Here is a 236,836-nt window from a genome sequence, read left to right as displayed (position 1 = left end):
AGTGGCTTCAACCGCTGAAGTATAACTCCCGAAATAGATTGGTTGCTATAAATAAGAATGCCTGGGACAGGTTGATTGTAGCCAGGAGGAGCAGCTGTGCAGTTTATTTAAGGAGTTTACCTCCCATGCTTTAGGTAGAAGAGAAACAAAAACAAAACTCCCAGAGCTAAAGTAGTTAAAAATGTTTTTGCAGAAACCTTCAGAGTTGCTACTTTCCCCCCTGACAAAGCTCCTAGAATCATAGAATCATAGAGTTGGAAGAGACCACAAGGGCCATCGAGTCCAACCCCCTGCCAAGCAGGAAACACCATCAGAGCACTCCTGACATATGGTTGTCAAGCCTCTGCTTAAAGACCTCCAAAGTAGGAGACTCCACCACACTCCTTGGCAGCAAATTCCACTGTCGAACAGCTCTTACTGTCAGGAAGTTCTTCCTAATGTTTAGGTGGAATCTTCTTTCTTGTAGTTTGGATCCATTGCTCCGTGTCCGCTTCTCTGGATCAGCAGAAAACAACCTTTCTCCCTCCTCTATGTGACATCCTTTTATATATTTGAACATGGCTATCATATCACCCCTTAACCTCCTCTTCTCCAGGCTAAACATGCCCAGCTCCCTTAGCTTCTGCATGTTTTATTGCTAATAGGCCATCTCCACACTTGGAAACACTTCCCCAGCTGAATGAGTCCAAATGTATGAATGAACAATACTAACATATTACCCTTGATTGACATTAATCATCATTCCATGTTGTGCCCTGTTGTCAATAATCCAGCAGCTGCTCATTTGGTTATTTGTTTTAGCTTCATTATTGTACTAATGCTATTTTTCCTTATATGGGTAAATCTTCCATCTCAATAAAAATGTTTTTAAAATGATAATGAATGCTATATCCACAGCCATAGTGACCACCTGCAGTCCTTTTTAACCCCTGTAAGTTGCTCATTGAACTTTAGCTATATGGCAGCTCATGCCTTCTATTAAGACAGAGAGAGCAGCCTGGGGCAAGGATGAGTGCAGATCCCACATCCAGCGGGACTCAACAGGCATTTCTGTATTTTAATCCCAGTGTTGCTTAACCAGCAGTAACAGCCAACTCAAGGCCAACTCAATTTGTGACCTGGACCCTAAAGGCTTCCTCAGAAGTAACTCTCAGTGTTCGATGGGGCTTTCATTCAGGTTAATGTGCACAGGATTGCAGCCTCTGCTAGCGATGAAGATGGGTCAAGGCACTCTGGCAGAGATATTCCAACTCATTTTCTCCCTTCTGGCAGAGATGTTGCTGCCTACAGGGAAAGAAGAGTTCATACGGTTGCCACTCCAGCAAGCACCCGCTACCGTCAGGTAAACATCAAATCTAGCAGTTTGTGAATTAAACAGGATAAAATCTTTTCTTCCTGATTCTTCAGATTCACAACAATGATCAATTAAGATGTGACAAAAGGTGGCATTACTGGGGGTATTGCAATGACTTCCTAATACAAGCAAGTATGTGATGAAGTGCTTCATGCACAAACAGAACACCTTCCATTCTCCTTTGTTACTTTGACAAGACTTTATTAACATTCATTTTACAAGCACTTAATTCTGTCCGTCTTCAACTTTGTGAAAAGTGAATTGAAATATTAACAATTCCAGCAGTGAATTAAAATTCTGATATGGTGCCCTCACATTTTTCTTTTTTTATGATGAACATCCTGAAGAAAAAACAAACATAGGATTGTCATTTTGGTAATGCAATCAAATGGGCACCCATTTCTCGGTATCGCACATTGAAACATTTAACCATTTAGATCGGACACAAATTCTGTGTGTGCCTTAAGGCATTTACACTGGTTGATGCACTTGCTATCATCTACTAGAACTCAGCTCGTAATGTAAGACCAGCTAACTATCCAGAGACATAAACATGGTTCCTATACGTCATAGAGTAGCTTAACACACACCATGATATGAAATCATTTGCATTACATAGTAATTAAATTTCTTACTAAAGCAGCCTTCCCAAACCTGGTACCCTCCAGACGTTCAACTGAACTACAACTCACATCAGCCAGCATGACCAGGCTTGAGGGATGATGGTGGGAACTGGAGTCCAGAAACATCTCGAGGGTCCCCGTTGTTGGGGAAGGCTGAACTAAAGGAATAATAATGGACAAAGTCTGGGCGTTTGTTTCCAATTTGAATTACATACATCAACTTTGCCGCACACCACAGTTCTACTGCACGTGTTATTTCAGACATGCTCTAATTTTGTTTTCATTTAAAGTTGTTGCAAAAATAAATGTCACCAATGTGGAACACATTTGAGATTGTATAAAAGTACTGAACTGATATCCCAAAAACAGGTATATGTAAGCAGTACATAAGGAAAGACTAGTTTTAATATGAAACTGTCATTAAGTCACATACAACATAAAAAAACACATGATCAAACTACGTATAAAATGTCACACGTACATTTACTAGCAAGCAAGGCTATTATTTATATATAAAGAGAGGGGTACATATATTTTAAACATGACGTGGTAGTGTTACTATTAGATTGAAATGACATGGGAAATTGTCAAAGTTCAAGACTACTATTTTTTAAAAAAATAAAAAATATCAAGCCAAACACATTTATGAAATTATTTCCCCTTATAATTGAAAAATGTGAGAAATAATCCCACAAGTAATTACAATATTTTATTGCGGGGCTTTAAGATAATTAGCTGCATTGCTAAATGCAGTCTCATACACCCTAACCTAAGAGCTTGTGGGAGAGACTGTGTGCTTAGGACAAATTTCGGCCTTGGAGGAAAGCAGATCAAGTGATGGTTGTGGGCCTGCTGGGCTGGAGCCAGATCTCCCTGTGCAACCCAAGCTGCCAGATGCCAGGTGTGTCTCCTCTCGGCCATGTGGTGACAACAATTAGGCAGAATCCGTTTCTGTGTGAACCACACCTTACTGGATCTGGGCAACGGAATCCTAGCACTTGAAAGACCGATTAACCCACAGCACTCAAAGCCATCATTAGTCACAGGCAGAGAATAGGAGTCAAGAAGAGGGAGAGTTGTCTACATAGATGCCTGCAAAACAGTCAGCCTGAGAAAGGCAGGAATGCTGGCACCTGGAGAGTTGGAATCCATTGCCATCTTAAGATATAGTTGTCAAATTAGATATTTTAAAAGATAATTTAGAGGGTTCTTCAACTGACGTAAATGTAGTACAAAGAAGGATAGCTCGGTAAAGCATGAGACTCATAATCTCCGGGGTGTGGATTTGAGCCCCACGTTGGGCAAAAGATTCCTGCATTTCAGGGGGCTGGACTAGATGACCCTCATGGTCCCTTCCAACTCTACCATTCTATGATTCTAAAGAGCAAAATGACCACAGGGATAGGAAATCTATCTCCAGAAGACTTAAGAGAGCTTAATCTACTTCACTTTGAAGAAAAGAGATGAAGAGGTGAGCCAGCTTATATATTCCTTTTGCATTATGCAATGCCTCTAGGCAAATATGTCAACCGATGCTATGGAAATGTGTGGGTCAGAGAAAACACTAAGAAATATGGAACTTCTCTCTGTGGAATTAAGAGCATGAGAAGAATGGGATGCTGGATCAAACCGGTGACCCACCTAAACCAGCATCTTGTTCTCAGTGGCCAACCAGATGCCAGTGTTTGATGCTTGCTGCTGTGGTATTCAAGTGACCAACTTGCACGCGACTTAAGGATAAATCAACACTCCGCAAGAGGTGGGCTTCTTGGCTCTTGAACCCATTGGTCTCTCTTTATAACCCAGGGGCGGCTGACCTATGGCACTACAGATGTTATTGGCACCTCAGCAGCCTCAAGTAGCATTAGGATGATGGGAGTTGGAGTCCAACAACATCTGAAGGGCCACAGGTTCGTCACCCCTACTTTAACCCAACTTAGACATTTATAAATTTAGGACAGCTGATATTTAAGTATAAAATGTGCAACAGATATACAGGATAATCTTTTGTGACTTTGCTTTGGAAGCACAGAGTCCAACCCAGGGTTGCATTCCCTGCAATGGCACCCTGAAGGCTGTTTCTTTCCTTCTGGCTCCAGTCATGTGCTTTGACAAAATATATCTGCAGTGCACCTGTCTTCTGCCTAAGTGAACACATTGTGGTTGACCCTCCAAAGGCAAAGCTGGTGAGAGAAAGCTGAACCAGATGGCCTACGCAGAAGGGACCTTTCTGATAAGACACTTCTCATCTGTCTTCTACTTAAGCACCTTCACACCTTTTTCTCTAGCTACTGTTGCCAGTATTATCCCCACTTTGCTGAACAGTAAACTGTTCCTCCAATGCCTCAAGGGCCCAACTCACCAGGGCACTGCTGGCATACAACCAGCTTTTCTTTATTTCAAGAGAGGCTGCAGAGGCACAGATCCAACACTAAACTGAACCCACAGTCTGCAGCACTGGAATTCTACCCCAGTGGAATCTGACCCCATCAGCTTATGGGTTGCCAAGTTGCTCATTTGCCAGAGATTTTAGAGAGGTTTTAGAAGCTTTGGCTAATTAAAACACAGGAATTGGGAGAAGGGAGAGACATAGGGGAGTGTGCTAGCCTCTACCCAAAATTCTAGATGAAGAAAACCTCAAAATCAGTACCTAGAACGAATTGTGATGCACAAGCCTTCACATATTTACTAATTTCCATACCCAGCCCACTGTTTGACACATGCTGGAAAAGAATGATTCAGTTGCTTCTCAAAGTACCACTGCACCTTGCACACTGGAAGTCTGCCTTGCAGAGACAGCCAGTTGCTGCTTTTCTCCAGAACCACGAAGCCTAGCAACTTGCTTTTTTACACAGAAACAAGAAGCCACGTCTCCAGGATTCCATGGCAGCCAAATGTTGGAGCAGAAGTTATATATATGCTCCTCTCTGGCTAAGCTGCATTTCTGCTGATTTCTAGATAAAATGAGATGTTCTATTTTTTCCTGATACTGCAGAATGACTGCCACCTATAAATAAGTATGAAGGCTTCCTGTTAGAAGCCTCCTGCTGTTGATTGCACCTGAGTTAAAAATTGGCTGTACAAACATGTTGCTGAGGTGACAGCACCTAAATCTAACTGTGGCATTTGCTGCCATAAGATGTAGTGATGGACACTATGTTGGACAGCTTTAAAAAGGCAAATTCCTGGAGGAGAATAAGATTACCAATGGCTGACATTTGGGACATTTATAACTTTTATTCTAGGAGAAGGTTGTGATGACCAATAAGTTGTGATGATCTTGTTGTGCTCAGGTCCTGCTCACGGGTTTCCCAGAAGAGGCACCTGATTGGCCACTGAAAGAACAGGACGCTGGACTGGATTGGCCTCCTTTGGTCTGACCCAGCTGCAGGGCTCAGCTTACGTTCCCTACTGGTGTATAACATTCACTGCCTGAGTTGTGCACCCTCATAACCTTATGGCAAGGCTGCCCCTTCCAGCACATGTGTGCAAAGCTGCCTAAAGAGCGATGGAGGCACTCCAGGGCTCTAGTTTTATGATGACACTGATTTACTCTTAGTTTGGGGTGATAAAAGCATGCTGGGCAAAAGCCACAAACGCAAACAACATTTTCAAGAGAAAGGCTCACAAAAGGTGTTTCTTTACATTCTCATTCCACAACACCGAATACAACAGAAAGTTCATGTTGGGTGTGTGAGCACCTTGAAACAGCTCTCGAAGGGCTGCAAGGCACCACATTGAGAGAAATGTGTTGTCCACAAAGGCTAGCCACCAGGCTACTCCTTGTTCCTGGCATGGCTACTTTCACCCAAGAGTCAAAAAATGAACCACAACTCATCATGGGGAAACAAACCCAGAGGTCACAGAATAAGGCACATTGTTGACAAAGGAGATTCAAGTTTAGTTGTGGTCCCAGCTACACCTTCTAAGCTTTGAGGTCTCTTGCTCTGATCCTAGAGTTAAAGGCCATCACTGAGACCACAGCTATTGCAAGCACCTCAAACGCATAAGTATCTCAAGTACCCCAAATTTTCTTTACTCTACATATTTTTCCAACTGGCAGGGCACATTCCAAAGAAAGAAGAGAAAAGCAACCCTCCTCAAAACAGTCACATGGGCATTATGCACAAGAATGCACCTCTTTCACTCAAACTGGAACTTCCCAAGGGTCTATGCAGTACAAACAATATAATGATGAGACATGCAAGAGAGCCCAGGTGCTCCTCTATGGCAATTACCAAGAGGATGCTCTTGAGAATGCAGCAGCAGCAGCAATGGTAGTAGGTTACATATATTTTGCTATTTTGCTGGAACCCTCCGGGGTGTGCTGGTGCATGGCCACAAAAGAGAGAAAGTGCAAGCCCCTCTGACATCTCAACTTTGCCTTACGAAAGGGAAGACCATTCTTTGGTGGAGAGCCCGTGAAGAGGAATTTGGTTGGATAATTCAGAATCCCTACTAATGAGAGTGCAGAGTTGGCATTCAAACTCCTACAAGCTCTCACAGAGCTCATTTATATCACAGCTTACTCTGGAATAAAACTCCCTTGCCTTATTTCAAAATCTCATTAACAGGCCAGGCTAATGACAGCCCACTAGGCATCTCAGCCCCAGCAGGGAAAGACCTCATGAGGTCACAAAGAGGAGACTAGACTGAGGCACACACTGCCTCCTGTGGGTTATATGATCTCAAGAACCCAGGGCCGAAGAGGGAGGGAAGCTGTGCAGTTTACAGCCAATACCACAAATGGATGTTTTGATAGACAAGCACAGAGAATTCCTGAATTTTCTAAAGAGAACCCTCTTGTGTGTGGTCACTTCCTTTGCCTCCTCTGGGAGGGAACTCTGTAACAAATGAGACAGTCCTTTTTCTTTCCTTTTGCCTGTAAGGAGACTCTCTCTTTCCACTATGCCTCCAAGCTGACCAGATGCACATGCTTTCAGCCATGTTAGTTAAGACTACCAACTTTTATTTTAGTGTGACTTAGAAGTATTTTCTGCACACTAAAAGGTAAAGGTAAAGGGACCCCTGACAGTTAAGTCCAGTTGCGAACGACTCTGGGGTTGTGGCGCTCATTTCGCTTTACAGGCCAAGGGAGCCAGCATTTGTCCACTCCACAGTCAGTTTTGTGGTTGCTGCAGCCGTTCTTGGATTTAAGCTTCAGTTAAACTAAGTATAGGCAAACTCGGCCCTTCAGATGTTTTGGGACTATAATAATAAATAATAAAAATATTATTTATATCCCGCCCTCCCCAGCCGAAGCCGGGCTCAGATCGGCTAACAACAGTAAAATGATACAACATTCTAAAATCATTTCATTATAAAATCAATTCAAATCAGATTAATGGCAACCATTGGGCTGGAGTTCTGTGAGGATTGCCAAAGGTCAGGCTGTACCCTGGCCAAAGGTTCGCTTTACAGGCCCTGCGGAAAGATGTCAAGCCCCGCAGGGCCCTAGTCTCTTGTGACAGAGCGTTCCACCAGATCGGAGCCACAGCCGAAAAGGCCCTGGCTCTGGTTGAGGCCATCCTAACCTTTCTGTGGCCCGGGACCTCCAATGTTTTTGTTTGAAGACAATAAGGTCCTCTGTGGGACACACCAGGAGAGGTGGTCCCGTAGGTACGAGGGTCCTAGGCCGTATAGGGCTTTAAAGGTTAAAACCAGCACCTTAAACCTGATCCTGTACTCCACCGGGAGCCAGTGCAGCTGGTATAGCACCGGGTGAATGTGATCATGCAGTGAGGAACCTTAAGGAGTCTAGCCATGGCATTCTGCACCCACTGGAGTTTCTGGGTCAGTTTCAAGGGCAGCCCCACATAGAGTGAGTTACAATAATCCAGTCTGGAGGCGACAGTCGCGTGGATCACAGTGGCTAGGTCATTCCTAGCTAACAGGACCAGTGGTCAGTGATGATGGGAGTTGTTGTCCCAAAACATCTGGAGGGCCGATTTTGCCTATGCCTGGTTTAAACAGAGAAGTGCGGGTTGGGTACAGCCCACAGAGGACTGACTGTTCTCTAGAAGGGCTACAAGGTTAAATTCATCTAATTCAAACATCAAAGGCCTTGGGGAATTATAATTCAAACAAGGCATGCCAACAGAGCATGTACAGTTTTGCCCGCAGATATCCTTTGTGGGCCCCTCAGGCTGCCTGTGTGGAGTGTCTCCACCCCCATCATTCAGCCCAGACACTGAGGTCCAGCGCCGAGGGCCTTCTGGCGGTTCCCTCACTGCAAGAAGCCAAGTTACAGGGAACCAGGCGGAGGGCCTTCTCGGTAGTGGTGCCCACCCTGTGGAACGCCCTCCCATCAGATGTCAAGGAAATAAACAACTATCTGAGTTTTAGAAGACATCTGAAAGCAACCTTGTTTAGGGAAGTTTTTAATGTTTGATCTTTTATCATGTTTTTAATATTCTGTTGGGAGGCACTCAGAATGGCTGGGGAAACCCAGCCAGATGGGTGGGGTACAAATATATTATTATTATTATTATTATTATTATTATTATTATTATTTTAATGAGAGAAAAATGAGGCTAAAACGTAGTAGAATTTCCACCAACCATCCATAGCTGCAACAGCTGCTCATTCCTCCAGCATTATTCAGAAATTCATGTGCTCTGTAAACCTCACTTCAGAGGAGATCAGTGAAGCTGCAATGTGCTGGAAGAGCTTGGGGTTCCCACAGAAGTGAAAAAAGACTTTTTGTGATGGAGAAAAACACTGACCTAAGGTGTTTTCCAGACAGGCTTTAGATATTAAAGAGTTGGGAAACCCGGGCTATTGTTTGTGCCCTGCACTCTGGTCTCTGCACCTGATCTACTGTATCAAATCCCCAAAGGCAGTTACACTGGGGCGAGTAGAGGAGAAAAATGCTGGGCGTGACCTTCCCTTCCCCGGAGGGAGACATTATACCCTCCAAAGACAAGCAGTTTTCAAGAACACAGCCAGAAGCAAAACAAAAACAACAGCAGAGCTGAGAAGCTCAACTGGAAACAGCAGAGGAAGGAGCAAGCGATGGCAGTGGACATCTGAGCGAGCAGCCAGGGTTCCAGGGCAGACCCTGAACTGTATGGGAAAGCAAGCACTGCAAAGAGCAGCTGAGCGGACACAAAAACACACTAAAGCAAGAGTTACAAACAAAGCCAAATGTGCAAGCTAGCTGTGATTGCGGGCAGGAAGAAAGGGAGACACAGAGGCTGCCTATGTGCAACAGTGAATTCTGTACAGCAGGCACCAGAGTAAGTCCATGTGGAACCAAATGCACATTCCCAAGCCAAAGACAGTGGGACTTGAACAATTTACCATACTAGCAAATTTATCTGGATTACATTCATCACACAAAAAGGTCTAAAGAGCCCAGAACGCTAATCTAGCACCACAATGGAGTTCCAAGACAGCCAACACTGGGATGGCAGCATCACACTTCATGGTCTTGCAATGCCATTGCGGAGGACATGATGGGTCTTGGAAAGGGTGAGTGTGCATTAATATCACAGGCATATAAACCTCAATCCCTTTTTGAAAAAAGGGAAGAAGAAAAACATTCAGGCCTGCTGAGCTTTTATGCACTTATTCTTATTGATGCTCACTTGACCAATGAAAACTACAAGAGTTCTTGCTGAGTAAATGTGTTTGGAAACAGGCTGCTAAAGACCATTAAAGAGATGCCCACTGAGTAAGTCTTCAGAATTCACTAAAAATGGACCTGTTCCTTATCTTCAAAGCTCACCAATATGTTCTGAAAGAGCAAGCTAAATCAAAATGTGAAAAGGAGGTTAATATGACTTGAGGTTTTCAGCTACTTATACAAATAGTTTGACATTCCTGGTGATCATTTTAAAATAAATATTGCTTGATCCTTCTCCCTGTGTCATGCCCTCAACCTTCAGAACTTAAGAAAGGCTCCCAAACAGAGGACAGAATTAACTCCCATGTACTCAAAAGATAAATCAGTATATGGTTCCTCCAACACTGCCAAGTGGAATAGCCCTGGGCAAAGTGATCCACAAAGGCAGATGTTTACATACCCCCAAACTTTCCATGTGAGTAAAGCCATATTGGCACTTAATCGTCAGTTGAGCATTTGCTAGAAGTTCTCCTGGTAAAATCTTAATGCACTTGGGCAGAAAGTGAAGACCAATTGCTGAAAAGAAAGCAAACAAAGCCCACCCATGACTGATAAAGGAAACACCGTACAAATGGCAGCCAGTTGAGTATCTGAAGGAAGCAGGGTGGGCATCACGCATCAGCATTCAACACTAGTGGCCCAGCTGTTTCTCTGGTGCGCATCAGCTGAACATCCTTGTCCGCCATGCAGGTGTCACAGCCCCACACTGCCGATGCTTCTGCAGTGAGCAGTCCGTAGGCAGATTCCGTCATGCCTGTGCAGATCCGATGAAACCATTTTTGACAAGAAGCTTCACACAAGATGGCATCCTGGTCATCGTTCACTTCGTGGGTACAAATCCCACAAGGATAGACTGGCTCAGAGGCGGCGTGACCATGCTGACCAGGGTGTAGGGGCATTTTGCTGCCCTTCTCAGAGCTGCCTCCTTCAGCTGGACCTCGGCTGGGGAGCCGGGGCTTGTTCTGAGCCCCATTCGCATGATTGCTGTTCAGATTTTCAACATTTTTAGAAGGGATGCTCTCCTGGTTTGCTGGGTTATTTCGATTCACAGTCTTCATATCTGTGTTTCCTGAGTTCGCAGTGTCCTCTGGGCCGTGCAGATGATGTTGTGGCGGGGGGTGGTTGTGCTTACTTGCCCCTTGCTTTTGCAAAGGCTTTGCCTGGTTGTAATTGTTTGGCGAGGGAAAGAAAGAATGGTTTGACTCCATCTGGGAATTGTTGAAATTGGGGTTGCCGCCAGGTCCAAAGTGCAATGGCATGTCATGGGGTGACATCTGTGTTGTGTTCTGTGAAGGAATGTGACCAAAATTCTCACCAGGGTTCGGCCTGAAGTGTTGGCCGGACATGCCAACATTCTGATTCATGTTACTGTTATAGGATGGCTGGTTTCCAAAAGACACATTTTCATGTGGCCCAAAGTTAATTGGTTGAGGCCGGTTGTAGACCATTCCCACTGGGTTCTGGGGAAATGGGTGTGGCTGGTTTCTAAGTGGGTAAGTAGCACCGTATGGTGAGGACATCCTGGGAAGCATCTGCGGTGGCATCCTGAACGTGTTGTAGCCTCCAAAGCCAGGGTAGCTGGGATTGGCAAAATATGGGTTCCCCAATGGCAACGGCTTGTAAGAAAGATTGTTGTAGTTGTCATCAAACGGATTTGCAGCTACAAGGTGATCAGAGCTGGGATTTGGTGGAGGCGCATATTCAGATGGTGGAGGAAAGGATGACCCCTGGAAATGTTAAATCAGAAATCAAGATTACTTGGAATCCCAACAGAAGAGAAGGCCAAACCTGAGGATCCCCTCATCTCATGAAATGAAACATCCGTATCTATTACAAAGGTGGGCTGCTGGCCTCAGAATCCATTTAGGATTCCTCCACTGCAAAAGCATTCGTCTTTCCATTCTTCATAGTATGCCCACTCCTGCAGCTGCTGCCTACACAAACTCCCTGTCAAGAGGACCATAGTACTGACACACAAGGCCAGTCACATATCGGACATCACCTCAAACCACCGGTTGGTCCCTTGGTTCAACTTGCAGCCAATACATTTTTGCAAGTTGACTATGTGTTACATGCAATCATCACAACTAGAGAGAGATCTGTTAGACTGTAAAGTTAAAGTGATCTCTAAAATGTATAATGATACACTGGGCAATAGATATTGGTCATAACATAGAAATGGAAGCATGGGAACAACTGTGGAATACAGATATAAAATTTACAGCATGCTATGGTATAAGAGAAAATTTTATGAAAATGTTAATAGGTGGTATTTAACACTTAGCTGACTTGCAAAAATGTATAAATCAAAAGTGAATTAAGTGATGGAAATGTAAAGAGAAAGAAGGTACATTTTTTCACATGTGGTGTTGTAATAAGGTTAAAGCTTACTGGGAAAGCTTTTTTCTTGGGAATTATTTATTTATGTATGCAACTACAGCTGCAAGAATGTTATTTGCCCCAAAATGGGAAGAAGATGTCCCGATGAAAGAAGAATGGATACTGAAACTAATAGACTATGTAGAAATAGTGAAGCTTATCGGAAGAATAAGATATCAAGACGCTAAACTTTTTATAAAGGAATGGAAATGGTTTGTTGAATATTTACAAATAAACTGTAAACAGATTAAGACATTGGCAGGATTATTGTAAAAACCTACAGTTTCAAATATATATATGAAAACAGATGATTAAAAGAATGTTAATATCATTTGGAATATGCAGAGAATGTGAAAATAAATATAAGGAACCACAGATAGAGGGGGAAGGAAGTCGAGGTTTGAAATGTTAGAATTATTGCTGAATGTTGTAATATATATAAATGAAAATGATATTTAATTTTTTTTTTTTTTTTTTTTTTTTTTTTTAAGGAAAGAGATAGGAACTCCCACAGCGGAAGAGTCAGGCCAGTTTAGATTTTCCAGCCAAAGGGAGGAGGCACAAGGCAGCTTACCTGAAGATTCGACTTGCGCTTTTTCTTATCTGGACTGCCAAGCTGCACACCTGGGCCTCCTAACCCATCCAATCCACCGTCACCACCTATAAGATTTCAAAATATACTGTTCTGTAGTTAACTTTTTGACAAAATTATAGATTGTGCAGGCAAGTCGAGCTGTTCAGTATGCGTCTATGTAACATGCATTACTTAGCATTGCTGTCCAGAGAAATGGCAGTACAGAGAACTTCTGCAATCAGACTAAGATACAGTACTTCACATAACTTAAGATATGTTACTAGTAACCAGTCTTTTCTTTCACAGGTGAACATCAACTGTGTCTTCTCCTATGGATTGAAACATACACTCTCTCACTTATATGGGTGCTGTGTTCTGTTCTGGGTAGATTCTAGCCAACTACATGCCTACAGAATTATATGCCATTGCTTGGTTAAGCTACTGGGAGGATGTACAAAAATGCAGCGATACCTTGGTTTACAACCATAATCCATTCCGGAGGTCCGGTTGTAAACCAAAACAGGTTGTAACCCAAGGCGCGCTTTCGCCAATGGGGCCTCCAAAAAAAATGGGCTGTAATAAAAAAAAATGGACACACACTTCAGGATTTGACATGGTTGTAATCCAAAACGGTTGCAATCCAAAATGGTTGCAAATCAAGGTACCACTGTATGTGAATATGTAGCACAGTGAGAAATTGGAAACAGACAAGACTTGGAACTTTGCAATTAAGACACCGCTCTCTAAGGTGAAGGAAACACTCAAAAAATGACTGTTCTCTTTGGCACTCTAAGAATCCTGTGGCCCAAGTTAAATTAAGGCTTCAGCAAGTGATGACAATTAGTGATTAGGGAGCCTTAAGACCTACAATAAAGCTCAAACAACTAAGTTCTAAAAGCCCAACTAAGTTCCAAAAGCTCAGCTAACCCAGGACACAACCAATACAAAGAGAAGGAAAGGTGGAACACAGTGTGGTTTTTTGCTTAGCCACATACCGGTATATATTTCTATTTGAAGGGACACTTAATGGCAGGAAAATGTTAATGAGCTATTTTAGCCATCTGCTTGAGGGCTCACTGAAAGCTCAGGCCTATTGCACTAAAGGCTTCACACTGCCTGTGCTTGTCTGGCCATCAGTTTAAATCTACAAGATTGCAGCAAAGGATTTTTTTTCTTATCAGAGGCATCCTTCATAATTAACGCAATTGAATGATCACATAGATCCTTGCAGCAACAGCTCCGACTTTCTCTGCCAAGCAGCTCAACACACACCAAACTTCCACTTCTGTGATAACAATGTTTAGGACTGTAAGCTTGCTGTACCTTCCAACAGGAGGACACATTCAAAAGCTTTCTTTTGTTATAGCACTTTTTGCAGAAGGTGGGGAAGTGTTGCATCCTGAGAAACCAGGTATAACCTAAATATGCTGGTGGGTAACTTGGTCTTATCTGATGTGGACAGCTGTGACAGGCAGCCGGAGCATGGCTGGTGGAATCACAGGGGCGTCCTGTCTCTCTCAGCATCCAGGCCATGATGTCCCCATGCTTACTTGCGCACAGATGCACCAAAGTGGATGAAAAGCCTCCGTTTTCTACGCTGTTTAGAAGACAGATGGCAACTAACACGGCCGAGTGTTAAATTTGTATAAAAGCAGCATTCATTAGCTGAAGAAGGTGCAGCCCATCAACAGTGTCTCCGAAAAATCTTAACACACCACTTGGGAAGACAGGCGAACTAATATCAGTGTACTGGATGAAGCAAAGATCACTGGTGTTGAAGCAATGATTCTTCAACATCAACTTCGTTGGACTGGTCATGTTGTGCAGGTGCCTGATTATCGTCTTCCAAAGCAACTACTCTATTCCAAACTTAGAAATGGAAAGTGTAATGCTGGTGGTCAACAAAAGAGGTTTAAAGACTGTCTCAAGGCAAATCTAAAAAATGTAGTATAAACTGGGAGCGCTCCAGCTGGAGAACAGCCTTTACCAAAGGTGTCATGGACTTTAAAGACACTCAAACTCAGAAGGAAAGGGAGAAACGTGCTAAGATTGGCAAATCCACACCATGATCAACTCCCACCAGGGAACCAATGTCCCCACTGTGGAAGGACGTGTGAGTCCAGAATTGGCCTCCACAGTTACTTACAGACTCATTGTTAAAACCGTGTTTATAGAAGACAATCTTACTCGTCTGCAAGTGATCGCCAAAGAAAAGAAGGAGGAACAAGACTGGAATGCAACTGAGACAAGCCATTCCCTTTTCATTCCAAAAATTCAGCATAGTAGGAGCCTTAAGATGTTTTGCCTTCAGCAAGGTAGTTCGACGCTTTGCAAAAAAAAAAACCCCACACCAGTCCCTGCTGCCTGTGTGCCGAGCTCCCGACCCTTCTCCATTCAAGGTGCCTCAGGAATGCTCCCTCAGGGGCTTGCTGGACGCTTGTCGGAATGGGACCGCGTGCCGATCTGTGTTCTCCCTCTCTCTCAGCGCCCTTCCCTGGCAATGACCCTTGAGGCCTACGAGTGTCTGAATGGGTGCGTCTCCCAAGAAGGACGAGGCCCTTTCTCAGTCACACGGCCAACAATCAACCCCGAACCAGCAGCCTCAGGGCCCCGCCGCCCCCCGCTTTGTCCTCCCCCTGCCGCCCAGGCACCAGCCCTGCAGAGGCGTCCGAGGAGCCCCTTGTGCGGGAAGGCCCCCCTCCTCCCGCAGAAGCCACGGCGGGGCCGAGGCGCCCCTTCGGGAGCTCGAGAGCCGGGAGGCGGCCGGAGAGGGGCTCGCCAAGGGCCCGGGAGGCTTCCCTGGCCTGGCCCGGCCGGAGGGAAGAGAGGCCGCCCCGCTCTCCCGGCGGCGGCCAGGCGAGGCGAGGGCGCCGCCGCCGCCTCCACCTCCGGGCCGGGGCCTCGCGCGGCCGCTCCTTCCCACCTCGGGGCCTCTTGAGCGCCGCGGCGGGGTCCTTCTCGTGTTCCGCGGACATCACCGGCGAAGCATCGCTCCAGGCCCCGCCAGGCAGCAGGAGCGGAGGCGGCGGCGGCGGCGAGAGGGCCCGGCGTGGGCGGCAGCGGGGAGCGGGAGCCGCAGCAGCCGCCGCCCTTGCGTGGAGACCCCCGGCGGGGGAGAAGGGAAGGAGCTCGCCGGGCAGCTCCGCCCGCGGCCTGGCTGGGCCCGGAGGGGCCGCCGCGACGCCCTCCGCAGGAAGGAGGCAGAGGCGGCCGCGCTACCGGCCCATCCCGGGACTCCACGTGTCGCCCAGAGGCGTGTGCACGCCGCCCGCTGCTGCTGCTGCTGCTGCTCCTTCGGCTCTGGAGGAGGCCGGTTTCCCCGCCCGGGGATTCGAGCAGCGGCTTCTTGCAAGCTCCTCGGGGCAGGGGCTCGGCCTCTGGCGCTCTGCGGGAAACGGAGGGGTCGGCCCCAGGACTTGGCACCGGAGGAAACGTGTCCGAAGGGCCGAGGTGTGCGACTACCGGCCCCTGCCACGCTGCTGCCCGCCCTTGTCTTCCAGGAGAGCCTGAGCTCCGTGGGGGGCGCCCGCTTCCTCTGTCCCTCCCGAGAAGGCTGCTCAAAGTCACTTGCTAGTTCCAAGAAGTTGGAAACACTTTGTTAAAAAAGGAACGTGCACATCTCCCTGAACTACAAAGGTTTTATGTCCCTGAACACCAAAATAAGATTTGGGCGTGTTCTGTAATTAATTGTCACTTTAGCAGCGCTGGGAGACAAACGTAAAGTAGAGGCACGTGGGCTGACTGGAGATGCAGTTGATCCAGTAGTTGATCCAGACTGAATAGATCTCCATGATCCCGGGACTCAACTCGCTTGAGTTCAGTGAGAATTTCCTTCATTCAAATTGACCATGCTTGTGAAACACTCATAAATGTGTGATGACATTGCAGTATTGTACACAAACCTTAAAAAAAGAAGGAACTGCCACCACAAAATATGCTTTGGGCCACCACAAATCTTATGCCCACCCATTCAGGGGTGTGACTTCTGCAGGCTGACATGGGATCCCACCTGTTCCAGAGCTTCCTCTGGGCCTATGGCATAGAGAAGGGCATCTGTACATGCCCACAATAGCTGAAATACATACATATGTATATAAAAAAGCAACCAGGTCCCACCCCAAATTATGCTTTGGGCCATCATACGTCATAAACCCACGTATCCAGGAGGGTGTCCTCTACAAGGGGGCATTGGATTCTGCCCAGCCCAGAGCTTTCTGTGGGCACATAGTACAATTAAGCACGTTTATGCATAGCCGAAATACGTTTTGAAAATTAAGTAACGGGGGATGGGCACTGCAAAATGTGCTTTGGGCCACCCGCAAATCATGCGTCCAGGAGACTGTCCTTTACAAGATGGCACTGGATCCTGCATGGCTGACATCTCCCAGTCCAATCGGTTTCAGAATGGCTTTTGAAGCTTTTATCCAGGAAGGTATAGAAACTGAGCTCTTGATCCCACCACAACCTGTTCTGGTTTGCTGGGTTCCACTTGCTGCCTACAGTCATTTTTTCACTACTGCCTCTAAGATCTTCCTCTGCTTTTCCTTTGCTTTCAACTGCTCCTCTGGGTCCCTGCTTGCTGCAGCTGCTTCAAAAGCCCCTTTCAGGACTCCGCTACATTCCTGTTCCTGAAGCCAGGATCCTGGCCCCAGCTGCTCAGACCAGGGCTCCTGCCTACCTGTCCAGCAGTTTCCTACCAAACCCAGGAGCTTCAGTGTGCCTTAGTTCTCCTTCCTCAGAAATGCCTGCTAAGACAGGCAATGTAGATTTTGCTACCTGACCTGTCTTATGGATATCCTTCACCTACAAACGGTAACCTCTACACCTGACTCCCTCTTCCCTGCATCTTTGAGCAGTTGTGCATTGTGTTTTTTGTTTCCTCGGGGGGGGGGGTGCATGACCATGTTTTAGAAGCCTCCCTGCCCAGCTGTGCGTGGCTCAGGCTTAGTCTGAGCCAAGAGACGAAGAGCATGGTTCCCTCTGATTCAGATCAGCAGGAGGAGACGCACTTGAGGAATCAGAGATGGGGAAAGGCTGTACAGGAGAGCCTGTTTGGTGAAGCCCCTTGCCTCTGCCTCCAGACCTGATGAGGCAGCAGGAGACCCTTCCCAGACTCTGGAGAATGAAGGAGACTCAGGCGCAGAGGCCAGTCCTGTTGTGACAGAGCATGAGAGCTCAGAGGAGGAGGAGGAGGAGAGTCAGGAATGCTATTCTAGGACAGGGATTCTTGAGAGCAGCTGATCTCAACCTCTGCTTAAAAGCTTGGTGGCTAGACGGGGAAACTTGTTGGAACAACCTTGCAGCTCCCAAACTCTTGGTACACATGTCAAACCTCCTCTGCACCATATGTGTGAAGCACTATTATGCCACTTGAAGAGTCATAACTTCCTTCAAAGAACGGCAGTTTGTTACGGGTGCTGAGCGTTGTTGGGAAACCTAAAATTCCCAGAGCTCCTTGGGAAGATGGGCTGTTAAGCCACTCTGAGCATCGTAGCCATGTGAGGGGAATAGGAGTCTCCTGACAACTTTCGGCCTAAATACCATACTATTTCCCCCATGATACATACTTTCGGGGAAGCCATGGCTAATAGTGCTTTAAATGTATGGTACGGATGTAGCCTGGGACTCTTCAACCTTTGTTCAACTGGGTTTATTATGGCTGCTCCTCTGTCTTGTAACAGCACCTGGACCGGATTGTGCTCCTCCCTCGCCTCCTGAGTTTGTACAATTTGACTGCCATGATAAGAGTTTTCTTCTTTATTTACAAGGAAACACCTTTGTTTGTTCTTAAGACGGAGCCAGGGAGCCATCCTAAGTAGCGCTGAGCACCTCCTCCATCTCCTGGTGGTTTGGTGTGGGTTGATTTAATCATGATTAGAATTAATGAGCTAACTTCCTCAAACCATATTGTTACTAAGTTATCCCCATATTGCTTTCATAGGTACGCATTGTTGCAGAACTAACCCCTGCTGGAGTGTTGGGATTTGTATACCTGTATTTTGATTGCCTTTTGTGTGTGCAATAAACACTCCTATTTTAAGACCCATGCAAGTCAATGGGCAAATCTGCCAAAGCACACTGTTGTTGCTCTCCAAAAGATCCTAATTCACGACGGTCCTAGAACATGTTTGTGAAGCTCCTGTCCCCTGCATTCTAATACAGTGGTACCTTGGTTCTCAAACGCCTTGGTACTCAAACGGCTTGGTTCTCAAACACCAAATACCCAGAAGTGTGCCAGTTTTTGAACGTTTTTCGGGAGCCAAACGTCCGATGCAGCTGTCAGCTATTGTTTCCAGGGCACCTGCACCAATCAGAAGCTGCGCCATGGTTTTCGAACATTTTGGAAGTCAAATAGACTTCTAGAACAGATTCATTTGGGCTTTTGTTTTTGCTATTTATTTTGCATTTTTGTTTTTGAGGCTTTTTTAGTTAATTTGTTTTTGTGACTGTGCGAAACCCAGTTCTGCTACTGATTGTTTGATTCTGTGACTATGAAAATGGATAAAAGCCCCCCATTCAAACAATGACTATCATCAGTGCAAGTAAGAAAAAAATGTAATTTTAATTTTTATCATCTACAATACTATCTTGATTATTGCTTTCAATTTATGTATGGATCAATACAGTGGTACTTCGGGTTAAGTACTTAATTCGTTCTGGTGGTCCGTTCTTAACCTGAAACTGTTCTTAACCTGAAGCACCACTTTAGCTAATGGGGCCTCCCACTGCCGCCACGCCGCTGGAGCACAATTTCTGTTCTCATCCTGAAGCAAAGTTCTTAACCGAGGTAATATTTCTGGGTTAGCGGAGTCTGTAACCTGAAGCGTATGTAACCTGAGGAACCACTGTATACAGAAGCACAAACACAGCCCCATACCCCAAAAGAAAGCACTACAGAAAAATGGCAGTTGCCCTTTGAATTTTAAATCTCCTTAGGAAACAGCAGCCTCTATAGAAAAAACAGTGTAAGTAGCAGGTCAGGCTCTGCGAAACACTTGTCCACACCTCAGCCATCAAACAGCAGGGGGCAAAGCAGAGACACACACCTTGTGGAAGTTGTTATTATTAAATGTATTTATTAAAGGTATATACTGCCCTTGGCGCTGAGGTCTAAACCACAGAGCCTAGGGCTGGCCGATCAGAAGGTCGGCAGTTCGAATCTCCGCGACAGGGTGAGCTCCCGTTGCTCGGTCCCTGCTCCTGCCAACCTAGAAGTTCAAAAGCACGTCAAAGTGCAAGTAGATAAATAGGTACTGCTCTGGCGGGAAGGTAAACGACGTTTCCGTGCGCTGGTCTGCTTCGCCAGAAGCGGCTTAGTCATGCTGGCCACATGACCCAGAAGCTGTACGCCAGCTCCCTCAGCCAATAAAGCGAGATGAGCGTCGCAACCCCAGAGTCGTTCGCAAGTAGACCTAACGGTCAGGGGTCCCTTTACCTTTTAGTGCCCTTAATCCACAGATCACAGTGCGTTGACATAAAAATGCAATATAAAAACACAAAATACATGAGAACAGCAAGAACAAAAAATAAACAGATAATCCACCCCATATAATTAATAATGTTCTTAATTAAGGCCTATAAACTGTCTTTTTAAGAATGAAAAACACTGTAAATGTTTGAATAAAATGTTTTTATAACAAAAGACTAAAGAAGGTTATCCACCCATAAATATAGGACTATGTGAACAGAAACTATTTGCAATAGCAAAGAGATATATTAATGTTGAGTCCACTGCTGACCAATTTTGACACCTTCAGCTAACAGCTCCAAGCCATGTACACAGATGGCCAACTGCCTGATCCGGGAGCTAAGGCAGGGGAATCCGTTGGTGGGGAAGTATGCCAGTGAATTTCAGCTGCTGGCACAGGAACTGGCCTGGAATCAGGCAGCTCTAGTGGGCCAGTTTCAAGAAGGGCTTTCAGACCCGGTTGTAAACGAACTAGCCCACACAGAGTGCACAGCCGACCTGCAAAACCTGATTCATCTGTGCCTCAGATTGATGACTGTCCTATCAATCTGATTCTTGGGTCTCAAATTCCAGTAGTCTGTCGGAACCTGAATGGGCTGTGTTACGCAAGTTCATCACCAAGAACCTGCAGAGATGTTTTATATGACCCTCTTCCTCACCAGCTGCTACTTCTGTACTATTTGTGAAAAAGTTGGGGGAGTTGTGGCTTTGCAATGACAACTGGCAGTTGTCTCGCTATATAGTGAAATTCATGTTAAATTGCTGTTTTTAGAAGTCTGGAATGGATTAATCAGTTTTGCATTACTTTCTATGGGAAAGTGCACCTTGGTTTTGGAACGCTTTGGTTTTGGAACGGACTTCTGGAACGGCTTAAGTTTGAGAACCAAGGTACCACTGTAGTTCTAGCGGCAGAATGCAGACAGGCATGTGTTGGGATGTTCAGAGACAAATTAGCACATCTGTAGTTCTGGCAAGATTTGGTGCAGTGCTGTGTTTTTCTCATTTCTGTCTTAGTGTGGTGACACACCACATAGTGTGTGGGTGTTGGAAAGAGTACTGGATGCTTCATTTTGAGATGTTTTTTCTAGAGATAGGCTGCTAGAAATATACTGCCAGAATTAGCCTTTAGAGAAATACGGTTAGTTTGCCTTGGTGTTCCAAGTGCAAACTGAAGGCGACACTTTTGGTGTCGAGTTGCAGCTCGGCATCCAAAGAAAAATCAGTCTCACACCATGATAGGTTCCGAAATATGGCTGCTCTCTAGGGCTATTGCAGCACAGCTTTTATTGTGTGAAATCAGAAAGATACAAAATACAAGCCAAGCAATTTGTTCTAGCCAGCAGATAAGGACCTTCGCACTAGCATCAGGCCATGCTACGTTAGCCAATCATATAGGACAGCACGAGCTGTTCACGCGCTGTTCATGCTCCAAGGATGCTTCTAGCTATGAAATCACCCTGCAACAATAAGAACTTTGCTCATGCTCTCATGTACAAGCAATCATTTTCCCACATGTCCCCTTTTCTTGTTTATATTATTAGAGGAAAAGAGGGACCATCATTCCAAATCGTACACTTCATTGCCTAAGCGTCTACACTTTGCAACATAAATTCCTCTTGTAACCCCTGTGGTGGGCCGTGGTCGGTACCACCATGCAGTGCATTGGGAAATCAAAGAGGGTATGCATTGAATGCAACAACACACCATAATGAAGCCAGCAATACATGCAAATACAATCAATAATATATTTCTTAACCATAATCCATTAGGCAACTGTCAGGGCTGCTACCCAGTCCCAGCTCACATAGGACCACGCTACCAGCGTTCACGTTATACAGGTTCCATTTTCAAACTGCAATGTGCAGCCCTACGTCTTCTATGTCAGGCCGGCGAAGATCCGTCTGAGTTTCCGCCTCTAGCACACCAGCTTAATACCCTAGCCTTGCTCCATCTCCTGCGCCTCTCCTTAACGTCTCTGGGTCCTTCTTCCTGGGGTTTCCCCCTGCTCTCCCCCCTTGCTCTGACCACTGGTGCTCCCTTCTGGGAATCCCCGGACTCACTGGACAGGCTCGGGGATCTCGGGTCGTAATCCCCACTCATCCCTCCTTCGTATTCCTCCCCCTCGCTCTCTGTTTCCTCCCTTCTCTGCGTCTCTGCTCCTGAACCCCTGACAGCAACCAAGAAAATAAGCAATCCCATGGATCAAAACCTTCAGGTGGATTCAAAGGATTATGGGCTATCATTTGTTCCATATAATCAATAGTAGCAGAGATATTGGTCGATTGATCAGTTATATACATGCAGCAATGAGAATGAATTAAGGCACAAATTCCACCTTTAGAAGCAAGGATCACATCTAAAGCATAATGATGTTGAAGAACTACATTTCTTATTTCTGACATTTCTTTGTTAATCATTTTTAAAGCCAAAATGGTGGAATTGAACAAATTTTCTGTCCAGTTTGCCAATTTATGCAGATCACGGTAGTTCATGGCTGCACCTAAAGAAGGCAGAAGGGACCTAGAGATGGCTGTCCCTGTATATTGAGAAATAGGTGATTGTACTTCCCTTCTGTTACGCAAACGGACCGTTGGGAGCTTATCTATTTTATACACCAAGGGTACCACTATACCTAACGTGCAGGTACCAGAAAAGGCAGAGGGGATTTCTTTGTAGGCACGTGTGCCACAAAGTAACCATAAATCAGATTGAAGCAAACATGTAGTTCTGCTGCTCTTTCTCATCCAGTCGAACCAAACATAAAAGTCTCTACACGCAGCTTGTTGTTCATAGGTCATGTAAGTTGTGACATTATTAATTAAAACCTTTGTTCTGCCACTCATGGTTGTAACATTAAGAAAACAAGAAGATCCATTAATGTATTCATATGTCCAATTACAATATGGATAATGACCTAAAATTTTTTTGCTATTGTGATTAAAATGAAAACAATAAGGAGCTAATTCTGCAAGCAACAAAACACAGGTGATAAACTTATACGATTGTCCTTCATATTATTGCTAATCTTATATGAAGCATTTATAGGAATGCTAGAATACCACCACCAACAAAAAAAAACCTCAAAGCTTTTTAAAGCTTTTCAAAATCATTTTTCTCAGCAGCTAAAAGGCACTAGCCAAGCATATTCCGCTTGCTGTAGCCAAAAAGATTGCAACAAGGTCGAGAACAGAGCCCATTGTCGCAGGCCTTGCTAAAGAACCATATTGCAACTTTCTGTCCGGGAACCATGCCAAAGCACAAAAATGACACAACTGGAAGACACTGAAATCCCTCACCCCCTCCCTTGCCAAGAGTCCACAATAGTGCCAAGACAGCCCTCTGTACATGTTCAGGGGAACACATCATAGGGCAGGACTCCTGAGGGAGGAGAAAAAAAAATCTCTGGGGGGTAAAATCCAAGTGATGTCAATAAGGATGAGAATGGTAAATTAGTCCAATGGCTGTTTCTGAGCAACCTGCGTGATATTTCGTAGCTCGATTATTGGCATGTAAAAACCACAATCCAGAAGAAGTCACACAACCATTTCTGCAGATACAGGAGCCCATTTGCTGTAAATAAGTCTGATGTATTGCTCCTTGTACTGCTGAGTCAAAAGTCCAAGCCCAACGAAACGTGATGACACAGATGGGATGGTTGCTATTAGGAGGCAGCAAAACTGTAATGATGTTTGGTGGTTGAAGTGGCTTCCCAGGGAAAAGGGGGGCCAATGCAGTAGGGATGAAGATGGCCTTTCAACGTGCCAGGAAACACTGGAACAGCTGTGGAAGAGCCTCTTCCATTGCAGAGGTGATTGTGATCTTGTCCGCTGGATCCTTATGTCCTTTAAGGGCAGAAAATAGTGGAGACAAAGTGGAGGTGGGCAGGTCCAAATAACTCTTTATCCAATTCAGCTGTCCAAGAATTTGTTGTAAATCCACCAGTCTAAGATAACCAGGAAACTGTAGTTGAGGCGTAACTGGAATGGCTGCAGATGGTGTCAGCTTGTGTCCCAGGTACGTAATGGGTAAAGTCCGCTGGATTTTTTCTTTAGCCACTGTCAATCCAACAGGTTGTAGCCTTTGCAGGATTTTGGGACACGGTGGAGGACAAGGCCGTGGCTAGCAGGCTGTGGCTAGCAGTGCCCACTGACTGGCAGGCTTTAAGCATATCAGCAATGGCTATATTTGATGTTGCCATTAGAAGGCGCAGCTCTTGCGTACAGTGCTCATTTGAATTATCAAACACAAGCTGGCGTACAATCGGTTCTTGTGCTGCCAGGTCCTGAACTTGCCACTTGAAGGTATTGTACAAGCGATCAACAAATTGTCCATAGAGCTTTGCAGGGCCCTGTCTGACGCTCCCCAATTGGCCATTGCGCTCATTCTTGTCATCAGGGACAGAGGCCAAAGCCTCCTGAGCTGAGGCTGTGGTGGCTGCCCAATACATAGGATCAAGTGCCAACTGTTGGGCAATAGGAAGAAAATTTCCTCCTCCCGTCAGCCCATCGAGAACATTGGTTTGGCTCAGCATGACGGGGGCTGAGGGTGCAGGAGCAATCACAGGAAAGAGATTTGGAGTATCAGAATCAAAAGGCAGCAACGGAGCGGTGGCACAGAGAGATCTTTGAAGAGGAATTGTAGGAGCGGTGCCAAATGCCTTGGGCGGAGGAGGTAGAATTTGAAGAATGCAGGGGAGTGACAGGAGGAGCCGAAGGGAAAATGTCCGGCGGTTTAGGAGGTAGGTTTGAGGCAGGCAAAGCAGGAGCGGGGAGGGCGGGCGAAGAAGTTGTGGCAGCAGCCAGAAGAATGTTTGAAGGAGTTAAGCACGACATAGCTTTGTAGACGTTACTCCAGGCATGCAAAACCTTGACATCAATCTGAGGATGATTTTGAAAGAAGTGTCCAATTTTTTTCCAATCGTCTAACTCCCAATTTCCGTCCTGGGGGAACCAGGGGCAGTGAGTGTCCAGGGCTTTTATAAGGGACTTAAGGTCAGCTTTCCGAACAGCAAGGTTGTTACTGGCCAAAAGGAATTTAAGGTCTTTATAAAAATTTTTCTGTGGTGCAGAGAGAGACTTTCCCATGATTGCAAGAGTTGCAAAAAGAGCAGGGAGCACTTACCGGAGGGATCCTTAGAAGGATGAGGGAGGCGCCTTTTTGCCCTGTCCGGGCGGAAGTAAGTGCTGATAAGTCCGTAACGTAGTCCAGAATCACATTCACACGGGAGCTCTCACCAGGGATCCACTACGTGGATGAACGACGCGTCTGCAGCCCTTGCCAGGCGAGGTGAGGCTGAACGTTGTTTAACAGCATGAAATCCAAAAGAAATCACACGGGAGCACTCACCAGGGATCCACTACGTGGATGAACGACGTGTTGGTGAGTGCTGAATAATGAAAAACAACGTGAAGTCCGAAGGCAGTCACACGGGGCACCAATTGTCGAGTTGCAGCTCGGCATCCAAAGAAAAATCAGTCTCACACCATGATAGGTTCCGAAATATGGCTGCTCTCTAGGGCTATTGCAGCACAGCTTTTATTGTGTGAAATCAGAAAGATACAAAATACAAGCCAAGCAATTTGTTCTAGCCAGCAGATAAGGACCTTCGCACTAGCATCAGGCCATGCTACGTTAGCCAATCATATAGGACAGCACGAGCTGTTCACGCGCTGTTCATGCTCCAAGGATGCTTCTAGCTATGAAATCACCCTGCAACAATAAGAACTTTGCTCATGCTCTCATGTACAAGCAATCATTTTCCCACATTTTGGGACCAGGAAGAAGAGAAAGAAATGTGAGAGCACCCACTTGGGAAAGGTTGGGATGCAAGCAAAAGTAGGAGATATAAAGTGAGTCATCAAATTGGGCAATTAGGACCCCCATTCTAAAAGAGGTACGCAGTGTGCTGTTGAAAAGGTGAGCAGCGCGTGGGAGGGGACAGCCTTTGAGGGACCTTATAATGTAGCTGAGCAGCAAGGGGTGTGTGTGTGTGTCTGTGCACAAATTTGTGATGGGAAAAAACCAAAACAGGAAGTGTCTCAAGATGAAGGTTGAGGTGCTGGCTATGGCGAGGCTTCATTGCAAGAGTGCATAATAAACATTTTTAAAGTCTGAATACCATTGGCTTATGAAAATGGTCTAAACTTCTGGTAAATAAAAATACTCAGTTCATACCAAATTGTGCAAAATACTCAAAGGGCCTTTGTTGAGAAAGCCAAGAAGTAGGGGGCATAACCATGTGAAAGCGGAGTACCTCCTTATATGGATTCTTATGATGGTATGGGGGAACACTGCTGAGAGACTATTTTGTCTTCCCAAGAATGGTCCTGATGTCCTTATTTCAGCTTCCTCCCTCACTTGCTCCATGCAAACCCCCTCCCCAAAGTATTGACCCATCAAAGAAACTGCAAGGACAATTACTCCTTGAAAGAAAAAAGGAAAACTTTTACTAAAGGAAACTTTTATTTAAACTGTGCAATCCATCAGTATTAGACAGCAGTTTTATAAACATTTTGGCATTTAAATTTCTACTCATTTTTGGCATGACATTTGTGCTAGTATAAGAACAAGCCTGAGGGGTGGGGAAGAGGAGAAACACACCAAGGTTTAACATTCACTATAATGCTATTTTTTAAAAAAAGAATTTCGTTTAAAAAAAATCCACATTATTAAACAAAACATTAAAAAATACATTGAAAAAGGTACATTCATTATCAAGGCAAACACCAGCTGCCCTCATGCAATGGAATTCACAGAGCTGATCCCCTGAGTCAAATATAAAATTAATATAATTCAGCTTTGTCCTCCATTTGCCAGTCAGCTGTTGCTGCCCTTACCAGAAACAGCAGAAGGAGCGCCGGGAGCCAGAACACCCTTCGCAAAAGAAATATAGCTGGACTCCCGCACTTGCAGTTCATTCACATATTTAAAAATACAACAGAAACAAAAAAAATATTTTTGTTTTTCAAAAGCCTAGGTTTCACGAACAAGCCATTTACCAAAAGCACAAGGTGGGTTTAAGGGATGTGTATGTGCACAAAAGATAGAAGGAAAAACAACAAATTCCTACTGGGTCCAAATCATGCTCAGATCAGATTCAAATTTGTGGATCTGGTTTGAGCAAGATGTTTTATAGTGGGAGTGTGGCTGCGTCTGCTTGGCCATATCTTGGCTTAAAAAGTTATGAGTGAATGCAGCTCCTTTGCTCCTAGCTAGCAAACTTGGAAGTCTTCAATTAACCACTGTTTCCTGTTTTATCCAAACTGGGAAACTATGGTTATCAGCTTTGGAATAAGACAGGATGCTGAACCATGGTTTGAAGCTGTGTTAACATCCTAGTTGGTTCCAAAGCTGGTAACCACAGTTTCCTGGTTCAGAAAAAAAGATAAACTAAAGGTCAATCAAAGGCTTCCTTGGTTCAGCCACAGCGACTGTGTACACAGAGCAAAGGCATATTCATAACCAGCAGCTGTTATTTAATCTTAAGTGGTAGAATAACTAAAAGGAACAAATTTGTAAAGCTATCACAGGGAAATGCTTTAAATTTTCTAACTTTACCAGAAATAGTGCCAGTGCAGAGGTTGGGTAGATGTGTCTTTAGAAAATTCTTGCACTTGGCCCAGTGGCGGATTCTCACAGTACAGCACATGCCCGACATGAGCCAGGCAGGCTTTTCAAATCACGCCAGTTTCCTTAAAGACCTAAAAGATTGCACACATACACACGCTCCTTACGCCAGCCCTGGCTTTTGGGTTGACATCACACTGAAAATATATAATCTGGACCTATGCTCATCCTCTAACACATATTTGGAAAAATTGGCCACTACACAAGGGAGAGAGTCTTCCCACCTCCAGAACTTGGGGTCTGTGGACAGTCATCACCAAACTAGATAAAATTCTGCCTGCACATTTTGCTCACAAATACCAGAGGTAAGAATAACAAGCGCAAAGCCTGCTCCTTGGACATCATGGCATCAGCATTATTGCCACACGGTCATGAGGCTGCCATTGGGGGCAAGCACCACTTATGCCCCCTGGGGCCACTCTTTTGGTGTCTTAGCATTGAGACCAATGGGACTACTCCACAACATGCACTTTCCAGATAGCATCATTTCCACCCAATTCAGATCCCACTGGAATAAAAAATGGTTCTCTGTTGGCTCTTCAGAGGTAAAGGAAATGACAGTTTTACTCAGCTATCTTTTGGACATTTTTAAAGGCCAAGGAAATTCACATTCTAGAAGAAGATAACTTTTGTGATAAAGGAGAGCCCCAAGAAAGAGTCATTCTTGAAAGTTGGCTGGCTCACAACCCCTTCGAGGACTCAGCAGCGGAAGCTGCTCCCATAGCCATCACACCCTGGGATAAAGAAGGGTCTAGAATTATCCTTGGTTTTGCCATATGGTGATTCAAAGGCAGAGCACGTGCTAAGCGCCTCTCTGGATGCAGGCTGGAGGGACACATTATAATATAATGCTAACTCAAAAAAAAAAAAAAAGGGCAAAGAGACCTACCTAACACATCATGCCTCTATACTGAGGTAACCTTAAATATCTTTGGTTTTTTTCTTCATTTGCTGCTAAGTAGTACTTGAATAAAAGCTATTTCTTTACTGGCAGATCACCTTGTGGATAAAGCCACTCTCTTTAGTTCACTGGATATCTTTGGAAACTGAGGCAATTAACCCGCTGTCTGACTGACAAGAATTCCAGTAGAAGACACGTGTGAGGTAAAAGTAGTATCTTTACTCAGATGAGCCAAGATTTGCCCACACAAATGCAGGCAGACTTTTAATTTTCACAGAGCTCTTTGTGAAGCCTCACAGAGTCCCGTGTAACTTGAAAGCTATCGCAACCTTATCCCAGTCTAAAATGCTCAGGGCAAGAGAGATTGCGAAGCATCTTCCAGCCTAAGGGCCCAACAATGGCAGCCACCATCTACTACGGTTCCCACAGCCGCGCCTGCTCCTCTTGATTATTCCCAGAGCAGCCGTGGAGCTTGATGGGTCTTTGGCATGAAACTGCTGAGGAGGGGGATCTATTGGCATCACCCAACAGCATCAGGAAGGGGTCAAAAAGTGTCAGTACTTCACAGCAAACAAGTCTTTGGGAGAAGAAAATGGTTACCTTGGCATATCAGCCATTGCTAAGAGGCTCGCCAAGGATGCCAGGAGTTTCACGGCATGAACCGTGCCACCTTTTGTCTCCTGGCTTCAAGCAGCGCACTCTCCACTGTGCCCGACACAGCTTTGTCCAATGAGACCAAAAATAAAATCTTTGGTGAGACAAGTTTCTTTTTCTTCAGCAAGTAAATATATATATATATAACACATTTTAAAATATTATAATGTATCTAATACTGGACTGTTAAAAGAGCTTAGTTGCTGAAGAAAAGGAAAACAAAATTACACTTGAAAGTCTTTGGAGATTTTATATGCTGAAAAGGTCTTATTTCAATTTTCTTTAAAGGCTGTCTTTTGTAACAATAAAGATAGTTAACATTGTAGAACTAATTTGGACCATAAACTCCTACAGTCCATAGAGGCCCCTTCTCGTTTGGTTCTCTCCTCCTTTTGGTTAGTAACTACTTAGGTAATAAAATGTATGCAAACCTATAGTTTTAACTAGCTCAATTCCCATTATTATTTTTTTGGAAAATATGCAGCTTTCTTCTCTTTTCTACAGAAAATTCTTTGGTACAAGATTATTATCATCTTTAAAGCCTTTGTGTCAAGAAAATTGTGAAAGGTGAACAGGTCTTGTCTGGTACAGCGCTAGCAAACACACACCTGCATTCTAAAGATCTACAGAGGCCAATTCACCAAAGAAAAATGAAAAAGGGTAGGTGGGGAGAGATCTGTTAGTTCCCCCTCCTCTTCCCCAAACATACCTGCATACTGGCTCCCATTTTAATATGGCACAAGTGGACATTTTTTTGCTGTCCGCAACAGAACCAGGGGTTGCCCTGGGAAGTTAATTGCCAGTATTGCGTTCTTTGGAAAAAGAAATGAATTCTGATTGGGGGAGAGGAGGGGGAGATCTCTATTGACTGGCTCCCAACTTTGGTGAATATAGCCCTCTCTCTCTCTCTCACTTGCTTTCTCATTCACTCTCTCGCATTCTCTCCCAAACTTAAAAACAAAATAATACACAATACCCTGTCAGTTTGCCTCACATTGCTGCAAGACAGCTTAAAAAGTAACAAACTGCGCCCTGAGTACGGGAAAACAATAATACTAGAATAACTTTAAAAGGAGGTAGTATAAAACAGGAGTTGTGTGGGTATGAGGTGGCAGAAACAGGTGCCCCCCTCTTCTGAGAAGCTGTTCAGCTCAATCTCTGGCTCCTTTGTTCTAAGAGAGGCCTTGGCAGAGCTCAAGCTGGCCTGTGGAAGGACCGAACGCTTTTCATAGAATCACAGAATTGTAGAGTTGGAAGGGATGTGGTCCAATCCCCTGCAATGCAGGGATCACAGCATCTGAATCTGAAGCAAGGAGCCCTGAGCAGGGTTGGGGAGCCCAGGACTGGCCAGAAACAGACCTATGGGAAGAGTTTCTGAGCACTTGAGACCCTTTGCACCCCACAACCTGCAGAGCACATTTAAGGCATCTTTCTGTTCTCTGAAGCAACTTCATGAAGACTAAAAAAGGCATAAGGCAAAACAGTGATTTCATAAGATATCTATATAGTGAAAGGCACCATTGCTCTGAAGCATGAGGAAACACTCCCTTTTTAGCATTACCTGCCTGATGGGTGCAAGTCAAGGAATAGGGAGTAACGGCTGGGCCCGAGCGATTCGCCACAGCATATCCTGACCAAAAAATGCTCGGCTGATGTGATCAGAAGAAGAAGGCACTGTCTGAGGCAGGTTGGGGGAAAGGAGGGAGATGTGACCCTCAAGTCTCAAAAGGAAAGCAGTTCAGTGTTTGGGAGCCCAGGGGTTGGCTTTTACTGGCCCCCTCCCAGGGCTGCAGCCCTGAAGGCAAAACAACTCAACAGGCCCTGGCCTCTTGTGAAGCAGTCATAAGAGTCTGGGCTCCCTCGCTAGGCAACCTTCTAGGGGGTTTGGCAGAAAAGGCTGCAGTCAGATTCCAGTCTGGCCCTGGTCCTCTGCTCCTGCCCCATGGAGAGGCTTCCCCCGCCTTTTCCTCAAAGCCAGAGCTTCAGCTGAACATCCCTGCTCACCTGCCAACACAACTCCTTTGGATCACACACACACATTCACACCCTACACATAAAATGGAGGGAAAATACATGGGACTACTAGGAAGTTATCGTCAGTTATGTAGCCGAGACCAACTCTCAACACAAAAAAACATGAGGTAATGCCACCCGGCAAACTGAGGTAGATATTCAAGCAAAGGGGTCACCCTTGCTCCAGTGATAGATATATAGATATATAGATATATAAAAACTTCTCTTCTTCGCTCTACTCAGAAATCCGTACTTTCCTTTCACATTGTTGAGCACTGAACATTCAAAAAGCGTGAGTTTTAACACATTTCTTAAAAAAACAAAAATGGTCGACAGAATTGCGGGATCGCCTGTTGGCCACTCAGGGTTCCCACTTAAAGCTTTGGCTCTTTGTTCATTGTCCTTTGAACAGACACACACAGACATACAGACACAGACACACACACGCCGCTCTGGGGGCAGGCTCAGTTTTGTCCTGCAGGCGGCAGCTGGAGAAGTGGCGGCGGACTTTGGTCGGGAGGCTCTTCGGAGGCACTCGGGAGCGGACACACGGGGGCACTGCCTGCAAAGGAATCAGGGGTCACTGGAGTAGCACTGACGCCCGCAGAGAGGTGAAGTTCTTCGTTGGACTCATGAGAGAACCTTCCAGAATCACCGGTTTCGTGGCTTTCTTCACTGTTTGCTGAATGCTCTGTGTCAGCAACGATGCTGTACGCAGCCTGGTAGTTCGGCTTTTGCTCTGGGGAGGCATCTTTGCCAATGAGGACGGCAGTGCCTGACTGATACAAACACACTGCTTTTGTAAAACATCTCTGGGTCTGGAAGAAACACAGGGAGGAAAAACATTACACAAAAATAAAGGTGCCTCTAAGGCAGAAGAGACCAAAATAGAATACAGGCAACACCCAAAAGCTCTGCTGGTAAAAGGTGAATACTGAGATCCAGCGTAGGAAACACATGCCCAATTTTGGCCTTCTGGGGGTCCAAACTGGCTCACGAGGCCATTTCTCTCCCAAACCATGCCTATCTTTTGAAGTCAGTTGGAAATACCTTCCTGCTTCACTACCTCATAGTAGAGCAAGCTGGAGACTGGAATAAACTGCAAAGAACAACATCTTCTCTGACTACGGCTGGTCCTACCATGAGGTTGTCACCTCAGGTGGCAGATGCTGGAGAATGGGGATTGGCTGCAAGGTGTGGGAAAATACAGCCCCATGTGCCACACAGCCTCCCCGGACCTCAGGTGTGGTGCAAATACAGTATGCCGTGTTGAGGTAAGATTCAACTGCCAATCAAGTCTGATTCGGCACACAGGATGGGGAGAGCTGCCATGAGGCGCTTTGCATCAAGCAGCAAATTATCTTGAGCCAACCCTGTCTCCAGCCAAAGGAAAGAGAAGCTCTTGAGCTATATGAGATTTGAGGATTGCCCTTGTGATTAGTTCACTTCACAAAATGCCCCAACACAAGATATCAAGGCAGAAATTCAGAGCCACTCTCAAGCCTGAAGAGCCCAGGAGGCAGAATACACTCAGTCATTCTCTTACCTCTTCTGACTTCCCTCTCTTAGAGTCTTGAAAGAAGAGCCATTTCCTGGAACTCTTCTTTGCAATTGGCCCATAGCTGTTTATAATTAGATTGGTACCACCCTAAGAGATAGGGGAGGAAACCTTACGTTACTCAATGGAAAAAGGATTTGGCTGAAATTAAAACAAGTCCCTCAGAACTCAACTCTAAAACTTTACAAAAAATATTAACTCCAGCAATTTCTGCTCTCTCTTGGAAGCAGATTGGCTTAAACTGCAATACTATGCACACTTACCTAGGTGTAAGCTCAACTGAACACAGTGGGACTTACTCCTGAGTAAACATGCATAGGACTGTGTTTGAAACCTTGCAAATTCTTGCATTCAACCCCTTCCCCCCAAACACCCACAAAAGTCTGCTTGATTTCCATTGAGAGGACATTTAGTCTACAGCAAAGTCAAAAGTAAAGAGCACTTGTGAGAAGGGCAACTTTTGTGGGGCTGTAATTTTAGACCACGTGTTTCTAAGGAAAGAGGCTATTTTAATGAGGTGGATGCAGACTGGAAGCAGAAACAGTGAGCTTTGTGCTCTTGAAGGTAGCCTTGACATGCTGCTGCTGTTCCCCAAAAGCCACTGGAGAAGGAAGAGCAGAAGTCTTCTGACAGCCACTGGCTTCTCTGGAAGAACTCACCTTCTGAATAAGTTGGAGAATGTTACAGATGGGGCAGGGGGGAGCCCTAGAAAAACATCAGACCATCTCTGTCTAGTATCAAATGCTCTTGGCGGGTTCAAGGATGATAGGCTTTCTACAAAATGTAACATGGATTATCCTAGACCAGTGGCGCATGAACGTTTTCCCTCACAGACCACTTTAAAATTATGGACGGTCTTTGCGGACCACCCAATTATTTTTCTGCCTGTTGTAGCAGTTGCAATGTGCTGGATTAAGTGGTTTTTAATAGTGACTTTATTGCTTTTTTATTTCTTATATTGTATTTTATTGTATTACAATTTCAGTTCCATAAAATTCAAATTGTAATACAATATAAGAAATAAAAGCGGCAACAAAAATACAAATAAAATCACCATGACTATTTAATGTGGACGCGCCACAGATCACCCAAATGAAGCTCCAAACCACTGGTGGCACATGGGCCACAAGTTGGGAACCCCTCCCCTAGACACATTTCCATGTGGCTTCAGGCCTGGTTTTGGGGACTTGGGGTGCTTTGGGGAAATCTTTACCTGGGAGCTGAAGAGAATGAGCTTTTCTGTAGAGTTTCAGTACCATTGACTCTGGTATGTTTCTGGATCCCTTGACAGGATGGGCTTGGGAGGCCCTGGTTTCTGTTGTCCCTGTCCTTTCTTAGGGATCATTTTTTGAAAGGGGGGGGGGGCTTCTGTCCAGTGCCTTAGACATCTGCTGTCAGCAACAAGCAGGTGACACATAGCTCTGTTTCTCTTTTTCATCAGATATGCCCTGAACTTGGAGGTCTGGCGCAAGACTTTTTGTTGCTTGCAAATGGCATCCCTACCAATAGTGAATAGCAGCAAAAGCTGGACAAGTCACTTTGACACCTGAGGGGTGGGAGAATCCCACAGACACTTCTCCCACTCCATGGCATGATCATTGGCCCTCCTAGCTAGGGGTGATGGGAGTTGCAGTCCAACAGTAGCTGGGGACCCAAATTTGAGAAACACTATATTAAATGCATCTAAGTTGGGTGTGCCAGCTTATCTTTGAAGTCCTAAAAAGCTTGGCTCTCGGGCATGGGTAGGCAAACTAAGGCCCGGGGGCTGAATCCGGCCCAATCACCTTCTAAATCCGGCCTGCGGATGGTCCAGGAATCAGAGTGTTTTTACATGAGTAGAATGTGTCCTTTTATTTAAAATGCATCTCTGGGTTATTTGTTGGGCCTGCCTGGTGTTTTTTACATGAGTAGAATGTGTGCTTTTATTTAAAATGCATCTCTGGGTTATTTGTGGAGCATTGGAATTTGTTCATTCCCCCCCCAAAAAAATATAGTCCAGCCCCCCACAAGGTCTGAGGGACAGTGGACTTGCCCCCTGAGGCTCCTGTCCTGCTATATCAGCCTGACCACACCCAAAGAGAGCCTTTTCTGTATCTCTGTGACTGAGACACAATTAGTTGGGATGAGGAGTGAGGCTCCATAGAGGCTACAGATGGTCCTGGGAATGGCTTACTTCTTGAGAGCCATTTGTCTTCCCCCACTTAAGATCTATGGCTTTTAAATGTGTTTGAGGGAGGGGTGTTATTGGTTTGTTATTGTTTTTTTGTGTGTTCTCATTTTGTATTTTTATGTTGTAAACTTCCCTATGCTCTTTGGATGAAGGGTGCTATAAAACTTCAATAAATAATAATTTTTTGGTGACTAGTTAACTTTCCTGTTCCAGACAGCACTGGTCTCCCTGGGCAGACTATTTTCATGTGACCCTCATTTTTTAAATGTTTTTATCCATCAAGCCTGCTTCCATTTTTGTGCTGCTTCATTCCTTTTATGAGACTGTTTTGCTTCTAATTATTGTAAGCTGTCCTGTGTGGTGCAAATCCCTTGGCAGGCTGGGATGTGTGTGTAAATTTTCTGAATAAACAAGCAAAAGCAAAGAAAGTGAAGGCAGCAGGAGCCCAGAAAAGACAGGCCGTTGTACCTTGGCATCCAGGAAGCTGCTTCCCGCCATCATTGGCTGTAGAGATTCCTCATTCTCAGCAAGGTCTTCTATGCTCTTGCCCACCTCATTGGCACCCATGGAAGAGATGCTGCTGTGAGAGTGCTGGTGGGACGCTTGATGGATGCTTTTGGGGGCTGACGTTTTCCTGTTCAATGTGGAGCAGGAAGGAAAGTGAGACTTAAGACAAGCAGGCTAGGCTGAGGCAAATTCCTTTCGATCTTGCATGCCTACATCCTGTTAGATCAGGAGAGAGGATTCTTTGGCCCTCCAGATGTTGCTGGATGATGGGAGTCGGAGGCTAATAACATCTGCAGAGCCAAAGATTTCCCAGCCCTGTTAAAAGCAACCAACTGCAGTGATTTATGAATGGAACCAAACTCTCTGGGATTCATCTGGCACTGGACTTTAGATTGCAGGTGTCTGGGTGTGTTCATGGGCTTGAATATTTACAAAGCTCTCCAGTAAATACAATACAAAACCAAACCAAACCACAACACTCCCTACAAGGTTCTACCCTTGCCTTCTTCCACCCTAAACTACAGTAATTTGTTTTTCAGCATTTGAACAGGTGATCCTCACTCCATCCCCAACCACAGCCTGAAATGGGCCAGCCTGCCAAAAGCTGCCATACGCGACTCTTCAGCTTGTGTATATTCTGGCTCCAGATCCCAGGAGTTTTAAGACCTGGGGTATGTAAGCAAAACAGTTTTGTACTGCAAATCCAGACACATCTCAGGTAAGCTTCTCTAAGCAGAAGAGCTCGCATGTCCACAGCATGCAAGCAAGTGTACTGTCTCAAGGGTCATGGGCTTCAGACTTCCCCTCCCACAGATTCCACTCAGGGCCTGAGCCTGGGAGCCCACTGCTGTCACAATACTGAATTGCTCCAAGTGAGAAGTGTCCAAGGTCCCTCCCCCAACCTCACCGGACCCTCGTTTCTGTGGGTGCTTCAATGGTAGCACTTTGGAAGCACCTAGCTGCCCCCTCCAAGCTTACCTGGCTTTGCTGCGATAGATCAAGATGAGGATGCAGATCAAGATGCACGTCAGGGCAATGCAGACACCTGCAATGATGCCTGTCATCGACTTCTGGTCCAGCTGGTAATAGCCGGAATTAGCTGCAAGGAAGAAAGCAACACCCAGGTCTATCATTTGCGTGCCCTTTTTGTAGCACAATTTCTGGGCACCCCTTGCAATTGAAAACACAAGAAGCATCAGCTACGGACATCAGGGAATCCTGAGGAAACTAACTGGGCCAGGCTGTAACAGGCTGCTTTCCATACAAAGGTGCCCAGTTCCCAGGCAAGATGGGGGCCACATGCAGCACTCTCTATCTGGCCCTTGGAACCCTCCCTGGGCTCCTCCCCTCACTGACCTTGAGAAAGGCATACACACTCCCCACAGCCATCACTGAGAAATTACTGCTCTCAACTGCCTTCTAATAAGGGTCACTTTACAAATATCAGCAGGAGCAACCCACCTCCCTACTTTTTCCTTGTGTGTCATCATGCAATACTGTTCTGATGTTTTAATCTGTGTTTTAGCTTTTATATATCATATGTTTTATTCTTATGGTAAACTGGGGGCATAAATCAAATAATAAACAAATGAATTTTTTAAAATGTCATTTTAGACTGTAAGCCCGACTGCAGGGAGTGTTTTAACACAGATTTTTGTCAGCCACTCTGAGAGCCACAAACAAAGAGAGGAACCAGGCGCCTCCAAGGTGCCATGTTTGGTTGCGCAAACTGTGGGTCTCCAAGGATATCTTACTGAAGTCAGTGGGGTAGGGGAATTCCCCAGGAGCTACTCTTTGTCCCTGCAGGTTTGACGTTTGCAGAAGCCTTGATTTAAGGTAGCTTCATAGCTGCTCTTTCCAGCTAAGGCTCCCTTCAAGTGTGATTTTACTTAGGAAAGTATTTGAGGTGTGTGGAGGAGAGGGTGGGTAGACTGTGTGTGTCTGTCCTTTTTTGCCACTCACCTGTAGATTCACAATATGAGGCAATCTTAACACATAACAATCTACACACCCCCAGTGTAACATTATAGTGACTCTTGAAACAGGCAGCCTGTTTCACATCATGCAGAAGAATCACGTATAAGTAAAATAAATAAATAAATCACATGTGCAGGTGGGGATGGAGAAGAACAGACCCTGTGACTAGTCCTTCCCAAATTGTTGTGGCAAAGACATTTTCTGTTTTCCCAGGCTTTTGGCAACCACGTTTAGGTTACCAAAAAGAGACCAGAGCTGAGGTATTGTTTTCATTGCTGTGGTTTTAAATTGTATTTTAGGATTCATATTTACACTGCTTTGAGAGCTACTGTAAACCATTCTGAGAAAACTTCATGACAGAATGTAATCTTAAAAAATGTATTATAACAGCAACAAACAATAGTAAAGAATGTGTGAAGAGACCGTAAATGTGAATCATAATAACAGAAAGACCTGGTGTTCTAAGACCTGACTAGGTGATTGTCACAAATTCTTTGCACTCACCTGTGTCAGCATCTGCCGAATCCAAGCGTTTGGGTCTTTGGTTTGATTCCGAGGCTTCCTTTGGTAGGACAGCAAGTTCCACCACGTTGGAGAAAGGCCCTTCCCCCACTTCATTGGATGCAGCTATTTTAATGAGGTAGATGTTTCCTGCCATCAGGTTCTCCAGCAAAGCCATTGTTATAGTTCCTATAGGGGAGGGAGATGAAACAAGGCAGGAAGACTGAATTGGGATATAGCTGACCATATAATGTTCCCTGAGAGCTGGACAGACCCATCTAACTTTATCTGGACCTGGTGCCCTCCAGCTGTTGTTGATGGAGTATATCCCCAGGAACCCTGGCTCTACTGGCTGGGACCAGTGGAAGTTTTGAGTCCAACATCAGCTGGAGAGCTGATCCAGAAAAGCTAAGTAGTAGGGTAGACCAGAATAGAGATGATGGCCTCAACCTGCTTATCAGTATAAGAATTCCTCACTTTCTACACGAACATGCTGTTGAGTTGGACCCGGTCGTTTATAATCTGAATCTAGAAAAAGGATGGTCAACCTGTAGTCCTCTAAATGTTTAATCTCATAAATGTTTAATCTCTTTCTTTAAAAGAATTTCTAAACCAATTAATAGTCCAAAAGTCTCTTAATAGTTCTTCTTCAAGAAGAAGAACCTTCTCAGCCCCACCTCCTTTCTCCTCCTCTACCGCAAACCAGGCAGGCAGAAGAAAAATCCAGCTGAGCAACCAGCCCTCATTCCAGGAGCATCCTCTGTGTTTCCAGCAGAGTTGTGGGTGCGAGGTTTAAATATTGCTGCCTAGCTGAAGCACACAAGGGAAGCTGGCTTGCTCCCTTTTCTCGCTCCCTTCTGATATCTGAGTGGAGGAAGCAACTTTTGCAACAAAGTTCAAGGTGAAACTCTGGATTCTATCAGAGAGTCTATCACCCAGGAGGCGAGCCCTGCTTAACAGGGTTGGTAGCATTTAGCAGAAACAGCAAATTTAGATTTACCTGGATAAAGCTGGGAACAAGCTCCCCACAGCCACCTTGACACAGTCACTCACTCACCTTCCCGGTGCAGGACCTGCCACTCGCCAGCGATCCAAGCTTTCCTTGATGCATAGAGGATTGTGTAGCGTGATATGACAGTGCCAAGCCCACCAGGAGGCTTCCAGGAAACCAAGGCTGTGTCTTCCTCTATCAGAGTCGCCTTCACTCCCAGCGGAGGACCAGCTGGTGCTGGGGGGAAAGCCACACAGAATTACTGGGAGGCAAACAAATCAGCAAGCCCTTGCCTTGAAACTCCCCCTGTCCAAACTCACTGGAAGGTCCCCAAAATTGCTTGCAATGTAACTAAACTTCTAGATGCCAACTGAAGAATCCTCTCCCATGGACACAAATGTGCCCTCAGCTTAAATTGTCATTTTTGCTTCCCCCTTTGATGCCCAGAGCCACCACCCCGAAATTCATTGCTTGGGAACAAGATACCCAAAGGGTTTGTAACACCTGGCATCCACGCACATCCAAACATGCCATGGCAGGTGATCAACATTGGCAAAATGTACACAAAGACATCCTTTGCATGGGGATCTTGTCCACTGCCCAGCTGGTCAAAGGGAACTGGGGATGCTGGGTAGTAACCCAGTGCATGATGACATGAGCATTTCTTCACAATGTCACCCTCACCTTCTGGAAGCGTCGTGTGGTAGACCACAGGACTCCAAGGGCTTGAGAGCTGATCCACATGTAGCCGAACCGCAAACTCATACTTAGTACTTGGCTCCAGTCCCTGAACCATCATATGAGTTTCTGAGCTGTAAACATAGAAACACAAGAAAGCTAAATTTAATACCAGGAGTGGCTGATCCGTTTTCCACCAAAGTGACCTGACCCTGCTCCCTTCTGCAAAACCCAGAAAATGTGAAACTTAAAGAGGTATTCTAATGTTTCTACAGGATGGCTGAAATATAACACTTGAGAAGGAGGACTCCATCTTCTGGCCCATCAAGAAAGCAACACCTGCCCTGGATTGCAGAACCTGAACACTTACAAGCAAGGAAGTCATAAATTTCCAGCTCACTCTCATTACTGCCCCAACATGAACAATGACATGTCTGGTCTATGTGGCCTCTCCAGGAAATGTGCAATGACTGGCCATATGTCACATGACCTTGAAGAGGTTGGCATTCTCTAATTGAGAACAAACGTAACAGGCAGGTCTCTAAGTTCACTAGGCATTGCCAAGTGGGTAGATCATGGCATCATCAATGTTCTCATATGTGGTGTTTGTAAGCGATGGAGTCAGAGGCAGGATTTGGGTGTCAGACTTTGGAAATTGAACTGAAATTAATCTAGAAAACCTTCAAAGGTTTTTTTAGCGTTCCCTTTGATTAAATATACTATAATTTAATTTACTGATACATTCCACAGCCTGTTGTATGAAAACCACTACTCCCCCGCCCCAAAAAAACACATATTAAACCTCCACCCATACACATGATAAGCAAGACAAAATTTTATATTGTGTTGTTTACAAAACCTTTCTGAAAATGAGAAATTCATGTCAGAATGAGCTTATACCCTTAACGCTTGGGGTCTCCATAACCATTAACTGAAACTAACTCCAGGTTATATTTTCCTGAGCTTGAAGCCTTTACAGCAAGAGAGGCCACTTTCCAAATCACACATTGACTAAAGAGAGCCTGGTTGCTGGATCAGGCCCAAAGCCTTACGGTATCACCCAAGGATTGTGGCTGATGAAGAGGAGGAAGAGCAGCCCAATTTAACCAAATTGAGACAAACTGAATACAAACGGGCCCCCAAATGAACTTGCCCTGGAGCAGATCTGGGGGTTCAGCTCTGGCTTTGCCATCCTAGATGCTCCATAAAAATGCCAATTAAAAGAACCACGAACTATCTGAAGGGAATGGGGGCAAGTATAATTATCAGAATGGATGATACGCACGTCTGGAGGTAGAGGACCAGAGAGGCATTCTGTAGCCCTACAGGGTTGCAGCGGAGAGTGTAGTTAATGATTTGTGCAGAGGTGAATGCAGGTCGTCCCCAGTGCAGGTAGATGGAAGAAGAGGTGTTTGCTTTGGCATAAAGGTGGTGAGGTGGTGGTGGAGGCAGGACCATTCGGTCACGGACAGCTGTGGAAAAGAGGAGAAGAGGCAACAAGGAACGTGAGTCGCAAACGGCTAGGAATGACAGGGAGAGTTTGAAAACTAGACAAATATCCCATCTTGCGCAAGGACTCATAGCAGTCAGTGTGAGGGCTTAAGACCTCCAGCCACTAAAGAGTCTTAATAAATCAAACAAGTTATAATCACTCCAAAACTTATGGCAACAAGCTCTCAGTTCATTGGAACGTATACCACGGACACATTTTTAAAAAGCCCTTTCCATAGACTTCACAATATCGACCTAATACCAAAAGCAGTTAGAGGGATTGCATAAAACGACCAGCAATCACTATATCCATAAAAGAGAACCACAGCTGGTGATTTCCATAAAACAATTCAACACTTACAGACACATCCAGGAGTGCTGACCGTCTGATCTGCCTGGTAGCCTTCTTCCACACTGTTGTAGGCCAGGAGTCTGACATGGTACTTCCTTCTGGGATCTGCAGAAATAAGAATATTTAATCAATCAACTGAGACCCAGGAAGACCCACTCAGATTCTTCCTCACTGGACTCAGACAGCTCAAGACACTGAACTCAACAGGGCGCTGGTGCCTCACTGAAAGATGCCCTTCATTTAATCTCTTCCATGATGACATATTGGGAGGGGCACCTCTATGGCCAAAAAAGCTCCCCTGCATGCTAACACCATGACAATAATAATAATAATAATAATAATAATAATAATAATAATAATAATAATTTATATCCCGCCCTCCCCAGCCGAAGCTGGGCCTGGGCGGCTAACAACAATAAAATAATACAACATTCTAAAATCATTTCATTAAAATTAATTCAACTCAAATTGATGGCAACCATTAGACTAAAGTTCTGTGAAGATTGCCAAAGGAGGGAGTCAGGCTGTGCCCTGACCAAAGGCCTGGTGGAACAGCTCTGTCTTGCAGGCCCTGCGGAAAGATGTCAAGTCCCGCAGGGCCCTAGTCTCTTGTGACAGAGCGTTCCACCAGATTGGAGCCACAGCTGAAAAAGCCCTGGCTTTAGTTAAGGCCAGCCTAAGCTCTCTGTGGCACGGGATCTCCAAGATGTTTTTGTTTGAAGACCGTAAGTTCCTCTGTGGGACATACCAGGAGAGGCAGTCCCGTAGGTATGAGGGTCCTAGGCCATATAGGGCTTTAAACGTTAAAACCAGCACCTTAAATCTGATCCTGTACTCCACCAGGAGCCAGTGCAGCTGGTATAGCACCGGGTGAATGTGATCCCGCAGCGAGGACCCCATAAGGAGTCTCGCCGTGGCATTCTGCACCCGCTGGAGTTTCTGGGTCAGTCTCAAGGGCAGCCCCACGTAGAGCGAGTTACAATAATCCAGTCTGGAGGTGACCATCGCGTGGATCACAGTGGCTAGGTCAGGGCGAGAGAGGCAAGGAGCCAACTGTTTAGCTTGGCAGAGATGAAAAAATGCCGCCTTTGTTGTAGCTGCAACAACATGGCTGCCCCAATTCCTTCCTTGCCCTTTTGTATTTAAGGGCAGGCTCAGTGGCATAGGAAGAGGTCTGCATATGAAGCACCCTATACACTTACAGGTGCTATTTGAGTAACAAATGACAGCAAGTTTGTGTACCCATTGTTACAACTGCTACCAGCAGAAAGAGGAAGAGAGGCCTCACTATCACCCTATGAGTTGCATAGAAGGCTGTCTCATGCAGTATCCATCCTTTGGTCCCCCAAATCAGAGTTGTCTACACCCACCTACTGGCAGCGACAGTTCTCTGGGGCTTCTGGAAGAAAGCCTTTCCCAGCCCTACCTAGGCCAGCAGGAGACAGGTGGTGGGCACTGGTGGAGGAAGGGGGGTGCGGTAGGTGCAGCCCACCCCGGGTATCAATGACATCACTGTCCCGCCCCCTGGGATGTTTGCCCCACCCCTACAGGCAGCTAGCCCACCGCCTCTGGTGGTGGGACCTTCTCCATGTGAGACAGCTGTTCTGCCACTGAGCTGTGGCCCTTGGCAGCTTATGGATGAGCAGGTGTGACCCATCAGGTGAAGGACAGCTTGGTGGAGTAGCTAGAGGAGCAGTGGGGAAATCCAACTCCCTTCATCCCCAACCAGAACAATGTGACAATGTATTATTATTATTATTATTCCCCGTCCACCTGGCTGGGTTGCGACTGTCTCTCCATCCTCGTGTTGGGTCATCAGCCTAAGCCCTGGGGAGATGCGGGTTCAAATTCCTGCTCTGCCATGAAGTTCTCTATGGGACTTCAGGGCAGTCACCAACTCCTAGCCTGACCTACCTTACAGAGGAGGGTAACTATGGGATGGGGTTCTGAGTGCCTTGGAGGAAGGGTGGGATAAAAATACAATCAATCAATCAACCAACCAACCAACCAACCAACCAACCAACCAACCAACAAATAAATAAATAAGAAAGAAGTTCTGGTGCTTGCAGTGATTTCAGCTTTAACAAAACTTTTAGCGAAACATATCTGCAGTTGAAGGTCTTCAACAGACAAGACAGTGTGCCAATACCTAAGTTGTGTTTTTGGAGGAGGATATGACAAAGAACTCCCCGCCCCCTTTCGGCAGTGTGCGCCTCCTGTTCTTTTACTCTTTGCCCCCCCCCCTTTGTCTGCTTCCCTCCTCCAAAAGGGTCCTTTGATCTGCAAGCATCTGGAGGCGATGTCGTTCTGCAGCAAGACACCAGAGGGGGCTCCCACACTTCCCCTGAAGGAGGAAGACACTCTTTAGGCTTCCCACCCTCAGTTTAGGCAAAACTGCAGGCTGCACCCCCAACCCCCATGGAAAGAGCTGGGGGGAAATGGCAAGAGGCAAATGTCAAAAAGATCTATTCTAATGAAATCCAGCACCAGCTCCTTCCTTCCTTCGCTAATCCTCAAGGATGCAGCGAAAGGCACAAAATGGAGCAGCCGTTCCTGAAGAGATTTTGACACCACAGAACAATCCCAAATAATCAGCAAGGGGAAGGGATATGAATTGGAGGTTAACATCGTGTCTCCAGCCACACCTCTGACTGATGAGCACAAACGTCTTGTATGATGGTGGCAGAAGCAATTCAAGCTCCCCAAATTCATGGGTTCAACAAAATCAAGGCAAGACTGTCTCCACTTACAGGGGACCCACCTAACCACTGGAACAGAAGGGATTAAGTGAAACAGAAAGGGCAAGCGAGTCTGTCCAGACTTGGCACTGGATCTCTAATCCAGCCCTGGTGTTAAGTCCAGCTGTTCTGAAGGTTTCAGCCTCCCCAAAATAAAAGGCAATGAGACAGACTCTCCCACCGCCACAGCCCCCTGGCCTTTCAGTGGAAGGTGGGCATGATGCTATGAGGTACCGCTCAGTTTGCTGCTGCTACATCAGTCAGCACAGAGCTGCCTCCATGCTTTCCCAGCAGAACCCTGAAGAGGTGTGTGCCAGGCTATGCATGAGATGTGGCTTTCTACGACCTCTGCATGTAAAAGCAGGAGAAGCTGCACTGGTTGGACTTCTGTTTGCCACAAAGCTATTAAAGTAGATGGTAAGATAAAGGGACCCTTGACCATTAGGTCCAGTCATGGCTGACTCTGGGGTTGCGGCGCTCATCTCGCTTTTTTGGCCAAGGGAGCCGGCGTACAGCTTCCGGGTCATGTGGCCAGCATGACTAAGCTGCTTCTGGCGAACCAGAGCAGCACACGGAAATGCCGTTTACCTTCCTGCCGGAGTGGTACCTATTTATCCACTTGCACTTTGACGTGCTTTCGAACTGCTAGGTTGGCCTGTAGGCCTGATGTTCTCCACATCTATATTAAAGTCTACGTCAACAAAATGAGGTGGCTGCCCTAAATATGCCCAGTGCCATATAACTGACAGAAGGGGGAGACAATGTCTCCTTTTCATTTTTTAAAAAAGGTATGGCCTCTTTCCTAACTAACTGGGTCTCCTCCTGACAAAGTTTCTTGCCCTCCCAAAGAATTGGTTTTAAATCTCTGTGCAACTATTGGAGAATTTCTGGATGAAAGTCTTCAAATCCTTGCCAATCTTTTGCACACAGGAATCACCCCCATGCCTTTAAAACCACGTTTCACAGAAGGTTCCCTGGTTGCCAGCAAGTACAAAAAGAGGGCAGAATTCCTTTCCCACAATTATACATGAAGCAAAAGACAAACAAACAAACAAAGAGAGACAGACAGACAGACAGACAGAGACAGAATTGGAAACACAAGGGAGATCCATTCTCTCTTGCTGGTCCTGAATCAGAGGCTAGAGAGAGGGTCCTGTTGTGGATGGTCACAGCAAGTTTTGTGAAGTTTTTTTTTTTTTGGGGGGGGGGGTGTCCTGGCAAAAGTTTTGCAGAAAAGCATCTGTTTACATGGAGGTCACAGAAGTGCAATGCTGCAATCCCAAAAAAACCCTGCCATTGTTTCTTTCAGCTGCTACATGTTTGTGAGTCTCCAAAGACGGCAGAACTGAGCCAACAGGTCAGGGCTAGATAAAATTAAGAAGGAATCCGAGGTCAGGCGCATGAGTGGCTTTTCTCTTCTTTCAGAGCAGAGAATCCACCCCTCTCCCCACCCTGAAGCCTCTCATTCATTACAGATGAAGGTTTGAGAAAGCAAAGGGGATGTGGGGGTGAGCAAAAAGACAAAGATAACATTTCATAATATATTGGATATGTGTGTTGATGTTGTTGTTGTTATTGTTAAAGCCTTGGGAGGGGAAACAGTCTTTCTTTTTTTTAAAAAAAAATGTGATCACATATTAAGCTATGCCACTGGACATTATATTGTTTCTGACCTGAAAATATGAGATCCAACAGAAAATCTGTTAGAGGCCTTGTTGCAGCAGGGACTTCAAGTCAGCAATTTACTCTTAAATCTCAGCCTCAACTGACTTGATGAAAGTTTCGCCCAGGAAATTTTTCAGGTTAGCTTGCTGTGGTTTTAAAAAAATGCTCCTTAACAAGAAACAGGAAGAATGATGGGTTGCCCAGGGGGTGTTCTAAGGCACACACCTCTCTGGCCAAATGTCCAACTTTAATTTAATCTTTTGTGCTTCTGTGAAACTCCCCGTTCCATTGTTGAGCTGCAGTCCGGCTGCAGTGCCTTGCTGGGGTGACTGGGCTGCCCCCAATCCCATCCCCTCCAACACAATAAACTCCAGATAATCATTCAAGAGGAGGCCAGCAGAAAGGGCTGCTCTGACATCTGGGTCGTGGCCTTTGACATGGGATCTGGGACTCGCCAGAGTCTGCTCCAAGCAACAGAGGTCCGGGGGAATTGGGGAAGGGGGGAAGGGTGGGAACAGCCGGCCCAGAGAGAGAGAAACCCGATCCTTAGAAATGCACGTCTGAAGCACAGAAATGTAAATACACCAGAAACCGATTACGAGAATAAGCAAAGGCGTTGTGAGTTCAAGGCATAAATAAAGGAGGAGGCAGCCAGGTTTGCTGCAAGAGCTGAGGAGGCTGTTCAGAGCAAGAGGAGGGGGAGGCAGGGAGAGGGGACCCCTCCAAAATTACTTCCTCTCATCACTGATGGGGGGGGGGGAGCAGCTCATCAATGCATCACTTCTGTGAAGGATCAAAGAAGACTGGCTAGTTAAGTCAAATACACGCTTGTAAATATTGTAACTGATGCAGAGTTTCAGTGTTGGTTCATTTATTTCATTTATTTATTTCCATTTATATACCACCCTTTTCCTCCAAGGAGCTCAAGGTGGCACGCATAGTTCTCCCCCTCCCGATTTCATCCTCACAACAACCCTGTGAGGCTAAGAAAGTGTTTCTCAAATCTGGGTCCCCAGCTGCTGTTGGGACTACAGCTCCCATCATCCTTAGCTAGCAGGACCAGCGGTCATGGATGATGGGAGTTGTAGTCCAACAGCAGCTGGGGACCCAAGTTTGAGAGGCACTGGGCTGAGAGAGTGTCAACTGGCTGAGTGAGGATTCAAATCTTGGTCTCCTAAGCTATAGTCCACTCTAACCGCTAGGTCACACCTAACTAATGTTACAAGAGATCTGTTAAATAAAAATATATATATAGAGGCATGCTAACCCTTCAGGCAACCGCAGTGGTTTACACTCCAGCTGAAAGGTGACTGGTGGGGAGGGGGGGCTCCAATCTCTGCTATCTCTTCCACAAACTAAGTAACTGCATAAAACCCCAGGTTGCTAGAAACCAGATGGAAGAGTCCATGTTGGCTGCTGCCTTTTCCTGCTTATCTGTCAAAATCTAAAGACGCCAATTCTCTGGTGACTTGCCTCTGCTCCCTTGAAGGGGCCTCCGGACAAACATCACCTCACTGCCCCCCACCCCAGTGGGCTGGCAGTAAAAACATCACTGCTCTTACTGTCCACATCCCTGGAAAAAGGAGGGGGGGAGAGGGAGAAGAGAGGCCTCCCTGGGGCAGCAAGGCCTGATTTCCAAGTGAAGCACGGCAAATCGGTGTGTGTGTGGAGAGGGATGAAAACAGATGAATGAAGACCCTGCATGGCAATTCCGCTTGAGGTAGAAGTTTATTTATTTGATTTTATTTTTATTTTAGCTGTGCTTCTGAAGATGCAAGCAGCTTTCTTAAAACAGGTGTGGTGGTTAGATCAGGGATGGGAAGTTGGGGGTCAGCAACACAGCTCAAAAGACTCTGAAAATGTCCCAGTTCTGGGCTAAAATATATAAAGGCATGCATTGGGGGTGAGGAGTGGGGTAGAACCCCAGGAATATCGGCTTTGTCCAAACATTATGTCAAACCACCACTAGTGGTAACGTAACTATGGTTTGGTTGGTGTCTGAATTGGTTAACTATGGTTTGCAGCCAGCCAGCCAAGCAGAATCAGAAGTCATGGTCTGAAGCAGCCTTGCCAGCCGTGTGTGCACTAACTGGCTCACGCAAGGTCTGAACTGACAGATCAGAAATATCTGAAAGAACGGCTCCTTCCCTACAGACCCTCTTGGGTGCAGAGATTGGCAAAGTGTGCTCTCTTCTTAGTTCTTCCACCCTCAGAAGCGTAGGTGTAGGGATAGGTGTGTCTGTGTATGTGTGATAGCCCAGGAAAGGGCCTTCTCTGTGGTGGCCCCTAAGCTGTGGAACTCCCTCCCACCACAGAGGTGCACCTGGAACCTTCATTGTACAGCTTCTGGAGAATTCTGAAGACACACATTTTTACCCTGGCTTTTGACACTTGAGATGTATATTTTTAGGATCCACCTTACTTTTGTGATTGTGTTTTAATAAACTATTTTTAATGTTGTATTTTAATGTGACCTGTCCTGGGACCATCAATTGATGGGTGAGTAAATATTTATTATTATTATTATTATTATTATTATTATTATTAGCCATTGCTCCACCTCCAGGGACTCCTGCACCAAAGGAACATGAGTGCTGCTGAGCTAATGACAAGCAGAGACAGGCAGACAAGCCTTGCCTGGGCATCTGGAAGCTCTTGCCATGGTTCTGAGTCCAAATCTAAATGATGGTTTGCCTGACAAAAGGCAATTTGGGTTTGCCTTAAAAAATCTGACTTTGCAGCAGGCTTCTGGTATCTTCTTATTGCCATCCTCTAATATGGACCCCTTGCACTCGCTCTCGCTGCCAGGAGCCCTTCCTCCCTTTTGTTGCTGCCCAAAGGATTGAGCACAGTTCACTGGCTCTGCTTTGTAAGATGAGACGATGGCCCCTAAAACTCACCTCGTAGACAACAATCATTTAAATGGAATTACAGAGAAAAGGAGGCCACCTCGGGATGGAGGGGGGAGGGGAGGAGCCCCTGGACTCCTGGCCAGTCTCCACAATCAGGGAAAAACACATTTTGGTCCTGTGTTATGTGGGTGACTTTTCCGTGACAAAACCTCATCAGCATGTAATAGCTGAAGAAGCTGGCTTGCGGCAGGGGGGCGGGCAAGACATCGAGTCTTGTTTCAGCCACCCACCTTTTGCAAAAAATAAAATAAATAAATGTCTGAAGGTGTGCGTCTATAGCAATATCATGCAGGAAGCTGGTACAGTGGTACCTCTGGATGCGAACGGGATCCATTTCGGAGCCCCATTCGCATCCTGAAGCGAACGCAACTCACGTCTGTGAGTGCGAGGGTCGCGATTCGCCACTTCTGCGCATGCGTGTGACATCATTTTGAGTGTCTGCGCATGTGCGAGCAGCGAAACCTGGAAGTAACGCGTTCCGTTACTTCCAGGTCACCACGGAGCGCAACCCGAAAACGCTCAACCCGAAGCTACTTCAACCCGAGGTATGACTGTAAAGGAAATTATCTGCAGAACCCGACTGCACATGATAATCAAATTAGCCACCTGAAAGGAGCACACTGGATCACTTAAGCCATGGGTAGGCAAACTAAGGCCTGGGGGCCGGATTTGGCCCAATTGCCTTCTAAATCCAGCCTGCAGACGGTCCAGGAATCAGCATGTTTTAAATGAATAGAATCTGTCCCTTTATTTAAAATGCATCTCTGGGTTATTTGTGGGGCATAGGAATTCGTTCATTTCCCCCAAAAAAATATAGTCTGGCCCCCCACAAGGTCTGAGGGACAGTGGACCGGCCCCCTGCTGAAAAAGTTTGCTGACCCCTGTTTAGCGCTCAGGAAAGCGCCATGTCCTTGCCACCCAAAGCACACCTGCACCATGTGAGTTTGCCATGCCCAGAGCACAGCTCTTCGTTCACAGAAAGACCTCAGCAAGTCTGTTGGTGCATTGGAACTCCATAGTGGTCTTGCCCGAAAAGTGGGGACAAAGCAGCTTCTTCCCCCAGATTAGCCAGGCAAATGTCAAGGTGACCAGGATGATAAAGTGTCTGGAAACCAAGCCTGATGAGGAATGGTTGAAGGAGTTGGGTATGTTTAGCCTGGAGAAAAGACTGAGAGGTGATATGATAGCCATCTTCAAGTATCTGAAGAGCGGTTACATAGGAGATGGAGCAAGCTTGTTTTCCGCTTGCTCCAGAAGGTAGAACCTGAAGCATTGGGTTCAAATTACAAGAAAGGAGATTTTGACTAAAAATTCGGAAAAACTTTCTAACAATAAGAGCTGTTTGGTAGTGGAACGATCTCCCTCAGGAGGTTGTAGACTCTCCTTCCTTGGAGGTTTCTAAGCAGAGGTTGGGTGGCATCTGCCATGGATGCTTTAGCTGAGATTCCTGCCTTGCAGGGGGTTGGGCTAGATGACCCTCAGGGTCCCTTCCAACTCTAGAATTCTATGATTCTAAGTGAATTCCAGAGAACAGGAGGCCAGCTTTCCAGGACTCCACAGATAAAGAAAAAGCAGGAATAATTCATGGGCTCTTCATTCATCCTCTGACTGAGATACTCCCTCCAAAAAGCTTCTCAACAGCAACCATGAGAAGATGCTACAAAATTTGTTTTAGCGTCTGTTTTAGTGGCTGTCAGACAGCAACACCTACAATCAAGCACAGGGCACACAGCATTATCTTATGAACAATAATACATTTTTACACACTGACTGAGAGAATCCATTCAGGGGCCCCAAACTGCCCCTAGAGCAATGAAATAAATTTCCTTTCAGAACTAACATTTCTCTGTTGGGCTGTCATGAGCCCTTGATGGCACTTTGACCCCTCGGAGCAGCAAAATGAAAACACCATCTATCATTCCTTGCACTGCAGCAAGGAGCAAGCTTTCATTGCAAAGCCATCTGCAGGCTGAAGACTCGCCAAGAAGCCCGGCCCTTCCAGGCGTTCTGGGCTGCAGATCAGGCAGACAGCTTACAAAGGCACTTGCTGTTTCAGTCCTGCTCTGGGGGGACGACATGCTTCACCTATTACCTATAAAGCAATTTGCTGCATTAGGAGGATAAAGAGGATGGATGGGCAAATGGATGTGGCATGTGGATTTGTACAAGCCAGCCCATCCGGATGCTTCACTGCCCCAGATGCCATTGGTCCATTTTGAACACACAGACAAGAGAAGGAAGACACTCTTCCTGACACCACAGGATTGTAACCCTAGAATTCCCCTTGGGACAATGCACAGATTTTCCACCAAGAAAACCCAGCTAAACAGAAACACAAGTTGCAAACGGTGTCAGACCAATTGGCCCACCTGGCTCAATATTCAGGGGTGGGGCACCTGTGGCCCTTGACATGGAACAATTCCAAACACCCCTGGCCATTGGCCATGCTGGCTTTCACACCCAGAGCCCACATAGTCTCACAGCTCACCCTCAAAATCTGTCAACAAATAGGACCCCTGGAGTCTTCTGACATCATCCTAGTCTTACTCTGGCCTAGTTTTTAAGGGCAGTTGCCAAGGTGGATGGAACGTCCTCATGCAACCCAGTCTTAGTCCCTTTCAGCTGCACTGCACACACCTAGTTCCAGGCCACAGCAGCGTTTTATTACAGTCAGACCTCATGTTGCGTCCGCTTCATGTTGCGTCCTTTCGCATTATGTCCTGCACAGTGGCGTAGCGTGGGGGGTGCAGGGGGGCCGGCCACACCGGGCACAACATCTGGGGGTTAGGGTTAGGGGGCCAAATCCACGGGTTAGGGGGTGCAATATCCATGGGTTAGGGGGCCCAAATTACTTGCCTTGCCCCGGGTGCTGACAACCCACGCTACGCCACTGGTCCCGCAGCAACCCAGAAGTCCTGGAATGGATTACTTCCGGGTTTCACCACTCGCGTATGTGCAGAAGTGACAAATCGCGCTGTGTGCCTGCGCAGACACAGTGCTTCGAGTTGTGGGCAGTTCATGTTCCAGACGGGCCTCCGGTATGGATCCCATCCGTAACACAAGGCACCACTGTACTCTTAAAGAGTCTCCATCGTTCACACAATATGGTACAGGGGCTGCTTTGCCTGCATGCCAGGGGGGCAGCTGCCTCCCTCAAATCAAGTAAATAAATAAAAATACTGAACTGACCAATTGCATCACAGATAACTTGGTTCTGACCCCCCCCCCAATACCTGCCCCTCCAATATAAATCTTGGCTCTGTCCATGTTTGCCTGCCCAATCCCCTGCCAAGGACTGGAAAGTGAAGAGGCAACATGCACCAAACTTCAGAGTGTGTCAAAGAAACTGAGCCCCTCACACATACTCTCCTAAGAAGGTGCAATGGTGCATCTTTTGCACAGAGCTCCCACAAAAAGACAAGGGTTCTGGTGGCTCAGGCATTATGAGGAGTTGGAAAGGGCATTGCTTTGGTAACGCAAACCCCTCAAAGCAGCCTAACCCAGCACTGTTCTCTTGCACAAGCACAGCATTGTAAAGCCTGAAGGGGAGAGCTTTTGCACACTCGTGTTCATTGCAAAGGAGGTTGTGAAGGAGAATTTCTAAGGATTGTGCCTCGGGGGGGACGTTTGCTGCCCCAAGCAATTATTTGTTCCTATAATAGGGCTAAGTCCTTTACACACTGCAAGAGGAGCAGGTCTCTGCCCAGAGGGGCTTACACTCTAAGGAATCTCCAAGCTGGTGGGCTGAATGCACCTGTGACACCAAAGGACCTCTCCTCCCTCAATTTGGCCATTCTCGCCCTGAGTGCTGCCATCCATTGGGTAAAAGGTAAATAAAGGTAAAAGACCCCTGGATGGTTAAGTCCAGTCAAATTTGACAGTGGGGTGTGGCCCTCATCTCTGCTTTCAGGCCGAGGGAGCTGGCGCTTCTCCACAGACAGCTCTCTGGGTCATGTGACCAGCATGACTAAACTGCTTCTGGTGCAACGGAACACCATGACGGAAGCGCATGGAAACGCCATTTACTTTCCCGCTGCAGCGGTACCTATTTATCTACTTGCACTGGTGTGCTCTTGAACTGCTAGGTTGGAGAAACTGGGACAAAGCAACAGGAGCTCACCACCATGTATGGATTCGAACTGCTGATTGGCAAGCCCAAAAGGCTCAGTGGTTTAAGCCACAGTGCCCCACTTCGCCCCTCCATTGCAGAGAGGTTTAGAAAAAAGTTTCTATTGGCACTAGTGGGCTAAGGCTAATTTCCTCATGGGTGGGGAAAGAAAGGGAGGCAACTGAGGAGGGAAGAGGGAAGAGGGGTGGGTGGGTGGGTGGGTGGGAGAGGGGGGTATGTGTGTGAGAAAGCACTTCTGTGGTGAATGGATGGTGCAGAATACTGTCACGTGTGGGGGGGGGTGTATGTGTATGAGAGAGAAAATGGCTGGCTGGAATGTGCGCATTGCAAGAGAATCAAATCAAAGGCATGCCTGGATTGCAAGAGCATGTGGGGGGGTGAGACAGGGGGGAAGGTGACTCTGGCTCGACCTACTCTTGGCTTGGCTCCACCGTGGGTCTCAACAGGTTACCCGCCTCCCCAAGGGGATGGAGACTTTAGGGGTGAGGGAGTTAGGAATAGAAGAAGGGGGTAAACAGGGGAAGAATATACATTTATGGCCACGCGCACACACACATACAGTGGTACCTCGGGTTACATACGCTTCAGGTTACAGACTCTGCTAACCTAGAAATATTACCTTGGGCTAAGAACTTTGCTTTAGTATGAGAACAGAAACCGTGCTCCGGCGGCGCGGCAGCAGCAGGAAGCCCCGTTAGCTAAAGTGGTACCTCAGGTTAAGAACAGTTTCAGGTTAAGAACAGACCTCCGGAACGAATTAAGTACTTAACCCGAGGTACCACTGTACTCAGAGAGGAGGCATGTGTTGGGTTGCGGGGACTAAAAGGTTTGCACCGAAGAATCCGGCTTCTTAGCCTAAGCCCCCCAAATGCAGAATGTTTACTCTTCATGAGATTATGCATCGGTTCCTGGAGAGCAGCAACATTTGATTGAAAACTATCATTGGACTTTACTCTTTGAGTATTGTGATTTCTGTTAACTAAACAAAGTTAAAAACAGACACCCACACCCAGGTAGGGCTCTCTCTCTCTCTCTCTCTCTCTCTCTCTCTCTCTCTTGTTCTTTTCACTCCAAACTCTCTTTCATGTGCTAATGGCGGTCTCTTTTTTCCCTTTTCTTGAAACCCTCTTCCCATTTGACTTGGTCAGATCTTTAGAGACCTCACACATCTAATGGTCCCTCACATTCACTGGGAGGGGGAGGGGGTTGACACACGGTATGATTAATAGACAATGTTGATTTAATTTCCTTGAACAGGACCCGAGTTCCCTCTAAGCCTTCTTCAAAAGCCACTGCTTTTCAAATCAGGACTGAAAAGGATGGGACTTATCTCTGGGCAACATAGTTTAATTCTCTGTTTATTGGGCTTCACAAGCAAAAACACCCAGGAATAAGGCCCTTCATATCTACAACTACAAATGCAAATAAGTCTTTTCAAGGAGAACGGAAAACAACATTTCTTTTCCTCCTTGCAAGGAGCTGCAAATAATTCCAAAGTACTGAGGGGCAATATATTGTTTGCTACTTAATTCAGTAATAGCCTAGAAGTGTGTCATTTTCATTACAGGGACATTTGGAAAGCTTGGTGGACGGTTTTTCAGCATCACAGATGCACTTGTAGCAAACACATTTGTAATGCTAACCTACACACTCAGAAGCAAGGTCCACTGAATTCAATGGGACTGGCAAAGATGTGGTGGTGTTGCAGACATTTAAAGATCTTTTCTCTTTACTAGGCTGCCTCCTGACTGTTGATACTGAGTTCTTTTTGTGTCTGGGCTGCTGTAATTGCTGAAAATAGGTGTTAACTGGATGTTTCAATAGTTATTATTTATTGCTGTTAATTGGGGAGGCAATGTATATTGTAAACTGCTTTGAGCTTTTTAAATGAAAAGTGGTACACAATATTTTAACATAAATTAAATAAAAAATAAAGTTACTCGCTAGCATGGGCTTAACATTTCAGCCTGCCCCATGATTGCATCAATTGCAGATGGAATTAAATATACGCAAATTCCTGCATGGAACAGACCCTGAAGTGATTCTTACGTTTTGCTTGCCGCCACACAACCAAAGACCCAAGTCAACCCCAACAGTTTGGCAACATATCCCAAGCAAAAGAAAGAAAGGAAAACCACAGTCACACTTGGTTGTTCCATTTTGTTTTTAAGACAACCGAAACATGTACTCAAATGCAAAAATGCCTTGCACAAAATCTCAATTATTTGGCACAGCTACAGGGGGCACCGTATCAACAGGGTCCCAACTATTTCACCCAGACAGTTCTTTTCATTTGCCCACGTGTAGATCTTTATCTGCTAAGGGGGCTCACTCACACATGCCAGTCCTCAAGGATTAAACAAGCATGTGTGGATGAGTCCTTGCTTTGCTAGTTCAAAAGGGCGGCTGCCAAGTCAAGCTGCTGCCTCCTTGCCTGTCAACTGAGGAGCAGACCCACAATCACCAATCTCACATCTCGACCTCCCTATCGCCCTATTACTAGAGTGTTTGCACCCCATTCCATGAACATGTGAGCAGACCTGGAAAGGCAGAAGGAATTGAGCTTCTATAGTTAGGAATCTTCTCCTTCAAAGGGTTTTGGTGAGTTTTTTCACTTTCATGCATTCTGGAAAAAGGCAATTTTGTGTATGATCACCAGAGTGTGAGGAAAGGCAGTTTTCTCTGCTGGATGCACTGCAATATTCTACTCTTAATAATTCTTTGTTTTAACTCTATCGGCCTTCAAATTTTATGCAAGGCTTTAAGTTCAGGGCACCTGCCAGCTTCTGAGAAACACCACCAAGGCTCTCCGTGATTTACTGGTTCAGCTGGTAATCAACTTAGCTGCTCAAATACCGAGTAGGGCATCTGTGCAAGCATCATTGCTATTTGGAGATCTTCTAGGACACTCCCCTTTCTGAGCCTTGTTGCAATGAAGGGGGAGGAGTGCATAAGGAGAAGTCATTTGGATGGAGATGGACTGTGGGTGCATCCCAGTAGCTTGTGCCCCAGGATAAGTTGCATGTGATGTAACGAAGCAAACACACTGCTTGGGACAACTTGCTCTAAGCAGTCCTGCAGCTGAGGCAGAAAATGCAAGTCCTGAACTAGCACCTTGGTCCTTATTCAATGCTTGGCCTGGCTTGTGTGCCAGAACCTTGAGCCAGTTGATCTCATAAGAACCTAAGAGAAGTCCTGCAGCAGCAGGATCAGAACAAAGGGGATCCATCTAGTCCAAGATCCTGTTCTCAGGCTCCTACCAAATGCCCATTATGGGAAGCCTGGAAACAGGATCCGAACTCACCCCACTTGCAAGTCCCAACAACTCGTATTCAGGGGCATGTCATGCCGTCTCCAGCAGGGCAGATGGAACACAGCCATCATGGCTAGTAGCAACTGACAGAATTATCCTGCATGTAGTATCTACATCTCTCCACTCAGAGTATATTTACCCCTACTCTGCTTCTTTTTATTTAACCAGTTGCGTGCACTGCTCTGGTTCGCCAGAAGCAGCTTAGTCATGCTGGCCACATGACCCGGAAGCTGTACGCCGGCTCCCTTGGCCAATAAAGCGAGATGAGCGCCACAACCCCAGAGTCGGTCACGACTGGACCTAATGGTCAGGGGTCCCTTTACCTTTATGACTGCTAAGTTTACTAAAGAATCTTTGGTGAGAAAGCTTGTTGGAAGCTTTTTGAAAGCTGTACTATTCTATGTTAACTGGATCACCTCTACTGATATACTTGCTGACATTCTCAAGGAACTATTGAAACAGGATTTACCCTTGGAGAAGCCATGCTAACTCTGCTTCAGTAAGACTTATTCTTCTATATGCTAGGTCATTTTATCTTTAACAATACTTTCCACTAGTTTTCCTGGAACAGGAAAAAAAAACCTCTTCCCACAGAAGTTTAATATAAGGATGGAATCAGAGCAAGTAAATACCTGCCCAAGTGCAAGCAGTAACCAGAGGATCACAATATTTATTGTTCTGGTCAGTCAAACTCTCCACTAACACATGGTGAACTTCCTCCCAAGAGCAGCAAGATGTCCTTCTCTTCTTTGGCAACACAAACTATTAGCTGCCTCTAGTGCAAAGATTTCCTGTGGTGTTTCTTTAAAAGCAAGACAGACGTTTGGCTATGTCTACGTTTACTTTAGCTGCAAAAGCCCAACCTCAGGCCAGCCTGGGGCAGAGAATGTGGAGGTCAACAGAAACTGGGGCGGGTTCTATCAAATGGGGAGTCCCACAGATATCACCTTACCTCTTCCGTATCCTACAAATTCCCTACAGTGGGAATTCATCATGTTCAGTTTTTCACAACTTGGGGGCACTGAGATTAATTCAAGCTGGGATTCTTACAAACAGATTCTTACCAACAGAAAATACAGGCCACTGTACTGGTGGGGTGGGGGGGGAGAAGAAAGAGGACCCTTTCCATTGAAAGCCATGAATGCAGTGTTCACAACAGCTTTTCCATGTGAGGGTTTGTTTTGCTGGGCCTTTCCATTTCTCAGTGCTGTTGTAGGGTTGTGTGGTTGCTTCCCAAAGGAAGAGTGAAGCTGCTCTCACTCCATCACACTGCCCAGGTACTGCTGTTGGTCCCCAGCTGCTGATTCATCAGGTTCCCCAAGACATTTTGCAGCTAGACTCCCCTGGAGATGCTCTATCACTTCAGACGTGATGGTACAAATGGCAAAAGGTTGAGGGTGGCTGCCCTTCTTCCCTCAGAACACAGAGTCACAGCTTAACTCACAGCTCAGGTTAAACAGAGAGAAGCACATTTGGCCCAAGGCCACCCAGATAGCTGCAGGGCTGAAAAGAGGTTTGAACCCGGATTTCCTTCATTCAAACCTGAATCTCAAGCCACCACACACCATGTGATGTATACCTTCAGTATACCTGAAGGAGCGTCTTCACCCCCATCACTTAGCCCGGACACTGAGGTCCTCCTCCAAGGGTCTTCTGCTGATTCCCTCACTGCGAGAAGCAAAGTTACAGGGAACCAGGCAGAGGGTCTTCTCAGTAGTGGCGCCCTCCCTTCAGATGTCAAGGAGATAAAGAATTACACAACTTTTAGAAGACATCTGAAGACAGCCCTGTATTGGGAGGTTTTTAACGCTTGATGTTTTTATTATGTTTTTGGATATGGGGGAACCCAGCCAGATGGGAGGGGTTATAAATAATATTGTATTGTATTGTATTATATATTATTATTGTTATTGTTGTTGTCATTGTTGTTGTGGCTATCAGGGCTACTTTTCACAATAGATAGCAAGTGTGCTAGCCAAGCATACCCCACTGCATTTCCCCCTCTGCAAAGCCTTCTTCAGGATGTGCCTTAAGGAAACTTAAGGAGGCATCTGTGGGACTTGAATATCCAGCATGAGCCCAGGGTCACCACTAGAAGCTTTACTCAAGCCAACTGGCATAATTCTTGCAGCACAAAGGAAGCAGCCACCATTAGGTTAAAGCACAAGACACAGAGCCTATCCTGTTCTGAGTACCCAGAGAGTGAATTCCTGGAGTTCTCCAGGAAAACAGTCAAAAGGGTCAGAGGAAGGCAGAGGTGGTTGACCTCTGCACTGCCCAGGCTGCTTCTTTTGAGTAAGGTGATAAGAGAGCCCCAGCTTCCCCTTCCTTCATTGCCTTGTGTGAGCACAGTGGCATTTGCTAGGATATTATCTTAAAGGCAGCATAGTTCTTTTAGAGGGCAGGGAGAAGAGACAGAAACCATCCTAAAGATCTCCAGAAGGTACTCAAGAAATCCTCAGAACCATTTCAAAGCATAATCCCCAGGTAGTACAGGTTTTGCCACTCCCAACCTCTACCTCCAATCGCCCCCTCTTGAAGCTCCAATTCTCTCCCATCCCACCCTCAAATAACCTCTAATCCCAAATGTCCAGCATTCCCCCAACTCTGTCCCTGAGCACGCAAGGCAAACACTATTCCTGCTAAGTCCTCTACCTCCAAAGCATCTACAACCTTCTTCCTCCAAACTGCAGACTAGCCCAGGAAGGTTGCTTGAAAATGTATTAAGAACTTATGAAAATGGGTGCTGTGTGTCCTTTCTTGTTTGGTTTGGTTTCCTCACTTTGCTGCACACCAGAGATCCTTCCCAACAAACAAACAAACAAACAAACACCCACAGGAAGCCAAGAAATATCTGGAGAATATTACAGAAACAAAAGCTGGAGGAAGACATGTGCCAAATGCCACAACAGGGGAGTTTCTCTGCAAAATGTGGAGCAAGAAGGATTAAAATTAGGGGCAAAAATGCAAGGCATGCTCCACAGAGTCAGCTCCTGCAGGAAAGCCAAGTGGCAACAGGGACGGAATTTTACACCGGAGCAGGAAGCAGGGGTGGATATGTGTGTGCATATCCTGCAGAAAAATAAATGTGTGGGGGGAAAGGGAAAGTTGTGACATAAATGTCACTAAGTGTGCCAATATATTTATTTGGAGAAGAGCAGCCCAGAACACGGCTGCTGTGTTTATTAGTCCCACTGACACAGGGGGTGGGGTGCAAAAGAGAAAGCATGCCGAAAAATTCTGTTAAAAAATAAACAGTGGGCACAAAGGAGAGACTCAAACACCCAGAGACAAGATGTGGTCTGACAGCATGTGGTGGAGGTGAGGGGGAGAAAATGTCACAGAGGGCAGCAACAAAGAACCCAGAGATTCCTAATTCTGCCACACGAATAACTGGGAATGCTGCCAGAGCAGACAGTCTGATAGCAGCATCATAATTGCAATCCTTGCACCAGTTAATCCAGATCAAAGGCACCAGTAATTTTGCTGAAGTTGCTCCACATGCATGCAGGCAGATTAATAATAATAATAATAATAATAATAATAATAATAATAATAATAATTTATTTGTACCCCACCCATCTGGCTGGGTTTCCCCAGCCACTCTTGGCAGCAACAAAGACCAAAAATACACTAAAATGTCACACATTAAAAACTTCCCTGAACAGGGCTGCCTTCAGATGTCTTCTGAAGGTCAGGTAATTGTTTATCTCTTTGACATCTGATGGGAGGGCATTCCACAGGGTGGGCACCACTACCAAGAAGGCCCTCTGCCTGGTTCCCTGTAGCTTTGCTTCTCGCAACGAGGGAACCGCCAGAAGGCCCTCGGCGCTGGACCTCAGCGTCTGGGCAGAACGATGGGAGTGGAGATGCTCCTTCAGGCATACTGGGCCGAGGCCGTTTAGGGCTTTAAAGGTCAGTACCAACACTTTGAATTGTGCTCGGAAACGTACTGGGAGCCAATGTAGGTCTTTCAAGACTGGTGTTATGTGGTCTCGGCGGCCGCCCCCAGTCACCAGTCTAGCTGCTGCATTCTGGATTAGTTGTAGTTTCCGGGTCAACTTCACCTTGCGGGTATACTTGAGTATACCTGCCTGCCACTTGGGAACATTGCTTCATGAGCCTGATGACTGTCCACAAAGGTTTCTGTCCTAATAAATCCTGCTAGGCCTTTATGTTCCTTTCTGGTGCTTGCTGCTACAGACCAACATGGCTGGCCCTCTGCAAGTTGGGAAGTGCAATCTGAAAATGACATCACTGGTTCTGTTGTGACATCATCTGGATTCCAAGGTGCAGCTACATGACAGCATAAAGTGTAACCCCAAATATTAATTCTTCCTTTAACAGGATGCCATCAAAACAAAAATGGATCTAGGAACTAGTGATATACAGTTGTGTTTTTTAACAACTACAGTCAGGCTCTTTGGGAAGCTGAGCTGGAGAGAGGGAGCACCACTGGTGGACAAAGTTTTCCAGCAGTGACACCATTTCTGAAACATGCTAGGTGACCAGCACACATGCATGTCGGGAGAGACTTCATGGTATTGGAGCAGGCACTTCATAGCCAATGTGACAACACAACTACACCGGCTCATGTTGCATTTTGCATTAGAGGGCATATGCTAAGCAGCCACAACTGCAGTGACAACATTTATCCTTAAATGATTATCCCAGCCTGTTTTACTATGAAGCTTCACCTGTGCCATTTCACTGACCATTGATTCTAAAAAACCCGGTTTATTTTGCAGCCTTCTGTGCAACACCTGAGCCAAATCAGCCAGGCTCTGAAATGCTCTGCAATAAGGAGAGCCAGGTGTGCCGGTCTGTATCCGCATGCTTTCAGCAGGATACACTGTCCAAAGACAGATCAACGACATCTTAAAAGAAGAGGCATCCCTTCTTTGACTGAGCCACTGCTGATCCTTTTTGTGTTCTGGTCTGCGCTCAATGGGTCCCATCCTGCTGCCAGAAGCCCTCTGTCTTGAAAGGACCACATATGGACCCTGACCCACTGAGAAGACTTGGCAGTTGCTCTGTCTAAAAATCTCTCTTGCTTCTGGAGTAATAACACATGAGGAAGGGGGGGATCTAAGTGTCGTAAAGAAGCCAGTTGACCTGGCTGCGGTGATGATTTAATTCTGACAATTCAGTCAATCATCTAGTCTCATCCCAGCCCCAAGGTGGGGAGGAAATCCCTTTATGGCACCTTAAAGACAGGGAGTTCCTTAGTGCTCTTTTTCTCCTTTCTATTCCAAGTTATCACACTAGACCCAGCTAGTTATTTAGATTTCAGTCAAAACAGTTTTAAAGATACAGGAACATAGAAGACATAACATCAAGACAGAAGATTTCCTTTTGACTGTCCAGAACTTCCAACCACTCTTCTTTATTGGATGCCTCCAGGTTCGAAAATGTTGAAAGATAGAGAAAAACTTTTATTTAGATTCCTTTCCTAATCATCCTAGATAGGGGATAAATTTATGTGCTTAGTGATAAGCCACAATGATCCCAAATATGGAATTTGCCCTTTTCACAGCTGCTGCATAATGGGTCAACATTTTAATTGAGCTATACATTGTGACCCCAAGACCTCTTTGCTGGTCAGTCACTGCCAGTTCAGACCCCATGAACATGTATGTGAAGTTTTACCTCTGACATGCATCAATTCACAATTGCTTGCACTGGATCACATTTGCTATCTTAATGAGTAAGAGAGCCATCCGCCCAGTTCAGAAAGATCCTTTTGGAACGCCTTGCAATCCCCTTTCATTTTTATCACCCTAAACAAGTTGGCATCATCAGACACTTAGCCAAAATATTGCTAAAAACATTAATTAATAAGATAAAAAGTGCCTGTCCCAATACCAATATTTGGAGGACCCCACATTCTATATCCCTTCATCAGGAGAACTGTCCATTTGTTCCTTCTGTCTGCTTCCTGTTTCTTAGCCAATTCCTGATCCACAAGAGGACTCAGGAATCCTTGGTGTGGTACTTTGTCAAGAGTTTTTGGGAACTCCAAGTATACAGTGTCTACCAGATCATGCCTTCATCACCACCACCACTTATTCAATTTTGAACATTGTCTTGATGGAATAACTGCATCATAAGGGAGGATATATAAATCAAGTAATAAATACAAAAAAAAAAAAAAAATCAGGGTAGAAATATTTTCGGCATTTCTCTGTGGGTCCCCTACAATCCTAGGTAAATATCAACATTCAGGAACATATTTATTTATATCATTTTTATGCATAAACTATATTCAAAGTGGCTAATAAAAACATTAAAATAACCAGTTGCAGGAGAAAAGCCACAAATACTACCCATCACAGCAGAGGTATTTAGCTGAATCAACCTCAGGATAGGGAATTTTTAAGGAATAGAGCATAGCAACCCTCACAGATCAAAGGCCTTCCAGTACAGGCGACTCTTAATCGTCCCTCTGTATGCAAGAAGATCAAACCTATCCATTCTGAAGGAAATCAGCCCTGAGTGCTCACTGGAAGGACAGATCGTGAAGCTGAGACTCCAATACTTTGGCCATCTCATGAGAAGAGAAGACTCCCTGGAAAAGACCCTGATGTTGGGAAAGATGGAGGGCACAAGGGGAAGGGGATGACAGAGGACGAGATGGTGGGACAGTGTTCTGGCGTGCTCTGGTCCATGGGGTCACGAAGCGTCGGACACGACTAAACAACAACATGCAAGAAGAAAACCAGCTTTTAGATAACCTCTGAGCTGCCCCATATTTAAGCAATTCAATCCAGTCATTCATTCTGAAGGGTCGCAAGTGACTCCACATGCATTTAAAGGGGAATCTCCCCATCATCACAGGAGTGGCTCTAACAAAAAGCTTTGCCCCTCACTCCTACTGTGAAATGAGTGTGGCTTCTCCTTCAGAAATACAGAAGGCAGAAGCTGTGTGCAAACTCACCCAGGCCACTGATGGTGTGTGTCAAGTCATTGGCCTCTAGCAGGATAGGTCCATTTTCTTGCTGGCCTTCCTCCTTGTAGTACAATTTGTAGCCCTGGATGGCTGCCGTGTCTTCCAAATCTTTTTGCCAGCTCACCGTGATCGTTGTGCAGTTCAGGGGTTCCAGACGCAGCTCAGGAGATTTTGGTGCTAGGAAAAGAAGGGGAGTAGTTTTTTACATTGGAGGAACAAGCAGAAAACAAGGAAGCTGCCTTATCTTGAGTCAGACCATAAACCCACCTGGCTCAGCCTAGAAATGTCTCTCCCAGGCATGCCAGGAAGTTTCTCCCACACACCATCACTGAGCCATGGCTCTTTCCTTCCTGTAAAACTCCTGGGAGATCCAGTGTACCACACCCACGGCTACACAGCCTACAGAGCAAAGTCTGTGCAAAACTAATGCCCCATATCATAAAATGCAGGTGAAATGAGTTCATGAAGCAGCAAATATAAACTTCAGTTGAGCCACGGGGCTGCAAGGACAACACTTCAAAGGAAAGGACACCAGGGGCAATTCAGGTTAGCTTGCTAGAGATGTTCTGCAGTGACTTCAGTTGAAAGGTCCATTATTTGGGCATATCTTAAATTGAAAAGATGACACACCTTTGACACTCGTGGCTTTCGGCGTGTGATGAGAAGTCCACAGGGAGGCCTCTCCCCAGCCAATCCGAGTTGCTGCAGAGATACGAACCAAATAGATGCTGTCGGGCTTCAGGCCCCCTAAAAGGTGTTCGTAGGTCGTGCCTGGGAGCTCCAGAACCTGGACGGTGCTCTCGGTGCTGAGTCGAAATGACAAGCGGAACGAGACGACCTGGCCTCGCCGGTACTTGGCTGGAATCGGCAGCCAGGAGATGAGAATATCTGTGGGGCTTTGGCTTGTCAAGCTGATCTCAGGAGCCCTCAGAGGGACTAAGAGGAGGAGAAGCAGAAAGAAGAACAGTTTTCCCTCTGATATAACAGGATAAGTCTCTCGTTCTGTCTCTCACACACACACACTTTAATTGTTTTTTAATTGTTGCTTTTTCGGTTTTTAGCTATTTCTATTTTAGCTTTAAAATGCACCTTGAGTCCCTGTCAGGGGAAAGGCAGGATATAAGTATTTTTTTAAAAAAAGAACTTACTGTCTTCCAGGGTGTGTTGTGTCACATGGTCAGACATTTGGCTAGCTCCCATCGGCATGTAGGCCACTATGTAAAAGGTGTAGTTGCTGGCTGGCTCCAAGTCGTCAATAATATAATGTGTTGTGTCGTTTCCAATAACAACTTGATATTCTTCATTATTTAAACCTGGAATGCAGAAAGAATTTACAGAAATAAATGCACCTGAAACCTCTCTACAGGATTATATGTTTAAGGCTGTGATCTTATCAACATTTACCTGGTAAATCACCCTAAGCCAGGCAAGAATGAATCAGGGAGATTTCCTTGTACGTAATGAGGTTTAGGATTGAACTACAAGGTGGCATTCTTACTTGGAAGTAAGTCCAACCACTAAAAATGGGGCATTTCTGAGAAAAATATTTGGACTGGGTCAGAATGGGTTTTCTTTTGTAGTCTGAGTGAAAGCAGTTTCATGCCACCAAACTGTGCCTTGCTACAGAACATGGGGCTTTGGGATGTGCTGAACAGAAAGCTCTCTGCGGATGTGCTGATTCAGCTCAAAAACTCCATTCAGAAAACTAAACCACAACAAACTGTGAAGAGAAAGCAGGAAGGCACAAGAGGGGAGCCATCACAGCCTCTGGATCTCCTGCTTTATGGCCCCTCTCATTTTGGACCCTGGGGGTGGCGAGTGATTGGCTGTGGCTGCTTAAAAACACCAACCAAATCAAAACGAAGATGCTCTGGACCCCTGGCTCCCCATTTTAACTCAAATGATCCTGTGAATAGATTTGTTCTGTTTGGTGCACACAGGACTGTGTACCTGTTTTAGTTCGGGGACAGAGCAACAAGGATTAGTTTAAAACATGCTTTTCCTCCTTAATGAGTGCAGCAATTTACATCCAAACGTGCCCCATAAATGCATGGTTGGCTTGGTGTGGGCTTTGTCTTGCTTCATTCCTATACAGCAAAGCTCTAAAGCAGAAAGCAGCTGGTGGCGGCAGCCAGAGGCCCTTTCCTTAATGCACAATTCATGCCAAATTGCTTGTCAACTTTGTGAAAACAACAAAAACCCACAAACCTCGCTCCTTGAAGGAGTTTAAGCCTCCCCTCCTAAGAACAGAACCTCTCTACAAACTGAACAACAAAAATTCCACCAGTCGGTTTTCCCACAGTTTTGAGTTAACTTGATAGCATTTTAATTAGGCAAGATTATGAGCATCTCACAACACCCTAATTAATGGCTGGTTAATTAGGAACTGCATGGCACGATTTCTGACCTGCTACACAGGATCCCTGAACCCAAACTGAAAGGGCTCCTTCTTGTCTTGAATAGCTGGGAAGACTCCATGGGGAGGAAAGGAGGCCCCCCCGCCTCGAAGAGGCAGCGGAGAAGACAAGGCAGGCTCCCCCTCCCTCCCCCCCAATCAGCCATTCCTTTGTTCCTTTTCTTAATCGCTAACAAGGAATTAACACGCTCCCTCATCAAGTCCCCATTCTCCCTAGTACCACAAACATCTCCTCTGCCCCAGTTTGAAATGCCTTTTTCTTTTCTTTAAGTAGCTCTCAGCAGACACCTGTTTGTTTTCTCTCTCTGCTACCTCTGCCCCTAGCCCAATTTGTATTCAATGCTAACTTTTATTATTTGGCCTGTGAGGCAGGTGGAGGAAAATATGACCAGATCTTTGGAGCATATTTTAGAAATGTTGCATTTCTTTACAGCGAATGGAGCAATATCGGGATTGTGTGAAAAGTGCAGTGCTTTGTCAACAGGAAGTGGAAGAAACTTCTCGGCTTTCCCTCCATGACAGTGCAGCTACAAACAAGGAGGTCAGAAGAGCTAAGCTGATCTTGGATCAGACTCCAGCAACTGGGACTCAGAGGCATGTTGCATCTGATCCCGCAGGTGGCATGTAGATCTACCCACCTCATTTTTTGCATGGGGGAAGATTGTGCAGAAGTATCAAAGTACATGTTTTTTCAGCCACTCCCTTGCCCGGTACCTTTATAGGGAGGATTTGTTGCCTGAGAATTTCCCCTTGCTCCTGCTCACTGATTTTTTTTTGGGGGGGTGGGCTGGGACTGGCTTGTCTTTAGGGAGGGTGATAGTTGTATTTGGCTTTTAGGTGGCTGTTGTTTTAAGATGGAAGGAGTTTGCTGTCTTACATTTTTGCATGCTGCATTTTATTGCTTGAATTTTGTCTTTGTGTTAACCACTGTGAGCTGCAAAGTTTTTTTCAGTGGAAAAGGCAGCATAGGAGTAAACGCTAACTACTTCAAACAAGAGCCTGTGAGACGACCAGATACACCTCCGGCAATTCAAGAGTTCCCACAAAGTTCCCAGAGTGCTTCAGGACAGGCTAAGGATGCTGCTGCTACAGCAGCTGAACCAGGGGCTATCCACTTTGTGTGGCAGGCAAGGCCAATTAACCAGGGGGAATCAACAGCCAAGTCTTGCTTTTAACCAGCCCATCGGTTATCAAACAGTTAACGTATTGTACTCATATAATTTCCAGAAACCTTCAGTATTTATTCTGGCGAGGCAGAAGCTGGTCTATAAAATGTGTTTTGTAAATGTAAGAAAGTAAATTTATTTCTTACACAAACCAACCTGGTGGTCATTCTTTTGCAAACCTCAACGACCCTTCATAATGAGGTGTGGAAATATTGGGTATGTTGAATAGTTAAAAAGGTCAGAGAGGCTGAGAGAGAGCAGCAGGTCCTTCTGGGTGATCACTATGCCAGACCGACGGCTCAAGGTAACTGCTACACAACAGGGAGGCATGAGAGATTCAGGGCTAGAAGTAGAATCCTTTATACTTCCACCTACAAGACCAGGCTCCTATGGGGAGATGGGCCTCCGCAAGTGACCCCAGGCGATTTAAAAGGTTGAAACTGGCACGTAAACCATGTCTGGAAGCCCACAGGTGCCACTCCAGATCTCGTAAGATTGGAGTTCTTCAACAGTCATGGCCATCTATTCCCTGTTAAAAAGGGGAATTCTGCCTCCATAGCAGAAGCCTCTAAATACTCTTAAATGGCAGCCCCACATACAGCATGTTGAAGTAATCTAGCTTGGAGGGTATAGAAGGGTGACAACTACCATATCCTTCCTCCATTGGTCAATCTGAATGCAAGCAACTGAGTCTGGGGAAGATATTGAAGTGCCATTATAGACATAGATGCATCCAAACACAGTCTGGGGCCCAACAACCCACACAGAATATAAACTTGATTCATCAGCGGAAGAGTAATGACACATCAGTTAAAGTTGGCTTTCAAAAGATACTGGAAATATAAATGCCACATGCTATTTGATCTCCTTAAAACAGGCCCAGCAACTTCTCCATACATTCATTTCAAGGGAACCACAAGCCAGATATTGTATCACAGTACCTAAAACCCCACAGATTAGGCAGCACATTACAATTCTTCATATGATTTATCCCAGAGAGCAAAAGGTAAATAAAAGGAAATGGTGCAGAAGTCTATGGAGGAACTTGCATGAGCCAGAGGAGAAGGAGGGAGGATGCTGGTCCTTAAGACTGCAGCAGATTTATTTGCCCTTGCCCTCAAAAAGGCCCAGATTCATCCATTCTGTAGGGAAGCCACTTGTGCCCAAAATATGGAGAAGCCCAAGCAGCAGCTCAGGGTGCTCATCAGTCAGATACCATACTTACCTTCTGCCTTCATGTAGTGCACTGAGTAAGCGATGACTTTGTCTGAATTGTAAAGTGGCCTCTCCCAGGCCAGAAGGATGGCTGAACTTGACATAGTTTCTGCATGGACATTGCAAGGGGCACTGGGCCGGTCTTCGGACAGAACTACCGTCAATCGTGCCCTGGACAGGATGGAGCCCTGGCTGTTCTCAGCCATGCACTGGTAGATGGCATCATCTTCAGGGATGATCTGGTTGATCACCAGTTTGCTAGACAGACAGACAGACAGACAACAAGAGCCCAGGGAAAAATTAAAAAGAAGAAAGAGCAGACTGTCCACCAACTCAGCTTCATATATTTGCACCATTGGTTTTACATGTACAGATTTATTTTTATTTATTTTTAAAAGTGATTGGATGTACCATGTACAAAACAAACAAACATTAAAACCAGTGGTTGGACATTTCTCATGGTGACAAGGGCAAGACAGACATAAGTTTGTTATTTAGTACCATTGCTAGGTATTTATTCTGCTCACTCCTATTAAAAAGGCACATAAATAATGGAAAGAACATGATTGGAATTATTCAAAATTAAAAAAACAACCAACTGCAAAGATGCTCCAATCCACATGCCAATCCATGGGTCAGACCTGCCAATCCTTCACGGTGACACCCCCAAATCCACCACTCTACCTTGGTAGGAGCACCTCTACCCACAGGTCCTCAATAGCTCCAGAGTCATTGGGCAGCTGGCCGTTCTCACCTGTTGTACATTTTGATTCTGCCGTTGGAATGGATCTTCCTCCCGTTCTTCAGCCAGGACATCTTGGGGGCTGGGATGCCTTCTGCCTGGCAGGCAAAACGAGCAGTGCCAGCGCGAGGCCTCGTCAAGCTTTCCGGCCACTCCACAAACGAAGGGGGAGCTGAGGGATTATGAAACAAAAGTTGAAACCAAAATCTTTCTCAGACAAGATCCCAGAATATGTTAAACCCTTTCCTGTAGAGTCTTGCCAAATGCAGAGCACCTGGGGGGCAGAGTTACAAGGCACCTTTGTCCGGAGTGGCTTTCTTGTGGGAAGAGGGAGGAACAGGAAGCAGTTGCAAAGTAGGAGCCATTTCTAATGAGATGCTATTTGGCTATTTTACAGGTGTTCCATACCCTGCTTCATCACCCACCACTTCAAGCCTCTGGGTTAGGACAGGCATGAAATTTAAGATCAAGTGACACATGAGGGGATCTCTGCTTCTGTGCCAATATAAAATGCCTCCTGTAGAGTATTTCTACAGAGCCTCCTCATCTGCTTTATTTTCACAGTTCAGCCTCAACCAGCCTCCAAGTAACAAGACCCTTCACTCAACAGGAAGGCTTTGTTCCAGAGTAACACAGTATGCTTGTGCTGCCTGGGACTGATGGGAATTGTAGTTAAAAACACCAGAGTACACCAGGTTCTCAAAGCCTGATGTTGAATGAGTAACACTATTTCTTAAGTGGCTAAATCTGCTTGACACCCAACCCTGAGAGGCTTTCAAAGTCAGCTCACCTAGCACAACAAGTGTTGCCATCGCAGTGGTGAAGTTGCGCGTGCCAGGAATTGTAGCACGACAGATGTAAACTCCAGAGTGCTGTACTTTCACATCCGAGATCATGAGATTCCCATTCCCAAGCACACGAGTGTTGAACACGTCAATGGATTTATGGTCTGTTTGGGGAAAACCAGCCAGCAATGAAGATGTTCTTTGGTGGTGGATAAACCAATTCCACCTTCTGGAGTCCCCCTTCATTGCCCAGCTTCTCTTTGTGATGGCTCAACACAAGTCTACACTTAAGCAAAGAATCCAATCCAGGGGTGGCTAAACTGTAGACTTTCCATCTGCTCACATGGCCAATGGTTAGGGGTGATGGAACCTGCAGTCCCACAACATCTGAGAGGACTACAGGTGAGCCACCTCCAGTCTAATTCATTCTAGAATTTGTTTGATGGACATCCAGCTAGTAAGAATTGGGTGAAAGCATCCTGACCTGATCCCAAACACTTGCATAGGCATAACCTCTTCAGTCCTTGAACAGTGCTGATGTTACCCTTGGCATTCCCATGCTTCCTGCTTCTTAAACACTTTCCAACCACTGTAGCAAAGCTGACCCCAACAGGTAACATCCAGTTCCAGACATCCCATTTGTGAAGCGGCAATGGCCACCGGATCCTTCTACACAAGACAAGTCTTGCCTGCAGTGCTGTTGCTCATGAACTGCAATCCTGCTTCTTTTACAGCATGCAAGCTTTGCACTGGCACAGCTGACTCTGTGGGGCCTGGGAAGCTTTAAGAGCATGGCCACAGCTGCAGTTTGGGAAAAAGCTCCCATATGCTCCAAAGGAAGCTTTTTTTCTATGAAGACAGCAGGCGCAGAGGCCAGAACCACACTGGCATCACAGCAGTGGCAAAAGAAATAATCCCTATGCCAGAGTCTTAGTCTGGATGATATTTGGCCTGCAACTGCAGAGGAAAAGGCATTCCACCTGAAATTAATGGAAGCTTCTTTCCCCAATTCGAACAGAAGACACAGGGGGCCCATCTGGATGAGCAAGGAGCAAAGGAATCCTATCCACCATCCTAAGATCCTGATCCACAATAGCCTCTCCCCCAATACACACCTGCAGTTTGTATGGGGTGAATTTTATATCTCACTGGAGTGAATGGGGGGTTTTTCCTGATGCAAAGTGCAGGCATGGGCCTCCCAATCTGGGCCAGAACCACAGGGGAAGAAGAAGGGGTTGGAAACAGATTGTGGGTGTAAGAGAATGAATGGATGAAGGAGCTGCATGTTTCTGTATGTAAATGGGTGGTTGTGTGCACATAAGAGAGATTGTGAATGAATGGAGCATGTGCTTGTAAGCATGTGAATGGTTGGAGGGGATGGCCCATGTGGCGTGTGCGAGAAAAAATATGAATGGGGCATGTTGTGTGTGAGACAGAGAAGGGGTGTAGGGAGGGAGGGGGTTCCGGCACCCCCACACCACTGGCATGTGACCCTCAACATAGGAAGCTGCCTTTTACCAAGTTGGATCACTGGATCCATCTAGCCCAGGATTCTCAACCACAGACCTAGTGGTGCCTCTTCAGGGTTTCAGGCTGGATATGCCACATTGGAGCCTTCTGCGTGCAAAGCAGATGCTCTGCTGCTGAGCTTAAGCCCTTCCTCATGCATGACCCCTGGAGGAACGCAGCTCCCTCTCCCCATTGCTTTAGAGGATGGAAAGTGCCTGTCAAGTTTCCTACACTCCTTCCACATTGACTAGTCTGTGGAAAAACTCTTGCCTCCTACCAGGGAAGTCCTGGAGGATTCTCCCCCAGCACTGATCTCAGCATTCATTTGATCACTGCACTCCCAGCCCCCAACCTGGTTCTACAGCAACAGTGTGAAAACACAAATTGTTAACAAGAGGAACTCCTGGATCATCTCTTTCTCTCCTCCTTTTCCTCATCTGGCACAATGATGGTGGAAATGAAAGAGGAGCCCGTCTTCAATTTGCCCAAAGTGAAGAGCCAAAGATCGGTTTCAGGACTCACCTAAACGGCTCCAGGAAACAATAGGCTTTGGATTCCCTGTGGCAATGCATTCAAAGATGACAGTTTGGTGGAGGGAAGTTGTGATGTTCTGAGGACCAGCTATGATGGATGGCTTGTGGAAAAGCTTAATGTTGGAGGCTTAAAAAAAATAAGAAGCACAAGCAAGCAGAGAGTTAAATGGAAATGCACAGCTGACATACACGCAGAGACCCACCAAACATGAATGTGGCACAGCAAGTCTTAGGATCAGGCCCCAAATTATGAAGGAATAGACCCGCAGTGAAAATCTGGGCAGTTGTCCCATGAGGGAAGTCAGTGCCTGCAGGTGATGCAATGGAGCAATGCTAGAGTCAGCAAGATATTATCAGGATACCTGGAACAACCGTGAGCATCGCCTCGACACTTTTGCGCCGGTTGGCGACTGTTGTGGCGACACAGCGATAATTCCCAGCATCCTTCTGTTGGACGCCATAGATCTGCAGCACTCCTGTCGGCAATGCAGTTATTCTGAAAGGATGGGGGAAAGGGAGGGGAGAAGAGTTTCAGAATGAATCAGAGAACCAGTATGATGAGCAGAGCAGGATGCTGACCTTGGCCCCAGGGAGACCAGAGTTTGGATCCCTGCTCAGCCATTAAGCTCACTGGGTGACCGTATGTTCTCTTAGCCTAACCTCGGTCCCCTAATAAAATGGGACAACCCCGACACACACTGCTGCCCTGAACTTCTTGCAAGAATGGTAAGATGCAGGTGTAATAAATAGGTTTAGTGGAAGAGAACCAAGTATCCATACCTGTCCATGGCTATTGGCAAGGTTGTCCGATTCACCTCCCAGGTGATGATGGCAGGAGGGTTGGCAGAGATTTTGCATGCAAAGCGAGCCACACTCCCTTCATGCGCCTCCACTGGAAGTGGCTGGATTTCAAATGCAGACATAGCTAAAAGAGGGGGAGAAAAATGAAAGCTTGAGAATTAAGACAGAAAACAAGCAAAAAGCAAAATGAATACATGATGCTATTAAGAAGAACACATTCTTTTCTTCTTTGAAAAACAGCCTCTAAAGAGAGATCAATTTAAACAACAGATGAATGAACCAGTCTCACAAGGATATATCCTTGCAACTAAACTGAAATTCCATTAAGCATCCATTTCATTTGATGCTGCCCAAACGCAGTTTGCTCTAGAGTAGCCTTCTCCAACCTAGTACCCTCCAGCTGTTTTGGACTACAAAGCCCATCAGCCCCAGCCAGGCTGCTCTAAGGAGGTTGCTTCAGGCAAACAAGAGCTACTGCAATGACATCTTGCTACAATGGGTGGGTTACAGAAATCCTAGCCAATCAGTCATATGGGTTTTGGTCAATTAGGTAAAGGTAAAGGTACCCCTACAGGGACGCGGGTGGCACTGTGGGCTAAAGCCTCAACACCTAGGGCTTGCCGATCGAAAGGTCGGCGGTTCGAATCCCCGCGGCGGGGTGCGCTCCCGCTGCTCGGTCCCAGCGCCTGCCAACCTAGCAGTTCAAAAGCACCCCCGGGGGCAAGTAGATAAATAGGTACCGCTTACCAGCGGGAAGGTAAACGGCGTTCCGTGTGCGGCTCTGGCTCGCCAGAGCAGCGTTGTCACGCTGGCCACGTGACCCGGAAGTGTCCCCGGACAGCGCTGGCCCCCGGCCAATAGATGTGAGATGGGCGCACAAACCCCAGAGTCTGTCAAGACTGGCCCGTTCGGGCAGGGGTACCTTTACCTTACTAAAGCTACCCCTAAGGGACGCGGGTGGCGCTGTGGGTAAAACCTCAGTGCCTAGGACTTGCCGGTCGTATGGTCAGCGGTTCGAATCCCCGTGGCGGGGTGAGCTCCCGTCGTTTGGTCCCAGCTCCTGCCCACCTAGCAGTTCGAAAGCACCCCTAACTGCAAGTAGATAAATAGGTACTGCTTTATAGCAAGAAGGTAAACGGCGTTTCCGTGTGCTGCGCTGGTGCTGGCTCGCCAGAGCAGATTCGTCACGCTGGCCATGTGACCCGGAAGTGTCTGCGGACAGCGCTGGCTCCCGGCCTCTTAAGCGAGATGAGCACGCAACCCCAGAGTCGGTCACGACTGGCCCGTACGGGCAGGGGTACCTTTACCTTTACCTTTAAAGCTACCCCTGACTGTTAGGTCCAGTCACGGACGCCTCTGGGGTTGCATGTTCATCTCATTCTATAGGCCAAGGGAGCCGGCGTTTGTCCGCAGACAGCTTCCGGGGTCATGTGGCCAGCATGACTAAGCCGCTTCTGGCGAACCAGATCAGCGCACGGAAACACCGTTTACCTTCCCACCAGTACTTGAACTTGATGTGCTTTCAAACTGCTAGGTAGGCAGGAGCTGGGACCGAGCAACGGGAGCTCACCCGGTCGCAGGGATTCAAACCACCAACCTTCTGATCGGCAAGCCCTAGGCTCTGTGGTTTAGACCACCCGCACCCTTTGGTCTATTAGCCAATCAATTAATGCATTACATTTGCATATGAGTAAAAAGGAACCAAGTAAGTTCTGAAGCAAAACAACAAGCAAAACACAGCACTTTGTTAATCGACAATGTACTACTGCCAGTTTCCACAGACGCTTCCTAAAAACCCCACATCACTCTTAGCTGGGATCTCCTGCAAAGCACAGGGAAGCAGTGCAATCCTGTGCAAATCACTACATTTTTCTACTTTTTACTTTTCAAGATATTGGTTTGAATTTTTTTAAAAAACAACCACCACCAGCAGGTACAGCGATCTCACTCAGTATCCAGCCTGCCTAGCTTCCCAAACTTTATTTTTTTAAAAAAAAAATATTATTAAAGATTTTGTCGTTTACAAAAATGCATGCATTGTCACTTTTTTCAAGTGATGTTTTATACAGATCAGTTTCATTGTTGTAGGACTTTGATTTAAAGTCCAGCAGAAGATTTCCATAAAGTAGCTCCTCCCATGAGGCTTTTTTTTCAAACCAGCAAATGTGGGCAGCTAAGGAAGACACAAAATACTGGAGAGGTAGGTGAAGCAAAGAAAAACACGCAAACACATCGCCCCTGGCCACCTCATAAGGAAACCCCACACCCGCTGAAATTAGAAGAGAGGAAGATGGAGGCCTATTTTTTGAGGGAGGGGGGAGGAGTAATTCAAGAAACTGGAGTATAGGCTTCAGTTCATCACTAAACTGAGACACCTTTTAGCAGAGTACAGTGGTACCTCAGGTTAAGAACTTAATGCATTCTGGAGGTCCGTTCTTAACCTGAAACTGTTCTTAGTCTGACGTACCACTTTAGCTAATGGGGCCTCGCGCAGCCCCCACACGATTTTTGTTCTCATCCTGAAGCAAAGTTCTTAACCCGAGGTACTATTTCTGGGTTAGCGGAGTCTGTAACCTGAAGCATCTGTACCCTGAGGTACCACTGTATTTTTAAAAATGATTTAGTCAATTAAGAAGTTGCAGACCTAGTGCTGATGTTCTTGAGAGGCACTGGAAAGGTAAGCTGCAGGTGGGATTTATGGCTAAGAAACCTTGGAGGTTAACCATTTGATGAAATCAGATGAGGCCAAAATACGCTAGTGATTGCATGAGAGAAAGGTGCCTGCAATCAGATTTCAGGGAAAGAAAACCCAACTCACTTTTCTATGTAGAAAGCTGCACCTGGTAGGAGAGGAAGAGCCCCCGCAAAAAGAAGCTGCCCTTTCTTCCTCGTCCTGGGTTGCAAGGGCTACAGGACTACCTTATCTGCAACATTAAGCTGCAAATCTACAAGCCCTAAGACTGATAAGACACAGGCAATAAATGCAAGGTCACTCAGCACAGAAAACAAACATTAAGGACAGGGAAACAAAATGGTGCCTCAAGGCTCAGTTTATTGGAAGACAGAGTAGACCAATCAGCCACTCATTTTCCCGCAGGGCTACTAGAGATGGCTGTGATGGTTCAAATTCTGTTGCAGCATTTTACTTTTCTGCCACAGGCTACCAATGGAACAACACTGGGGTCATTCCCAGCCTCTGATCCCATCACCCGACTGCCAACCAGCTTAGCCTCTTGCCACAGATGGCACCACACCTCTTTTGCCTCACCAGGCTGACAACTAAGAGGGCTCCAAGTGGGCAGAATTTGACTCAAGGGGATTGAAAGTTGCTGACCAGTTTGGCCCTCAGACTTCATTGCTGCAGAAATTGCTCTTGGTTTTATGGTATGCAATTTATCTTTAGTAAAAAGTGTTCGCGTCATTGCATCACATGCAATGTTTCCTGGCATGAAAACTACTGTGGAGCACTTATTGGCCAGCCCCATGGAAATGACTTTTCCTTATGGGTCGTCCCCCCCCACCTTTATTGCAACCAAGGCTCAGAAAGGGACATCTAACGGTCCCTCGATTGGGAGAGTGGTCTGGGAGTTGGCACATGGTATGATTAACAGACAGTTGATTTAGGTAATTTCCTTGAGCAGGAGTTTCCCCTAAGCTTTCTTCAAGAGCCACTGCTTTTCAAATCAGGACTGAAAAACATGGGGCTTATCTCTGGGCAACACAGCTTGATTCTCAATTTACTGGGCTTACAAACAAAAACACCAAAGGAATATGGCCCTTCATATCTAAAAATACAAATGCAAATAAGTCTTTGGAGAATGGGGAGCAGATTACATTTGACTCCTTAAAAGGGAGCCACAAACTTGCAAGAATTCCAGAATCAAAGCACAGAGAGATAATATATTGTCTGCTACTTAATTTAGTAACAGACTAGATATGTATAAACTTTGTGAGCTGTTTGCAATGCTACCCTACATAGAGACATTTCTGTTTACCTGGCCATCTCCTGACTGTCGAAACCGAGATCTTTGTTGTTGCTCTGGCTGTGGTTGTTACTAAAATTAGGTGGTATTACTATCTGGATATTTTGACTGTTCTTACTTATTGTTACATAATGGTTTTAATGTATGTCATGAGCCACTTTATGAGATTTTTAAATGAAAAATTTATTGCATAGCAGCTGTGAATAAGGTGAATTCCATGTTAGAAAAAATTATTAAATGAATTTGGAAAGAAAACTGCTAATATCACCTTGATCATTTTGGTGTGCCTGCACTTGGAAAACTGTGTACAATTTTGGTCACTTCACTCCCCGATAGATATTGTAGAGCTCAAAAAGTTTCAGAAAAGGGCAACCAAAACGACTGAGAGGATGATGAAACTCCCCTACAAGGAAAGGGTTTTTTTAAGTTTTTTAAACGTGTGAGTAACAGGAGACACGATGGAGGTATATAAGAATGTGAAGTGCGGCCATGCAGTGAAGCTGAATGTTGGGAGATGGGAGATTCAGGACTAGCAAAATAAATTGCTTCCTCACACAGAGTATACCGTATTTTTTGCTCTATAAGACTCACTTTTTCCCTCCTAAAAAGTAAGGGGAAATGTGTGTGCATCTTATGGAGCGAATGCAGGCTGCACAGCTATCACAGAAGCCAGAACAGCAAGAGGGATTGCTGCTTTCACTGTGCAACTTCTGAGATTCAGAATATTTTTTTTCTTGTTTTCCTCTTCCAAAAACTAGGTGCGTCTTATGGTCTGGTGCATCTTATAAAGTGAAAAATATGGTAATTAAAACTATGGAACTGGCTTCCCAAGCAGGCAGTGATGGCAAACTTGGATGGCTCCAAAAGAGGATTAAGACAACCTCATTCATGGAAGAGGACAAGGCTCTCAATGGCTACTAGCCATGATGGTTATGTTCCACCACCTCCACTGCCAGAGGTGGAATGCCTCTGAATACCAGCTGTTGGGAGTCACAGGTGGGGAGAGTGCTGCTGTTGCGTTCAGGTCCTATTTTCAGGCTTCCCCTAATGCGCAACTGGTTGGCCATTGTGAAAACAGGTGGGTATTGGCACTGGCAGAGGAACAGGGGTGCGGAGGGAATGCACCGCCCCTGAAATCACGATCCCAGTAGGGTGCCATTGCGGCTGCCCCCCACGGGCGCCCTGAGGATGCCACACCATGCCCCCGGGAGACACGCACACCAGTGACGCCCACTCTCCGCCCCTGCCCCCTGCCAGAGCCACTGGGTATTGGGCATTGAAACATGTCGCAGAGTGCGTGCAGAGTAGACCACACAGATGGAAACACTGAAGAGACGCAAAGATATCTTTGCAAGGTTTAATAACAACTTCCCAAACACACATCTTACATAGTGTCTATAATTGTCACCCACCCACCCACCAGGTCAGAATAAGGTACATACTGCACATTATATATCATTCACAATTGCTGACACAGCTAATTACAGTGACTTATCAGCACCTGCTACACAGCTGTAAAAACTAGGTCAGGATATGACCCTGGCTTTTAAAGCGGTACACATCCTGTGAAACAATAATGAACCCTAACATTTAAACAAACTATTCAACAGTGGGTCCCCCTCTTCGGTCTGATCTTGCTGCAGCAGGGCTCTTCTTGGGTGGGTTGTTATGAGATAAATAGGCTCTGGGTTCTGGAACAGGGGCCAAGCCAGCTTTTGAATAAGGACTAAGGTGCTAGTTAAGGACTTGAGCTAAGCAGTCCTGCAACTGAGGCAAGTCGTCTCAGAAACATCTTGGAGCAACCAGCAGAACTCTCTAGTCTGGGCAGGGAGTCAAGATAGAAGCCCCTTCACCCATGCACCATCTGTCCAGTTAAAGTGCTGGTGTCCTTGTCTGTAGCAGCTGGTTTTTCAAGCTGTGGGGACTGCCTTGGAGAAAGCTACTCCGGGCTCTCCTGACCCTCCCAGGTGCCTGAGTCCAGCAGCAAAGGTGTCTCCTCCTCAGGGTTCAGGGAACAAGGTATGGGCTCTGGCTGTCAGATGGTTCACGGTGGAAAGACTGGAGGAACAGGGTTGCTGGGGTACACATAGATGCTGCCCAAATATATCTGTCATTCTCCACAGCCTTCCCCCCTCTCTCTTGTTCCTTATTTATTTTTTGTTTATAAGAAGAAATGTTCTCCCAAGAGTTTGCTTTATAGCAGCATCAATCAATCAGTGGTGCTACTGTAACATAAACACAGTGAGTGATAGTTGTTGCTATGGCGGAGCGTTAATATATTTTCCTTTCCCCCTCTTGAGTCCTGTCCACATCTGGGTTCATTCAGAAATAAAATACACGCCATGTTTTCAGACCAGTCCCTTGTGGGCAACTGCCTGGAAAAGGGAATCACCCAGACAACTCGTGTTTTGGTTTAGGCAGCTCAGTGCTGCAGCGCTTGGGAGGGCAGGGAGCTCATGAAATAGATGAAGTAGCAGCAGCCAATGTTGCATCTTGTCACCCGGCTGCCAACAGTCTTGGCCCCCCACAATGGAAAAGGAATGATGCTTCAGCAAGAAAAGTTTTGGGTTCAGTGTTTTTGTATTAATCGATCCATCCGTTTGATCATCCTTCCTCAACCTGGTGTCTCCCAGATGTTATTGCACTACCACTCCCATCCGTCTCAGCATCACACAGCCATCTTGGCTGGGGTTGGTGAGAGGGGTGGTCCCAAACATCTGGGTTGGAGGTGACTGCTTTTGATCTATTTAACAGCAGCAAGAATGTTGTTTACCCAGAAATGGAAGGCTCAAATATCACCTCAGAGTATTGAGTGGCTAAGCAAGCTTTGGGAATTAGTTCCAATGCAAAAATTAACATATTATTTAAGATTTAAAACAAAACAAAACAGGGTATGGACAAAATAGATTTCTGGAAGTCTTGTTTATTTGGTGTTGCCAAATAAATTGTCTCCAAAAAATTCATTGTGGTTTTCATGGTTCATATGCTCTTCTGTCAAATAGTCATGTGAATATATTTGTTTTATTTTCTTTTAAAATAATTCAAAGAATGTGGTGTGTTGGATCTTGAAAGGTTTAACAAGGCTACCATAAGGAAAAGCTTTATAATTAGGAAAAACTTTCTTGACAAAGATGTAAGGCACACTGTAATTGACAGTACCTTAAAGTACTGTGTAAAAAAAAGGTTTGCTTATAAGCCACTTATCTATCTAGCTATCATCTATCTATCTTTCATTCCCTATGAATTGGGCAAAACTTTTAAAGTCACTCAATTTTAAGGTAGGTACATATAAAAACTGCAGGTGTCTGGCAGGACTATTCAAGGAACTATGCTCTCTTCACTTTAACACCAGATGGGATGTATATATTCCCAGAATTTGTAGGTTGTTTTTCAGCCACACAACTCACCCCCCAAGACAGTCTAAAATCACAAGCAATAAAACCATATAAATATATTACAGTGGTGCCCCGCAAGACGAATGCCTCGCAAGACGGAAAACTCGCTAGACGAAAGAGTTTTCCGTTTTGGAGGTGCTTCGCAAAACAAATTTCCTATGGGCTTGCTTTGCAAGACAACAATGTCTTGCAAGTTCCTGCTGGGGTTTTTTCCTCCCCCCCCCTTTTCTAAGCAGCTAATCCGATCAGCAGATAAGCCGCTAAAAGCCGCTAATAGTGCTAATCCGTCAATGGGCTTGCTTCGCAAGACGAAAAAACCGCTAGACGAAGAGAATCACAGAACGGATTCTTTTCGTCTTGCGAGGCACCACTGTATTAGAATATCATCTTCTAAGATGATACCTGCTGCAATATGCATCCACGTGCCATCTAAAAACCAAGCATGCTTTTTGTCTTCAGAGCTCTTGTTTCCATCTTATGAAGGATGCTGATGTTGTGCTTGGATCCTGCTTGCAGGTTTCTAAGTGGGGTGCATCTGCCTGGCCATTGTGATGACAGGATGCTGGAGTTGGTGGACCTTTGGCCTCATCCCACAGGATTCTTCTTCCATTCTTATGGAACCACATGCAGATTTAAAATGGATTAAAACTAAGTTTCAACTAGCTACCTGTTTAAGATGTTTTGTTTTGTTTTCCATGCTAGCCAGGACTGCTGGGAGCTGCAGTTCAAAACATCTGGAAGCCACCAGGCTGGTGAAGACTAATTTAGCTAATCACAAGGAGGGGAAGGAGCAATGCAAGTTAGTGAAGCCCTATCCTGACACCCCCCACGCCCCACCCCCCAAGCTCTGGAAGCCACCCCTGCTCAGCTCTTCTCACCCCTCCCCATCACAGCATCTGAGGTTCTCTGGACTTGTCCACTCATTTTCAATTCCCCTTGTACAAGGATGGGAGGCATCCCAGCCAACAAGCAGCAACATTTTAGGGGGGGGCATGGTCCAGAGCTATATCCAAACACCAGGATTGTCCAGTGCATACCAGCCAGAAACACTTTTCCCCTTGCGGAAAATGCTGTTGGGAAATCAGCTCTGCATCTTCCAAGTGCCTCCTAAAGTCTCACTAACCCATTTGCCAAGATTATATTAAACCTGCATTTCAGCAGTTCCCTCTCACCTGCCCAGCGCATGCACAAATCATCAGAAATTGATCTCATATGTGGATCATTTCCCCCTGCCTGCTGGGAAACACCAGCAGCCACAGCTGACCCCCTTCCCAGACAGAGGGCCTTCTCGGTAGTGGCACCCGCCCTGTGGAACGCCCTCCCATCAGATGTCAAGGAAATAAGCAGCTATCCTATTTTTAAAAAACATGTGAAGGCAGCCATGTTTAGGTAAGTTTTTAATATTTAATGCTGTATTGTTTTTAACACTCGATTGGGAGCCGCCCAGAGTGGCTGGGGAAACTGGGGTATAAATAATAATAAGTAATAATAATTACAATCTAGGCCAGACAGATGAGCAAAGCACACAGAACAAGCCCTCCAAATTGCATTTCCTAGGACTTGACAGCTCACAATTACCACGTGCCCATCTGGAATTGTAGTTCCCAGGGATCCCTGGTGAGGGGGAAGGACTTAAAGAGCTCAACCGCATTGTGGAAATGTGGCTTTTGAAAAAAAGTGCTTTGTTCAGAACCATGAGGACTAGAAGCTCTCTCTATTTTTAAGGGAAGGCTGCATAACTCAGTGGTTTTGCATACAAAAGGTCCAAGATTCCGAGCCACTGTCAGTCAGTTTAGAGTGGCAACAGTGAGCTAGATGGACAAAGTTGGACTCTGTATAAGCAGCAGCAATTTCAAGACTGGGTTATGTATTACCATGAGAACACCCACATATTGCTCACACAATATAATATAGATATACAGTGGTACCTCAAGTTAAGAACTTAATTCGTTCTGGAGGTCTGTTCTTAACCTGAAACTGTTCTTAACCTGAAGCAGCACTTTAGCTAATGGGGCCTCCCGCTGCTGCCGCGCGATTTCTGTTCTCATCCTGAAGCGAAGTTCTTAACCCGAGGTACTATTTCTGGGTTAGCGGAGTCTGTAACCTGAAGCGTCTGTAACCCGAGGTACCACTGTAGATGCTCACACTGGCTAGATGCGGAACACGTATGGCTATCCCCAAAAGGGAAAACACAAATGTTCCATTCTGGACAAATCAGAGAGGTGTGGAGGCAACAGGAAACCCAAGATGAGTGGCATTTCCTCTTCACCTGCTTCTTTGGCATGTTCAAAGACATTCAGGGGCAGACAGAGGAAAATGACCCACTCCTTTCCATTTTAAATATTTTTCGGTAGTTTGTGTGTGGCCGAACCCCAAGGAACAGATGCATGAGCTGTCCACTTTTTGCTGCAAACTGCCCTGATCACAATTCGAAGCCCTGAGCCCTGGGAGTCAATGGGATTGCACCAGCACCTTGCAGGCATAGCCCCTCTGCTCCCCTCCCCCTTCGTATTCGGAGGGCCCAGGGAAACCTCTGCAAATGCAGCAAGAGACAATGCAAGTGCATTCATTAAAAGAAAAGAAAAAGTCTCCTGAGCATGCGTGAAAAACTTATTGAAGGGGAGGCAACTGAAGACCCTTACACAAGCCCAGAAGAGTCATTTTCATTGCTTAGGAGTTCCTGGGCCTGCAAGGCAGCCTAGAGGCTGTTTGGTGCCTCCAAAAGATGCAGCAGAGGGGGCAACTTGTGCTGGCAGATAAGCAAAGGCTCAGCCACTGCACAATGCAGAGCAATTTAATTTTTGATTATTATTTTTTTGAAGGAGCATGCCAGACGGAAGAGCACTGGATTGAGTGCCAGAAAGAGGCACATGGTTTTGCAAACTGTCGTGTTCTGCAGTCCCCATCCCGTTTCAGGCAGCATGAAGGTAGAAGAGGCCAGGGTGAGCTCCTACATCACTCTGTCCCACCAGTATGCGAAACATCACAAAGCAAGTGGGACTGGGTAAGAAACCAGAAGGCTTCTCCTCTTGGGAAAAGGAGGAGGCACCCTGGGTGTGACCTAGAGCAACATGCTGCTGTTTGGAACTGGTATATCTCAGCATAGCAAGGAGGCCAGAGGCGATGTGTACCCTCATGCGCTCTGCCAGGGGCAACCCTGAGCACCTTTGCAAGAGCTGTGAGTCAGGGCGTTGTGAAATCATGATCAAAGCCCGAATGACTCTTGTTTTCCACATTGTGTTTTTCTTTGAGCTGTGAAGGGGCATAAATCTGCCTTGCGTAGAGAGGTAATTACACAAAGCTTTCATCAATAAATAGCAGGGGGGGGCGGGGAATTCCAGATGCAATAATGAGAGAGGATTCTGGCCATCTGTCCCTCCTGCTAGGCTCAATTCATCACCTTTGCCCTGGACAAATCTTTGCAGGGCCTGATCGCAGCAAAGCGAAAGGCTGGGGGGGGGGAGGATGCAGCACACAAAGGCTGCTTCAGCCAGTTCTCTCTCTCCCCCCCCCCCCCAAGCAGCCTCCTCTGTCCTGTGCAGTGGTTTAAACCACTGAGAGGCTCTGCAACAGAATGAAATTTAACTTCTTAACCATATGTCAGCTGCCCTCTCAGGAGAGCAGAGAAGGGGAAAGGGAACGGAAAGGCGAGTGGGTCCGTTGACCCCTTGGGGACAAAGTCACTTGCCCCCGCCCCCTCGAACAAGTGGGGAGTGAAGAAGGGAGCAAGGAAGGAAGATGCGCCTGGAGGATTGGGCCCCTAGGGTACGGAGGCAGCAACCCAAATGCTGCTTTTCACTCTTCTAACACCCCCCCTGCCTTCTCCACTGGTTTGGTTGGAATTATTATTTAAGTCTTTAGCAAATGAACTGCTTTAGTCCTATTGTGATGCCCCCCTTTTGGGTCGTGGGATTTTTCTCTCTGTTTGCTTTGGGAGAATCTAGTCAGCTGGCATCCACAAAATATGTTTTATGCATATTAAAAAAAATTAAGAAAAGCGCCTGGAGGTGGCACAAAGGGTGACTATGGCTGGCTGTTAACCAGAAGGCTGATAGTCTGAGCCCAGGCGGGGACAGCTGTGGGTAGGATTCCTGCATTGCAGGGGGTTAGTATGGATGACCCTCAGGGTCCCTTCCAACTCTACAATTCTATGATTCTAGTTCAGGGGTCAGCAAACTTTTTCAGCTGTGGGCCGGTCCATTGTCCCTCAGACCTTGTGGGGGGCCGGACTATTTTTTGAAGGGAAAAAAGAGAACAAATTGCTATGCCCCACAAATAACCCAGAGATGCATTTTAAATAAAAGGACACATTCTACTCATGTAAAAACACGCTGATTCCCGGACCGTCTGCGGGCCAGATTTAGAAGGCAATTGGGCCAGATCCGGCCCCCGGGCCTTCGGTTGCCTACCCCTGTTCTAGTTTAACAGGACCTTAAGTTCTAGCAAATGAAGAAAACAGTATTTAAGGCTGTAGACAATAACATGTGGGCTCTGTTTTAATTATTACAGGTTTGCATAACCACAGAAGGGTGTTTTTTTAAAAAAAAATCAATATACTGTATTTACTCATTTCACAGTAAGCACAACAGAATGTTTTGATGTTATTAAGAAATGAAGCCCTAACTAGTCGCCAAAGGCTGTCATCTAAGAAAAATAAGAGGCCGCAGCCTCAACATAGGGGATACGAAGGTGTTATAAGCTTGTGAAACTCATTGCCACAAGACCACTGGTTACATCAGTTGATGGGAGTTGTAGACCAGCAACATCTGGAGGGCACTAGCTTGCAGCGGAAGGCTGAAGGGGAAAAGGTCTGTGTAATCCCCAATGGCAGAAGTGCCCCTACAAGAGGAGCTGGCTAACCAAATGATTCCAGTGCAACAAAAAGAGAAAATCAATGCAGTGCTGGTTTAAACCTCGCCAGAGCGTGGTGCAAGACGCAAAACATCTCCTCACCAGACATCAGATCAATTGATAAGTACAGATCAGCTGAGGGAGGGGTATGCTACCCGCATCTTGTGTGTGTGCCTGAGAGAGTGTGGGTGGCTACACACACCAGTGGCATCTACCGCCCCCCCCCCCAAGGGTTGGCCCAGTGTGAATGTAGCCCTTGGGCCAAAAAGGGTTGCCACCCTTGTCCCTCAGTCACATGGCAAGAAGAGGCTACCTTAGTAGCAGATGCTACTGGGGGTTCCAGACAGAGATAGCCCCCCATGGGCACAATCTACTTGGGTGTTCTTCTGTGGAAGGCCAACTGGGGCGGGGAACACCTGGGGCCAGCTGTTGCTGAATTCCATCTCCCATCATTTCTGGTTATGCTGGGAGTTGCGAGTCCAGCAATATCTGGAGAACCACAGATGTTTCCCAGGCACGTTAAAGAACAACCAGGAGCCCCAGGAAACACAGCCAGAGCTCTTGAGTCTTATTTGCAAAGCTCTCAGTTCCGCTGCTATCAAAAAGCCACCAGAGCACAGCAGGCTTGTGTTCTTCTGCCTCCAGAGTGGCAAAATACTCTCTGAGAACAGTGAACCAAGAAGCAACCACCTTCCTTCCTTCCTTCCTTCCACAGAACACAAGCAGGAATCAGGGATGGGGCAGGCAGCAGCCCAGGAGCAAATAATAATAATAATAATAATAATTTATTATTTGTACCCCGCCCATCTGGCTGGGTTTCCCCAGCCACTCTGGGCGGCTTCCACAGAAACCAAAAAAAATTAAAATATCATACATTAAAAGCTTCCCTGAATAGGGCCGCCTTAAGATGTTTTCTGAATGTCAGGTAGTTTTCCATCACCTTGACATCCGATGGGAGGGCATTCCACAGGGCGGGCGCCACCACCGAAAAGGCCCTCTGCCTGGTTCCCTGTAGCTTCGCTTCTCGCAATGAGGGAACCGCCAGAAGGCCCTCGGCGCTGGACCTCAGTGTCCGGGCGGAACGATGGGGGTGGAGACGCTCCTTCAGGTATACTGGGCCGAAGCCGTTTAGGGCTTTAAAGGTCAACACCAACACTTTGAATTGTGCTCGGAAACGTACTGGGAGCCAATGTAGGTCTTTCAAGACCGGTGTTATGTGGTCTCGGCGGCCGCCCCCAGTCACCAGTCTAGCTGCCGCATTCTGGATTAGTTGTAGTTTCCGAGTCACCTTCAAAGGTAGCCCCACGTAGAGCGCATTGCAGTAGTCCAAGCGGGAGATAACTAGAGCATGCACCACTCTGGCCAGACAGTCAGCGGGCAGGTAGGGTCTCAGCCTGCGTACCAGGTGGAGTTGGTAGACAGCTGCCCTGGATACAGAATTGACCTGTGCCTCCATGGACAGCTGTGAGTCCAAAATGACTCCCAGGCTACGCACCTGGTCCTTCAGGGGCACAGTTACCCCATTCAGGACCAGGGAGTCCTCCACACCAGCCCGCCCCCTGTCCCCCAAAAACAGTACTTCTGTCTTGTCAGGATTCAACTTCAATCCATTAGCCGCCATCCATCCTCCAACCGCCTCCAGGCACTCACACAGGACCTTCACCGCCTTCACTGGTTCTGATTTGAAAGAAAGGTAGAGCTGGGTATCATCTGCATATTGATGGACACCCAGTCCAAACCCCCTGATGATCTCTCCCAGTGGCTTCATATAGATGTTAAAAAGCATGGGGGAGAGGACGGAACCCTGAGGCACCCCACAAGTGAGGGCCCAAGGGTCTGAACACTCATCCCCCACCACCACTTTCTGAACACGGCCCAGGAGAAAGGAGCGAAACCACTGTATAACAGTGCCCCCAGCTCCCAACCCCTCTAGACGGTCCAGAAGGATGTTATGGTCGATTGTATCAAAGGCCGCTGAGAGATCCAGCAGAACTAGGAAACAACTCTCACCTTTGTCCCTAGCTCGCCGGAGATCATCAACCAGTGCGACCAAGGCAGTTTCAGTCCCATGATGAGGCCTGAACCCTGATTGGAAGGGATCCAAATGGTCCGCATCCTCCAGGCGTGCCTGGAGTTGTTCAGCAACCACACGCTCAATCACCTTGCCCAAGAATGGAAGATTTGAGACTGGGCGATAGTTGGCCATACTGGCCGGGTCTAAAGATGGTTTTTTAAGAAGCGGTTTAATGACCGCCTCTTTCAGCGGATCTGGGAATGTTCCCTCACAGAGGGAAGCATTCACCACCCCGCAGAGCCCATCGCCCAGCCCTTCCCGGCTAGCTTTTATAAGCCAGGATGGGCAAGGATCAAGGAGACAGGTGGTTGGTTTCACTCGTCCAAGCAGCCTGTCCACATCCTCGGGGGTAACGGATTGAAATTGATTCCATGCAACTTGACCAGACAGGGCTCTAGCACTCTCCCGCCCCAGCCCTGCTCCCACGGTGGTGTCTAGCTCCTTCCGAATATGAGTGATTTTATCTGCAAAAAACGTTGCAAAATCGTTGCAGGAGATCTTGGGGTCTTTACAAGGCCCCGATGGTAAAGGTGGTTCCGTTAAGTTGCGGACCACCTGAAAGAGTCTCCTGCTACTATTTTCTGCAGATGCAATAGAGGCGGTGAAGAAAGTCTTCTTCGCCGTCGCTATCGCCACTTGGTAGGCTCGACGTTGAGCTCTAACCTGTGTCCGGTCAGATTCGGAGTGAGTTTTCTGCCACCGACGCTCTAGCCGTCTCAGCGATTGTTTCATCGCCCTCAGCTCCGAAGAAAACCACGGGGCTGTCTGGGCTCCATGCAATCGGAGAGGGCGCTTCGGAGCCAGACAGTCGATAGCCCTGGTTAACTCCGCATTCCAGCGAGCCACCAGGGAGTCAGCTGAAAGGCCATCAACATGGGATAAAGCATCCCCTACCACTCTCTGGAAACCATTTGGATCCATTAAGTGGCGGGGGCGGACCATTCGAATTGGTCCCACCTCCCTGCAGAGGGGAAGGGTCGCGGAGAAGTCCAGTTGCACCAGGAAGTGATCTGACCATGGCACTTCTTTGGTTTCATTTTTACTTAGTGTCAGATCACCCACGTCGCTAGAGGTGAATACCAGGTCTAAGGCATGTCCATGACTATGAGTTGGGCCCAACTTATTCAGGGACAGCCCCATGGAGGCCATGCTTTCCACGAAGTCCCGAGCGGCCCCTTGTAAGGTCGTGTCGGCGTGGATGTTAAAATCCCCCAGGACAACCAAACTAGGTGTCTCCAGGAGAACATCCGCCACGACCTGAAGCAGCTCGGACAGGGAATCCTTGGTGCAGCGGGGAGGTCGGTACACCAAAAGGAATCCTGTACTGCCCCTATTGCCCAACTTCCAGAACATGCACTCAGAAAACTGGGTCTTCCCAGTAGGACGCCTGGTGCAGACTAATGACTTTCTAAAAATCACTGCAACCCCCCCTCCCCGCCCACATGACCTGGGTTGCTGTGCGTAAGAGAAACCTGGTGGGCAGGCGGCAGCAAGGACAGGCCCATCTGTCTCATTCAACCAGGTCTCTGTCACACAAGCCAGGTCAAATCCTCCATCCACAATCAGGTCGTGGATGGCAGTGGTTTTATTCACCATTGACCTGGCATTACACAGCAACACCTTCAGGTTATGTGGGTTTCCCCTGTTGATTCCAGTATCCATCTGGTCAAGGCCAGACCCGGAGGCAGGGATAGTCTTCAAACAACGACTAAACCTGCCTCCTCGGTAATGACATGGTCTGGTCTTAGCGTAACTCCGCCTCCTGCCCATGATCACCGAGATCGGATGTCCCAGTGCTTCCCGCCCTGTGGAACTTGTCCCAGCCATCGTGTTGGCTGGGGCCTCACTCCCAGGCAGCCCTGATCCCACCCCTTAAAAACAAAACACAAACTATACAGAACCAATAAAACAACAGAAAACAAAAACAGAACAATTACACTAAAATTAATCCCCAACCAAATATCCATTACACCCACCCACCCCCAGCAAGAGAAAAAAGGAAAAAAAAAGAAATACAAATTTAAATTGCCACCGACTGCTTGAGGACATTTTAAAACACATTGGAACAGGGAAGCAATTGCAGAACACTTCCCAGCTTCCCCAAAAGTTTGTTCCAAATAAGGGCCTGGGCCACGCCCCCTGGGCCAGTTGGAGAAGGCCCTGGAAGGGAGCAGGCCCTGCAGTCCTCACCCAGCCGATGGTCCGAGGCTTCCCTGCAGCAGGAGTCCCTTTATAGCTGGGAGAAAGGGCCTGGGCCACGCCCCCTGGGCCAGTTGGAGAAGGCCCTGGAAGGGAGCAGGCCCTGCAGTCCTCACCCAGCCGATGGTCCGAGGCTTCCCTGCAGCAGGAGTCCCTTTATAGCCGGGAGAAAGGGCCTGGGCCACGCCCCCTGGGCCAGTTGGAGAAGGCCCTGGAAGGGAGCAGGCCCTGCAGTCCTCACCCAGCCGATGGTCCGAGGCTTCCCTGCAGCAGGAGTCCCTTTATAGCCGGGAGAAAGGGCCTGGGCCACGCCCCCTGGGCCAGTTGGAGAAGGCCCTGGAAGGGAGCAGGCCCTGCAGTCCTCACCCAGCCGATGGTCCGAGGCTTCCCTGCAGCAGGAGTCCCTTTATAGCTGGGAGAAAGGGCCTGGGCCACGCCCCCTGGGCCAGTTGGAGAAGGCCCTGGAAGGGAGCAGGCCCTGCAGTCCTCACCCAGCCGATGGTCCGAGGCTTCCCTGCAGCAGGAGTCCCTTTATAGCTGGGAGAAAGGGCCTGGGCCACGCCCCCTGGGCCAGTTGGAAAAGGCCCTGGAAGGGAGCAGGCCCTGCAGTCCTCACCCAGCCGATGGTCCGAGGCTTCCCTGCAGCAGGAGTCCCTTTATAGCCGGGAGAAAGGGCCTGGGCCACGCCCCCTGGGCCAGTTGGAAGAGGCCCTGGAAGGGAGCAGGCCCTGCAGTCCTCACCCAGCCGATGGTCCGAGGCTTCCCTGCAGCAGGAGTCCCTTTATAGCCGGGAGAAAGGGCCTGGGCCACGCCCCCTGGGCCAGTTGGAGAAGGCCCTGGAAGGGAGCAGGCCCTGCAGTCCTCACCCAGCCGATGGTCCCATGGCAGCGATTGTTCTGCAGGGTTCTGCCCAGGAATTTGCCATTCTACTCTGATCCTGTTTCATATGAAATGAGGAATTTGTTTAAAACTGCAACACAGGTCTCCTTGGAGGACACCTGCAAATTGTTTTTAATCTACTTACTACTAGAGAGCTGTATTGTGGAGACACCCTGCTAATACATGGCATGAATCTCTTATTTTAAACCAGGGGTCGGCAAACTAAGGTCCGTGGGCTGGATCAGGCCCAATTGCCTTCAGGATCTGGCCCACAGACTGTCCGTGGATTGGCGTGGGGATTCTGTTCATTCGGGCTGCGCCATTTTTTTCCTGCGCCATTCCATACCCACACACACATCGTGGTGGCGCCTCCTCCCTCCCTCCTCCTGGCTCCTCCCTGCCCTGCCTAGAGGAGGAAGGGGGCTGGCTGAGCACCATTTTAAGCAGCCCCTCTCCGGAGCCAGCCCTTTCATGCCGCTCATCTTCCCTCCACCGCCGCCGTCACCCTGGTGCTCCTGTGGGCCAGAGAGTGGAGTGGATGAGCTCACTCTGCCTACCCATAAGAAGCAGAAGCAGTGGTGGTGGCAGCGGTAACCCCAGGGAAGGTAAGTGCTGGGGCTGGGGATGAGGACTACTTGCCCCCCTCGCCTCTTCTTCCAGCTCCCTTGCCCGTGCCGCTTCTCTGGCCCACCACAAGGTCTAAGGGACAGTGGACCGGCCCACAGCTAAAACAAATTGCCAACCCCTGTTTTGAACCAGCTCATGTTGGCCACCATAACTCCAGTTACTTATAAAGCAGAACATCAAGGTTACCGCAGGTAGGCAGGCTCCACCTTCTGCAGCCGGCTGTGCTTTTCATGTCCTGCAGCAGAGAAGACCTCCAATTGCCACAGACCTCCACCTGCTTTGATCTGGGCCTCCACTCTCCCAAGTTTTCCTGGGCCTCGTCAGGAACCCCTTTCCAAAATCGATGCAAGACCCACATGGCTGTATGTATTGTGCTCCCAAACCTTTGGACAGTAGCTCATAAATACGGTAGCTGAGGGAAGAGCCAGATCTCAAAGGGCTGCTGTGGGAAGTAGAAAGATGCATCCTCTTTTCCATCAGGCAACATCCGCTCCAGCCAATTGCTGAATGTAACATTCTGCAGCATGGTAATAAAATGCACCACAGCAACTGAGTGTCCTTCATGGCCCTCTAGGTTCCTCCTCAATTCAGATTTTCAGGAGCTCAAAATTCTGACATTCCATATGAAAAAACCATGAGCAACCCATGAGATAATTTCAAAGGTAATATCCAATGCACAGGCAAACCAGCCTAGGTTTCCTGAAAGCTTGGAACAGCAGCCCACATGGAGAGAGAGAGAGAGAGAGAGGAGGAGGAGGAGGAGGAGGAGAAATTCACTACTTAAGTCAGTACTGAGCAGATGGGAGTTGTTGTCCGCAACATCTGGATGATCTGGGCCTCCACACATGTAAACCAGGGCTGACTTCATGCCTTGGAGCAGCTCAGGAGAAATGGAAGAATTTGACCCACAATTCACGAGGAATGGGCACAACCCAAACACAGCCTTTTAATCCTGGAATGCCAAGCACAAACAAAGGGGCAGCAATTCCCTTCTCCCAAAACCAAACTCCATGTTCCTGCTGCAGAGTGAGCAGGCAGCAAAGTCCTACGCAGAGCCCCAAAATCATGCCCACGTGCCTGGTTCCTCTTGAATTACAGTCTTTTTGCTTTGAAGGGTAGAAGAGCAAGAGCCTGGCGAGGAGCCAGACTGAAATCCCTTCGTAAAGCATCCATTAAGCCAAATCAAAACAATACATAGTTTGTGTGAGGGAGGATAAAGATCCATGTAGGCGTCTGCTGCAGCCCATCATGTCCGCTGGCAGAGAGCCAGGAGTCTGACACGCTTTTTAACATGACAAGGTTTCCACCGGTTAAAAAAGGTTGACCAGACTGAAAACAGCCACAGAAAACTACAAACAGGGCCCTTTTTTCATCCGGAACTCACCAGAACTCAGTTCCGGCACCTCTCAGGTGGGCACCATTGCCATTCCAAGAGAACAAGGGAGGCTCATGGTGAGTCCCAGCGCCTCTTTTTCTGGAAAAAATAGCACTGGGTACAAACCACCACTAAGAAGGACACTTGTCAGGGCTGAAAACAATGGAGAGAACTATTGGGTGGAGTGAGAAGGAGAAAGGGTTTTTTAAAAATTAAACCTCCCTACGACAGCATTTCAAATCCATTTCAGCTTCTGATAATAAAGGCTAAGCAATGTCCAATTAAATGATGGAAAACAACAGGAATCTTAAATTCATGAGGCTGGTATAAAAATCATAGGAGATTTTTATTAACAGCTTGGGGACTATGCTGTCTACAAAGCTTCACTTTGTGATCAAGAGCCTGTTTTAGGGTTCTCACCAGGAGTGCAAAAGCCTTCCTTGCCCCTTCTTTCTTAAAAGACCTCCTCCATAGCATTGGGAGAACTAAACTAACAAATAGGAGCACAGGGATTTGCAGGTGCTGCCTCAGGCACAAAAGCCATGAAATGACATGCCAAGGCCCCTGCTTGTGCCAGTGCTCTCCCGGGCACTCCTTTGAGGGTCATTTTTATATAATGCATTTTTCACACATAGGCTGGCATAAGGATACCCTAAGTGTGCAGTGGCAAAGCCAGGTATGCTGCTGTAAACCAGCCTTCTTCAACCTGGTGGCCTCCAGAGATTCTGGACTACAACTTCCATCATCCCCAGGCAGCACTCCCCCCCCCCAGGTTGGGGAAGACTGTTGCATATGGTGGCGGCCTTGTGGCACTTAAGATCCAGTGCTGGAGGGGCTGCAGCTCAGTGGCAGTGCGCATGCATTGCATGCAGAAGTTTCTTCCAGGTTCAATTCCTGGCAGCCTCTCGAATTAAAAGGATCAAATACTAGCAGGTGATGGGAAAGACATCTCTTTTCCCGAATCCTTGGAGAGCTCCTGCCACTCAAGAACCGGCAGTTTTGTGTTAGCTGGGCTCAGTGACCTCCTCCTTCAGGAGCAACATTACGCCAGCGCATGCACAAATAACACATACAATGGACCGTCCAGATATGAACTTAATTCGTCCCGATGGTCCGTACTTACCCCCAAAAATACGTATCCTGAGGCGCCACTTCTGCGCATGCGCATGGTGCGATAGAGTGTTTCTACTCATGCACGAAGCGCACAGAGCTGCATTTTCAACCCAAAATTACGTTACCCGAAGGTAATGTAACCCAAGATACCACTGTACTGTAACAGACTGGTTACACTAACACCAACTGGACAACACCTTTAAGGTAGACAAAAAAATTGGCTTTGCGACAGAAACATCAGAATTAGAGAAAGGTCTATTAAAAAATAAAGACAAGTGACTTTCCAAAATGTACAGGCTATTGCTAGATTGGGAAGTAAAAGAAGAGGAGGTAAAATAGTGGCTATGGTTCAGGGGGCAAAGGACTTCGGATATACTGTACTTTTTCGTGTACAGTGGTACCTCGGGTTAAGTACAGTGGTGCCCCGCAAGACGAATGCCTCGCAAGACAAAAGAGTTTTCCATTTTGGAGGTGCTTCGCAAAACGAATTTCCTATGGGCTTGCTTCGCAAGACGACAATGTCTTGCGAGTTCCTGCTGGTTTTTTTCCCTTCCCCCCCTTTTTCTAAGCCACTAAGCCGCTTATCAGCTGATCCGATCAGCAGATAAGCCGCTAATAGCGCTAATCCGCCAATGGGCTTGCTTCGCAAGACGAAAAAACCGCTAGACGAAGAGAATCACAGAACGGATTCTTTTCGTCTTGCGAGGCACCACTGTACTTAATTCGTTCCGGAGGTCCGTTCTGAACCTGAAACTGTTCTTAACCTGAAGCACCACTTTAGCTAATGGGGTCTCCTGCTGCCGCCGCACCGCCGGAGCACAATTTCTGTTCTCATCCTGAAGCAAAGTTCTTAACCTGAAGCACTATTTCTGGGTTAGCGGAGTCTGTAACCTGAAGCGTATGTAACCCGAGGTACCACTGTATAAGACTATGGTTTTTTATTCAAAAATCATGTTCAAAATCAGGGGTCGTCTTATACATTGTGGGGCCATGGGATTGGTTGCTGCCGCGAGTTGGAGGTTGTTATTGGTGGCTGCTGCAAGGACTGTTGTCGATTGGCTATCGCTGCGGCAATTGGGTGGGCAATTTTCTCAATTTTTCGGCGACGGGAGTGGGCAATGCTCCCCAAAAAACCTCCACAACTTCAGGAATCTCCCCCCCCATTTTCTTAATTTTGTGTCCCCAAAAATAGGGGGCGTGTTATACACGGAAAAGTACGATAATATACAGATGGCGGAATGGGAAAACTTACAGATAAATGAACGGAAATTTACAGCTTGCTTTACTTTAAAAAGAAACGATGCTATGCAGATGGTACATCACCCCCAGCAAACTGGCTAAAATGCACAAAACCAACTCAAATTTATGCTGGAGGTGTAGAGAACTAGAGGGAACAATGTACTACCACATGTGGTGGGGTTGTAAAAAAATTAAGAGCTTTTGGGAACTTATATACAATGATTTTTTTAAAAAAACTGTTCAAAATAACATTTACCAAAAAACCTGAAGCCTCTTAGGCATTATGGCATCAGACATCCCGAGAGAAAAATGAAGGCTTCTTTTGTACGCAACAACAGCAGCGACGATGCTGATTGCCAAGGGATAGAAAGGAGATAAAATCCCATCAAAAGAGGAGTGGCAAGTTAAACTGCTGGAATATATGGAACTAGTCAATATGACGGAAAAGATCAGGGATCGATCGACCCAAAAGTTTTTAAAGGAATGGGAGATTTATAGGCAATATTTAAAAAGAACATTGTCCCCACATTAAAACTTTAGAATGCTTTGAATAACTCTTGGAATTGTATAAGGTACTGTATAAAGAACACAAATAATATTTAATACAGGCTAAGTTTATTGAAAACAGAGGCAAGCAATAAGGAAACAAGGAACCCACACCAAGAAGGGCGGAAGTCGATGGCTGAAATATTTTTGTGTTTCATGTTGTATTGTTTTGTTTTCTTTTTATTTGTGAGTTATGTGTTGTGGGTTTTTTTTTTTTTGTGTGTGTGTGTGTGTGTGTGTGTTGTTTATAAACCAATAAAGATTGAATCTGAAACGAAAAACAAAAAACCATGTGTGTCTGCAGGGAGGGGCCCTTTGCTTATCCCCTCGTGCAAGCAGCAACACAAGCCAGGATTAAGCACTAACCAAGTTTCCCATTGCATGAGAACCTGGAAATGATAACTAATGGCTTAGAATCAAGGCATGATATGACACCATGGTTAAAGCTTGGCTTCCCAACCCTGGTTTGCTTGGAAACCATTAACAATGGTTTCCAGGTTTGCACATAACAGGAAGTGCTGAACCCTGGCATATTTTGCTGTTTGCACAATCATGGGGAATAAAAGAATACCAAAGGGGCTGCCCATACCACATACTGGCTTATTGAGCCAGGATCTCTGACTTAGCTTGATGTGTGAACCTTGCCAATCCAGTGGTACCTCGGGTTAAGTACTTAATTCGTTCCGGAGGTCCGTTCTGAACCTGAAACTGTTCTTAACCTGAAGCACCACTTTAGCTAATGGGGCCTCCTGCTGCTGCCGTGCCGCTGGAGCCCGATTTCTGTTCTTATCCTGAAGCAAAGTTCTTAACCTGAAGGACTATTTCTGGGTTAGCGGGGTGTGTAACCTGAAGCGTATGTAACCTGAGGTACTACTGTATAAGGTAGCTTCCAATGTTCCAAAGAGGCTTTGATTTCCAGAAATGTTTGCACGATATAAAACTACCACCTTTGGTGCTAGTGTCATACCATAATGTCTGAAATAACTAAAATGAACTATTTCCAAATTGTTTGAAAAGTCAGCATTGGCTACTGTGGAATCACAAGGGCCCTAGATGTGTGGTGAAAAAACCAAATTTACTTATCTTCCTACCTAGCGTGGCAGACATTGTCTTTGTCTAAGCAAGCTCACCCCCAAAGCAGAATAATCTCTGGCATGGATGTGGAGTCCAGCTGGTGGAATGCCGGACAGGACTTATTGTCCTGCTGAAATGGGAGCTCTCTCTGGCCTCTTTGTGAGCAGCACAGAGTGCTAGCAAAGAGAGAGAGAGAGAGCAGCAGAAAAAGAAGAAGAAACAGCCCTAAATCTTCCTTTGATTGAGGGTCATATTAAGGCAGAGCCATGCAGGGGCTCTTATGACCCAAAAGCAATCCACTCAGTCAAATAATGCCTCTGTCCCCCTCCCATTTAAGAAGAATGAATAGCCCCCTCCTCCGCGTCCCTTTCTCCCCTGACAAGCCCTCGACAGAAGAATGTGAATCTGGACACGGGAGAGAATCAATGGCCAGCTGCTCCTCTATGGAGGAGAAGAGGCACTGAAAAGCCTCAGTGGAGTTCACTGACCACTGGCCAGAGCAGGACAAAGGCCTGCCTGGCCCCTCCAAAGATCTGGCTTCAGGGTCCAAGAGGTCAGCCAAAAACTCTGTCAATAGCTCTCTCCTGCCAACAGGGACGTCTTCTGCTATTCTGGGGAGGCAGCCTTGGGATAGGGGTGGCCACAGGACTCACCCTGCGAAGCCAGGCTGCGTTCATTGGGTGAAGAGGAGCCCCATAAGCTAAGCAGCAGCAAGAAAGCAGCTTCTTGACTGGGCCGCAAGCTTTATGCTGATAGATCAGCCCACTAAGGGCTCAGTTATTAAGTTTTATCCACAAGGTCACATTTTACCAGATCACTTTTCAATGGTGGGATTTTGGCACTCTGTCTAGCAAGGGGTAGGAGCTTTTTAATTGATCTAAGATAGTAGCTCTGAGGTCTTGATAGCATGCAAATGTATTTGCATTTTTAAAATAATTGTTTAAAAGCCAGGTGAGTACAGTCATACCTCGGGTTACAGATGCTTCAGGTTGTGTGTTTCGGGCTACGCACTGCGCCGAACCCGGAAGTACTGGAACGGGTTACTTCCGGGTTTCAGGGCTCACGCATGTGCAGAAACGCTAAATTGCACTTTGCACATGCGCAGAAGCACTGAATTGTGACCCGCGCAGACGCGGCACTGCGGGTTGCGAACGCTGCGGGGTTGTGAACGTGCCTCCTGCACAGATCACGTTCGCAACCCGAGCGTTCACTGTAATCCACTAGCAAAATATTCAATAGGTTAACTTCATTAAATTGTTTGTACTGGAGGCTGGTTCACTGTGTGTTCTGATTGCTATTTATAGTGAAATGGTTGTTCCATGACTTTTTAAATTTTATGTCACCATTGAGGATTTGGCCTAAGGAGACTTAATACATAGAAAGAACAAATAACTAACAGACTGCTTTAATAAAAATACAAATGCAGTCACATGCCATTATTGACACACTTAAGAGTTAAATTCTTTTAATAGTTGCAGATGCACCTAAGTTTTGGTGTGGAGTGCTTCTGTTCAAGGTGTCCTTGCCCTTTTTCATTTGATGCTCTCCAATTTTCTTGGGATGCTTGAGGGTCCTCCAGTCTTAGAATTTCTAAGCCTTTTTTAAACTTCCGTGAACCTTGGGGTGTCCCCCCCCCCAAAGTCTGCAGATAGTCTGCAGATCTGGAGAGCCAATATTGCTCAGGCATACAAATAAATCTTGCAGATCATCATCATCCAAAACTAAGGCTATGTTCAGAACAGAGAAGCAGGAAGGTCTGCTGTACACGTAAGGACTGTGGACATACCAGCAAGCTGTGTGGCTGTGTCGTACTCTGGCAAGGCCCAAACCTTAGCTAAGCCATGACATCTTCTTTCCTTTGGTTCTCAAATCAATGCATTTGACCACTGTCTGAGTTTTGCTTCCAGCTCAAGAAGCTCTGCTGGCCTGAGCTTCCCACACAGCTCTTGCCACTGGTCAGATTGGACTAAACAATGGTAGCTTAAGTCATTTTTCTGCACACTTAAAGCAAGGTGGGCTGTCGTCCTGGGAAGGAGAGATCTTTAATTATCAACAATGACAATATTTGGTCTTCAGCAGGTAATGTAACGAGCTCTTCCTGTGATAGATCAGTTGGCAGAACATGATACTCTTAATTTCACTGTTGTGGGTTTGAGCCCCATGTGGGGCAAAAGATTCCAGCATTGCAGGGGGCTGGAACTGGATGACCCTCGTGATCCCTTCCAATTCTACCATTCTATGATTCTTCCAAGTAGCTGGATGCAACTCCTTAGGATTAGTAAATGGGGTGGATACAGCATGCTTTGGGGCTGCCTTTAACATCTCTCTCCTACTCAGCAGGAACAACAGAGACATTGAGAGAAAAAGCTTCCTGGGTGTAGGGTTGTTTGGTGCCACTAGGGCAAAGCAAAAAAAAATCTCTCTTAACTTTAAATGTTTCAAAATATGGATCACCTTGCTAAGCCCACAAAAGTCCACATAAAAGTACTACATTGACGTAAAAGTCCATGCAGCCCATTCCCACAGACCAGACTCCGTTCCTGGTGCAACCAGAAATGTTTGGATTCTTTTCCTGCTAATGTTTAGCTAAATGCAACACCAGGACTTCTCTTGCAGGCAGTGCATCCCTGCTAGTGCTTGGCTTCAGGATGTTGACACCTTAAGTTTCCTGCTGCTTTACCCAATGCATAAATGCAATTTTATGTGTTCCTTCTGTACTGCTGTTTTTGAACACAGGAATCTGCCTTATACCAGGCAAGGCTATTGCTCCATCTAGTTCAGCACTGGTCCATCTCTGACTGTTGTTTTGGATGCAACAAAACAATACAGACCCAGGAAAAACCTGGAAACCTTTTTCTTAAATGGCCACATTGTGAACCACAATCACAATCCTTACTTTCCTTTCCTAAAATCTCTGATGGCCTCAATCATGTTGTGAAACCAGTTCAGCCCAGACTGCTCTTTGCAGTAAATACTGCAAAACCAAAATAGCTTGCAGAAGAACAGCAGTTGATTTTTAATTCCCTTTCATTTTTCAAAGTTCACTTTCCAATTACACACTAAAAACAGATAACTGCAAGAAACAATGATTATAAAATATTTTCCAATTTGCATTTGAAATACAAGACTGAAAAGGAAAGCCACTTCTTTGACGAGTGGAATAGATTTGTCTGAATCACAATATGACTCTTAAAACACATGCTACAAGCCATTATCCATTTTAAATTAAGAGAGAGATGGGTTAAGGAGGGTCTTGCAGAGGGTGTGTGTGTCTTATCCTGCATTATTTCTCTAATGGAATGGATGTAATAATCACCACATATTTGACTCCAGCATTTTTGACAGTGCTATGTCTACAGGCTAACTTTTGCCAAATAAATAAATATTATAGTTACCCTATTTGAGGTGCAACTATTAAGCTGTGTCCAAGTTTTCTGAACATTCATGCTGACAGACATTGATATTAGAAAACTATGGCTTTAACAAGCAAGAGTTTGGGAATTTTATAGAAGAGAATGTTTGTTTTAAGGTACAGGCCACTGATGTAAAAGCCAGTGATTTACTATCTGAAAGCCTGTGCATATGTGTTTTTCCACAGTGAAAGAAAGTTATGACCTTTGACATGTGTCTGCAGTGCTGGAGAAGCTGCCTGCAGATACGTGTAAGGGAAGAAGCAGAAATCAATAAATTCATTTAATCCAGTGAACTATTATGCAGGGGCACACAATATATTATAAGGGGCCCGATGTGCTACCATTGTTTCAACAGACTGCATATCGCGTCTATGGATTTTCTTGGTTATTCAGCTGCCTTCTTCCCCTGTCTTTTTACTCCGGGGCGGTTGCCTTGGCTCTGCTTATTTTACACAGCTGCCTGTTTATGTTTTAACAATTTCTGCTGTGACCTGAGAAGAGGTTCGTCTATGAAGCTAATCCAGCTAGGACCATGGGGACTCTGCCACCCAGCTGTGTAACCAAGAAAGCTCCAATGAAATGGATCTTAGTGAGTGTAAGGTTTACACATCCGCAAGAATCAAAACCAAGAAGCAGGATGGGGCCATTTCTTCCCCCCAGCCCACAGTCTATAGTCCTGCACGTACAGAGGACAATCCTTTGGGACTTTCCATGGGGTTCTGCAGAAGAACATCTCAGAGGATCAGGCACAAGGTAATTCCAAACACTCCAGCCAATGTTGTAGCCAACCTGCTGCAATTTCTTTCTGTCTGGCACCATGCTCACATCAAAGTTGGTGCCAGGTGAGTCTCCCTGGGGACAGCATTACTGGGGAAGTGCGGTCGTTGCTGAAAAGGCAATTTCTCCTTTTGCATGCAGAAGAGCCCAGTTAAAAGGCTCTCAGGTAGCACAGCCAGTGATGGGCAAAGGCCCTTCTCTGCTCAAGGCTGCCCTGAAGAGCTTGTTAAAATATAAAGGAAAGAACAATATGAACCAGTTGCCTCAACTGCAATATCACTGCTTCTTGCATGTGGAAGTAGTTTTTCCAGCAATGCAGTGAAACTAAACTTTGTATTTTCTCTTGGCCTGGACCATCTAAATATGAGCACTTCACAAGTTCCAAGCTATATAATGAGGCTAATAACAGTTAAGTTTGCCTATCTCTGTTGGCTGTTAGGCTGTTTAATGGAAATGAAGGTTCCCAAGGCTGCTGGTGTACTCATTTATTTAAAAGACAGACAGATGACACCCCTGTAATTTGGGACATACATTGTACAAAGTTTTGTCTCCTCCTCAGGCAAAATGACCAAGCCCTACCACATCTCCCAACAAAAATTTCCAGTTCCCATCAATTTACTGGATGTCAAAGACAAGTTTAATCATAAGTGATGGATATCTGGCAGGGCCAATGGCAGCTCAATGCATTCTATTTAGAAAGAGCATGCGTAACGCACAACTTAGCCTAAGGCACACATTACAGTTATTAAGGAACTTCTGAGCCCTCTAACAGGGCCTAGAGCCACAATTAGCAGCCTCAGTCTACACATGCACCAGACCAAGAGGGAAGCAAGACAGTCGAATCTTGAGGAAGTTAACTCGATGGTGCTACCTCAGGCTGTAGGTGGCAGAGGCAACTTCATAGACTGACTTCAGGGGAGAAAAGGAAACTTCCCCCCAAATGAGGGGATTGGTGAAAAGGAAGTTGGAGAGCCAGTGATGGAACAATTAGAATGTTGGACTAGGACCTGGGAGACCCGGGTTCAAATCTCCACTCAGCCATGAAGCTCACTAGGTGACTCTTGGGACAGTCACTGCCTCTCAGCCCAACCCACCTCACAGAGTCGTGGAGATTAAATGAGGAGAGGGAGAACCATCTACGCCACCTTGAGCTCCTTGGAGAAAAATGTGGGAAATACAGTGGTACCTCTGGTTACGCACTTAATTCGTTCCAGAGGTCCGTTCTTAACCTGAAACTGTTCTTAACCTGAAGCACCACTTTCGCTAATGGGGCCTCCTGCTGCCGCCGCACCACCGGAGCCCGATTTCTGTTCTCATCCTGAAGCAAAGTTCTTAACCCGAGGTAATATTTCTGGGTTAGCAGAGTCTGTAACCTGAAGCATATGTAACCCAAGGTACCACTGTAATTGCAACAAATAAGTAAGAGGAAAAGCCAAGAGGCTCAGGTCTCTCCAAAATGCTTGGGAGTTGTTTAAAGCCACAGTACAAGAAGCTGAGCTAGAATGTATACAGGGATGCCTATGTGGTTAATGAAAGGAGCCTAAACTTACTCAGTCAGCAAACATGGAGACAGTGCTGGTGAGGAGACACTCCGCCATGTGCTCCCTTGACCCCTGCCACTCCTGGCTTATTAAATCTAGCAGAGGGTATTTCACAGAGTATTGAGATCCATGGTTGACACAAGTTATTGAGAGTAGCCGGGGGGGCGGCTGCTTTTTGGCCCCCTGGCAGTTACTTTACAGTGTGCCGCAGGGCACGATCTTATATCCAATGGGATTTAATATCTTTATGACGCCACTGGAAATGGTCATTAGGAGTTTGGGAGAATGTTCCATCCGTATGCTGATTACACTTTGCTCTATTTCTCCAGAACATCCGGATCAGGGGAATTGCTATGTACAAGACTCCCATCCTTTTCCTTCTCTTGCTATGAAATTGCTAAGTTGTTCATTTGTTATGAAACAGACCCATAAGTGACTCAGCAACAGCCATTCCATCAGGCTGCCTTGATCATTAGAAGAACTATAATTTTATGGACTAGTCACTGAGCTTGCTTTTTCCTCCTCCCTTCCCACCCCTTTTTCCTTGTGTGTGGAATCTTTAAGAATGTCAGCAGGCACAGTCATAACGACTGACTTTGGAAACCCTCCCTGGGAGCCTTTTCTGCTTCATCCATTTGGTCTGTCTCAATTGGCTTCTGATCCGTTAATAATTTTCGCCACCACTTTTTCAAAAGCTGCTGACTACAGAAAACACGTTTTTTCTTTCAGTGAGGCTCAGAGTTCTCTGGCTTCTAAACAAGAAAAAGCACACGGGCTGCAAAATGTGCCTTGGGGCCACACGGACCTTGGAGATTGGAGGCCGCCCTTGCCTGCCCTCCAGAGCCAGCCTGTGTAGAAGGAAGGCCTTAGATGCCAAATCAAAACAATGGCTGGATCCCAGTCTCCACATCCTCCTTGCGCAGGCCCCAAATCAGGTCAGGGAGGGCTGCCACAATGGCCACTGCAGCAGCAGCAGCAGCAGCATCCAGATGTCACTTCATTCATCTTGCCTGGGCCATTGTTTATGCCATAAACACACACACGCAAATAGTGGGCAATAGGAAAACCATCCACGAATAAAACAAAAGCAATCCTTACTTAGTTATTTTATTTATTCTCACAAAATACAATGTAGGAATTTGGCCCTTTAAAAAAGGCCTTTGGTGCCATTTGCTCTTCAAAAGCCAGGATGCAAAAGCAGGAGCAATTTATCATGGTAAAAGACCAAACTTCACAAGAATTGCTTGCTATTTTTTAAACACACACACACACACAAGGGAGGACACCAAATCACCTAATTAGATTGGAGGGTAGAAGACAGCCTTCTTTTCCCCAAAGCTCTCTAATCGTTTAACCAAATACTAGTCTTTTGTATTCCCAGCTGTTTCAGTGTCAGCCCAGCCTCTGTCCTCTATCAGTTCTGCTTATTTCCTTCCTTCAATTAGGCTTTCAGAAAATCTAGGAACAAGGAGCAAGAAAAAGAAGCTAGTTTCTCTAGCCTGTTAAAAACTCCAGGTACATGATGGTGTGCTCAGCATATAGTAAACTTTCGTTTCTTCCCAGAACATCCACACCCTGCCTTATTTAGCATCTGCTTAAACTTTAAGCAGGGCAGCAACTTCAGTTGAGCAGTCAACAATGGTGGAGCTGTGTTGACTAGTTTTCACTTAGGTGGTGATTGCCGGTTATAAAGACGGGAGGTAATCAATCCCAGTTTAACAGCTGGGCCTACTGAGGGAGGGGGCAAAAAGAAAACAAGGCCAAACTGAGAGATACACCCAAGCTCTTCCGAAAGGTTCGGCAGCAGCATTTGGGACAGGATTCTCTCCCCACCCCCACCCCTCCACACACAAGACACTTCAGAAATGGCTGTGCTTCTTGTACGAAATTCTGCCTTTGGAGATGCTCCTGTATCATTCCTTTATCATATGTCCTGTACCCAGCCAAAGGGCCCATGACAAAAGGGGTCTGTGCTGAAGGCCCTTTGGACAACTGCTGTGAGAGAACAAAAGTGGCCACAGCACCGGCTAGGCTATTAAAATATAAGGCTTGCAGCTCAGCTCCCTCAGCACGTGGGGGAGCCCCTACATACAGAGGTGACCCAGAAAGAAGATGGACAGAAGCAGGAAGCACCCCCACGTTTTTCAGAATACTGTAATGTCAGTCCCCACCAATTACAGTTGTAGTCTGAACAACCTCTCCTGTGTGCCATTGCTAAAACGTACTTTGATTTATTTATTTTGTAGCCCTTGTTATATTGTTGCTGCTGTCTTGAAATTGCAAAAGCTTCACAAATACCTTTTTTATTTTAAAGAAAAGATTAGTACTGTGATGCAGAGCACACTTATACGTAAGCAAGCCCCACCCAAATCATCAAGCTCATTGCAAGTGAGCCTGGTTAGAATTAGGCTCCATGTTAGTCATCGAACAAAAACTTGCCTTACAAAATATACACAATTCCATTGGTCTCTTAAGAGTGCAACCCTATACATGTCTACTCAGAGGTAAGTCCCACTGAACTCATTGGGATTCAGCCATAGATGCTCATAGGACTGCAGACTTAATCAGATGACGATATATCCCATCCGGGGACTGCCACAGAAACCGTGGTGCTTCCTTAACCAGGGTTAAGAGAGCAAGAGGGGGCCATGAGATGGGACACGCACCAACATCTCAAGTACACTTAAGCACTACAGCAGCAGCACTAATATTAGCCAAGGTGAAACTAACAAGGGGTTGGTTTTAAAAGAGAAGCTACAGCAGCTCCAAACCCCTTCATGCAAACTGCAGCTTACATCAGTGTTTACTATCTAGTCCAGGAGTTTCCAATAGGGACACCTCTCAGCGCCAGCCAAGGCCCCTTGAGCAATTGTTGCTTTTTAAATTGTGATGGGTTGTGGGGGGTTCAGGTTTCTTGAGGGGCTGTCACCTGACAATTTTTTGGAGGCATTGCTTTTTTGCCTATGCTTTATTTGTTCTGAGTGTGGGTGTTCTGCCTCTTTTAGGGAGCAGGGCCTTAGCATCAGAGGTAATTCCTGTGGTGCCTGCCACAGTTTCTAAGATTTCTAAATGTGCCCCCCAGGCTCAAAAAGCTGGGGACCCCAAATCTAGCCTGATGAAGCATTCTGAAGAACTGGCACCCTATTTTGTGACATTTTCGTTGGCCTAGTAAAGGTATTGCCTTAACAGGGACTGTGGAATTTTTCTTAAGTGGGCTTGGGTATAGATACTCATCCAGTCAAACTGTCTGCAGGCAACCAGAAATGAAAACTTTTATAATTGGAAAAGCAGATTTCTCTTTCCCCTGCGGCCACAGCATGTGGCTCTTCATTACCCATGTGTTCTGCTGCTGGGGAAGTCTCTTAGTTCTCACCCCACCCCAATCCAAGAAAGGTTTCTGCTGCCCCCACTTGCTCAGGGCCTCAGCTTTGCATCATTTGATATGACCTCCTTAACATGTCTCATGCTGCTATTCTCAGCTTTACATCCTGAAAATGGGTTTTATAGTTTGCACTAGAAAACGAAAACTCCAAAATGCCCTTTTAGTACCAACCAAAGCATCAGAAAAGCTTGGCTTTTCAAGCTCTCCAGAACTCTTCATCAGGCAACATGTTAACACAAAGTGAGGCAATGAAAGCAGAGGCAAGGGGGGGGGACAAAAAAAGTACCAAAAAATAGGCAGGATGTAGTACTGTACTCTGTGATGTTTTGGTTGGTCCCAATGAAGGTTTTCAGCAGTGGATTTTAAATTTCCCCCATTACGGACCAACCTTTGCTTTTTAATAAAATTAAAATTTTTGACACTCCTCTCTCACACACAAAAGCTAAATATCACCCCCCAAAAACCCTACTTGATTTGAAAAAAGAGGGAATGCTTCCAGTGACTGCAGGCCCATCAATATACTAGGTAGGCTTTTAACTATAAACAGGAAGCAAACGTTTGTATTCCTAGGGAGGGAGGGGCGCTACCTTAAGCCCCTGGAGAGGCAAGAAAGCAGATGTGAAAGAAGCAAAAGTCCATCACCTCATTGTCTGAAGCTGCAGACAATCAGCGAGGCTCTAACTTCCCTTCCACTCAACTGGCAGCCACCCACCTTTGTTCAAAGGAATCTTCTACAGAAAAGCAAAACATAAACAAACAAACCCTGCAAACTGCTTTTGTGCTGACACAATCAATTAGAAGATCTGGAGTGATTTTAAGTCAGTATCCTCTGATACCCATCTATGCCCTGCAGTGCAGAAATCAATAATATGCCAGCTATTTCACTGTCTCCTTTGATCTTAAAAAAGAAGATAAGAAGCTCTCCCTCTCTCTTAAAAAAACAACACACCACACTTCCATCCATCCACCCTTAACATCCATCTCCTTCAGTCAGTCGAAGGGTTTCCAATCAGCGCTAGAGTGCTTTACTTTAGTATCTTCCAGTGCATCTCTTTCTGTTATCCAAAGGCTAATTGTATTTAAAAAGTAAATAATTTCAGGGGGACCCATCCAACCAACCTTATCAAGCTTTTGTTCCAGTTTTAACTGTACAGGGCTTAAGCATTAGGTTCCAATGCCCCAACACTGCCACCACCCCCATCCTTGTTGAAAAGACCTCAATGCTCAAATACTCTAGCAACTTTGAATCCTGTTAGTCAAAGAGGCGCTGCTAGCCTGAACTTCCAATAAGCTGTTTAATCTTCAGATATTAGCATTTTACCCCCACATGGTGCCTCACAAAGAAACTGTGAAGGAGGAAGGCATCTTCCTTCATGCTCCCCCCCACCATCCCCCATTACCCTGTTGAATTAGGAGCAACAGCAGTCACCTTCCCAAAATGCAGTATTTTTTAACCTAACTGATATGGTGAAGGGCAGAAAGGGATGCTGGAAGGAAAGAAAATAAAGACTAGAAGCAAGTCAAAAGAACAACAGGAAAGCAAAAGCGGGGGGGGGCTGGGGGGGCTGGAAAGGGATCCTGACCCATCCCTGCAAACTTGTTCTGATGGGCTCTTGAGATAAGGCTGCAGAGGGGGAGGCCAGGACGCATTGGGAACTCTGCATTCCTCAAGAACAATTCATGGCAATCACTAACTTTGCAGAGGAGCTTACATGAAAGCTTTGGCCAGTGAATGAGGGTCATCTGCTCTTTATCACAAGGGTAAACCTCATCCTGGCCAGTTTCTAACCTTTTAACCCTGTGAATTCTTAATTTGCACATGAATAATGGAATGGCTGCCTAGAGTGCAACCCTCAGCTTCCCCTCCCTAACTTTAGATCCAAGCTCCCCATGTGCTCAAATCTCAAACTCTGGGGCAGATTAAAGTTTCAGATTTCCAAATGCAGCACCCAGGAATACCCTTCTGAAACCAAAGATAAACCAAGGTGGTGAGAGATTTGAGCAAGCAAAAGGGAGAGAACAGACTTGCACCCTGCTGCTTGCGGGGTGGGGGTGGGGGGCTGGAGCAGCCGCCTTTTGCTTTTCACCCTTTGCAAAGGAAGAAAGGGAAGAAAGGGGAGCCCTGCCTCCACCTGCTTAGTATGTATAGTTTCAGCTTTGCCATGGCCACAAAGAAAGTCATTTTGTTCTTCAGGGCTGTAAAGCCATCATGAGCCCAGCTAAAACTATTTCCTTTGACTACAAAATGCTGGAAATTCATTCACATCTTCTGAAATTCTGAGAAACAGGAAAGGGGGCTTCCTTTATTTCTAATGCATTTGGGGTTTGAAAAGTAGAGTTTGAGCCCTTGTCACATTTAGACTGCAATCCTATACACATTTACATAGGACAAATAAATAGGTATAGGATCATGCTGTAAGGGAGTCATAAACTTTGGATATATTTTAAACTTTACAATTCCATATAAACACAGGAAAAACACTTGATTCAAGAAAGTGGGGGGTATCACCATAATGTATATTGTTCCGTAACTCTATTGTCTACCCAGCCTGACCATTGTCCGAATTATTTTAATTATATTCATGGTGACCCAAACACCATCTTGTGAGACAATGTGACGAGAGAATGGAGCTATACCTTTCAATATCAAAACACATGGATCAGAATTTAGATGGTTGGGTCACCCTACTTGATCCAAAATGAAAGCAGCAAAACTTTGGGAGGAGCTTGCTAACTTCTGGGGCCATGGTGGTCACAGACTGCCCAGTCGTCTGTCTTCTATTGTGGGAAATGTTTTCATAGGCAAGACTAGGCTTCATGAAATGCATCAGAAATGATGGAGGTGTGAACTCTCTAGGAGCTCATCTACTACCTTTTCTGAGAATCAAGAACAAGGTGCTCTGGGATCCCCCACCACTTACACGGACCATGTTTCTACATAGGTTTGACACCACCATTTCTTCAAATGTGTCCTGCCTGCCTCCAGTGTCATCAGTGGCTTCCCCAGGAAGCTGGGAGACTGTGATTATAGAAATCTCACAGCAATAATTATTTTGCCTTTAGGACTTTCTTCCAAACACAGGCAAAGATCACCCAAGCCAAGATTCGGCAGACATGGATTCCAATCCCCAACCATCAGGAGATAAAAGCACAAATGAGCCACGAGCAAAAGGGACATCTTCCAGAATCTGTAGATATACAGGTTGAACCACCAACTCAGAAAGTAGCAGGTGACTGACTCTCCGTTTATTTGAAACCTGAGAACTTAGGCACGGGATACTTCATTTATAAGGTAGGCTTTCCCCAACTCTGGCACCAAAAGCCAAGCCAAGCAGGAAGTTCCTCAAATCCATGGTTGCAAAGAGGAATTAGCTGGTGGAGGTCACTCTTTGCCCCACTGAGTGGGCAAAGCTGGGAAGCAGCAGGCAGTCACAGGCCTCCAGGAAGCTCCAAAGCCCTCTGGGAGGAAGCCTTGCAAAACAAGATGAACAGTTCCCACAAGGACAGGAGGTGGGGTGGCCAGAGCACCAAGTGCTTTGCTTGGGATATAAAAGCAAGCGAGGATAACGCTGGCAGTATTACCATATATCTCACTCACCTGTCCCAGAGGTTCACATGCAGCCATGTCTCAGCTTCCCTCTTGCATATTTATGCCACCACCCAGATAACTGTTTAAATGTGTGGCATAATGGTTAGTGTTGGACTATGGCCTAGGAGACCAGGGTATGAATCCCCACTCAGCCATGGAGCTCACTACTGGGTGACCATGGGCCACTGACCATCTCTTAGCCTAACCCACCTCACAGGGTGGTTGTGAGGATGGAATGGGAAGGGGGATAACGAGGTGCAGCTCCTTGGAAGTCAAAGGTGGTATAGAAATGTAATAGACAGACAGACAGACAAATTTGACTTTTAAGGTTGCACTCTTGCTTGGAAGAAAAATTAGACATGTTTTGGGTCAGCCTGTAAGAAAAATGATCCTGAATAAGCTTGCTCACAAGGAACAAAACTGAGACAAAAACCCAGACTCAAAGTCTGGGAGGCCATTTCCATCCCACAGAAGATTGAACATAAGAGTAATTGAGGCTGGGAGAAAATGAATATACTATGCTTCTGCTGTGCAAGTTTTTTTGGCCACAGCCCAGCAGCAACTCCTCCCCTGCTAGTCAAGACAGTGGATGAGCTCCTTGCAAGAGCCACTGTACTGGCTGAGGGTGGGAGGGCTTTTGTGTGATAAGCAAAGCCCATGCAGGAACACCCTGATGTGGTCTTGAAGAGTTTTTACTTTTCAAAGTAAGTGGCAGTCACTTTCCAGTCATCACATCTGGCCAACAAGATGCCACTGCACAGCCATTTAAGATCTAGGTGTGGTCTGCAGGCACATGATGCACAACTTATGCTGAAATTAAGCAGTTCTGGGTTTGGTCAGTCAGTGCTCAGATAAGACACAACCTGGGACCCTCCACAGACACACACATGTAAGCTGCCTTAAATTCCGAGATGCAAGAAATGCAGAATCTAAACAGAGCAACTACAAGTAAAGTAATGGCTTTTACACCACCACATGCAGCATTGAGAAGCTGGCTCATTCCTTACACAGAAGTGGTTAAATATCTCACTCCTTCCTCCTTTCCCCACTTCTGTGGCAGCATATGGAGTGGCCTTTTGTGATCTCCAGACACTATGTAAGTAATTAGTCTCTAAACCAACTCTCAGCATCAGGCACCAACATCTAAGTTCTCATTGGGACCCAACAGTGTCTCCTGTGGGACAAAACACCCTTTTAAGGTCTTGCAGCACCTTAAGATTAACAAATATATATATTGTGTCATAAACTTCCCTAGACTAGAGTCTACTTTATCAGGTGTATGAAGAGTCATGAGAGTCTGCATCTCCAGCAAAGAATTCCAAACTGTATCCTCTGGACTGCCATTGACCCACAAGTTTCATTCAGGTGGGAATTGGAACATCCATCATATAAAATATTCATAATTATGTTTAATTGTATTTTATTGCTTCTTTTATTTCCCAAGTGTGTTTTACTGTTATCACAATCTGAATTATATAGGGTTACAATTGCTACAACAGGCAGAAAAACCTGTGGCCGGCCAAAGGTGCTCAGCAATTTTCAAATGGGCCAGAGTGGGAAAAACTTGAGCACCACTCATCTCCAGATGAGCACAGCCACAGCAGTTGCTGAAACCTTCCAACAGCTTGACCTCATACCCAAAGGTGCACTCCTCCCTTGTCTCTTGGGACAGAGGGATGCCAGCTATACACAGTACATCAGGCATAGACAAACTCAGCCCTCCAGATGTTTTGAGACTACAATTCCCATCATCCCTGACCACTGGTCCTGTTAGCTAGGGATGATGGGAGTTGCAGTCCCAAAGCATCTGGAGGGCTGAGTTTGCCTAGACCTGCAGTACATACTCATCTACAGATGAACACAGCAGCCACTCCCCCAAATTTAGATGTACAGAATGAAAATGCATCAGGCCATGCTAGAAGAGTATTCATTGTTTTTGCTGCTGCAGACCAACACAGGGCTGAGTACCCTTCTGTCCAGTTGAGGAACAGCAGTGGCACACTTACGGAGGACCAATAGCCGATCCTCCTTCACAGGAAGTGCTGCCCTATAGCTAGCCAGATCACTTTGCCATCTAGCTGTCGGTCTACGCTAACTTGCAGTGGGGCTCTCCCAAGTTGCAGGCAGGAGACAGTTCCCAGCCCTGCCTGGAGAAGCCATTGGGGATTAAAGTTGGGGCCTTCAGTATGCAAGGCAGATGCTGCACCATTGAGTTTCAGCCCTTCAAAGCAAGATGGCAGCAGGTGTGGATTCCCAACTCTGATACCAGCAGGTTAACAACAACAAAACAGAGCTTCAATGTGTTTAAAGGCAAGCATCTCACAAATATTTAGGTCCCTGGGAGTCAGCCTTCCTTAACCTGTTGTAGTCCAACAGCAGCAGGAGAGCAACCGCCATGATTTCATGCAACCACTCTGACTGAGGCTGATGGGAGCTGCAACCCCAAAGAGCTGGAGGGTGCCAAGCTAGGGAAGGGCTGTTGTAAGTTCATGTTTTCACAATGTTTTGAAATATAGTTTGCAGCAATAGTTCACTCACTCAGAAATCTCCCTTTAGGAAGATGCCAGGTGTACTATTTGGAGTAGCCCAGGCAAAGTCAACCTCTATGTAGCAGAGGATAAAAGAGGGTTCACAAACACATGCATTTACAAACTGGACCATGAAGCCATTTAAAATTCCCATAAGGTTTTAAATTGTACTGGAAGAATGATAGCAGTGCATTTTATCGCGCACACACGGGCTAATGTTGTCACTCTGTTCCTGGACAGGTTTACAAAGGAAGGAAATGATCAACAGCGAAGAACAACTGTGATGACTTACTGGCTAACGTAAGGTGGGCCTTATGGCTGAGGATAGCACCGTATTTGTTGAGAGCCAAGCACTGGTAGTGTCCTTCGTCCAGCGTCTCCCCACGTTTGCTCTCCACTTCGCTGATGTACAAAGAGCCATTAGACAAAGTGTAGATCCGTTCATTTTCAGCCACCTTCACCCCATTTTTGAGCCACGTGATGGTGATGGGGACTTCGCCTCGTGCCTGGCAGTCCAGAATCAAAGCCTCCTTCCTAGCAACAGTTACATCCTGCGGCTCTTTCGCAAAAAACAGTTCACTAAAGCACCATATTCCTGAGAGAACGAGAAAGAGGGGAAAGGAAAGAAAAAGGAAGTAGTTTCTTTTCTGTGTAGGGTCAAACACATGCTAACTACTGTGTAACTGGTTTAAAGTGCTGGGGGCCTGAAATATTTTAATAACACTCCACACATGAAAACATTATATATCAATATATAGTGTCTGCTGGGTGCAGTTGCTAAAGTTTACATTTTAAAAACTGTACTTGTTTAAAAGCTGAAAGAGAGCTTTTTCTCCTTGTTGATTGGAAGTGGGGGGGGGTGTTTTTATTTTTGGTCAAATTGATTAACAGATTAATTGAACAAACACTGCAGCCCAACCGAACAGATGGCGACCAGATCAAAGGAGAGGGAAAGGAGCTAACACGTGGATAACTTTATTTAAAGGTCCTTTGGGAAGAAAGTTCTATCTCCCCGCCCCGGAAAAATTTAGAGCCCCAGCACTATCGATGCCCGTTGGGGCTTCACGGTCCCAGCCTGGTTGGCCAAGGGGAGCAAACGGGCATGCTGCCCCCAGGAGGACCAGTCGGGGGGCAACACCGCCTCGCCCGCGGAGCACCCCGAAAAGCTCCCTGCCTGGCCGGCTTGGCTGGGGCTGTTGGGGAGAAGCGCTTCCAGGGGAGCAGGACCCGGAGGGGCGGGAGGCGTCCCGTGCCGGGGAAATGGCCCCTCGCCCCCCTTTCCGAGCTGGGGTGGGTGCCGGGCTCCTAAGACGTCCCCGTGTGGACGCCTCTCCCCCCAACGCGGGAATGAAGGAACCCCCCCCCCCCCGCAAGGGAATAGGCGCTGCTGCGAGAGCGGGGTCTTCGAGCCTCGTCGCCGGGCCCCTTCCAGGCCACAAGCCGGTCGCTAATTTTACAAGCTCGTCAAAAAAGAGATCCCGCGCGGGGCGCCTCGTAAAAGGCTCTTTTAACAAGAGCTCGTTAGCCCGGCCAGCGCTGGAGTGGCGGGGGGGGGGGAGCCCTGAGCGGCCGGGACGCGGCGAGCGAGCGAGCGAGACCCCCCCCCCCAAAAGGGGGAAAGCGCCGCTCTGGGGAAGAGCTCCGAGGGACGGAGAGGCGCAGTCTGGGCAGCCGGCGGGCTCTGGGCAGAGGATGCCGCGGCTCCGGAGGTGGGAAGGGGAAGCGCCGAGCCGGAGGAGAGGAGGGGCCGGGCGGGCGGCCGCCTCCGCCTCTTCTGGGCCGGCTGCCAGGAGGAGGACCGGCCGAGCCCGCGAGCGAGGCAGCGGCCGGCCGGCCAGTTAGTCCGGGGGATGCGCGGCGGCGCCCGGGCTTCGGCTCACCTGGGAGGGCGAGGAGGCCGAGGAAGGCGGCGAGGAGCGGGTTCCGTCGGGGCGCCATTTAGCCTCTCTGGGGCATCGCCCTCCTCCGGCCAGCAGCGCGTCCGTCCGTCCAGAGGGCCGAATGGCTTCTCTCTGCCTGGCCGGCCAGCGCGCCCGCCCGCCGGGGGACTCTTTCTTCTCCCCCCCTCCCCGCTTGGGGCAGCGCAGGGACACAGCGTGGAAGGGAGGAGGGGGCTGCGGCCGCGGCCAGGGTCCGGCAGGAGGGAGGAGGAGGCGGGGGCGCGGGGGGCTCCCCGGCCCTACTTTCGGGGCCTCGTCATTGGCCTTTGGCTGGAGCCGGCCCTCCGCCCCCTCCCCGCGCAGGCACCTGAGGTCAGCCTCGCCGAGGGAGGAGGAGGAGGGGGCGCTGGAGCCGGCGCGGGGGAGGAGGAGGCTGCTGGCGGGCTCTCCCGGGGGATCCCCTCGCTGCCTCGGCCCCGGGGTCTTGATGCGCGCCCTCTCGCACGGGCTCCTCGCCCCGGGGTTCTGTGCCGCGCTGCCCGGCTCGACGGGGCTGCCGAGAAGAGCCTCCAGCGCCAGGAGCAGCTTCCCGCCTCGCAGCCCCTGCAATAAGGGCACAAGATCCCCCCCTTCTCTCCCGAGGCTGCGACCCCCCCGACGTCTCGCTCGCTGCGCTGCTCCTGCCCATAGTAGACCGTCAAAAGCGGGGGGCTGCTGAGGAACCCCAAGGGGAGCTTCGTGGGGGCTGCCGGGGTCCCAGAGCAGATAAAGGGCAAAACATGCCCCTCCAAGCACCGTTAACCCGTTGTTGCCTTCCTATTTGTCCCTGTACATTTAAAATAATGGCTTGGGGCAATGTGTATTTGAAGATCCTGCCAAACTCCGCTTTCTTTTCTAGTCATCTATTTGTGGCTGTCCTCCTAGCTCTGATTTTGATGAATTGCTGCTATAACTGGAGACCTTGTTGAAGCTATGCAAGGTATAACACGCAGCACTTAGGGCTGATAAAGATCTCTCGGCATCAGTGCTGTGTGTGGCCAGCATAAAACTCCCATTGGCATTCTTTCGCAGCGAATACGCGACTCTTTCATTTCCTCTTGTTTAATTCCATAAGAAGAACTGGGCTGCTGGATCAGACCAAAGGCCTGCCCGGGGCTGCATCCTGTTCTCACAGTAGCCCAATGGGAATAAGCTTGAAAGCAGGGCATGTGCTCCCCACATGTCGCTGCCATGAGATGAAGTCTAGGGCGCCACATTACTGCAAGAAGTTCTCCAGTTGTCCCAAGGAAGCTCCCACTGACCACCTCTTGCCTCTGGCAGGGACCCAGAGCTGGCATCAACCTTACACACAGATCTGGAAGCACTTAGGGAAGAGGACAGTTTTCAAGGACTGAGGATTAAGCATACCTCGCCCCCTGCCACAAATATAACTTGGGGTTCAGAAGTATGCACAGGGCTATTGTTAGATGCCTGGCTGGAATGCCACCAGTGGCGTAGCGTGGGGGGTGCAGGGGGGCCGGCTGCACCGGGCGCAACATCTAGGGGTTAGGGGGCGCAAGTCCACAGGTTAGGGGGCGCAAATCCACGGGTTAGGGGGCGCAAATTACTTGCCTTGCCCCGGGTGCTGACAACCCACGCTACGCCACTGAATGCCACCTGCCTTTTGGCCTTTGCATAGGCTGAACCTGCCACCCGAGGGTGCCCCTGAGAGTTGTTCTTTATTGCAGCATTTTGGCCACATCGCTGAATTTCCTAACAAACTCACACTTGAAAGGTGGAAAGCTTGACCAGAGACCTACTGAGGCCCAGAGATACACGCAAATGTGTTTCATGTCCTTGTCTACTCTTACGTGGATTTTTAGGAATTAGCTGTTTGATTCTCCCCCCCCCTTTATCTTCGATTTCATCAGAAGGATAGATGGCTGGGGCCTTCTGCCTCTGCTCCATTTTATCTCCCGCAGACGTGCAGGAACTCTGACCGGAGGAGGCTGCACCAGGCCTGTCCCCTTATCTTAACCTCCCCCCTCCTCCAAAAGGCCCTTCCTACCTACCAGCTGCTGTCACAGCACAAGAGCGATGACCTCTCAGGAGTGTGAAGATAAACAGATCGGAAGCCTCCAAGGCATCTCCCAAGCCCTCTCCCTGCCTCTCTCACACACACACTGGACCACAGGTCTAGCTTCCATAACAATATTTCTCCTCACCAGGAGTCTTATATTTCAGAGAGGTCCTGAACCACGCACAAAAGCTCCTCTGAAGCGGCCTTTTTGCAAAACGAAAAAACAGTTCATGAAAGTTTGTCCATTTGCTCATCTTGCTAACAAAACTGTTTGTTTACAGCTAGAAACTCTTGGAAATTTTGCTTAGCTCAGATTGGATGCACAAGGGGAGCGGAGGGAGGAATTCGTTTCCCTGGACCCAACAGGCTTTGTAGTAGGATTTTTTCTGCCTGGCACCAAACTGGAGTCAGAAACAAGCCCCTTCTGTTTTCCTTCTGCATGTCTCCTGGAACGTTAGCAAACTTCCAGTAATGCAAAAGTACAAGTGACACCTTTTGCTGGTTGTGTGTCAAGTGGCATGGTCCTTGCTTCCATGGGAGATACTGCACCAAAGAGGCAGCACCTTGTGAGGATTTTGCACAGAACACATTCATCTGCAACACTCTTCCACAAGTAGAAGCAGGCTGGCATAGAAGACAATGGACAGTGGCTTTAATCTTTAAGTGGGTTGTGCAGTGGTACCTCGGGTTAAGTACTTAATTCGTTCCAGAGGTCCGTGCTTAACCTGAAACTGTTCTTAACCTGAAGCACCACTTTAGCTCATGGGGCCTCCTGCTGCTGCTGCGCCGCCGGAGCAGGATTTCTGTTCTCATCCTGAAGCAAAGTTCTTAACCTGAGGTAATATTTCAGGGTTAGAGTCTGTAACACGAAGCGTATGTAAACCAAGGTACCACTGTATTATGAATCAGAAACTGGTTAAAGAGAACAAGGATGAACCAAGGCAGTTCTTGCTATGGAGAGATGGAATCAGTGGGAACCCTGAAGATCTGAAACAGGATTAGTGCTTTTTAATTCCAAGCAGGACTTAGTTGAAAACAATTATAGGTAACAAAGTCTGAGGATGGCACCAAATTATTTAGAGTGGAAAAAAGAAAAGGAATCAGGAGGAGCTCCAAAAACTTCTCTCCACGCTAGATAAACTGGCAGAAAAATAGCAGTGTACACAAGTCTAAAATATCAAATGGGGTCAGAGCTGGCAGTGGCTGAGCAGAGAGAGGAGAGGCAGCAGAGGGATTGTGGAAAAGCGAAGAACATAAGATGAGCTTGCTGGATCAGGCCAGCGGCCCGCATAGTCCAGCATCCTGTTCTCCCAGTGGTCACTCAGATGCTTGTGGGATTTGAGCACAGCAGCGCACTGCCTTCCTGTGGTTTCCAACAATGGGTATAAGCAAATCCAGGGGTACAAGTGCTTGCTCCAAATATAACCCAGAGCCACTATAGCCACTTTTTGAGACATTTCCCCACCATTTGGACATTTCACTAAAAACACCAACTACTTTTCACCTTGGAAGAGTGGCAGATGCAACTAATAGACTATATGGAGATGGCGGAAATGACTGGCAGAATCCGAGACCAGGGAGAAGAGTCGGTGGAAGAAGATTGGAGGAAATTTAAAATGTATTTGCAGAAATATTGTAAAATTTTTGAATGTTGAGGACATTGAAATGAATTGCAGGGGTTTTAGCAACAAGGTAAAATGTAAGATTGGATTAATAATAGACAGACTAACAGGACATGAATTTGCTGGACCAACTTTTAAAAGGGATACAAAAATGGGAGACGTGAGGGAGTCAGGAAAATAAGTTAACCAAAGAGGAGAAATTAAGAAAGAGGGAATTTCTGTCTTTTTTATATATATTTTTTCTTTTCTTTTTTGTGTTTAATGTCTGTATTTTTGTATTTTATAACTTTGTATCTTTTTTGTCTTTCCTTTTTTTTTAAAAAAACTTTTTTATTGTCAAAACCTAATAAAATATTATAATAAAAATAAAAACACCAACTACTTTTAAATGCACAGCTGCCTCCATCGTTGCCTTCTAGGAAAACCCAGTGCAGCCTTCAGCAGCCTAGCGCCTTCCAGAAGTTTTGGACTACAACTCCCATCATGCTGCTCAGAGCTGGTGGAAGCTGTAGTCCAACACTTCTGGAGGGAACCACATTTTGGAGTTATTTAAGATGGTATTCATAAGATTCGGTGGCTCCCCCTTGTGGAACTGAAAAGGTTTCTGCTTGCTCCAGTAGGAACAGTTGCAAAGTTGACTGAATTAATCACATATTCAGGATGAATGTTGGATCCTATTTTTTGTGTTCATGAAGCTTTTCTCCACCCTTTTGTTACTGGGTCCAATTCCCTTCAGACCCCATTAATATCCCTACCAGGTGATTTGGGGCACCTCAGGTGGCAAATTTCAGAGTACTGTATTTGAGTCCTAAACTTGTGTACAGTATTCTTGCTCAGGCCCTAAATTCATCTGTAATGTGATAGCTGGCTTGTTATGCCCTCTGGTGGAGCTTGATGAGTAATCAAAATTGCCTCAATCTCCCAAGAAAGAGAGATTCCTCATCATTAGTGCTGTTAACTCATTGCCTGCAAAGGTGCAGGGAAAATCCTTGCCACTGAATATCTGAGGAGAGACAGGAAGCTAGCTATACCAGTAAGACAGACTAGCAAAAATGGCTTGGGATATGTTGTGGATAGCAAGAGTGCTTTTAACCTCACTAACCTAGATGGGGAAAAAGGGAGACCTCCTGGAATAGTTGATCAGCAGCTGAATCAAAGGGGAAAAGGGACTGATGTATGTCACTCAGAGCAGAGTTGCACTGCAGAGAAACATTTCACTTCTACTGAAGTCCAGTATACCTGAAGGAGCGTCTCCACCCCCATCAGTCTGCCCGGACGCTGAGGTCCAGCGCCGAGGGCCTTCTGGGGGTTCCCTCATTGCGAGAAGCAAAGCTACAGGGAACCAGGCAGAGGGCCTTCTCGGTAGTGGCGCCCGCCTTGTGGAACGCCCTTCCAGCAGATGTCAAAGCGATAAACAACTACCTGACATTCAGGAGACATCTTAAGGCAGCCCTGTTCAGGGAAGTTTTTAACGTGTGATATTTTATTGTATTTTTTGTTTTTATGGAAGCCGCCCAGAGTGGCTGGGGAGGCCCAGCCAGATGGGCGGGGTATAAATAATAAATTATTATTATTATTATTATTATTATTATTATTATTATTATTATTATTATAAATACAAAGGCATCAGACTCCACAATCTTGGATAACTTACACATTGGCTGATCCCACCCTCACCCATTGGGGTTTTTGATCTGTGATCAGCCTCTGAACTGCATGTTTAGAACTTCCATCTAACTCAGGCTTCCTCAACTTCAGCCCTCCAGATGATTTTGGCCTACAACTCCCATAATCCCTAGCTAGCGGGACCAGTGGTCAGGGATGATGGGAACTGTAGTCTCAAAACATCTGGAGGGCCAAGGTTGAGGAAGTCTAATCTAACTCCCCATTTGAAAGAAGTCATCTGGACTATGTGGAAGTGGAATATAACCCATTTTACAAACCTCACCCATCATTTCTAGGGGCTGTGGAACCTGGACATCTTGCAACTGCCTGGCAGGCTGCAACTCACAGACTAGCTTGATCCAAGAAATAAGCTTGCTTTTCATAATCATCCAACTACATAGTAAGGCAAATCAACTGATGTCTGGTTTGACACAGCTGCATGTTTGGGAGTAGCTTTTATCTATGCATTAAATAAACAACTGCATTTTGTCACAGGTCAATGGTTCTCAAATGGTGTGGCAGGAGAGGATGGCAAATGTGGCAGGAAGGTTCAAGAGCAATCAAAGAAACATTTAAACATTTCAGTGTAGCTTAGTAGAGTATAAAAATAAAAGAAAAAATTGGATATGCAACCATTGGTTATTCTTCTGGTGCTCCATGACATGTCTGTCTCAAATTAGAGATTACCTGCCAAAAGCAAGCTCACGCCTCTCACTCAGTTTACATACATACTTAAGGTATATATGTTTATAATTATATTTTGGGAATGATTTGTGTTCCTTTATAGCTACATTGTTTTATACCTTCTGGATGTCCCATGATCATATTGTAAAGCATGTTATAAATCAAGCACTGCTAGGAGTTGTTTCTTTTGGTTTTCTTATCAATAAAAAAATTCAGTGCGCATGAGCAAATTTCTATTCTGCAAGTCTGGCCCAGAGAAAAATGAGAACCATTGTCATAGGTTTTCACACACAGTCCCCACTCCATAGTTCAGGGATATTATTTATTTATTTATTGCATTTATATGCACCTTCCCTCTCCAAGGAGGCGCTCAAGGTGGGGTACCTGGTTCTCCACCTCCTCATTTGATCCACACAACAAGGAACAGTGAAAGGTAAGAGGATAGATAGCAAGAGCTTTGGCAGCAGATATTTCCTGGAGCTAAGAGGCAAAGGAGGAGAAACTGATGGGAATGGCTGCTTCAGAGAACTAATTATAGACCATTTCAGTAGTACCGAATGGACCTGAATGAAAACCAGCCAGCTTATCAGAATAGATTTTATTTACCGTTTCAGGTTCTTCAGGTTGTTCATTTGTTAGACTAAAGTACTCTGTTACATTCAAATTTATACAGACAGATTATTCCAAATTTTACACACACAACCCCCCCAGAAAGTATGTATATTGAATAGTCATTTTTATTTACTTGTAATACTCTTGAATGCATTAGACCCCATCCAAAAAGGATTTGAAAGACCCCTTAAGGCCCATTTGTTAGAGCGAGTTGCAGGTCTTCGACAATGTGCATGTGAGATGGCAACTGGCCACAGGGGTGGACCTGCTTTTTCTCCACGTCTTTGGTGCAGTTCACCAAGTGCTGCGGCAGCCCAGTGACCTTTCTAACAGGTCAGGCATGAGCCCCTTCCAACTGGGTCAGGATTGTGGCACTTGGGGAACTGCTCAAGGTACGTGCATAACAAAAGGGTTCAAGAGTCAACCAAAACCAAAGACTGTTTTGTAAACTTCCACTTCTCAAAACATGATTTTAAACCAGCATAGATCAAAATACCAGCCCTGACGCTCATACTAAAATATCCTTATTTCTTATTGAACGAATGTACAAAATGTTTCATGCTGAATTGCACATTACATACTATAACTTTGGTTATACTGTATTTTTATTTGGTTTCTAGACTAAATGTGGACAAAATATAAAAATGCAGTTGGAATAGGGATGGAAGAGGAGTCCTGTAACATCTAAACTAATTTCAGGGCCAAATTCTGCCCTGGGTGGTTATTCTGAGAAGCGTCACTCATGTTTGCACAGATCATATTGCTGAATTTGGCCCGCAAAACCCTGTAAACATGTCTGCATATTTATTTATTTTTTGTGGTGCAATACTGCAAGAATGAATATGAAAAGGCATTTTTGCTATGACTTAACACTGTAGTATTCAAAAACAAAAGAAGCCTGTCTTGAGTTCAAAAAAGCAAAGCTGAAAATATTATTTGTTAGACAATTTATCAAAATATGATTTACCAAAAATACACTAGCATATAAATCCAAACAGGTTTTAAAATAATCTCATTTAAGTCCATGCTACTTTTTAATCTCAAAAGTTAAAAAGTTTAGAAATAGAATTGTGAATACTAAAAAAGGAAACAACTGGGCATAATCGACTGGGAAGAAGTTTCCTCCTGTGCAATGCCCAGGGAAGCAGCTGCCAGTCTCCGTGCACAGCTTCTCGCTACTCAGAGCAAGCACAGCTGGACAGGGAAGCTGCCATCCAGCATCCAGGCACAAGCCCTACCAGCTCAGCGCCTGCAGCAATGTGCACAAGTGCAGCCAGAGCCAGTTTACTGCGCACAGGTGGAAAGATTTTAAGGTTACCCAAAGATATAATTAAGGTGCTTTGGAAAGTCTGAAGAAGTGATTCGCAACCCGAGAGCAGAATCCGTGGGCTGTCCAGTCACCTCTGGAGAGAGAATGCACACATGGACCAACAAATGGACGGAAGACAGACAGACACACTCGGCTTTTCACAGCTTACGCTTTCAGTAGTTAAGATTGCCAAGGCGGCAAATTCTTGAAAGAGGTAATGCAAGGCTCATTCATGCCAGCCTCACCAGTGTTCATGCACACCCGCTAATCCAACAGGCAAGAGCTTGAAATGCAAAATACAATTAGCTGTAACTGAAATTAACACTTTTTTTAAAAAAAAGAGGATACCATAAAGATTCAGTTGCCATTCAAATGCAGAAACAGAGTCCCTGGAATATTTGTTTCGCTTGTAAACTCTCAAATTGCAGCACAGAAAAGAATTACAGCATTGTCATCCTCCTCTCCTGGGGCTCAGTCAACGCCATCAAACCCCTGAGCATTTTCAATTGCAAAGTGAAGCTTGTCCCACAAGTCTTCAAAAGATTCATATGGAGGCAAATCCAAGCGGTTAAAACTGGGGTGGGGTGGAGATGGATAAAAGAGACACAAGAAAAACAGTTATATTATATGCCAGGATGGGCAGAGAAACAATCTCAACAGAATACTTCATGCTCGGGAATATTTACCAAGTATGAGCTCTCGGCAGTTTGTCAGGGCTGCCCCAGTACTCAATGGTGAACAACTGTGGTCCATTTGAACCTGCAAGGAACACACACAGCAAGCCTAATGATTTTAGATCCTCACCTGGTCACAGTGTAAGCCTTGGCTACAGGCAGCTCTCATTTATGGAAGTGGGACATGCAAACTATGGGGAAAAGAAACTAATCCAGCTACAGCAGGGTAAGGGCCAATACTGACTTGTGAATTAAGGTGGTCCAGTGGAGAAGACCTTACCTCTGCCCTGTGGCAAACCCCATCCTCATCTGCAACACAAGGTCAAAAGCCTGCCTTGCAGGAGCGTGGCAAAGGGTTCCTGACATAATGAACGTGATGAGGCTGCTTGAACACAAAAGAAGCAGCTCAATGTCATGTGCTGATTCCAAAGTGCCTCTAGACTTGGTGACCCTCCCAAATGGGTTCATGGCACCTTGTGCAGCCATTAACAGAAGTGGGGAATCATGATACTTAAGAAGTTGTTTTCCAAGAACATGCAGCCTAAGTTGGCCCCACAACTCAGCTCTGAGGGAGCAAGACGGAGGGCTCCTGTTAAGTATTTTTGCTCCTATTTGGGCAATTGCAGCGCAAACAAATCAATACATCTTTCCGTTAGTTATTAAATTAATTCTAGTTATTGGGGATAAACAAGAGCTGGTGATTTTGTCAGCTGCATCTCCCCAACCCCACACTGAAGAGGGGTGTGTGTGTGTAGGGGAGGGTAGACAGGGAGGGCACATACAAGGGATCACATGTGCTATTATCAGCTTTACAGAAATGGGGCAGCAATGGGGCCTACATTTCCCATCTGGCCTGGGCCTATTGCCAGCTTTGCATGGCCCTTGTTCTCCCTTGAACTTGGGAGGACATCCTGCAAGGTCCATTGGGTGGAGGATAAGTAATCCTTTGCTGGATGTCCTCCCAAGTCGAAAGGAGAAAAGGGGCCATGCAAAGCTGGCAATAGGCCCAGGCCAGATGGGAAAGGTAGGCCCCGTTTCTGCATTTACTTATCTATATTTTATCTGCATTAATCTTTTATGACTCTTCTTTAAAAGTTTAACATCCTGTGCTAAAGTACCCCCCCCCTTGATTCTCTTTGCAATATCAATAATCTTTACCAAAGATTTGCCCCCTTTGCCTCTACCAGGAGGACTTGGGAGGACGCCCATGCCAACTGGCCCAACTGCTCTGGCCTGAGGGAAACTGGCAGGTAGAAAGTGCAGGAACCCGCCCACACCCCACAAATCCCTCTATAAGTTGCCCCTGCATTTATCTTGCTTACACATAATACTGGGACAGGCACACCCTCTCTTTTTAGGGTGTTAAGGTAAAGGGACCCGTGACCATTAGGTCCAGTCGTGACCAACTCTGGGGTTGTGGCGCTCATCTCGCTTTATTGGCCGAGGGAGCCAGCATACAGCTTCCGGGTCATGTGGCCAGCATGACTAAGCCACTTCTGGCGAACCAGAGCAGCGCACGGAAACGCCGTTTACCTTCCTGCCAGAGCAATACCTATTTATCTACTTGCACTTTGACGTGCTTTAGAACTGCTAGCTGGCAGGAGTAGGGACCGAGAAACGGGAGCTCACCCCGTCATGGGGATTCGAACCTCTGACCTTCTGATCAGCAAGTCCTAGGCTCTGTGGTTTAACCCACAGCGCCACCCGCATCCCTTGTTTTTAGGGTGTTATTTTACCCCAGTGAGATTTTGAAGGCAATAACTTAAAAGCCCACCTTAGGCCATAAACTCACAAAGAGGCCACCGCCACCTCAGCTTCACACACAGACACACCCATCTCTGATACGGGGATAATATTGACCATTTGTAATATGAGGTTGTGAAGGATGACTCAGCGTGGGAAGAATTTGCTCTAGAATGCGCGTGGAAATGCCTCGCTATTGTAACTGTTACTTCCCTGCAAGTACATACCGTAAAGGTAAAGGTAAAGGTACCCCTGCCCGTACGGGCCAGTCGTGACCAACTCTGGGGTTGCGTGCTCATCTCGCTTAAGAGGCCGGGAGTCAGCGCTGTCCGAAGACACTTCTGGATCACGTGGCCAGCATGACGAAGCTGCTCTGGCAAGCCAGCACCAGCGCAGCGCACGGAAACGCCATTACCTTCCCGCTATAAAGCGGTACCTATTTATCTACTTGCACTTGGGGGTGCTTTCGAACTGCTAGGTGGGCAGGAGCTGGGACCGAACGACGGGAGCTCACCCCACCGCAGGGATTCGAACTGCCGACATTGCGATCGGCAAGTCCTAGGCACTGAGGTTTTACCCACAGCGCCACCCGCATCCGATACATACCGTATAGTTCAGCAAATCCATTCATAGGTACGCGGGACGTGCCCGTCACAAATTGAAGGAGTCGGATTCTTTTTTCAGAGTCCATCAGCAGCACAGCCTAGGAAGAGTTACAAAGAGTTACTGAAATGCTAACCTTATGACCAACCATCACACGTGTTCGTTGTTCAATCTGGTCAATGTGGCTTGTTTATTAAGTGTCTGCTCAGAGAAAATTAGCCTGGTTTCATTCCAGGTGGAGTTTTGTTTGTTTGTTTGTTTTTTGCTTCCACTGCACAGAAGAAGCCTTTGTTCTTAACTTAGGAGGTTGCCAGGATCAGTGATGGGTGGTTAAACAGTGCCACTGTTTTAAGTTGAGTTCCATCCATCTTTAGTACAACCAGGGCAGAAGAGAGCATGTTGAGTACCCTGTGTATTCTTCGCTACTTGTAGCAGGACAGACACTCTCATGCAATTCTGGCCTAACATTTGCTTAAAACGTTCCTGCTAGAAGAATGATATCAACATTTTGGTTACCTTCCAAAACCATTGAATAACTATGTGATTTGCACTGTAGCCGTTCTTGTACTTTGTGTGTTCCCTCCAGTCATTCACATCTACATCTCCCAGGCCACACATCAGTAACTGGGGGGAGAGAGAGAGAGAGAGGAAACATTATCTCAGAAAATATCAACACACAAACTCCCCAAAGGAAACAGGTTTTTGAAAGAAGCAGAAGAAAGCTTACCTCCAACTCATTTTCATCGAAGATTGTGATGAGATCTTGTGGTATTAGTTCGAAAAAACCCTAGAATACGGAAGAGGCATAAGGCAAGCTGGACAACTGGAATGGCGATGTGTTTGTAGCCATAACCCCACAATCCCACCATTACGGAACTCCCTCTCAAAGAAGCTTTGCTACACCTCGGTCCCATTCCATTTTGGAAGACATTTAGGACAGATTCCTATTTTATCAAAAAAACAAACAAAACCTCTTTGCAGCAGCAGGACACATTTTCTTGATGGTATGTAGACAGACCGAGCTGCTTCTGACAAAATTCATCCCCATAAAATACGGCTGGAGTTAAGAGGGGGGAGAGAGAATCTAAGTTTTCCACATTCTCTTTTGGGGTTTCATGCTGTGCTCACACAGCTTTATGGCTTTAAAAATAATAATGCAAGCCACTCTAGGTATAGAGAAAGGTAAAAATTCAATAGCACACAGGTAAAAAATTAATGGACTGAAATCAATATTGAAACAGACTATTGACAACATTAGAACACAAAGAGTATCTGCAAATGACGGTACCTCTTTGAAGGCAGCCATTTGTTTCCTGATCCTGTTCACAAATCTCCACTGTATTACAAGACTGTAAAACGGAAGGAAGTATTGAGTTTTAAACACCAACATGACAGCTACATTTAAAAGGTTTTTACAGATTCTTCATAGCATTAGCTTTAAGATAGAGCAGATTGGAAATTGAACAAAGAGTTTATGGCGAACAGTTGCCACTGGAAAATGCACACACAAGGGGTGGTGTGGTGTCAGTTCTGCAGTCTGTTACTTACTAAATATACTCTTGCTTGTTCTTATTTGTGACCACCACATCTGACCCTCCAGGTTTCAATTCATGTTGATGAGTCTAAAGACAAGAGGACCAAAGCAAACTGAGCACTACATAAGGTGCAAAGCAAAATCTCCTCCTCCTCCCTCCACAAACACAGACCTCCTATTTGCTGATCACCTGAAGTGAGTGATGAGATACAGCAAGGCTTGCTATTACCAGTTGCAGGGCTTGCTGGTGAAGCTTCAGGATTTCTCCATTTATTTGTGAGGTTTCTTACAGGCCCTTCACCATAGGGTCCCAGGGCGAGTTACAATGAAACAATGATCCAATTCAAAATCAAAATCAAATCAGTGTATTTCCACCAGAAGCACAGGCAGGTGGTTGACTGCCCTTCCATGAGCTGCTTATCCACATCTTCAGACCACAATAATTGAAACTGGTCCAGCACAGATGCGACAGGCAGGGCTCTGGGCACCTCCATGGGAGACTTGCTCTAACCATGGTGTCTAATTCTGTCTGAATCTGAGTGTTTTATCCCTAAAGTGTCTCACAAAATTGTCCCAGCAGACTTCTGAGGGTGCCAGAGCAACACTCTCCTGGTCAGATGACAAAAGACCGTTTGCTACTCTGAAAAACTAGACCTGGTACCTACATCTGTTTCAAGAGATTAAATTCTTTGTGGTCACAGGCTTGTGGCCGTGTTTTGCTTGTTGCCATGCACATATGCTTCACTGCGATTCAAACTTATTTTGTAGATGACCACAAATATTGAGACGACCAGGTAAAAACTCTAATTCAACTCACTTATCAACTTACAGTTTCATTATCAAAAAAGGATAAATCAATATTAGAGAAGGTAAGACTGAAGCAACCATAAGGCATCCTGTACCTTTTGAGTGTTCTAATTTAAGCCCTGCATGGCTACAAACCTGTCCAAAAAGTTCTTCATCAACTGTGAACCGGAGGTCCAGTTCCTTGGGATCGTTTTCAAGAATCCACCTCAGAGAACTGTAGTATTCACTGTCCTAGAGTGAACATGACAGGGACGAGTGATTAAGACCAGCAACATAAACTGTCCTTTGGGTGGAAGGTGTTAACAAATGTAAATAATGGGTAAGAATGTGCACCAATTTAATTCACCATAAAAATGTGAGGCAACAACAGCAGCTTGGGGTAAACATTACATACCACAGATTCCATATCATGAAGAATTATTGGCTTTTGAAGCATCATTTTGTAAAAAGGGCGAATAAAGAATCCTGCAAGAGACAAAGAGGAAGAGCTTGGTCGCAAAGAAATGTTATGGAGCACAGTGCTAATAATAGCGGCCAAGAAGCAGCCTCTGTAATGTCAAGTACAAACCATCTAAGAGCTTCCCATGATAGACAGCCATCCCTGCCACGCGGCCGATAAACTTGAAGTATGAAAGGTGGTCTTCATTGCACATGCCGGAGTTTGGATTGATCTGGAGAGTATAGTTATCCCTGCAAGGGAAGCAGAGGCCATGTGCTCCATATACTAGCAGTAGACATTTGCTCAAACATCTCAGAAGCTGCCCTATGGGGACCAGGCCATTGGTCCATCAGGATCAGCTTTGACTATGTGGACCAGCAATGGCTCCCTAAAGTCTTTCCCCAACTCTGCCTGGAGATACTGAGCACTGAACCGGCAGTTCAATCAACCTGGAGCACCCAGAGCAGACTCTCTGCCACTGAGCTATTGCCCTTCCCCAGGAAGTCAGAATTTGCCATCCATCTAGTCTAGCACTTGCCTCATCCCACTGGGCCTCTCCCAGGTAGAAGTGCAAAGATGAGTAGCAGAAGGGCTGCTTCCTTCACCTCCTCCTCCTGGAGTTTGGCTCAAGGTTAAATTTGGTTCTTAAGATAAGACTCAAATTGTAGAACTGCCATTCTTGAAGAAATGGGCAAAGAGGAGCCTTAGAGTAGCCAAGTTTAGCCAAGAGAAGAAACTTAGTGCTCCCTCTATGCACACACACACAGCTAACATAGGAGAACTTCAAATGAGGTATGAAGTATCTGGATAGCAGGCTGGCTAATTTGTTGTTTAAGCTGTTCAACATTTCACACACGCAAAAGAATCTTGGCCACAGTAGGTGTCTTACTTACGTGGCAGAATATTCAAACAATCCGTAGTATGGGTTAAACATTTCCTTGGAGATGAAGAAGAACCACTCCCTGGCGACCCCTCCATAGTCCAAACCCTTTTCACCATCAAATTCAATCCATAGCCTGGCTTTGAGATACTCTGGCTTCTTTACAGCACTAATTCTTCTGTAGGAGTCTTCGAAGATTGTGGCACGGTGAAGTTTCATTTCAAACTTACTTGGAATATCACCCTGAAGAGAAACACGGTAACTGATTGTTAAAGTAGTCTGTCAAGCAAAATGAAGGGAGGATACTTAAACAGGGCCCTGCACTTTTGGCAAGAAGTTTGATTAATGAAGACTGAAGAATACTCTTCAATTAAACACAGAGCATTTGAAGTTATGTACCCTAACAAATATCAGCCTAGACTGTTAATACTCCAAGCTTACAAAGACTACACTTAAGTAGTATACCCTTTTTAAAGTTATTTTTTCATAGAGCACATAGCTAATGAATTCACTCCCACAAGATGGCCACCAACTTGGATGGCTCTGAAAGAAGACTATGTATTTTTTTTATTAAATCTAGATATTGCCCTTCATCTGAGGATCACAGGGCAGGTGACAGGATTAGATGAATTCACAGAGGATAAGGCTTGGATGAGTTTCAGTTAGTATTGCTTGGGGGCATGGACAAGGTGCTCAGATTGGCGCAGATGACCACGTGTGCTATATAGTATTATTTTATTTTTTTATATGCCGCCCATCTAACTGGGGTGCCCCAGCCACTCTGGATGGCTCCAAACAAAATCTAAAAAACACAATAAAACACCAACCATTAAAAACTTCCCTCTGCAGGGCAGCCTTCAGATGTCTTCTACAAGTCATATAGTTATTTATCTATTCAACATCTGATGGTGGGCAGGGGGTGTTCCACAGGGTGGGTGCCACTTCTGAGAAGACCCTCTGCCTGCTTCCCTGTAACTTCACATCTCACAGTGGAGGAACTGCCAGACCCCTTGACCCCTGCCCTTCATGACGGCTGGTTGCATACCTGTTGCTGGGGATCAAAAATGAGGAGAGCGCTGCTTGTGCAGTCAGCTCCTGCCTGTGGGCATTCCGCAATGGGCCAATGTGGGAACAGGATGCTGGACTTCATGGGCTTTGGGTACCCTTTGGTCTGACCCAGCAGGGTTTTTCTTATGTACAGGTAACCAGGTGGGCATGCGTGTGCAACTGTACTTCTGTGCCAAGTGACTATTTAAAGTAATCTGTACTCTAGTCATTCCACTGGTTTGTTCAGTGGTACATCATGTAACATTGTCGTAGCCCAGGGGGCAGGGGAAGATCGCTAATCGTAGTCAGGGGAGGGGGAAACGGCTGATCTTTGCACTCATTGCAAGAGAAGAAGACAGGAGAAGCAGCAGACATTCTGGAAACATATTCACTTTGAAGTTACTAGACTCATAACTTACCTGCTTTTTTAACTTCTTTCTGAAGAATTCATACTTTCTTTTATAGTCTCTGGAATAAGGCACAGCCTTTGAAAAAGAAGAGGGAAGGGTAGAAGAATGTAAGATGTCCAAGTATCCAACATCACATTTCATCGGGGAAAATATTTGTTGATGCATGAAAGTTTCTGCCTTAGGCCAGGGGATTACAGTTTTGTGACAGAATTTGGGGTGGGAGGACACTCAGGAGGGAACTAGAGCATCTTTCAGTAATAATAATAATAATAATAATAATAATAATAATAATAATAATAATATATTATTTATTATTTATACCCTGCCCATCTGGCTGGGCTTCTCCAGCCACTCTGGGTGGCTTCCAACAGAATATTAAAATACAATAATCTATACCATACACTTGTTTTGCAATCCTTGTCCACAGCACTACCCAAAGTTTTAATTCACTTTTTATAGAAATACAGTGGTACCTTGGTTTAAGAACAGCTTAGTTTATGAACAACTTGGGTTAAGAATGCTGCAAACCCAGAAGTAGGTGTTTTGGTTTGTGAACTTTGCCTTGGAATAAGAAGATGTTTCACTTCCTGTTGAGTGTGTTCCATTTGTAAATTGAGTCCCCCGCTGCTATGGGAAAGCACACCTTGGTTTAAGAACACTTTGGTTTAAGAACAGACTTCTGGGACGGATTAAGTTTGTAAACCAAGGTACCACTGTATTAATATAAATTTATTCCAACAAAAAATTCTCATTTTCTGCAAGCCAGCATTGGATCACTTATCAAGCCAGTGTGGTGTAGTGGTTAAGAGCGGTGGACTCGTAATCTGGGGAACCGGGTTCGCGTCTCCACTCCTCCACATGCAGCCAGTGTGGTGTAGTGGTTAAGAGCGGTGGACTCGTAATCTGGGGAACCGGGTTCGCGTCTCCGCTCCTCCACCTGCAGCTGCTGGGTGACCTTGGGCCAGTCAGACTTCTCTGAAGTCTCTCAGCCCCACTCACCTCACAGAGTGTTTGTTGTGGGGGAGGAAGGGAAAGGAGAATGTTAGCCGCTTTGAGACTCCTGAAGGGGAGTGATAAAGCGGGATATCAAATCCAAACTCTTCTTCCAAACTCTTCTTATCCCTCACAAACACAAAATCAGCCCCTTTAGTAAAGCTCCTTAGCTTTTTCTATTTTGTCCGGGGGGGGGGGGGGGAATAATGAACAGGAACAGATCCCACAACGGATCCAAAATGGTTCAGATACCACCTTTAGTAAATAGTTTCAACAGAGCCTGCCAACAGGAGCCTGACTTCACTCCACCTACTTATCTCAGGGATGCAACTGAGCTGTGGCTGGAGACCAATTTGAGAGCCTTGCACTTTATTTAAAAGCATTTCTAAACTGCTTAATGTTTCCAAATATCTCTAAGTGGTGTACACTATGTACAATATAAATCCCCTATCCCTTAAAAGAAAAGGACAACCCAAAATCAATGAAACAGTATGAAAGCATAAAATGAAGATTCGGGGATTCAGATGCATAAAACTGGGTTCAATCTTATGGCTCAGTTGTGATGAGGGGAGTCTCAAAAATTCTTCTCAAATCCAACTGTCCCTATAGAGATGGGTGAAACCACTTTCCACCCCTCCCACCATCTCAGTTTAGACGAGCTTTTCCAAAAGAAAGAAAGAAAGAAAGAAAGAAAGAAAGAAAGAAAGAAAGAAAGAAAGAAAAAGAAATCTGAAAAACACACGATTTCCAAGTCAATTCCAAAGTTAGATGGTACCAGGAACCCATGCCAGGAATCAAGTACCTCTCTTCACCCCAGGCCTTTTATTTTCCTGGTAAAAGCAATGGAGGGGGGGCCTTCAGAAGGATAAATATTGAACCTGCACCTGACTTATAAACCTCTGAGGTGAAAGTGCCCTGGGGTGAACAGAAGATGCAAATACTTGGCTAGCTGCTACAACTGATTTTAAAGTAATCCAGGGAGTCTTACTGGTCCAGCTATTGCAACATTCTGCAAGCGAGGGTCTTCCCACTGAGTTTTCTTGGTATCTGCAAGCACACATATGTATTAGTTGCAATAAGGCTGAGCAATAAGGGAGAGTCATATTATATCTTATAAGGGAGAGTCGTGCTATAACTTCTACATACTGTGGTTTATGTAGAATGTTCTTCCATCTGTATGTATTCGTTCTTCCCAGCCAGGCTAAAGGAAAGGGAGAAAACCATAAGTACCCATTGGCAGGATGCTAAATGATGGGTGTGCTGGGATGGTTCCACAGATTTAAACAGCAGCAGCCTTTTATAATGCTTAATGGTTTGTGCTTAATGGTAATCTGAGGGATGTAAAGTATTAAAAAGGCCAAGAGGCAGGTGCTTACCGGTAAAGGGCTAAGGTCTGCAGGGTCCAAAGAGGTCCTTCTTCTCATATGAGCAGGAATTCTGATTCTGGGGTCGTCCTTTGACAAGGGAAAAAACACTGTTAAGCTACTGTTTTAGCCACGGACATTTAAGACTCCTGGCTGGCTGCTAAAGGAAGGCCTCCACACAAGGGAAGCCACTGAACTCTACTTTCCCAAAAGCAGCTGGAGGCAGAATTCAAACAGTGGATCCATGTGACACTTCACGGAGATGAAGATTTCCCCATAGAAATCCAGCCATGCCTCTCTCCATGGGTGAAATTGTGGTTCAACAGGACTTAATCCCTGGAAAATGTGCTTAGAACTGCTGCTTTCAGTCAGCAGATATCTGACAGATTTAAGCAGCTCTACCTGCTCCCCATTTCTTTCAAAAGCGAGTTCTGCTTTCTCGGGGCAACTGCTCCTTTTGTTAGCAGCTTCCCTCCAGGTAATGACAGAATGTTCTCCAGAAAGAGAAACTGACATGCCATGCTGGGGTTTGAGACCAGTTCCTGGATTTGGGTGGGGAGGAGAGATATAGCTCTGGCTCAGCTTTGCTTATGGAAACAGGCTTGTTCTCAACTCTGTTTTCTTCGCAGCCAGTGGATTTTCTTGTTACTTTGCTGTTTTTGGTTTTTATAATCAAAACAAATAAATGGCTACTAGGGTATAACTGAAGCAGCTGGCAGGATAAGTAACACAACAAAGAATCAGGAAGGGAAGGTGCTCAACAGCAGGACCTGCTAGCAAGTCAGCGCCTTGTGCGAGGAAGATCACATGGAAACCAAGCTCAGAGGGAGCCTTTCAGAGGGAGCCGGGCCTTCCCTTCCTCAGAGAAAGTCACAGATTCCTCCTCTTTCATGTGATACTGCTGGGAAGTGTCTGCAGTTCAGCAAAGGTCAATCAGCAAGCCAAACACTCTCGCGGGTGTAAGGACCTTGCATTGCTCTTTAAAGAATTGTCCTTTCACCCCACCCACCTTCTGTCTTCTCAATATTAAAAATACACAGCAGCATTAAATCCAGAAGCTACCTACCCACGTTGTGGTTTTGGTATTGTGGTCAATAAAGAAAGGCCTCCCATTTGGAGCGTTACGAACTTCCCAGCCTTTTGGGAGAAGTCCTAGATCAGCTTCTGGGGGTTTCTGGAACGAAGGCTGCTGCGGTGAGTCATCTGGTGCCAACTGTTGTCTGGAGGAAGAATGTGGAGCTGTGGCCTGCTGACCCACATCCACCCCGATCTGATGGAAAATTGAGAATGCAAGTAGAGTGAAATGCGCGGGCAAGCAGGGAAGACCTTGCTCAACGCCTCAAGCCAGAGTCTATGAGATGAATTACACAAGAGGGAATGTTACCAGTCTCAGTTATCATGTTTTACAATTGACAGAATACAGGTTGGTTGTTTTTAATGGGGAGCAATTTCAAATTATTTGTTTTAAAATGATTACTGAGGTTTGGCTTGAGTGTTATTTTCCTGATTTGCACATACAGTTTGCACAAGAGTGATAAAGTCCCCAGTTATATTTCACTAAATGGTTGTTTATCTACTAATTAGTGGGTGTCAGTAAACTCTGTTTATTTTTTGAGTATGGTTAATGTTGTTTGTAATTTATATGGCAGGCATGTTGTTTTTGTTTTTTAAAAAATAAATGTTATGTTAGATGATATATTGGTGTATTACATGAGCCATCCACTTTCTCCCCCTTACACTTTTGTGTGTTTATATATCTAATATGCATATATATTGCTGTAAGTCACTTGGAGACCTCCGAGTGACAATAGGTTTAATTATTAATAACAACAATAACAATAACAGTTGTGCTTTTGATGTGGGGGACAATATCTATTCCTACTTGTTAGTTTATCTTAATTAATCAGAGGTCTTGTGCAAGACTGTAGCTATACTGAAATTCTGATAAAGTTCTTACACAAAACCCCTGTATCTTGCTTTGTTTAAGCCCAATGTGTGCACTGCAATTACAGCCGCTCAGGTAAACTCTTGCATGTACTGAAGTGCCCTCAGCATGGGACCCTTGGATGCTTGCATCATTTGGGCTGCTGGAACAAAATGGCAGGTTGTGCTCAGGGGACGAGCAAATGGAACAAAAGGATGACAACCAATTCTTCACAGATCTCAAAGAAACATGATTCAATGGTTTCAGGGTGCCTCAATATGAAACAGACAAACTCTGTCAGCTCCTTAATGCAGTTTCCAATGCTATCATCCAAGTACATGTTGATACAAGCAAACTCTGTAGTGACATGCACACCATCAGGGATGGTGGAGTTTGTTGCAATGTTTATCTGAACAGGGACAAGGGACCAGTGGCTCTCTAGAGATCAGACTGCAATTTCCATCATCCCAGACTAATGTCCATGCTGGGCAGATGGGAGTTGGGCGTTCCACAAGACTGAAAGACTACAAGCTCAACGTTTTCTTATCCAATGAGACTTGCAAGGAAAGCTTGAATAAGCAGGAACTGATTGCTGTACGTTTTAGTGACTTGGCCAAACCCCATGCAGCAATCTTAATTCTAGATCAGATGACTATGGGGTGGGGTGGGGGGGGGAAGGGTACCTGTACAGCTGGCTTCTTCCAGGTGGTAGTCTGGGAATTGTGGTCTATATAATACGGCCTTCCTTTGTCATCTTTCCTTACTTCCCAGCCTGGAGGCAGTCCAGATGAAGTAGGCAGTAACTAAAAGAAGATAGAATTAGCTGGCAAAGGCTACTTGTGGATTTTTTTCCAAGCTCAGACACATCACAGTACAAAGATTTAAATATTTTAGGAAGCAAGCTGACAACTGAGGAGAACGTACATGCCAACTAAGTTAACTGCTGTGTTAGGCAGTTACCAATACAGTCAACCTCCACCACCCACTAGGCAGTCTCCTACTCCATCCGTGAGCAAGTCCAGAGGTGGTAAACTAATATAAAGCAACATCAGCCACTGACCAACAGAAAGAGGTTGCAGGTGCCATCCCAGTCAGTCAGCAGTATTCTGATCATCCATAAGTTTGCCTAGCCCTATTTTGGAAGCTAGGAGTGAATTCCAAACACCGACAGTGTGCTGTTTGAAGGGAGTTCTACTTGTTTTCAGATTAATTGCTCATTTCCCAGTCAGTTCTGAAACGCACAAGTTCCCCTCCGTTCACCACCACTTTGCTAAGCTAATCACCCTCCAAACTAGTTCTTCTCTCCTATCGGTTTTCCTATTCTTTGGTGATCTTGAATCAGCACAGGAAACCCTTAAACACTATTCCAATATATTCTCCCAATGCTTTAGGTTGTAGTTGAAAGGATTGCAGTAACACGGACAGAGCACATGCGACTTGGTCACATGCAGTGAAAAGAGTCACAATCAGGCAGGATAATTCAGAGCTTAACTTACAACAGGAAGAGCTGGTTGTTCTTCAGCTTGGTACGACTGAGGGTTACTTCTGCTTAAATCACTCTTGAAGGACAAGAGGGGAAAGGCTTTTTAGTTCTACAGTTACTGTTGTGATGAGTAGCACATGCAGAGGTGTCAATCCCTGGTACATGCATACCCTACTATGCTTACCCAATACACCAGAAACCAGGAGATGGAACTAGGCTTCCCTTTGAACAAGCTAGCTGTTGGGAGAGGGTGTGTGATACAGAGCCTCTTCAGGGGCAGACCCTGCTGCTTAAAGCATGCAATGTTTGATTTATCATCATGCTTACAGTGCAGGAAGCTGCTTGGGCAGCAGTGGAACTCCCAGAGGTGGTAAGCTCTGTGCTCAGTTCTTCTGTAAGGCCGTTCTCTGCCTCAGAATTGTGTTGCACAGTGACTTGGGGAGTCTGGTTGCTGTACATAGTTGCTTCATCTTCTGTGATGATCTCCCAACTCTAAGAAACGTTAAATATTTCATCAGAATTTTAATGTCACTATCATCATCACCATCATTTTATCCCACTGTGTGGGAATCCCTCACAGATGACCACAGTGCCTGGAGACAGACAGTCAGGTCTATCCATAGCAGTGACCAGAGGAGGAATGATCGCTGGGAGGAGCACAGACAGAAGAAACAACATGGTGCATCTGCAGCAGCACAACCAGACGTCTCCAGCTGCAACAAAACATGTTTCTCCCAAATCGGTCTCTACAGCCACAGCTGGTGCTGGAACTCCAACGGTTTGACTTTGACATACTCTTCCACTGTCTCTCGAGACAGACAAGTGACAACTATTATTATTTAACTGACCTTCATTCTAAGGTCCCAAAGCAGATTATAACATTAAGACTCAAAATTTAAAACACTTTAAAACAACTTACAATTACAAAAATAAGGTGGGCCCTAAAAATATCCATCTCAAGTGTCAAAAGTCAGGGTAAAGAGATGCTATGAAAGCTATGAAAAGTGAGGCTCCCACCTCAGGAGATTCTCTGTGGTCCAGATTCTCCGCCTCCTCGGTTATTTGATGCCGGCGAGCAAAGGCATGTTGCACTTCCAGCTGAATGTTGCCACTCTCTGCATCAGGTCCGTTGTCCCTGCACAAAAATGTTGTTTAAGGGAACATGGGAGGTGGGTGGATTCTGAGGCTTCAAATATTTGAAGAGGTACAATGTAAACAAAAGGTTTGCTTCCATAGGGAGATGAGACAGATCACAAGATTAAACCATGGAGCTGGCTGAGAAGCTTAAAGCAGACCAACGTAAGGCTTTTGGCAGAGCTTTCAACGTTTTGAATGATCGGAGGCCATGACAAGCTTCAGGCCTGACACATGTCTCTTCCAGACGAAGGGTTTAATGTGTTTTTCTAGTTTTATTACTGTATTTTTCTTGTTTGGAACTGGGGCCAGTGCTATCATCAGGCCAACGAGGCAGCCACCAAGGGCACAGACCTCAGGGGGGCGCATACTGACCTTTGAGGGGCACAGTTTTATACAGATTAGCTTTTGTTATATGATAATGTTTGACATTTATTTTGAGCACAAAATGGCCTGGCACCGTCACTGCTTCTAACTCATTTTAGGGCTTTTTAGTGGGGAGCTATAAGCAAATTTAATAAACCTAGCTTCATTCTCAACTCCCACCAAATATGCCTGGCTGACGAAAAGGAGACCTTACTGTCTATGAAAAGTGACCATCTTAGGAGGTCCCGCTCCTCAGTCACTACCTTCCTTCCAAAGGAAGAGCAGGAAGAGTCTTGGGAGGCTTCGGTTGTTCACCTGCAGAGTTGGGGCCTGAGGTGCTTACCCTTCCTTCCTAGCATCTGGGAACTGCTACCCTGCTAAAGCTCAGGAGGGAGACACAAGGGCCCCTGTGATCTGTGAAGAAGGCGGTGGAGAGTTGAGACGGCCCATTTTTTTTTTATCCTGTTGCCGCTACAAGTATATGCATCTCTAATATACTGTGAGACAGAAGAAGTGCAATCCATCTGAAAAAGGCAGCTAAAGGCTATTTCTCATGATCTTTCCTTTCCTTTCTATTCTGCCTGCGCTTCTATTCCTGCTCCCTGCTTCTTCCTTGGAAATAATCCTGTGCCACCTTCTGCCCAGTTTCTAGGCCCACTGACCGCTTTGTGTTTCCTCCAGTGCTGCAAGATGGGCAATGACTGTGGCGATCACACAAGGTCCCCGGACGTTTCACCATTTATTGATCCCTGTGCCACCACTTTATTTCTTGCTCCAACCACCCAGGCCCTACCTGGTACAATACTGAGTCCAGTCAGGGTTAAATTAGAACATTTACCTCTGTTTATTTATTGCAGTTTAACAAGCGTGTGGTATCATAAACGGTATCGGTCAATTACATTCATGGGGTGTCTATCCAGACCTATAACTTCCGCTACCTGCTCTCACTCATTAAACCACCTCTCAGATATTTACTTGTCTTCCTAGCTCCTAACTGTTCCTGACTCAGCTTATTTCGCTACACTAACTCAACATAACCCCACAGACTCCATCCCAATTCACTCCCACTCCAACCAACCACCCAACTGCCCCTCCCAGAGATGGTTTTATAGTCCCACTGACTCCACCCCCCGGGGTTCTGATTGGGTAACTTGTTTAACTATTTCACCTCCAGCCCTCTCATATGTTAACGTCACAATGACCCACATTGGCTCCTTCCTTCCTTTCTGGATGCAGCTGAAGAGGAAGAGGCATTAAGGGGTATTGCAAAGCTGTAAAAGAAGCCTACTGGTGCTGACTTCTGGGGAAATAAGAGTCAAGCACCCCCACCAATCGTGAAATACTGGTGAAATAAACAGCACTACAGCACGAGTAAATGATTTTTTAAAAAGACTGATGTGGGAAATAATTGGGCCTCTGCACAAACAGCTATGTCATGCCTACTAGTGTCAACAGAACACAATGCAATATTCACAGGGGTCAAAGTGCAACAACATTCCCAATAATCTGGGAAATTACTTGCAGTTTTGCCTGTAGCTTACAGCCGAAGAGCAATGGGCTGGTCGGCCCTCTACACAGAAGCACAAATGGTGCATGACTAGTCAAAGAAAGTAGCTCTAAAAATGCAAAACCAATTTGTTTCATTTAAAACTGTAGGGGTTTCCCCTTTTAAAATGGAAATCAAGAAATGTTCTTGCTTAATAGCCATCTCAGAAAAGTGTTTTGAATCAGATCCACAGATCAGAAGTCCTAAGCACCTCCCACAGACAAGCCTTCTCTAGTAACATGCATTTAGTAATATCCCTATCGCAGACTATTTTGAATTAAGATCGCAGTAAGACTTACTGAGCGGTTGGTCTTTTCCACTGTGTCCTTCTCGATTCATGGTTGACAAAGTAGGTCCTGCCAAGGACATCCTGCCTCTCTTCCCAGCCTGCAGGTAGAGAAGACTCTGGCTCCCGCAACTGGCAAGAAGAATCAGGTTGGTCCAATAAAATCCAGCCAGGCTGCAAACAACAAGAGCAGATGGTTTATGTGGTTATAACTTGCCCAGGACCTTATGTTGAAGGGCGGCTAAGAAAGCTGTATGAACAATGGCATCAACACTGCGATGGCTGCCTGAATCTTGCCTCTGCACATGCAGCCAAGTACTCAAGACAGGCCATGTTCCCATCATGAGGCATTTCTCATGCCTTCCAACCAGATACAGACACCAGAAAAGTCTATTTTCTTAAAATGCTTCTACTGTAGGTGTGAAAACACCAAACATTCTGATCCGTCATTGAAGTCAGATGGATCCTAATTGTTTTGAATGAGATACTGACAATGAATTATCAGATTATATGAAGGATTGCTGATAAGAATACATGAGTGTTATATGGGGCTTATAACAACTCTGGTGTTGTGATGGGGTCTCCCACTCAGATACCTCAACTCACTCATTTCCCCCTCAATTCAAAATCTCATAGAAGCATAGATGGTTTATAAATTGTATTTTTATTGCTTCTTTTATTTTTTAAAGATTGTATTTTGTGGAATGCAACATAATAAATAAAAGAGGCAATAAAAATACAATCAGAAATCAATATAAATATTTAACACAATGGATGAACTGCCTCCCACCTTCAACTGCAAATCCACAGGCATGCCACAGACCATCTGAATGAAGTTTGGAAACCCCTTTTCAATAACTGCTGCTGATCCAATTTCAGCGGGTGCTAATCTTGTGGCACATACTCAGTAGAGACCCCTTCTCAACGTGGCCAGAGGCTGAATTCATTCTGATGACTAAAGTCACCTGAAACGCATGTGCTGGCTGAATTCATCATACCAGATCAGGCCACATTTCACACCAAAGACCAAACCACTCACCTCTAGCTCTTCTGCCTGTTCTGTGCCATCTTCCTCAGATCCATTGTTTTTAGGTATGTAGGTCATTTTTAACCTGAGATGCCCCTTCACTCTGGATTTATGGCTGCAGCAGAGGGGGGTGGGATTGTAAAAGTTTGTGAGCCTGTTAAAATGCCAACACTTGCAAACATTTATAAGTAGTACCTGGCTCATGCTGGACTAGTAGCCATGCCTCATCTCCCCACCCAGGCTGCCTCCTATTTCTTTCATCCTATTCCTGCAGCTGGAAGCCCGCCAGATGATGGCCCTCATCACTGGATCAGACCAAAGTACCTGGCCGGCTCTCACAGATGCTCATTAGAAACCCACAACCAGGAACCCTGTGCAATGGCATTCTCCCACTCTCCCCAGCAACAGGTAGTCAGAGGTATACTGCTTCTGATACATAGCCTTATCCCTCCTCCATGAATATGTCTAATCCTCTTGTACAACAGTCCAAGTTGATGGCCATCATGCCATCCAGGATCAGTGGAGTCCATTTTAACCATGCACTGTGTGACGGAAGCCTTCTTTTTGTCTGTCCTGAAACTCCTCGCCCATCACTTTCATTGGACAGGATATTTGGGCCAGAGAAAAGCAATTGCTGCTGCTTCTTCACCACACACTGCTAAGCTAAGCTTGGATTTCATTGCCACAGGATGCAGCAGCGGCAACCAAACTTGTGCAGCTCTACAAAGTGATTAATCACATCCATGAAGGAGGATAAGGCCATCAATTAGTGCTATTCATGATGGGTGTGTGGTTCCCTATGAATACCAGTTGACACGAGACTGCTATTGCACTTGTAGGTTTCCCAGAGGTACCCGGCTGGCAACAGGACAACGGAAGGACAAGTTTTCTGAAGAAAAGTCACTCCCACCAAGAATGAGAGAGAACACGTTCATGCTAATGTACAGTGCAGATCAGGATGTTCAGTGCTTTCCAGGTATGATGTTTACTGACCTCCTTGGATGAAGAAGAAAATCCTTAAACGTGTATGGTCTCTCAGTAGTTGGATTCTCTGTCTGAAATGAAACAACAGTTTCAGGTTTTTCTTCACCCAAGCAAAAAATACCGATGCTTTCCTCCGTTGAGAAAAGAATTTATGCAGTGTTCACTTCTCCAAAGCACATCCTGTTTTACAGCAGCAACCATGCTCGTCACAATGGCAAAGACGTTGCGCCACAGCTCCACACTGCCAGAGGTGTCTCTCTTTAAGATATCTGCCTTCTGTAGCCCTCACTCTTTTTAAGTAGGGATGTTGTGTCTTCCTCACTACTTTTGAATCCAGGAGCTGAGCCATTTTTTAAGATATCCTGCCTGTCAGGACAGTGGTCCAAGAGGGAGATAACCAGAGCATGTACCTTTCTGGCGAGACAGGGCACAGACAGGTTACACAGGGTAATCAAGTTCAGTTTACCTGCTGCTGCAAATGCTCAAAGTTCAGTTTACCTGCTGCTGCACCTACCTAGGACAATCTCTCTCCCTTCAAAACATAGACAAAAAGGTACTAAAAAGACACAGAGAAATTTTGAACTGAAGAGCAAAATATTATTTTTAAACATATACAAACCGGCAGTTGACAGAGAGGCACATCTACTTGGCCAAGAAAATCATCTCTCGTCTAGGAAAAGAAAAAAAAAATTAATGGCATGCAACCTTGAAGAAAAGGTTCTGTCTGAGCAAAAGCCCCCCACCCCCCAAAATGTGTTGTGTGTTCTCGAGGCAGGTCCACACAGAGAACAAAGGCATCAGCCACCAAAAATAATGGAAGAAAGTTTATAAATAGACATTTGTTCTGATTTACTCAAAAACATGCAATGCATTCTCCTTCACAAGCCTCCTTTTTTGAGGGTTTAGAGTTACTGTCTAGCAACTTGCTGCTGCCCAAGTTCAAAACAGGATCCATTTTTTATTCTCTGCTGTTTCCCCAATATTTCCTTCAACATAACCGCCCAATATCATTACTTAATGTGGGTTACAAAATTTTTGCAGACATTTTGGCAAAAAGACTTAAAAGAGTGTTGATGGAGAAGATTCATAAGGACCAAGCAGGCTTTCTCCCAAAAAGGCACCTATCAGACAATGTAAGGAATATAATAGACATTTTGGAATTGCTAGAGGTGAACATAAACACTAAAGCAGTGCTGATTTTTGTGGACGCGGAGAAAGCCTTTGACAATATTTCTTGGAGTTTTATGAAAAAGAATCTTCATGGGATGGGGGTAGGCCAAGGTTTTGAGAATGGTATGGGTGCAATATATTCTGAGCAAAAAGCTAAGCTGATTGTAAATAATGTGATAACTGAGGAACTTAAGATAGAAAAAGGAACACGACAGGGGTGCCCAATTTCTCCATTGCTTTTTATTTCTGTTCTGGAGGTGTTGCTGAATATGATCAGAAATGACCAGCAGGTTAAGGGTGTACAGGTCGGAGCTAAACATTACAAGCTAAGGGCATTTGCAGATGACTTAGTATTGACCTTACAAGAGCCAAACACTAGCACGAAAAGAGTGTTGGAGATAATTCAACAATTTGGCCAGGTAGCTGGATTTAAACTGAACAAACAAAAAACTAAAGTCTTAGAAAAAAATTTGACAGTCATGGAGAAGGAGAAATTTCAAGAAGAGACAGGTTTGACAGTGGTTAAGAAGGTGAAATACCTAGGGGTTCATTTGACATCTAAAAATTTGAACTTGTATAAGGACAACTATGAAAAATGTTGGTCAGAAATTAAAAAAGATTTAGAAATATGGTCAAATCTAAAACTGTCAATGTTAGGCCGAATTGCAGTCATCAAGATGAATGTATTGCCTAGAATGTTATTTTTGTTTCAAACTTTGCAGATTCTTGACAAGATGGACTGTTTTAAGAGGTGGCAGAAAGATATTTCGAAATTTGTCTGGCAGGGCAAAAAGCCCAGAATTAAATTTAAAATACTGACAGATGCTAAAGAAAGAGGGGGATTTGCCCTGCCAGACTTAAAACTGTACTATGAAGCAGCAGCATTTTGCTGGCTGAAAGAGTGGATGCTCCTCGAGAACACAGACATTTTGGACTTGGAAGGTTTTAATAATGCATTCGGTTGGCATGCATATCTATGGTATGACAAAATCAAGGTGCATAGGGCCTTTAAAAACCATATTGTTAGAAAAGCATTGTTTAATGTTTGGATAAGATATAAAGATTTGTTGGAAAACAAAACCCCTAGATGGTTGTCACCCTTGGAGGCTAAGGCATTGAAGAAACTCAATATGGAGGCCGGATGGCCGAAGTATTGGGAAATCCTGGAACAAGAGGGAGATAAATTGAAATTACAAAGTCATGAGAAATTGAAACCTAAAGTAACAGATTGGCTTCAATATTACCAAATAATGGAGATTTTGAAACAGGACAGGAAAATTGGCTTTCAGGTGGAAAAATCAAAATTAGAAACTGAATTGTTAGAACCCAATACTAAGAACTTGTCAAGAATGTATAATTTGCTGCTGAAATGGAATACACAAGATGAAACAGTTAAATCGGCTATGATTAAATGGGCACAGGACATTGGTCATAACATTGCTGACTGGGAATGGTTGTGGAACACCGGTATTAAATTTACGGCATGTAATGCCTTAAAGGAAAACGTTATGAAAATGATTTACAGGTGGTACATGACACCAGTCAAGCTAGCAAAAATCTACCATTTGCCTGATAATAAGTGTTGGAAATGTAAAGAAATTGAAGGTACTTTCTATCACCTTTGGTGGACATGCCCGAAGATTAAGGCTTTCTGGGAAATGATATATAATGAAATGAAAAAGGTACTTAAATGTACTTTCCCTAAAAAACCAGAGGCCTTTCTCTTGGGCATGGTTGGCCAAATGGTATCAAAGAAGGATCGAACTTTCTTTATGTATGCTACAACAGCAGCAAGAATACTCATCGCAAAGTATTGGAAGACACAAGATTTACCCACTCTGGAAGAATGGCAGATGAAAGTGATGGACTATATGACATTAGCCGAGATGACCGGCAGAATTCGCGATCAGGGAAAGGAGACGGCGGAAGAAGAATGGAAGAAATTTAAAATCTACCTTAAGGACTATTATAAACTTGTTGAAGGTTAAAATGTCGAGGTTTGAGTAAGAAAGGGTTACAGCGATATAAGACTAGATTGAAGGAAAGATTAAGAGGACAGAGGACTGACAGACATATTTAGAGTTGCTAAAAACCTTTGGACATTAGGATGCAGAAAGGGGAGGTATGGGGAAGTCCGAGAAATACGGTTTATGGAAAAAAGGTTATGAAATTATACGTGTTTGTATGTCTTTATATATGTTTGTATTGTCTTAAAATTTTTTTGTAAAACTAATAAAAAATTTATATATATATAAAAAAATTTCCTTCAACATATATCTATCGCACTTTTCCTATGCAACACCCTAAAAAGCTAACAACCAGTTTATTAAAACATTCAGTGATAAAACACAGCTTTAAAACGAATCAACAGTTCACATTAAAACATCATAACTGAGGAACAGATAGTATCAGTAAGTCATACAAAACTAAAAAGAAGCCAACAAGAGACTGAAAACAAGCTGGAACAAGCATGTCCTAATTGTCCACGTGAAAACAAGGAAAGAACGAGCTTGGCAAATCTCCCCAAGGACAGCTCTCCAAATCTAGGTGCCACCACAGAGAAGGCCTCGTCTCTGATACTTACTAGCCTGCCTCAAACATAGATGGGACACAGCAGGTCAGACAGGTTCATGTAGCAGAAGGAAATTCTGGTGGCTTCCTGGTCCTAGGCCTAGGCCCTTAAGGACTTTAAAATGCTAACACTGGCAGCTTAAATGGGTAGTCGGCGGAGATGCAGTAAGATTAGTCATATGATCTGCTTTCTGAGTCTCAGTTAAAACTCTAGCAGCTGAATTTATGACAGGGCAAAGCAGGATGATTTCTGGTTGACAAACATCCTCACACCAGTCAGTTAGAGCCAGTCTGCAGGCAAGATACAGTGGTACCTCTGGTTACAAACTTAATTTGTTCCGGAGGTCCGTTCTTAACCTGAAACCGTTCTTAATCTGAGGTACCACTTTAGCTAATGGGGCCTTCTGCTGCCACTGTGCCGCCGCCACACAATTTCTGTTCTCATCCTGAGGTAAAGTTCTTAACCCGAGGTACTACTTCCAGGTTAGCGGAGTCTGTAACCCAAAGTGTTTGTAACCTGAGGTACCACTGTACTCACATTTTGCTTTTATTACCTTGGTCCAAATAGCATTTTTCTTCTTTAACATTTCAGAGCTGACCCAACTAAAAGATGAATGTGCCCACAGGCATAACTCAAAACTGTTAGAGATACAAACAAGTTTACCCTTCTTAACCCATGACCAGGGACTAGTTGGGCAAGATGGTGATTTGGGTATCCTGGTCCTCAGATATATACACACACACAATAAGACTGCATTGCCAAATACTTGTCACTTGTCCACCTTGGGGAAAGCTGGAGCTTCTGTTTATCATACGCTCTATTTAATAGCCCAAGGTTATTAAAAATTATTTAGAATTTATACAGATGTCAAGTGCCCCATCTTTTATACTGGAATCTAATGCTGTTTTAATGGGGCTCAAAACATGGACCTCTAGAGGGAAACACAAAATGCATCCCAGGATACACTTCCCCCCTTATGCTACGGATTCTTAGTGCCTGTGTTTCCAAGGGACCTTCTGCTTGCCATGAACAAAGTCAGACACTTGACTATGCTTGTCTTGAAGAGTTAAACAGCTCTCTTGTCTGTAGCAAGGTCTGAGAACTTCACCACCACTTCAGTCTCCTCTCCCCACCCCCCCACCCCGGCACCACTTCAAGTTCCTCCCATATTTCATAATTTGCTTCAGTTCTTATTTTATTTTGGCAGCTACAAATAATATGAGATAATATTTTTTTCAGGCCAATAAGATGCATGCAGAAGTTTGTACAAAAACACACACTCCTGCAGTGAGCGCAGAAATACCAGGAACAGTTTGTGAGTAATTGTGCTAGGTACTTGCTAGGCTTCCTTTTGGTAAGGAATACAGTTAATCCTTGCAGAGGATAGGAAGCAAAGAGTTCTTGATATATCACTGGATGTACTCCAGAAGAAAGAGATGTCCACATGCCAAGGAGGCTTTGGTTTAAATTAGACACGCTGCAGAGGAAATTCATCCCCTCAGAGTCAGGACACTGGATAAACATTTGTGCAGGGACACCAATAACTTTATGCAACTTCACAGGTTCTTCTCAATCAAGTACAAGTTTCCAGAAGCACCTGAATACAGGTGACAGGAATTAAGGGGGCACAAGGCTCTCAAGACCCTGAGCCAAGGTCCAGAAGGTTACAGAATGATAACAATAAAGGCAATGGATAAGTAACAGGCGAAACCTAGTCATATTTACTTGCAAGTCAGTCCTAAAAAGATCATTGGGAAGAAATAGAATGCAATAATTTGCATGACTTGAAAATGGAAGTTATTTGTAAAAAAATGTATTACACAGACAAAGCCAAACAACAACTTTAGTATTACCAGAAAATCAGAGTTGTGCTGCTGAAGTAAGTTATAGGGCCTGCCTATCAACAGTTTACTAAAACATACCAAGAATATATCACACCTTGTTTTGTTTAACCTTAGTTTGGGGACACCAGTCCACAACACTGGAGGTGGGAAAAGACTGGCAAGACACGACCTCAGAATATTCTTCTTACCATCTCAGTTTCACTGCATTATATATTGGACTTAATGTCTAAACATCATAAAGGTGGCTTCATGTTTAACTGGCAATGCATGTTTTCTTTGCAAACTTCAGGAAGATACAGGTTTGGCCTAAGCTTAAACAGCTGGAATCTAAGATTGTATGAGTCAAAATGGGAAAGAAGGGCCAAGACACACTCCAAACCGAGTCAAGGCTCATATCAGGTAAAGCATCACCCATACCCATAGCTGTAAACTTTTTCCCTTTTTTAAGGGAAATTCCCTTATTCTGAATAGGATTCCTCGCAAGAAAAGGGAACAGTTGACAGCTATGCCCATATCCCAAACCTGGAAACAAACACAGTGCAGTTCCCATGTGTTGCAATGCCGCCCTCACACAGCACTTGCCCCACACATGGAACAAACATTAGAACAAGGCCATTTCGTTCTGTTTCATTAAATGCAATAATGCTTTGCTTGAGATGAGCTTAGAAGCAATGTCTTGCAAGAAAGCAAACTGCAATTAATTTTAGTCCAATTTCTGGAGTGTGTCTCACCCACCCACACTTCAACCCACCTTTATGAGGGGTAATGCGCACTCAGGTGACTGTGTAAGCTTGTATTGAGCTTGATGCACAATCCTCACTATCAACATTCCAAAAAGACCAATCCTGTAAGATGCTTACCTGTTTGGAGCTGGACCTCCTTACCACAGAGTATTTACTAACATCTGCAAAGGCCAGGATGAAACACTTAGATTTTGTAGCATTGACACTAACAGCCGGTATAACTGCTAGCCTTCTGGGACATGCAAATACGAGGGCATTTGACAAGATGGTTGGGGACAAAGATTTCGAAGAAACTGATTCAGGGTCACATAGGGGCACAGAGCAAGTTTAGGCCCTTTCAGCAGCATGCTCAACGACAAGCCTAACAGGTACAGGACCTTACAGGCCAGGGGCTTTTCTAGTTATCAGATGTCTTATGGACTACAGCAACCACCTGCCAGTCTTGACTGGTGCTGAACGGGTCTGGGGGTGGGGGGAGTTGAGTAGGAGTCGCTCTACCCAATTCACCCACCCTGTTCTTGGTTATACAAGTCAGTCCCCTCACTGGTAATATTAAATCATAGATAAAGGTGGTCTTATATACTGACCTGGCACTGATCAATAGCAGCACCGGGCTAGAAGCCTCAGTAGCCAAATGACCAGTTATCTGCAAAATGGGGTCAGTAGAGCCAAAGGTCTGGTGCCACCTTCCCCCTCTGTTTTTCTGTTTGCCATAACATATCTTCCCTCCCAGAAATAACTTGTTATAGGATACCGATTCCCCCCCATGTCACCCCAGCATGCGTATTCCAACACATCCCACCACACTCATCCTGTGCTCACATCACAAATTCCCCGTTATCCAAGTGTGTAACTGGGAACAGCTGATCTAAGCTCTCACCAAAGCAGCTGTTCCCCCCAGCACTCCTCCTCTCCCTGAGAGGCTAAGTTGAAAACTCACCCCACACACTCAGTTACGTCTGTTTCTCACTCAAGAGTTACCCAACCTCTCAAAAAAAAAATCTCAGAATGTGAGGTCTATGACCTCACTGCTGCCCATAGGAGTAACTCAACCCAAAGGGACAATTTTCTTTGGTGCCTTCCTTTTGGTGTACCCTGCTGGGGTGACTTGCTGTGCCTTGTTCATGTATCTTTTATAAAATTGTGGACCAATCAGTTTGATATGGGCCAGCTGTTCCCAGCGTTCTCCTCTGCTCCCCAGGGTTCTTGCAGCATGTGATACCAGCAACAGGCCAAGACAAGCACGTTACTGGCAAACGGTGTGTGTATGTCTTAAGGTGGAAACTATCACATACACACCCTGCACAAAAAACCCCGTCCCATTCTCCTCTCCACCTGGCAAAATTCTAGCTGTATCCTTCACGTGTGGCTTGCTCCCTCTCCCAAACTTTTCAAGTCAAAGCTCCAGGACCCGACAGCAAAACAATGCTTCTCACCAAGTACTGCACAGAAACCTTACAAAAATGCTGTGGAATATGGAGAACGGGAAGCTTAACTCTCAGCAAGTAGACCTACAGAGCAGGCAGGCAAGAGGCCTTTTGCTGCTGCAGACATTGAAGTCTGAAACCCAAGCACAAATTTAATTTCATGACACTCGGCACAGATAGCTGACATTACTAAATGTGACTCCAATATCATCCTGTTAAATTGGAAATGAGACTCAGCATATCGTTATACTAGGCCAGACTAACTGGAGTCAAGGAAGTATTTTCAGGACTGTTAATTTTAAAATGAATCACAATACAGAACTATAATTAGAGACGACACATATTTAACAAAATTGTTTGGGAAGGCTACTTTTCCAACAGTGCTTATTTAACACAGAAGTCCTTCATCTGTAACTTAATAAGAATGTGGTCATACAGCACTGTTTCAAATTTCTTTTTTGGCTACCCAAATTTAAGAGTAGGGAACATGTGGCCCTCCAGATGTTGATGAACTCTAACTCCCAGGAGCCTGCGTGGCCCCTGGTGAGGGCAGATGATGGGAGTTACAGATGACCAACTTCTGAAGGGCAGTAGGCTCCATCCCCCACAAGCTTTAAAGCAGTGCTTCCCAAACTTGAGTCTCCGACTGTTTTCAGTCTACGGTTTCCATCATCCGTGACCACTGATCTTGCTAGCTAGGGATGCTGGGAGTTGTAGTCAAAAACAGCTGGAGACCCAAGTTTGGGAATCACTGCATTAAAGGGTTCTTTTCACATTGCCCAGTTAATGAAGCACCAATTTGACTTGAGACCCAGATCCAAGCAGTCTTTATGCAAGTATGGATATATTTTGCATAAGTGCACAAGCTCTTGTTGAAACACAGTCTGGCATCAAAACCATATTTGACTACTGTTACTAATGCTCTGCATTTCATGTCAGATTTTAAATTTGTCTCTAGATGAACTACTATCACAGCAGCAAGACATCCTAACAAATTATCTTAAAATGTTTCCACAGCTGCTATTTATACAAGATTAGGGTCTCAGGAAAAAAATGTTTGCCCTGAAATTAATTTCCAGAATTATATGAATTGAAGCCAACAATCTCTTCTGCTGTGATTACACAATTAGTGCTATATGAGAACTCCTTAACAACCAGCTGCTAAAAGAATGTGCTGCTGATCGATTGGGCATTTCCCGCCTCTCATGCCACACTGGTCTGCAAAGCTCACAGTTCATTCAGCAAGTAGCATTACTAAAATAGCAATTTGTGGAAGCGGGGGGGGGGGGAGTTATGCCCCTTTTCTGATCCAGAGTACACTTCTAGGCCGAAGGTTGCTAAATTGTTTTTTAAAATATTTATATCTTCTGACATTCAGCCCTATCTTCTCCTGAGACAGCTATTTTTAAAACATAATATGAAACAAAACCCACTAAAATTCAGTTAAGTAACAAGCACCTTGATTCCCCCTTTCTGTTAAATATGTGTAACTTGTTAGAGTTTTAAAGTGAAATGAAAATTGATGAGCAGAATATAACATGCTATGTGCTCCCTTGAGGTCTGAAGGCTTAGTATAAAACTGATAGTGGAAATCAGTTTAAACTTTTTAGGTACAGAGAGTAGCAACAGTCATGGAAAGGAAACGTAACTACGCTAAGTCACCGCAAAACCAGTAATTAACAACATACAGCTAAAACCAGATTGCCAATTTTAAACACACGTGTGTTTCACTGTAGTGATCTATTAATTATAATACAATAAAAGAGCTTTAAAATATGTTCCACAGACGTTTAACCCCATTTTAGTGTAAATAAAAAGCATCACATGCAAGAGGTCGCTCTTTTTGGAGCTAGGGACTCACCTCCAGAGGTTTCCTCAAAGTACTCCTTTGAACTCCACTAGGCTTGCCCTCTCTCTCGGATCCAAACTGTATGTGTAAATGTGACGTTCCTGCCTTGGAACTGTATTTAAAACTGGATAGAAATGAAGGCTGGGATGATCCCAGTGAGAGGCTCCTCTGTAGGCCATGATGGGGCTTGCTCCTCCGCGCAGATGATCTTTCTTCAGTTCCTATGCTAGCATGATCCTCCAAATTCGAGGGCAAACAGGCAGATGCCGTATGTCTGACTCTTCGATTAGGGTAGGCTGCTATGGAGGGTCCGCTGGAAGAGGACACGGTGTCTCCCTTCGGTGCTCGTGCTCCATGGGAGAGGTGAAATGAAATACAAGAACCTCCATTTGGTATTTCCTCACAGGTGCCTTGCTCACAGCAGGTTCTCTCCCACAGTGAGCTATTCAAATGCAGTTGCCTAACATCCCTACTTTCATTAGGAAAACAAGAACCTTTAGAAAGCCGAAATCCGTTGACTACAGTAGAGAGGGACCCCCCGGACACGGCCTTGTCTTCACTTTGCACCTGCTCACTGTGAGACACTTGAGAGGGCCGCCGAGTTGGCGGAGGAGACGTTGGAGACATTGGCGGCGTATCTGAAGGACTCCTTGGGAAAATGACCAGAGATGAGCAGCGTCGTAAGGAAACATTCGTCTCTCTCGCTGATGGCAGCTTTGTTGCCCTCTCAGCTTGCTCTGGGTCTTCTTGGTCAAAAATATTTCTGCTTACACTATTCTGCGCAGTGCTGCTCCTGTGGGAAGTGGAGGATTTGCGGTTGGTGCTTCGACCTGCAGAGCTGCCAGAGACCATGTTACCAGAAAAAAGACAGGCATCTCCAGCAGAAAAGGGGCAGCTACTGCTGTCACTGATGATGCTACTGCTATAGGACCCGCCATCACTTGTGGTACTTGTGCACGACCCATAGTCACTCCCTGCGCTGCTGTAGGCTCCTTTGTCACTGGCTGAGAAACTGCTGGGAACCCCAAACGCTGCAGTATCAGCCAGACCGCTGCCATTTGTTAGCTGGTGAGACTGACTGACAGTCGCATTCCTGTTACAACAGTCCCCTTTCTTCCTTAGGCTGACCAGGGAAGTATGGTCTTCCAAGGCCACGGGCTGCAAACATCCATTGCCTCTAGAAGTCTGCAAGGAAATCTTCAGCGAAGCACTCCGCTTGGGTTTTCGGGACGAAACTGGCAGTTTGTTTTCTTCCTGCATTTGATTGGGGTTCCGCTTCATTTCAACAACGTAAGGGGCAGCGTTCGACTCAGGACTTTGGGTGTACATGCGAGTATCTTCTTTATACCAGCCATCTCCAAGGGTCTCTAATAACGGATCCGTGTGACTCCTTTCAGCTGCAAAATGCAGCCTCAACTGCCTTGCCATTTGTCCTCATTTCCAAAGATAAAGGTCAGAGAGTTTTTTCTTCTTCTTAAGTGGAAAGCAGCTGCCCGCAATCACTTGCCAGTTAATCTTCAGTATAACAGATGAAGACCACAGAAATGCAGGTAGCTGTTAGCCAGAGTGCCTTCTGAATTTAGCAAGTCATTCCTGCCACACTACCGTCTCTGGCCTGCCCAGGGTTGCTTGTTGTGAAGAGCACATTCACTGACAAAACACTTAGTGCCAAGCGACCTTTAAAGCTCAACTCAGCTGCAGTGGACCAACACTGGAAGCCTTGTCTGAATTCTACCCTTCCATGGCAAATTAATTCAACAGCAGTTCTTCCTACAGATTCCCCCGGCTGCCCTGGCTGAATCTGGGTCTGTGCTTTCTTTAGCAGTGTATGACCACTAATATTTTTACCCAGCGGTGTAGAGTTACAGGAAGTTGGTAGGAACCAAGTTCCACATAATTATCAAATCTAGGATTCACTGTTGAAAGATCAATAGTGCTAGTAACTGGATAAGAGTATGCCCTGCATAAAGTAGCAAGGAACTTCAGTTTGAGAGAAGTTCTTACTGCATACATTTAATTTAAAGGCAGCTACTGAGAAAAACAGCCCTTTCATTTTTGAAGAGGTGGGCGGGCTTAATGATGAGAAGCAACAGAACAGACTGAAAAACCATGGGTGGGTCCCCAAAAAACCAGCATATTTTGGAAAGGCTAGCACTATTTTTTTTTACACTCTGCCCATACTTTTATAGCTTTAAATTTGCGGACTGTTTTTACAATTAGCTGGTGCTTGAGCTCTGAGAGAAACAGATATTTTTTATACAAGGTGTGGAAAAACATTCCCTACGTAGACAGATATAATTGTAATAAGAGTTCCATTTAGAATCTGTTGAAAGCAAATTTCAGTATTCCAACATTATGGTCTGGAACCAAACCAAACATTTCTCCTAGCTGCTTATGAAACCAAGGTATTCAATACCATTTCTGCTGTACCACCACCAAAACAAGCAGTTCCTCTCTTAAGAGCACATTCACAGTGGTAGAAATCAAATGGGAGTATATCGGAGATCTGCTTGAAATGTTAACTTTCATGATTGTCATTTACGTCTTGCCTTTTCTCTTTTGTGCTGCTGCCGCTGCTGCTCCTAAGTCAGATTCTTTCCTGGCACCTAGTGGCACTTTAAGGAAAATGCACTGCTCCAACATCTATGCTAGCCAGCAAACATTCATCCAGTTACAGACATCTTTAAACACCCAGAAGTTACACACTACACATTTCTGAATCCCACCACAGCAAATCAGAATTAAACTGCAGGCAGCAGAGAACACTGCACCATTTATTCCTGTGTAAATCACATGACTGAATATTTTCTGCTAGGTATTTATTTAACCTTTACTACATTTTCAGGGAGTTTTCCATTAAAGCCAGCATTTTACATTCTCTATGAGGAAGAGAAACAGTTTTCAAAAATCCTGTGGTAGAGCCAAATTAATTCTTAGCTGGGTCTTGTGAGTGAAAAGAATAGAGCATGCCAACTGGAAAAAGCAACGGAAGTAAGCTGGTTGTGACAGTTTCCACTAACAAGGTCTTATTAGGTCTCTGTTTTCTCCTAAAACATGGATGGAGGGCCACAACTCATCCTTGGCCACTGGCTATGTTGGCTGAGGGAGTCAGACTGATGGGAGACCAACAACATGGGTCAGTGTGTCTGGCTGTTAACCAGAAGGCTGGTGGTTCAAGCCCACCCAGGGATGGCTGTGGGGAGGATTTCTGCATTGCAGGGGGTTGGACTAAATGACCCTCAGAGTCAGTTCCAACTCTACAACATCTGGAGGGTCACAGGTTGCCCACCGCTTCTCTAGTACCCTCAGCTGCCCAGAGGTTCTTTGTTCAGAGCATCACACATGTATCTTTCCATGAAATCAGTTCCAGTGTTGCCTTCACCAGCATGGTATCAATTCCCCTTCTCCTTTTAAATCTGGCTACCAGGCCGCACCACAGATCTGAAAGAGTTTGGACAACTAGGGAGTCTACAAGAAGTAGTGAAATGTGGAATATTTTTTTAAAAAATGTAAATAACCCCAAGAGTGCAGGGATTGGCTTGCATGTCACAGTGCCACGGTTGCCAACAAATCCAAAATAAATCACAAGAAAATATACAGGATTCCGATTTTGTTCCCAAACAACAAAAAGTCCACCTACCAAACGGTTTTCATCGAACACTTCAAAAAGGAATCTGTGCTTCTGAGGATTGACCTAGGAGAAACAGTTAACTTCTGGTGAGTTGGCTTGGTAGGAAAGGAGCATTGGAAAGTACAATGTTGCTTTCTATTACACCACATAACTTTAAAGGGCATTAATCACAACAGACTTATGCTGGATTACAATGCTCAGTCATCACTTCAACATGCAACAAGGTTCACTTACTCTAAAATAAAACTCTTCATTCCACTTTGGATTCAACGTCTGCAAGTAAAGAAAGAGTCAATTACTATAAGACATACACAGCTGCCTTTTCTCACTTGGCCCTTATAGCCCAGAAATACCTACCTAGCTCTGACTCTGCCAACCTGGTACCCCTCCAAGTGTTTTGGATGCCATCAGCCATTTGGGACAGTTGGTTCCCTCCCAAACATGCGATCTGACTTTTGGATTTGTAGCCCCCAATATCTGAAGGGCATCAGGTTGGTCTACCTGACAATAATTTCCCACGATCTCAGGCAAAGGTCTTTGATGGCTCTGCTACTAGAAATATAGACCAGCATTAGCATCAAAGTATGCAGTTGCCGATGCAAAGGCATCCCCAGCAAGGAAAAAACGTTCAGAACTAAGTAGCATCACCCCAGCTGCAAGGAGAGCTGATATAGCTGCAACAGACACCCGAGTGCTTCATTTCAGCCTCTGGCACTCAAAGCGCCCCAGTGTCATGAAGCACATTCACTCTGATCTGCCTCGAAGAGATGAACAAAACTGTGGATCTGATGAGCTGCACTAAACACAGACCTGACATACTGTCTTAGTTAGGTGCCGACCGAGAGCTAAAAATAGCTGACTTCCACAATTCCCCTTCAATAATGCACACTGTCTTATTTGAGAACTTTGCACTGAACGTCAGCTAACCTTTATGCCTATGAGCAGACCAAACAGGAAGGAAGACTGGCCAACCGCACCTATATCCTTTGACCCTTACAAGGAAAAGAACTTGGAAAGAATGCTGTGGTTCCAGAGGAGTCCATCCTTCCGGGGGGGGGGGGGTTTATAGATGTATTTATTCTCTGCCATTCAGTTTCCCCCAGTATCGTATTTGGCACAAACCCATTCCAAAGTTGCAAGTACAATTATTTAATACTAGGAGATGTGCATTTACAAATCAGCAACTCCAGATGATCTGCAAATGGCAGATTAGAAAACAGCATCAAAACAACCAAGAGAACTTGTCAGGGAACAGGGTGGGCAGGAGGAGGAGCTCCCACTCTCTTCTCTATCCACAAGTACATGCCAAAGGCTCCTGATGAGTGAGGCGGGCTGAGCTGCTAAAGCAAGATAAGAGGAAACCTGGTCCTTCTCCCTCAGAGCCCATCCATTCAGAAGGACCTCCCAACCCTTGTGGGAAGGGAAACTCTTTGTTTTTTTGAGGGAGGGGGGTGCCAGGAAGAGGAGCGGGTGGGGAAGTCACCTTCTATAGGCAGATCTCAACTATGTGAGATCTCAGCTATGTGTCTGTGGCTAAAATGTAAGTAGACAACATAGTTCATTATGTTTTGTTCTGCCCATTTTAAAAAGATTCCCAGAGACAGATTCTGGAGGAGTCCGATTAGTAGCAATAGGTTGCTATCAGACTCTGGTACAGTTTTTCTGGGCTGATTTAGGAAAAACACATCTCTTACATAGTTACTATGTTTGCAGTAGCTGTTGAAAAAATCCACAAGGAACCATCAAGTGTCACACCAAGTTGGAGGTGGCCATCTTACAAGGGTATATTGTTCTGCCTATTTCCTGCTGCTATTTTGCATTGGTAACTACTGCATCTTACACCTAGTTGAGCTTAAACAAGTAAATGTCTACTTTCAAGTCACTTGCTTGATTTTGCACCTATTCATTATGCAAAGAAAGTGCAAAGTCTAACCTTTTTAACAGTTTTTGTTTGAACACTGGTAAGGATTCCATTGGCTGAATCATATACTGTCACTTTCACATAGGGATCACTGTACAAAATACAAGCACAAACGGTTAAAATAGGATTACTTGTCTGCAAGAGATATGGGCATCACAACCCCTTTAAAGAGACAGACTGACCTTGGTCTGTATTGCTAAATTCTGTCAATCCATCCATGCCAAAATGTCACTAATACTCTCCCACACACCCAAAAGTTTTGTTTTTTCACTATCAAGAGATAAGGGGAGAAATTAAGGCAACATTCCCTTTGGTTCATATGTGGCCATTTTGCAGCTGACCTTAAGCTAGCAGAGAAGAGGAGGAATATATTTAGTAGTATATTTTAGAATTGAAAACAATTGCCCCAGAAGTCTCAATTCTCAGCAAGTGCCTCTCTTTGGAATGAGATTCATGGCAGAACAGGGATTTGAATCCAGGTTTCCCAAAACTCAGGTCAGTCCAGATCTCTACAGCTTACCTTCTCTAACCTCTTATAACACTTGCCGGGGTGGGGTGGACTGAACATGACATAATTTCCTGCATTCAGTCTGGTATGCCTTGTAGAATCTGGGATCCTACATAGGAGTCAAATCATTTTCTCATTACTCCTTGTACAACCTTGAATCATCAGGAGGTTGAGCAAGGAGCCCTGGAACAAGCATGACTAACACTCCACTTAATAGTGGCACTGAAAAAGTAAGTTTAAGAGATTTTTCAGAAGGGACAGTGCATGATTTCCTTCTCCCTTCCTCTTTGTAGAGAGAGCTGGATGCTTACCTTGTTCCTAGGAGATCCTTCTTGGCCAGGCCAATTCCAGCTATCACCTTCAGCCTCACTATCCGCAAGTTTTCCTGAAACAGAAGTAGTTTTGCTTCCAGTTAGCTTCTGGCCAAGATGCAAGGTGACTGTGCAGTTTAAGAACTATTCCACAATATGAAAGTGAGTACACATTTAACCTCTCAATAGCTTTTGATACCATCTACTACAGTAGGTACAGCCAGGGTGCTGATGGGAGCAGCAGATTGGTCACATTTAACTCCTGTTCTTAAACAGCTGCACCAGTTACCTGTTATCTTCCAAGCCTAAGTCCAGGTGCTTAGGTTGACATTTAGAATCCTGGGTTCCAAATATCTGAGCAAACACCTTCTTCCATATCAGCCTGCCTAGGTATTTAAGGTCAGTGAAAGAGGCTGTCCTGGTGGTTCCTGCATTAAATGAGGTGTGCAGTGCCGGGGCCTACAGAAGAGCCTTTTTGGTGGTGGCTCTGCATCTATGGAATGACTTCTCCACTGAGGTGCATCTCAGCCCAACTTTGTGCTCTTTCAGATGCTAGGTAAACCTGCTTTTTCACCGGGCTTGATTATTTAGGAGAATAATTGTAATGCTTTTATTATCATTTTATTTTACCTTAATTTATGTAAACTACTACTACTACTATCTACTACTACTATCTCTGACTGATCAGTTTTTTGGGGCAGGGGGGAAATCAAAGCCCTGGGAAGCTTATTACTCTAGTTGAGTCTGTCAAGAAAATGACGGTTAGAAAATGAAAACAATTTTAATTAAAATATTTCTATCTCCCTTCTCTTTTCAAAAGAAACTAAAGGCAGTTAATAATTAAACACAATCCTTGGACCTTCCAGTTAAAATGGCACATTAGGTAGAGGCTGGTTTGTGTGCACCAAGCCCATCTTTTCCAAATCCCAAACCATCTTTCTTAGAAGCTCACTTATTTCAATTTCATTTTGTTTGGCTTGGTTAGATGTGGGGCATCCCCAGGCACCTGCGTGGCATCGCAGGCCAAAGTTTTCTCTTGGCAAAAAGCTATACTTCCTTCTCTTTCCCGATGCCAGGCAAGGCAGCCAAAGCAACGCCCTCTCAACCACACAAGGCAATACCAGAGCATCCTGCTTTCTTTATGAAAGGTCCAGGCTGTGCTGACAGGGAAGACAGTTGCCCTGCTGCTCATCAGGCTCCTCCAAGTGCTCTCTGCTCCTTAAGCGGCAGGGTGGAAGGGGCTCAGCAGCCAGCAAGGAACCTGGGCTGCTGCTGCTGTTCACCATCTTCTGATCTGCACTCATAACACTTGAATATGCCTACTTGCCATCCTTCCTCAACCAGTGGCCCTCCAGGTGGTTTTGGACTCCCCAACTTCCATCAGTCCCAGCCAGCATGGATTAATAGTCAGGGATGATGTGAGATGTAGGCTCCCTAATTCACAAGGGCTGGTGCACATGACGTATAGAAGTAGATTTTGCATCAGCCCTTCAATATCCACAGCCACTTCACAATTAAGATGCTTCAGTCTTCCTGCAGCACAAATGAGTATGTACCAGGCAGGAAAGTACTTGTAGTAACCATTTAGATGAAGCAGAACAATACCCAGTCAATAAAACACAGGTAGTCTCTTTTCCCAATTGCCATCAGCAGCACACAGACTTGAAGTGGTCTGAACGGTTAAGTTATACAGTATCTACTTTCGTCTTTGCGATGGTGATTACTGTAGTTATCTCCCAAATTATGGGAAAGTGCTCCCTCTAGGGTACAAATTGTGCACCTAAGGCTTGAGGAAATAGAAAGCAAAGAAATGTAAATATTGCCTTCAAGCTCCCCACCCCACATAATTAATTAATTATTATTATTATTATTATTATTATTATTATTATTATTATTAATGCTTCGCCCATCTGGCTGGGTTCCCGCAGCCACATCTCGCTACCATAACCCCAAAGACAAATGGGGGAAGGAAGAAAAGCTTCACAGAGCATAAAAACGTCCCCATTTCTAGAATGTCTCCCAGGGAGTACTCAGTTATCCTGCCCCGAAGACAGGTGTTGTTGCAGGGATGGGGAACATCTGGCCCTCGTCCAGATGTTTCTGAACTACCACTCCGATCATCCCTGACCATGGGCCATGCTGCCTGCTGGGAAGTACAGCAAAATCTAGAGCTTGTCCACCCCAGGCTATTGTTTGAGTTCATGATCCCAATTACATTAAGGCATCCTAGCCGGGACCCCCACCCCCACCCCGCCAACTGTGCTGCCTGGGACCGATGGGAGCTGGAATCCATAACATCAGGTGGACCCCAGGTTGAAGAAAGCTGTTTTTACAATGGAACCTATTGCACAGGTTGCTCAACTAACACTTGGGGTGCTTCCAGACAGGTGTTTATTACGGGACGAGGACTCGCTCATGCTCATTTCTTTCACCGTTCACACAATGTTTTTGTCATGTAATTCCAGCCTGTATCTCTCCCCGCCCCAACTTTAATCCAGATTTTTTATTTCCCATGGAAATCCAGTAAGATAAAAAACAACACATAAACAATTTGTTAGCAATTTTTCAATAACCTGCATGGAAATTAAGCAGTGTATGACCACTCTCACAAAAACTCTCTCAAAATGGTCTTCTTCAGAAAGGCAAGAACACACAGGGTGTTAAGAGGGGGGAGATGGAAGACAAGGTCCTGGTCTGCAAGCCTATGTTCCTTGGTGCACAGCAGGACAAAGCTCACCAAGAATAAAGGATGGATCCTTTTTTCCCTTCCACAGTTTCCCAGTGCCTCAATCCCTTTTCAGGAAAGCAAGAAATAATAATAGAATTGTAGAATTGGAAGGGATCACGATGGTCATCTAGTCCAATGCAGGGGCTCGAACCCACAACCCTGAGTCTCATACTCTACTGAGCTAGATGTCAATACCACTCTGCTACACAACATCCTCATATGCCTCCTTTCAGCAAATCTAGTGGGAACCTAGTTGCCGCTCTTTTAGGGCCTAATTCAGCTGAAACAGATGGCTGTTGAAACCACAGACCAAAGAATCATTTAAAGGCTTGCCCATTCTTAATCAGGCCCAGTGTGTTGGGTTCCACTGAAAGGAAGATGGGTTAAGGTGGGTCCAGGAATGCAGATGTGCTTCCAAAGAAGAATAAAGAAAGCAAATGAAAATTGATTGGTTTTGGTTTTTTGGGGGGTGCTTAATTTAACTGCTCAGCTGAAACTGGTTGAAGTTGGAATACAAGTGGGATGTTTAGCTAACTAAAGATATTGACTTTTGAAATGAAAGTGATTTTTTTCTGGTAGAATGTTTTTTTACAAGGACACTCAAGCAAACCAAAATTAGTCTCCAATGGGTTGTGGTTAAAGATGAGCATAGCTTGCACAGGAATACACAGTTATGTGGCAACTTGCACTAAGATGATTTTTTGATGTTTTTTTCCAACAACTCCCAAGAAATGTGAGATAACTTACATTGGCTGGCATACAAAATGCAAGAAATCCAGAGTCAAAAGGCACTGGAGCAGGAAGGACACAAGCTACTATTAATAGATTTTTCCCCCCTTCAACACACTAAGATTCAGTTATTAAGCTGAACACATGAAGCACCAAGCCCGCCATTCAACACTTTACATATGACCCTGAACAGCCTTCAGAGGAACTGTCTCTTATTAGAGATCTTATGTAATTTGATCGTGAAGTAGAATATCCAAGCCAAGAAGAAAAACACAAGACACTTAGAAATATGTTATTTTACTTTCCAGAATTCCTTCCACTTGCTCCTTCCCCTCAGGTTTACCAGAGATATAACAGAATATGCTTTCAACTTGAATGCGGCAGCATGTATGTCCATCCCAATCACATTAAGAGGATTATTTGTACTCTGCCACTTTCAAGTTCATTTGTGCAATCAAAACTTTCAGGACAGTCACACCCATAGCAATCTATGCGTGGCTCATAAAAGGTAAAGGTACCCCTGACCGTTAAGTCCAGTTGCGGATGACTCTGGGGTTGCGGAGCTCATCTTGCTCTATAGGCCGAGGGAGCTGGCATTTGTCCGCAGACAGCTTCCGGGTCATGTGGCCAGCATGACTAAACCGCTTTTGGCGAACCAGAGCATGGAAACGCCGTTTACTTCCCCCCCCCCCCAGCGGTACCTATTTATCTACTTACACTTGATGTGCTTTCAAACTGCTAGGTGGGCAGGAGCTGGGACCAAATAACGGGAGCTCACCCCGTCGCGGGGATTTGAACCGCCGACCTTCTGATCGGCAAGCCCTAGGCTCTGTGATTTAGACCACAGCACCACCCGCACCCCATAAAAGGTAAAGGTACCCCTGACTGTTAGGTCTAGTCGCGGACGACTCTGGGATTACAGCGCTCATCTCACTTTACTGGCCGAGGGAGCCGGCGTTTGTCCGCAGACAGCTTCCGGGTCATGTGGCCAGCATGACTAAGCCGCTTCTGGTGAACCAGAACAAATATTCTGAAACTTTTCAAGCCAGAAATGTTCCAGTTTAGTTCTTACTATCACCACCTTTGATGTGCTGTGTTGCCCTGGCACTGTGCCAGTTCTACACGACGTAGCCACTTCCTCACAATTTCTGATAATGCTGTTTCTGTGGAACTGAGCAATGTATCACAGCCTGAACATTAAAACCGGAAAAGTGAAAGTATCATCATTTTCCATTTGTATACCGTCTTTCTATCTTACAATACTCAAGGCGGTTTACAAGCTGAGGCAGTTTACATGCTGCCATAGCGCAAAAAGTTCTGCTTATATAAAAAGAGGCGAGATAAAATCTCTGCATGCCTGCTCTTGGCACTGGCCACTGTGCCAGCAATGCCTCAAACTGGTCATTACAACAGCTGGGGTTGGAAACCAAAATGTTGCATTTATGTTGGGTAAGAATGTGCATCCTGAGAGTACAGCACCTTTAGCTGATTATTGGCAATTAAAAAACAATTTCTGAAGAGTCGTCTGGACTTAAAACATACTTCAGGCTCCCACCCTCAGATGAAAGATTCAGGCTCTCCACACAGGAAATCCCAAAAGCTTTGTTGATAAAATCATCACAGTCTCAGCATCAGCCCTAAGTGCAGGATACATGGTTCATACGCAGAATTCTTGGACACAGTGCTATACTACGCATAAGCAAAGATATTCTTCCCAAAACTGATGCACCCCTCCCACTCTGCTTTTAAAGTAGATTTAAAGATTTCTACCATATGGAATGTGCAAGAGCAGGCTTTGCGGTGTATGCGCAATAAGCAAAATAGTGTGGGGAGGGATGTATAAGGCATGCAGGATTGGGCTGCTGCGAACTGAAGTCCAAAACATCTGGAAAACACAAGGATGGGAAAGGCTATTACAAAGCAAAGCACAGAGAGGAAGTTTTATTGTAAGTCTTTTTTGAGGAAGCAGCATAAAGTTCCCTTGTAGAGCATTTTGCAAGACAGGAGAAAATGGGGCAGAATGAAAGGAGGTCTTCTTGTGGGTTTGGGGATTCAGTTTAGGAGCTGCTCTACTGAGGGCTCTTCCACACTTTTGCTTGCTCCACCATTTCCCACCATAAAAACCTGTTATTTACTGCAGAACTGAAGCAAATGCAAACCGGGTTTTCTCCAGATTGATGTTTGCTCCAGTTTAATGCTTAAGCATGGGTTTTCTAGGGAAAAGCAGGGAGGGCAAAGACAAAACCAATCAGACTCCTGCTTTCTAGGCAAGAGATGAATGGAAGTGTGAACAAGCCCTGTGTGTTAGTACAATATAGAAATCCTCAAGCTATGCTTAGTCCCTTATCCAGCAGGCGGCAGCCACAAATCCAATTTCGCCTCTACTACACATTTCAGAAACTGGATATGAACTAGCAGTTTTAGGTAACAAGTGGGGCTGGGGGGGGAGGTATGGACAGGACTCTAAGATGCGCTGTCTTCCTACCTTAGGAACCTAGTAAAACAAGGTAAAGAAATATAGTGCACCACATAAAAAGAGAAATGTCCACAAAACAGCCTAGCCAGTGTGGTGTAGTGGTTAAGAGTGGTAGTCTCGTAATCTGGGGAACCGGGTTCGCGTCTCCGCTCCTCCACCTGCAGCTGCTGGGTGACCTTGGGCCAGTCATACTTCTTTGAAGTCTCTCAGCCCCACTCACCTCACAGAGTGTTTGTTGTGGGGTAGGAAGGGAAAGGAATATGTTAGCCGCTTTGAGACTCCTGAAGGGGAGTGAAAGGCGGGATATCAAATCCAAACTCTTCTTCTAGGACTCCTCCATTTTCAAACCCATTGAAAACGTTGGGTGAAGGTCTGTTGGTGGAGAAGAGGTTAATCTTCCCAGCAGAGAGGTGATGAGAAAATTTTGTACTGCATCAGATGAGAGATGAAACTGAAACTGAGCGGGGTTGGGGGAGGTCTCCTGTTATTGGATTGTTCTTATTCAGCAGACTTATCTTTCTATACATAATTATTGGTTGCTTATTAATATGTTTTATTGAAGTGAGAATTTAGTGGAGTGATATGTTGGGTTTAAGGAGAATAGCTGAGCCATTGGGGTGACAACATCATTATATGCAAGTTTTGTTTTGCTTTTCTTTTTGGACTATTTATTATATTTTCTAGATCAGGTTTCCTCAACCTCGGCCCTCCAGATTTTTTGCCTACAACTCCCATGATCCCTAGCTAGCAGGACCAGTGGTTAGGGATGATGGGAATTGTAGTCTCAAAACATCTGGAGAGCCGAGGTTGAGGAAGCCTGTTCTAGATACTGTATGTTGTATTTGATGCTGATTGGTAGTTTGTATAGAATTCGATTTTGTGGGATTTTATTTATGTACATTGTTTTTGTTGCTTAATTACGTTACTAAAAATGTAGAAGTGATGAGTATTATTAGCTGAATGTTAAAGTTGTATTGTATTTTTATAGTTATTTATTTTGAAATATGTGGACTGCTTAAGAGATTTACCTTGAAATGTAAAGCTGTCTGCAAGACAGATAAATAAAGCGGTCGATATCAGTTTTTCAACATTGCGATATATCACCAGCCAAACATCATGATATACTGATATATCACATTGTCTGAAATGGGGAGGAAAGATGAAATAAGGTTTGGAGCAAGAAGCAGCCCAGTATTGATTCCTGGATGTGGACAAAGCGGTTTTGAAGGATACATCGCCTACCCCTAAACACAGTGACACCATGCACAGGTTCTGCTGCTATATGGGAAGGCTAGGTGGATGGTGCTGCCTTGGGCAGAGCGCATCAGGCGGGATACCACATGCCACCACACAATGAAGAGCCACAGCCTCTCCCCAGAGCCTGCCCAGCTCACAGCAACGGTCGCAACTACTGGGAGCCATCCTCCATGCAAGGCACCAGAGGCTACTCCATTCCTCTTTATCACCGCAGTGCAGTTCCCATCTCTGGTGACCACCACTGCCAATCAACCACATAGTCCTGAAGGTGAGGGAGAGGAGCCAGTGCTGCTCCCACCAGAAGAGGCTCACGGGACGTGGCCAAGCCTTCACTTCCGAGTACCCAGTGTGAAGAGGAAGGAGGCAGCCCGATTGCTCGGCCGGAAAAGGAAGCGAAGGTGCTGGCAAGCAGGCAGGTGAGCGCACACAACAGGTAGGCACAGGCATGGCTGGGGGCAGCCGGGCCCCAGCACCTTTTCAGGCTCCTGAGGCCAACGGCTTGGCAGTGAAGGAGGGAGTGGGTGAGCATCAGGCAGGAGGCCATGCTTGAAACAATGGCAACCCCGAGGAAAAAAATGCATGGTGCTTGAAGCAGCCACAAGGGTGAGCGGAATCCACGATACATTGCCAGCTCAAAAATTCTGAAATTGTTATCGCAATCTGAACTTTAAACTGGTTTTGGGCAATGTATCAATACAGTAAGGGGCAGTTTTCTCCAGCCATGCTGCTCCAGTGCAGCGTGGAACAACTTGTTTATCTTTTCCTATGTATTTCATCTGCAGATAGGAAGAGAATTTTTACTTACTTAGTACAGTGGTACCTTGCAAGACGAATGCCTCGCAAGACAAAAAACTCGCTAGACGAAAGAGTTCTTTGTTTTTTGAGCTGCTTGGCAAGACGATTTTCCCTATGGGCTTGCTTCGCAAGACGAAAACGTCTTGCAAGTTTGTTTCCTTTTTCTTAACACCGTTAATACAGTTGCGACTTGACTTCGAGAAGCAACTCATAGAACGCGGTGTGGTAGCCTTTTTTGAGGTTTTTAAAGACTTTGCTGATTTTTGAAGCTTTTCCAAAACTTTCCCAACACCGTGCTTCGCAAGACGAAAAAAATCGCAAGACGACAAAACTCGCGGAACGAATTAATTTTGTCTTGCGAGGCACCACTGTACTTTCCAAACTTATATATACAAACAAAAATGGATTCTTCAAAAGTCACACTTCTTCCAATTTTGCACTGTAGCTCTTCAGCTAAAACATGCTTTGCAAATAAAGACCTGAAAAATTGGTGCTCAAAAGTGTGTCTTTGAGTAAAAATTACATACCAAATGTTTAGGAAAGCAGCCTGCAAAAATGAATATTGTAGGCAAAGGCTGTGCAAAAATGTGTTTATTTAGGAATAATGCATAACATTTTCCTGTGGGGTTTCTTTTTTAAAGTTTGCAAACTGATGTGGAAACATAGCAAACTGAATTTAAGATTGAACAAACTGAGAAACCAGAATTGGCAGATTCATCCACTCTAGTCTCATCCTTCCTCCAAATAGCCCTGGGCTTTGAGGTCCATTCATTTAAATAAGGTTATTTTCGAAGGCAGTATGTCTGGGCTGCAGGCTTAACATTTTCCTTCCTAGGCAAACATGAATTCTTAGAAGTACTTGTCAGAGTGCAATTTTAACACAGACACACACACACCGTTTCTTTGTTCCTGAAGCTATCGTACTCACCTGAAATGCTGAAGCTATCATACTCACACCCATAATGCAATAGGTTTCACAGAGGAGTTCCAGATGAACGTGGCCCTCAAGGCAAACAATTCCAAATATGGGCCACTACAACCACAAGCAGCTAACCTCTATGGACTGAGAGGGATATTACTTAACTTCAAAATGTATATTCAAACAAAAGCAAGTCACAGACGAAGCCACCTTAGACCAGCTCACACCATCACAGTACTGCTTCTTCCAATGGGCAGCAGCTCTCCGAAATATCCCCAAATCTTTTATGCCAGAGGTGCCATGGCATGAAAAACAGGTGCTCATCCCACTGCATTGTGGGCCCACTCCAAGGCAGTTTCTCCTGGCTTGCATCTGCAGGCCTCACAATTGCGAGAAGATGAGAACCACAACACTACAGAAACCACACATGTCTCTACATCAGAGGTTTCCAAACTTTTCATGATGGTGACATACTTTTTAGACATACATCATTTTGTGACAGTAATTTAGTTTTACTAGCAAACCAGAGGTTAAACTAACCCCTTTCCAGCCCTGGGAAGAGCATGGGGAGCATTTGCACAACACACCTACACACTGTAGCCGACACACTAACGTGTTGCAACACACAATTTGGAAAGCTCTGCTCTACATAGTTCCATCCTGATATATTTATATATTGCAGTGTTTCGCTGGTGATATATCACTATGCTGAAAACCAGCCCTAACGTGTACCTACTCAAAGGTACAAGTGACATGTATGCTTTGAAGCTGAAACTTTATGCATGTATTCTTGGGCATTTCCTGTGATGGGAAAGAGCGACTGCTGCCACCACTCAGAGATTGTCCTAGCTAGCAGTTTCACTTGATCACTTGTTCTGGAAACCCGCACAACCTAATCTCAGATGTCAACGGAGGTTAAGCAGGAAAAAAAGAGGAAGCAACAGAGATGGGGACTCTCCATTTTTAAGCCAGGTCGATGAAACCTGGGAGATGGGGAATTCAGTTTTCAGAGATAGGAATTGATAAAGTCTCCAGGGCATAGACAGGATGCCTTCCTTTCACCGCTGATAAATTCTGCAGTTGGATTTACTTCTGAAGAGGGCTCCTATTAAAACCTCTTTAATAAAAAAGAAAAGTGAAACTCCGCTCACAGTTCCCATGATTGATTTTCAAAGATTGCCAGTGGCTGCAGACAGATGACAGATGGGGAGGAGACTGAAGGCCCCATTGCATGGGAGCAGATGCTCTCAGCACTTCTCTTTGCCCCACACCCTGCCTCTGCCCACACAGGACAGGATGCAAAAGAAGAGGCCTTTCTCTGGCCCAAGTCTCCCCAACCAGATATGGAGGACAAACACTGCCCCCCAGTACTGCCCCACAGCCTCTCCTTTGGTGTGAAGCAAGACACACACTACAAACAAACAACGTGGGTCTCCAGCTGTTGTTGGACTACAACTCCCATCATTCCTGACCACTGGTCCTGCTAGCTAAGGACAATTGTGGTCAGGGATGAAGGGAGGTGTAGTCCAACAAGAGCTGGAGACCCAAGTTTAAGAAACATTGTATTAACCTTCCCAGCCCCCCCCCCCGAAAAGATCCTCTCTTGAACCAGTACGCCACCCCATATCAAAAGGGGAATGAAGGGAAGAGGAAGAGGGGTTGAGAAGGGAGGAGGAAAACAGGAAGGGAGGAGGAAACCTGGGGGCTAATACCCGCTCCCTGCCTCCGCCCCTTCGGCCGCCCCCAGCCCAAGGTTCGGCCGGCCTCCCTTTGCCCCAGCCGTGAAATGGGTCCATTTGCCGCCTCTCCGTCCTCGCCACCAGGGGGCGCCCGAGCAAAGGCGGCGGTGGGGGACCTGAGAGGGAGCCGCCCCGGGCCGGACAAGCAGGACCAGCGCGACGCCGACGAAGAAGGCGCAGGGGCCGCTGCCCCCGCCACCCTTCGAGGCAGGAGGGAGAAGGAGCCCTCGGGCCGGCCCAGCGCAGGCTCACCTCTGCGGCAGCAGCCTCGCCCTCCGGCAGCCCCAGCACATTCCCCGGCGAGAAGGAGGAGGAGGCGGCGGCGGCGGCCATGGCCCCGGGAGCACAAAGCCACCGGAATCCCTCAGCGTCTTCGCCTGACTGACGGACTGGCAAGATGAGCGACAGGCGGCCGAGCCCAGCTTTCCCTCCTCCCTTGGCCACGCCCAGATAAGCCGGGCCGCTCGCCCCGCAGCCAATGAGACCGCCGCGCCGCCCTCAGCCGCCGCGGGAAGCTCAAGCGGATTGGAGCACGGCGAGCTGGCGCCCGCCCACCTCGCCTCCGCTCGTGTCAACAACAACCCCGCCCGCCTCACGGGCTTGGCGCCCCACCCATCCCCGTGTCCCGCCTTTTTCCCCTCTCAGGGCGGGGTGGGGAGGAGCCAGGCCGAGCTCTGGAGGAGGAGTGGGCGTGGCCGGCAAGGTCTAGTCAGTCTCATCGCGTTCTCGGCCTCTTCTTTTTGCCCGGCTTCCGAACGGGTAGCTCAGCTTGACGATATGGCCTTGGAGCTTCTGGTTGTTTGTGGGTGGGAAGCTTTAATCTGGCCTTTTAAAAAAGATTGAGTGGGCTTTTGGATTTTTGTATGGTTTGTTTTATGCTGGTTTTATTGTGTGTGTTTTTTTCTGTCGTTGAGTTGCTTTTTTTAGGGGGGTGGGAAGCAAGGCTGTCTTAGTAAGTTTAATAAATAGATCACTGCAGTCACGAAATTAAAAGACGCCTGCTCCTTGGGAGAAAAGCAATGACAAACCTAGACAGCATCTTAAAAAGCAGAGACATCACCTTGCCAACAAAGGTCCGTATAGTAAAAGCTATGGTTTTCCCAGTAGTGATGTGTGGAAGTGAGAGCTGGACCATAAAGAAGGCTGATCGCTGAAGAACTGATGCTTTTGAATTCTGGTGCTGGAGGAGACTCTTGAGAGTCCCATGGACTGCAAGAAGATCAAACCTCTCCATTCTGAAGGAAATCAGCCCTGAGTGCTCACTGGAAGGACAGATCCTGAAGCTGAGGCTCCAAGACTTTGGCCACCTCATGAGAAGACTCCCTGGAAAAGACCCTGATGTTGGGAAAGATTGAGGGCCCAAGGAGAAGGGGACGACAGAGGACGAGATGGTGGGACAGTGTTCTTGAAGCTACAAACATGAGTCTGACCAGACTGCGGGAGGCAGTGGAAGACAGGAGTGTCTGGCATGCTCTGGTCCAGGGGGTCACGAAGAGTCGGACACGACTAAACGACTAAACAACAATAACAACAATGCAGTGACTTATCTTGCAGCTCTCCTCTGCTTCATTTCCATCCTGGGTGGGTCCTGAGGAACAGATGCAACTTATTTATTTACTTATTTATTACATTTACTGGCCCAAGGTCACCCAGTGAGCTTCAGGGCTGAGTGGGGATTCAAACTCTGGTCTCCCAGGTCATAGTCCCACACACTAACCATTATGCCACCCTCCCCTCCCTTCGTTTTCCTGGTGTCTCACTGGTCTTCAACTGGTGGGTCAAGACCCTCTACTGGGTCCTGGTCTGCTCCGAGCTGGGTCACAGCAGCAGCACTGTCTGTCACCATACAAATATATGGGTGCCTATGAAAAATGGTTCCCAGGTCGGAAAAGATTCAAGATGCTTTAGATTGCAAGCCTGAGGGCCACAACTCTCTTACTACTGGTTTTGTGTAAGGCAATCTTGAGAGCTTTTTCCATCCAAGTGGAGGGTGAAAACCTCCTGAAATATATACTGTATTTTCCCGTCTATAAGACGCACCCACTGCTCGTGGCAGCCAATCGCCAGTCCACCCTCAGCACTATCCGTGTATAAGACACCCCCTAATTTTTGACATTTTTAAGGGGGGAAACCTAGTGTTATACATGGAAAAATATAGTAGTTTCCCACATAAATCTTTCAAAGGGTGTTTACTTTTCTATCCTAGCCTTGTACCTCCAAAGTGGCAGATATGGCTCTGCCTCCACAGTAGTGTTATCTCAAGCCTGTGAGGTGTTAGATTGAGAGTGACTGATCCTCAGTGAGCTTCTTGGTTGGCTGCAGAATTTGGTTTCCTGGTCCCAGTGCCAGATTAAATCCCGTGGAGGCCCCTAGGCAGCTGAAATCTGGGTGGGGTGGGGCCTCATAAATGATCTCCTAATACATTTTTGTAATTTTCTTTCAATATCAAATCTGTATTATTTTGATCAGTTGTCGTCGGGCTCCAAAAAGGAGTGGGGCCCATAAGTATAGCTGTCAACTTTTCCCTTTTCTTGCGAGGAATCCTGTTTGGAATAAGGGAATTTCCCTTAAAAAAAGGAAAACGTTGACATCTATGACCATAGGCAGTGCCTATTTGGTAATCTGGCACTGCTTGGTCCATCATGTTTGACAGTCCCCGTTATTTGTCTCACCAGCTGAGGAAGATATTGAGATGTGACTTTGTAAAGTGGGTTTTCTAGTCAGTTTTCCAGTCTTTGGACAGCCCACACCCCTCCCCCAATTAATAACCATATTTTTGGAATTGCCACAGCTCAGTAGCTGAGCATATACCGTAATTTGCATGCAGAAGGTCTCAAGATCAATCCCTGGCATCTCTAGGTGGGGTTGGGAGAGACTTCCATCCAAAACCTTGGAAAGCTACTGCCCATCAGGTGTAGACAACACTGAGCTAGCTCAATCAGTGGTCTGACCGAGTCTAAAGCAGCTTCATACGTTGTGAATCATAAGCAAGGCAGTTTGAGTGCTCCAAAGGAACCTGTCAATGTGAACCATTCTTGTTTATCACATTTAATGCTTGTTTCCATGGGGCTTGTACAGGTCTTGCATACACCCTTTCCCACACACACTGCAGAGAGACACACCCTCCTCTGCAGCATTTCTTAACACCCGTGTCCATGTAATAAATTGCTCCTCAAGTCCGGATTAATATAAAATGTTTTATTGTTTCTGAAAACATTAAAAAAAAACAAATTTTGAGCACTTTCAATAAAAAATCAACTGAAATGCTACTGCAATATCCAACTACTGTCATTTCAGCAGGTACAACAGACAACAAAACACCGGGGGTTGGGGAGAGAGAGAGAGAGAGAAGAATCTGTGCACTAGATGAAAAGGTAGAGAGGGTGGTTGTTTTTCTTCTTTCCTTATAGAAAGCACAAAAGTATAGTACAAGACTTTATATAAACTTCAGATGCTGCACTGCCCAAGAAACAATTTCCTTCTTTTTCAGTTCAAAAGTCAGTGCTTATTGCAATTATTTGCAAATTCTTTACTTCATGAATTCTCATGAAAAAAATTATGCCAAAAGGATCCCCCCCCCAACACCAGAGCAATAAAGATAATGAGAAAGTAACGTATTTAACAATAACTAAGCAGAATTAGTAAACGTAAAAAAAAAAAAGGAACTAACTGGTGATTCAGCTATGCTTGTCTGGTTAGCACAGACCCAGATCTAATACAGCGCAAAAATAATAATAATGAAAAAGAGTGGGTTACAAGAGTCTACCTAGCACTGTACAAGGTAAGTCAAGAGAACACGCATGCACATCAGGTGGTCATGTATTAACATGGTGAGGCAAACAAAACAGTTCTTTTTTTTTCTTCCTGCTGTAAGATTCTCACGTAAGAGAATAAGAAATAGAAACATCTCATTGAGATCAATGCACATTGCTACATAAGACAAGTTGCCTGTCATTTGCATGACATTTTGCCTTTTAATAATGAAACACATTAAAAAAGTTTTCTGTAGTCATTGTTTTTCTCTCTTTTTTTATAATCCGTGGGCCGTCAAATTTGTTGCATTTATCCTAAGGAATGTGCCTGCCACAGTTCAACAGAAGCCTTAGTGCAATAGCTGAACCCCACACAGTCCAACAGGCTGGCCAGCCAAATCCAAAATATATTCTTGGCAATACTGTACATGGGGGGTGCAAGTTCATTCGCCTTTAGCCAAGGAGAGCAACCCTCTGAACAACTAAAATTATCATTGTTACGCAGGGGTCTTATCTGGCAGAAGGGGGCTTCTGCCTCCCCCGGAGATGGCACGCTTTGGTGTGAAGCAGGGACTTGTCTGCAGGCAGAGCGAAGGGGTTGCAAGCACCAGGAAGAGGGAGGGGTCCAGCAAGCTGCCCATGACAACCCCAAACACAGGGAGGAAACCGCAAAACAAGCACAGGCCAACAATACACAAAACCCCATTTTGGGTCTAGCACCATGAAGTGTGTGTGAAAAAGTTTTGGTTCCCCAGGCCCTCCTTGCAAACCTAACTTCCATTCAATTCGCTTTTAAGTTATCGCAGAATTCCCAGAATTATCGCTTCAGTCCGATTTACCAGTAGCGTTTCAAAATTAAGGTAACAGGCCTTTCTTTTATTGGGGGGGGGGGAGCGGAGAGACAAAATGATAGTGGTCACATGATAGTTTGAATGTCTCACATTTAAAATTGATTTCAATTCAGCCATCTGTAGTTTGTATCTACATTACAGTCCATGCTCAAACCTGTATCTACAATGCATCCAACACATTTTGGGTTACAGGTGGGTCACCGGTCAAAAAAGTGCTCCACTCCCAATTGATCGGGATGTGGGCAAGAGCTCCCTGCTGGCCAATCAGGAGCATCAGACGGATGATGAAGGTGAGCAGCACATGTACATGTTGCTGCACCTTCACTACCATCACCTTAGGGGCAAACCAAGAGTTCCATTCTTGGAGGGGGGCAGAGAACCCATCTGCACAGCAGTAATGCCTGGGCAGGGGTGAAGGAGGCATCCCTCTCTGCCAAGGAGTGCTCAAAATATACGCCAGCATGCCTCCTTTAAGGGCCTGTGATGTGAGAGCACACACACAAACACACACAGCTATCCTGCCACCCAGGACAAAACCTAGATGGAAAGGGGAAATCGCTTGTTTGGTTTGATTCTTTGTACTTCCAGATTTTTTTATTTAATGAAAAACACGTGTGCACACACAAATCTTAAAAATTACAACCAAAAACCATGCAGAAATCGGATTTCTCTCTTTTTAAAAAACCACAATATACTGGGTGCATGTGCTGTGGAATCCTCTGGGGTACCCAGGTAAGTAGCTGCTGCTTTGCCCTCGCCTCCAAAGTCAACTTTTCTATACACTGCTTCCCTAACTCCAAGAACACACAAGCAGCCAGGAAACTCCCCATGGCCCTTGCTCCTTACTCCCTGCCCCCCACCCACTGACGCCAAAGGGGCTGGCTATGGCTCACATGGAGTAAGACGCTGGCAACTCCTGTGGGGCCTGAAATGAAGTATTGTCACGGGGCCTGGATTCCAGCACCTTGAATGTAAGAGGCACAAAGCTTCCTCCTCACGAGCACATTAACCAGAACTGCTGCCCTGAAACCTTTTGCTCTGGAACTGGCCTACATGTGCCAACAATCAGGGCACAATCTATGTCACGACTGGCTGGTGCATTTTTTGCTTGGTCTCATGGGCAGCCATTTGCAACAGCTCCTCTCTCTTTCTCTCCTTCCCAGAAATATTCTGGCCCTGACACCTTACTTGGGTTTTGGCAGGTGCAAAATGATCAGCCCACATTACAAGATGAGGCAAACACAGCACAAGCACCCAGGGAACAGCTTCCCGCAGCCTTGGACAATGGATCTGGCAAAAGGTTTTCCAGGTGAAGTCACAGTTCTGGCACAGATCCTTCTGCCTGAGTAAGGCCCCAGCTGGCTAATGGCTGGCTGTTCTCTCTTCACAGCCCTTTGAAAGGCAATGGCCACACTCCCCGGGCAGCTCCTGCTGGGCACATCCGCTTGCAACAGGCGGACATGGGGCACCAACAAACCTATGCATCTTTCCCCATCCATTTCCATTGGGTTTGTGTAGGGTAGCTTCTGGAATACACCCCATGGCATGTCTGTCCCCCTGGCATCTAGTAGCACTTATGGCTCTATGAAAATTGTTCTTTCTATCAGCTTCTCGGGAAAGAGCAGAGGGGCTGCATATCAGTGAAGAGGCAACTGCTTTTCTGCACCCCAAATGTTGTTTACAAGTGAGAATGGATGGGTTGGCGCCATTTCCACCTTAACTTCAGGTTGCTCCAATTCTGATAAATAAATAGGAAACAGAACGGAATGAAGTCTTATGAAGTTTCAAGGCTCAGAAATACATTTCCTCTCAAGGATATTAAAACCAATAAAAACAGATAGATTTTTAAGCTGAGATTTTCAAGCAACTAAAGAAGGCTAAGCACACACACACACCCCACACACTTCCCAATAAAATTTTAGTGCTTCTTTCTCATTCCTTGATAGTTCCTATCTGCCGCTCCCCCTTTTAGCCCTTTATTGTCATTTTAAGTTGTATTGGTGTCTAAGTATAGCGTTCTCACACCTTCTAAGCTGTATGGTCAGCTTTTGCCCAAGTCTTCCTCCGCCATTATCCACAGCTGGGACCCCCACCTCTGTGGTTCTCTAACAGCAATGAAACAGAGGGGGCGATAGCGAGCCCAGAATCTTTGGGAAGCAGCCATTTAAAGTCCGTCACCCAACCAAGCAACCTGTGCTGATATACACAGGAAACTCTTCCCTCCTGGACGGCTTCCCCCATTTCCTCTACAGGCTCGCTCCTCAGAGATGTGTGCAGGCCCTCCAGCGCAAGGGATGCGCCAGCATGTGCAAGGGCCCCGTGTCCACACCCAAGTGCACGTAGCCCTCTCCATCCGAGGAACACGGTTGCTGCGTGGCCTCCACTCCTTCCAGTGCAGCTTGCTTGGTAACCCAGGGAACAGCAGCCCAGCAAGGGACTCAGGGCGGCACTGGCTGAAATGAACAGAGGGAGGAGCAGCCAGGTAACACTGCTTGGGGAACTGGCGAGCCCCTTTCCTTAGCAATTTAGACTCACTACACTCTTGGAACCTCCCCGGTCACTTTTTCTTTAACAACAGCAAAAAAGTGCTGTTCGGTAAGTAAAATTTTTTAAAATCTAATACTGGCTCTGGATCAGGCTGTATCCTTCAGAAAAGTCTTTAAAACGGGTAAGACTGAATATTCCCTGCTGAAGAATAGAGCAGCTGGTGGAGCAAAAGGTGTTGGTTCTTGTTGGTGTGTTTTTTTGTTTTGTAAAAATGCCACAATTAAGTCATAGTCAATGTTTCTGCTGCAGGGAGGCACTTCCATTAAGACAAATACAAAGTGTCTGTCTGTCTTTTAGATACAGTGTGCTACATACATCATATTACATATATTTATTTAATTTTTTTTATCTTTTTTTTTTTTAAAAAAAAAAAGATTCAACCCAACATTTCAACAGCAGGATGGTCCTTGCTCTCCATCCAATCGAAACCTGCCGAAGTCATTGAGTTAATGGACTCGTTGCAGATCTGCTGGAACAAGGGGTCGTTCTTTAATTCTTCCAGTGTTGCTTCATCGTCCTGGCCCTGCTGGTGAGCCGGGTCAAAGAGCAGGTTTGCGTCCAGCGTGTTCAAATCATTAATGCTGCCCGAGAGCTCGGAAGCCAACCTGATGTCATTGGAGAAGACGGAGGCCACGTTGCTGAGGTCAGAAGCCACCTGGTTGGCCAGCTGCTGGCTGCTCTGGAGGCTGCCCTCATCCAGGAAGTCTTTCACGGTGCTGCTGAAATCCAGCTGTTGCTGCTGCTGCTGCTCCTCCTCCTCCTCCTCCAGAGGCTCCGATTGTGCTTGGTTATCTCCGGGAGCAAAAGGGATGTGATCGGCGCTGCTGCTCTTTGTGAGGTAACTTGGTGTTTGGAATTCGAAAACCGAAGGGCTGGGGCTGAGCACGTTCTGGCCGTTGGCACTCGGAAACGTGGAAGAGGAGGTTTCTAAGATCTGGGTCAGGTTCATCCTGGCTGTGTAGTTGGAGGGCATGTTGTTGATCCCCAGGCCCCTCACCGCGTCATCGTTATCCGAATCAAGCTTGTTCAGCAAGACATTTGTTATCTTCTTAGAATTCGCCTGCTTCTGAGGAGGCGGGAAAGCCGTCTGCATCATGACGGTCAAGGGGACTGACTGGCTCCTCTGCGCAAGGCTGCTGGCACTCGCGTCTGCGTGGACGGCGCTGAACGTGTTGTGGACTTCCGGAGTGACGGGGCTGCCGAAGGGCGCTGTGGTCGCGGCCGTCGTCGTGCTGGAGCGCAGCACATTGCCAGGAGGGCAAGCGGTGCTCCCACTGAGATTGCGCTGGCGGTGGACGGCAGGACTGACGCTCCGGCACCTGAAGCTGCTGTTATGGGAGGAACCCGCCCCTTTGCCGTCGAGGGGCGCAGGCACAGCGAAGCCCTCCTGCTTGCTGCCGGCGCTGCTGATGGGAGAGACAGGAGTCACGCGGCCAAAATGGGCGTCGTGGTGCCGCGGCTGAGACTGGTAGGACTGGCCGGGGACGGCGAAGGCATGGGGCTTCCTGAAGCGGTCTTCCACCAGCTCCTGGTAGCTCGGGAGGATCCCATGGCTGGAGACGGGCGGGTTGCTCACTCCGCTGTACCCGGCGTTCATCCACTCCAGCTTGGTTTTGTCGGGGTGCGTGGCCATGGGCCGCTGCATGGGCTTGACGGGGCTGCTGGAGACGATGCTAGCGTCATGGTAGGCCATGCTGGAGCTGATGGGCGTGAAGGCAAAGGGGTTCCTGCATTCCACGGGGCTCGGCGGGACGCTGCTGCTGCAGTTGGAATGGGGCGTGCCAATGGGCGTGTGCCGGCTGCTCCCCAGGGCACTGTCAACGGGCGTTGTCTGAGCCATCCTGGAGCAGGGGCTCTCTCGCGACACGCCCTGCGATCCCGCAATGAGTTCGGATGTCGGAGTGGGCGTGGGAGTAGGTGTCGGGGTGGGCGTGGGAGTTGGGGTGTGGACAGGGGTGCCGCTGTTGTGGATCGGGTGGTAGAAGTGGGCGCTGCTCGCGTGAGAGGACAGGGATGCCCCCTGGGCCGCCCCCTGGCTCTGGAGGGCCATGCCCAGGGAGCTCCCGTACAGGTGAGAGCTGTTCATGGACATCTGCTCCTCCATGAGCACCAGCTCCTCCACGATGCTGTCCTGGGTCAGGTCGTCGTCGAAGGAGAAGAAGTTCTCGTTGGACTGCGAGGCGGCATCCTCAAACTCCTTGAGCTCCGGCTGCAAAGCTAACTGGCTTGGCGCCTGCGCTTGCAGCTGCTGCTCCAGAGAGGGCTCTGGCCCCTGGCTCTGCACCTGCTGGCCGTAGGCAGCTGCCTGCTGGAGCCCTTCAAAGTGCACTGGCTCCCAGACAGACTTCGGCAAGGCCTCTGAGCCGCCAGCGTGTTCTGTGAGAGCCATAACACCGACGTCCTCCTGCAGCGGCTGCTGCTCGCAGTTCAGAGGGGCAAAGTCGGAGCTCTTTGCAAGATGCTGCCATATGTTGGGGCTAAAGCCGTCACTGGGCTGGGAACTGCTTTCTAAGACAAACACGTTCCCTTCCAACTTCACTTTGATGTCTGAAGAGGAGTCTGCCAGCTGCTGCCCTAAAGTGGGATCGCTGGAGTCAAGAACAAGGTCGGCGTCCAGGGGGCAAGTGGTCACTAAGCTGCTGGGCACCGCAGAATGGACTTTGATGGTCACCTTGCCAGGCACCTGCACAAGTGCTGCAGCCCCTTCGCTCTTGGCCACAGCCACCACTCTCTGCTGCACTTTCTTCACACCTCCCGCTTTTGGGGCTTCTGTGCTGGCTGCAGAGACCTGCCCCACAGAGAGCTTCTTGACTGGGGGGCCCTGGGAGTCTGTAAAGGCAGATGGCAGCCGCTTCCTTGGGCTTTTAGCACACACTTTGTCACCACCGGGAGGCACAGGGATGCTGGTGCCAGAGAAGGTCTGCATAGCAACCGAGGGAGTGATCGTGCCAGGACTGATCTCCAATGTGGGAACGGGGCGGGATTCAGTGGGCTGGGCAAGGCTTTTCCTTCCTGCTTCCTCGGCTCTCGGGTCACAGCCCTGGACACACTTCCCGTCTCCGCGGACCTCCTCGGCTTGACCTTTCCACAGTTCTGCTTCACCTTTTCTCTGCTGCCCAACTGCGATGCTCAGAGCAACCTTTGCAACTTTAGAGGCGTCTGAGTTCTCTTGGCACCGCAGCACTGTCTCCTCCAGGGCTGCCTCTGGCTCCATCTTGACCTCAACCGAAGACGCAGAGGGAGCCAAGCCTCCTCCTGCTGCTCCTCCACTGCCACTAGCTTTGGGCCCTGGAGACTGAAGCGAAACGACGGACCCATTCTGAATCTGCGGGACAGTCCTCAGCTCGTCGGCTGCTCCGGAACCGCTGACCACTGAAGGCGTGTGCTTGACCGGCGTGCTGCCGGCGCTGCTGCTGCTGCTCGGAGCGAGGGAGATGGTGGTCATTTTCACCACGTTCATGTGCTGAGCAGGGACAACGGTCTTGATGGGGCTGCTTGTGAACAGCACTGTCGTTGGGGATCGGATGGTGAGGGCACTGCTGTTGGCAGGCTTGGGCAGGATCTGAGGGTAGCGGTGCCTGGCAGAACGATCCCCAACAGGGCTGGCGGGAACATTCTGGGGGGTCTTTGGTGACTGCTTGACCGACTGCATATGCTGGGTGACCACTTGGACGTTGAGTGGGAGAACTTTGCCATCGGCTGAACCCACAGGACTAGGCGACGTCACCAACTGCCGGGTCCTCGGCACCTGTTGGGGGAGGGAAATAAGGTTCCAGTTACTCCTCTTATAAAACCAGTCACCCAGCAAAACTAAACAGATCGAATTTGGTCTACAGAAGGCAAGTCTCCTTCCTGTCCACTTCCACTACTTCCTGTTTGACACAGCCCCCCATCCTACAATCTCCCATGCCCTATGTTTTTTTACTCTCTAACCCACTCATGTCGATCAAAAATCAACTCCTGCAGCTTCCAAACACATGTGTCTCTTCCCCATTCTCAGAAAAAGGCTTCCTCAACACCTCCTGCCCCACCAACTATTGTCCAAACTCCTGGAGTGGGCTCTCCACTGATACGCATCTTTCGTCCACTCTGCTGCACTGACAGTCCACAACCCTCACAAAATCGCCAAGGATCTCTTCATTGCCATCGTCCGTCAAACTTCCATGTGACTCCCTGTGGCTGCCACATGTTGATTCTCAGCTGCACCTTTTTCCTACCTCTCTACCTGCCTTATTCCACTTTTTCAGCAAGGGAGACTCCTCCCCCCCCAGGCTTCCTGTTCTCTCCCCCCTCCCGCCCCGACCGTCGGGTGACCTCACCAAGGAACAAGAAATGAGAGCATAGCTGCATTTCCCAATTGTCAGGGATCTTGCAAGGTACATGAAAGCACAGGGCCACAGGTGAATAGCTGCATAAAATCCATAAATGCTAGTTTATTATTTATAGATTCATGCTTAGATTTTAAATGTCACAGAAGGCAAAGCCAGATAATTTCCTGATCCAAATCACACTAGAAAAGTTCTACAATAAATCTGCACCCCAACTTTGGATCACCCCAAATCACTTTCGCTTCTATTTGTTTAACCCCATTTAATTTCCAAAAAAAAAACCTGCTACAAATCAGTTCAATTCCTCCCATGTATTCCCCCCCAAAAAATCTCCAGAAAAATAACTTTGAATTCATCTGTCTTCCTCTACTAATCATCATACGCAGTTCCCAAGATAACCCCACCCCAATTTACTACCCACCTGGAAGCCCATGGGGAGGTCAGCAAAAGGTTTAGGGCCCACTGTGTCTACCAACATCCACGCCAACAGCTTACCGTTATAGGGCTGGGAACAGCAGCCACGACAATGCCAATGGGCTGAGGAGACAAGATGGCTGGGCTCCCATTGGAAAGGCTGGTGACCCCATTGCTGGTGGTGCCCTCCACCTTCTTGGCCGGGGACTCTCCTGGCAAAGGCGACTGCAGCTTCTGCTCCTGCTGCTTCTTCTGGATCTTCCGCTGCAGCTGCTGCTTTGCATCAACTGGGGAGGACAGAGTCTTCACCTGGGGCTGGAAGGAATTGCTCTCCGCGGTTGGGACAAAAGCCGAAGGCTGGGGGATCCCTTTGATTCCTGGAAAAGATGAGGAGGAGGGCGGGTAAGGCAGGCCTGCCATTTGAGCACCTACACCAGCCTTCCTGCTGTGTTGGACCAGAACTCCCATCAGCCCCAGCCAGCTCAGTCATACGATGCTGTGGATGATGGGAGTTGTAGTCCCAAATGGCAGGGGGGCACCAGCATGGGAAACGGCGGCCCACACAATCCTCGGCCGAGCTCTTCGGACGCAGTTCGGGTTCACTTGCACAGGAGGAGAGGGTTGTGCCCTCAGGTACCCGGAGGAGCGCAACATCAGGCTTATCAGCCACACTACAACTGCAAAAGCCACACAGTCTGCTTAACCACAACAACTATTGTCCAAGTTCAAAGGCGGTTGTTGTGACTGCTGGTCAGCTGCTGCAGTAACCTCCTTTAAAGGCATGCATTTGGCACCAATCAGCTGACTGGTGCAGGGTGCGTGCCTTCAAAGGGCCTTGCTTTAACCCTTGGCTATGGTAGTGAATTGGGAGCTCACATTAAGCTTCCAGTTATCCCTGTGTAGTCTTGGACATACCTGCCCCACATATGACATCACATAGGCATGGTTTGTGGGGAAACGCCTCATGAGCCAAGCTGGGACCTGTGTCAGGCCTAACTGGGCCCAAAGGCCGGGAGTTTCCCACTGCTGCCTACGAGCACCTCAAATGCCTGGCGGGAGGTGGCAGTGAATAAATTTTGTAAGGTCCCCAGTGAACACATCTCTGTGAGACACAAGTCTCCTCCTTGTATACAGAAATGAGAATGGAAGTTGAAGTCCCTCACCTTTGTAAAATGAGATGAAAAAAATGTTGAAATATACATTTATAAAGAAACCAGAAGCATTTTTACTGGGCATTGTTGGGAGTGATATAAATAGAAAGGAATATAAGCCCTTTTTATATGCAGTAACAGCAGCAAGAATATTACTGACCCAAAAATGGAAGCAAGAAGAATTAACGATGATTGAAGAATGGAGGATGAAGTTAATGGACTATGCAGAACTAGATAAACTAACAGGAAGGATTTGAAACCGGCGGGACCAGAAATTCACGGAAGACTGGAGTAAATTTACGGACTATTTGAAAAGTATTTGTGAAGATCAGACGACGTTTGTAGGTTTGCAAGAAGTTTTGTGAGGAGTATTATTGGAAGTATTGCAAAAATGGAGAAGGGGAAGGATGATTTGTTAAGAGATGTAAAGACAATATAAAGTTAAGAAATGCATAAGAAGTGGTTAAAACGATGGATGATCAGAGGTGCTGATGGACGTCTAAAAAGATTGTATAAGTGATAAGTTTTGTGGTACATTTTATAATTTATATGTTAAAATCAATAAAAATTATTTTGAAAAAAAGAAAAGGAAATAACAACAACTAAACGATTGTCAAGTCCACCTGCTGCAGGAGTTTGTAGGCCCCCCTGTATTGCAACCAGATAGCTGGTGGGTCTTTCCATGGTACAGAGTTAGGCCTGCCCCCCCCCCCCCGCTGAGTCATTGCTGCAGCTCTAGACAAGAGAGCAAATGTTTCCCAGGCAGACAAGGGATACTTGCATGCCAAGTGGCACACTGACTTTCAGGAGAAAAGGCCTTCCTCAGACTGCACTGCTTCCGGTCATACAGTGGGGAAATGTCAGGTTTCATAATAAAATACCCTGCATATAGAAAACCCACCTATCAGGTGAAATAGCAGGATCCGACTGCAGGGACTGTACCATCCTCAATTTAATATAGGAAGGAATTTGTCCCAAGTGGCCCCCTTGTTAAAATTTCTTTCTTTCTTTAGAAGTATTTCCAAACCACTAATATGTTTAGTATTTCTAAGCAGTGTACAGGATAATGGAACTCTAACTACACACTCACTCTCTCTCTCTCTCTCTCTCTCTCTCTCTCTCTCTCTCACACACACACACACACACACACACACACGCAGAGAGACAGACAGACAGACAGACAGTCAGACAGACAGACAGACAGACAGACAACATGCAATAATCCTTGGAGCCAGTGCAGAGAAAACTCTGCTCCCCAAACCAGATTATTGACAGGCCAACAAGAATGAACCAAAAGTCCCAAAATGCCTTTTCCAAGAGAAATCTGTTGAGATTTCAGCATGGGCCCTGAGGAGATTTCACCCCTCCCATATCCAATAATCTGCTGGTGTTCTCTGCTGATTCTCCAGAGAGGAGGGGGCGGTTTCTGCTCTCTACTTATTCCGCTCCAGCCTCACATCAAAGAGAGATAGACTGAGTGTTAGAGAGAGATCGTGTGTATAGATAAGGTTGCTGCTAAGAGCAGCTGCAGACACTTAGTGCAGTTCAGCATTTTCGTTTAGACCTCATTTAGCTCTGTATATAGTTGTGTATTATAGTTGTAGATAGAATAAAGAAGATATTCTACAGAGCTGCTCTCCAAGTCGTTTATGCTCTGCTATACTCTGCTATACTCTGCTGTGTGACGACTGTCTTCTTGTGGAAGTGAATCCGGTGCTCACAACTCTAAGCTGTGAGTCCACAGCACTTTGACCTGTTCCTGTGCAGAAGGTGGTCTCTGGAAGTGTTACCCAGCTCGCCTAGCCCAGTCGGGGCTGAAGTGGATGAGTCCAGTTGGTGGCACTGGCTCAGGGGCGATGCTGACAGGCCCACCACGCTCATATTTATAGCAGGGGAATATGAACCCTCCAACCCTTATAACATGGAAAACGCCAACATTTTTTCTCCTCCCAGGAAGTGGTGCACTGAGCCAAACCTCCTCACCTGCCGGGGCACCAGCCATCACAGTTAAAGCTGCCATTGATTTAGTGCCTATGTAGTGGCTTTTGACCAGGTAGCGGGCCAGATCCAAGACGGAATCGAAGGGCTGGCTCAGCACTTTCTGGGCCCATTGGCAGACCAGCTGGCAGGCAGCTGACACCACCTCTTCGTCGGCACTCTGCAGGTGCCCAGAGGACTCTGCCCCTTCCAGCTGAAACAAAAACAAAAAGGAGACCCTGAGCAACAGCAACAGCTTCGCTATAGTACGTGAAAAGTACACAGCATTTCAATCTAGCCATGGAGATTGGGGCTAGTACTGAGCTGCTGCTTAAGGAAGGTCTGGGCGAGGGTTTGTTGATATTTTGCTTCCCCTGAAAAGGATTCGCTATTTTTGCCACAAGCTCCATGGTGTCCCTTCCATAACATAGTAAGGTAAGTAAGAGAATTCTGGCATTATGTTGGGGTTCTTGAAGGACCTGAAGTGGATTTTCCACTCTGACTTAGCCTTTTAAAATTATTTCAGACACTGTCATGGTGGCTCTGCAAAATTTCCTACACCCGATAAAAAACAGCCCCAAGCTTCAGTAACCATTTTAACAAAAGGAAACTGAAATCAGGTTTGCTCATTTCAAAAAAGTGCTTATGGAATGCCTGCGGGGAACTTCCAGATGGTTTTAGTCTCAATCAGTCCCCATTAGGCAACATGGCCAATGGTTACGGGTGGTGGTTATGGGAGTCGGGAGTGTGGCAACATCTGGAGGGCCTCCAAAGATGCTCCCCCCCCCAAAAAAAAAGTTATGGATAAAATCTGCCCCCTCTTTTAATGCCATTTCCCACACTACTGCTTGCAGACATGAGATGGACACATCTGCATTTGGACAGATGCAAAAATATATGGTGAAAACATGCTCTTTTTGTCTTGTGGCAGGCACCTGGCCCCAACATTTCCAAAGGGACATGCAGTATATTTCTGAAAGCAGAGGAGCTGTTCTCTTCCCACCCAATGTGTACGTGAAATGTAACAACCACAAGTGTCAGAGGAGTCTTTGACCTCATGGTTTACCTTGTGTTTTAAAAGGTTGTGCCTCCTTCCCATTTACTACATAATGAAATCCCTTAGTTTTAAACATTCCAACTTCTGCAAAGCAAACCCAGTGATCTTTAATTCTGCAGTGCTAAGCTGTCAGCTTTCCTTAAAGCCCTTTTCTTCTACCTAAAAGGTCTTAATCATTCTGCCCAACAGCTCAGGTGTCTACTTTACCCCATCGGCAGTTTTGTGGAAGTCAAGGTTGGGGAGTGTCGGCATCTGCACAAAAGCTTTCTTCCGAAGTCCACTATAGCAATACGTGATTTTTAAAAATTAAGGTGTAAATAATTGTGAAATTGCACTATTTCCCTTTGCATTAAATTAACTTTCTTGCACAGACCTAACATAGATACAAAGCTGATTGGTCAACAGAATGTCCTTTCTGAATTTAAGGGCAGAAATGCAGGCGTGATCCAAAAATGATCAAGGGTTAAGAGAGGAGCTCTGTCTTTCTATTGTTTCCTTCCAGGCCTTCAATGGACCCCCAATCTTCTAGTGAGGCAAACTGTCCCCCTGTGCTCCCCCTGCTCATGGCCAAAGCTACCTTTGCCTCACCACTGCCATTGTCTGCTTGCTCTTGCCAGACAATGTCAATGAGCAAATGGCCAGCCTTCTTTCTCCTGCTCCTCCCTGCCACTGTTGCCTCCTTGAGAGAGTGAAGGACAGGTGAACAAGCAGGCTGCCGCAGTGAAGAGGAGGAACAGGTCCTGGGGGTCCCCAGCTGGTGGCATGCCACCCTTTGATGCTGACCCCGATTTCCAGGAAAGTTAAGTGAAATGGTTTCAAAAACATTTCCACAAAGGATATTTTGATTTTCCTCTTGTGCCTAGACGGCGAGCCTTCATGTTGGGGAAGACATTCTTCATGATCTTCCCAAAGTCAGCAGCACTTAACGGATGGTATCCAAGATTGTCACAATAGCTCCTGAAACAAAAGGGAAGCAAGTAGAAATGAATGAGAGCAGGACTGGGGCAAGGCTGATACCCAGCTCTATCTCTCTTTTAAATCAGAACAAGTGAAGGCGGTTAAGGTCCTGTGTGAGTGCCTGGAGGCGGTTCAAGGATGGATGATGGCTAACAGATTGAGGTTGAATCCTGACAAGACAGAAGTACTGTTTTGAGGGGACAGGGGGTGGGTGGGTGTTTGTGGAGACTCCCAGGTCCTGAATGGGGCAAATGTGCCCCTGAAGGAGCAGGTGCGCAGCCTGGGAGTCATTTTGGACTCACAGCTGTCCATGGAGGCGTAGGTCAATTCTGTGTCCAGGGCAGCTGTCTACCAGCTCCATCTGGTACGCAGGATGAGACCCTACCTGCCCGTGGACTGTCTCACCAGAGTGGTGTATGCCCTAGTTATCTCCCGCTTGGATTACTTCAATGTGCTCTACGTGGGGCTACCTTTGAAGGTGACTCAGCAAGTGCAATTAATCCAGAATGCGGCAGCTAGACTGGTGACTGGGAGTGGCCGCCGAGACCACATAACACCGGTCTTGAAAGACCTACATTGGCTCCCAGTATGTTTCTGAGAACAATTCTAAGTGTTAGTGCTGACCTTTAAAGCCCTAAACGACCTCGGCCCAGTATACCTGAAGGTGCATCTCCACCCCCATCATCCAGCCCGGACACTGAGATCCAGCGCCGAGGGCCTTCTGGCAGTTCCCTCACTGCGAGAAGTGAGGTTACAGGGAACCAGGCAGAGGGCCTTCTCGGTAGTGGCGCCCGCCTTGTGGAACACCCTCCCATCAGATGTCAAGGAAATAAACAGCTATCCAACTTTTAGAAGACATCTGAAGGCAGCCCTGTTTAGGGAAGTTTTTAATGTTTGAAGTTTTATCTTGTTTTTATCTGTTGAAAGCTGCCCAGAGTGGCTGGGGAAACCCAGCCAGATGGGTGCAGTAGAAATAATAAATAATTAGTATTAAATTATCTAGGTCAGCGAAGCAGCACTTAAGGCGGCATCCACATGCCTAGTGCTTTGGCCTTTTCGTGGAGTACCAAAGAAACAGGGTCAGCAGCCCTGGAAAAACCAGGCGGCTCACTCTCAGGACAGCCCCACAGGGGCCTTAGCTGCAGGGGTCCCCGTCAATCACAGAGGCTGCTGCCTTGCCCTGTCTCCCCCCCGCATGCCTACTTGGTTGGGTCTAGCCACCTGGTTGCCCAACTCTGCCTCCAGGCTACCAGCTCCAACCATTTTTATGGAGCACATGAATCGAGCTACAGTTTGATCCCATCCCCAGGATAATTTCCCCATGAGATTGTCTAGTGACAACTTAAGCCAGCTCAGGCCAAAGGGTCCATTTGGCCCCACATTCCATTCCCGCAGTAGTCAACCGCATGTCTGCTATGATGCACTATGTCGCAGTCCTGAACACAGCAAGAAGGCTCTCCTCGTCTGCGATCACCAGCTTGTTTTCAAAGGCACGTTGAGGTAGAGCACAGCCATCAGGGCAGTAGCTGTTAATAGCCTTACCCTCCATGGATTTGTCTAATCCTTTTAAAAAAACCAGTCAAGTTGGTGGCCATCGCTACACCTCATAGAAGTGCATCCCATAGTTAAACTATGTGAAGAAATGTTTCCTTTTGTCTGCCCTAACATTCAGCTTCATTGGATGTCCCCGACCTTTAGTATTATGAGAGAGGCCTATCCATTCTCTGCACATCATTTATTCACCTCATGTTTCTCCTTAGTCACCATTTCTCAAAATTTAAAAAACCCCAAATGTTGTCACCATTCATTGCAAGGGAGTTGCCCCAACCCCTTAATTACAGTGGTGCCTCGCAAGACGAAATTAATCCGTTCCGCGAGTCTCTTCGTCTTGCGGTTTTTTCGTCTTACGGCTATTAGCGGCTTAGCGGCTATTAACAGCTTAGCGGCTTTAAGAAAAAGGAAACAAACTCGCAAGAACTCGCAAGACGTTTCGTCTTGCGAAGCAAGCCCATAGGGAAATTCGTCTTGCGGAACGACTCAAAAAACGGAAAACTCTTTCGTCTTCCGTGTTTTTCGTCTTGCGAGGCATTCGTCTTGCGGGGCACCACTGTATTTTAGTTGCCATTTTCTGAACCTTTTTCAGCTCTGCAATATCCTTTCAGAGGTGAGGCAACCAGAAGAGTACACAGCATTCCAGTATGGTCTCAACCACATATATGTATAACGGCATAACGATACTGGCAGTTGTTTTTTATTTTTCTCCACATAAATTTTTGTGGAAACGTTTTCATCATACAATGAAATAAAAAGCAAACTAATCTAAATTTTAAAAAGCAAAAAGCAAAAAACCCAAAGTAAATACAAAGCTCTCTCTCAGAGGTAGAACTCAATTCTTGTCTCACACAGAAGGGGGTGGACCTTCCCAGCTCTCTCTCACCTGGGGATTCTTCTCTCAGCCTCCCACTCCCACTCCCTTCCCTGCCTCTCACACAGGGTCCTTCACCGGCCAGTCCTCACCTTCACTTGCGTACAATCTCCTCAGTGAACCAGAGTAGGAGAAGACACAAATAAACATAAGCAAGGGAAGAAAAGAAGAAGAAGAAAAAGGAACAGGGAGATAAAGATAAGAAAAGAGTGAAAAAATAAAAGAAAGGAATAGAGGCTTCTGATTCTCCATCTGTCAGTTATATGTATAAAGATTATTCAGAGTATTCACTCCAGGATGATATCCAGCTGTTCCTCTTCCTGCTAGGAAGTATTTTCCCAGTCTTCAGACTCAGACATCTCAAGTTCACTCATTTTTCCTTCCACACAAAAAGTCTGAGGGTTTCTCCAATTAATATTATTATAGATAAACGTCAACAATAGTCTTCCTCCAATCCAGCATTACGACTTTGCCTCCAGGAACTTCAACAACAATTCCTCCATGTTGAGAAACTATTAATCCACCTCCTTTATTGCACAGGAGACTCCCCACTGTGGCCATATATTAAAAGAGTAATCCATGGTTATTTACTAGTTGTAGATTCATTACTTCACACCTAGTTCCACATCTTCTGGTTCCATTTTCTGTGGCTGTGATTTCCAACCTAGTTTAGGGGGGGGGGAATCTTCTTCCATTCTTTTCCCAGGAAAGTCACTAGAGACTTGGTAGCATTTTCCTCTAAATTCACTCCAAATTGTACACAAAATCCTTTTCCTCTCAGCTGTTTTCTCTGCCAGTTCAGAATATTTCTTCATCTCTCCATCCATGGTTTCTTTCCACTCCTCCAACATCGTAACTCCACCACATGACTATTTCACTGCTCCAGTCACCTGTGTGAAGGTCCTTTCCATTTCATCATCTACTGCCTTCAGCTCTACCATTCCACGCTCCTGTTCTGACAGTCCTTTATTAGTATTATTAATCAAAGGTTCTGTGTCTTCTTTAGCCACATATTTATCTGTTCCATTTTCATTCACCATGTCATCCATCTCAGCCCTGATTTCTTTTAATTGCTCATATAGTAGTTGCTGCACAATGCTAGCAGTCAATGGGGTGCCCAACAGTGTTTCTGCCATACTGAGTGTTCTTAGTTTTATTAACAATTCACTCTCCACCTTAAGATCTTAGTTTCCTTGTCTCCAGGCCACATTCTTTTCCCACAGTGGCATAGATAAACTAGTTTAACTTTTGCAGCCAGCACTTTCACCAGAGGGACAAAAGGTTAAAAATAAAACAAAATAAAATAAAGAGTTCTAACAGTTGGAACACCCCTTAACCATTTAGAATCTTTCTTAGACACAAAGAATTAAAACATGCTTTCTGTTTTGCATCCAGCTATTTAATGATTGTCTCTTCTTAAGCCAGGAATCAGTTCACATTCCAGACTCAAATTTCAACCATCACTTCAGTTATATTTTCTAACAGTCTCAAAAGTAATTAAAATAAATGGCGGTTTTGCTGGCCTTACACCCTAAGGACTCACTCTCAGGACTACTATGAGGTGTTTGAGCAGTTCCTCTGGTCTAGGTTACTCACCCTTGTTGGGTCCCTCAAAACTTCTCAGTCTCCCAGCATGGAAAGCTGCTTTTTCAGAGAATCAGATGTTATTTTCCGTTCTCTCTGTCTTCCCAGAGAGGGTGTGACAACCAAGACTTATGGCTTGGCTATCTTTAATCACCACATAATTATCTCGCAAGAGATGCCTAGACTGCCATCTTCCTCCCCAGAAGTCCTGGAAGTCTATTCCCTTCCTGGATCAACTTTTTCACAGCTGCTGAACACTGGACCGACACCTTCATCAAGCTATCCCCTACAACCCCAAGGTCTTGTTCCTGGTCAGTCACCACCAGTGACCCCAGCAGCATAACTGTGAAACGAAGATTTTCCCCCCTCTAAGGACCAATGTGCATCACTTTACACCTGTTTACACTAAATTGCATTTGCAATTTCACAGCCCATTGCCTCAGTTTGGAGAGGTTCTGTTCATCTCAAAGAGGCTTGCATATAATGGATAAGTGTCCCTAAGTAATAGGTCTGATCCCACCCCCTTTCATATTTTATAAGTATAATTTTCACAAATGTTGCACCACGTTTGGACAAGAAAGCAAAACAAGTTTTCCAAACGGTGCTCCTCCGACAGCCTACAAAAGTTTTCAGATGAACAAACAATTCAACATTTCCCATGTGATCTTTGATTCCTGGCCAGTACATATTCCAAAGACTCTAGTCAGTCTTTTGTAATACCTGTACATAAGACCCGCAGGTAGGAAGCTTCCTGCTCCTGCATTAAGAAGGACTGGAATTGGCTAAAGCCAAGCAAAAAAAAGGACAAGCCTGCTCTCCCCCCCAAACACACACAGCCTTTTTTAGAAAGAGGAAACTATGCTGCCCAGATGTAACTGGCTATTGTCTTAGACTGCTAATGCACATTATATACTAAGACCATAGATTGATCCATCCATATAGCTTTGGCCTGTCCCCAAATCACTGGCCTATCTAACCCAGGGTAGCCAACATGGTACTGTCCAGCTATTAATTCCCCAAAGTCCTGGTCAGTGGTATGCTCTGACTAGGCCACAGAGAGCTGCTTGCCAAGGCAGAAAAGGGTCTTTCCCAGCACTGGTAACTGGGAGTGCTGGGAACTGTACTTACAACCTTCAGCACACAAAGCATGTGCTCAGTCATTCATTCAGCTACAGCCCCTCCAGTGCTAAGCAACCAAAAAACCCAAAAAAACCCAGGGGATCAGGCACAGGATCAAAATGAGGGCCATCTATGTTGAGTCAACCAGCTGCAAAGTGCTTTAGACTGCTTTCTGGAAAAGCAGCATGCACCTTTTAAACCAAGGATGGCGAACCTGTGGTCCAACATGTTGCAGGACTCCAGCCCCCATCATCCTGAGCCAAACAATTTCCTTGGGTCATTCCACCTGCAAAGCCCGCACTCTACTACTAAGCTATAACCTGTCCCCAAAAGTCCTCCCTTCTCTTTGGAAGTGCAGCAGAAAACAGGCAGGAGTGGCAGTTCAAGTTAACAATGGAGGCAGGACACTGGAGCGCCCATCACCGCCTGCCCACACAGCCCAGATGTGACCTTTCCAGGGGAGAATCCAAGAGGCTGCTTTCCTCAGCTGCTGAGGACCACATCTGAGACACACCTGTAATGGGGACCCCCTCTGGGGGTTTCCTTGGGAAAGCCTTCAAGCAGAAGGGAAAGGGCACGGCAGAACCCACAGGGCTGCCTTTAAAAGGGGGAAGAATTTCATTCCGGACTAGCAAGTGCAGAAGTGCTGTGCACAGCTTAGGGTGTGACAACCAGCACCTTATGTGGGAAGCAGCAAATGATTCTGAAAATACGACCAGCTAATACTGTGCTATGCATAAAGCAGAGGGCATGAAACACTTCCCGTGCCCAGACAAGCACCCCACTTCCATCTAGTACATTTCGGCACTCAAATAGCTTTTACCGTTGCCCTTTGGTTCACACACACCCCAGCGCTGTTGCCTCGGCCATCTACCATGCAGCCTTTGTGGGTCAAGAGATCACTTTTATAGGCCGTACAATGGGGATTAATAATTTACAAAGCCACGGGAGGAGAGACGCTCGGCTACGTTTGCCAGCACACTGAACCTGAAAGCTGAACGAGCAATTCTGCCATTGTCTGGCTGAGCCCGTGCAACTCTCCTAGTGAGACAGAACCTAGCACCATGAAGAAAGGTGAAGTGGTGGTCTCAGACAGCTGGGAGGGGTGCTGCTGCCACACACATGACATGCTCTGCCCATCACTGTTGATGCTTAGGCGAGTGTGTGGCATCAGTCACTGTGATGTTACCACCCACAGTGGATGGGATTCCATGCTTTTTTCGCAGCACCTTTTTTTTTCTCGCCGCAGGGACTGACTTCCAGGTTGTAAGAGCACCAAAAATAGTGTACGCGGGACAGAGAAGCGCCCATGCACATACGCTCTTCCGACCTGGAAGAGCACTGGAAATAGCTTGAGCGCATGAGCGGGCGCAGGTGCGCACACTCCAGCCCACCGATAGGTCTGTCAGGGAGTGGACTAGCTCGACCTCAAAAACCGTTGCCGACCCCTGCTCTCCACTATTCAAGAGGGCTCCCCCTCCCCGGCTTTGTGCAGTGCTGTTCTGCTTTGCAGCACAAGTAAGTATTTCATTGTTTAATGAAGGCCACCCTCCTCCTTGATATTCTCCCAATGCACAACTAAACCCACCTCCCCACAATACATTTGTAAACACTCACTTGTACTCATCATACACCTCCTGCTTGGGGAGGGATGTCTCCGGGTGCTCCTCTAAGGTGTTACGGATCCAGGAGAAGGCATGCATTTGCTGGGCGCGGCTGGATGACACAGACAGCTGATCGCTGAGCCAGGAGAAAAGAGGATCAATTAGGACGACTTTTATTATTGCTATATTACCATCCAGTGTGTACTGAATCCTAAGCCAGAGAAAGGACAGACTGGCAGACTCTGGTTCCCTGGAGGTTCCAATTTCAATAGATCACCTGGACTCTTAACCAATCTGCTTTCTGCAACTTTGCCTGTTTCCAACACCTCAAATATAGGTGCGCTTTTGAGATATCAAAGGAAGAGTAAGATAATATCTAATGAACAAAAAGGTACCACCCACAATGGCAGAGACAGCAAGGGGAGGGAGCTGGTCAGCAAAGGCAGTACCCCCACCCCACTTTTCCATCATGCCTATTACCCTAAGCCCACCCCAATGATGAGGTCTGGTCCTAGGCAGTGGGACAGAGCCACAGCCAGATTGCCACAAGGTACAGACTTCTTTGTCTTTCCAACTTCCTTAGCAGCCTTTCAACAAAAAATCTGTTTGTCACATCAAACAACAGGAAATTAGGCAGTAAATGTGACTTATATGACTATTCTGACATGTACATACCTTTTCTCTCCATTGCTAGGACCAGAAGGCAGCTGAAGGTAGAGGTAGAGTTTCTGTAGATCTGTAAACTTCTCAACTTCTTGCTAAATACAGAATTTTTAACAGAGTTCACAGTCAGTAGCGAAGAGAGTGAGTGCATATTTTTGCACAAAATGTAATTACAGCTAAACTGCTATGGTTTCAATTTCAGCAATCAATACAGAACTTTTCTCTAAATTTCTTGTGTCCTCAATCTTTTAGGCCCCATCTGCACTATACATTTAAATTGGTATCATACCACTTTGAACACTTTAAATATGGTGTTCACATTTAGCTCTGCCTACATCCTTTTTAATTCCCGTACTGGACCACCCATCATTCTGCCTTACAGATAAATATGTACAATATAAAGAATGGAAGGCAGCAGCAATTTATACAATTATGGATATTATTCCTAATAGTCATCCTTCCATGTCTACCCTAAAGGAAAATATTGGAAATGTACCACAGTTAATTCAAATTACTACATATGCTATATCTCTACCTTGTAAGGGGAATTGTTTACTTTCTCTACTTTTGAATCCTTAGTTGCTCAAATATCTCTGAATTTTAAAGGCTTGGTATCCAATATTTACAAGTTCCTAATAAGCTAGGCAATTGGCTCCTCCCAGCAACTTAGGATATCCTGGGATGGTGACCTTAAATGTCAGATTGATGAACATGAGTAGGTTCAAATTTGAGTAAATGCTCCATTGAAAACTACTATCTTCTAGGATTCAAGAATCCACTCTAAAAACAATACTTAGGTGGTATTGGACTCCGACATGGCTTTCAGAAATCAATACAAACATCTGTTCACTATGCTGGTGAGGCAGTAATACTATTTGAACATATATTCATATGTGGTGGGAATGTGAAGTTTTACATAGTGTTTGGATAAAGGTTTTTAGCACTATCCCTCAAATCATAGATCAATCACTAACACCAGATCCAGTCAAAAGCCAACTTTGGCTTTTGATAAAAAGCAATACAAATCCCACAGTATCTCATAAGAAACTGGTATTTCTATTACTAGTGGTGGCATGAATGTCAACAGATTGTCAATGGAAATCATGCTCAGTTCCCTTGGTTGATAATTATTGGTTGGGTAGAGTCTGGGATATACTACTACTACTACTACTACTACTACTACTACTACTACTACCACCACTATGTTACGGAAATTACGGGGGAGGGCACATCTTTAAAGTTGTAAAATGTTATAAATATTATGCCTGAATGTATCCTTTCAACTTGACAGCTCAGGGAAATTACCTAGCTTTAAAAATAATATAAAATCGACTCCTTTGCCAGTTTCCTCCATTCCAACACTATTTTGCCCTTGAAAAGGGACTCCAGGAAGTAACCAGAAGTGACAATTACTGAGCTGATTGTTGGCCAAGGAAAACCTAATACCATCACCAGTCTTGCATGGGGGTCCAGACATGCAAAGGAAGTTCTGTTGTACTTTGGGTGATGGGACTTCAGAGGTGTTTGCCTATGCTAATCTTATACCTGGGTCTTGCCCTGACATGTTTTGCCTATGCTAATCTTGGACCAAGGACTTGTCTGGACATGTTCGCCAAGGTTGAACTAGTGTAACTCCTGTCTACCCCTCCCCTTTGGTGACACATCAGTGATGTAAAGATGATGTATCAATAATGCTGTGCAAACTGTATTCTGGGATGTGGTGGGAAGTTTTAAAAATCAATGTCGTCCCATGCTCTGGGTTCACTCGCTGCTGTTGAACAACAATAAAGGATCTAAGCCTACTGACTGCTGTTTTGCTCCAAATTGCTTGGCTGGAATTTCCTACGTTTACTGGCCGCATGGACCCACGGGGGACTGGTACCCAAGGAGCTGGGCTGTTGAGTAGTCTCTCAACCCAGAATTTTCCTTAACAACTACTACTACATTATTTATATGCCGCCCATCTGACTGGGTCACCCCTGCCACTCTGGGCAGCTGCCAACAAATTAAAACACAGTCTAGCTCTCTCTAAACACCTTACAAATCAAATAAAAGTAACTGGGAGAGAATCTAAATCAGATCATTTTTATACTATTTAGTCTATATATTTGATACTGATACGGAACGGGGGGGGGGCAATGTCTTCTTCACTACAATATATTTGCTCAATTTCTCTAGGACTCCATCACCCCTCCCCTGTCCTCCATAATCTCTCAAGTAATACTGTCAAAATCCTGTTACAATGTATCCACTCTGTTTCTGCTTTTGCTCTATAGTACAGAGTGGCTTAGAAATCACTGAAATCTTCAAAAATTGATATAAAATCAACCGTAACTCCGATTTCTTCACTTTTGGTGTCATTCAACTCAGCTCCCCCTGGACTCCATAATGCTACCCCTACCTCCATAATCCCCGAAGCGGCAGGTCACGTACACAGGAATTTCTTAATCCTGTCAGATAGTCTTGCAAAATCCTTCCTTCGGGCAATATTAGGTGGCAGACGATGCATATCTCTGACCCATTGTCTTGCCACCACCGGTACTCAATAAATGTGTATCTATGTATATTTCCCGCTCCGCATATCCCCCCTCCCTCATCCGAAAATGCTAATTAATGTAATCCCACCTTTTCATAATGTATTCATGACGTGTAAAGTATATTCATGATGTAACTTGTGAAACCCAACCTTCCCATAATGTATTCGTGACGTTTCATGCACTGTATTCTGGGACATGGAGGGAAAACTCAAAAGTTCATGTCACCCCTTTCTCACTGTTCAATCTCGCCTTGAACCTGTTGCGCAATAAACTTGGATCTTCTGCAGTTTGCTCCTGCGTCCGGCTGAGCTCATTTTCTTCCGCAGGGACCCACGGACTTAGTCCGATGAGCTGGGTGGCAGAGTAACCCCGCACCCAGAATTTTTCCGTAACAGTTGGCGCCCAACGTGGGGCTTGCGGTTCTCCCGAGCTGCTGACTGGGGCCCCCGAAATCTTCAGCCGGCTCCGGGCCATTTTGCCTGGGAAGATCCTTTTGGACCCCCAGCCATCTTCTGGGCGGTAATCGAAAGCCCTAGGAGTTCAGCCGGGGAGCAAAGAGGGATCCAGCCGGCTTATTCATCGATCCCGGGATCATCATAGAAGACGCGTGAGTATAAGGAAAAAGGAAAATCCAGTGCACTGGTGGGAAGGGGGTGGAAGTCTCCTGGCAACTGAATTCTCTGCCCTCCTCTCTATCGCTCCTTCTTGCCTTTCTCTTGGTCCGGTTAGTGAGAGAGACCGTGGACCGCTGCTCAACCCGAAAGGGGGGTTCTGAGCTCTATCTCTTTTCCTTAAAATCTCCAGCCAGCCGCACCAATTGGGAGTCCGAAAGTAAGACGGTGAGACCCGGCTTGGAAAGACAGCCGACTTTCCGCAACGGGCATCCCAGTTGAAAGCAAGGGGTTGGAGCTCTCTTTCCGAACTTCCCGAGCGCCCTTACGGAGGGGGCAGGAAGGGGTCTGGCTTTCTATCCCAATCCCAGCCGCACTGGTCGGTGCCACGTAACCGTGCGTGAGCCCGCTTCCAAAAGCAAGGGGGATTTTCAGTTCGAAATTCTATCCAGGGACCACCCGATCTGGCACCGCATGGCGCGGGCGTCCAGTAGGGCCCCTTTTCCTGAGATGTGACGATAGGTAGGAGGTTGCCAGGAGGGATAGCCCATGAGGAATTGGGCAGGACCGGCAGAGTGGAAAGAGACCCCAGGTTATAGGAAATAAGGAAATAAGGAAATAGGAAATGGAACGCAAGGAACCGGATAGCTAGAGCTCTCTAAAACCCACTAAGGAAGTTGCCAGGCAACTAGAAGCCCCTTCTCCTCTTTACTATACGTCCCTGTACTAAGCGTACCAAACCCCTAGACATACCAATCCTAATCAACCCCTCTTTTTTCCCCTTCTCTATCCCAGACACCCCCCCCCAAAAAAAGGAAAAAGCAAAAAAGCAACAACAGCAACGCATGCATCTATAAAGGGGTACCCAGTCAACCAAGCGTTGTGAGCCCTACCAGTCTGATTACCTGGTGGTGTGTTTGAAGAGGCAAGGAGGCTCATAAAACCATGTGGGACCTTCCTACTAATTTCACTTAATGAAGCCAAAGGTAGTGGCCCATCTCCTTGCAATAACCAACTAAAGGATGAGAATATATATGTTTACATGTTGTCTGTTATGTGTGTTGTCTGTTAATACATATATGAGAATATGTATGTTTACATGTTGTCCGTTATGTGTGTTGTCTGTTCCTTCTGTCTCTGGCAGACTGCCTTTCTTAAGTGTGCATAGTTTAAACTGCTTCAAAATTTAAATCTAAGGAAGTCATGCTGGATCTTAGCAGTCCTAAATAAGAGAAAATGAGAATGAAGTGTGCAAATGTTTACCCCACCTCTTGCTTTGCCCCAACTTTTGAGATTGCGAGTCTACAGTCTTATTTTGGAAGGTGCTGATAACCTAATGTTTCTGCTGCAAAAGCCTAGTTGAGCCAACTGCTCTCAAGCTAAAATGCAGTGTATGTATTTCATTAAGCATATGCCTATGAAAGTATGGTGTTCCTTCTAAGAAAATATCTGAGTCCAGTTTTAACTTTGATTTGGTTGGACAGAAGAGTTATTGTAAGGCTCCTGATATCAGTCTCTATAAGACTTCCTGGCCTCTTTTCTTAGAAAATGCCCCCCCCCCCCTTGTTTCATTCTGTCTCTTTCAGGGTTTTTTTTTTCCCTCCTTCTCCTTCTTATTCTGTGCCAGGTAAATTTACTCCTGAGTAAGCTTCCTTTAAAGGAAACTGCAAGGGGGGGGCATAGATTAGGCTTACTATTGCTCTGCAAGTTCAACAAAATTGTCAAATCTATGGCTGTTGTAATTATTTGTGAGTGGTTATATCAATTGAATTAACTTTGCTTTATAAAAGATCCTCTCCCTATCTTAGGAAAAATGTTAACTTCAATCTTCCTTTAAAGATAATTTCTATAGGTATGTGTGTGTTTCTGGTAGTACAAATCTTGCTATGAACCCTGTATTTTAGGGTTGGACTAGATGACCCCAGGTCCCTTTCAACTTTCCCAATTTGTGGCTGATGAGTTGAAATTCAGCCCAGGTTGGCTCTTTGTTTTTTAAAAGGTGTGATGAGAGGTGAAAGCCATGATGTTTGAAGCAGAACTGGTGATATCAAGCATTTAAGTGATTACAGTGTTTATCATTTTGTCTATTATTTACAAAAATCAGACTTAAAAGTCTACTCAAAGTTTAAGCACATACAAATGGATAATCAAGTAGAATTAGCCTTGACCAATCCATTTGTCTGCAAATGGTAAGGCCGAAATGACTGAGAATGTTTAAAAAAAAAAAAAATTCCTATGAATTCTAACTCTCTGGCCATTTTTTACTCATAAATAAGAGAGCGGTTGATTGTTCCGCGAATGGCCAGAGGGATATTAGCCCTTTCCTGTACATAAAGGAAGCAGTCCCGTTTGCTTGGGCCGAAATCGCTAGCTTTGGTAAATACTTAAATTGCTGAGTTTCTCTTTTTTGTTTAAAATCAAACCCTGTTTTCAAAATCTACTCCTTACCCTTCCCTTCCCTTATTCAAATGTTAATTTAGCCAAAGGATGCAACATTTTCAATAGTACAAAAGGTTTGCTGAGACATGAACTCTGCACATGCACAGAGGCTAGATCAGCTAAAGAAGAGAGAGAGAGAGGACGGGGGGGGGGGGACTGTAAGGAGGGAGAGGAGGTTTCTTCCAAATGTAAAAGAAAAGTCAGAACCATTGAGGGAAATCACCCTTAATCTGTCTTTGCCCCAGGGGCTACTTAAGACAAAAGGCTACAAAAAAAAAAAAAAAAAACTAGCCCATCAAAAGTCAAGAGCTTTCCAGGTTCCAAATCTTAACATGCAAAATTCTTTTCACAGGTAAATATCAAAGCATTCCCCCCTGATTGGGAATTTTAGGAACAGCATTTCCTGACAGGCTTCTCACATGAAATAATTTTCCCTTTTAACAGGATATGTGAACCCCGATAACAAAGTGTTTGTCCCTTTTCCTCCCACAGCAACTTTCTTTCTGTTCTGTGAAACAAGTCTGAATCCCTGCTGTATTAGTGACCTCTATCTCTTTGTGCCTTTGACATTTTTTTTAAGTTACAAATAATCTGTTTTCATTTATTTAATCAGTTTCTCCATGATGTCTATGAAGTTAATCGAAGCACAACCAAACATTGTTTGTGGAATGGTACTTGTTTACCTTTGGCCTGAGCATTTCTTACTAATTCTGTCATTTTGGCTAGTGCAAGGTACCTGCACAACTTTAAATTGCCATTCATTTTATTGGTATTAACTCATTTCCCAGTATTCCGCTATTAACATTACAGCTGATGTCACATCAAGAAACACTTTTATTTTCATTTGGGATGTTAGAATGCCAAAACAGATTACTTCAGGTTACTTATTAATTGTGTGTCTTAGCATTTATTTATTTTTGGTTCCTCATAGCTCATTTTTGTGTGTTTGTGTTTTACTTTGGGGGACATGTTCATCACATGTTGAAAGTCAGTCTCATGAAGTTCTTCTATTGAATAGCACATGGTGAATTTTAAGTTTTCCTCATTGTTTTTCCATTTTTTTTTCAGTCCAGTAGTAATATGTGTGGTTTTGATAATATCTTTGTACTATTTAATAATAGTTATTTTCTGAATCTGATGTCTTTGTGTCAAGTCCATTTTCATCTAACTGGTAATCTAATTTTTTGCTTTCTTTTTTATTTTTTAACCTTTGTATTTTTTACAGTTCTCTTTCTATACATGTGGAGTAATTTTTTATTTTATAATATGAAAAGAACAACAACAACAAAAATTAAGTGAAGGAAAGCAAACAAACTTAGCAGATAATAACAGTAATTATATGGAAATGTGATAATGAATAAAATGTTTAATCCACTAAGATTTTATTATTTGCAACTTCCAACAGAAACCGAAGGACATCCTTTTCGCCTTTTGCCCCCTCCCTTTTCTAACTGTCTTTAAGCCCCAAAACCTTGCCCCTTACAGGATATCACTTCTACAGATGTGCAAGGATGAAAAGCAGCAACAACCCCTCATGGCTAAGGGGAGGAGTTGAATTGCAAGGACATTTTCTCACTTTTGAACCTTAAGACTGTGCTCCAGGATTCAAAAGATACATGCATAAAAGATCACAATTGTGTCAAGATATGTAACTGATATTTAATTAGTTTGTTTTGTATTATGTGTTATTATGTAAGAATGTTGAAATGTGTCTGACAGTGTGATTTCCACAAAGGGGGGCAATTTTTGTGTGTAATTGTTTTTATGTTTAATGTCTTATTGCTTACACACCAATGGAGAATTCTCATGCATTTTATACTTTCTAATAGCTCACACTATTGTGTAGTCCAATGTTTAGATCAACTTATAACCACATTTAATTGTTCCACCTGGCACCCTGCCAACTTTCCCTATCCATTTTAAAATGTGTTAAACCTCGTTTTGCCAAGGACAAGCTTCTGGATCCATAAAACACCAGGTACATGAAGGTGCATATGCTTTGGTTTAGCAGGAATGATCCCTTATAGAGTTAAATTGACTTATTTGGACAACTGCCCTTGTTAAGAATGGTTTTCTTTTAACAGATTGGTTTGAAGAGTTGAGAACCATGGGGCAAGATAAATTCAAATTGGACTCAGTTTGAATTGGGCACGTGTATCCAGGCTGCAATTAGCCTTTTGGTCCTTTAAGTGCAAGTGAGCAACCCCCATGCGTGCAAAACCACAGCCTATAATGGAATCCCATAGCTAAAGGCCAAGGCGAAGAAATCTCCCTCACGAGATGCCCAAACCTGTGCCAGCTATGGTGAATGCCAGGCAACATGGTTAAATGAAAGCCCCGAGGGGATTCAACAGACAGGATGTGTTGCTGTAGCACTATGTCAGTGTGAGACCACAGAAGAGCTAGCTTGACACCTGAGAAATACACAAAAATGGCGAAGGACAAAACACCAACTGCATTTTTCAGTCAATTAGACCTTCCTGCTAGGTGTAAAGCATAAAACACTATTGAGAATGCCACAAGTAATTTAGCAACAAAATACAAGAGGTGTTCTTTATATAATACCCTATATGCAGCTACCTGCACTGCTATACTTGCAAATGACCGTAAGAGGCATGGCTTGCAAGTCCCTTTCAGGTTTGCATAAAGCCACACATCCCATTCACCGAGATTTAGGGTGCGGAGAAAAGATTTGCAAGTTCTTACAGAACTTTAATGCAAATCTATCTCCGAATGGGGGACTGATACGGAACGGGGGGGGGGGCAATGTCTTCTTCACTACAATATATTTGCTCAATTTCTCTAGGACTCCATCACCCCTCCCCTGTCCTCCATAATCTCTCAAGTAATACTGTCAAAATCCTGTTACAATGTATCCACTCTGTTTCTGCTTTTGCTCTATAGTACAGAGTGGCTTAGAAATCACTGAAATCTTCAAAAATTGATATAAAATCAACCGTAACTCCGATTTCTTCACTTTTGGTGTCATTCAACTCAGCTCCCCCTGGACTCCATAATGCTACCCCTACCTCCATAATCCCCGAAGCGGCAGGTCACGTACACAGGAATTTCTTAATCCTGTCAGATAGTCTTGCAAAATCCTTCCTTCGGGCAATATTAGGTGGCAGACGATGCATATCTCTGACCCATTGTCTTGCCACCACCGGTACTCAATAAATGTGTATCTATGTATATTTCCCGCTCCGCATATCCCCCCTCCCTCATCCGAAAATGCTAATTAATGTAATCCCACCTTTTCATAATGTATTCATGACGTGTAAAGTATATTCATGATGTAACTTGTGAAACCCAACCTTCCCATAATGTATTCGTGACGTTTCATGCACTGTATTCTGGGACATGGAGGGAAAACTCAAAAGTTCATGTCACCCCTTTCTCACTGTTCAATCTCGCCTTGAACCTGTTGCGCAATAAACTTGGATCTTCTGCAGTTTGCTCCTGCGTCCGGCTGAGCTCATTTTCTTCCGCAGGGACCCACGGACTTAGTCCGATGAGCTGGGTGGCAGAGTAACCCCGCACCCAGAATTTTTCCGTAACAGATATATATCACAGAGACTGAACAATGGTCCCATTAGGTTTGTGGAGAGTATATATTTTAGAAGATTAGGATAAAGTGTTTTTTAGGTGCCTTGGACTGTGATTGTAAAAGATGCATCACACAAATTAATGTAGGCTATTATTTTCCATTTTCTTCCCTTCTCTCTTATCCAGTCTAGTCTTCCAATTTTTTTATTTTACTTTTGTATCAGTATGTTTGATGCTGTTTGTATTTTGCATTTATTATGAAAATTAATAGTTTCTTTTTTTAAAAAAAAAGCCATGGCTTCCCCCAAAGACCTCTGGGAAGTGCAGTTTGCTAAGAGTGCGCTTAGAGTTGTTAAGAGTTATAGCGGGTTTAACAGTCAATCTATCTTCCCAGGAGTATTCTTGAAACTGTGATGGGAACCGGGGTCTCCTAAAAACTCTCAGCACCCTTAAAAAAAAAGGTAAAGGACCCTACAGTTAAGTCCAGTCGCAGACGACTCGGGGTTGCGGCACTCATCTCGCTTTACAGGCCGAGTGAGCCGGCGTTTGTCCGCAGACAGCTTCTGGGTCATGTGGCCAGCATGACTAAGCCGCTTCTGGTGAACCAGAGCAGTGCACAGAAACACTGTTTACCTTCCCGCCGGAGCAGTACCTATTTATCTACTAGCACTTTGATGTGCTTTCGAACTGCTAGGTTGGCAGGAGCTGTTCAAAAGCATGTCAAAGTGCAAGAGGGAGTTCTGCCAAACACACACACACACCTACACACACAGCTTGTCTTGCCCCAGATAAACCTTTGAGTTACCAGAAGACAAAAAATCACTTTATTTGTGGTCATTATCAATGTATATATAAAAATCAGAGAGGGCTCTCTACTCTCTTTCCACTGCTGGAAACCAGGAGAGAGAGAGAGTGAGAGAGATATTGCAATTCTGCCACTAAAGATTAAGGCCCAAGCGCCTCCTTCCCATTCTGTGGTGGAGAAAAAATTGGCTGGTTGCTGGTTGGGTCCTGCAAAGAGTTTTGGAACCTCTTAAATATAAAAGGTAAAGGGACCCCTGACTTCCCGCCAGAGCGGTACCTATTTATCTATTTGCACTTTTGGGCGTGCTTTCAAACTGCTAGGTTGGCAGGAGCAGGGACCGAACAACGGGGACACACCCCGTAGAAGGGATTCGAAACGCCGACCTTCTGATTGGCAAGCCCAAGATGCTCAGTGGTTTAGACCACAGCGCCACCCACGTCCCTCTCAGCAGCCTTAACTAATTACAATTCCCAGGATTCTAGGCCCAGAAAGCAAAATGGCCTTATTGAGTTGTGAGTTTCAGTTTCTCTTTCACCTCTTTTTCTCCGGGCTTCTTATAAAACAAGCAGGGGCTGGTGTTGTTAAATAAAAGATCTAGTTTTAGCTTATTCCTGGGTCTGTTTTCCATGTGATGAGACAAAAGCCTGCTCTGCAAGAGGAGGATACTTTTGCTCCCTGTCAGCTACAGAAAGCTTTCCACTTCAAGCGTCCCAGCCTGGGGTATTTTAAAGAAGCTGGCAGCATATGACAGAGTTGGAAGGCTCACTCCCTGCACAAACTAGGTGAATATGAAAGCAACTTTGGTTTCAAGGCTACTTACCAAAATGCAGTCCACCTTAGATTGTACAGTTTTGCTGGAGAGTGAAGGAAAAAGAAAACACAAAGTTAATATTCACCGTCATGATTTCTGCAGGTTTATTTAAAGATTTATAGCAGCACAACCTTTGTCAATAAGCAAGAACCCAAACGCTGCATTTTGCCTCATTTAGCGGCCAACCAATCTGCATGGCATCTCAAGACTTAACAGAAAAACCGCTCCTGATATAGACGCAACCAAACACCACTCTTTCCCTGGCAAATGTTAAGAGCTAATGCCAGGAGGTACTGAACACCTGTTAACCCAGCACCAGAGAAGTCCCACTATTCAGAAATAGGATCCACGTGTTTTCCCATCTGGAGGTGGCAGCAACAACCGCTGCAGGAACCTGGCGCTTGCTGGCCGGCTTGCATTACAAACCACACACAGTTACACAATATGGCTTTCAGAGCCAAGCTCTGCTGCTCAAAAGGCAGACTATAATATCAAGTCTTCCTCGGTCATTGCCTGTCTTCTACGGCACTCAGCACAGACCCTTCCTCCTGCTTCCAAGTTTCTCTACCACAGGCTTGTTTTCTGCCCCCACTCCCCATTTTTCCAAATTTGCCGGTGAGCAACCCATTTGCGCCTTGGAAAGTCTTGCCACAATGCCTACTTATTACTATTAATATTACTAAATTTGTTCCCTGCCCTTCACCAGCGGGTCCCAGGGCAGGTTACAACAATGGAAAAATCAGAATTAAAAACGGTTGAAACATGTTGCGTGCACAAGAATAGGGCGGGCCCTGAAAACACACAGCTTAAGTGACACAGGTGTAACATCCGTATAGTGAGGAAGCCAGGTGCATCTCTGTGGGGAGCTCCACAACTTAGGGGCTGCCAAAGAGAATGCCCCCCCTTAGGCATCCCCCCAAACTTCTGAGAGAGGCGGAACAACCAACCAGGCCCCTCTTAACACCCGAGACGGTCTGTAGGGAAGGAGGTGGCCTTTAAGATATTTGGGGCCTATGTCATTTGGGGCTTTGAACGGTAACATGAGCACCTTGAATTGGACCCAGAAACACACTAGAAGTCGAGGCATCCTGCTTTGCCACTTCTTTCCCACCTGATAACGTGCCTCTCAAAAGCCCAACTTCCCTGTCAAATCTCTGGCCTCTTTAATCCTAAAAGCTTTGCATTCAGACAGGAAAGCAGGGAGGGTGGGGTGGGCTGGCTCTCCTGTAGAAGAAGAAGAAGAAGAAGAGTTTGGATTTGATATCCCGCTTTATCACTACCCGAAGGCGTCTCAAAGCGGCTAACATTCTCCTTTCCCTTCCTCCCCCACAACAAACACTCTGTGAGGTGAGTGGGGCTGAGAGACCTCAGAGAAGTGTGACTGGCCCAAGGTCCCCAGCAGCTGCAGGTGGAGGAGCGGAGACGCGAACCCGGTTCCCCAGATTACGAGACTACCGCTCTTAACCACTACACCACACTGGCTCTCCAGTGTACAGGTTTATTACACAATATTGTCCCTTCTCCCCTGCCTGTGTACACCTTCCTCAGCCTCCACGATGTTTTGGATCCCAACCCTCCACCGTCAATCCTGCCCATTGGCTTTGCTGGCTAATTGGTAAGAGCTGTGGCCCCTAAAACCTGGAGGGGAAGTGGCTGCTTTAGGCCTTTAATACAACATCTAGGTGGTCATCAGTCAGTCAGTCTCAGCCGACTTCCTCATGAAACCAGGCTGCTGCTTCCAATCCTGAGTTTAATTTCCAGGGATCCAAAACACACCACACGTGGGGGGAGATCCTTTTCCCCACCTCAATCACAAGAAGTGTTTTGTTGGATCAAATGTTTTGTTGGATCAAGTCGAAGCCTTCTGCACCCTATTTCCCAGAGAGACCGGTCAAGGGTTCTTACCTTACAACCATGATTCATCCACCAACCCTGCTGTGAATTCACCATCCTAATCCCGTAATTCCATAAATTATTTAGATGGACAATTTATATTACACATACAATTAAACAAAACTCTTTATATATATAGTCTGCCCCAAGTTGGCTGCTGGTTAATTTCACTGTGTGGACTCAGGGGGTTCTAGAACTAGGCAGGGGGGAGAGGAGGAAAACTCCCTCCCCCCCAAAAAAAAATTCATGAAACCCTATCAAGTCACCCCTGTCCAGTTTGCTTTTTAAACGGAAATGTGTCAAGGGTGCCACAGACAGAAGCAGCCTCCATGCCCAGGCTGCTGTAGGAAGGAACTGTCTTGGACAACACTGCGTGCTGAAGGTCTGCCTGCTTCTTCAGAGCAAAGTTGCATGGAAGTTGCATGGCTGCTCCTGCTCGGGAGAAAACAGCAAGCACCCAAACACAGAGAGACCAAAGGGGGGGGGGCGTGTTCCCCCAGTGGGTTAAACCAGCTGTCTGCTGCCTCAAAGCTGCCCATCCATCTGTCCATTTGGTGCCTAACCTATTTCTCTCATGGGCAGCAGAGCAGCTGGTGAGAAGGAAGCGGAGCCCCTACTCTGCCCAGGGACTCGGCCATGACCTTTACTGATGAGCAAGCATCGGATCACCACATGGACAGATGCATCAGCTGGGGGGTGGGGGAGAGAAGGCAGCAAGATCCAGCATGGGGATAGGGGTGGCACACGGCTGGCATGTGGGTCATTCTCCAAGGGGCAAGAGAAGGCCTCCACGCCACACACTCAGCAACAAACAGGGGGCAGCAGCTGAGCAATCACCCAAAGAACTTGCAATCGACACACGGCTTGAGAGGGGGCTCTTTCATCAGGCGACCACAGCCTTCCCCAACCACATGTACTGGACCACCACTGCCATCTGGGGGCTGCCAGGCTGGGGGAGGCTGGGCTACTGTGATCCAGGCGCCACCTTGCCATGCACCTCTTATCAATTCCACTTGCAATATCAGATTCAGGGATGTGACAATACCATGCTGTCCTGAACTGTGCCGGGGGGTGTGTGTGAAAAGGAAACTGCAGCAGAAACATTTCTAACACCTGCTATTCCCTGATAAACCTTCAATGGAGCTCCACAGAACTTTGATTATCCCCTTCAAGGAGCGAGAACTTCAGAAAGGGAGAGTAGTGGCCATGACTGGGTTTAATCTTCCATGGCATCTCTAGGTAGGTAGGTAGGTAGTTATGGATGGATGCATGTTCCTCATCTGAATCCCTAGAGAGCCACTACTACCTGTCAGTGTGAACAATACAAAGCTAAATGGATAAATGGCCTGACTCAGGGCTCACCTACACTTCTCTTTGTCCCGTGATTTCTAGTCATGGGTCTTAGAGGTTTTAGTATTGTCCCGCCACTTTCCCTGGGAAAACCCACTGTTTACTGCTGAATCATCAAACATCAATCGGGTGCCCTGGCTGGGCCTTGTTTTGGTCCTAGTGGTGGCCCTGCTGGACACGAAGCACTATTGGGACTCGGAAGTGGCCTGGTGGCAGGTACCAGCTGAGGGAGCCTCGCAGGATGGACAGAGAAAGCTTTGTGAGGGTAGCTTCAGGAGCAGAGGCACCTGAGTGGAGGGATGCTGGAAGATGGGAGTTGCTTAGGGGGCAGTGCGGAGGGGCAGTGCTGGTCTCATGAGGCTGAGAAGTTGGCAGGCAAAAAGGCATTTCGGAGGTGTCAGAAGCAGGAGATTTGGGGAGGCTTTTGGTTTGGTTACGCATGAAACCCAGAAGTGGGGGGAGAAACTCAACCAAGTCCCACATCACCTCCAGCTTGTGAGGAGACCCACCATGGAGCCCAAGGAGGACGTCCCCTTTGAGCTCCAGGGAGGGTCTCCTTGCAAGCTGGAGGCGCAGTGGGGTGCACCCCACTTAAACATATATCACTTATGTGCACAAGGGGCCGGAACGTAACCCCACATACGTGGGGAGTCTCCTGTACTGTAATTTAATTCATACCAGGAAATGGAGGGAGAGAGCTGGAGAGTCCTCGTGGCTCAAGAGGAAACCCTCCCTGCAGCCCGAAGAGGACTTCAGTGAGAGCGGAGAGGAGACCGGAGGCGCAGCAGGGCTTTGCTTTCTGCACGTCCTCCAGCCTCCTGCTGGCCCCACAGCTTCAGTTCCAGTTGTGGATATTTTTGGTACAGTATTTTTGATCTGGATTGGAGAGAGAGTGGGAGAGAAGGCATTGAAAGTGTGTTTACATGTTTTCCACTTATGCACCGGAACATAACCCCCATGTAAGTGGGGAGTCACCTGTAATGAAGGCAACCAGAGGACTCCTCAAAGGAGGAAGCCACTGTAAAGAAGGCCCCCAATCAAACAACAACCACCATCATCCATTTCTGGAGGGGAAGAGGTCAAAGCAGCCAAACACAACTGTAATTTGCTTTGATGGGGTACAAAGGGAAAGGGAGCTGACCTTCACCCTCAACTATAGAAGTAGAACAAGTCAGCAACCAACCAACAAGCAGGGGCTACTGAAAATAAGGTGTCAATTAATCACTTCTCTCTTTCACACACACACATTATTCCACAGAAATAATAATAAAAGAAACAATAAAAATACCAAATCAGAACAGGTAGTTATGGGTGTGCTGTCTACCATCTTCAGTCACAAATCCACAGATACACCATGGACCACCTGAACGAGGCTTGTGGGTCAGAGTTTGGGAACCCATGGTTTAGACAAATTCATCGAGGACAATAAGGCTCTCAATGGCTGCAAGCCATTATGGCCATGTCCTGCCTCCATAGTCAAAGGCAGTAAATGTCTCTGAATACTTTGAATACTGGAGAAAAGTGAGTCGAAGAGGGTTCATGTGCCCATGTCCTACCTATTGGCTTCCCTTTGGGGGCATCTGGTTGGCCACCATGAGAAAAGGATGCTAAGACTAGATCAGGGGTAGGCAACCTAAGGCCCGTGGGCCGGATGTGGCCTAATTGCCTTCTCAATCCAGCCCATGGAAGGTCTGGGAATCGGCATTTTTTTACACGAGTAGAATGTGTGCTTTTATTTAAAATGCATCTCTGGGTTATTTGTGGGGCATAGGAATTCGTTCATTCCCCCCCCCAAAAAAAAATATATAGTCCGGCCCATCACATGGTCTGAGGGACAGTGGACCGGCCCATGGCTGAAAAATGTTACTGACCCCTAGACTAGATGAACCCCTTTGGGTTGATGCAGCACCCAGGCTCTTCTTACATTCTTAAAACACACACACACACACACACACACACACACACTGTACGCCATATAATATATTAAGTCAACAGAGGCAGCCTCTACTCAGTATCAACAGCTTAATGTTTCCCTGCACAACAGGAGCCAAGTAGAATGCATTGACAACACAGCACATTCCTGGCAGCGTGGATTACAATACTCTGCAAACAAGGAGCTGGCCAGGTTGCAGCAGCATCAGTGAGGAAGGAGAAGAAAAGACAGTGGAGGGAGGGGCAGAGCAGAAGAAGGCATGAGGGGCTAGTTAGGTGAGCTTCCCCAGCAGCAGCACAGCCTACTCCTTGCTGCTAGGGAGAGAGGACCTTCCTTCTTCTGGCCCAGCAATAATTGCTTGAGGAAGCACAACAAGGCGCAACTTTTCTATTCCTACAACCATCTGCGTAAAATAAAACAATGAATACCTCATGAGAAACTCTGAGTCAAAGACACTGTCTTGCCCAAAATCAACAATCAAGTTCATAGATCTTTATAGATTCGAACTCCCATCTCCAAGCTTTGACTTTTAGTGAACTGAAAGTTGTTTTGCAAAAGCTTAACTGTCCACGGCAGCCAGAAAATGCATCCATGTAACTGGAATTTGAGTGTTTTGGTTCAAAAAAAACAAAACAAAACAGGAACCCATTGAGTAGATAATATCTTGCTTGTGATGAACAAAGGTCATTACTTAAACAAAGGCTCCTGAAGAACCTACAATTGTTTCCCCAGCACCACCAGCAAGTGATAAAAGCATCAACGTCATGTTCTCTTCAACTTACGTGAAGGCAGAAAAAATGTCACTTGCAAGTAACAAGAAGTTGGTCATCCTCAAGACTCAGGCTGCTACTGTGAAACCCCTGAGCTCGGCCTGCCATGAAGGAGTTCAAACTTGGACAAGTCTACCACCTCTTATAAATGAGCCAAAGCAAAATCCAACCTAGTCATCCTCTGTCTGTTGACTTTCTCTGTTCTCAATTCGACATCATGGCTCCTCCAGTTGGGCTTTATTTGGTCTTGCTTTGTTGCTTGCAAAAGATGTAAGCATCTCTCACTGGTCCAATGTGACTAGTTCAAAGTTTGGTGTCATAAAGAGCAGGGGAGCACCAGTTCCTCCATCACTACTCCCACCTCCGCTCCTCTGCCTGTATCTTGATTCTCAAACCCCCACCACCACCTTCGGCTTCATGCTACTGTTTGGAGATACACACGAAGTCCTGTTCAGACATCAATGCTAAATCACAGCCTAGCATGACAGAAGCAAGCCTAGGTGAGCATCAGGCTCCTCTATGCCACAGCCACAAGGACAGGTTTGGAAGCTTTTGCTTCCAGTTCAGATGGACTGCAGCTTGTCATTTTGTCCAACACAATAAAACTGGTTTCAAGTGTCTCATTTAAAAAACATTTTTTAAAAAACAACAACCCAACAACAACAGGTGCTTAAAAGCCTGAATGACTTAGGCCCCAAATATCTGAAAGACCTTCTCCATCCCTACAGATCCTCTTTGGTGTGAAGATCAGAAGGGCTGTGGGGCTCTTTTGGTAGTTTCATCACCTTCAGAAGTGCAAGATGTGGTAGCCAGGAAGAGACATTCTATGTGGCAGCCCTTAGATTGTGGCTCTCGCTCCACACAGAGGTGCATCTGAACATCTTCATAGCTTTTGGCATATGCTGAAGACAGACCTCTGCGCCATGGCCTTTCACAGGTAAGCGTTTTGTTGTTATTTGTGGGACACACCACTTTGGATGAATCTGCACTGTTCTGTTGGAAGAGCTTTGGTTTTACTTGTCTTTATAGCTGTATACTGCTATAAAATATCAGGGACGCGGACTTATAAAAAATATTGGGGGGCCCGGGAAAGCTCATGAATAATAAATAAGCTCATGAATATGCAAATAAAGTGGCGCCGCCTCCTCGTGAGCGAATAGGGGAGAGCGTGCTGCGCCTATTAATCAGCTCCGGAACAGCTGATATGCGGGAAACGTGGGGCTAGCCGGAGAAGAGAGGGCGAGCCCCCTCCGCTCCGGCCCTAAACCGCTGAAACCACCAGGAGGAAGGAAATTCCCCCCGGCAGTGCCTTGGGAGTGGCGGTGGTGCTGCGAAGCAGCGAGGCAGGAGCCCCCGCCCCCGGGGATTCCCTAATCTCGTGGGGGACGGCCGGGGCTCTCCGAGTAGGGCACGCGGCTGGCTGGCTGGCTGGCGAGGGAGCAGGCGGGGAGGACGGCGGCGCTCTGCTGGAAGGGCGCCCGAGATTATTGGGGGGGCTGAGCCCCCCAAAAAATTTTTTGAGGGGGCTCGAGCCCCCTCAGGCCCCATGGAGTCGGCGCCTATGCAAAATATATATATAAACTGCTTTTATACTGCTGTTACTCACCCTAGGTCTTTGTAGTAAAGGGCAGGTCAAATCAAGTAAATAAATAATAATATTACCCAAAATGTGTCCATTCTAACAAAGCAGCAAACTGCAAACAAGCAAAACCAGAAGTGAAAGCTTCTCTAGACTCATCACAGCCACACTGAAGGAGGGGGAAAGGAGTGAACCACAGACTTATTTATGCTCGTCCACATCACACCATGCCCTGGGTTTCTGGTGGTGTGCAAATAGGGCCACAGAAGCAGCAAACTGGCATGTAGGAAGAGTTGAAAAAAGGGTTTCAACTCATACAAATCTTGTTTTTTGAAGTCTGTGAAGCTGAGCATCAGTTCGAAAGTTTGCCTTCAGTCTTAGTTTGCCTAGTGCTCTTCAGATATTATGGACTGCAACTCCCATCAGCCCCAGCCAGCAATGACATAAGACGCTGAAGCTAAAGGGAGACTAGTCCAAAAAAATCTGGAAAGCACCAGATTTGGGGGGGGGGGCCTGGGGGCGGCTTACAATCTGAAGTTATGATCTCCAAGACATTTAGTTCTTAATATCATGCACAATGATAATGATGATAATACTGTACGAATGAGCCTGTCATTAAAACTTGACAAAATATCCACATTTACTGCTAGTTCATAATATTATGACCAAGGGGTGGCAGCTGCCTCCCCTAAACCAAGTAAATAAAGAAATATACTTAACTAACTGAGGTTCCGCCCCCCCATATGAAGCCTGCCCCCGCCCTAACAAAAATCCTGGCTACGCCCATGGATCTGTGGTGAATTGCCCTGAAAACTTTGTTATGGAGTGGCCTGCAAGTACTCTAAAGCATGCGTAAGCAAACTAAGGCCGGGGGGCCGGATCCGGCCCAATCACCTTCTCAATTCAGCCCGCGGACGGTCTGGGAATCAGCGTGTTTTTACATGAGTAGAATGTGTCCTTTTATTTAAAATGCATCTCTGGGATATTTGTGGGGCATAGGAATTTGTTCACTTCCCCCCTCATATGGTCCGGCCCCCCACAAGGTCTGAGGGACAGTGGACCGGCCCCCTACTGAAAACATTTGCTGACCCCTGCTCTAAAGGAATAAGTGCAGTACAGAATTGTTCACACTTCAAGGTTTTTCCACAAGAAATCTGAGTGTATTCTTATTCTGTGTAATAATTTTGAATAAAGTACTGTTTACATCTGAACGTAACCTTCCTTGTTGTTCGATACAGACAGCCTTTCTGAGTATGTGCTTAGCTAACGTGTACATTTACTCACAAGTAAGTTCTGCCAAGTTCAATGGGGCTTACTCCCAAGAAAACATGCATTGCGCTGCAGAGGGCCAGCGCTACAAGATGCTGCATTCCGACATTAGGATGGTGCTTGTGGTGTCTGCTCAAATAAAAACTAAAGGATTTATATTTCAAAAATTCATCAGGAACTCGACTTTGTCAACTTTTACTTTGAGAACATGACAATATAATAAATAAAAAAAAGACCATTTCTAAACTGCGTTATATAAAAACCTCCAATAAAAGCGTAAAAAGTATGTTATAGATATATAACAAAATCAGTACAAACGATCAGAGCAGCAGTAAAAATACAGAACTTCAATAAAACTCTGAAATATACAACAACAACAACAACAATAACAGCAACAACACCCCAGGGTTCAGCTTACAGATCAGGTAAAGGCTGGGGGGGAATTTGCCTCTTCAAAAGTTGTCTGAAGCATGTACCGTATTTTCGCTCTATAAGACACACCAGACCATAAGGTGCACCTAGTTTCTGGAGGAGGAAAACAAGAAAAAAAATATTCTGAATCTCAGAAACCAGAACAGCAAGAGGGATCGCTGCGCAGTGAAAGCAGCAATCCCTCTTGCTGTTCTGGCTTCTGGGATAGCTGCGCAGCCTGCATTCACTCCATAAGACGCACACACATTTCCCCTTACTTTTTAGGAGGGAAAAAGTGAGTCTTATAGAGCAAAAAATACAGTAATTGATGGTGAAAATGCCTTTTAATGGGACACTGCCATAGAATATTTCAGGGGAAGCATTTTTTTGAATCAGATCACCTTCTCTCAGTGTCCCAGGGTTGTTGTGAGAATAAAATGGGGGGTGGGGGTTAGAACTATATTCAGGCAATGGCTATTTTACACTTGTTCAATGCACGTGTGATCGTGCAAGTGCACATCGCTGCAACCTAGAAGTGGCCAGAAAAGGGGACAGAACAGGGTTTGCTTACACGTGCTCTGCCAACATGTGTAAGGGCAACACAAATCAGGGGTTGCTGCACATGCAGGTCCGGCTGACTGAAGACAATGAAAATCGTTCATGAGCCGAGCGTTCACATAACGAGATGATGATTTCCATTTATTCCTATGGGAAAATTTCTAATGTATTCCCAGACACAGAATTTTGACCCCAAAAGCCGAAACAAAAAACAGGAAAACTGCTCTGATTTGTTGGATCATTCTCCCTCCTTTCCTCTGCCAATCAACAGAAGGCAAACAAGGAAGTATTAAAAAATGCTCCCTGTTTGGAATATGTGGTGTGAATAGCGAGGTTTAGGCTCTTCATGTTTGGATAAGTGAATTTTCACACCGCAAATGTCCGTTAAGCAGGACCTGCATGTACACAACCTTGAACTCAGAGGAAAAATTGGGTATAAATGAATTAAAATAAATTATAACTATGGCTACTTTCCCCTCTTGCAAATATGCCCAAGACTCCATGAAACGTTTAAAAATGGTGTTGTTGTTGTTGCTTAGGTGCCTAGTCTCCCTCCACAACAAACATCTATCCTGAGCTGAAGCAAACCCAACTCCCCCCCCCCCATACAAATGTGACTTTACTCAAGCAAGGCGGAAGGGATTAATAACAAAAGTCAAATGACAGGTAACCACACACAAAGCTTTTTTTGCAGTCCTGCCTCCTGGCTCAGTCCACTGACTTCAGTGAATGTCTGAAAGGATCGGCAGATCCAGCAACTGTTTTATTTCTTTAAAACTAGGATCTATCATTGTAGGAACCACACAGTTTCCAGTTGTGCATGATACCAGCTGGAAGTTGCTTGGAAAGTGAGGTTGGCTTCCTCTACCCTCCAAATATTTTCTGGCTAACTCACCACCTGGAGGAAGGGCACACCCAGTTCCTTATGTATCCCTAAGGCACAAATACATCATCTACGCCCAAATTTGCTATCAAAAGCAACCTGTGTGTGTTGATGTGTTAGAGGAGGCAATAGGAGACAATACATAAACACAGGCAGATATTCTCTCTCTCACTCACTCTCTCTCACTCTCTCTCTTTTCACACACACACACACACACACACACCCCTAGTACCTAGTAGTTCACTGATGAACAATGGTGGGTGAAACAATCAGAAATGAGACTGTTAAGGTGCTCTGGCTGCAGGAGGCAGCAGATCAAGCCAGCTTTGCATGAAAGTGATTTTTTAAAGCGCCGATAGAAACTCAAGATACATAAGCTAGGTGCCAAATGGCTCCTTAAACCAAGTGGCCAAAATGGAATGTCAAGTTCTCTGATTTTTCAAATGATGGACTGACTGTGATTATCAGTTAAACATCTGGCTAGTTCAGATGACAACCTTGAGCTAGGTTAAGAACTTTGAGAACTAAAAGAAGAAAAGTCACTTTATCCAGGGATAGTCCACATACATATTGGCCGATTCCTACCTTTTTTTCCTTAATAGTGACATGGGCCCTTCATAACGTTAAGAATATTCTTCACAACTGTGAGCAGGGCAGTGGGGTGGGGGTAAGTGAAGACAGGCTACAATAATTAACTATAATGTTATTCACTGCTCCTGCTAAGGCTGAACAGAAAAAAGCATGTTGGTTTCTGAAATTCATCCTGATTGTGCAAATAAAATATAGCTGATAGAATTCTACAGAATGTGGTATTAGTGTGCGAAAACAGTCAAGATCCACAGGCATGCACCGCCAGATGGAGATGTCAGGCGCCATCCCGGCACCCAGACATCTTCACTTGATTGCAAGCGGCCAATAGGTAAAGGTAAAGGGACCCCTGACCGTTAGGTTCAGTTGTGACCGACTCTGGGGTTGCGGCACTCATCTCGCTTTAATGGCCGAGGGAGCCGGCGTACAGCTTCCAGGTCATGTGGCCAGCATGACTAAGCCGCTTCTGGTGAACCAGAGCAGCACACGGAAACGCAGTTTACCTTCCCGCCTATTTATCTACTTGCACTTTGACGTGCTTTTGAACTGCTAGGTGGACAGGAGCAGTGACTGAGCAACGGGAGCTCACCCCGTCGCGGGGATTCGAACCGCCAACCTTCTGATCAGCAAGTCCTAGGCTCTGTGGTTTAACCCACAGCGCCAATAGTCAGGCACAAATTGCGCCTGGTGCCTGGCTAATTTCAAACACTGTCTTTAAGCAATTTGGGTGAAAGGAAAATACAAAGAATGACAAGCTCCACTGGAAGTTCTCAAAAGACAGCAAAATGGACAACTGTCTTGTAAGACATTTAGTTGCCCACAGAGGGGACTGGGGAACTACAGCACCTCAACACACACACTAATTAAAATGGGTGAAAAGCAAATCCACCAGCAAATCTACCTGGAAAAGTTCTACTGAAATGAACAGGGGCTGGGCCATGCCAGCATCACTGTTTTCTTTACATTTCTAGCATTATCCTTATGGGACATCTGCTGGGGGAAAACACTAGCCTGCCTCCTTAATGGGACTTGCAATCCACTGCCTTGATAGCGTAAGTTCTGTTGAAGATGCTTTAATTACAAGGTCTTGGGGCAGGTAGGTTGGGCGCTTGACCCACTCTGAATCACTGAGGAACTATGACTTTTGCAATCCTTTCTTTGGGATAGCCAAACGGCCTCAAAAACTGGATAAAAAACTGGGATTGTGTTTATCCATGGGGTCCTCTTCAATGAAAGCTGCTGTTCTTGGAGACCAAAATTCCACACACAACAGATACGACATCAGAACGGCACATCAGAAAGTGTGGAAGGCAAATAACTTTGGGAATATGTGCAAGCCACTTGTTGGATCAATGTCAGCTGGCATTTTGTTTATGTACGCCCCATGTAGCTGCTGTTGCGCCCTGTAACCTTTTGCCTGCCTATGTACCACTCTGATTTGGCATTAAAGCCTTTGGCAGAAACAGGGTTGGGTTTTTTGATTTCTTTGTGTTGCAGTGAGGGTCATGTCAAAAGGGGCTAGTGAGGATGCCATTCAAGCTGTACCAAAGCTGAGCCAAACTACAACAACTTCACTAACTTCTGACAGGACCCTGATCGATCAGGATTATCGTCTAGGCAGCCCAATATATGTGTGGTTGCTCTAAAGAACATTTAGAAGCTCTGCCTGGTTCAGGATACAGAAGCATGCAGAGACAAGAGCACATCTGCCCCTTTCTGAAGCAGTCACATGGTGGGTCCCAGTTGACTTCTAGCCCTGGGTAGCACCCAAAACACCTGTCTCCAGCTTACTTGGAAAGAAAGGCCTTGGCCTCATTTCTGTGACATTCTCACGGAAGAATGATCGGAGGTGGCACCAAGAATGAGACTGTCTCCTTCCCCCCAAGTGAGGAAATATCAAAACGGGGGACAGGGTTTCACTCTCACACACCAACATGTAAATGTGTGAGGCACTGCTGGGCAGATGGTTGCAGGGGTTGCATTAACTGGCAACCATGTGAAAGTTGTAGCACCAGCCTTCCCTGAACCTGGTCTGGCACTCTGCAGATGTTTGGGACTACAGAGCTTCTGTAAGTCCCAGCCAGCATGACCGCACGTTACCGGGGCTGACAGCACTGCTGTGTTGGCTGTGGCTGATAGGAGCTGTAGTGCAACACATCTGCAGGGCACCAGGTGGACCAGCTGGATCTGGCCAAAGGGGGCCCCTCCAGTCCAGCCTCTGGGTCTCACAGTGACCAACCAGATGCCCTAATGAGGCAAGCCCACCAGCAATAGCACTCACAAGTGGAACACACTTTAGCAGCCTTAGTGAAATTGCAGACTGACTCTCAAAAGTCTGGAGCATCAGAGATGTCTGTCGACAGTCTCTTTGTCAAACACACCCTCCACAAACACACAGTGGGCCATACAATGCTCACTCCGCCCTAATTTTTTATTTTTACCTTCTTCTTTTTCCACTCCGCCCTAAATTAACCAAAATCCCATATTCACAAGCAGTTGAGCCGAACAAAGATCTATCTCCCTTTTGATGTTTAAGTGTCTGGACACAAAAGCGATTAGCATAAAAGCTTTAATGAATCTAAAATAAAAACAGAAACACAGAGATTAAATCCCAAAAGTGCAGCAAAGGCTGGGGCAATTTGCAACCCTGCCCTAAGTGACACTAATCAGGGCTGTCTGGGCGCTGCTGCTCAGGCCTGGTCTTTTTGTCTAGACTTGTAATCCATGAAGGAGAAAAGGGGAAATAAAGAGCTCAGAGATCAGCTTGGGCCTTTTCATCAGTACTGTAAGAGGAAAAAACCAGTTCATGGCCAGAAAAACAAAACAAAAACAGCATCGGTATGTAGCTCACTGATGCCTGTGTTGCATTTTGATTATTGTATATATAAAGACACATACGCCTCAATTGGACAACGAAGCAGACACCATTTCATCATATCCATTTCAGATGGGCAGAAAAGAATAATCCTGACAGGATTAGAAGATACCAAGTCATTTTAATTTTACACAATACTTAATCAGCTGCAAGAAAGAGTCAATTGTTATGGCTGCAACCCATTTAAAACTTATTAATTTTATTTATTAATTAATTTTGCATACATCCTTCATCCAAAGATCACAGTCCAGGTCACAACAGAAAAATACAAAACGAGAACACAAAAGACATAATAAAACAAAAACAAATCTGTACACACACACACATCTGTACACATCTTGGTGCCTAAAGATATGTAATGAAGGTGCCAGGTGAGCCTCCCTAGGGAAAGCATTCCACAAACAGGGAGCCAGCGCAGAAAACGTGACTTCTTGTGGAGGTGGCACACAAAGAGTGGTCTCAGATGATCATCACAGGGTCCAGGTTGGTTCATATGGGGAGAGGTGGTCCTTGAGGTACTGCAGTCCTGAGCCAATTAAGGCTGTACAGTGGTACCTGTGGTTACGAACTTAATTCGTTCCGAAGGTCAGTTCTTAAGCTGAAACCGTTCTTATCCTGAGGCGTGCTTTTGCTAATGGGGTCACCAGAGGCGCGCGATTTCCATTTGCACCCTGGGGCAAAGTCCGCAACCAGAAGCAGCTACTTCCAGGTTAGCAGAGCTCGTAACCTCAAGTGTCCGTAACCTGAAGCGTCCGTAACCAGAGGCACCACTCTATAGGTCAAAACCAGCACTTTCAATTGGGCTTGAAAACTAATTGGCAGCCAGTGCTGTAGGGCCAAGATTTCAGTGTACAGTGGTACCTCGGGTTACATATGCTTCAGGTTACAGACTCCGCTAAGCCAGAAATAGTACCTCGGGTTAAGAACTTTGCTTCAGGATGAGAACAGAAATCGTGCTCCAGCAGCACAGCAGCAGGAGGAGGCCCCATTAGCTAAAGTGGTGCTTCAGGTCAAGAACAGTTTCAGGTTAAGAACGGACCTCCAGAACGAATTAAGTACTTAACCCGAGGTACCACTGTAATATGCTCAAACCATCTTGCCCCTGACCACTTAATTCTGCACCAGCTGAATTTTCCAAACCATCTTCAGAAGCAGCCCTACATATAACATGTTGCAGAAATCTAATCTAGAGGCTACCAGAGCATAGGCAACATAAGTTAAGCTATCCATGCCAGATAGGGGCGCAGCTCACCCACCAACCAAAGCCGATGGAAGCCAGTCTGTGCCACCAAGGCCACCTGAGCCACAAGTTACTGCAAAGGATCTAGAAGCACTCCCAAAGTTATGTATCTGCTCCTTCAGAGGGAGTGTAACCCCAAAGTGTTAGAAACTCAGATATATAAGCTAGGTGCCAAATGGCTCCTTAAACCGAAGTTGCAGTCACCAAAACCTGCTCACCTGCTTAAGAAAGATGGAGGGGCCAGTCAGATGGAGAAGTCAGTCACCAGCCTAGCATCCAGAGATCTCCACTTGGTCGCAATTGGACCCACGCCAGTCACAAAAAGAGCCTGGCAAATTTTGAACCTTGGGTGCCTTTCACACGTGTCGGACCACAACTCCCATCAACCTTGGTCAGCATGGCTGCGTTATGATGCTGGGGCAATGAGAGTTGTACTCCAAAACATCTGCCAGCGCTGATGGGAATTGCAATCTAAAACATCTGGAGGCACCAGGCTGACAAAGGCCATAAAATGTTAAATTTAAAATATAGTACCAACAACAGAAGCCAGATAACAGATGATAACAACAATGCAGATCTAACAAATACTCCCCCTGCCCCAAAAAGAAGAAAAAATTATGGAAACTGTAAATAATTATGTCTTCAGCTGACACCAGAATAAGGTATTCCACAACTGCGACACCAACACCAAAAACGTCACCCACCACAACTCATTTGGCAGGGCACTTGGAGAAAGACCTCTGAATGTGATCCTAGGGCCAATCTGGGACAGACACAATCTGTAGTTTTTAAAAAGTTTAGCTGTCAGCTGCTTTGAGCAAGTAATCTGGTCTCTGATTCACTCCTGAGCCCAATTCAGCGTGCTGGTTTTCACGTAAAGGGACAGGGCTTGGGACCTCAGTGCCTAACAGACTGCCTTCTCTCATTTGTACCTGTTCATACCTTGAGGCAACTTTTGTCAGCTTGGTTCAATCCATAGGTGTCAGACTATAACTCCCATCAGGCCAGCATCTGCAGGATGGTGTTGAGGGTGATGGGCATTGTAGTGGAAAAGCATCTAGAGGGCACCGGGTTGGGAAAGCCTGCCCCAAGGTCATCTGCAGAGGCCCTTTGCCATGTGCCTACAAGTGCCTCATAGTATAACAAATATCGCCTGTCAAACTCATTTTAATTTCCAGAATAAATTCTGTTGTGGCTAAAGCAAGAAACAATATTGCTGGCCAAGCCCTCAACCGACCAAATGCACTGTGGTCCTTACAGACTTGTTATCATCTCCAAGTCTTCCATTTTAGTAACTGCTATATATCGCTGTAGCCTTCAAAAGTGACAATGGGGAGAGCAGGTTTAATTAGTAATCAACTACAGGATTATTTGATCAATCGGTGGCGGAGGGGGAATTAGTGAGGTAAACTTTTAGCTGTTGGGAATGCAAATTAAAGGGGAGGCACATTTTGGCACTACTGTGCCCACTGCAATAGAGAGATGAAAAGGTGAGCCATCCTTCTATCACCAAACAGAAGCTCTTCTTCCAATTTTGTAATCTACTTTAATTATCTTAAAATAGCAGCTATACTGAGGTATTGTTTTTAATTGCAAACCACAAAAAGGCAAATGAATTGTCATTAAAAAGCTATTTTAAGAGAGTGACAATTCTAATAATTCATTGAAACAAACGTACATATATATTGATATATAACATTTTATTATTATCATCATTATTTTTGTAACCTCACCTTTCCTCCAGGAAAACATAAAAGGCTCTACCCATCTCCATTTCCCCCCTCCTCAACGCAATTTCTCCTCTGAGGTAGTTTAGGCCAAGAGACAGTGGTTGAACTAGAAGCTTTGTGGCTGTGTGGGATTTGAACTTGGGTCCCTCCCCTAGTGCTCACCTGGAGGTGTACTGCACTTTTAGGCACAGGCAGTGATCCTTCCACACAGGGGCTCTGTTCCCGGCCGCCACACACACCGGCAAAGTGTATATAAGTGCACCCCACCCTGTTACATCCCATCCTGCCCCGCCCCCATTCTGCCTTCTTTTGGGTTCAAAAAGAGCTGTGTGTCAGCGATGACATGTCAATTGGATATGTCTAAAATGGCTGCCACCTGTACTTGTTGACAATGGAGTGTGCATCCAAGGGTGAAGTCAGTAGCACCAACGTGACCTCCCTAGGGCGCAAGCCTGGGCAGCGTATCTGGAGGTCCCGGGCTCCCCCTCTCGACCTCGCTGATGTGGCTCAAAGAGAAGCAGAGCAAGACATTTGGCTTGGCTGCTGTTGCCCAAAGGAGGCGTACAAGGCACCACCCAACCATCTTAGGGACCCCACTCCAGTTTTGTGTAGGGTTTATGCCTTAGCCTTTTCTTCACGCAAAGGTACCCCTCGGGTCATGGAGGTTTAAGATCAAAGTTTTCCTTCTCCTAGATGGGCTACCTGCCCAGGTTGACAAGCCTCCTCTACAACTTGTGCAGAAACCGCCATCTTGACCGTTGGACCACCAACAGTGAAATCCTATGTATGTTTATTTAGAATTTCAACAAGCCTTTCAAATGAAGGTCTTAATCTCAATTGGTACCTGTACTGGATTTTAATTGATTTTATGTATGTGTGGTTCTTTAAAACTATTTTAATATAAATTTTTAAACTGTTTTCATCTATGCAATTATTTTAAGTCTTAATATATATAGCAGATATCATACATACATACACACAAAAATACTGTGTTATAAATTGCTCCAGGATGCCTCATAGAAGTGATTTATGAATTAAATAAGTAGCAATAATAATAATAATATAATTTATTTAGAATTAAGTCCCACTAAATTCAATGAGGCTTACTTCCTAGTAAGTGTGTTTTGGACTGCAGTCGAAGTCAGTCACATTAAATCCGACTTACGTTTCAGGAGTTAGCATACAGATTTTCAGATGCTCTTTTCAGTAATCCCAGCCAGAAAGACAAGGTTTCATTTTAAGCTTTATTGGTTAATGGAGAACACAGACCATTTGCCACCTTCCATACACAGCAATTTTTCTTATTTATTTATGGGATTTTTTTGCCCACCCTACCCCAAACCTCAGGGCATTAGATCGGTGCAATATTCCAGCATGTAATGGAACTGCAAGTCTGAGCTATGCTCTACAAAATCCCTGGCTGAGCACATGGACTCCGGCAAAGAGTGAGAGAAGCCATTCAAGCTGAAGACTGTTTACTAGCAGTCCACTACAAAGCAACAGCAATGAAAACCAGCCCAGAGTACACACCAGGGCACAATCTTCTGAGAGCACTGCACAAGATGCTTCTGAGCTGTTGTTTCACAGACACAAGGATACATGCAACAAGACGCTACTCTATCTGTACAATCACAATTCCAATTCCCAGTTCTGTTCCCAAAATCATGTGTATGAATTTGAATCCCCATCCCACCTGTAGCCACACGATTGAGAAAATGGTGAAAGACTTGCCCAGCGGCTACGGAGCTTCAATGAGGGCTCACATGTTCCTCCTGCTCACTTGTGGTCCCCTGAGTGACCTTGGCCCCCTCTCTCTCAGCTTACTAACCCACCCCAAAGGGCTGTTGTTGCAGAAATAAGAGGGCAGGGCCCTCGCAGGTGTGGCACCAAGATGCGTGGAGGAAAGGTGAAACACAAATAAATCCCAGCTTCAAGACATGTTTTTTTGCAGCCTGAACGGCTGAGTTCAAGGGGACACACTTGTTGCTAAGCACACACAAGATCACAGACTCTGGGGCCAAGAGCAGCCAATGGGGAGATGGGGTTAAAAGGAAACTAATCCCTATTATCTGCAGCATGCGCCCAGAGCTAGAATCCTGAACACTTGAGACACAAGCTCATTGAAACTGGCGGGGCTTCCTTCCCAGACGCGGCATTCAGGATCACCTTTAGGGTAAGCAAAAAAGCTGCGCTGGCTGGTCACACTCCCAGTAACAGCACCATTCCAGCAGGCACTGCCACTGGGCATCCTCCATTCACTCCCATCAGGCTGACAAGCCAACCCCTAGCTAAAGCAGCCAAGCCTATGCAAAAACATTTGGCAGGTTGTCTATGTGTCTTTTTAAAAAAGGATGTCCTAGAAGCCCCAATTTTATTGGGAATTAAAACAAACAATGCTATGGTGTTGTGCTTGAACTAAGCCTATACACCCAAGTTCATATAAAAGAGAAGAGGTTTTACTTAGTAGCCATTTTGTCTTCCAACTTGGATGTTACACCTCCCCTGAAACCACTGATGTAAACACCCTATTCAAGAGGCTGATTTCTGAACACTAGGAGAATGGGAAAATATTTTAAGTGGGTGTCTAAAAAAATAATAATACTGTAAATCAAACACTTCAGTAGCAGCAGTAATTTAAGACACAGTCAGGATGCTGATGGAGAGAACTTCTAACTCATGGCATTCTGTAAACAAAACAATGGCAGCGAGCAGACTGGAGTCAGCAGACGCCTCCTTTGCCTAGATTTTTAAAGGCTACTATTAGTCTGGTCCCCAAAGCCTGTGTGCAATTCACCATCTCAAAAGCTATCCCTTCACACAACCTGTATTGCTTCCACTGACAATTCAATCTGCCCCATATATTTTACACTATGTAGATCTCAATTTCAGATCTGCACTACACATACCCAAAACGTCATTTTTAAACCACAAGAGCAAATGCGTTAAAGGTTTCAAAGGACTTCGTGCACACAGGGAAAGTGAAAGGCCTTTATACTGTGTTTTTCAAGCACTGAAAGACACTTCATTTTCAGGAATTTTATTTTTGCACAGAAGTCGGTTCAGCTGAAAAAGGCTTCAAATGGAAGGCAAAGCTCGGGTGCCCTCCCACTTCGCAAGCCAGTGTAGTGGCTAAATCCTCAATGGCAGACAGCGAGTCAGTCCCTGGCTTTAGGAGTGTACCCAAGGAACAACGTATTGCAGTCTTTTTTGAATGAACATCTTCTCCAGCTCTCTTGCTCAAAGGGGAGGTCTGATTCTGGCGGAAAACCCGGAGCAGTGCCGAGGAAACGGCGCCCTACGCTGCAAAAAAGGGGGGCTGCGGCGGCGGCAGCAGCTGTAAACAAGCGAGGGGCTGCTGCTGCTGCTGCTGCTATTGCTGCTCAGCAAGAGGCAAGTCACCCCATTCTGGTGTTTGCAGCAAGGAGGGGAGGGAGAAAGAGATGCATGTCAACATGCGGCAGAGGCGCCCCCGCCTCCTCCGACAAACGCGCCTTGGGGTGGGGGGGCGCTGGGCGGAGGAGGAGAGGGCGAGCCCAGCCAGCCGCCAGGCGAGGCGATGCCCCTTCACGGAACGACCTGCTGCTTTGCACACGACGGGGCGAGGCGGGGGGGGGGGAGGCATGTCTCTCGCCTCCTGCCCCGGGCTGCACTGGACGCGACCGTGGATCGGGAAGCAGCCCGGTGCAAAGCAGCGCCTGGCGAGCTTTGTGTTGGGTCGCCAGCAAGCTACCTAGGAAGCATGCAGGCAGACGTGCACCCTGCCTTGCGCGCCCAGCCCGACCCCTTCTCCATACGAGCGTGTCTGGCTCTGTCTGCCCGGGTCTGTCTCGCTCTCCCTCCGCAGAGCCGAGTAAACACATTTTCCATTTCCCCTCCCCCACCCTGCAGACACACAGGCACACACACACGCCCCGCCGCCGCCACCTTCTTCCTCCTGCCGCCGCAGAAAGAACCTTGCGGGATCGGAGCCAGAAGACAGCATGGGAGGGGAGGCGGCGCACCGGGGGCTCTGCAACCCTTGCAAAAACAACACCCCGATCTGGAAGGCGAGGGGCCCGTCCAGGCACCCCGACCCGGCACCGTCGCGGCTCAGAGCGCCCTATCAATATGCAGCAGGCAGGGCGGCTGGGCACATGCAGCGCATGCATGAGTAAACCCCCGGCCGGCTCCCTCCCGAGCACCCAGCCAGCCACCCCCGGGCCCGGAGCCTTCCCCGGGCTGCTCACCAGATGGAGTTCTTGATCTTGTGCTGCAGCGCGCTGGCTTCGGTCCCCTGCAGCCCGGGCACCAGCGCCGGCAGAGAAGGGGCCGCCGTGGCCACCGGGACGACCCCGCCAGGGGCTTCGGGGGGCGGCGGCTGCTGCTGCTGCTGCTGCTGAGTCGGAGGTGGCTGGTGCTGCTGCGGCTCGTCTGCCATCACTGCCGGGTCGGGGCTGGCTGGCTGGCGGAGAAGGAGGCGGAGGCGGAAAAAGGGAGGCGGGCGGAGAGGGCGCGCGGCTGGCTCGCTTGGCTAGGCCTTCCCCGCCGCCGCCGCCGCACCACCACCACCAGCAGCCACCGCTGCAGCCCTCGCGGGAGCCGCCTGGCCCGGCTGCTGGCTGGAGGGGCGCATACCCGAGCAGGAGCCGCCGCCGCCGAAGGAGGAGGAGCCTCCCGCTGCCGTTGCTACGCCGGAGGAGGAGGAGGGAGGCGCATCGCGGCCAGGCGCGCACAAGGAAGGCCGGCCAAAGGGAGCCCGCGGCCGCGCAGCGCCAGCAGCAGCACCTCGCCTCCGCCGGGCTTGGCTTCTCCGCCTTGCAGCCTCCTGTGGCTGCCACCGCCGCTGCCGACTTGGTCGGTCGGTCGGCCGGCCGGACAGCCTGCCGTGCGCGCAGCCTCAGTTGGCGCGACCGCCCTCCTGTTGTCGCGGGAGAGGCAGGGAGCGAGCGAAGTAGGGCGCGCGCTCGGCCCAGGAGGAGGAGAAAAGGCGCAGCCGCCTGCCCGCCTCCTCTGGTGCTGGGCCCGGAGAGATGGGCGCCCCCCAAGCGCCCCGGCCGTCGGAGGAGTTCGCTGCCTACCAGGGTCCGGTGCCAGCGGCCTGCATCGGCGGCTGCTGTCGCTGCTCCTGCTCTGTTGCCCGGAAGGAGAGAGCCACTGCTGGCATCCCTAGGCATGCTTCGGAGGAACCGCCCCCGGCGAAGAGGAAGGCACGAGGGAGGCGGCTTCAATCCCGCGCATTGAGGGCTCGCTTCTTGGCGAGGAGCAGCCGGCCAACGGAACGCAGCGGGACTTGATGCCAAGGTAAGGTGCTTCGACTTCTACTCGTCGTCTTCTGCCTGCAGAACTCCAGAGCGCGAGGGAACGCGGCTTGGAAGCAGCGTCGCGCTCCTGCACGTGCCCCGTGGCGTTCAGTATATGCGAGAATGTGGGTCGGGAATTGCAGCCTCGGGTTCCACGCTGCTTCTGAGTAGACTGCAGTGGATCGCGCCACCTGAGATCACATGAATCATGACACAGGAGAGCCATTGGGCACCTGAGGATTTGCCTTTCTGGTATACCATTTGTGGTATACTGTCTCTGAGCATGGAGGTTGCAGTTAGAGACCATGGCTGAGAGCAAATTGTAAGTGAAGTTTGGCTTCCATGAATGTGGCAAAGGCCCTTTGGAAGCCATGTCAAACTATCTGATGTGGACTGGCAAAAAAAAAAAAAATCCATTGTACCAGGAACCGGTACCATATTTGGCCCCTAAAGCATCCCACCCAAGCGTGGCCTGCAGAGGAGTCACTGTGAACCAGCAGCCTATGGCTCAGGGACTGGGACTGGTCTGTGGACCAGCACTTTGAGTAGCACTGATCTAGCCCACAGCCATCACCAACTCACTTGTGGCAGCAAGTCCCAATGGTTGATTGTGCCTTATGTGAAGAAGGAACACCTTCTAAAGGCTGGAAGCCAAGTTCAAGTTTGGGAAGCTCGTGAGTTCTGATAGTACCATTAGCATTTAACTGGCTCTTTTTGGAGAGCTAGCTTGGTGATGAAAATGTCTGACTGGGATGGGAGGGGGGCAAGATTAAAATCTCCACTCAGCTCACTAAAACCATGGAGAGCTGTAAATCAGCATAGTAGCGAAACACAGGTGGATGAACCAAGGTGTGACTTGGGATAAGACAGCTTCTTCTGGGCCTGTTCTTGGTGGGCTCTCCTATAACAGCGGGCTGGAGGAGAGAAGTGTACAGAAAAGCTTCTCTTGCACTGGGCAATATTTGCCCCGTGTCTGGCCTGTAGTTGGTCTAAAATTCTGGGATCCCCATTTCCATCCTGCTCCCCAACAGATTCCAGAGAGAAAGGCCAGTTTCCAGGAAGAGCAACGCTTTCTGGGAAGCTGTTTGAAGGCTAAAGCTCCAATAAAGAGCCAGTACAAGGAGGCGAAGAAGCACATCAGTCCTCTGGAAGTTACGACCCTAACACTGTTAGTGTCTGGCATTTGCTTCAGCGCCTGGGCAGCTCCACTCCTGCTTGTGCCTCAGATGGGGAAGGGAGAAGGTGGCAGGCTAAAGGCTACTGAGGAGCAGCCCTCTGCCCAAACCAGGCCTCAGGCCTGCTGTTTGGCTCCTGCCACCCTCTGACCCTGGGTCTCATGAAGAGGAAAGGGGAGGCAGAGTGGTCATCTTTCTCCAAAGCACTACTCTGTGAGATGCTGAAGGGGGAAAGAAGACAGGAAGAACCACAGTGCTGGGGCTAGTTCTGAGTAAAAAGACAGGAAACAGAAGACACCTCATGAACCCCTTCTGAAGTGAGGCGGGGGGAATCGGGACGGCCAACTGCCTTCTCCTCAGGGGAAGGGAAGAGGAACCTGACTGCCACTTTGAACTGAGACTGGCTTGTTCTTCAGTCGTGAGTGGAGAAGACAAAGCCATCTTGACCCTTGGCTTGTGCCTGAGGCCTTTCCCCACTTCCAAATGAGTTTGAAGGTAAAGGGACCCCTGACTATCAGGTCCAGTCATGGCCGACTCTGGGGTTGCAGTGCTCATCTCGCTTTACTGGCCGAGGGAGCCAGCGTACAACTTCCGGGTCATGTGGCCAGCATGACTAAGCTGCTTCTGGCAAACCAGAGCAGAGCACGGAAATGCCGTTTACCTTCCCGCCAGAGTGGTACCTATTTATCTACTTGCACTTTGACATGCTTTTGAACTGCTAGGTTGGCAGGAGCCAAATGAGTTTAGGAGAACATAAATGGTGGCTGGCTTCCTTCTTTTAATGGGGGAGAGGTAGAAGCCATCTTAGCACTGGGTTTCTGTCTCAGGAACACACCTTTCCCAGCCACAAAGTTGGAGGAGAAGAGCACAGGTGTCATGCAGGACATTTGGCTTCTCTTTCTTGTGGTGAACGGTTCTTCCTCAGCTCCTTTGGGACTTGGGGAAAGAGCACTGACATTCTGAAAAGCCTTTTCTCTTTCATGACCATAAGGGGTAGCCGATATGGGACTCTCCAGATGTTGCTGGACCAGAACTCCCATCCTCTCAAAATAATGGCCACATCTGCTGGGGCTGATGAGTCCAGCAGCTTTTGAAGGGTGCTGGGGTGGCTCCCACTTAACACCATTTATACCCAGGCAGGGCATAGCCCCTCCCCTTGGAAGCATCCTTGCCACTTGACATCTCCTGTAGCTGTGTGGTTGTGTTGTCCCACCTACGACCACTGCCTCCCCTTGGCACCTGGGAAGAAGGGCGTGTACCACATTGGGCCTTGTGATGACTGGCAGGCCGAAGCCCCTGGGCTGGTCATACCTTGAATAAATACTAGCAGCCCTGTCTTCTGCCCTACCTTGGTCAGCTGAATACTGCCAGCTACAGTTCAGGCACTCCTTGCTCTCAACACCCTCCAGGAGACTGTGCGGAGTGATGTATACAACTTTGCCCCTTGCGTAATAAAATCCCATCTACTTTATTGCATTTTAAAATGTATTCCATTTTTTAAAAATAAATATTTATTAAAGTTTCAGAAAAAGGAATTGCATTAAAGCAAAAAATACAAGAATAAAAGACAAAAATAAAAATACAAGAAAAATACAGAATAAGTACACAGATATAAAAATAAAAAATCAACCTTTCCTTATCTTACATTCATATCCTTGTTTCCCTGACCTCCTCATACCTCCCTTTTTTGTATTCCAATTCAGTTAATTAATTCAGCAATTTCTTTCCCTCCTTATTATCCTGATCTTTGATCTTAATATATTATAACATTAAATTTTTACCTATTTAAAAATCCAATTTTCCATATTTTTTTTTATATCATTACAGCTAGAAACCGCTTAGCTTCATTCAAACATCATTCTAACACTCATTAATTTTGCAATACTTCTGTAAATAGTCTTTAAATTTCTTCCAATCTTCTTCCACCGACTCTTCTCCCTGGTCTCGGATTCTACCAGTCATTTCCGCCAATTCCATGTAGTCCATCACTTTCATCTGCCATTCTTCCAAAGTGGGTAATTCTTGTGTCTTCCAATACTTTGCGATGAGTATTCTTGCTGCTGTTGTAGCATACATAAAGAAATTTCTGTCCTTCTTTAACACCAATTGGCCGGCTATGCCCAGGAGAAAGGCCTCTGGTTTCTGCATTTTAAAATGTATTCTAAGCCACCTCGCAAACTTCAGTTATTAGGAAGGCTATAAATGCCCCCAAATAAATATATTAAAAAATAATTCAATGATGTTATGCACCAATATATGCCAAATAATAACATTTTTAAAATAATTCAATCATTTTACACAATACATATTTGCAAAAGTCATTACCATTCTCTTTCCTTCTCCAATTTTAATTATTTTTCCAAAAACAGCACCTCTCCCCATATGAACTGACCAGACCCTGCAATCATCATCTGAGGCTCTATGAGAAGTCCAGAGGCTGGCAACATGAGAACAGGCCTTTTCTGCAGTGGCTTCCCACTTGTGAAATGCTCTCCCCAGGAAGGCTTGCCTGGTGCCTTCACTACATATATTTAGGCGCCGGGCAAAAACATTCCTCTTCTCCCAGGCCTTTGGCTAATTAAGCAAATTATGGCCTTTTAAACTAGGGGAGTTGTTTTGGTTTGTTACTATGTTATGTATTTCTGTATTTTTGTATCGTAAACCACCCTGTGACCTGTGTGTGTGTGTGTGTGTACACTTTTGTCCACAGACAGCTTTCCGGGACATGTGGCCAGCATGACTAAACTGCTTCTGGCGCAACGGAACACCGTGACAGAAATCAGAGCGCATGGAAATGGCGTTTACCTTGCTGTTGCAGTGGTACCTATTTATCTACTTGTGCTGGTGTGCTTTCAAACTGTGAGGTTGGCAGAAGCTGGGACAGAGCAACGGGAGCTCCCCACCATGGCACGGATTCAGCAAGCCAAAGAGGAAACATCACTATATAACACCGGTCTTGAAAGACCTACACTGGCTCCCAGTACGTTTCCGAGCACAATTCAAAGTGTTGGTGCTGACCTTTAAAGCCCTAAACGGCCTCGGTCCAGTATACCTGAAGGAGCATCTCCACCTCCATCGTTCTGCCCGACACTGAGGTCCAGCACCGAGGGCTTTTTGGCGGTTCCCTCGCTGCGAGAAGCCAAGTTACAGGGAACCAGGCAGAGGGCCTTCTTGGTAGTGGCACCCGGCCTGTGGAACGCCCTCCCACCAGATGTCAAAGAGAAAAACTACTACAGTGGTCCCTCGGGTTAAGTACTTAATTCGTTCCGGAGGTCCGTTCTTAACCTGAAACTGTTCTTAACCTGAAGCACCACTTTAGCTAATGGGGCCTCCTGCTGCCGCCGCACCGCCAAAGCCCGATTTCTGTTCTTATCCTGAAGCAAAGTTCTTAACCTGAAGCACTATTTCTGGGTTAGCGGAGTGTGTAACTTGAAGCGTATGTAACCTCAAGCGTATGTAACCCGAGGTACCACTGTACCAAATTTTTAGAAGACGTCTGAAAGCAGCCATGTTTAGGGAAGCTTTTAATGTTTAATAGGTTATTGTATTTTAGTGTTCTGTTGGAAGCCGCCCCGAGTGGCTGGGGAAACCCAGCCAGATGGGCGGGGTACAAATAATAAATTATTATTATTATTATTGTTGTTGTTGTTGTTGTTGTTGTTGTTGTTATTATCACTATATAATACAAAATCCTATAAATATCTATTATAATTGCCAATGCAGACTCCAGTTAGCTTTCAGCAATAGTGTTATGGTGAGTGTTGAAGTACAGGAGTTCATCATTGCAACCTTCAGCCTCCAAGGATAAGGCCTGAAAATCAGCTGCTGGGACTCAGAAGCAAACTTGAAATCAGTCACTTGCCAGAGCAAGGAAAATGTGCCCGTTGGCCTGGCACGACTCTGGCAGGTGATGTCATTGCTCCTTCTTTTGCAGGGGAAGTCCCAGGGCTTGGGTCCTTTGTGTCCTGTGTGCTACACTACAGATAGCTAGGTATAACTTAGTTGGCAGCTTCCCATTAACTGCTGGTGACAGTGATGTTTAGAGAGGGGTGGGGGATTTACCTTACCAAAATACAGTGGTACCTCGGGTTACAAACACCTTGGGTTACAAACACTTCGGGTTACAGACTCCGTTAACCCGGAAGTTAAGAAATTTACCTCAGGATGAGAACAGAAATCGCATGCCGGCGGCAGAGGGAGGCCCCATTAGCTAAAGTGGTACCTCAGGCTAAGAACAGTTTCAGGTTAAGAAAGGACCTCCAGAACGTATTAAGTTCATAACCAGAGGTACCACTGTATGAAACTTTTTAATGTATTTGATGCTATTTTTAAATTGTCTTTTAATTTTTTTTATTTTGCCCTGGCTCTATTATTATTGATTTTCAATTCCATATAAGTTTATTGTTCTAGCCAAAGACCATGACAAACAGTACCAATAAAACAATACAGATCCATAATATGAGCCAACATCCATGCTGTAAGAGAGGGGTTATCAGAGACACCAACAAACTCAAATCCTTCTTGATTTCAAATTAAACCTCCAAATCACCACAATAATTTATAGTGATTTTTTTTCTTGCAGCCAGTGCATAGAGCCACTCTGTGTTATGAAGCGATCATTTCTACCAGGGTGTATCTGCTTGCTTGTTATGAGCAAAGGTTTCAGAAAGCAATCAGGTCTCTATATAAGGGGCAGGCTAACAGATAATGAGTGATGTCTTCCACCTGAGGCTGACCACAAATTCAAAGTCTATTTTGGTATGGGATGTTGTTGTAGTGGCCATCCAAGACTGCAGTGGGCATCACTTGGAAACGCAGTTCAATAAAGGCATTTCTTAAGGAAGCTGGTGAGAGTTTGGTCTGATAACTAGCTCTAAAATGCTCTGGATACTGGGGTGGGGTGGCAGAATTGGTGTTTCTAGTTATTTGCAGGTCCCTTCTATCCAGAAGAGCCAATTCCTCAGTTGACACTTATTCAAGGTCAAAGCAGAGCTCAGTTCTGGGAAACAGTATTATTATTAATTGCATTTATTCATTACTTACTACAATAGTGTCTTAAAATGACATACAATTATAAAAGCAGGTATGATGTACATTTTAAAATATACCAAAAAAGTAACAGAACATCATTTGACTAAAGATGTTCATTGGGCAATAACAAAAAAAGTGCAAATCCTTTCCCACCCTACTAAAATTCAGATTTGAGGATCCCTCAAAGAAAGAAAGAAAAAGAAAGAAAGAACAGGAGTAAACAAAGTAAAGAACAGGAATGTCTTTGGTGTCTAAAAGCTGTTGTTGCTGTTACTACAGCTATTTACTCGCCCCTCTACCCTAAGGCCCCAGGGCAGGTTACAACAATTAAAGTTGTTAATAATGTTGTAAATAATGGTCACATTTATTAATAATAATCCCTAGCAGCTCTCACCAAGAAACATTCCATAACTGGGAAGCCACCCCTGAAAAGGCCCATTCTTGTGTTGCCACCCTCTGCACCTTCCTCAGATGGGGGGCACATGGCGAAAGGCTTCTGCCATGCCTGGCCCTGACCTGCTGCCAGACCCTGAGTCCTTGAAGGATGAACCAGACACACAAACAGGCCAAGGGCCGTGTGGGTGGTCTGGCTTCTCTAGTTCATGCATTGGTAAGTTCATTGCTGGATTATTGCAATTCACTCTGTGTGGAGTTGCCTTAGATTCAGGCGCTGCCTGTAGGGACAGCTCACCTTTAATATATAACACATGTGTTGACAGCTCAGTACTGGCTGCCAATACATTATCGAGCCAGATTGAAAGTGCTGGCTTTGACAGCAGAAGCCCTACATGGCTTGGAACCTAGATACCTGAAAGACCACCTGCTCCCTTATATACCTGCCCTGACTTTGAGGTCATGGGGGGGTGTCCTCATGGTGCCACAGTTCTCTGAGATATAATGCAATGGCTCTCTCAGCAGTGGCAGCACCCTGATTCTACCGTGCCCCCCTCTCCTCTCAGATGCAAGCAGTACTAATGCTAATGGAGGTAAATACATGGCTATTCACCCAAACATTTGGTTAAAGTCGTGCCCCTCAGTTGACTGATGTAGTTATGCCGTTATTATGCTGCTTGATTTTATACAAAATTGTATTTAAATGAAATAATCACTTTATTGTATTTCAGTGTTTTCCCTTGCTCTGGTCTTGTGTGAACAAGGAAGAGCAGGTAGTGATTATTTAAATAAATAAATGCAAATAAATTCCTTTACATGCCTTTTAATTTGCACTGGAAAGCACAATTACGAAGCGGAAGGGAGTCACGTTAAAATATATACTAAGCACTGAAGCCTCTAACAACATCAGACCTATGAACTGAAAACTTATTCAGCCCAAACAATTTTGTATTGCATTGCTCAAGTAAGATTTTTTTTTTGGGGGGGGGGAGGATTAGTGTGCGTATAGTTTCTCACACTACAGTTTAGAGCAGGTTAGACAAGGAGAAATTGGCTCGGCAGAGCAGCCAGTCTAAGGATAAATTTAGCCACCCCACCGATAACGAGGGCCAAGCTAAATTTGGGTTCCTCTCCCTCTGTCTTTGGCAACCAGAGAAGAGAGCTGCTCTGAACTCAAGCCAGGAGAACTGAAAAGTGCATTTGATAAGTGCACACTCTCAGACAAGGAGAGAAACCTAGCCTACTATTGTTTTTATGCCTGCGCAAGGAAGCAACTCCATACTGACAGCTGCACAGTCTATGAAACCAATTTGGTTGAGTTAGTAAAATATACTGAACAATCACCAACTTTGTCTCTTTAGTCCTGCGAGGCTGGCTACAACCCATTTCCCTTTGGCACAGCCCTCACCCCTGCCCTCTGTGATCAGAAGGCATAACTTCAGAAGCAGCCCTAGGAACGTATGAGCATGAACTATACCAGTAGTTTAGCAGTCTGCCTGGGGCAGAGCAATGCAATTCCAAAAGGGGGTGGTGTATCTCTGAATGAGTTAATTTTGCCGCTTATATCTCCATTACCAACATATGTTATTTCAATATCAGTTTAGCCAGTACAACAGGGGTGGGAGCCAAGTGCTCTCCAAATATTGTTGGGTTACAACTCCCAACATCCCATGACTGTTGGCCATACTGGGCACTGTAGCTTCTTTTTCCATAAACTTTCCCACTCCCCATCCTTTATTATGAGAGGGCCTTCTCTGTGGTGGCCCCCAGGTTATGGAACTTCTTCCCCTTTCAGATGCATCCTTTTGTGTTTTCCATTGCCAGGTCAAAAGGCACCTCTTTGCCTATGCCTTTGGGGTGGATGAGTGACGTAAAAGCTTGCTGCCTTCTCCCTTTGCAGTGTCAAACCTGTGTGGTGTAATATTTAGGATGTTGGGTGAGGACCTTGGAGACCAGCGTTTCAAGCCCTTTCTCTCCCCCCCCCTTTATTATTATTATTAATTTGAATCCGTGGATATCATACACAATCTTAAATACACATACAAAGAAAAGGTGATGATGATGACAACCTTAAATAATTAGACCATTAAATATTTATTTAAACTTGTACTTATACGTACTCTTTTCTTGTACTTTCTAACAAAAATAAACCATTTCTGCTTGGAATTCTAGGCAGTGATATCCCAAAAAATATAAGAGAAATCTTTTTATATGCGACAGCTGCTGCCCGGTTACTAATTGCATCAAATTGGAAAGGGGGGAAAGTACCAACAGTAAGGGAATGGCAGAATAAGTCACTAGACTATGCAGAAATGGCTCAACTAACAAATGGATTAAGGTGAAATACAAAACAACCATTCACTCAAAAATGGGATATGTTTAAGAAATACCTACAAAAATACAATAACGACATAACATCTATGGCAGCATTTGAATGACCCGTGTGTAAATCAAACATTAATAAATAAGGAAGAATGGTACAATATGTTATGAGAAAGTATTAGAAAATATATTAAGAGTAAGGTAATAGGTATAAGTACATTCAATATTGTAAATGTAAAGTACATTGGGAAATGGCGGGAAGTCTATTTTGACATAGTTTAGTTTATTTGATTCTATTTTGGTTTATTTTTGTTTCAGGCCCCTTCTCAGCCATGAATCTCACTGGTTAGCCTTGGGTTTAACCCGTCTCTCAGCTACTCACTGGGTTGTCATGAGGGTAAAATGCTGAGCGGGAGAACCATCAACACCACCCCGTGCTCCTTAGAGAAAAGATGGCGTATAAGTGTAATGGTAGCAGTAAGTAAAGGTAAAGGGACCCCTGACCATTAGGTCCAGTCGTGGCCGACTCTGGGGTTGCGGCGCTCATCTCGCTTTATTGGCCGAGGGAGCCAGCGTACAGCTTCCGGGTCATGTGGCCAGCATGACTAAGCCACTTCTAGCGGACCAGAGCAGCGCACGGAAACACCGTTTACCTTCTCGTCGGAGTGGTACCTATTTATCTACTTGCACTTTGATGTGCTTTCGAACTGCTAGGTTGGCAGGAGCAGGGACTGAGCAACAGGAGCTCACCCCATCGCAGGGATTCGAACCACTGACCTTCTGATCAGCAAGTCCTAGGCTCTGTGGTTTAACCCACAGCGCCACCCGCATCAGCAGTAAGTAGTATTGCTGAAATCTTGAGTTAGGGGTTTAACCTTTAATTGTTATTTAAATGGTTTTGTTGAACCTGCCCTGAGAGCTTGAACTGATGGGCAGGCTATTAATCCAAATAATAAATATAATAATTTAACCAGATTGTATTTGGCAGAAGTATTGCTGATGTTGTCCACTTGTTGACTGTACTATTTTCCATATTGTTTCCTTCCTAGTATGACAAAAGTGTCAAATAACTAATATATATATAAAGCTGCTGACTTTGGTTTGGCTCTGCTGCCTCTGCAGTCAGAACACTTTCTAGCTCAGCTACAGATCTAGCTGCTCACAGTATAGAGTGACTCTCTTGATTCCTTGCAGAACCTTCTGCCTGCCTTTAGGTCACCAGGACCTGCCACACGGATATCTCCCAGGACTTTATATTGCCAAACACAGCCATCACTTTCCCCAGGTGTTAGGTACCAACATAACATTATTTTGAGCACAGGAAAAGTGTCATATAAATGTCATCATTAACATTCAAAATGTTTTTTCTGAAAACAAAAGCAAACATGCTGCTCCGTAAGAACAAAGCTGTGTTGGTCCAAAATCCATAGCTGGGCAATGCCTTTATTAGGACTAACCAAAACATTGTGAAATAGTTTAAAATTTGTCTCATTAGCATGTGAAATGGCAATCTGTGAACCATATGGCACTTTAATGCTGTTTACATTTGTTTCCTACCCTTCCTCCCTTGACCTAAGAGTTAGAGTGGGCTATCTCACTTTATCCTCATTATTCTCCCCCCTGGAGAAGACTAGGCTCAGGCAATGACTGGCCCAACATCACTCCGTCAAGTGAGACCAGGTTTCCCCAGCAAAGTTCAGCAGGCTCACCACTACTGCACCTTCTGCCAGGTCATGCTACTGGTCATTGCAGCTGGCCTAATAAACTGCTGCTCTTTGGCGGTTCTAGATGAGCAGCACAACTTCCTGCTGGTTTTGGTTCCCTTTGGGGGGCCTAACTATGGGAGCTGTCATGATTACTGTAGCTCCTGCATGTCAAACTTTACTAGTACAGTGGTACCTTAGGTTACAGACGCTTCAGGTTACAGACGCTTCAGGTTACAGACTCCGCTAACCCAGCAATAGTACCTTGGGTTAAGAACTTTGCTTCAGGATGAGAGCAGGAATCGTGCTCCGGCAGTGCGGCAGCAGCAGGAGGCCCCATTAGCTAAAGTTGTGTTTCAGGTTAAGAACAGTTTGAGGTTAAGAACAAACCTCCAGAATGAATTACCTTCATCCCGCTACCCTGGGGAGGCTTCGTGCGGCTGTCCCTGGCTTTTGTGGGAGATGGGAGAAGGGACAGAGCGAGGCTCACTCACTTCCCCCACCTCCCGCAAAAGCCCCCAAGAGCCGCATATTTTTTTCCCTTTAATTCCCCCCCCCAAAGAAAGTAGGTGCGCCTTATGGTCAGGTGCGCCTTATAGAGCGAATAATATGGTAAGTTCTAACCCGAGGCACCACTGTACACCACTCTGGTGTGGGTTGTGGAAGCTTCCTAATGTGCCTGTTGTTGAAATGGCAACAGAAAACAGAGATTCTTATCCCAGCTCACCTGTTGTCTCACTATGGAGGTGAGGAAAGACTGTAGCTAAGTGGCAGAGCATCTCTTTTCCACACAGAATGCCCCAGGTTCAATCCCCGGGCTCTCCAGATGGGGCTGGGAAAAGATGCCTGCCTGAAACCCTGGAAAGCCACTGCCAGTCAGTTTAGTAGGCAAAGCTCAGGATAAGGGTTCCTTACTGCATAGTCTTTGACAAGTAATTATTTTATAGAATAGTAGGATTGGAAGGGACCCTAAGGGTCATCTAGTCCAACACCTTGCAATGCAGCAATCTTTTGACAACAGTGGAGCTCTAACCCACGACTCTTGTACTCTACTGACTGAGCTATCCCAAGCTCAACCTCAGTTCTGTCTCCATAAAATGGGGAAAATAATAAACTATGCCACAGAAGGACACATTGTACATGAAAATAAAAAAGGTAAGCAAATGGTTTTTTATGCAGTGACCCAGACTTTTACTCTGAAGACAATTCAGGATTGTGTTCACCTGGGAGCAGCTTCTCCCTTCTCTGCCTGCTTTAGCGTATCAAATTCCCAGTGGCAGACTTGCAAAAGCAAAATAAGGACTGGGCCTCAGAAGAGAGCTGCTTTACAGTGCAATCCTATGCAGGTTTACTCGGATGTAAGACTCACTTTGTTCCACGAGAGTTACTCCTATTGTTTAGACTGTAGCCTTGGTTGTAATCCTGCAATCACCCAACACATCTCCCATTCCATCTTTTTGAAATAAGGAAAATATTTGTTGTCCTCCAAAGCTCATTGCAAATAAATGTCATAGTTGTTGCTGGCGATCCTCTATATCTCATTCCCCTCATTATTATGATGGGTTCATGTAAACATCAGATGGTGCTTTTGTTGTGCAGTGAAATTAGTGGACCCCATTCAGGCTTTGCCCCAGCTGTTCAACCTGTGCCCCTTCCAAATATACAAGTTTACATGCGTTTAATGTCCAGAACAATCCGCTGTCTCCATTATCGGGGCATCAGAATATGTTTATTGTGAGGACTAAAGGCTTTGCAGCAATTTAAGTTGCCCAGTGAACAACATATTGCTAAATCTAGATAATAGAAATCCAGGAGAAATCTGTCTGGATTATAGCTGGGAGATTATGGGAAAGCTAAATTACTGTATATGTTTTGCTGGCAAACACAAAACAAACATCGTCTGAGAAGATGGATGACTATGCAGAACACAGGAAAACCGGCTGCAGAGAGCTTTCTGTACTTAGGGTGGAGGGGCTGGGGAGGAAATCCCTCTCAATTTATCAAATGCTGTGGCCTGGTTTAATGCTGCTGTTTGTTTTGACGGTGCACTGTTGAGGAATCTGGGTTTAACTGGAGTCCT

General features: G+C 46.0%; 4 protein-coding genes and 1 long non-coding RNA gene across 9 annotated transcripts; 1 reads left to right on the top strand and 4 right to left on the bottom strand.

Moving 5' to 3' along the window:
• Window positions 1–1,534: 1,534 nt before the first annotated feature.
• PYGO1 (pygopus family PHD finger 1) lies at window positions 1,535–15,614 on the bottom strand. Of its 2 annotated transcripts, none has more exons than XR_014213425.1 (4): window positions 15,481–15,614; window positions 12,558–12,643; window positions 10,005–11,331; window positions 1,535–1,695 (listed from the first exon to the last, which is right to left on the bottom strand). XR_014213425.1 is itself a non-coding variant. In XM_082198713.1 (4 exons), exons 1-3 carry the CDS (start codon window positions 15,530–15,532, stop codon window positions 10,216–10,218), a joined length of 1,254 nt encoding a protein of 417 aa, XP_082054839.1. In that variant the 5' UTR covers window positions 15,533–15,614; the 3' UTR covers window positions 1,535–1,695; window positions 10,174–10,215. The 2 variants fall into 2 exon arrangements, 1 of the variants encoding a protein (XP_082054839.1); XM_082198713.1 differs by having other exon boundaries at window positions 10,174–11,331.
• A 12,062-nt stretch (window positions 15,615–27,676) lies between these two features.
• PRTG (protogenin) lies at window positions 27,677–112,964 on the bottom strand. Of its 2 annotated transcripts, XM_082198322.1 has the most exons (20): window positions 112,783–112,964; window positions 111,195–111,497; window positions 72,297–72,441; window positions 71,879–72,012; window positions 71,506–71,643; window positions 69,480–69,638; window positions 68,702–68,861; window positions 67,958–68,205; window positions 64,299–64,463; window positions 63,781–64,086; window positions 63,139–63,327; window positions 41,454–41,549; window positions 40,887–41,073; window positions 39,608–39,735; window positions 38,990–39,160; window positions 37,936–38,121; window positions 36,433–36,553; window positions 35,416–35,581; window positions 32,766–32,867; window positions 27,677–32,037 (listed from the first exon to the last, which is right to left on the bottom strand). In XM_082198322.1, the coding sequence occupies exons 1-20, from the start codon at window positions 112,838–112,840 to the stop codon at window positions 31,684–31,686; spliced, it is 3,516 nt and encodes a 1,171-aa protein (XP_082054448.1). In that variant the 5' UTR covers window positions 112,841–112,964; the 3' UTR covers window positions 27,677–31,683. The 2 variants fall into 2 exon arrangements, with proteins under 2 accessions (XP_082054448.1, XP_082054449.1); XM_082198323.1 differs by lacking the exon at window positions 32,766–32,867.
• Window positions 112,965–119,395: 6,431 nt separating this feature from the next.
• NEDD4 (NEDD4 E3 ubiquitin protein ligase) lies at window positions 119,396–167,015 on the bottom strand. 2 transcript variants are annotated; one of them, XM_082198316.1, is made up of 29 exons: window positions 166,849–167,015; window positions 155,954–156,027; window positions 155,147–155,225; window positions 153,448–153,486; window positions 153,223–153,276; window positions 140,597–140,647; window positions 139,987–140,048; window positions 139,006–139,108; window positions 137,980–138,140; window positions 135,652–135,769; window positions 134,962–135,126; window positions 134,648–134,710; window positions 133,835–133,954; window positions 132,294–132,497; window positions 131,240–131,317; window positions 131,010–131,064; window positions 130,852–130,910; window positions 128,880–128,945; window positions 127,427–127,656; window positions 126,663–126,784; window positions 126,489–126,559; window positions 126,230–126,325; window positions 125,302–125,375; window positions 125,042–125,102; window positions 124,481–124,540; window positions 124,270–124,377; window positions 123,757–123,853; window positions 121,420–121,492; window positions 119,396–121,307 (listed from the first exon to the last, which is right to left on the bottom strand). In XM_082198316.1, exons 1-29 carry the CDS (start codon window positions 166,927–166,929, stop codon window positions 121,205–121,207), a joined length of 2,727 nt encoding a protein of 908 aa, XP_082054442.1. In that variant the 5' UTR covers window positions 166,930–167,015; the 3' UTR covers window positions 119,396–121,204. The 2 variants fall into 2 exon arrangements, with proteins under 2 accessions (XP_082054442.1, XP_082054441.1); XM_082198315.1 differs by lacking the exons at window positions 153,223–153,276; window positions 153,448–153,486; window positions 155,147–155,225; window positions 155,954–156,027; window positions 166,849–167,015 and adding an exon at window positions 149,595–151,415.
• Window positions 167,016–174,054: 7,039 nt separating this feature from the next.
• RFX7 (regulatory factor X7) lies at window positions 174,055–223,370 on the bottom strand. Of its 2 annotated transcripts, none has more exons than XM_082198266.1 (9): window positions 223,080–223,370; window positions 201,784–201,817; window positions 191,038–191,120; window positions 190,376–190,498; window positions 183,514–183,630; window positions 182,881–182,965; window positions 181,623–181,830; window positions 178,570–178,865; window positions 174,055–177,494 (listed from the first exon to the last, which is right to left on the bottom strand). In XM_082198266.1, exons 1-9 carry the CDS (start codon window positions 223,268–223,270, stop codon window positions 174,123–174,125), a joined length of 4,509 nt encoding a protein of 1,502 aa, XP_082054392.1. In that variant the 5' UTR covers window positions 223,271–223,370; the 3' UTR covers window positions 174,055–174,122. The 2 variants fall into 2 exon arrangements, with proteins under 2 accessions (XP_082054392.1, XP_082054393.1); XM_082198267.1 differs by lacking the exon at window positions 223,080–223,370 and adding an exon at window positions 205,696–206,248.
• Window positions 223,371–223,806: 436 nt separating this feature from the next.
• On the top strand, window positions 223,807–231,477 carry LOC309518549. The gene is made up of 3 exons (XR_014213480.1): window positions 223,807–224,133; window positions 228,018–228,287; window positions 231,463–231,477. It is a non-coding gene; the product is annotated as an uncharacterized lncRNA (long non-coding RNA).
• The last annotated feature ends 5,359 nt before the right edge of the window (window positions 231,478–236,836 follow it).

This window comes from Podarcis vaucheri (genome assembly GCF_965113315.1).
Source record: "Podarcis vaucheri genome assembly, chromosome: 14".
NCBI classification, from domain to species: Eukaryota; Metazoa; Chordata; class Lepidosauria; order Squamata; family Lacertidae; genus Podarcis; species Podarcis vaucheri.
This window is presented reverse-complemented; position numbering and strand designations above follow the sequence as displayed.

Bases quoted from the DNA above. Each gene is read 5' to 3' on its own strand.
- PYGO1 (XM_082198713.1), bottom strand. From the start codon at position 15,532: ATGTCCGCGGAACACGAGAAGGACCCCGCCGCGGCGCTCAAGAGGCCC. The intron at 12,644-15,480 runs GTGGGAAGGAGC...GAAATCTTATAG, and splicing joins GGCGCTCAAGAGGCCCCGAG to GTGGTGACGGTGGATTGGAT. The intron at 11,332-12,557 runs GTAAGCTGCCTT...TAACATTTCCAG, and splicing joins AGCGCAAGTCGAATCTTCAG to GGGTCATCCTTTCCTCCACC.
- PRTG (XM_082198322.1), bottom strand. From the start codon at position 112,840: ATGGCGCCCCGACGGAACCCGCTCCTCGCCGCCTTCCTCGGCCTCCTC. The intron at 111,498-112,782 runs GTGAGCCGAAGC...TCGTTCTCTCAG, and splicing joins CGGCCTCCTCGCCCTCCCAG to GAATATGGTGCTTTAGTGAA. The intron at 72,013-72,296 runs GTATGGATACTT...CCATCCTTTCAG, and splicing joins TTGCCAATAGCCATGGACAG to AATAACTGCATTGCCGACAG.
- NEDD4 (XM_082198315.1), bottom strand. From the start codon at position 151,010: ATGGCAAGGCAGTTGAGGCTGCATTTTGCAGCTGAAAGGAGTCACACG. The intron at 126,560-126,662 runs GTTTGTACTTGA...TGTCTCTTGCAG, and splicing joins TCATGGGAAGCTCTTAGATG to GATTCTTTATTCGCCCTTTT. The intron at 125,103-125,301 runs GTAAGTAACAGA...TCCGTTTTACAG, and splicing joins AACAAGCAAGAGTATATTTA to TCTTGTAATACAGTGGAGAT.
- RFX7 (XM_082198266.1), bottom strand. From the start codon at position 223,270: ATGGCAGACGAGCCGCAGCAGCACCAGCCACCTCCGACTCAGCAGCAG. The intron at 201,818-223,079 runs GTGAGCAGCCCG...TTCACTCTCCAG, and splicing joins AAGATCAAGAACTCCATCTG to CAAAACTGTACAATCTAAGG. The intron at 178,866-181,622 runs GTGAGGAGGTTT...CATCTTTTCCAG, and splicing joins GATGGCTGGTGCCCCGGCAG to GAATCAAAGGGATCCCCCAG.